The sequence below is a fragment of the Natrix helvetica genome (assembly GCF_964273705.1).
Source record: "Natrix helvetica genome assembly, chromosome: 2".
Classification (NCBI taxonomy): domain Eukaryota; kingdom Metazoa; phylum Chordata; class Lepidosauria; order Squamata; family Natricidae; genus Natrix; species Natrix helvetica.
In genome coordinates this window covers 236,074,079-236,362,436 of record NC_138552.1, presented here as the reverse complement: position 1 = coordinate 236,362,436, position 288,358 = coordinate 236,074,079, and the positions used below count along the sequence as shown (strand labels likewise).

General features: G+C 39.1%; 4 protein-coding genes and 1 long non-coding RNA gene across 12 annotated transcripts in view; 3 read left to right on the top strand and 2 right to left on the bottom strand.

Annotated features, from left to right (window-relative positions):
- ALK (ALK receptor tyrosine kinase) overlaps window positions 1-114,239 on the top strand; it is a 680,353-nt gene extending 566,114 nt beyond the window's left edge. Inside the window, exons 10-29 of the mRNA XM_081944717.1 lie at window positions 14,858-14,952; window positions 16,228-16,353; window positions 44,491-44,653; window positions 53,713-53,860; window positions 58,023-58,154; window positions 60,597-60,741; window positions 69,757-69,939; window positions 73,507-73,608; window positions 74,273-74,425; window positions 74,789-74,896; window positions 83,692-83,878; window positions 89,043-89,133; window positions 89,974-90,038; window positions 90,895-91,024; window positions 97,508-97,605; window positions 98,132-98,224; window positions 100,859-100,960; window positions 101,276-101,410; window positions 107,578-107,668; window positions 108,547-114,239. Coding sequence (XP_081800843.1) covers window positions 14,858-14,952; window positions 16,228-16,353; window positions 44,491-44,653; window positions 53,713-53,860; window positions 58,023-58,154; window positions 60,597-60,741; window positions 69,757-69,939; window positions 73,507-73,608; window positions 74,273-74,425; window positions 74,789-74,896; window positions 83,692-83,878; window positions 89,043-89,133; window positions 89,974-90,038; window positions 90,895-91,024; window positions 97,508-97,605; window positions 98,132-98,224; window positions 100,859-100,960; window positions 101,276-101,410; window positions 107,578-107,668; window positions 108,547-109,218 — 3,019 coding nt within the window. The 3' untranslated portion in view covers window positions 109,219-114,239. The remainder of the gene's footprint in view (window positions 1-14,857; window positions 14,953-16,227; window positions 16,354-44,490; window positions 44,654-53,712; window positions 53,861-58,022; window positions 58,155-60,596; window positions 60,742-69,756; window positions 69,940-73,506; window positions 73,609-74,272; window positions 74,426-74,788; window positions 74,897-83,691; window positions 83,879-89,042; window positions 89,134-89,973; window positions 90,039-90,894; window positions 91,025-97,507; window positions 97,606-98,131; window positions 98,225-100,858; window positions 100,961-101,275; window positions 101,411-107,577; window positions 107,669-108,546) is intronic.
- A 4,272-nt stretch (window positions 114,240-118,511) lies between these two features.
- On the top strand, window positions 118,512-120,649 carry LOC309387252. The gene is made up of 2 exons (XR_014174566.1): window positions 118,512-118,633; window positions 118,731-120,649. It is a non-coding gene; the product is annotated as an uncharacterized lncRNA (long non-coding RNA).
- Window positions 120,650-120,781: 132 nt separating this feature from the next.
- Window positions 120,782-162,427, bottom strand: CLIP4 (CAP-Gly domain containing linker protein family member 4). 8 transcript variants are annotated; one of them, XM_081943634.1, is made up of 16 exons: window positions 162,403-162,427; window positions 155,819-155,966; window positions 153,116-153,255; window positions 152,551-152,644; window positions 150,875-151,036; window positions 145,928-146,046; window positions 145,352-145,585; window positions 137,216-137,351; window positions 135,716-135,868; window positions 134,105-134,185; window positions 130,997-131,140; window positions 130,063-130,197; window positions 127,653-127,776; window positions 124,707-124,768; window positions 122,497-122,569; window positions 120,782-121,592 (listed from the first exon to the last, which is right to left on the bottom strand). In XM_081943634.1, exons 2-16 carry the CDS (start codon window positions 155,949-155,951, stop codon window positions 121,271-121,273), a joined length of 2,112 nt encoding a protein of 703 aa, XP_081799760.1. In that variant the 5' UTR covers window positions 155,952-155,966; window positions 162,403-162,427; the 3' UTR covers window positions 120,782-121,270. The 8 variants fall into 8 exon arrangements, with proteins under 8 accessions (XP_081799760.1, XP_081799756.1, XP_081799757.1 ...); XM_081943630.1 differs by lacking the exon at window positions 162,403-162,427 and adding an exon at window positions 162,182-162,296 and having other exon boundaries at window positions 155,819-155,972; XM_081943631.1 differs by lacking the exon at window positions 162,403-162,427 and adding an exon at window positions 162,165-162,241.
- An 11,054-nt stretch (window positions 162,428-173,481) lies between these two features.
- PCARE (photoreceptor cilium actin regulator) lies at window positions 173,482-181,935 on the top strand (the record flags this gene model as incomplete). The annotated part of the gene is made up of 2 exons (XM_081943926.1): window positions 173,482-177,074; window positions 180,966-181,935. 2 exons carry the CDS (start codon window positions 173,482-173,484, stop codon window positions 181,093-181,095), a joined length of 3,723 nt encoding a protein of 1,240 aa, XP_081800052.1. The 3' UTR covers window positions 181,096-181,935.
- An 11,262-nt stretch (window positions 181,936-193,197) lies between these two features.
- On the bottom strand, window positions 193,198-256,670 carry TOGARAM2 (TOG array regulator of axonemal microtubules 2). Its single transcript, XM_081945555.1, is given in 21 exon segments — window positions 193,198-193,845; window positions 198,644-198,730; window positions 202,959-203,175; window positions 203,952-204,150; window positions 209,616-209,719; window positions 210,612-210,729; window positions 210,815-210,973; window positions 211,609-211,844; window positions 216,668-216,773; window positions 218,935-219,076; window positions 219,302-219,466; window positions 222,131-222,287; window positions 224,690-224,868; window positions 229,511-229,560; window positions 230,554-230,729; window positions 237,254-237,291; window positions 237,294-237,479; window positions 239,113-239,379; window positions 240,680-240,814; window positions 241,075-241,205; window positions 256,533-256,670. Coding segments are annotated over 20 exon segments (3,003 nt in total). The 5' UTR covers window positions 241,100-241,205; window positions 256,533-256,670; the 3' UTR covers window positions 193,198-193,588.
- Between the last annotated feature and the right edge of the window lie 31,688 nt (window positions 256,671-288,358).

The window sequence follows — 288,358 nt, the reverse complement described above, 5'->3', positions numbered from 1 at the left end:
AAAGATTTGTTTATAAATAAGAGATGGGAAATAGGCAGAAGAGATTATTTCTTTTATTTTAAGGGAAGATGATAAATTACTAAAATTGTTTAGTATGAATGGGAGAGCCATTTCTTTATATATATTTTCTTTGCTCTGTTGTTATTTTTTCTTTCTTTTTTGTTGATCAACTGAAACTGAGGTAGTAAGTCATGTAGTAAGATAGTGATGCCATGTATGCAGGTTTGTGATAAAGACAAAGGACAAAGAAGTGCAATTTAATCTTTTTGAATGACCAAATGAAAGTCTAGATCTGAATTCCATAAAAGCATTGCAGCATGTCTTGAAACAAGTATTTCATTCTAGGAAAAAAACCTCAAATCTTATTGAGTTATAACCATAGAAATATGAGCCAAAATTCCTGTAAAGTGATGGGTGAGACTGATAATAATTGGTTGTAGCTATGAAAGTCAAATAGTACAGCCAGTTACTAAATCTAAGGGGAGCAATTTCTTTTCTATGATGGCACATCACACATTGGACTTATTTCTTTATGAAATAAATTAAAGAAGCACCAAACTGAAGTGTTCTTTATTCACTCAAGCTCCTGACATGAACATTTAGTGGCAAAAATGAACAAGGCAAAAAGAAATGTGAAAAAAACCTCACATTTTTTTCACAGAATTATGCTAAACAGGCCTGACCCTGCTGAGCTTCCAAACTAGGCCAAGTTAGCAATGTTCTCATTTTCAGATATTTTCTTAAAGATTTCTTTATGTTTTTAGTTTCATTAGGTACCTGAACAGAATAAATGATTCCCCCCTCCTCCACCAGGATCACTGACCTTTTTCAAGGTGCTTTCAAAAGTATTCTATTCTTTATTTGTATATTTAAAAACAAATAACATGGTTCTTGATCAATCCATGATCTAACAGAAATTAAACCTTTCCGTATTGTCCTGGTCTTGAGTGCTTAGACAAGTGGGAATAAATACTATTATAGAACTAGATATCTGTATTGTTCCTGATTATATTCTAACATGGGATAAACAGTTATAATAGAGAGAGAGAACCGGCATTTCATCATTATTATTATTATTATTATAGCCATGTTTTAAGTCTGTACTGTACTTCTGCTGGTTTTTGAATATGTTTTTACAATCTGAATTGCATGTTTTATACATTCACATTTGTGAAGTTCTCGCATGGCTGCTCTGAAGCCTACAGTTATTAAGAATACAACAAAGTTGCCTGATTATTCCTCAGCTGTTAGAGGGATTCAAAACACTAAAGGAACCATTTCAACCTCTACTATCCATCAAAATAGTTGTATCACCCATTTAATCATAAAATCTTTAACTTATTTAGTTTCTGAATCATATTTCACCCAGCAAGTGCTCTGAGTTTCACACAATATTTTCCAATTCAATCAGGTCTCTAAATATTTCCCCTTGTTTATACAGTTCTTTGATACCATGCTACTTATTTCAAGCTATTGAAAGATATTGAAACCAGGTGATTCAGACCATTATGAATCTCTTTTATTATTGACAATCAAACCTTGCAATCTATATGAGTTATTTTCTCTCCATTGAGTGTGCTTTTTATGTATTTTCCTCATCACAAAACATGCAGAAGGGATGAATCTGGATTATTTATTATTCTGTATTTATTTCAAACAATCAGTATGCTAATTATTATTGCACTATCTCTTACTAATTCAACATTTCCTGCTACCTGGACCTGCAATGCCCTGGATGACTACTTTGTCCTCCAATGGCATGCACTTGCACTCCAGTTGTTCTGTATTTATGATACCAAAAGGGAGGAGAAAGAAATACATATGGACAGGCGCCAAACTTGCTGATCTTAATGCTCCAAACAGTAAAGGGAAGGCACTCATAGCTTGGGAGACAAACAATAGCCAAACTAAAAGTGACATTCAATCATATGCAGGTTTTTTGAAATATTTATTTCTAAAGGCAGCCATGGACTCTGGAGTCTGAAGTAGGAAACTGACATGTGGCGGAATGTTTCTTAATCTTTTCTCCTGTAGTAGTTCCTCACTTGTTTTTCTTTCAAGGGGAAAGAAAACATGAAATGTAGGGAAGATAGCTCTGGCAATCTCTGCTCAATATAGTTTCAGTTCATGTTAACAGGCGGTGATGATACAATCAGGGAATGGATATATTAATAGCAATTCACAAACAAAAGAAGAATTTTGGACTAATGATTTCTAAGCGTATGTCACGTTTCTATTTTGCTGTATAGAACAATAATCCTATGGTGCAATTCCCCTAAGCATCATGAACTAAAAATATTTTCCCTATACCTAGCCCCAAATAATTTTCTTTACACATAATTAACTCCCACAGCAATTTATTTTTCCAAAACTGTTATTTTCTTTCAAACCTCTGGAAATGATTTCTTCTTCAATCAAGGAATATCCAATTTGTTGTGGTAGCTGTCTTTCAATGAAGTCAAATCCTATCTGCAACATACTCAGTTCAGCCAGGTTCTCTGTACTTCTTCCTCCAATTTAAATTGAAATGACTTCAAGAATAATGGCATTTAAATTAGTTAGCTGGCCCACCATATACTTTGTGACTATGTCAAGTTTATATTATCTGCTAAACTTTATTGGTGTGTTTATTCACATTTCTAGATCTTATTAATAATAAAAGTACTGCGACATAATAATCTATCTATCTATCTATCTATCTATCTATCTATCTATCTATCTATCTATCTATCTATCTATCTATCATCTATCTGATGCTATCCAACTGTTCATTAAAGATGGCAAACCTACAGAACAACTCAAAACTTTCACCACATTTAATATCCAAAAAGAGGGCTCCAAATCCAAGGGAAATAACCAGACTTTGTCGTTCTTTGAAATGTAAACAGGATGGGAGCCATCTGGACCTCTGGGCCACTTCTTTCCAGAAATAAGTACTGTGAGGGAAAGGCACAATTCCTGGTTCTGATACATTTGATTGAAGTAACATGCTTGCCAGTCTTATCAGCTTAAATTGACTGGGGATAGGCAAACATCCAGACCCTCTGCTACTCTACTCTACTCTATTCTATTCTATTCTATTCTATTCTATGGCATTCGGGGGGAAACTGTTCTTGTGTCTAGTTGTCTTGGTGTGCAGTGCTCTATAGTGTCACTTTGAGGGTAGGAGTTGAAACAATTTATGTCCAGTATGTGAAGGGTCTGTAAGTATTTTCATGGCCCTCTTTTTGACTCATGCAGTGTGCAGGTCTTCAATGGAAGGCAGGTTGGCAGTAATTGTTTTTTTCTGCAGTTCTGATTATGCTCTGAAGTCTGTGTCTGCTGGGCTTTATAGAGCATAATCAGCATCTTGACTGGACCCAGAAACAAACTACAACCTTTATAGCTTGCAGAAGGGTCACCCGGATTATATAGGCATGCCAATTACAAGTCCATGCCATTGCATTCTGGACCAGTCTAAGATTCTGAATGGTCTTCAAGGGCCCTCTGTGGTTCAATGTATGGCACATTGCAATAGTCAAGCCCTGAGATAACTAAGGCAGGAGTGACTGTCTGGAATGTGTTTCAATTGAGGAAATAATGCAACTAGTGTACTGGATAAAGCAGGGAAAAGCCCTTCCTGGCAACAGTTGTCACCTGCTCAAAAACAGAAGCTACATATCTTTAAAACTTCTGAATTGTGTTAATGTGACATTCTGAGAATGAAGATAGATTGCCTTTTTACTGCTGCCACCACTATTCTATTCCAGTTTGCCATTTTAAGACTAAAAAAAATGAGCAAACCAAATGTCTTAAAAGCGAAAAAAAAATTAAAAACTGAAGATGAGAGTTGGACAGAAAACAAATAGGAGGATAGTAGCCTTTAAGGCTGAACTAGAATGGAACTTTCACTTCAATTTAGTTTTTAAAAAATCCAGACAAGTGGCAGCCTGGCCTTCCTCTGAACACTTCAGGGTAATTGGTTCCATCATCAAACTGCTCTTATTGTTAGCACATTTCTTTCTACCATGCAATTGGAATCTGCCTTCTTGGAACTGAATATTTTATTTCATATTCTGTACCTTGAAAGTAGGAAACCTACTGTTAGCTTTCCTGGTCACATCTCACATTTCTATTTTGCCACCTAGAAGGGCAAAGCTCTATTGCTTTTACCAACCTGAAGTGAAAATATTTTCAGATTTAACACCATACCTTTCATATATCATAGGCCTTTGAAGAGATGCCTTTCAGTATTATATTTCCCCTCAGATGATGGTTCAGCACGTGGTGAGGACAGTTTACAAGGAGTGCAAAATGCCTCATTTTAATATGGTCTGACATGTTATCAGTTTCCCATTACTTTTAGTGAAGATTTATTTGTGACTATAGTCTCTGTTTGAAATGCTGAGGTCTTCCATTTCAGTGGCATCTCGTTTTGAGACAGCCCACTATCCTTTGAAAAGAGCAGATAAAGTAGTCTTCAGATAGATTGGACAAATGGTCTTCTTTTTATAAACAATTAAAGAAGGGCTCATAGTCAAAACAGCATAGCCATCAGTCTTTTAGAAATACAAGGCAACAGCACTACAAAGAAAAATTCTACTGATTGACCAAACAAGTGCTGAAAGGAAAATCTCCCCCAATTCATTTTATTTTTGGACTCTAATGAAAATGTTTCCAGCTTAGTACTGGCAGATATATTGGTTAGGTATAGTTGGGTTCACATAGAGCAAAATCAGCTGACTACCCAGTGCAATATCAGCATCCTTCTTTTTAAATCAAAGATAGAAGTAGTTATGTGTACAAAATTGAAAGGCTTGTTTTCTTCTAACGGGCTTATTGGCCATCTTTATCCCAACATTTCAGTTGGAATTAACTCCATTGCATTCAGATCAGTGGTGGGATTCAAAAAAAATTACTACCCAGTTCTGTGGCTGTGGCTTGGTGAGGTGGCAGGGGAAGGATACTATAAAATCTCCATTCCCTCCCGATCAGCTGGGATTTGAGAAACAGAGAATAGATGAGGATGGGGTCAGTCACAGGTGGTGTTTACTGGTTCTCCGACCTACTCAAAATTTCCAATACCGGTTCTCCAGAACTGGTCAGAACCTGCTGAATACCACCTCTGATTCAGATGAGGGATGAGGGAATAAATGGGGAACTCATCAAATTTGCAGATGACACCAAGCTGGCAGGAATAGCCAACACTCCACAAGATAGGCTTTAGATACAGAAGGATCTTGACAAACTTGAACATTGGGCACTATCTAATCAAATGAAATTCAATGGTGAAAAGAGTAAGGTTCTACATTTAGGCAACAAAAACGGAATGCACAGGTACAGTATAGGTGGTACCTTGCTCAACAGTAGTAACTGTGAAAGGGATCTTGGAGTCCTAGTGGACAACCATTTAAATATGAGCCAGCAGTGTGCAGCAGCTGCCAAAAAAGCCAAAACAGTTCTAGGCTGCATAAACAGAGAGATAGAATCAAGATCACGTGAAGTGTTAATACCACTTTATAATGCCTTAGTAAGGCCACACTTGGAATACTGCATTCAGTTTTGGTCGCCACAATGTAGAAAAGATGTGGAGACTCTAGAAAGAGTGCAGAGAAGAGCAACAAAGATGATTAGATGACTGGAGACTAAACATATGAAGAACGGTTGCAAGAACTGGGTATGTTTAGCTTAAGAGAAAGAAGGACTAGGGGAGACGTGATAGCAGTGTTCCAATATCTCAGGGGTTGCCACAAAGAAGAGGCAGTCAAACTATTCTCCAAGGCACCTGAGGGTAGAACAAGAAGCAATGGGTGGAAACTAATCAAGGAGAGAAGCAACTTAGAACTGAGGAGAAATTTCCTGACAGTTAGAACAATTAATCAGTGGAACAGCTTGCCTCCAGAAGTTGTGAATGCCCCAACACTGGAAGTCTTTAAGAAGATGTTGGATAGCCATTTGTCTGAAACGGTATAGGGTTTCCTGCCTAGGCAGGGGGTTGGACTAGAAGACCTCCAAGGTCCCTTCCAACTCTACTATTGTATTATTGTATTGTATTATAGATGTGGTGATCACATTCACTTGCTTTTGCTTTTTGTGAGCAACAGAAGAGCAGCTTCTGGTTTCATCTGCCCCCACATTTTACTCAGAAGTGAGGGGAAATAAAAGTCATTGTTTAACGCTTTCCATTAATAATCCATCATAGCATGAAACTAGCAAGAACCCGGGGCATATTGCTGCTCATTACTCGTAAGGCAAGTGGAATTCAAATGGGATCATTTCCAATGGAAAGAACTGAAGAAAGTCTATAAAAATGAGAAGCGGCTTTAAACCACAATACTCCCATATGGCTTGTCTCTGCAAACTCTTGTATTATTCTTATCACAAGACTTTTTAAGCTAATTGCTAATTACAGTACTGTGATATTGAGGTTTGATGTGTTTGGTTTCACAATGTCCAGATCTTTGCTGTATTACATAAGTAATGTGACTTGGTCTCTGGAGGCAGAGGAACTAAAGAAAGGAATGCTGGCTAATGACATTCTCATGTGTTCTTATTTTGGTTAGAAACCAAATCTGTACATAGTACCTTATACTGTGATTAGATTTTAAAATAGAGATCTTGCTCTCTGGATGTCCTGGATGTTGAGATTTCAACTAGGGGTGGTTCATAAATGATAAACTATCATCTCAATAATAAGAGCTGGAACATGCTTATATTTTCAAAATGAAAGGTGAATTTTTCAACAGATAAGGCAAGTCACTTTCCTTTATTAGTTATTTTCAGTTCCTCATCTGTGAAATAGGATTAACAAAATAAGCTTACTTCTTAAGGCTGTTCTGAATGAAAGCACAATAAAGATATTAAAGCATTTTATGCCACTAACAAAAATACTATACTCTTTATAGCTGGATACCTGGCAGGCAACTCCTGACTAGTATTATTAGTAGAATTGCACCATTTTTCTATAGATTACAGTTCAAGGAAGAATATTTTCTTGCCATCCCTTTCTGATCTTTTCTTAGCACTGTTTTTGAAAAATTAACTGCTACCTTTTTCACAGCTCAGTAGCTTCAACAGCACTTGTGGCTCCCCTGAGAAAATCCAAGTCACTTAAAATCACACTGGCAACCTGAGCACACACATTTGTATGCAACCAATCACCTCGGACTACACGTTGAAGTCACAAGTCAAAACAGAGTGAAGGTAGTCAGAGCTACATGAGGGGAGAGGAGGTTATTTGAAATAAAATTAGGTTTGACTGAATTATATCTGTTGGAATGAGATTATTTTAATTTGCCAGAAGAAAGGAGTTTAAATCTCATCCCATTTTGATTCCTATAGTCTGCCCTTTCTCTGAAATAGCATTTTTACTCTGTCATGAAATATACTACTTTTTCCCAGTTACCTAACTGGAAGTTGCATGTATGTCATTTAGGAAGAGGAAATCCAAACTGACTGCAGCCAGAGCTTACAAAGTGGTTTTGTTCAATCTGAGCCAGAGCCTGGTTGAAGATGTGTACAGGGCTTGTTATTTGAGGAAACACCATTTTTTAAAAAAGGAAGACATGTGCATGCTCTCTATTTATCTCTGTAGGTCTCTGCTTCACTTTTGATTGCCTTATGTTGAGTGTATATGAGACTTTTATGGCTCTCTTTAGACAGCCATCCTCAACTTTAATGGAATTTTGATTGTAATGATTATGGAGCAATTCCTGGATTCAGAAAAGCTGTGTGATCCTGACTGAAGTGCCTGCAAACCAAGATTAAATTGCTCAGATACCTAAAGCATTATGGCACAAAGAGTTATTAACCTGGCTCAGACAGGCTTGGGGGGGAGTCTGCCAGGGCACAGGCCAGAGCTAACTAATGGGCGCGGGTTGGGAGTGCTGGGAAGGGTTGGGATTCTGGGGGAGACATTAAACCATTCTATTGGGGGGTTCACCATCTCTACTGTTTGTGGGAGAGGCAGATATGGTGGGGGCCGAGAGCCAAATTATGTTCGGGGGATGCAGGTTTGCTGTTTAAAAGCGATCGCGCATTCTGACCCTCATTGCTCTTCTCGCACCCCTGGGTGCTCGGGATTATAGGACCCTGGTCTCCGGTGGTGTCACTTAACGCCAGGTCTGTGGTACATAAGGCTCCCCTCATTTACAACCTCATACAAGAGGGTAGAGCAGACCTGGCGTGCATTACAGAGACCTGGTTGGGCCATGAGGGGGGTGTTTCCCTTAGCGAACTATGCCCACCAGACTTCCAGGCATTTCACCAGCCGAGAACCCAGGGCAGGGGCGGAGGGGCGGTGGTTATTAGGGAAAGTCTCAGACCTCAGGAGGTCACTGTGCCTCAGATAGGCGGGTGTGAGTCCCTTTTTGTGAAATGGGGCCTTGGAGTTCAGGTGGGCCTTTTTGTAGGTACCTGTCTCCCTGCTACGTTTCATCGGCCCTGCCAGAGCTGCTAGATGTGTTAGCTGGATTGGCGGTTGATTTCCCCAGGCTCATGGTCCTGGGGATTTCAATCTGCCTTCCATTGGCGAGACATCCAAGTCAGCTCGGGAGTTCATGGCTTCCATGATGGCTATGGACCTAACTCAGTTAATTCAAGACCCCACCCATAATGGGGGAAACACGCTCGACCTGATTTTTGTCTCTGGGCAAAATGATGAATGATCTAGATTTAGGGGATATTTCTATTAAACCCTTGTCATGGTCTGATCATTTCCTCATCAGGTTTGACTTCCATACTGCTATCCCTCGCCGCAGGGAGGCGGAACTGACTAGATGGTCCTGCCCCAGGTGCCTGATGGACCCCGAAAGGTTCCTGATGGAGCTTGGGACTTTTCCTGAATCTCTTGCTCACAACTCGACCAAAGCCTTAGTGGAAGCCTAGGATAGGGCGGCCACTGGGGCCTTGGATCACATTGCACCTTTGCGGCTTCTGACACGGTGTCGATCCCGGGTGGTTCCCTGGTTTACCGAGGAGCTCCGGGAGATGAAATACTGGAAAAGATGCCTAGAGAGTGGCTGGAGGGCCAGCCGGTCCGAATTTGATTGAACACTAGTAAGAATTCATATTAAATCCTACTTAGTGGCAATAAAAGCAGCAAAACGGCAACATTTTCCCGCGCTTATCGCATCCGCAGATAACTGCCCAGCCGCCCTGTTTAGGGTAACCCACTCCTTACTTAACCAAGGAACTGGGGAAGACCCCCTGCAGGATAGGGCTGAAGAATTTGTTCAGTATTTGCAGGATAAAATCGCTCAGATCCGGACAGGCTTGGACTCTGGCTGGGTAGATTCGGGCGAGTTGACGGGCATGTAACTTGTGGAGACAATCTGGGATGAATTTGACCCTGTGACCCCTGAGGGCATGGACAGGATTATGGGGAGACTCAGTGCTGCCACTTGTGTGCTGGACCCGTGTCCCTCTTGGTTTGTTTCAGCTTCCCGGGAGGTGACACGAGCTGGCTCCAGGCGATTACCAACACTTCATTGAGAGAGGGGTTATTTCCCACTGCCTTGAAGGAGGCGGTGGTGAGGCCTTTCCTTAAGAAGCCTTCCCTGGACCCAGCTTCTTTAGCCAACTATCGTCCGGTCTCCAACCTTCACTTTGTAGCAAAGGTTGTCAAGAGTGCGGTAGCATGTCAGCTTCCCCAGTACCTGGATGAAGCTGTCTACCTGGATCTGTTTCAGTTGGGTTTCAGGCCTGGGTACAGCACGGAGATGGCATTGGTTGCGTTGGTCGATGATCTCTAGTGGGCCCGGGACAGGGGCTGCTCCTCTGTCCTGGTCCTATTAGACCTCTCGGCGGCTTCAAAATACAATCAACCATGGTATCCTACTGCAACAACTCGGGGGGTTGGGAGTGGGGGGCACTGTTTTACGGTGGTTCTCCTCCTACCTGTCGGATCGGTCACAGTTCGTGTTGACTGGAGGGCAGGGATCAACCCCCAGGCGCGTCACTTGTGGGGTGCCCCAGGGGTCGTTTCTCTCACCCCTCCTGTTCAACATATATATGAAACCGCTGGGCAAGATCATCCGTGGTTTTGGGGTACGGTATCATCAATATGCTGATGATACCCAACTTTTCATCTCTACCCCAAACCACCCAAATGATGCCCTCGACGTGATGTCCCGATGCCTGGAGGCTGTGCGGATCTGGATGGGGAGGAACAGGCTCAAGCTCAATCCCTCCAAGACTGAGTGGCTGTGGTTTCCGTCATCCTGATTTGTTCATCTTGTCGCATCTTTGATTATAAGGGGGAGAAATTTTAGCCCCCTCAGAGAGGGCCCGCAATCTGGGAGTCCTCCTGGATACGCGGCTTAGTTTAGAAGAACACCTGACGGCTGTGACCAGGGGGGCCTTTTACCAGGGGGGCCTTTTACCAGGTTTGCCTGGTACGTCAGTTGCGCCCCTTCCTGGATCGGGATGCTCTGTGCACAGTCACTCATCCCTCGTCCTTTCTCGCCTGGACTACTGCAACACTCTCTACATGGGGCTGCCCTTGAAGAGCACCCGGAGACTTCAGCTGGTCCAGAATATGGCTGCTCGGGTTATCATGGGGGTACCTAGGTACTCCCATGTTACACCCCTTTTAGGCGGCCTGCACTGGTTGCCGGTTGTTTTCCGGGTGCGATTCAAGGTATTAATTATGACCTTTAAAGCACTCCATGGCTTAGGCCCAGGGTACCTGCGAGAGCACCTACTGCCACCAGTAGCCTCCCACCATCCAGTACGATCCCACAGAGTTGGCCTCCTCAGGGTGCCGTCGGCCAGACAGTGTCGGCTGGTGACCCCCAGGGGGAGAGCCTTCTCTGTGGGAGCGCCTTCCCTCTGGAATGAGCTGCCCCCGGAGCTTCGCATAATCCCCGACCTCCGGTCCTTCCGACACGCCCTAAAAACTTGGCTTTTCCAGCAAGCTGGCCTGGCCTATTAATTTTATCTAATTTTTAAAATGTTATTGTTCTACTAATTGGGTTTGGTTTGTTTTTTTTATATTTATCTAATTTCCTTTTAACTTTTGTGATATGTTTTTTTAATGTTGTACGCCGCTCTGAGTCCTTTGGGAGAAGGGCGGCATATAAATCCAATAAAACAAACAAACAAAACAAACAAAGGAAAGGTAATGAAAGAGCTAAATACAATGCCACCAGCTCAATTATTGGACGGAGAGGTTCAGTGGTGAAATTCATTTTTTTTTACTACTGGTTCTGTGGACGTAGCTTGGTGGACATGGCAGGGGAAGGATACTGCAAAATCTCCATTCCCTCCCCACTCCTGGAGGGAAGGTTATTGCAAAATCTCCATTCCTACCCTACTCTGAGACCAGCAAGAGGTGGTATTTGCCGGTTCTCCGAACTACTCAAAATTTCCATTACTGTTTCTCCATCAGAACCTGCTGAATTTCACCCCTGGAGGGGTTCCTGTTAGACCAAAGCTACAAGAAGGTACAAATAGTGATTCTAAAATATCATTCATTTAAGTGCTTTCTGAAATGCACTATGCATCATCCACAACCCTCTGTGATTCTAGAGACTAATATATGCATTAGCATGTATTTATTTATTCAGTAAAATTTTACTTAAAGTTTTAACCTTTCTTTAATTGTAGGTGAGTAGGATGGGAAGTATAAATGATGCTATGAAAATTAAAATTGAATAGCACAAATGCAGTATGAAACAAATAGAAATGCAATATAAACTCATAAAGGCAGCATTAATGAAAAGCATAACAAAACAGCAAATTAAATCAACTACCAAATACTACGCCAGGAACCAAAGAACTATGAAACTGTTTTTATGGTGCCTTTCTGCATACTATACAGTACATTCATGTGTGAACACAAGTGAGAAATATAATGTAGTTGTTCAAAGGGAGAGAAGAATAAGAAATGAACCATTTCATCTAGTTCATATGAAGAAATCGGAACATGATTTGTGTTGCCTTCTACAAGTTTTTCTTACCCATAGTTAGTCTCATTATCATGGCTCAATGCTTTGAGAATGATTTCTTGCTTTTGAATAGCATTTTTAAGTAGAAATGAAATAAATATGGATGTTCTAAATCAGATGGAGAGGTTTGATTGATACAAGTGGCTTTATGTTTTGAGAGGCATCTTTTACATATGGCCCAGAAAAGAAAAAGACAGCAATAATGTAATGGATGCATAGGTTGTCTTTGCTGTCTTGCCTCAAATATAGAGGTTGCAGGTTTTAAGATGCCCTTCCAGAGAAGGCTTAATATTTTTGAGACACCAATGGCACCATTTTTGCCTCCTTGAACCAATCCTTAGAATGTTTTCTTTCCAATAATCCATCAAGAAGACCAACTTATTTCTACTGCATTTAGAAGTAGGATAACTGAAATGCCAGTTTAATTTTTCATCCCTAATGGATTGCTTGGCACTTTCAAATAAAGGAATGAAGATTTCCTATTTGATGGCTGCTACTTTGATTATGTTTTATTGAATTTTTTATTTTATAAGGAATCTATCCTTATCTAAACCATTACCCTCACCAATGGGGCTATATGAAGTATTAATATAACTAAATAGCTGTATGTTGTTTACTATTTCTGTTGTTTTAATTGTGAGATGCACAGAGCTTCACTTCTAAGATGGACAGCAAGGAGAAAGAAAGAGAAGTAAAAATAATATCAGAGAGAGAGTGGAGGGAGGGAGAGGGAGGAAGGGAGGGAGAGAGAGATCTTGTTGATGATATGGAGTTTTATATACATTTCGCTGTTACTAATATAAAATGCACTCTGCCCCTTATTAGAATGGGATTATTTATTACACTTTTCACTTTTTAGTTTTCTGTATTTAAGAAAATTTTGACAAACCATATGAGCTAGAACACAACTATCTTTGATTGGCACAAGAATCTATCCTTAAGAATCTATCCCCATTACCCTCACCAATGGGGCTATATGAAGTATTAATATAACTAAATAGCTGTATGTTGTTTACTATTTCTGTTGTTTTAATTGTGAGATGCACAGAGCTTCACTTCTAAGATGGACAGCAAGGAGAAAGAAAGAGAAGTAAAAATAATATCAGAGAGAGAGTGGAGGGAGGGAGAGGGAGGAAGGGAGGGAGAGAGAGATCTTGTTGATGATATGGAGTTTTATATACATTTTGCTGTTACTAATATAAAATGCACTCTGCCCCTTATTAGAATGGGATTATTTATCACACTTTTCACTTTTTAGTTTTCTGTATTTAAGAAAATTTTGACAAACCATATGAGCTAGAACACAACTATCTTTGATTGGCACAAGAATCTATCCTTAAGAATCTATCCCCATTACCCTCACCAATGGGGCTATATGAAGTATTAATATAACTAAATAGCTGTATGTTGTTTACTATTTCTGTTGTTTTAATTGTGAGATGCACAGAGTTTCACTTCTAAGATGGACAGCAAGGAGAAAGAAAGAGAAGTAAAAATAATATCAGAGAGAGAGTGGAGGGAGGGAGAGGGAGAGGGAGGAAGGGAGGGAGAGAGAGATCTTGTTGATGATATGGAGTTTTATATACATTTCGCTGTTACTAATATAAAATGCACTCTGCCCCTTATTAGAATGGGATTATTTATCACACTTTTCACTTTTTAGTTTTCTGTATTTAAGAAAATTTTGACAAACCATATGAGCTAGAACACAACTATCTTTGATTGGCACAAGAATCTATCCTTAAGAATCTATCCCCATTACCCTCACCAATGGGGCTATATGAAGTATTAATATAACTAAATTATAAAGTCAATAGTATGCTCTTAATTTATTTAACTTAATCAGATCAATAGAACGTTCATCTGATGGAAATCCAGGTTGTTAATTTAACTATTAAAATTCAAGTGAACTCATATGTGGAACAGAATAAAAGGTGACCTTATCAGGAAATTGCAATGCAGCTGTGAGTATGAAGGCCTGAACTCTATAGGGAGTATTTCAGAGGAAATGAGGATTAAAGCAGAATGCATTTTGTAAAGGGAGAAGTGGATATTTTCAAGTATTGTCTGTTTCTGAAATATTCATTATTAAAGATAACTCTTTAATAACTATTTTCACCAGGGAATGTATTTCATCCTGGTCTTTCTGTCTATATATGCATGGGACATGTATGTGCACATGGGTTCACACATGTTTGCATAAGAATGTGTGTCCAAATATTCCTACTAATCCAGCATCAAATATACTAGTATAAACTTCCTTGTGTCTACCAGCTTGAGGTATTTTAAGAACAAAACAATTTAAAAACATTTTCTTCCTTTTTTTCAACCTCCCAGTCTGTCCTACAACTCTGGGATTTCTGTCAATCTTCTGTTGTGATACATGTGTAAAACTCATTAGAAATAAATGTTTCTGAGTAACATTGATGAAAATCACATGCATGTGAAAATAGATACCAAGTGTAAGATTAAGACTCCTTTTTATAGATGTAGCAAAGACCTTTCCTTTACCTAACTGTGCCAAGGGTGTCTAAAGAAAAGGCGGCGGCATCACACATTGTACACCTGTTCTTGCCCTTGTGGCTCTCCACTCATTTGAACATGGCTTCGTAGTGAAGTCTTATGTGTATCAGCATATATACTTTCACATGTATCTAAACGAAATACTTGCTTTTATCTTAATAAAATGATTTGCTAGATTCCAGGAATGTGTTTTATCTGTCCCCCAGAACCCAATACATTCCAAATGTGTGGACTACAATTCCCATCATTCCCAGTCTGTACAGTTGATACAACCAGAGGGCACCAATTGGAGTAGGAGATGCTTTTAAGTTTAAGGCTAGATTGAGAGAATCAAGAGCAAAGTGGTTTTATTATGAGTTGGTTGCCTTGACTGACATTGTCTGATCTCTTCCATTATTCTTTTACAGATTTTGGCTTCAGATTATTGCATCCTGGAAAGCTGGATCAGAAACCATCATTGCCTTTGATAATGTGTCTCTCAGCCTGGACTGTTATCTGACAAGTGAGCAAGCCTATGATTAGCTTTTAGATTGGTAGAGTGCCCATATGTCTTGCCAAAGACTAAATGCTTTCCATTACACTTAGAATATAGGTGTAGCTTATATTTCCTGCTTTGGTGCTTCCCCATATCTTGAAAAGTAAAGATAAGGTGTCAGTCCTTTAAGTTGGATCAGAGTTATGAATGCTAATGCTATTTATATTCTAAGTTTTGGGTAAGAAAATCTTACAAATCTGAATGTGTTTCTTCCCTCCCTCCTTCATGAGAATTGGTGGTGTTGGGGGGTGGGGTTTCTCATGCATCAGATGCTTTGTCAAATAGCATTTCTGCTTCGGATACATATTTCCTTTATCTGAACATTGTCTTGGTTGGGATTCTTTCTCTGTTCCTCAAACATTATTCCATTATGCCCATTACATAAGTGACCGTAGTATTCCTGTGATTTTATTTCACAAAGCTTTCTGCATTTATTGTGTTGAATATGGACAAGAAATTCAGTGATTTTCTAGGCAGAAAACATTAAAAGTCCCATTATACTGTCATATTATACTTGCTAGAGTTTGTTTGTTTCATTCAATTTCTATAGCTGCCCATTACAGTGAATAACTCTTACAGTTCAGAAAATACCAAAAACATTTTAAAACAGTAAAAAGGATTTCAGGATTCTGTACAAGACTTTTAGGACAGGTCATAAATCACTTTTTCCAAAGCCATTGTAATTTTGAATTATTATTAAATAAATGGTCACTTATTCTGGACTACCTATATTTATTGCTTAGCTATTTTACAACCATGCTGTATAACATTCCAAAATAAACCTCTCCTTTCTTTTTAATGAATTTCATTTGCTTGCACATTTTGTGCACTAATGCAAATAATGTTCAATTTTAGCATCTACAATTATGGAGAAATATAAAATAAGAATATAAAGAAAGAAACTACTATTATGAAAATTATATAAATTTGCTGTACAACATCTACTGGAATTTTTCAATTAGGTATAATAACTATGTCCTTTCACCTTCTTAGCATCTTTCTTTCTTTCTTTCTTTCTTTCTTTCTTTCTTTCTTTCTTTCTTCCTGTTTTCCCTTTCTATTTATTTCAAATCATGTTAAAGCAATAATAGATGCCTGGCTACCTTTCCCTTTAAAACTATGTATATTTTGGTTGCAATCACTTGGCCTGGTTTAATTCACCAGCTGTTGCTCTACTAATGTTTTCAGGCCTACACACTTAGCCCTACACAATCCAAAACCAGACTGTTTTTTGTGTTTCAGTCAATGAAGAGAAGACATATCGACATAGCAGACCAGATGCAGGCAATCTGCTCTATGAAAGAGGTAGGGGAGAAGGACATTTTGAAGAAAAACCAACACAGTTTGCTGTTCCAGTTGGCTCTGGAGGTAGGATATTGACTTTTTGACAATGATTTCAGAATGATTGGACCACTCACAAGAGTGCAGGTTTTCAATGCAGTGTTGGCTAGAAGGCAATCAAACAACAAAGAGAAATACTGACACTAGATAACCAACACCAGTATCAGTCAAGAAGAATTAAAGTTAATATCAACCTGTGTACACACTTTAAAGATTAAAGGTATCAATCCATATAAACAATTAAAGTATTCAACTGTTCAAAAACATCAATAAAAGAAAAATATTCTGAAGTAAAAAGGGAATTCAGGAAGAACTGAGGGGTTACTTTATAGCTTACAATATGTAGGAAAAATTGAGATAACCATGAATGGAATTCTCCAGTTCATTCTCCCGGTTCTATCTAGGAGGTCCTATTGTTATTGTTATTATATAGACAAAAATGTGAAATCACAGCTGTCAGTTCTTTAGCTGTTTTGGGCTTTCATACTCCTTGAGTTCTTCGCAACAACCTACTGTATGTGTGCTAGTAACCATTGAAACTACCATGGTTGGTTTATGCCATAATCTTTCAGTTTCAATTTTCAGATCACAATACTTTGCAATCTTCTTCAATTCTTTGCCCATTCTACCATCTCCTAGTATTGCCACATCAATTATCCACACTTTTTTTTTCTTTTCAGCCACAGTTAAATATGATGTGCCAAGACTATCAGTTTCTATTTGGAAATCCCACGATATTTTAACCTGATTATTTTAACTACTTTTTCAACTCTTATGTTCCCAACAATTTTTCATTATGGGTATTTTGTAATGATGTTCCAGTGAATCATGTTGATGACTGTGTTATATTTTTTTTTATAATCAGTTTGTGTGATCGTCTTGCATGAGCTGAGGATATGATCTACTGTTTCTTCTGTCTCTCTGCACAATCCGCATTTTGATTCATTAGACAATTTTTCAATTCTGACCTTGATTGCATTAGTTCAAAGAGCTTGCTCTTGAGCAGCCAAAATCAAGCCTAGAGAGTCATTTTGTAATGTTCCAGTTATAAGCTATTGGCAGGATTTATCTTTATCCACTTTTCCCTTGATCTTTCTGGAAATTAAACATGTTTTTATTGTCAGCATTCTGTGTGTGTTTTTATTATGTTATTTTAATATTCAGGTTCCGATGCATGCGTTTCCTCTTTGACAGTTTGTTGAACTTGAGGTAAACCTCCAACTCCATTACTGCAGCACAGGTATCATTACAGAGATGTAATGCAAAATGAATAGTTATTAGCTTTTTAGTTTTTGGGTTCAGACAGTCCAGTTCAGCCTGTGTCCAGTTAATAATACCAGCTGTATATGGCCCAGGCATGGCTTTAATGGTGTTTTCCCATTCATTTTTTCTTTAGTACTTTTCTCACTCTTTTAATGTATTCTTTACTGATCACATTTTCAACTTGTCCATGCTTGTTGTTATCCAACTGTAAAATGCTGGAAAATACATTTTATATTTTATTTATACATTTTATATTTTATAATTACAAGTTGTCCTCACTTAATGACCATTTATTCAGCAATTGTTCAAAATCATAATGGAAACCTGTTTGCACTTACCTTTTACATTTCAGAATGACAAAACATTTTTAAATGTAGGGCTGCTTTATGAGATTTATAGCATACTCTAAGCAGTTGCATTGCAGCTTGGAAAATCTGGGGTCTTTAACTTGGCCTCTTCCTGCTTCTCACTCTACCCATCCCTGTGCTCTACTGGCCACAGCAACAGCCTGTGTTCCTCCACCTATCTCCTAAACTTCCCCTTCTGCATTCCTGGCCAAGCTAGCAATATCTATCTTCTGCCTATTTCTTGAATATACTGTATGAGGTAAAGCAAGTAACAAAGGAGGTGCAGGAAGGGGAAAATGGTAACAATGATCCAGGGGCTGAATGACAGTCACTGGCCATCACCAAGTGATGGCGAGGATCCTGTCTGCTTGGTCAGCTAATGCCCCTGGACTCAAATCTCTCCCATACAAGCTATTGGGAGAATCTTTTCTCCCAGCATCTGGTACGAAGGGGGACGGGATGACATATTTAGGCTGCATTCCTGGTGGCTATTAAGTGGTCACAAAGCGATACAGAAAACTCTTCACTTGTCTGTCTTTTTACAGCCCAGATCTCATAGCTCTTGTGAAAAAAAGGGTAAAATGAGAAAGCTGAAGAATATACATGTGCCTACGAGAAAAAAATGTGAGAGAGATACAGATTACAAACCAAGACTGTGATGTTTATCAAAAAAAGATGTTGCTTACTTACATGGATATATGCCTAGTACATATTTATCATGCTATTTCTTGGAGGGTAAGCAAACTATTCAGAGTTCAGAAAGGTAGCAAGAATACATAACAACAAAAAAGATAGCCAAAAAGATTAAAAGTATGAGATATTCTCTTCAGGGAGGTTGATCTAACTTCTACAAGTCTAGTTTATTTTCTCTGCCTGTGGCCATTCTACATTTATTGTAGATTTAGCTCTTCTTTCTTTCTTTTCCTTTATGACTATTTTCCTTCCAATCCTGTTTTGACAGTACCAAAAATGGTCTGTCCCACACTTATGTCATTCTTGTCTCTTTCCCCGTCAATCTATTCTTGTAGGTAATGAAATTGATAATGTTTTAGATTTATATGTATTCCTGTTCCAATTGTACAAATGAATACAAATGTTTAAGATTTTTATATGAATCATATGAGAATCCCAAAGTTTCTCTTTCAAAAGGCAACTGGATTTTCTTGTTTTTCTTTGAAGACCTTTCGCTTCTTATCCAAGAACTGAAGAAGCTTCTTGGTTGAGAAGCAAAAGGTCTTTAAGGAAAAACAAGAAAGTTCAGTTGCCCTTTGAAAGAACCCCTTTGGGACAATCATGACCTGGATAAGAATCTCCTTAGGCATGAATCATATGAGAACGTTTTTGAAGCAGGTGCTTCAAACCAAAGACTTTGCATTTCCATTCCTTCTGGGCAAAATATATCCAATGTATCCAGAGTGACAGTATTATATGCTTCAAGTGTACTAACCCAAGCCCAGTTTTATCCCAAATATTTTAATGCCCTTCTTTGCAAAGTAAGATCTTTAATCTGGAGAGTACCTTGCAAGCCAACATGAATGGGTTGCCAGCACCTCATGAATGCAGAGCTACATCAGCATGCTGAGAACACATTTAGCACACATGATTGGGTATTTTCTCTTATTTGTGATAGCTTTTTTCTTGATGGTTGCATGTCCCTCATCATAAAAGTGACAGTCTAGCATTCCTGCTGGAAACTAAAATTGATTTGGCTACAGCTCTGCAGGAGCTATCTGCTTTCAGTTTGAAAATAAAGCTAAAAGGCACAGCAGGGATGGAGGGGGAGATAAGTTCTCCAGCACAGCAAAATCATCTATTTACTTCCCTAGAACAGCCTAATTACTTGTCCACAGGATAAAATTAGATGTCAGCAACAAGAAGGAGTAAGCAGCAAAATAACATCAAGAGTTACAGATAAGGTACTTATTTATTTATAAGTTATATACTAGTTACTCTTCAGCAAAAAGCTCCTGCAACAGTTTGCAAGAATTCAAAAAGGTCAACAAATACCAAACAATAAACATGCCCTAAATTCCAGCATAAACATAAGCTAAGTGCAAATAAACAACTCTGAAAGCAAATATTATATTGTGATTTACATTGATAACTGCGCAAGTTCACAGAGGAAACACTTGGCCAGATGTTCTCTAAAGTCTCAAGGTCTATATAAGAAATCCTTCCTTAATCTGAAGTCAAGTGATTGTTTCAGACTGATAACAGAGAAATCTTCTGTAGTTTTTAGATCAGTTTCATTCAGTTTGAGAAGAGAATATTTCAGAAGAACTTCCCCAGTGCAAAGGAATTTATGGGTAAAGTGAATTTATGGGTATATTATTCTTGTGTTTGTTTTGTTATGAGATGACCAAGAAGTATGTGTAAATCTCACATTTTTGATTGCACAATACTTTATTCAGTCATCCACAGGTTCAAAAGAAGTCATTGTGAGAGAACTTCTGGACTACTTTTTCAGTAGTGGTGCTGCTACCTTATGATCATTAAACTAGAGTCTTGCCCTTAAGAAATTGTCGGAGATTTTTTGTGAAATATTTTGAAAACCCATTTATGAACAGCTCTAGTTTTTAGAGTCTCCAGTCATTGGATCTATGCTCAACAGAGATGTCTGTAAAATTTGATAATAAAAAGATTAAAATGCAGAGAATAATACCCTCAAAATGAAGCTATAGAGCACTGCACACCAAAATAACTAGACCAAGGACAGTTTCCCCCCGAATGCCATCACTCTGCTTAACAACTAATTCCCACAACACTGTAAAATAGTTTACTAAAGTTGTATTACTATTCTTCTTCTCTTCCTTACTAGTATCTATCTCTTCCAACTTGTTACTATAACCATGTTGCTTATATCTTTCAATTTATATTATTTTAATTGTTTCCTAATACAATTTGATAGCTTATTAGTAACCTTGGCTATCACTAAATGTTCTATTTTTTATTCTTGATGAATGTATTTTATTTTCCTTATGTACACTGAGAGCATATACACCAAAGACAAATTCCTTGTGTGTCCAATCACACTTGGCCAATAAATAATTCTAAAAATCCAAGATGGTGGTCCCAACAATGTGTTTCAAGTTCCTCCTGATGTACATAAGAACATTGATTGCACCATCATGACACCACTAATGCTCAGATGTAGAAAAAAAGCAACCATCAAAATAGGATGCTTTTATCTTGCTATTAACAATTGCACAATCTAACTGGTCATTCTTGAAATATACCAAATATTAAAAATAAAGAAGAAAAGAAAAAATAAATCACAATAGCCTGATATTTTAATATTTCTGCTACATTTATTTTCCTTCTCCATTTTGTTTGAGGAATCTTGTGACAAAGTCTGTATCTGCCATGTAGAAAAGTTTTATAGAAACTGACTAACAGTTATCTGTTCCATAAATAAAAAATAAATGTAAAAATTGATTCTTAAAAGATAAGGTGCTCATGGTTGTCTGAGGGAGCAAGGATGTCTTTTTCTCTCAGCTTTTTGGAAGTCTAACATAGTAAATGATAATAAAAGAAAGCACTTTAGGAAGAAAAAAAGCCTATTTTATTGCTCCTGGGAAGAATGATACTTCAAGTACAGACTATCCTGCTGTTCTATGGCAGCAGTATAATGTGACATAATACAAAATCCATTTTGCATATGCTATAAATTGCAAATGCAAGCAAATGCTTAAGGAGCCATATTGTCTTTTCTTGCTAGATCTGATGCCACTGATCCATAAAGCAGCATTTCAAATGGTCTTTTTTATTTAAAAAAAGTAGAGAAGGGAACAAGGGGATCAGCCATATTAGACTTAATTCTCACTAACAGAGAGGAAATAATAGAAGGTGTTGAAGCCACAGGAACCATGGGGGCAAGTGGCCATGCAATATTGGAATTCAACATTATGCAAACAGAAGTAGTAGAACAAAGTGAAACTAGAATCTTAGATTTTAAGAGAGCTAATTTTAATAAATTTAGACAGAGCTTGGGAAGAATTCCATGGATGATAATCCTCAAGGGGAAAACAACTCAAGAAGCTTGGGAAACTTTGAAAAATAAGATTACAAAAGCTCAGTCTAGGACAATACCAATGAAGAAGAAAAATAACAGCTCCCAAAAGAAACCAGCATGGCTGCATAAAGAACTCTCTGACAAATTGAAAGACAAAAAAGTTAAGTATAAAAAGTGGAAAAAGGGGGACATAACTAAGGCAGAATATCAGCAAATAGCCTGAGCCTGTAAAGATGAAGTGAGGAAAACTAAGGCTCACAATGAAGAAATGCTTACCACAAAAGTAAAAAATAACAACAAAAAAAGCTTCTTCCAACATGTTAAAAACAAGAAAAAGGTTAAGGAAACAATTTATCCGTTGCTGGGAGAAAGTGGCAAAAAGGTGACAAGCAACAAGGAGAAAGCAGAACTATTTAACTCATTTTTTGCATCTGTCTTTACACAATGGGATAAAACAGTCCAACCTATCAAAAACAGCACTGCAAAAATCAGATTAGGAACACAATTGAAATAGGGAAGAAAATGGTAAGTGAGTACCTGTCTACCCTAGACAAGTTCAAAACACCAGGACCGGACAGATTACACCCCAGGGTTCTGAAGGAACTGGCAGATAAAATCTCAGAACCACTGAACTATATCTTTCACAGATCCTAGAGCACTGGGGAACTGCCAGAGGACTGGAAAAGAGCTGATGTGGTCCCCATCTTCAAAAAAGGAAAAAAAAATAGATCCAGGAAACTATAGGCCTATCAGCCTGACCTCAATACCAGGGAAGATTCTGGAAAAGATAATCAAGCAACGAATTAATGAACACTTAGAAGTAAACAAAATAATAGCCAAAAGCCAACATGGGTTTGTCAAAAACAGATCATGCCAGACTAATCTTATTGCATTCTTTGACAAAGTGACAAAATTAGTGGACCAGAGGAATGTCGTCGATATAGTTTACTTGGACTTCAGTAAGGCATTTGATAAGGTAAACCATAGCCTACTACTAGATAAAGTAGAAGAATGTGGGTTGGACAGATGGATTCGTAACTGGCTGACCAACCGCACTCAACGTGTAGTCCTCAGTGGAACTGCATCTACATGGAGGGAAGTATGCAGTGGAGTACCCCAAGGCTCTGTTTTAGGTCCAGTACTCTTCAACATCTTCATCAATGACTTGGAGGAGGGAATAAATGCGGAACTCATCAAATTTGCAGATGACACCAAGCTGGCAGGAATAGCCAACACTCCAGAAGACAGACTTAAGATACAGAAAGATCTTGACAAACTTGAACATTGCGCACTATCTAATAAAATGAAATTCAATAGTGAAAAGAGTAATGTTCTACATTTAGGCAATAAAAACAAAATGCACAGGTATAGTATAGGTGGTACTTTGCTCAACAGTAGTAACTGTGAAAGGGATCTTGGAGTCCTAGTGGACAACCATTTAAATACTACTTTAAACCTACTACTAGATAAAGTAGAAGAATGTGGGTTAGACAGCATCACCACCAGATGGACTGGTAACTGGCTGACCAACCGCACTCAACGTGTAGTTCTCAATGGAACTGCATCTACATGGAGGGAAGTATGCAGTGGAGTACCCCAAGGCTCTGTTTTAGGCCCAGTACTCTTCAACATCTTCATCAATGATTTGGATGAGGGAATAAATGGGGAACTCATCAAATTTGCAGATGATACCAAGCTGGCAGGAATAGCCAACACTCCAGAAGATAGGCTTAAGATACAGAAGGATCTTGACAAACTTGAACATTGGGCACTATCTAATAAAATGAAATTCAATGGTGAAAAGAGTAAGGTTCTACATTTAGGCAACAAAAACGGAATGCACAGGTACAGTATAGGTGATACCTTACTCAGTAGTAGTAACTGTGAAAGGGATCTTGGAGTCCTAGTGGACAACCATTTAAATATGAGCCAGCAGTGTGCAGCAGCTGCCAAAAAAGCCAACATAGTTCTAGGCTGCATCAACAGAGGGATAGAATCAAGATCACGTGAAGTGTTAATACCACTTTATAATGCCTTGGTAAGGCCACACTTGGAATACTGCATTCAGTTCTGGTCGCCACAATGTAGAAAAGATGTGGAGACTCTAGAAAGAGTGCAGAGAAGAGCAACAAAGATGATTAGGGGACTGGACACTAAATCATAAGAACGGTTGCAGGACCTGGGTATGTCTAGTTTAATAGAAAGAAGGACTAGGGGAGACATGATAGCAGTGTTCCAATATCTCAGGGGTTGCCACAAAGAAGAGGGAGTCAAACTATTCTCCAAGGCATCTGAGGGTAGAACAAGAAGCAATGGGTGGAAACTAATCAAGGAGAGAAGCAACTTAGAACTCAGAAGAAATTTCCTGACAGTTAGAACAATTAATCAGTGGAACAGCTTGCCTCCAGAAGAATGCCCCAACACTGGAAGTCTTTAAGAAGATGTTGGATAGCCATTTGTCTGGAATGGTATAGGGTTTCCTGCCTAGGCAGGGGGTTGGACTAGAAGACCTCCAAGGTCCCTTCCAACTCTGCTATTGTATTGTATTGCATTTTGAAAGTCCTTGACAAACACTCTTACTCATGAAGTCAGCAGGTAGCATCTATCTTTGGAGCCTTTATCATGGCATTTACAAATTTCATCAGATATAATAAAACTAGTTGGAAAAAAAGACAGAGAGAGCAGCAGTTTTTTTTTCTTTTTAAACGTAATCAATATTCACAGCTTTAATCCACATTACAGCAAACATTTTGCAATGCCATTTGGGTTAGAATATGAAATAATGGTGCAACTGCAGCTGCACTTCAACTTCAAAGAAAACAGAACAACAAAACCGCCATTACATGACTGCACTTTTTCTTTATTTATCTGTTTATTTAATCCTGACATTTCAGTGTCACTCCAATCTAAAGGCCTCTGAGTGATATACAGTAGAAGTAGAGATTAATAACAACACAACAAACAGAAAATAATGTAACATAAACCAAACTGCAATGGTGTCACCAAGCAGGAGCCAAACCCAAATTTATCATTTCCCCCAAATACTTTTTCTGAAATTTTCAACTTTCCACAGAAACTACACATGGAAGCTGAACATGTCCTGTATTTCTGTGAGAAAATTATTCCTAAAGAATAGATTATTACTAGAAATAATAACTAAATATCCAGTTATTCCTACCTTTAGTTTTCTATCCGAACCAGTCACCCGGCTAAGATTACCTGAATGTTTAACCCACTGCTCCTACTCTTAAACAAAGGACTTTGCTGAAAATCATTAAGAGCTTTGTAGACAACTAATATAAGCATTGTGTAGGGGTGAGGTTCATTACAAGTCAAATAAATAGAACATCAACTGAGTTATTTCTGTCCACATGTCTATACGTTCTTAAATAACACCTATATTTTCCTGCCTTCTTCTCCCTCTCCAGGATGGCAGGTAGGAAGTGGGGTTTGATGGAGGAATGTCAGTCTTGTAGTAGCCATCTTGAGCCCAGGGTAATGATCAATCCTCCACAGTTCCAATGGGTAAGATGGGGAGGGGTTTGGTCTTGGCACTGGCTAGCCATTAAAATATGCTAAGAAAAGTAGGCTCGTGTGGACCTTCAAGTCCCACTCCTGGACAAATCCTTGTATTTTTCTCAACAAGAAGTGGCTTGCCATTACCTGTTTCCTGGGGCTGGAAGAGAATGACTGGCCCAAGTTGACTTTGTGCCTAAGGTGGAACTAGACTTATAGCTTCCTAATTTCTAGCCTAATACCACACCGAACTAGCCACATCACTACAGAAAACTCTACAGAAAACATAGTAAAAGGGAAACCCCATGGAAAGAGGACAGTGATAAGGAGTGAGTGGTTTTTTTAAATAATTAAATATACTCTAACTAAACTGTACAGTGAAAAGGAATATTAGATATGTATACATTAAATCTATATGGATTAGTTTTGATACATATGTCCTTTCTTAGTACCCGTCTAGCAGCCTTCTATTGTTTAGCAAAATTTTAAACAGTGCTCTTTCTCCTTCACTAATGTTCACATCATAGTGACACAGGATTTAGGTTACATGAAAGTCATACCTATCATAGGTCATAATAAACATGTATTTTGACTATTCTGTTTTGGCCTTTTGATAAACTAGTTAACTAATGTCTTTTTTTTTAGAATTACTTGCTCATAGGTCTTTGAGGAAAATATTTTTTAAAATGGGATAAAATTGAAGTGAGAGAAAGCTGGAAGAACTATTCTACATATTTGCACATGATTATCAAAGGGCAGAGTTTAAAAGATTGCTATGAACGTTAGTGCACAGGAAAAATGATAAAAGGAGTCACAGCTAATATGGAAATATTAAAAACAATCCGGCTGCAGATGTAAATGGTATAACTGGGAAAATATGGATTGATTGATTGATTGATGGATTGATTGATTTACATATAGAGTGGCTGTGGGACTTGTTTATCATGTGTGCGAAGACTGCATCTCTGTCTGACAACAGGAAGAAAGCTGTTACTGTTCCCCCTATTCAAAGGTCAAGATAATAAGATTGAATGGAAACACTATAGATATAGTAGAGACACATAGAAAGGTGTTCATTTCAGTTCTCCAAAGGTCACAGAGAGACAGTGTGATGCCACATTTGTCTGCTACCAGAACAGCAGACACATAGAAGCCGTTCCTCCTGGCTATTATTTTTCCTATGGGTAGAAGAAAGAAGCACAACCGTTTAAGCCCTGGGACACTATAAATAGGGCTTGCATTTATTAATTACAGATTAGTCATTGGAATACTACCATAATGGCTTCATTCAGTTTTCTACAGTAAATGAAGCTCTTGATATTCCTGAATACCTGCGTATGTGTTTCCACTCCAGCTTCCTTAGAGAAGTCTAACAAAAGGCCTCTGTCAGAATTCTGATCAAAAAGGTACAAACATAAAATCCAAGAAAAGCAGGGTGCTTTTATGCCTGATGGGGGTTGGGCAGACATTTTTGTCCCTTCAGCAGCTGATTGATAAATGTATGAACATGAGAAGAAATATTTACTTTATCATTGTTGATTCAGAGAAAGTGCATGCTTAAGTGAATCAGCTTGAATTATGGAATGTTTTGCTTGCTGAGTGTAGTAAGAGCAATGTGATGGAAATAAAGCATGCATGAGAATAAACAACTTTCTTAGCAAATAGTTCAACAGCAAAAGGAAATAAGTGAAGGATATGCAACATCCACATGGTTGTCTGATAATAAGAAATGCATATATCCTGTATCAGTTGGGAAGGTAAAAGTATGTAGATGATATTTTTGTATGCGGGTGATGTACTGTTGGCTGAGAACCTGAATGATTTGCAACAAATGTTAGACAGATTGTATTCTGTATTGAAGTGTAGCTGAACATTAATATATCAAAGACCAAGAAAGTTGTGTTTGACAGGGAAAACAGAGTCAACATGTTTGCCAACAAAAATGGTTAAAAAAAATCTAGAATAAGTAGATGTATCTGTGTGCCCCTGAAGAATGTTTACTAAACAATGGAATAACATGAAGAAATTTTAATTTAAGTAAATTAGAAAGATAATGGGTATTATGCGGTCTGATGCAGGAATTAAATCTTTATTGAAAGAATAAAAAAACTATGTTTATAAGAATCTGCTTCTCACTTTATTATATGGAACTAAAGTTGGGGATGTCAGATAGACATAGGAATAAGTTATCCACCCATTTATTTTTGTTGTTAATTGGATAACATACTAAGAGAAATGACAAAAATATTACAACTGAGTTGTAGAGGCCTGGAATGTCCATGAGGCCTGGAATTTGTAACCATATCTTTTCTGCCTCGTATTTTCCATTGAGAAATAATTTTTCTTGTGCTCTAATATTTGTCTTGTACTCTTTTTTTAGTATGACTTCTTATAAATAATCCCCTATCGTCTTCTCATCTCCTGATTGAGTAGCAAGGTACTCTATATCTGCATTTTTACTGTTAGGGCACATCCACGTATCTCCCGTGGATGGAGGCGGTGGTGAGGCCCTTACTCAAGAAGCCTTCCCTGGACCCAACGGAGCTAGCCAATTATCGTCCTGTCTCCAACCTTCCCTTTTTAGCGAAGGTTGTAGAGAGTGTAGTGGCCTATCAGTTTCCACGACACCTGGAGGAAAATGACTATCTAGACCCGCACAGCACGGAGACGGCCTTGGTCGCGTTGGTTGATGATCTCTGGAGGGCCAGAGATAGGGGTTGTTCCTCTATCCTGGTCCTATTAGATCTCTCAGCGGCTTTTGATACCATCGACCATGGTATCCTGTTGCACCGGCTGGAGGGGTTGGGGGTTCGGGGCACCGTTTTATGGTGGTTCGGCTCCTACCTCTCCGGCCGGATGCAACGTGTGTTGGCAGGGGAGCAGAGATCGGCCCTGAGCCCCCTCACTTGTGGGGTGCCACAGGGGTCGGTCCTCTCGCCACTCCTGTTCAACACATATATGAAGCCGCTGGGCGAGATCATTCGTGGTTTCGGGGTGGGATATCATCTGTACGCTGATGATACTCAGCTGTACATCTCCACCCCGAACCACCCCAACGAGGCCGTCAAAATGATGTCCCGGTGCTTGGAAGCCGTACGGGTCTGGATGGATGACAACCGACTCAAACTCAACCCCTCCAAGACGGAGTGGCTGTGGCTTCCGGCCCCCCGGTTCAACCAGTTGCTTCCATCTCTGGCCATCGGGGGCATGCAACTGGCCCCCATGGAGCGGGCGCGCAATTTGGGCGTCCTCCTGGATGCCCGGCTGTCCATGGACGACCATGTGACAGCCGTGGCAAGGGGGGCGTTCTACCAGGTCCGCCTGGTGCGCCAATTGCGCCCCCTATTGGACCGGGATGCCTTACGCACAGTCACTCATGCGCTGGTGACGTCTCGCCTAGACTACTGCAATGCTCTCTACATGGGGCTTCCCTTGAGATGCACTCGGAGACTGCAGTTGGTCCAGAATGCGGCGGCGCGGGTGATTATGGGGTGTACTAGATACTCCCATGTAACACCTCTCCTGCGCGAGCTGCACTGGCTTCCTGTGGTCTATCGGGTGCATTTCAAGGTTCTGATTATGATCTTTAAAGCACTCCATGGCACAGGACCTAGTTACCTGCGGGATTGCATCCTGCCCCATACATCCCTGCGACCAATCCGCTCGCACAGAGAGGGACTTCTCCAGGTGCCGTCCACTAAACAGTGTCGGGGGGTGACGCCTAGGAGCAGAGCCTTCTCTGTGATGGGCCCAGCCCTGTGGAATGACCTCCCCCTTGACATCAGGATTACCTCCGATCTCCGCTCCTTCCGTGTAAAGCTCAAGACCCACCTTTTCCAATTAGCTGGCCTGGCTCAACCATAGTTTTATCCCATTGCTCCTGACAGTCTTTTTTAAATTTGTAATTTTAACTGAGGGTATTTTAATTGTTAATTTTAATTCTATGATTACTATTGTATGCTTTTAACGATTGTTACCTCCTCCATGTACATGTACGTGTATGTGTTTATATGTATGTGTATATGTATTGTATGTATATGTATATTTGTATGGGTTTTTATTGTACGCCGCCCCGAGTCCTTTTGGAGAGGGAGCGGCTAACAAATTAAATTTATTCTATTTATTCTATTCTATTCTATTCCCCAACTTTAAAATACCCCTCTAAACCATTCTTTAAGGATTCATTCTCAAGAGTGCAGATAACTTTGGAGTTCTCTCAACTTTCCATCTGCTTCTAACAGAAGTTTCGCTTCTTTGCACAATGTGTGGCACTTTGGACACAAACAAACTAAACTGGCAGGAGTAGCTGGTGTATGCCAACTCCCCTAAGGAGGCCAATGGTTGTGGCTGACAGGCAAATTGTCCGTGCCATCTGCAGGCCATGTATTTGTCAAAAATACAATTATTGTACTTCTAGCCATTTTGGTGTCTTTGAATTTATATTTATTCTTCTCAGCCATAGCCTCCATATATAGCACTGAAATTGCTAGAAGTAATGTTATTCCAAATACATGTCATTCAAATTGCCATAAAGGGGTCTGGGAATGTAGAATGAATGTGACTTCAAAGATGCTGAAATTGCCTGAAATAATTTTATACTTAGCACTATATCTAATTAGTGTTATATCTATACTGGGTATCAAAACCTTGGCAACTGTTTACAGCCAAAAGTAAAATTTTCATAAAGTCTTTTTTAACCAAATTAATGAGTACGGAAATGGTCAAATAGATAGGTTTAACCCTAATTTAACTCTAGATAAATTGGAAAGAATTTTCTTTGATTTCTGCCTGCCTGCCACACATAGATGCAGCAAATCATAACTGTTCTCCAAATAAAACAAGGATGTAAAGATATTCTGACACTTAAAAATCCTCCAAACCCTTAAGAATCATTTTCCTTTTTTTCTTGTTGTATAGATATTGGTTCGAGGTGCCTTTTTCCCTCTTAAGCTGTCTCAGACTTTTTAAAAACAAAATTAAGTTGGCCTTTTGCTCCTCTTACACTAATAACTTTCTTCTCCCAGAGCCATTATTATGGCATTAAAAACAGAAGACACTGAAAAATGATTACCATTATTTATATTGATGAACCATATTCATTTCCACTTTATGTTGACTTTTTTTGTTTGGATCTTTTTTTTCTTTTGGGGAGTATGCCTGTATGCTTTTGACTAGGTCTTGACTCTTGGTGATATTTTCAGATCTTTTTTTGCCATTGCCTCCTCCTTAGAGCTAAGAAGAAACGACTGGCCCCAAGTCCCCCTGCTGTTCTCCTGCCTATAAGAGGATTAGAATTTACTATCTTCTAGTTTCTAGCTAACTACTTTTAATCATTCCACTATCATATTGTATCCTGCCTAAACACTAGATTTTACTAAATATTTACTAAATATTAAATATGTAGTAATTAGAACAGGACTTTTTTCTATCATTTACTTCCAATCTATTGAAAACTTGTCAAATTCTGTGTCTTTGATTATAAGTTTCATTTATCACCTGTGACAACATCAGTTCTAATGTGCGTGTGTTTGTGTTGTAATTTTATACATATATACTTAATATTACACAGACACATATATCTGTGAGTGTGTGAGTGTAGTATTATAGATAGATACGTAGATAGATGATAGATAGATAGATAGATAGATAGATAGATAGATAGATAGATAGATAGATAGATAGATAATGGATGGATGGATTACACACAGAGAAATACATATCTGTGTGTATGTGTGTGTTTGTGTATGTGTGATATTATTGTTACTTTTATTTCTTTCTCCTTGCTGGCTCCTCCCTTCCAGCTTCTGCCAGCAGAATGGCTCCCACAGAGTCTATCAGAAGGTAGATCCTTTTTCAGATGGCAAATGTCATTTCCTAGGAAAGATTGTGAGTCACATGAGTTAATCAGATAAAGGAGCTGAAAGGAACAGCAGAGCAAATATTAATTACAATAAAATTGCATTTGTTGGCTCTTTGCATGCAATTATGCTAACTGAACTGTTGGCATAATGCAATAAAGATGTCTGCAGAATTCGATTTCTATATAAAGTGGCAGTTAACTCAGTCAGTGGCCAATTCTAATCCAAAAAGCACTTGTGGTGGAAGTGTTAGATGCATTAGTCTTAGATATGACTTCAGCTATCAAAGTGTTTTTCCCCACGACCATATTACAGTGCTAGCCATCCATCTTGAATTGGCAACAAGCTATATAGGCATAACATTTGCTGTTCACATTGATGATTCTACTCCATCTTTATTGCCTTGGTTCCCAGTCTCTGCCAGTCTGCTGATTTCCCTCTAAAATACTGGAATGCAAATACTAACAGATTTTGCAACTCTTAAGGCTGCCCTTGGATGGTGACAGAAGAAGGAAAGGCTATTTTGATTCAATTCAGCTAACAGTGACTCAATGCTGTCTCGCTCATGGTCTGGGGACAAAATGAAAATGAAATCACCGAGGCACTGATGAAAAATCATTTTGCCCAATGATGATTATACAATAGCTAACTGGCCTAAAAATACTGGGTCGTTAAAGGAGAATGATTCCTTTTTGGTAAATGTTTAAGATGAAGAAGGAGTAGATACTGTATATTAGGAAATGCACAGAAAGTCTGCTCTTACTACAGAACTTCTATGATGGACAGCCTGCCTTTCTGTAGACACTACATGAAGTCAAGATTATATGTAATTCCCATTTCGTCCAGGATCAGGAATGCAGGTTTTGCTCTTATAATCATCTCCAAAACCACAGTAATATTCCTGTAATATGCATAACAAACCATTAAATTATATTGCCAAAAGAAATGTAATGAGGAATATGGTCAGGATGGATTCTGCCTGCTGACCATTAATTGTGGATAAAACCTGACCTGACCTGTATCACTGAAACCTGTTTTGGCAATGGGGGGATTGTTCCCCTCTCTGAAATGTGCCCTCTGGGGTTTCATGTGTGGCCCATTTGCAACTCCATGGCAGGGATAGGGGAGTGGCTGTTGTCTTTTGGGAGGCCACTGGGGCCTCTGTCTCAGACATTGCCAGATGTGAGACCCTTTTTGTGAGGTCGGGCCATAGGGATCAGTGGAGATGATTGCTCATTTACCTTTCTTCCTGTACTGTAAAAGCGTCACTGTCCATGATCCTGTGGACTGACAGTGAAGTTCACCATTTTATGATTCTGGGGTTGCTGCCTTTCCTCTCAGTCTGGGCTCTGAGGTAGTTTGGGAATTCATGGACACCATGGCAGCCATGGATCTGGCCAACTTGCCCATGACTCTACTCACACAGTGGGCCACACATTAGCTCTGATTTTTGCCTCCAGCAGTGGCATCATGATCTGGGTTTGGGAGAGACTGCCATCAGGCCTCTATCATTGACATATCTTGGCCCCAACTCAATCCTGGCAAGATAGAGTGCTATGGATTGTTACCCCCACCAGGCCCAAATAAGATAGTACTTCCATGGACAGAGCTAGTGTACAATTTGGAGGTTTGCCTGGATCCTTGGATCCTGCTTTGAGGAACAGGTGGGAGCTGTGCCTGGGGGGAGGGGGGGTTGCACTAGTTCTGATCTGATCTCATCTGATGCATCACTTGAGCCCTTTCTCAAATCCAGGAAGCCTTGCTTACAGACACTCATCTTTGGTCATTTCCCATTAGGATTACTGCAAAGGTGCAGTGGAGTTGCCCTTGAAGACCACTTGGAAGCTATAACTGGTCCAGAATGCAGGAGCACGCACAGTGATGAGTGCACCTAGGTTTACCCATATAACACTCTGCTGTGCAAGCTGCACTGCCTCCCAATTTCATTCCAGGTGCAATTCAAGGCACTGATTATTCCCTTTAGAGCTCTATAAGGAACAGGGTGAAATTATCTGAGGGATTGCCTCTCCCTAAGGACAGCTATCTATCCTACCAGATGAGATAGGGTGGGAATGTTCCTGTTTAATGCTTCCCTTGAATATTGCCATCTCACAGGACCTAAGAAAATCTTGTCCTAGGAAGTCCTATGATCCTTTCCTTTGAAATTTACCTATACTGTCCTAATATTCCATAAAGCACTTACGTCCTGGCTTTTCCCCTAAACACTGGAATGGGATGAAGCAGATAAGAGGACTTAATGAGGATGTTGGAAGGTTAACTTTGATGCCGTGTTTTCAGCATTAATGGTTTTAACAGACTTATGTTATACTTTTTTTAATTAATGTTGTTTTGATTGTTGACTGGAAGCTGCCAGAGTTCAACATAAGATGGGCAGCTCTATACATGCAAGAAAGAAAAGGGAGGGAGTGGGGAAGAGGTTGGATGAGAAACTATAGCCAAGTTACAGAGGAATCAGAGGAGAGAACAACAGAGTGGAAAAAGGAAGAGCAAAAACACCCTTGAAAGCAATTAGCACAGCTACTTTGATTCAACAGCACAGATCAAAATGGCAATAGTTTAAAAACAGTCAGTGCCTTCCCAGCAGATAAGCAGAATATACATCACAAAAGAAATAAAAAACACAACCAAACAGTTCACTGCCTCTGTTTGACTGGCATGCTCCTGTGCCTTCACTCCTGTGCCTCTTTCCTTTTGCTTTTTCTATTTGTCGGCTCAAATGGTCTTTCTCACTTCTAATTAACAGAGGTCAGTTCTTTATTTAATCATTGTTCATGGCCACCCAACTTGCAAATTAAGAATTCTTCAGATTACATCCCCCCCCCCCCCAAGGTCTGGGGTGTGGATGTTTCTAATATCCTGTGCAATGAGGGTTGACATACATGACTCATTTAACTTCTCTGCAATTTCCTTCACTGCCTTTGGTCTTCTTTTGCTCAACTAACAAAACCATTTAATTTCCACAGAGCAGAAAGACCCATTATATTCTTCATTACTGTGCTTCTTCCCTGTCTCTCCATTTGACTATTTATTGCTATGTAACAATATATTATATAGATATAGATATCTTTAGTCTTCCTGCAGATCCATCGCAAGCTTGAAGGCCATCTTCCACGTTTCCTTCCATCATTAACCTCTTTCCAACTTATTGCAGAAAAAAGTTAATGTGCTAAGTCCCACTCCATTGCACACAGAGATGCCATTAAGCAGGAGCAACACAAATGAAAAGTTTCCTTCTTTACTGTGTTAGACAGTTGTCTTGTAAATTATTCAGATATGTTTTGTCTAGCTATTTGTCTGGGACACAATATTCATCCTTTTTTCCAGGAATTAAATGGCACAACTTTTCTTATTATTATGACGTCTCTAGCAACAAAATTGGCATTAGGAAAATACACATAGAAAACAAATAATAAGTAATTTAATTGCATAGACCTACAATTACTTATTTATTACTTCTCAGCACTTTATTGGGATTGAGGTTAGAAATAAAGTATAAAACTTCCTCTCCTAAATATCGGTTTATGTGTGAAGGCATTGATATAACAAAATATGTTATTTTGTTATAATTTTCTTACGTGTCCTAAATTCATTTTAAAAAGCAAGGTGGAGTTTTACAACTACATCTAAAGCATCTTCATCCCCTCCCCCTCCCCTGTGTGACCTGCACATGGCTGCATTATATAGTGATAATGTCAGGGTTCCAAGTAACCTCAATGAAAGAAGACGCCAAGGCTTGAATTTCCTCAAAGTTCCATTTTATTACATATGTCATATTGGCACATCTGGCAAAACCCGGATCTGAAGGCTTCCAGGTTTTCCCCACCCAGTTGAAAGTTCAAGACCATGCCCAGAACCCACATGTCCATCACATGGCCCAATCAGGCACCATTCCAGACTGGAGGTGTTTCTCAAGCACACCCATCCAGGTGCAGGGCAAGTGCAGGGCAAGTTGTCCTTGACTTCCTGAGAAAGGAATTTTATTTTAACTACATATCACCCATAGTCCATACAATCCTCCCTCCCACTTTCCCACAGTAGAAAATGTGGCAGGCTTGAAAGCCCAATGTAAAAGATGGCTTCCAGGCTGACAGGTAGAAGCTGAAGTAGAGCATATCTGACTCAACACACACAATCTTTCTTATTCCATTTTCCTGCAATCTTGAACTTAAACCACTCTCACAAACCCCCATAGGCCTTGGGAGTTCACTGAGCACAAATTCTTGGTTTGCCATTTGTGCTGATGTTAAATTCATCTCCTCCTGCATTTCCAGGGTGTTCCCCTGTATATATGTAATCTGATGCCTTTTTTAATGGACGGTCCCATTTCATGTTGAGACCAATAAGTGTGAGATCATCCAGTTTGAATGTTAATAGGAAGAGGCTAGATCAGATTAGTATCTTCTGGCTGTGGTATAGGGAAAAAAGACATCATGTGTCTAGGAAAGTTTATGCCACCAAGAAAAGGCATACTAAGCAATAACGTTATAAAGTTATATTATGTTTTTCCTGGGATGGGAAAAGTCTGTTAGAGAATGATTTTTGCCAGGTAGTATTAGGTTCAAGCAATATGTAATTATGTGATGCGTTTTCTAATCTTAATAAAAGCTTTCCTTGAATAAATCTCCTTAATTAACTGTTGGCTCAGAAGTACTTATGTTAATGTACTTAGACCTATGAAGCACAGTTAAGATGCCTGTTGCTGTTCTCCTTATAGTAGCACGCTTACATTTTTGAGCAGCGAAATTGCTTTCTACTCCCACTGAATATATGTCTTTTCTCCCTGTAGGTCAGATTAAGTTTTCTAAAATTAATCTTAAAATACTTACAGTTGTTTAAGCAACTCTGTACATTAGCCATGCTCTATTTTGCAAGATATGGTAGATGTTGAGCAGGAGCGCCAGATAGTTATTATTAATTCTGATAGTTCCATGGAAGTCCTGATGCTGAGAGGCAATCAGTGGGGGGGGGGCTGTTGTGGGTCACCATATGGGTCAGGCACTGCTTTAAAGTTTGGCTTACTACTTTTGTTAAAGAATCTGGTAAGCCCTATGGGAGGCAGTTGTGTTTTGCCAGTCTCAGGTGTGGCTTGGTAGAAATAAAGGCAGAGTCCAGGTATTTACCTCAATAAGCTGTACACATTTTTTCAGCTGAATAAAGATGGGTCCTTCAAAGCAACACTAAACACACTGTCACATGCATATGTCTATGCTTGCTAGTTTACTTAATTATACAGAGAAGCTGGCACTCTATAGATAAGATAAAGAAGCACAGAAATAGTCAACCATTTCCCTTGATGGCATTCCAAGGACATTGGGTGGTACCTCAGGGATATTGGGTATTTCCTGTGGAAATTTCCATGTCCCTGAAGGCCTGCTGAGATAACAGTGCCAACTGCACATAGGTTCTCTCAAGACTGTCATTAGAATTATTAGATTCATGATGAATGGCTGGGCTGAGTTGGTTTGTTCCAATACATATAATTGTGCTTTTACATTACCTCTCTTAGTCTCTGCAAGTGACAGTTGAGAATTACATGAATAGATTCCAAGAGGGGACTGCTGTGCTAGTGTATTGCAATATCGTGTAACTTTGATTCTTGGCTACTTGCTTTTTCAATATGTTGAGGTGAGAGGAGAGATGTTAACCAGCTGCTCTTCATCAGCAACATGTTCCTGGGCTTTCTTTAATTTCAGGACATATTTCTTCCAGATGTTTGGTGATCTCTATAATATAAATCATATAAAGATGGTTAAGAAATATAGGGTACAGTATTAATTCTTAAAGCCTATAAGTGATGTAAATTATGAGTATTGTCTTCAAGAGACAAATCATTTTAACATCTACCTGAAACTGAAATTAATTTTAGGCCACTTCATGGTGGAAAATATTTTTCTCTTGCATGAATACATGAATACATATATTTATCCGTTACATTTATATCATGCTGATTATCTAAAACCTTGATATTTATAAAAAAACAATAGTTAAAACATCAACAATAATACAATTACAAGTTAAAATATCTATGGTATACATTGAATAATTTATCATTATAAATGTCATATTCCTAATAATCTTGATGGAAGAATTATCATCTAATCCAGCAAAAACAATAAAACAACAATTGCAATAACGATTATTGATAGTGAGTAATTAGCTTTCAATTGTGCTCCAGATGGTTTTTTACTATCTCCTGGAATGTTGTTAAACATGGGATAAATCTAATTTTGAGGGAATTGGGACCATAACAAAATAGCACTTGGTCCTTTTTACTTCATGAAAGTAGAAAACATAGAATAATAGGGTTGGAAGAGACCTTGGAGGTCTTCTAGTTCAACCCCTTGCCCATGGTTGGAGATCCTATATACTATTCCAGATAAATGGCTGCTCAATCACTTCTTGAATTTCCAGTGATGGAGCACTCACAACTTATGGAGGTAAGCCATTCCACTAATTAATTGTTCTCACTGTCTGGAAATTTCTTCTTAGTTCTAGGTTGGATCTCTCTTTAATAATCTTCCATCTGTAATTTCTGGTCCTGCCCTCAGCTGCTTTGGAGTCCCTCAAATACTGGAAGAATGTGATCATATCTTCCCTCATTTCTCTCTTTCTTAGAGTAGACTTATTAGTTCCCGCAGTCATTCATCATATAGTTTAACCTCTAGACACCTTTTTATTTTTGTTATTGTTCTCTGAACTCTTTCTAGGGCCTCAACTTTTTTGGGGGGTATTGTGGTAAATGGAATTGGACACAGCATTCTAAGTGTGGTCTCACCAGTACAGCATAAAGTGGTACAGACACTTTATGTGATCTTGAAATTATCCCTCTGTTGAAAATGAGATCCTCTTACCTAGCATGATTTTCAGTTTCATGGGAGGCAATGCTTTGTTCTAATTACTCCATCATTGATGCATTGGCAGCATTACATAAAGGGGCTCTATACAAAATTGTGGTGTCAGAAGCTTTGCTGTTATAGTGGACATACAAGGAGGTTTTCAGCAGGAAAAAGGAAGAATTCGGGTTTTGATGCGAAATAAAATACGGTATTTTTCAGAGTGTAAGACGCACCGGAGTATAAGACGCAGCAAGGTTTTGAAGAGGAAAATTTTTTAAAAAAGTTTTTGCACTCTGCAAACCTCCCCAAAACAGCCCATTTTTCGCGAAAACTGGCCTGTTTTTTTTTTAAAGGGCATGAATATCCCTTAGGAGGCTTGTAGAGTGCTCCTGGGGAAGGGGCAAAAACAAGCAAAAAACGACCCGTTTTTCGCAAAAACAGGCCCATTTTTGTCAAAAAAAGGGCATGGATAGCCTTTAGCTTATAGAATGCTGCTGGAGGGGCAAAAAAGGGGTTGTTTTTCACTCATTTCTGCCCTCTCCAGCCCCCAGGAGCTCTCTGAAAGACTTCTGAAAGCTATGCAAGGCCATTTTGGTGAAAGGGGCGGGATTTCAGGAGGCAAAAAATGCTGTATTCAGTGTATAAGATGCACCCAGATTTTCAGCCTCTTTTTTGAGGGAAAAGGGTTTGTTTTATACTCTGAAAAATACGGTAGTCTTTAGGGACACGGTGGCTCAGTGGTTAAGATGCTGAGTTTGTCAATCAGAAAGATCAGCAGTTTGGTGGTTCGAATCCCTAGTGCCACATAACGGAGTGAGCTCCCATTGCTTGTCCCAGCTTCTATCAACCTAGCAGTTCGAAAGCATATAAAAATGCAAGTAGAAAAATAGGGACCATCTTGGTGGGAAGGTAACAGCATTCCGTGCACCTTTGTCATTTAGTCATGCCGGCCACATGACCACAGAGACATCTTTGGACAGAGCTGGCTCAACGGCTTTGAAACAGACATGAACACTGCCCCCTAGAGTCAGGAACAACTAGCACATATGTGTGAGGGGAACCATTATCTTTAAAGTAGCCTTTGTACAGCAAATGAACCTAAAATGAGACTTCTTTGTGTTTAATATTAACAAGGAAGAATAAAGTGTGATATACTTTTATCAGTTGCTGTAAATATGAAAGCAAGTGAAAATGCTTGTTTCAATGGACTCTTACATCCTAAAATATCAGAACATTGTTTTAATTGTGAGATTGGATGACTTGGACGAAAGAAAAACCCATCACGTACAAGTCTCCTGACATCACAATCCACTGAGGACTTTGCAGAGGTGGAATAAATATAGCTTAGGTGGCTGCAATATTTCTTTTGCTGAAATCTACCATTTCTAAGTGATAAATTGCATCATCTTTAATCCCCTTAAAAAGTACATATTGACAGGGCTGATTATAAGGGAAAACCACTGAAATGCTGGGCTCAGTTCTATTCAGCTCCTCAACTTGCTATTCAACAGATGATGCAAATAATCCAAATAATGTGGGTTTTTTTCATGCCGCCAAGGCCTGTATTAAGATAGTTTGTTTGCGTGTATATATCATGAAATAATTTGCAAACTTTTTGCCCAGTGGACAAATAATGTCCTATGACTGCTTAGGGTAAAACCTATGAATGCAAAAATATCATCTTATATAGCAGGAATCATATATACAAATCATTGCTTGAAGTCATAAAAAGGGCAACAGATCCAAACAAAGTAAGGATAGAGAATCCTTACTTGAAATGTATTTTTGTTGGAGGCTAATTTGCACCTGGATTTTTCAGAACTACGCTTAACTGCAAGACAATCACCCCCTTTTTTGCTGTATCAGTATTTCTTCTGAACAGTTGAGCAATTGATTATATATCCAGCAACTTGGTTTAAATTTAGCTGGATTTTACAATTTGTAGCAATGCTTCAGATAACAGGATTATCCAATTGAGGTATCTCTCTGTTTAGTAATACAGAACAAAGAAAAACACATTCATTTGCCAATGCAATGCAGAACAGCATTATGTTGTCTGCAGATGAAAAATGCTTCACCAGAGTTTCTGGAGCTAGTTAAAGGGCTTCCATTTCCCCACACCTGCTTTCATTTATGGAGATCAAAAGCTGTGCTGTAAACGGAATTTCTCCCAAACATGTAGCAACCTATAGAATCTGTTCTGTGTAGTGTTTTAATGGCTTGTGTGTGACACCCTGCAAATTTCTTTTCCTCGGTTCTTGGAGGGACGAGTGGGGAAAAAATCAATAATACACAAAAGAGAAATATTGATTTTTACTGGAAATGACTTCTTCCTTCTCCAAAGTATCATAGGCTGTGTTTAAAGGAGCGTTGGATATTTGATATGCTTAAAGCTTCAGGCAAATGCTACATTTAATAAAGCTTTTAGATCAATGTGGGTTCTACGTACATTTCTTGGTAGAGGGAAAGTGAATTAAATCAATCTGTGGCATAAGCCTTTGCTTCATACTTGTATTCAGACTAAGATATAAACTTCATAGTTAAACCTCATAAGGGGATGAGACACATACCTTTCCAAAACTGGAAAAGGGAAATCGTAATCTATTTCATTTTTAATTTGGATGTATTTTTATTTTCCAATTGCTCAATAACCATATTTACCCTAGGCTAAGTCTATGCAGTATAGCATAAAAAATGAAAGTTAAAATAAAAGGCTGATGTTGTTAGCTCCTGAGATGATGTGTTTTCCTTTGCCCAATGTAGGACTGGCCCAGTTCCCACCAAGTCTCTGATTCTTTTTAATGGTTCAGAGTCCACATTGGCATATTCTTGGAGATGCTTCACAAGGCAAGGCAGAAGAATGCATACTTTATTAGGGAAAGGCTCCAGATGTTCTTCCCAGGATCTCTGGTAGTAAGGACATCTTAAGTTCTGAGAAGCTGCTGTCTGCCAAGAGATGGCAAAACTGGATTGAGGGAATTAGGGGCCTATCAGCCCCTTCATATAGGTGGATCCTATTCAGCATTTCAAAAGGAAAAGAAAATTCAGATTTGTTTGAATTATACCACAGCCCCTGCTGGATATTACTTCCTGACCCCCTGTTGAAGACACTTGAATACAAATCTACTAAAACAAGTATGAAAAGTAATTTTTAAAGATAGAAAATGAAATGATGGGAAAGACAGTGGTCCTTAGAGGTAGAAAATTGTCATCAGACCAACATCTTGTGGCCACAGGTCCTTTTCAGAATAAAGTAGACATTTGAGCCAACGTTAAACATAAGAATAAGAAAGAAAAATAGGAAATTCAATTGGAAATAATACCGAAGCAATGCTTCTCCAGAATTGTTTTTCAATAAATGATTCTTGGATTCAATAAAATTATTAACAGAATAAGAAATGTTTCTTTGGCATCATCATCAGGTGATTTTGTAACAGCCCAAAAAAAGATAGAAATTATCCAAATAATATTTTTGTCAACGGCTCAATACCGTCTAATGGTTGCTATTTTCATCAAGCAATGACCACTAGTACTAGTTTGAAATGATTAGTATGAATAATTGGATATAGTTCCAAACTTTTTTTAATACATTATATTCCTTATATATGATTAGCTGTCTTAATGATATGCCTGCCATACAAAGCGTTGCAAATTCTTTCAGGCTTGAAGGTCACATATATTTAGGCATACAGGTTTATGAATACGAAATGGTGTCACGCATCTTTTAGCATTCTTACTTTATGTTTGGGCACCAATTATCAGTGTCAGAAAAAAATGTAAAGAATTAAGCAATGTCAGACTTAGAATGTAAAGGATAAGCTCATGATATAGGAAAATCATTAAACAATTAAACTGTCCTTATTTCTTAATGAGACATGGGGATAAATCTTCACAGTTCAATTTTTCTTGTGTAATCTTCTCTTTTGCTGTATGATTTTTCTCTTTTCTTAAAAAAATATCTTTTTTCAAGGTCACTTGCTACCACTTGAGGGAACATGTTTAATTTTTCACCAGAGATAACACAACCGTTTCTTAATATTCCTGGTATAAACTTTTGCTTGCTCATTTTATTTAACATATGCTCTGTTACAGCTGGTCTAAACCTACTGGGACAGAAAAGTGTTAAGACTTCTAGATTGCTGGCAGGATATCCCCCTGTTTTTCTGATTTGCAGTTAAACAGAGGAACATGAATTTCTCTGAGAGTGCAATACTTTTCAAAAAAGATTAAGTTGGCTAGGGAAAGGTTCAAATAGGAAATGTAGCTTGCATTCTACTTCAGAATCTTTACTCCATTAATATGAAAATCTTGGATTCTTCCACATAGTTTCTCATTCTTTCCCTTGAGGCATTATGAAACTAGGGACATCAGAAGTGCATTTGACATCTCACTGAAGGTAATGCAAAGCTTCATTTATATTACAGATCAGGATTACATCCTTTATAGCTTGATGCTATAAGCAATCTTGTCATAGCATAAGGCTATCACATAGAAAGTATATGATAAATTGTCGTCCCCTTCAGCTCTAACACTTATTTGAGAAATTATTAATCACCATATTAACATCAGTTGCCCCATGGCATCAGAGTCATGAAATCCTGACTTCTGAGCATCAGAGTCATGAAATCCTGGCTTCTGGGTCTTCAAAATATGGACAGCTTAGTTTCGTTGGAAGAAAGAATGGATTCAGTGTTAAGAAAAGCACAGAGGATGCAATAATTAGAATATATAGAACATGTACTGTCATTGTAGGAGCTTCTAAGATCCACTGGGTCCACCTTGAATGTGCTAAAATTGTTTCACTGGTATATCATAATGAGTTGCTGTATAGGACAGGCCTATCTCAGTCAATAAAAATCTCAGCCTAAGAATGTAATTCTAAAGGATGCAAATTCTTTTCATTTTTCTGTCTCATGGGCTTTATTTCCCATTTCTGAAAGCAGATGTGTGGACAACAAAGTTCCAAGCCTTCACATTAAGATAATCTTTCTAAAAGTGGTTAATTTATTACCATTATAATAGTTCTCCAAGAAGGGCAAAATAATAAACATATAGTTATCACATAATTTTCATTGTGATTTAAGTTCCTGAAAAATTTAGGGCACCCATTTTGCCCATTAATCTTTCATGTATATTTTTTTAAGTGTGGCATGTAAAATTTGATATAGCCATTGGTGTAGGCTCTGTGGATTGAAAAAGAAGTAGTTATTTTGTAATCTGTGCATTTCTCATCCTTGATTTTGGAATTTTTATCATACCCTTTTATTATGTTTAACAGAATAACAAAATCAATAAAATAGTATCACACAATCAAAATAATAATAAAACCTTCAACAAAGCACACTCCAGTCCTACATTCAGGTTTTCTGAAAGTAAATTCTACTGAATTCTACTGAATTTAATTTGGAGTGAACACTTTAAGGGCCTCTTCAGGTGTTGGGAATCTGTATACTGAGGCCACCAATCATTCTTTGGGCTTTGGAGATCTGACATGGAACTGCTCTTACTTGAATGTGAATACCGCTTCCCCCACAAAAAGGACACCTGCTTTATTGGGCCCAAAACACAGGGAATTATGCATTTGCATTCAAATAAATATGATTATAATTACTTTTCAGAATTTGCAACTGAACATGTGAAGGTCTGGGAGAAAAAAGGACATTCTCAAGTCATTTTGAAGCATTCAGCTAAACTTTAAAAAATTAAAATGCAAGTCACAATGGAGGGGAAACCCAAATCACACAAATATAGCTAAAAGCAATTGCAATTAAGTTTTAATTGCTTTATGGTATCATTTTTGTCCATCGGTATAAATTAGGGGCTAATAATTTGTTATCTGTAGATTTTACATTAACTGGGGAGCATTAAGGGATGATTCTTGCGGTATGAAGGGTAGGCTTAAGCTATATTAGAATTGAGTCTGTTGTATACCTCTACTCCATTCTCTTTTCCTTCAGTTTTCTCTCTGTGCTTTTTTTCTACTCTATATCTATTGAAGATACTCAGTCCTTATTGGGTTCCTTTGGGATTATCTCTCATTTTCGTTTTGTTTCCTACAAATATTTTTTCTCTTTCAAATCTCAAAATCCCCCCAAGTTTGCTCCTACCAGCACATCTATTCTGCATGTGCTTTGCAGGAGAGGGGGCTTCTATGTTAACCAATGAGAGTACATGGCATATTGGAACAATTGAATGTGACATTTATTTTTTTAAACAGGCTCATGTAGATTCTTCATTTGTTGGCATGCAGCCGAGGATATTAACTGCCACCTATTTGATACTGAGGATATACTTGCATGTGTCTCTTTCAGATAATTGGGTGTTTAATACCTGTGGTGCCACTGGATCACAAGGGCCTACTCAGACCCAGTGCAATGATGCCTATAGGATCTCTAATTTCAGTGTACTGGTAGGAACAGAGGAACATTTTCCTGGTGTACAGATATGGAGAGTTCCTGCAGCCAATACATACAGGTGAGCTTTCTTTTACTTATTCATTGAAACATTGATATCCTATTCTTCAGCCCTAAAATGTTCCCAGACTGACTTACAGAATAATATGAGTAAGATAGTTGCTACTCTAAGACTGATACATACATACATACATACATACATACATACATACATACATACATACATACGTGGCCCAGCAGCGGCGGCTGAGCTGTTGGTGGAATCTGACAGCGATGAACACTATGGGACTGCCCCGGAGGCTGAGGAAGACTCTGGGGGGTGTTCGGAGTCAGAGCAGGGACTAGAGAGGCCTGTTGGCCACCAGATGGCGTCTGAGTCAGGGAGCAGTGAGGAGGAACAGAGCGAGGTTGTCCCTGACATACAGATGCAGAGGGCTGATAGGAGGAGGCAGCAGCTGTGGAAACAGGCTCTCAGAAGGAAATAGGACTAATTGGCCCCTCCCAGAGAGCTTATAGGTGGGGCGATGGGAGGGGAATTTTGCAGGAAACAACAGTCTAATAATCTAGGTGAAGCGAAAGCTTCAAGAAGTCCCTGAGTTCAGGCCTTGTTTTCGTAGAGATAGTTTTCTGGGCTCCTAGGCAAGGGGTGGCTTATCTCCCTCCTTAGTCATGGCAGACAGCCAAGCCGGCATCAGTATACATTCAAGGCTTGGGACAGAACACATACATATACATACATACATACATACATACATACATACATACATACATACATACATACACACATACACACACACACACACACACACACACACACACACACACTGGTATACAGTATAAAGTGATATGGAAAGACAAGAGGAAGAAAACCTGAAAGGTACTCAGTTATAATCTATTTGTTTCTTACAACAGTTACTATGTTAAAAAATGAGCTGGCAGAAAACCTGCAGAGCTTGAGCTATTTTCTTTAAACTTTGCTAAGCCTTGAAACATGAAAAAATGAAAAGACAAAGAAATTTCCCCATTGCCTTCAAAGGGCAGTACTAGATTTTATCAAATATTTCAGGAACTAGAAAGAAAGAAAAAATCCTTACTTCTGAAAAATGTAGGGTGAACTAATGACCCTAGGTTTTATCCTTGGCCAGTTCCATTTAAAAGAGCTTAATTAGCCTGTTGTGTAGATCAGCCCATGTCTAAGAGGTATGATTAGCAATTACAATTGTAGCAGATATGAAATGGCATAAGGAACTCTGACATCCGTGCTGTAGTATGAGTACAGCAGTAAATCTTCTATCATAGTTTAAGGAGAGAATTGTGCAGAGTTAAATATGAAACGTCTAGTCTTATGGGAGTGGTAACACAGTATCCAAGTATCCAAGGATACCATAACACTTCTGGCAATTATAATGGGAACTTTTTCATCCCATTATCATTAAATAAATATTAAAAGCTTCTGGTGTAATCTAGTGCAAGAATTTAGGAGATGGCCAAAATCTTGCAAGAACTCATTGAGAACTCTCCAAGGTTTACTTTTGTAACATATTTGTAGTTTTCTGTAATTTTCTCCTTTTCTGTGTCTGTATTTATGAGGAGGAGGAGTTGTCAGATTTGCTATTTCACAACACAGTTGATGACTTCTGGTTTAGAATTTATAAATATCAATGAATAGTGAAACTACTTAAGGGCTGCCAACCTGACTCAATCCTGAATGCTACCCAAAATCCAATGTGAATTATATAATCGTTATACTGTTTAGAAGCACAATTACAGTGCTACTAAGTTCAACCCTTTTATGTTAAAAAATTGCCAAGAGAATTACATTTGGCTGTTTTTTTTTTTTAAGAAATGAAAGGACTTTCTAAACTGTGCCATTTCCACATGAGTTAATATAGTTGATCCCACCTATGATATTTTAACTTTGGTTTTCGTTTCCCAAAATATGCATATTTATTGTATACATATCATACAAAACATATTTTGAAAATGCATTCTAATTTATAATGCATTTTTCATTTCCGTATGGTGTATTTTTGAGTTTTGAACTGTATCATCAAATTCTGAATGCATTTTCCATTGCCATATGGTGTATTTTTGAGTTTCAAACTGTATCATCAAATTCTAATTTTTTAAAACCAAACTGTACAGAAAATGAATTCTTGCCTAACATCAAGATCACCAAGGAGTACCAAATGTTGCAAAGGGATCTGCTCTAGTATGCAAGCAGTAAGACAATATTTTAATGGCATAATTTTACTTTTGTCATTTATTAAATATAATTTTTTAAATAATTTTATTACAATAATATGATTAATACAAACTAAACATAGAGAAAGAGAAGAAAATGGAAAAAAGAGTGAAAGTGCAGGAAAAAAGAACATGGAAGAAAAAGAAAAGAAAGAATATAATATAGAAAAGGAAAAGAATATATAAAGAAGTGACTTCCAACCTTTGCAACAGGTATGAAAAAATCTAGCGTGTTTCCCCACTAATAAGCCCTACCCCCCCAAAAAAAAAGCCTTAGTTAAGATCCCACCCACTCCATTGCACCTACTTGCCTGAAGTGGAGTGAGGCGCACAGGTAAAAATAAAGCTGGGGCAGGAATGGGGGGTGGAGCTGCCCCACATGCCCCAGACACACTTACCTTAGGATAGTTGCACCCAGGCCGCCCAGGCCCTGACACCTGCCTCACCTTGCTGGCCCGCTTCTTCTTTGGCCGCTTGCCACTCCTTGTGCATGTCGCCCCCAGCCTCCGTTTCGCTGTCAGAGGCCTTCAGGAAAGTCCCCTGCAGCCAAAAAACGAGCTCTAGATTGACACATACAGCCTCTCCCCCTCCCCCCCCCCCCCCGACTGCTTTTTGCCATTAGAAAAGGCTTCTGCTGATGAAACAGAGGCTGGGGGCACCATGGTACCCCCAGCCTCTGTTTCATCAGCATGGTACTCAAGTAGAAATTGAGTACCATGCACAAGTTGTGACAAGTGCCCGCAGAAGTGGGCTGGCAGCGGCCACATGGACTCCTGCTGGACAGGGTTGTTGGTGCCTCTGCCATGAGATGAATCAGTGGAAAAAACATCCCCAAAAATAAGAGCTAATGCCTCTTTTGCAGGCACAAAAAAGTTTAGACTGGGTCTTATTTTTGTGGAAACATAGTAATAACTCTTCATACCCTAACAGGTTACAAGCAAATATCTTTTCATCCTTTATACATCCCTTGTTTATTAGCAATTCCTTAAAACATTAACTTTTCAATTTCATATCAAAATAAAGGGTTATCACGCCTTTGCAGAAAATGCCTTTAATCTTGATCAACTAAACTAACTATATTCCTTAACAGTCTTACGTTTCAATCAAATATTGTTGTGAGAGTTTATTTCTCTTCAATTCTTTATCCCATTGCACAGAATTCTTCAAGGTTTTAACAAATCTCTTTATTAGATCCAGTAAAAAACGTTTTCTATATCATTCCCTTGGTTTATCATTTGTATTTCCCTTTCAATTTTTAAAACTTCAACTAGGTTCTTATGCATATCTAGTAAAATCATTCTTTTCCAAATCATTCTTGTGGGCTACTTCCACTTTTCAGTACTTTCTCTGACTTTCAGATATAATTTGTTCCTTATTTGTCATTTCTTCATTCACATATTTAGATGCAGTTTACACATTGAAGCAGACATCATTACTGGCAGTGTTAATATTACTGTTAATAATTTCTTGTTCCATTCTGCAAAGATATCCTTTAATATTTCCACTACTATAACCTTTTATGTTATTTTGTAAATCCTAGTATTAACTGATATCAAAAATAGGCTTGTATTTTATTTTCTGCTTAGAAGCTTTAGTCCTCTGTAGCATCCAATTTCTAATATTATCACTTATTTTTCTTCTGACCTTGGATAGGCAAAATAAAGCTGTTTCTCAGTAGAAACTGTTTATTTTTAATAGTTAATTCCAAAATCTGATAATAAAAATCAATGTTCCATATTTATCTGGACCATTAATCCATATATAACTTTCTTAGATCAAAATCCTACTTAGTTTTTTGCTATTTATTTCAAATTCTTTTCTTAAGCTTATATTTAATTCTTCTTATGTTCAGAGTTGAAAATAAACTGAAAATAAAGTTGAAAAAGACTTTTCCAATATGGTATTTCAAATGTCTCTAATAGCTTTAAATTGGTAGTAGGCAATTTTGGAAAGGATTAGAAAGTAAGGCTTGCGAACCTATTGCCATTTAAAAGACTCTGCCACATTTATGAGGAAGATTGTTTCATTTCATTCGGCACTCAAAATGTCCTGTGGTCTTCTTGTGAAGAGCAGTTGTGTAGAGTACACATGGGTGATCTTTAATCCTCTTCTTATCCAGAGAGGTTCTAAAGAACTGGTCTATTCATTGGAAATTCCTATGATTTTGCTTTTGTCATTTTGATGAAAACCTTCCATTTTCCTGATTATTCTGAAGGGCTATTTCTGCATATTCTATGATAGATAGATAGATAGATAGATAGATAGATAGATAGATAGATAGATAGATAGATAGATAGATAGACAGATCTCTCTGCAGTGCCCAAATTAGTCCATAGTAGTTTAAACAGCTGAGACACAACTTTGAATAGAAATTGAGTACGTGAAATTGAGTAGAAAAAGTACCCAAATCTGCTCACTTGTTCATTTTTAGGGAAATTGCTGCTAATGAAAAAAAAAAAACCTAGTAACGTTTCATCCAGCCATATAGAAAAGAACGACTTGCCTGTGGGAGAACAGGTGGAAAGAATTTTTCAAGGCTGGCATGTAGTATGAGTGTATATAAAATATCGTCCCAATGTAAAAGAGAAGAATACTAAATTATATGTACAGAAGTCTCATTTATTTAATGTTAATGCTGTGGTAAGAAACAACATTTAATAGTATCCCAAGGCTGATTTTATTCTTTAATACACTAGCAAGTAGATCAAAACTTACAAGTCATCAATATAGTGTCTAGCTTTTTAAATGGGATGTTGTACATTTTGCCTTTCATGTTTTAATGCTTAATTCTGCTTATTTTAGAGTTATGTTGAGTCAAAACATTTTCTATATTGCAAGATATTTTAACCTGTTGCACAATACCAGACATAGAAGTTTATTTAGGCTATCATGGAGGCACTTTGCGCTGATTGACATCTCTGGCTAAGAGAAATTACTGCAATTGGCTTAGCTGAGTTGATTAGAACATTCCTTTGGTCAATTTCCCTAGCAAACTGTTGTGGCCCAGCAGGAGCCGTTGGAGCTGCCACCAGACTCCGACAGCAAGGGTCCCTATGAGTTGGCTCTGGAGGATGTGGAGAACCCTGGGCAGGGTTCTGACTCTGAGTAGGGATCGGAGAGTCTGGTCGGCCACCAGGAGATGCCTGAGGCATGGAGCAGCGGTGAGAGCCAAAGGAAGGGGGCTCCTGATGCCATGCCTTGGAGCAGTGGGGAGGAGTCACGGGACAATGACTCAGACATCAGCAGGGAGTTCTTAGATGCTCCTTACCACCGCGCCCACAGGCGCAAGGAGCAAGGGCACAGTTACCGGCCGTAATTGCTCTCAACTGCTGATAAGTAGACTCCTCTTCAGTCTATAAAAGGACTGATTGTGCATATGCCCTTTGCAGAAGTCAACGTAGGAACTATTGGGAAAGTTCTGTCTTGTGAGCTTGGCATGCTGGATAGCTGCTATCATGTCTCAGTGCCGGAGGGTTCTGAGAGACTAGTCGTGGTGGATTGCTGCCAAGGATCTGTCTGTCTGTCTGTGCAATAAATTCTGTTGAAGTAGTTTTGGTCCGGAGTGTGTTCTGTGTTGGCGAGGGAAGAAGGGGGGGGGGTCAGAACAGCAAACTATATTGTTTCCCTTGTTAGCTCTTCAGTATTGCTGGCCCTGGTTCCTTGCATGATATCAGCTGAAGCTCTTGGTCCTTAAAATTCATCAAGACATGATGGGTGTGGGGTATGATATTGGACAAAAGGATGGTTTTCATTTTTGGCTAAAATATGACAAAATGAATGAGCATTTTTTTTAAAGGGAGGGCATCCCCTACAAAGGAGCAAAACAAAAGTGAACTATTAAATAAATACAAAATAAATTGTCCAGGTGGAGCATTTTATTGGTGGTTCTCTCTAAGATTAAAAGTCTAGTATATTTTTAAGTAGAATGAGCCCAGTTAGATATAGACATCAATGATAGGAAAATCTGATACTTGATTTATCTACTGGCAATCAGCACCATGCTTTTGAAAACCAATTAATCCATTCCTACAATAGTATTTCTCAACCTTGCCAACTTTAAGATATGTGGCCTTCAATTCCCACAAATTCCCCAGACAGCCTGCTATACTTAGTGGAGGAAAAGGATTATTTTCGTAAATACAAACATTTCGGATTTTAGTGGTTTGCTTTGGTGTGGTTTGGGCCAAGAAAAGCCCATTGCCAATGACTCCTTCCAAACCAGAGACATTTTTCCCAGTTTCCAGTTCAATCACATCTTTCATTTCATTTCTTAAGCCAGAGTGAAACTGATTTAAAGTGTTTAAAAAAGGGCAAGAAAGATTTATTTTTAAGGCTATTGTTGGAAGCAAAATGCTTGGAAGTTTTTCTACCTGACATGCAAAATAACATAATCAGCTATGGATCATGTGCATTCTGATGTATTTTGGAGTGAAGGCTGGTGCCATCCACTATCACAGCATTCATGCATTACCCTTATTATATAATCTATGTTTGTCTATCAACAATAGAGTGGCTCTCATTGCTGATAGAGGTTTTCATCTCTAGGGGGAGATGAGTAGACATCAATACCAACTGCAGGAACATTATGGTTTTCAGTATTGGGAAGGGACTTGGGTTCCATGGGGTTCCTTAATTATAATTGTCTCCTTCTTAATTTGTGGCATTTTTTTTTCTTTTTTAGTCAGGCAAATTGACAATATGCCTTCATCTAGCTGGTGACTTCTGACAAGTAAAGAGTCTGATCTTCTCTTTCATTATCCTCATCCTTACCAAGGGTCCTCTGAAACTAGTTCCATGTTGGTTCTCTTCCTCTTTAAGACACTTTGTAGGTATAATACTGTTTACAAAATTTCAATGGTGGAAGAAATACCTAATCCATTGTAGAATCACTCGCTACAGTAGTCTTTCTCTGGACTGAAACAACAACCCATCTCCCCCGCCTCTCTCATCTAAACTTTTTCTTAAAAGTAAAGTATGTATAACCATTTTGATTGACTGTCCACATGGATGCATGAAGAGCCAAAAGGAAATTAATTCTGAAGGCAGACTCATCATAAGAAGGCTCCCTAGAGTTCTTCTAGTATCTGAAGATTTATATACTACTTTTAAATATATATATATATATATATATATATATATATATATATATATATATATATATATATATATATATATATATATATATATATATATATATATATATATATATATATATATATATATATATATATATATATATATATATATATATATATATATATATATATATTCTCTTCCAGTTTTTACCGAATGTAAGGACAATTCATATCCTCACAGGCGTAAGCATTTTCTCTTGAGACTGGTGCCTATCTCAGTTTCTATCTCACCAGGCTCAAGGTTGAATCAGCCTTCCATGGTCAGTGTGGGAGATACGCTGACTCTGTAACCACCCAGAGAGGGCTGTAAAGGACTGTGAAGTGATATATAAGTCTAATTGCTATTGCTATATTTAAATCCAACTCCTTACCATCTTAGGGAAGAGCCTGATGGCTGTTCCTTAGTAGCAAACCCTGACTTTTGAAATGCATCATTGCCAAAGAAGGTACTGTGTGCCTGGAGATCCATTCTTGTTTTATTTTTTACAGATTTGTTAACTTTTAATTTTAGTACCACAGCCTGTTCTGTTACTAATTTTATGCCTGCTATTTAATGGTGACAATAGAATGGAATTAAATTTTTATATGTGTTTTTAAACAGCTTTTTTTTCTTTATGTTGCTCTGGTAAGTGCTTTATAGGAAAGATAGAATTAAATAGAACTCAAGGAAATATATGCAAGGAGGAAAAAAAAGGTTAAGATCTCAATTTGTTAGCATTCTTTATCTACATTTCTCAAAGCCCCCCACCCAAAAAAATTATATAGCAGCCAGTCCTTGTCCCATGTCAAACAAATTGCTTTGACATAGAAAGGACCATCAATTGGCTTCTTACGGCGTGATTTAGTGTCTCTCAAAACAATAATAATGAATCAAGCATGGATTTCTTTTGCAAAACAAATCCCCATTTTTGTATTCCCAGATATTGTCAAAAATGCCATTGTATACATTCTTGTTGCTTCAACTACTGTCATTCATCCCAACAAGATGATAATTGGCACTATAGGAGCCGTGCAAATTTGCCATGCATTATCAATGGCAGAACAAATGCCCTCTTTGTAGCTATAGGCTTTGACAAATGTGTACAGTTGTAACCTGAAGCTAACTGCTCTTCTTTCACAGCTGGTGAATGAGGCACTAAGAGTGTCTCTCTGGTTTCCTGACTTTATTGCTTATATGCAAAATCTACTCTTACACAGAAAAATATGGCCCCTAATTGCTGCCAATTAGCCCTGCCAGCTTGCCTTGCTGAATAGCGCACCTCATTAGCCATTACAATTTCCTGCTGAAAATCAGCTCAATGCCTCCTGCTCCTCCTAGCATCTGTTCAGGAGCTCCTACCTCGTGGCCATCATGTCCTCTCGTGTGTCAATTGCTGCCTTATTAAAGAATGATAGCTTGGGTTATGGAAAGTGACACATGAGCATCATCGGATCAGATTCCAAGAACACCCCCCCCCCCTGCTTTATGAGCCATTTGGAGCTAGGGAGCCAATATTTTCAGCAAATCCTTTGCCAGCTTTTGATCATCTTAAAGGAGTTTAGATTCTGAGCTAGTTAAACCTGTGACCAAGATATAGCAAAGAAATATCACTTCATTGTCAAGCAAATGTAAGGTTTAGAAAATGACAAACCCGGGAAACAAAATCTATACTGGGTTATTCTGTGGTCAGAATAAATAATTCTGGTTGTATTTCTCTTATGACTTTGCCTTTTTCCTGTTTTGTTATTCTTTTACCTGCAGCATCTCAGGCTATGGAGCAGCTGGTGGCAAAGGGAAAAACAGTATGATGAGATCACATGGTGTGAATGTTGTGGGGATATTTCCACTCGAGAAGAATGATACCTTATATATCTTGGTGGGACAACAAGGAGAAGACGCGTGTCCCAGTGTAAGTGATTATCCTTCCACCATTTATTATGATGATGTTTCTTCCCACTTCTGTGCAGCTGCTAAAATCTTGGCATCCTGAGCTTCCCAGACTTTGTCCTATTGATTGTAGACTGTTGTTATATGCTTCCCATCATCCAACGAAAGTATCTCGCCCAGGAAAAGTGGCCTGTTCTGATCCAATTGTGCCCCCACATACAAACATTTCCTCTGCTCTCTGCCACTGTAGATCAATCACTCCATCTGCCATCCTGACTGCACATAGGCTATTGTCACATCAGGCGATGCATTTTCAGAGATTTAAAAGGATGTCCACCTTTTGCCAAGTCTGTTCTTCTGAATGGGAATTTGATTTCTGGTATAAAATGCTGCTGCAGCATCTGGGTAATCTGTCTAGTGAAGGAGGGGACAGGATGGATGTGACTGCTGATGAGTTGGATAGCAAGCAAGAAGCTGGTTCTAACCTTTGCTCTGGCTCTGTACTTACCCGGTAAATAAAATTCACCCATCTTGGGAATTATTGTGGATGAAGCATCTTAGTGTACAAACTGGAAGCCTGCTTAGTTCTAGAGCACCAGGTCTGGCAGCTGGATTCCTGCAGAAAATTGTGTGGGGTGGGGGACAGATGTTAGGACAATGATTTAACTGAGTTACAAGTATGATAGACTTAGGCACATTTTTTTTTCATTTTTTAAATTTTTGATTTATTTTTTTCATGGGAACGCCAAGATGCAGGAAATATTCAGTGACATCTTTTGAAAATGTCCAGCTTTTTGCTTTTTGTATTCTTCAGTGATCTTGTCTTGAGCATCTTTTGGATAGCTAAGATCCCAACAGTGGTTCTTTATGCTCTCCTGAACAAATGAAATTGGAGTGGGGGGCTGTCTCCATAGCAATAGCTATCTAACAAAATGAAATTCAATGGTGAAAAAAGTAAGGTTCTACATTTAGGCAAGGAAAACCAAATACATAGTTGTAGTATAGATGATACCTTGCTCAACAGTAGTCACTGTGAGAGGGATCTTGGTGTCCTGTTGGACAATCACTTACACAAGGAAGAGGGGGTCCACCTATTCTCCAATACATCTGAAAGCAGGACAAGAAGTAATGGATGGAAACTAATCAAGGAGAGAAGCAACTTAGAACTAAGGAGAAATTTCCTGACAGTTAGAAGAACTAGTCAGTAGAACAACTTGCATCCAGAAGTTGTGAATGCTCCAACACTGGAGGTTTTTAAGAAGAAATTGGACAACTATTTGTCTAAAATGATATAGGGTTTTTCTGCCTGCACAAGGGGTTGGACTAGAAGATCCCCAACATTCTTTCTAACTCTGTTATTCTGTTATTCAGATTTCCCTGATGCTTCTTATCAATGAATAAAAGAGGTTGATTGTCCTTTCGGAACCAGACACTTTTGCTTATTTTTTATCTTGATCTGGGCATTGCTGCATACTCTAACATATGAAGTCATTAAATTACAGCCACTGTAATCTTTACAAGAATTTATTGAGTGGTAATGTAATCGAGGCAAAGATATTGCATTGACTTTGTGAATGTAGTAGCAGTAGTAGTTTTAACTTGATTGGATTGTAATCAGTTATGTTTTTGCTGTGAAGTGTTTTTCATATGCATAGAACTTAGATACATAAAATACAGTGTGTGTGTGTGTGTGTGTGTGTGTGTGTGTGTGTGTGACTGTGATGTGTCACAATTGGAGATTCAACTTTAAGTCATTGCATGAAATTGTTAGATTAACCATCCTTCCTCCAGTTGTGAATTGGATGGAGCGACTAGATGTTTTCTTATGACACCAAATGGCCCTAGAAGGACCAATTCTAGTCAAGCTCCTAATGATCAACAAATTAAACTTAAAAGATATGTTTAGTAAGTTAGTACAGTTCCCTTTTTATTCTTGTAAAGGTTAAATTATTGTAGCTGGTTAATAATGTAAATTAGGTACAGAGTAAAAATAATGCATGTTTTTCTGTCTTTGGTCTGAAATTCTTATTATGAAGCGTGAAGCATGACCAAAGGTGCTTTTCTTCTTTTTATAGATTATAGATTAAATTGATCTAAACAACATGGCATTGCCTGATGTATTCAAACAATACATCTGAAGCAGATGCCAATTCCTGCCTGTGCAGTATTTTATAACCATAAGAGAGTGGTGTTTGGATAAACAAGGAACAGTATGAAGTCATGGATATAGTTCCTTGTAATGATTTTAAGGAATTAAATTTCTCCGTCATCTGGCAGCCATCAAGTAGCTACAGCAGCATCTGCAGTAGTGGTGAAAGTCTGCATAAACACAATTGCAGTATCACAATTCAAATTCTCTTCTGTATGATGATGTGGCATGCACATACAGAAGGGATAGGGTTTGGCTCACCATGCTATGCCTATCATCTTACAGATTTTGAAAATGCCACAAAATACCACAGGGTGCAATCAATCAGTTGCAAAAGAGTCACCTCCAGATGAGAAGGGCAGCATACAAGATGGGTGGATGGGTGAATGGATGGGTGAATGGATGGATAGATGAAGCATTCAAGGAAGTATATAAATATTCTATGGCTATTTGATCACTGTTCAGAGACAGAATAATGGATTATAATGAACAAATGATCCAATTTTGTTGGTTGATTGATTTAAATGTTTATGGCTGCCTATTTCAAATTCACGACTCTGGGAAGCTGACAGTAATAAGAACAATTTGAAAAACAGCGCAAATACAATCGGCTTCTACCTGCGTGGCCAATTCAAAAATTAGGAAAGCAGTAGTTCAAAACATCTAGAGGAAATCCTTAGAGCATTGGATTATAAATTCAAACCCCTATTGAAGTGTTTATTTTTCAAGATAATCTAATCCCTCAAACATGAAAAGTCAGGTTTGCACGTCACCTTAAGATTCATGGAAAAAAAGCTGGAATATAAATAAGCATTTTAACAATGTTAAACAGGTTTGGTTTTAATCCCTGAATAGGTTCTGGGGTGAATACAATCAGTCACAGGTAATTTCTCATCTGTATGTTAGAAGTTCCCTAGAAACAAAATATATCCTTATTTGCGTTGTGTCTATTCTGGCAGTAAAAGTTTATTGACAATATTTATAAGACATCCTCATCCACATGGATTGTGAGCCAATCTGAAGTATCCAATTTTTAATTAGTACTTCTCCACACAAAGCATATGTCTCAGTTTGTAATCTTACTTTTAGAAAAGAATATACTTAACTTCTAAGTCTTGCAGTACAGATAGCATGCCAACATAAAATTAAAATTTGTGCTGTTTCCCAATATAGCCGGGATTGAGACTTGATCTTCTTGCTGGGCCAAGGAACAGAATGACACCCAACATTCATAACTCTGCCACTTATTTCCTCTCTGAGCTCAGTAGAGCAATGTGGTGCATTAGGAAATACATTTCTAATAATTAAGCTTTGATGACAAATCTCTTGAAATATTCAGGAAGACCAAATGGTTACTGGCAGGAAGATGGGGCTGTTTTTCAATCATCTCTTTGCAAATAAAAAATACACCATTGCCTGAGGGAATTGCCTAGCACTTTTATCATTACATTAAACAGCAAATTAGCACAGATAAAAGCCAGGCAAGAACCTAATTTCTATTTCATAGTGCCTGTAACCTACTATCAGTTTCATGCCAATTGGCTTGGGCCTGTTCTAGACATGCCTCAGAATGAATTGATGCATCCCATGGTGACTCCTCAGTCTTCTACTGCAGAATGTCTTACTTCATAACTTTCTAGTGTATCATGCTATATTTCCTGTAATAAAGGTGACAAACCAAAACCTATCAGGAAGAAAAGGTCTGTAGCACACTCCTTTTCATACTAAGCTAATTGCAAACTTCCTTATGCAAAGGAGGATTCAGACACAGTCTGAAGGAGCTAGATGGTAAATTTAATAACAAAGGTTGAATATTCCAGAATTTAATATTCCAGTACAACTGAGGACAACTGGATTAGGGAAGACAGCTCTTTCACTTTGGAACTCTTCTCATTCTACTCCAGGTATAAGCTAAGAATTCTACTCCAGGTGTAAGCTAGTGATAATACAGGTTCAAGTTAGCTCTGGTTTCCATGGAGGGTGGCCAAGAAGAGATTTCTCTATCTGAATTTGTTTACCTGGTTTGTATATGCAGATCCATCATGCCATACAGAAAGTCTGCCGTGGAGAGAATAATGTGGTTGAAGATGAAATTAAAGCAAATGGAAGCATCCAAGAATGGGCAGGAGGAGGAGGAGGAGGAGGAGGTGCAACTTACATATTTAAGGTATTATTATGCTAAGGAGTACCCTATGTTGTGAATATAGGCTCTTCTTGTGGAAGCAGAGGATTGAATTTTAGATTTTTTTTCCCAGACAAAATATTTCTCTAACACTAGGTTGTATTAAGAGAAAAGGTAAGCAGAAAAATTGAGGGTGTCAAAAACAGAATGTAGCTCTTTAGGAATCTGGCTTTGGGGAACTACCTCTGAAAGAATGTAAACCTTGAAGCAAAGCTTCTGGTTCCTATATTTTCGACACCTTCCCTCTTCGATTACAGCCTCAAGAAAGTCATTGCTTCTATTTTTTCTTAATAATTTCAGTTTAGTACTATGCCCAAAGCATTAACTGTTTTTAGACGTTTTGGCTTATTGCAGTTCCTTCATAATAATGCATAGGAATACACCATTGGGGGGGAGGAAGTAGGGCTGTCTTAAGTGTCATCGTCCCTATTTAACATTTATGCAAGGTAAAGAGCTGCAGACAAACCAAACATGAACAGGTTTGGGGTTTTAAGGGTTTCCTGCCTCTTTTTTTAACATACCAAGAAATACCTGTGTCATAGTTTGCATTATACGTAGCTTTTCTATGTTTTCAGCTTGAAATGGTAGAAAACTGTCACAGGTTTTCAGCAAATGTGGTCAGCCAAGTCAGTTTATAATCTTAGGAAATTAGTAAAGCTTCTTGTTTTTAACTGAAATGAAAATAGCATTTTTAAAAGGTTGATGGTATTAATTCTAAATCCTACAATTATGCAAGTATAGGGAGACTTATCCTAACAGCTATAGCTTATGTATTGTCTATTATGCTACAGATCATTGTACTCATAGTGGAGAATGACAAAAAGGTTGCTAAATGAAGGTAGTGATTCTCAGTACAATATAGTCCTCTAAAGAGTGATTGTGTTTTACCATAAACATCAGGAACAGTCTGTAGGCCACCAACGTACTACCTAGAAGACTTCTCCATCAGTGCCATAATCATGGATATATATCACTTCCTCAAGTTCACATGGGCTAATTGGAGTCACCAACTCCAAGGGAGACTGGGCTGGTTAAAGCAACCTGCTCCAAATGCCTGATGTATCTGGCAACTGGTTTTTGCCCTGTACTTGATTTACATCTACTTGAAGCTGTCATCTATTGGTACATGGTAGGGTATTATTAAAACACTAATGACATCCAAGTACATCTCTCTCCACTGAGCTGGGAGAAGTCCTGATCCAACACTCTCAGGGCTTAAACAGTGAGAGGCAGATTTAGTCCAAGCAAAACCAGGTCGCTATTTGTTCAAATTCTGAGGTGACACTAATTTCAGTATTGGAAAGTTGTGTTAAAAGGAAAGACTTGTAACTAAATAGCCACCAGAGTACATCGCTTCTACTGAAAAATCAGTAGAGACTGACCTGGAGGGTTTTTGCCCAGGTGGATCAGGACATGATGAAGGCAAATACTTACACCTTTGACACGTCACAGTTGGATTGCTGAAATGCGATCTTTTGCCCTTGAAGACCCACTGGAAACTTCAACGGGTGCAAGATGTGGATGCCCATGTGCTTCCAAGACAATGACAATGTAGTCATGTGATACTATTTTTATGGGGACTGCATTGGTTACAATTCATTTCTGAGCATAATTCAAGGCACTGGTTATCATCTACAAAGCTCTACATGACTCAGGGCCTAGGTATCTTCTTATCCTTCATAAATTCTGAACAGAGAGAGACTGCTTGTGGAAAGTACCTTCTTATCAATAGGTACAACTGAAGGGAGCATTGAACAGGGGTTTATAATGGCTGCTTCCATCTTTTGGAATAGCTTAGCCATCAGGGCAAGGACCTCATAGCCATCTGAAGAATGATTAAGCCTGGCTAGTCCAGAAGGCCACAGCTGAAATCAGATCTGTGGCCACCAGTGACACTGCAATTGTTATTATGTTGTCGTTTTATCATGTGTCATTGAATTTTTATCCGTAATACATTATGCATTGTTTGCAGAGGAATGAGGCAGTTTATAAATTGATCAACAGTTTATAAATTGACTAATATATTGTAAAATTGCATTTTCTGCCCACCATTGGATTCTTTGAAGCCTTTAAAGCCACAGTAGCAGCTTCAAAATTAAAACCATAAAACCTAAAACAACAAATACCAGCCCATCATGATTGCCAGTACAGGCACAGAAACAACTGCTGTATGGTTTATTTGGGGGGGGGGGGTAAACATCTGTAAATTGTGGATGGCATCCAAAAACAAAATTTGCCTGTAGCATCCAAAATCTATTAAGACAAGATTTGTTAAATCAAGGGTTCACTGTGCATAAAGATGCAACAGTAATTTAGATCAATTTACAGCCCTGTGGGGGTTGTGAAGTACAGCTCATACATAAGGAACATATTTATTATTTGCACACCTGGCACAGTTAAACTCTCCTTTTATTTCTACCTTTGAAGATCGAGAACGGAAAGCCAGTGCCCTTGATCATTGCAGCAGGAGGAGGTGGCAGGGCCTACAGGGCCAAAGCCTATGTATTAAACCATGAAAGGCTGGAGAATGATATATCTATTCCGGGGTTCAATGGGAAATCTGGAGCCGCAGGTAAGAAATTGTTTCAACCTCTTTGCCAGGCTTAACAAAAGATTGGTGTAAAAGGCATGGCTTGTGATCCACAAAGGAATTCCCAAGCAGTCAGAACACGCATTTGGCATCAACAGATCTGAAAAACAAGGGTTGTCTGTTGGAAAAGCAGCCATCGGTGTCCTCAGCCTGCTGCAGTGACAATTCATCAGTCTAGGGTCCCACTAGCCATACGGTTCTCTCTTGTACATTCATAAAATTATTTGGATCCCAGCCATTAACATTAGTGAAGAAGGATTGCTGGAGCACTGTTGGTGGGAATGTAGAATCTACAGCTGTCGTTTTCTTCCCATATCATTTTGTAGAATTATTCATGTTACTTTGCCCAAATTATAAATATTCATGAGATTTGTTCAAAGAGAATGCTATGCTTCTGAATATATACAATGCTTGAGAAGCAGAAAAAGAATAAATTATGTTTTGACCAATTAATCAGAGTGATATCTTCCACCAGAATTGGAGAGTAAATAAACTCAGAGTGAAGATTATTCAGTACAGATTAGCTATCTCTTAGCCTTACGGCATATAGCAGCAGTTTGTATTTGCAGTTTAAGAGATTTAAAATCATTTTAATATATATGTATCCTGTTCTATTATTGATTTAAAAATAACTTTTGCAAATCAATCCACCTCTAAATGTTTTTTAATTATCCTTGTATATATTAAAATTTAAAAAATCTTCTATAAAAATGTATACTTTAAAAGGGGCTCTTTTGCTCTGTTATTCTTTCAGAGTCCTAATGTTGCTTCCAAATACTAGAGAAAGATTTAAGGGTAACTTATCTTTAGGAATAATAAAATAATCCCTGTTGCTGATTATGGGTAAAGGCAGTATAGGCTACTTATTTTGTGGCTCTGTGCTAAGTTACAATGATCTTGCAAATGATTCAGGTGTCCACACTAGCTTGGTTTCATGATCTTTACTTCTAGTATAACAACCATTTTAATGTAATAGATATTGTATTCAGTCCAGGCTTCTTCCCTGACTCTTCCTTTCTAATTGCCCAAACTCCTTCAAAATATGAATTTAAAAGATGCTCAGACTGTGTAACATTCTGCCTCTGGTAATGCAAAAACTCTCTGGAACTGATCAGTTCAGACTTCTGATAAGAGTGGCCTACTGCTTCTCTGAGCACATGTTGTTTGGGAGACGGGCCCAAGGGTATGATCAAAAAAGTCATGATAGCAGCTCTAATAATGCAAGTTCTTTCCATCTTCCTTCCTTCCTTCTTTTCTTCCTTCATTTTTCTTCCTTCCTTCCTTCCGTTGTATGTTAAAAACCAGGTAGAGCTTTGATTGCAACTGTCACAGCTATCACCTTGACCATAGCAGCAGACACCTATTTTGGGAGAGAAAAAGCAGGGTATGAGAAAGAGTAAATAGAAGTTTTAATGACCTTGGACACATTCCTTCCCATCACCAGCATGTCACGACCAATACATTGTCACAGAGATATGCAGGTTTTGACAGTTCAAAAGTAAATAAAGACATTTCAATGATCTAGTGTACTGGATGTAAATGTAGACAATGAAATACTCACAAAGTGTGTTGCACAGAGACAAAGGAAAATAATTGTCAGTATGCTATGTCTGGCTGACTATGTGACCAACAATAGCAAAATAGAAAATTGGAAATATAAATAAAACAGCTATGTAAACTACAGAAATGATAAATTAGAAAAAGTAACAACAGTAAAACCAGTAATAGCCCGCACTGAAACAAACTGACACACAGAGACACCAAAGAATTAAAAAAGAAAATTATGGCATATGCAGATGATCAGTAGAAAAACTGGCAGCATTGAAATTTGAGCCTCAAAAAAGATCTGGAACTTATAATGCAGGAGTTGTAATCATTACAATAACACCTTTGTAAGGATTAAAATATCTATTGAATAGACCAATCAGCTTGCCTACAGTATGGCAATGGTGGTTACAGTTATAGAAGTGTTGGATTTCAGAATTAGAAAACCAAAAGCAAGCTCATATTCAATCCCAAAGCCGAAGATAAAGAAGGCTAGATAAAGAAATTAAGACAAGATGGAAGTAATAAAAGGTAAAGAGCAAAAAGTAAAAAAAAAATGTAAGGGTGAAAACCAGCCTAATCAGAAAATATTGTTTTAGCACCAGAAAAAAATGAAGCAGCTTTGGAAATCATAAAGCAAGAAATAATTGCAATATATATGAAAATGAAACACTCTGAGGCCAAATCAAGCAATTTAAACAAAATCAGCTATTACGATCAGAGCAGAGCAAATTCTACCAAAGTATAAATGATAATTAAAATTCTGAAAATGGAAAACCAAACAAAGAGGAAGCAATACCATTTTTGAAAGACCTATGGCAAAAAGACTAATAAAAATGCTGGATGGTAAAAGAATTTGAGGATGAATTTAGTAAAAAAAAATCAAATGGAAGAACAAATAATAACAGGGTAAAAGGGTAAAAATCAAATAAAAGGATTAAAAACGGACATCTCTAGGAAATGTTTAATTGGATACTTTTGTCTTAAATATCTGACTTAAATTACATCCAATTATACCTAAGCAGCTTAATGAAGTATTGCATAAAGGAAACATAGACGACTTATTAATAACTGGCAAAACCTGTCTGATTCAAAAAGACCTAGTGAAAAGGATAACACCAGGAAACTACAGGCTGATAACCTGCCTGCCTACAATATTTGCACTACTCATAGACATAATAGCAGACAATATCCAATTATTTAGAAGAAAATAACATCCTTCCAGTAGGACAGAATGAAAATAAAAGGAAAATCAATCAATCAATCAACTTCCGATCAATAAAATGGTTTCAGAGAATTGCAAAATCCAAAGCACCATTTTACACATACATGGTCTGGATTGATTATAAAAAGACATAGAACACAGAATAATAGAGTTAGAGATCTTCTAGTCCAACCCCCTGGTTGAGCATAACGCTCTATATCATTTCAACAAATGGTTGTCCAGTCTCTTTTTGAGAGCCTTCAGTGATCGAGATCCCACAGCTTCTGAAGACAAGCTATTCCATTGGTTAATTGCTCTCACCATTAGGAAATTTCTGTTTAGTTCTAGCTTGCTTTTCTCCTTGGTTAGTTTCCAACCAGTGTTTCTTGCCTTGCCTTTTGGAGCTTTGGAAAATAGTTTGACCCTCTTGTCTTTGTAGGAGCCCCTCAAATATTGGAACAGTGCTATCATGTGTCCGTCCCCCCAGGTCCTTCTTTTCATTAGACTAGAAATACCCAGTTCCTGTAACCATTCTTCATATGTTTTAGCTTCTACCCCCCCCCCCCCCAATCATTTTTGTTGCATTTCTCTGCACTCTTTCCAGAGTCTGAACATCATTTTTGTATTGTAGTGACCAGAACTGGATGCAGTATTCCAAGTGTGGTCTTACTAGAACTTCATAAAGCAGTATTAGAACTCCACATGATCTTGATTCTATCCATCTATTAATGCAGTTTAGGATTGCATTGGCCTTTTTGGTGGCGGCTGCACACAGTTAGCTCATATTTAAATGATTATCCATTAGAACTCTAAGATCCCTCTTGCAGTTACTGGCATTAAGCCAAGTTTCATCTATATACTTATGAGGCTGGTTTTTCTTACCTAAGTGTAGAACTTTACTTTTATCTATGTTGAATTTCATTTCAACAGTGTTCAAGTTTGTCAAGATCTATTTGGATCTTGAGCTTGGCTTCTGTGGGATTGACTATTCCACCCAGCTTTGTGTCATCTGCAAATTTGATGAATTGCCCTTCAACTATCCTCTCATGCAGATCATTTATGAAGATATTGAAGTGTACTGGGCCTAATGCAGAACCAGTGGGGTACCCCACTGATTACTTCCCTCTGAGTGGATATAGTTCCATTGAGTACAATTTTTCAGGCGATTGCAAACCCACTGGGTGGTGGTGCTGTCTATCCCACATTTTACTACTTTGCCAATAAGTAGGTTCTTCAAAAGAAAGAACTTTCAAGCCAATATCTTCTGTTTTTCTAATCAAAAGTAGACATTTGATTCATTACCACATAGTTGGATCATCAAATGTTTGAAAACAACTATTATCAACAAAAACATTAGAATGTTTATAGAAAAAATAATGAAAGAGTGGAAGACAAATTGGTAGTTGGAAATGAAAAATATGGGTTTGTCAATATTAGTGGAGGAATCTTCCAGGCTACTCATTATCTTTCTTATTATATGCCATTGCTATGATCCCATTTTCAGTGATTTTGAAAAAAACAAATCTTGGATACCACACAGCAAAAATGCTAATAAATCTTACACTTGCTTTATATTGATGATCAGAAACGTTATGGAAAATAAAAAAAAATGAAATACTTCATTGACAAATACTGTAAAAAATTTCAGCACAGCTATAGCCATGGACTTTGGCCTAGAAAAATGTGCTGCGGTGGCAACAAATTGGGCTAAAATCACAAATAGTAATGGAATTGAAATGCCAAATGGCTAAACCATCAGAAGCCATCAGCATAAAACCTACAAGTGCCTGAGCTTTTTATAACTGGATAACATCAAGCACGGCCAAGTGTAAAAAGTGATTAGTAAAGAATACATCCAAAGAATGGCAAAATTGAATGGAAGAAACAACATCAAGGCCATGAATACCTGGACCATAACTATGATACAATAAACTGCTAGAATTATTAACTGAACATAAGCTGAGGAGGACAGTTTGGACCAAAATGCAAGAAAACTGTTCACTATGCATTACATCCCCATAGTGATATTGATAGATTATACCTGCCCTGCAGCAATGGAGACAGAGATTTATTTCAAAGGCAACAAACTGTCAAAGAAGAAAAGTATTTATCAGCTGACTATGTGAAAGACAGCCAAGAACAAGCATTGATGCAAGCTAAAAATTGGAACTTGCTGAATATGCAAAACCAAAACATGAATATTGAAATAATGTAATAAAAATATTCACAGCTGGAAAAGGAAAAACATTGCATAGTCAATCTCTACAAAAGACAGTGGGCAAGTGGATAAAAGATAAAACCTGTTAATAGCTTACAATTGGAACATTAAGAAAAGAAACTGAAAGTTAGATTTTGGTTGGTAAAGACCAAGCTATATATACCAATGACATAATGCAGTTGCCAGAAATAATTAATTGGAACATCTGTAAAAACTATTATGTACCCAATATTGAAAAATTGTTGGGATCATAGAGTTAGAAATGTAGTTAAAAATGAGCAGGTCAAAATATCATGAAATGTCAAAATATTGTGACATTTCTGTATGCAAACTGGTAAACTCTTGGCTTATTACACAGATTTTACAGCAGTTGAAAAAAAGAAAGTGTGGATAATTGATGTGGCAATACCAGGGGATAGTAAAATAGAAGACAAAGAATTAAAGAAGTATGGCATAAACCAGCATGATGATCCCAATGGTCAATAGCACACTAGGTGCTATACCCAAAAATCTTGGATGGCACTTTGAAAATTTGCACATTGAAAAAAAAATCACCTGTCAAATACAAAAAGCCACACTGCTTGGATCAACACATATATGATACATTGTGACATACTAGTTTCTTTGGGAAGAACTTGATGCGTATGAATATAAAAGAACCTATCTGTACGAAGACCTAAAGAACTGCCAGATGTGACTTCACATGATCGTGAACAAGACAGCTTTATCCTTCACTAAACCAGGCATGGGCATGGCCAGCACATGATACATACAACTCGCGGGTCACACGTTTGACAACCCTGATCTAGAGCATCAATACAATACAATACAATAGCAGAGTTGGAAGGGACCTTGGAGGTGTTCTAGTCCAACCCCCTGCCTAGGCAGGAAACCGTTCCAGACAAATGGCTATCCAACATCTTCTTAGAGACTTCCAGTGTTGGAGCATTCACAACTTCTGGAGGCAAGCTGTTCCACTGATTAATTGTTCTAACTGTTAGGAAATTTCTCCTCAGTTCTAAGTTGCTTCTCTCCTTGATTAGTTTCTACCCATTGCTTCTTGTTCTGCCCTCAGGTGCTTTGGAGAATAGTTTGACTATCTCTTCTTTGTGGCAACCCCTGAGATATTATCACTTGAACACCATCACCACTGAAATCACCAACAGTGAATTGCAAAAGTAGCATTACTTGGAACAGATCACATCCTGCAACAATACCTTTAACACCATCAAACAACAACATCTTGAGAAGAGCTCTATAGGTGGACAAAATGCCATATCCAATGTAAACCTCTGGCTGACTTTGCAACCAAACATCATCATCATAATTGCAAAAGGCAGCTTTACTCACAATCTCATCTTACATCTTGTGATGATACCTTTAACCATCAACCATCAATATCTGCCTATTCCAGATCCTTGGGAAGGACTTGATAGGTTGATAACAATGTCAAATCCAGTGTGAATATCTGGCTGACTGTGCCATGAACCATAATAATAATAGCAACCCCAAAGAGAAAAGGTTGAAAAAATATACGCATGGTACTGCTAGAAAAACAGGCAAAAGTTTGTTATGCAACTTCTGTTCCCTGTTAAGCAGAGGTTTTTTTTAAAAAAAATGGCAATGCTATTTATGACATTTGTATTCTGCATCTTTTGTCAAAGTTACTGCTGAATGATATATAATTATTTCATGGGAATATAGTTAGAAACAGGTTTTACACCTTTAAGTCTGTTTTGTACTAATCCAGTGCCCTCCCAGATGTATTTAATTGTATTTCCAGAATAGCTGGAGCCCAAGGGTTTGCCTCTCTATAAATATCAAGACAGCTGTTCCTATGAGCCTTAGACAGATCAGATTGCGATAATGTTTCAGAGCATCAGTGTGTGATGTTTTGTTACTTATTTTAATTTCTAACGCCATATTTCACATTATTTGTTTTTTTCAATGACAGCTTGAATAAACATTTTAAAAGCAATGTATAAAATGTTATTTCTAAATCATTTGCATAAAATACATCAAAATGGAAACAAATGAAATGGGCTAAAAATAAGCAAAGGGATAACAACCAAGAATAATAAAACAGCAGGCGTGAACAGACTCGAAAGTGTAATTAAAAACCCATAATGCAGGACTAAGTAGCAAAAAACAGAAATTAAGTTACATGGCTTAGGAGCATTAAAATGTACTATATTTATCACAAAAGGAAGACAAGTCCAAATGTCAGGAAAAGTAGATAAAAAACTGTAACTCTACATAATGCGCATTTTCCCATTTTGTTTGGATTACAATTGCTTGTTGACACTGTTCCTTGCAATTTTCTCTTCTGTGAGTATGTAAGAAAAAGGAACAGATATGTATTTATAGATGTCTATTTTAGCCAACAGGAAAAAGGAATACAAAAATACCTTTCAGTGTTCTCTAGCTAAATCATATGACTGATCACTCATTTTAGGGGAATGAAAAATCCTTCCATTTCTTAATTTCTCAACTCCTCTTTAGCAGCGAGCATAGTGAAAAAGTTCACTTGAAAAAGTTGCTGTATGATCATTTGCTTTAGGATTTAAGCAGATCTCCTGGAAATTTGAAGCAGACCTCCTGGAAATTTCAGGGCCCTGGAGACATTCCCACATAACCCCTAACCACCTTCACAACAAAAGAAGTCCCCCCAAAAAATCACACCTAGCTCATGAGCATTTCTCCCAAATCCTCTTCTCCTTTGAAAGCATTTCTATAGGAAATTCTCTTTTGTTATCTTGAACAAAATAGAGGAACAAAAAAATGATATTATCACCTATTCACCTTAGGCAGGAGGAAATATAAAGAGCATGGGGAAAGCATCAAATTATTACAGAAAGATCATTTGTTCTGAGCTTCCTCTAACCTATACCATGCTTAATTCTATTGTACAATTTAGGGACAAGGAATCTACTAGATATTAGAGCATTAGGTTGTTTGTCAAAATTGTCTAGGGGACAGCAATTTGAGTTCCTACATTCCTATATGTGCTCACCCCACCCCCTTGTGTGGGGGGTTGGTTCTCTTTTGTTTTGTTTTGTTTTTTGGCAGCACTCAGTTTTGTAGCTGAAAATTGGTGGCATCATAATTCTGAAATAAAATCATTCAGAAACTTTGCTATAAACTCAAAATCCCACAGTTACTTCATTTCTTAAACTTAGTATAGTCGTAAAGCTCAAGACATAGATTCTCGCACAATTTGTGTTCTCATCATGTCCATTACAGTTCCAGATAATCTCCAAACAATGCAAATTTTCAAAAGATTTGGCCTTGTCTTGTCTACTCTGGTAGTGACTTTAAAAATTTCCCATTAGTGGTTTATCTGCTCTTTTACTTGGAAGTGGTAAGAACTGAATCTTGGTTCATCTGAATGGCAAACTTGAATTTTGGCATCCTATTTTTTCTCCTTTGAAAGTCCTATTTCCAAATGCACCAACTATACATGTGTGCTGGGAACAGGAGATGTTGCAAGTTTCCTCATATTGATTATTGCAGTACCTAGGAACGAACATACACACACACACGCCATGCAAAATGAACAGTAGACATGATACAAGAAATTCAATTCTTGAAACAGGCAAATGTGTTTTACTCAGATTTAATATTTTACATGTACTTATACACTGATTAGAGGGCATTTATCTCTCACATACCAATGAGATATAAATTATTTGAATGGATATATTTATAGACAGGGCCATACTCCATGAATCTAACTGGCTCAGTAACATCATATAGACTTCTTCCGGTATGTGTATAATACACTGTATATCCTAGGACTGCTGTGTAATCTGTACTCTAGATGGATAGAATTAAGTTTAAGAGTTTAGATTTTGTTGCCTTGAGATAATTGTTAAATGTGTATGTACAACCGTGCACACCACTACAAAGCCCAAGGAAATGTTTAGCCTTCCTTAGGAAATCTTGATTTCATCCTGATGGTCTGTGCCTTCTTTCTAGGGCACTATTACAAATACTTATGCAAGTTATTTTTCCTTCTGTTGAACTGCAGGTGGTGGAGGCGGCTGGAATGATAACACTTCCTTCCTCTGGTCAGGAAAATCCTTGCTGGAAGGCGCTACCGGAGGAAAATCCTGCCCCCAGGCCATGAAGAAGTGGGGGTGGGAGACAAGAGGGGGTTTCGGAGGGGGTGGAGGGGGGTGCTCCTCAGGTGGAGGAGGCGGAGGATATATAGGTAAAGTGGCTTCGTGTTCAAGGCGTCCCTTTCCCTCCCTTAGTGCTAATACTCAGCAAAATCTTGAAATATATATTTTTCCTATAATTGACACATCTATATTTACCCTGACATCTATCTGTATATTAAATTTTTCATAGTGCTGCATATTTATACAGGGTGTCCAAGTATCTGCATGGTTGTATTATAGCAATTTATCCATTGCTAGATTTTAAATTCTGTAGCTAACCTTGGCTAATAGGGAAGGAAGGACAGCTGTGAGGAACTTCTGTTTTTCCAAAGGCAAAAAAAGCATGTCACTTTTCACAGCTTGACACTAAGATGCGTAAGTGTGCTGGAAAGTGATCCTTAATGTTCTTTACTTTCCAATTTCAAATTGTGCAATGACCATTGTGCCAAAAATGAAAATCTACAAGAAATTATTCCTGATTGATTTCAACTATACATTTTTTTAGGATCTTTGTTGACGAACAATGACTTGGAAAAAATGTATGCAGAATTCTTGACCCCTGTGTATATATTGCCTTTTAATACTAGATGAATATTGTCAAATATATTTTAATGAAAAGAACCCAGAGAAAAATCAACTTTTATGTGTGTGTTTTGAAGGCTGGTGAATATCCCCATGGTTTGGATTGAGAGAAAGACATTTATTTGGCATTACTTTGTGGCATTAAATCTCTGCAAATTACACTAGTATCTCTGTCAAACTGCTAAAACACCCCTTGGCATTAGTGCAAGTCCAAATCTGTGGCACAGTCAAGGTGGCAGAATGTTTGATGATAAAAAGACAATTCTCATGAAGACATGCCATCAACCTTCAAGATTCTGCTGCAAATGTTTAAAAGATGGTGATGTTTGCTTTTTGTGCCTTAACATTACAAAAGAACAAATCACACAAACCATTGGGTAGTATAGATGTGGTGGTATCAAAGAACTGTTTTCATTAAGAGGGTTTTTTTTTAACCATGAATATCCCTCAGCCCAAAGTTCAAGAGATTAAGTCAATAAATCAGGCCTCTTAAATTCCTTGCAAATGAATCGCCAAGAAATTTAACAGTGCCACCAGAATAGAAGACATACAAGAATGGGTCTTAGTACTTACTGGCTGTTAGAATTGCCTAGCTTTAAATAGCCTTTTCAAGGAAAACAAAAATGTTGCAAAAAAATTTATCTTCAATCACTTTGAGCATTCTGAATCCCACTTCTCACTTAGGGTAAATTATGATACCTTATGTTACTAACGCCTTTGACTACAAGTGAAGTAGATGTGGTGACTACCACGTTTATAATATAATGAGATAAATGTTTTAAGTTGATTATTTGTATACCAGAATGTGAGGACCAGTTCAGGTCGATATCGAATACATAGCTATGCTGTACAGAAGAACTTACAGAAAATCGAATTCTTGGTACATTGTTGAGTTATGCAAATGGTACAGATGACATTTTGCACCAAACTAAAAGCATATTATAGTAACTCTATCATGGTAATCCACTCTTCAAAAATATATTTGAGAATCTCAGAGTAAACTAATAAATATTTACAGCATTTAATTTAACTGCATATGTATTACATAAATACAACTAGCACTCTCAAAAGATATTTTGGATTATAATTGCCAATAATCAGGAGAGATGTTATAACCCAAGAAATTTATCAACACTCTCTCATATGTACATACTTTCTCTTGGATAAAATAGAATGATGTCTCCTCTATGAATATTTAAATTTATCAATGATTCAGTTCTGTATTCTACTCTTGAAAGAGCAACTGGGATTGGTTGAATGATTGGCTTGAACAAAAATTAGAGTAGAGTAGAACAGAACAGAACAGAACAGAACAAAATAACAGAGTTGGAAGGGATCTTTGAAGTCTTCTAGTCCAACCCCCTGCTTAGGCAGGTAACAGGGTTAAATAAATAAACAATAAGAAATGAATGCACAGTTTCATAACCCAGTTTAACATTGGCTGCCCTTTCAGAATGACCATATTTATCCATATGTTTCCATACTGGAGAGATTGTTGTAGACTGATTAAGCTAATAAAAGAATACTTATCTAATTATTACTACTTGCTAGTGACGTGCAGTGAGGTTTATGGCTGGTGAGGCTGGTGACGTCATCAGGAAGGCGGGGAATGGGGACTGCGTGTGCAGGAGGCTGAGGCAGCTTCAGCCTCCTGCACACGTGGTCCCATTCCCCGCCTTCCTGAGTCAACATGAAGGGGACCACGGAACGCGAGCTGGCGGAGCGCACTCCGCGGTTCCCTTCATGTTGACTCAGGAAGGCAGGGAATCGGACCACGTGTGTCTTTTCCCTTATTTTTTTCTTTTCATGATGAGAGCTGTGAGGCTCTGCCTCCCCTGCCTCCCCTGACCGCACGTCCCTGCTACTTGCTGTGTATAGCTTAACTTTTGCATATCATGATATTTTCAGTCTTTCACTGAAATGGCTGTACAAAGATTATGCTATGCCTTTTTTTCTAATTTGTTGTATTTTTGGCTGGGACTTTGCCATAATTTTCATCTACTTCATTAATAACCCCAAAGTCTTGTTAAACTGAGATTCTGAATGTTAGAAGCTTTAAAAAGCCATTAAACTGCAACCATATGAACATTATTGGATATTTTGCCAGATGTATGCTTTTTTTTTTCTGATAGATGCTTTTTGTTTTGTAGTGTTGATCACTGGTATAATTTATTTACCTGCATTTGACAAATACCAAAAAGGTAGCCATGTTGCATGAAAAAATGTTTTGTGTCACCTGAAAGATATATTGTGGCATAAACTTTAGAAGGTCAGACCACTTAATCAGATCTATTCCCACTGGCAATGAATAGGCAAAGCATGTTTGAAGTATAAACAAATTCTTGAAAATGAATAAGTATTTTCTAGGGGTCCAAGTCTGTAAAGTTGAGTTTATACATGTATTCCAATTGGCCAAACGTATGTGTATTAAGTACAAGAATTTTATAAATCTATGGTAGACTAAAATAATCTTTCTTTGATTGTTCAGAGTGAACAATCGAAAGAGAAAGTTACATAGAGGCCTTGACCTCATTTCTCTGCTATTGGAGAGGGAACTCACACACCTTCATGTACTTAAGAGTTCCTGATCACAAGAGGTTTCTTAAAATGATCACTTTAATTGAAATTGGAATACCCAAAATGAATTGTCAAAACATCCCGTGGTTTTTTTCTGAGTAATATCATTTTTAATATGTGGTAACTTATGGTATCTAGTGATCTATTATCACTATGCCAATGGGCCATTATGTCTATTGGATTTAATTCTATATTCATTTGTATTCAAAAATATAATTTTATCTCTTATACTAATTGGCCTTTTAGCCTCATTATCCTGAAAGATGGTGAGTTATATTTTTTCAGCATTCATGAAGATGAATTTATATCAGATTACTCATATAAAGCTCACACACAGTGACAATGTATGCTACAATGTATTATTTAATCTTAAAGTGCCGCAAGAGATTTTGTTGCTCTTTGATGTGCACTAGCGGAATCCATGCAAAAATTATTTAAGATGTTTTCCAATTCTGTAGGTGGCAATGCAGCAGAACAAAATGACCCAGAAATGGATGGAGAGGATGGTGTATCCTTTATTAATAGCCAGTACGGTTCACTCTTTACTCCTGCATTAAAAGGTATTTTCAGTTATTTTATCACATGTACAGATAGAATATCAGCAGTATGTCTTCTGAAACATCTTTAAAACATTCCATGTTAAATTAGGCATTGTAAAAAACCTCTTGGGAAAGTATTAAGTTTTACATTCCTAGAGAATAATCTTTTCTAAGCTGATGTTCTGCAGATGTTTTGACTACTATTCCCTTAATACTGAAGAATTATGCCCAGCAAATATGCTGGTTAGGATCTATAGTTATAAGATGACTTGGGCAATACCATGTTGGGGGGGTGATCTCCAACAGAGATGGGTAGAATCTGGAGCAATTCAAACCAAGTATCTTCCAATAAAGGTGGAAAAGGGAGTGGGAGTAATTTTGCATCTCCTCTTCTGCATATGTGCATTTGTAGTAAAATCCATAGACAAAAAGAATCACATGCAAGTATATAATTTGGGCATACATCATATGTGCAAGTAGCAATATTATACTACTGAAAATGCAGGGCAGCTATTCCTGCTTATCACTCCCTCCCTGCCACTTCCAAAAACCAAAGCTATTAGTCCCTATCAGTTTTGCTGGTAGTTTCACAATTATCCTACTTACTGGTTTTTTATTTAGGGTGTTATGAATCTTTGACCTACAGGTATTATACAAATCAATAATTCTTTCATCTACTCTCTAGTGACAGAGGGGCATGGTGAAGTCAGCATTAAGCTATATTTGAACTGCAGTCATTGTGATCATGATATGTGCCACGGAGATTTGAAGACTCAGGAAATTGTTTGCATTTGTGGCTATGGATATGTGTTGGCTAATGATGGTGTCTCTTGCATAGGTAAGACATTGAATAACAAACATTAATTCTTTTGCTCTCTGATCATGTTGGATTACCCCCAATCAGACTCCATTGCTGATTTTGGATTCTGATTACAGTGGCAAAAAAAAATTAGGGCAGCTCATTGTGGAAGTTTAATTGATCATTTGTGCAATTGTACTAATTCTAGCTCTCTTGCAAATATTTAGATACTACCGCCACATGGCACTACATTTTTAAATGTGGGCATCCAAGACATTTTTTTACTAGTTCAAAAATATGTGGGTCCATGGTTTTCTACAGATACAGATATTTTTTTTGAATGTGAAAGTAATAGGAAGAGAAGTTGAAAACAACTAATATGTTATCATGTTTATATTCCAGATGAATTGATCCTGCCCACCAAGAATCCTCCTCTTTCTTTGGTCTTGTCAGTAGTGACTTCAGCTTTGGTTGCTGGTCTTATTCTAGCCTTCTCAGGGATTATGATAGGTGAGTTCTTTGTTCACACCCAATGTATAAATTATCCACACAACTGACTGACTGACTTACTGACTGACCAACTGGCTGATTAACTGATTGACTGATTGATTGATTATGTGTCATCAAGTTGGTGTTGACTCTTAGTGACAACGAACTTCTTCAAGATGATCTGTCCCCGAATAGGATCTTCAGAACTCCCAATGGTGTACCTATTGCCACTGTAATTGAGTCCATCCATCTTTCTGCTGGACATCAACTTCTCTTTCCTTCCTCTTTTCCCAGGATTATGGGCTACGTGAGGTAGTCTTGGCATAGCACATTCACAATACGGTATATAATAGAATTGAATAGAATTCTTTATTGGCCAAGTGTGATTGGACACACAAGGAATTTGTCTTTGGTGCATATGCTCTCAGTGAACATAAAAGAAAAGATACATTCATCATGAATCATAAGGTACAACACTCAATGATAGACATAGGCCATAGGGTACAATTTGAGACTGGTTATTTGTATCTCAAGTGAGGATTCTACATTGAGTTTTTCTATGGTTTGTTTGTTTGTTTCCTTTGCTATCTGTGGTATTTTCAAGTGTCTTCTCCAACATCAAAATTCAAAAGTGTCAATGCTCTTTTCATTCTACTTTCACACAGTTCAGTTTTGTGGAATATTGTAAAATAATCTGCACTCTGTTAAAGTTTCCTTTCTCTGATATTGTATATAGACTGACCTCTTCCAATCTGTTGCCTACTATGTCATTCTTTGCATTTGGTGGCATAAGTTAGAACCTTTACTAATTTTTCTTCCATTGCTTGCCATATTTTTATAGATATTCTATCAATTCCTTTAGCCTTCCACCTTGTTTATGACTGGGATACTGATCTAACATCATCTTTTAGTGCTAGAGGTAAAAAAAAACAATATCTTCTAAGATATCTTGCGTATAGATATCTTTACTGTAGAGAATTTCAGTAAACACCTTTCATCTTTGTTTGATCTAATTTAAAGCAATTACTATCTGTCCATTGGCATCCTTTAGTATACCAATTCCAAGTTGGAACCTTCTCCCCAGGTTTGGAGATCTTTTGGAAGACTTTCCTTGTTTTTCCATGTCTGTTTCCATCTTGAATGTCTTTACAGATGACATTGTAATACTATTTCTTACCTCTTCTAACAGCACTCTGAAATTCTTCTTTCTTTCTAAGATTTTTGTCTTTCTTGGCTTTGGCTTCTTTTTTCTCCTTGGCAATTCCCATTGTCTGTTCTGACATGCTGTATGCTTTCTTCTGTTTCTTGATCTTTGGCAGTCTCTCATTCATCCTTAATAACTGCTTTGATTTCATTCCATAGTTCCTATCAATGAGGTTTCCTATCAATGAGGTTCAGGACTACAAAACGATTCCTGTTGTTCTCCTTGAAAATGGTGAGTATCTAGTCAAGATCCTATCGTGGAAACTGTCTGGCTTTGTTCTACTACTTTATCTTGACTTGGAAGATCCACATGTTTCTCAATTAGTCCCTAGGCACAACATTGCTATTATAACTGAGTCTTTCTATCTCTTTGCATTAATAATATAATCAGGTTTTTGTATAGTCCATCTGGTGACGTCCATGTATGTAACCATTGTTTTGGTTGTTTCAAGAACTATTAGGAATAAAGAATCAAATAAGTCAAACTGATAAGTCATTCTTCTACTTTTTTCTGTTTCTAGCCTATATAGTCCTATTTTTCCTCCTGACTATTTCTAACTTTGGATTTCAGTCTCTCCGACCACAAGGAGATATCTTGCTTGCATATGTTATGTTTGATTCTAGCTTAAACTTGACCATGAAATTCATCAACCACCTCTTCTTCTGCATCAGTAGTTAGGGCATAAACTTGGATAATCAATATATGCCAAATCTAATTGATATCATTTGGGCATTGACTGCATTGTACCATGTACTGTCTTTGTTATATCTTTCTGGACCATGAAAGCGGTGCTGATTCTTCTTTGTTTTTCACATTCTGAGTAATAAACAATATGGACTTCTGACTGAAACTGTCCAAGTCCAATCTATTTCAATTAGTTTACACTTAAGATGACAGTCTCTGGTAGGTACATTTCATCTTCCATTGTGCAGAGGTTTCCCATGGTCAAGTTTCTTACATTCCACATTTCCATTGTGATTTCACAATTGCAACTTCAGATATTTTTCTGCATGGATCAGCAACTAAACATCCCTAAAGCTTTATTATAACTTCATAGGCACCATTATTACTCTGAAAGATCCTCAATTATTCCTTAGTAATATGGTGAATGCCAGCTGACTCAAGGGGTCCATCATTTGGCACTATATTGTCAGTTATTTTATTTTGTATATACGTATGGTTTTCCTGTTCAAATACAAGAGTGATTTATAATTGCCTTCTTCCAGGCTGTAGGCAATGGATGCCTTTGCAATTGTTACTAAATCATTCGCCTTCCTGCTTACTGTAACTAGTTACCCGGGATTATGTTCATAGCTTGGGTGACCCTATTGGAAGTCTATGCTCTTGGCATACTTTCCTGGTGTTCTCTGCTTATCCCTTCCTGGAATATACACTTGCCCCTGCCACAATAAGTCAGTGAAGCAGGACTTAAGCAGGCAGAGACATTTCCTCCTATGTATCAACTGCGTAACAGGTGTGGCAAATTAGGAATATGGCTAGGCTTGGTGATATTTCTGTGATCCCAATACATTTCAATGGCACAAAGTTGGTAAGGCTGCTTCATTGACTAAATGACATGAAAAAGTATTTATTTTAAATATTGATGCAAGTTAGATGCCATTTCATCTGCCCTTTGGAACATCTTACCCCCTGCCACCAGAGTGGGATCATATCCAGGCTTTCTCACCTTCCATAAGAGCTGAAAGATCTTGGCTAGGGCTCCAATGGAGGGGTTTCACATTTGGGGTGGCTGATAGATTAACAATAAATCCCACCCCTTTTCTCATTATATTCCCTCCCTCCCCATTTTTTTAGCTAGGTTGATTTTTTTTAATGTTGTATTTATATTATTCAATTTTAGACAGGCCTATATTTTAATATTGTAAGCTGCTCAGGGTTAGGATGCGGACACCTAAAATAGGTGTCCAATGAATTTTATAAATAAATAAGTAGAAGTAGATTGTTTTCAAGAAGATTCAACCTTGATTGCCATTTATTCTAGGATGCTGCCTCATACCGAAACAAATCAATACTATATGTATCAATGTAATTATCTACATGATGAGGGGATTCCTAATCACATGGATCAAGTATTCCAAGACTTAAGGTTAAAGTTCCTCATCTCCTACTCAAGACTTCTTGTTTACAATGCATATGTTCTACCATTGAGCCGTGGTTCTTCTGGTTTCACATATAGAAAATTCAATAGTCAGCAGGCTTTTAAATGAGATTGATAACATATTCATTGTTTCTTTGACGGGTGCCATATTATTCATGCAGTATTTTCATTAAGCTATTTGATGTGTTTATGTATAAGCTATGTTCATGATTTCATGTCAGCTAACTTTAGGAATGTATGATAGAAGCAGCAGCATCATTGCAAATAAAATTGTGAATAACAGTCTTAAACCCCTTCAAATATATTCTTCGCTGTGATCCTCATAACATTATGCAGAACAGGCCAGCTCTGTAATTCTTATTATTGTGGTTGGCAAGGTGAGAATAAGCAATAAAGATTTGATTAAGATCATCTTATAATTCATTAGAGAGGCAAGATTCAAACCTGGAAAAATGTGGTCTCGTTACTTTGGATCACAGAATATGATTCCAGGACTAGATCATGCCTGTGACCTGATAGATAGTCATTTCTTCTCCAAACAGCCAATAGATTAGATGTAAATTTCTGCAGTCAGAGCAAATGCAATAATTAACAGAAATGTTTTAACTACCTTTTTAGAAATTAAAAAAAACCACTATATATGTGTGTGTGCAGATTGCTATATTTTCTAGCTGCTCCCCCGCCCCATTTCCCCTTCCCGAAGACATTAACTTCTTATACTCTCATTACAAGATTTTGAATGAATATTTTATTTGACTTTTAAAAGCCATCATCCTGTATTGGGAGAAATTATAATTGGTTTCTCAAATCCTGTCCTACATCTTGCACACAGCCTAGTAATTTATCTGTTGAAACAGAAATAATGTCACTGCCGCAAAATCTACAACACAGCACAGGGTTAAACTTCCCAGAATCATGAATGTGCTGAGGGAAATTTTGTGCCCAGTTCCAATTACTCTTTTAAAGTAACTTTTTACATGTCCAATTAATTTTGATCTACACTCTACCTCTCCACCATTCCCACCCACCCCATACAACATGTATTGCTCCCACAGGATTTTCAAAGGTTAGAACAGAGACTAGCTGAAGTCTGAAGTCCATATAAAGTTATTTATTTCCTTTAAAAAGAACCCTTAAGAGCATTGCAAAGGTAAAATAATATTGGAAAACTAGCAATGAAGATAGGATCTAAAATATATATTTTAAAAATACTGACGTTATTTACACCTGTCCTTATTTTGTGTTTTTTATGAATCATCTCAGAGTTCAGATGAGAAAATATGAAAATTGTAGAAGGGGGTTCAAAGCCTTGCAGGTATTGTCTGCTTTCACAAAGCAGGAATAGTATTTTATTATTTATTTATTTATTTATTTATTAGACTTGTTAGCCGCTCCCTCTCCACGAAGGGACTCGGGGCGGCGTACAATAAATAAATCACATGTTACACGAATAGACAATTACATTTCAGCTTTGCTAGGAGGGAAGAATGCTTTTTAGGGAAGGACATGGTTTATTCATCCTGCAACAGATTTGCATCTTTTTAAGTCTGTTTTATTATTCAGAAGAGACCAAGTTTAGAATGTTAGTGATAGTTAATATCTCCTATTAACCTGATAAGCATATAAAGGTGTCCAGGGCCCAATACAATTTTGAGACAATCTTGGGAACAATCGTTAAATAATGGGAATGATAAGCATAAAAAAATTTAACTGCAGTGTAAGACAGACAGACAGCATCATCTTCTCCCAAGCACTCTAGGACTGTATATAGGTACTCCTCAACTTATGACAACAATTGAGCCCATAATTTATGTTGTTAAGTGAGACATTTGATAAGTTTGTTTTGCCCCATTTTACGACCTGCCACTGTTGTTATGTGAATCACTGCAGTTGATAAGTTAGTAACCTGGTTGTTAAATGAATCTGACTTTGCTTGTCAGAAGATCGCAAAAGGTGATCTCATGATCTTGGAACACAGCTAAGTATCTGAATTTTGATCACATGATCATAGGGGGTGCTACAAAGGTTGTAAACTGTGAAAAAATGGTCATGTCACATTTTTCAGTGTTGTTGTAACTTTGAACGGTCACTAAATGAACTGCTGTAAGTCAAGGACTATGTATACATAAATAATTATTAAAGAAGGTAAATGAGTCTCCTGCTTCCCAGGTTTGGGGCTGCTAACAAGAGTAGACTCCTTTGGAGAATAAAAAACAAAACTAAAGTTCAAATGATATTTCATATCATTGGAAACTGTTTTCAGGTCCTCATAGGGAAAAAAATAGAACAGAATACTAGATCATATTTAAAAAGAAATAACCAGCTGGACCTCTGAGGATCAGAGGAATAACAAGAAAAAGAATTGTGGTAGTTGGTACGTACTGTATGTAATTTGATATGGACCAACTAGACAGGCTGACTTATGAAATATGCTGCCTTGAGAGCATGAATCAGAACAATTGCAAAGATATTTCAAGATAGTTTTAAGGTATCCCTTCCTGTTCTACCTTCTGGGGACAGACAATGTGAATTTCACCCATGTGAATTTCTATCACATCCTCCCTCACTTTAGAATGTTAGAAAGAAAGCCGAATCTATCTGTTCATAGTTCCACATTATTACTCATTGGTTAGATTCAACTGGATCCTAATTGGGGACACAACACCATGTGAGGGTTCTTTGCTTTCCAAGGACTGGGCATACCACAACATAGCAAATCTGTCCATAAATGCTTTATTGCAACACACGTCCTCCCCAGAAACAGGCTATTGCTCTAGGTCAACCTTCTAGACAAGGCGATGTTGCCACAAAAATATGCATTTAATACTCAGCCCTTTGTACTTAGACTTTTAAAACTCAATTCAAACAAAAATCTCAAATCCTATAAAGTAGCATGCAATGTTTGCCTTTTTCCGAAAGTTCTTGTACTAGTTAGGATGAGGTGCTATTTCAGTGTGGTTAAAGGTAAAGGCAAAGGTTCCCCTCGCACATACGTGCTAGTCGTTCCCAACACAAGGGGGGGGGTGCTCATCTCCATTTCTAAGCCAAAGAGTCAGCGGTGTCTGATGACAATTCCATGGTCATGTGGCCAGCATGACTAAATGCCGAAGACGCATGGGACACTGTTATCTTCCCACCAAAGTGGTCTCTAGTTTACATGCTATCGAACTGCTAAGTTGGCAGAAGCTGGGACAAGTAATAGAACCTCACTCTGTTACACGGCACTAGGGATTTGAACCATCAAACTGACGACCTTTCTGATTGACAAATTCAGTGTCTTAGCCACTGAGCCACCATGTCTCCTAAGGGTGGTTACTCCTTTTCTAATTGCTACCAAGCTCTTTGCAAAGTTCCAAGCTCCAGGCCGGATTCCTACCAGAATGTCCTGCTCATCATAGCATGCAATCCAGGCAGTTGAATAAATCCTCTTGACAGCTTGTAACAGCTGCCAGTCTCCAGACATTGCCTCCATTTTTCAACTTTGGAGATAACCACTCACTTTGCTCAGCCTTTTCCCCCCTACATCCATCCCACTCTCCACACTGTGTTTTGGTATTCGCTTTTGTAAGCTAAAGACTTGGGTTCAGGGAGTCTGCTTCTGGACAGCAGCACATCCTTGAAAAAAATCAAGGAGCATTGCTCATTTATCACTGGCAGCTGCAAAACCAGTTTAGATGCTTGGGAGTAGTAAGTTGTGTTATGAGTGAAGGTATGAATGCAAGAGGGAAGCGTTTTTGCATGAATGCAGCTAGTTTTCCATAGAGCAAACAGGAGCCCCAGGTAAGTTGACTCCCTCACAGAGAAGGAGAATTTGACAAGGGGGTCTGTAAAGGGCAGCAGACGTAATAAGGAGAATTTAAAGGGAGACTGTAGTACAGGAAATATTTAGCCTTGATCAAAGAAGACTATGGACCAGTGATGGGATTCAAATTTTTTTACTACCAGTTCTGTGGGCAGGGCGGGGCTTGGTGGACGTGGCTTGGTGTGCATGGCAGGGCAAGGATACTATAAAATCTCCATTTCCACCCCACTCCAGGGCAAGGATACTGTAAAATCCCCATTCCCTCCCCAGCCTACTAACTTGCTTTGCAGGGCAACAGAAGAAGACCCAGACAATCATCTGGGACTTGGGAAGCAGCAAATAGATGGGGGGGGGAGCCAGCCAGAGATGGTATTTGCCAGTTCTCCAAACTACTCAAAATTTCTGCTACCAGTTTACCAGAACCGGTCAGAAGTAGCTGAATACCATTTCTGCTATGGATAAATATGAATGTACTCTTCAAATAGCTTAAGATATCATACAAAGATCTATTTATCATATTTATTTATTTCCAGACAGAGATCTCTATCAGATCTGTCATCTCAGAATATAGAACAAGAAACAATAGTTTTAAGTTATAGGAAGGAATGTTCCAGTTAAATGTCAAAAATACCTTTATAGTAAGAGCAGTTGGACTGTAAGAACTATTACTGAGAGACAGACTATTAATTATTCTACATAGGAGGCATTCAAAAGAAATTGGACAGCCATTTGATCAGAGATGCTTTAATTTGAATTTCTGCACCAAGCAGAGGATAAGACTCAATGGCATACATTTTCTCATATAACTCTATGTTGTTGTTGCAACATCTCAACCACAGCACAACTGCTTTGGGTATCCAGGCAGATAACTGTTGGATTCAAGTTTGAGACAAACATTCCCCTGAAACAATACTTTTGGCAAGTTGTCAGCCTTTCCCAGTAGCGTTTTTAAGAAATTGCAATACTGCTTCCTCTAACACCTCGTCATTCTGGGCTGGTGATGAAGAAGCCTTCCAACTTTCCTGTTTCTGGGAAGGCTGTCACTAAAAGCATTAGCTTCAAGGAATTCTGGTTGCTTCAGAATTTTCTGAAGCACCTTGGACCTCTTTTTTCCTATTTGATTAGGACACTGAGGGGCTGGCAATAAAGGCAACCTTTATTTCCATTATAATCATGATAAGTTGGTAGCTCACTGGTGATTGTTGATAGCAAACTATTGAAGATTGCTTGCCTTCGGAAGTTGTAGGAGCTTCACCACTGGAAGCTTTCTAGAAGAGATTGGACTGCCATCTGTCAGAAATGATGTAGGGTTTTCTGCTTGGGTGGGGGGGGTTGAACTAGATGACCTACAAGGTCACTTTTAACTCTGTTATTCTGTTAAGATCTCAAATCTTCACCCTTGCAGAAATCATGTGAAAATTCTGGATTAGTCCTTTCTGTATAAATTGGTTACAATCCTGTAGTAATGCCAAACCCATTATTTCACTGGACAGTGCTCCACATAAAACCTTTTTCTTTATCCTCGATATCTCACAAATAGTTATTGGTGAGTACATAGCCTTATTCTGTAAGTCTCACTCTTGCTCTCACTCTTGCAGTCAATCTGCACAACACAATCCCCATGTATCTTTGTGTGCTTTTAACCTTATGGCATTTGTCAATCCCATTCCTGATTCTCTTACTTTTTCTAGTGTATCGGCGGAAACACCAAGAGCTGCAAGCTGTGCAGATGGAGTTACAGAGCCCCGAGTACAAGCTGAGCAAGCTGCGCACTTCCACAATTATGACAGACTATAACCCCAATTACTGCTTTGCAGGAAAAACCACTTCCATTAGTGACCTCAAAGAGGTGCCCCGGAAAAATATTTCTTTGATAAGGTAAACCAATCTGCCTGGCTTCTTTATGCTCACATTCTAGTCTGTTAGAAATATGAGCACACCAATTCACATGTGCATCTTTTGCTTGGTCTCAAAAGTCTCAAATGTAGTGGAGAATATAATTGAAATCTGAATTTCTAGTCTGATCTAGCAGTTCTTAAGTTTGACAGTTAAATCTCTTTCCGGTGTTTGATTGAAAAGGTCATCTGTTATAGGAGTTGAAGTCCACTTATTTTAAAGACAATGAGGTTCAGAAACACGGTTTCAGTTTAATACATTATTGGTAGTTGCAAGGTCATTTTGACTTGTAAACGTACAGGATAATAATGCCTAATTGCTGGCATGCTATGTGGTCCTAATTTGCTAAGAAAGCAAAACATCTACAACCAAACTCAAAACCTTAATCAAATGTCTAGAAAGTGTAATATAATTCAAGCACCGCTCCTAATGTATTATATCTATATAGGAGGGTCATGAAAGCAAAACTTTTACCATATGTCTTATTTGATTCTGGATGGAGAAGCTTACATAGTCAAATATAAAGATACTATATAAGAAGAACTCTGCTGGCAGAGTCTAGCTATCTCTTCCCACAAAGCCTGTTAGAGATCTTGAATTTCACAAGCAAGACATACATCCAATAGGATTCTGCCAATTGTGTTCCACAACAAATAATATATAGATAACTTATAGCCACGTCACTATGTTTTATAAAGGCAAACCACATAATGTTTCCTCTCTCAAGATATCCTGCGGAGTCTGGTTTTGACTACAGTTGCTAACTGGTCCAGAAACAGGTTAATATTTTTCTCTCTGACATTTTTACAATTTAATTTTCCTCCTGAAATTCATAGTACCCTGTTTGCCCAAAAATAAGACTTCCTTGGATAATATGCCCAATCAGGCTTTTGAGCGCATGCGTTAAAATAAGCCCTCCCCCGAAAATAAGCTCTCCCTGAAAATATCCCAACGCAGTAGCAGTCATGAGGTGACCACACTCGCCGCCTCCTGCACCTCAAAAATAATAAGACCTCCCAAAAAATAAGGCCAAGCACTTATTTTGGGGGTCAAAAGAAATTAAGACCCTGTCTTATTTTCAGGGAAACACAGTATTTGTTCTAAGAACACAATCCAGATATTTATCATGTAAATATGCAGTTACCTTCTACACAGTCAGATCACTTGACTATTTAGTTCGGTCTTGAATTTTCTGGCAGCTAGAGACATGGACAGATTTTTTTTCTCAGAAAACCTATCCAAGTCACTTTCCACTGAAGCTGCTAGTGTGACATCCATCTGCATCCAGGACACTTTCTCTGCCACTAACCTGGACTTCTTTCAAAGCAAGTCCCTTAAGCAGGTGAGAAGACTGAGGGAATTTATATTGGAAAAATATAGAAAGATGAAAAGAGCTTTTACAAAAATAACCCTCTTCAATACTGTTCCACTTGGACTCCTCGGAAGATGCTATATAACATTTTTAAAAATCTGGAAGAAAATGCCTCTCACACACACACACACACACACACACACACAGAGAGAGAGAGAGAGAGAGAGAGAGAGAGAGAGAGAGAGAGAGGGAGAGAAATATGCATATACATGGATGTACGATGGGGGAGAATCACAGGTCAACTTGTTTCTTTTGCTTTTATTTTGCTCTTCATTAACTTCCTAACGAAGACAGGTGCTACCCTGATTTCTGCCAGTGATATCCTAAATTAAATATTGTTAGTAAATGTCACAGGATATTAAAAAATTGAAAAATATCTGCCTCTTTCACTTAAATTGTGCTTAGCTTCCCATCCTTCCAGACCTCTGACCTTAACAATGATCCTTCTTATTTTCCTCTACAGCCACCATGCACAAAGTATGCTGATAGTTGTCTTAGGAAAAACTACGGCACTTTTCACTTTGTGAGAAATTGCATTCTGAAAGTATGCAGTATACTAGGAACAAAAGTATCACTATTTAAACATAAAATTAAATCAAACATTGAAAAGAACTGAAGAAGGAAGCCTCTTGCTAACCTCATCATTCCACTATTGGGTATTGATTTTATAAGTTCTAGTTATATAAAGTTCTGCAAGATCAGCTTTTCAAGATAACTGACGCTCAGAAAAACCCACCTTTTCTTCTTCCCTCTTTATATTACTTTGTGAAATAAAAATTGAATTTCATTTTTTTGACGGTGTGTTTTCCCACAGATGCTTTCCTTGGAAGGGGGCTATCTGTGATGTTCTGGGTTTTTTTTTGTTTGTTTGTTTCTTGTTGTTTCCTGCTTTTTTAAAGAGTGATTTTTATTCTCTCCTAACTATATAAAACCATCCAAGTTTTACAATTCCTACACAAGTGAAGAGAACTTGCTTTCCCCTTTAATACTTTACAAACAGCCCCGCATATTTTTTAAAAAAAAATGCCTTTAAAAAGTTTGCAAATGTTTCAATCCCTCAACCATGTTATGCTTCTGAACCTATAAGTACCACTTGGGATTTGGTTGTTGCTGCACATACAATATTTTTTTTACATCTTTATTAATTGCATCCTGGAATGAACAGTGACAGAAAATCTGTATAATGAGCGCACAGGAGAAAATATATAATAGAAAGGTGCATGATTTATTTATTAGTTCATTTTTTTTTCAATTTTCCTAAATAATTAACCCTCCAATCCTCTTTATGAAACTTGTGCAGTGTCTACAGCAATAATGTTTAGGCCCAGAGTTAATCTACAGTGAATCTTACATCTAATATAAAATTATTTCTTTCCACTTTAAGAGTCTCAAAGGTTAATATTACAACCAGAAGACCGTAGTTAGCATTTGCAAGAACAGTTGATGCAGAGATCAATGTGGTAATTTGGATAGATGACATGTGTCAGGATAGACACAGAAGGAATTTTATTTGGTTCATGTCTCTGTGCCACTCAGCATCATTTTTAAGACAAGCAACTGTAGTTTCATTCTGCATATCTGGGCTGAGAATTAGTGGCACCAGATGAAATGACTGCATAATACAGTTTCCATCTGATCAAAACTTCTTTCATACCTTTCTCTTGATCCTTAACATGAATGCCACATTAAGGATCAGGGTTGAACAGAAGATGACACTTTGAGACATCTCTTTGCCCTTGTAGCTGTTATCCTATAAAGGCCCTCCTGTTTCCATGTTTTTTTTCAAGATCTTCTTGAAGCTGGTGAGGTTCAAACTTAGGTTAAATATGTCATAACATCAATAACATTTAGGCTTGCATAGCACCCCATTGCACTTTACAGTATTCTTACATGAAAAAGCATTATTTGCAGGTTGCTCTCAACCATCTGGGCCCTCATTTTGCTGACCACAAAAGGATGAAAGGTTGAGTCTACCTTGAGCTCTGTCAGGATTGAATTCTAGGCTTTGGGCAAAGTTTGCCTGCAATACTGCACTTAACCACTATGCCACCAAGGCTCCTGCATGTAGGATGCAGATGGCCTGTTTCCTTTTTTAAATTCTAAAATAAGCAAAGTAACGATCAACATAGACGTTGTCTACAATGCAAAGAAAGATTTTCATGCTTCTAATGAGCTGCTTGCTTCCTGAAAACTAACCCTGGAGGTGGGGCGGCATTTCCATTGGTGCCAACATTAATAAGATCAACTGCATTCTACTTATTTATTATATTATTGAAATGGTTACCTGGATGGCACTACTAAAGAAAGATGTTGTTATGAAGCAATCACAATGTACATATTATAATAAAAAGAATCAGGTTTTAGATGTCACAAGATTTGGGGTCAGGTGCAGTGGTGGGTTCCTACCAGTTCAGACCAGTTCAGCTGAACCAGTAGTGGTTTGGTGGCCTGGGTCACTGGAACTGGCAGTGACCAGGCCTGGATGCCCCCAAACCAGTTCCCTAGGCGGCGCCATAGGTACCACCATCTTGTTTTTCAGTTCTGTGCATGCGCAGAACAATTTTAATTGGACTGCGCATGCACACGCAGTGCCCATCAAGCGCATGTGCGCGAAGTGCACACATGAGCAAACTGGCAGTAGTGCCTGCCGGAACCCACCCCAGTCAGGTGGTTGACATTACTGAGATTGCTTGCTGGTTTGTTTTTCTTAGGTTGCAAAAAACTAGCACACCTACCTCTTTGGGGAACTATGGCATTCTATTACTCCTTTTCCCACCAAATCACTGGAGGCAGTAAAAAATAATGAACTAGAATTGGAATGTAATTATTGACTATGTGAGAGCCAATAATTTGGCACTCACAGTTTCACGATATTTTTAGGCATTTCCAAGAGTGCCTTCTAACCAGCCTTTGCTGGCATGCCAACTCGTATCTCTTGCATTTGTAATGTAGCTTTTATTACCCTGATTTGCTAATTTCTCAATTTTAGAATACTGTACTATACAGTATATATTATCCATGGAGCTTCTTTTACAAATAATGTGAAAACTGCAATTATTTCAGATAACTGGGAAATAGGCAGGTTTCCTGTACTTAAATATATGCTGTCTTGGTTCCTGCTTATTTCAGGATCCAGATACGATCCATGGGTTCTTATCTTTCCAGGTCTGTATAACTTGAAAGAATAACAAGATCTAGCATTTCAGGGGAAAATATTCTAACATAGTTGACATCCTGCTGTGCTTGGATTTTTTTAACTGGCAATGATGCTTTTTCTTCATAGAATATTTAAAAATTGAACTTCCTTATATTCATATGAATGAAATCCATTCTAGCATAGAAAACCATGACTGAATCTCATCAATTTTAAACCTGAAAAATGCAAACCTATATATTTTGTACTTGATAAGAGTTGCATGAATCTTGTTCTCTATCATCAAGAATTGTTCTTTTGTATATAACAGCTGCTGGTACCACAAATGATAGAAGAAAGACTGGCAGTGGTATGACTATGTGGGTGTAGTAAAATTGGCTTCTATTTTAAAATATCTGTTAGAGTAGCTCTTTTTTTTAATATCTCCCTTGAGTAACTCCTACATCCGATAATAAGACTGCATTAAGAAATCTCTCACTATTTACACAATAGTTAATGCAGTTAATAAAACACCAAGAGTTTTCCATTTGAACATTCCAGTATACCTTTAAGAATACAATATTGTAAGAATTGTGCCTTTGGGTTATGTTAAAACATCTTCCCTCTTCTGATCTTGTCAGGGGTCTAGGCCATGGAGCTTTTGGGGAAGTGTATGAAGGCCAGGTGATTGGTATCCCCACTGACCCCACTCCTCTTCAAGTGGCTGTAAAAGTAAGTTTCAATGAGACAAATTTGCCTCATGGGACCTATCACACCAAGGAAAGGGCTAAGGTTGACTTCATTTTCTACTTTCTCTGAGGGGAAAAGGGTGAATGTATTCCTGATTATAGACACTTGGAGGTATTAAGAACCCAGAACTGCCACTCAGATTATTATTGTTGAAGTTCATAAAAGTTATTAATTTTAATTCATAGGCATGTTTTTGAAACTCTGGTTCTTTCAAATATTACTTATCCCAAGCAGGAAATACTTTTGATTGTGTTCCCTTCTCTAGAGTCCTTCAGATGTATTGTCATTGTGACTCTCATAACTTCTATATCAGTGGCTATTGTCCATGCTAGTTGGAAATTATGAACATTTAATCTAACTTCCATAGAACTATCCATTTGGGATCTTGGCTCAGACTTTTCCTATTCAACATCCTTATCCTGTCACAGTTCACCACCCTATGTTGTTATTGATATACTAACTGAAAACTGGAGTTTTCTCAAAGTAGTTGAGTGATGGAAAAAAGTGTTTGCTGTTATTATTGTCTGAGGCATACGTATTAAATCCAGATGTGTGTACACTCACACACACACACACACACACACACACCATCTTTCTCAACTTGGAGTTTTTAAATAGTGTTGAACTACATTTCTCATCATTCCACTCATAAAGCTAAATAGTTGAGTTTCTATATGGAGTTTCTGTGGAGAATTTCTAATAGGGAGTTTCTAAAGATTTGGGTATCTCTTAAATGGCTTAGAATAGTCTTTGGACAGGTGGTACCTAAAACATTTTCCACATGAAAGAAATTTCACTTTCCCTCTCTTCTTTCTTGACTAGACATTGCCAGAGGTTTGCTCAGAGCAAGATGAGTTGGATTTCCTGATGGAAGCTCTTATAATAAGGTGTGTTAATTCAAATTGGTCACCTGCTTTTCTACCTCAAATACACATCTACTAGTATTAAAAGCGCTGGTTATTTTAACTCTCCAGCTTTTATACAGATGAATCACATATAATCCAGTAAAATTGCCCAAAGCAATTGCATTTCCCTTATTTTCTTCAAACTTTACAATCTGCCTATAAAACAGTCCTCTATCAGGAGGATCTTCATTAGAGATGGGATTATTTTAAAATCACCACAGAAGACAGATAAATTTAGGATTATCTCTAAATATAACACTATGGTTATCTTAAAATCTCAGATTTTCTTGTTTGTTAAAGAGTCTCTTAAATTTATAAGAATACTTGAAATTCGCAGAGCAGTAAAGAATAACATTTTTACAAAGTGAGTGTTGGCTTTCAGTGATAGTAATAATTTTGAAGTTACCAGTATCATAAGACTAACTTTATTCACTATTGCCCCAAAATCTGAGAAGGGAAAGAAGGAACAAAGTAGATGAAAATGTTAAACTGTTCATTTTTGGAGTGGGGAGAAAAGGGTTATTTTATGTTATTATTATTTTCCATATAAAAATTCATTGACCAAATTATTATTTTTGACTTGCAATGGTCTTCTATTGTCCAATCCAACAGCAGTTTTCTTTTGACCACCAAACTACATTGATCTGGCTTAACACAAATATTGATCTGCAATTTTATAATGTCCACTGTAGCCATATATGATGGACACTGAAGTCCAGTGCGCCAGGAGAGCAAGAGAGCTAAAAAAAAAAAGGCTTGGTTAGATAAACAAATCGCAAGGTTCAATCTCTGTCTTTTTGCATTAAAAGTTTTTTTTTACCCTCAATCTTCCTTGCAGCAAGTTCAATCATCAGAATATTGTACGCTGCATTGGAGTGAGTTTACAGGCTCTGCCTCGCTTTATTTTGCTGGAGCTTATGGCTGGAGGAGACTTGAAATCTTTCCTGAGGGAGACACGACCAAAGCCGGTAAGAGAAAAATAATAGTTCAGCATAGTCTCAGCTTCCAGCTCACCTTGAAAGTTTTGCCTAACTTAAATATAGTCTAGTTCTTTTTGCTAATGTTCCAATGTTTGCTTTTAAAAGCTGCGATGCATGACAAGGATTTTTAGTACTTTGACAGATTAAATTGAGCAGGTCTTATGTTGCTGATTAGGGAACTGAACCAGAGATTGATTAAGTGAACAATTCACCAGCAATTACTCTGAAGGAAAGTTGACTTAGCATATATTTAGGAGCAACGTTTCACACTTAAAGGGAACAACTTGGACTCAGTTACTGATTCAAAGAATAGCCTGGACTAAAAGAGACGGCACTATTACTCCTCTGTAATAGCAACGTTAAGGGACGTGATGGCTCAGTGGCTAAGATGCTGAGCTTGTTGATCAGAAAGATTGGCAGTTTGGAGGTTCGAATCCCTTGCGCCGCATAACAGAGTGAGCTCCCATTACTTGTCCCAGCTTCTGCCAACCTAGCAATTCAAAAGCATGTAAAAATGCAAGTAGAAAAATAAGAAACACCTTTGGTGGGAAGGTAACAGTGTTCCGTGCGCCATCGTATTTAGTCTTGCTGGCCACATGAACACGGAGATGTCTTTGGACAGTGCTGGCTCTTTGATTTTGAAACGGAGATGAGCACTGCCCCCTAGAGTGGGAACAACTAGCACATATGTGTGAGGGGAACCTTTACCTTAAGAGCAACATTATATAATTCCAGGGGCTATTCTTCACTTGTGCAACTCTACAAGAATGCTACAGGTTCCAGAAATCTTAGGCAACATGGGGGGCAAATTCAGCATTGACAAAAGGAATTCCCTGGAAGTAATGATAGGGAGAGCAGTAAGTTAATATATCAGTTGTCTCAATTAGGCATTGTTTCCAAGTTTGCCAAGTAATATGAAAGACTACTTGGAGTGGGCTGCTGGTGATTCCAAAGAAATAATCCTATGTACCTTGAACATTCACGGCACATAGGTTTACTTCTCACGCATAACAAACAGCATTGCTGAAATAAAATCAAGAAGATACCATTCCATTTGTGTTGCTGTTCCCTCACCTCCACTGAAAAGTGTACTATAAGATGCCAAGATATCTGAAGATTTGTTGTCTATGTTAATAACATAGTAACATGAGATTTTTAAGCTATTATACTGTAGAGCAGGGGTGTCAAACAGGGGTGTCAAACTGGCAGCCCACAGGCCAGATGCATCACGTGCAGGCCACACCCACCCCAGCTCCACGAAGAGGAAAAATGTCACGAAACATTATGTGATGGCAACATGATGCCACGAGATTGACACCCGTGCTGTAGAGTCTTTCCCAAAACTGACCAGCACCTTCTACATATAAGTAATGTTGGATTTCCATAAAAAACCAACTCTTCCAGAAGACTTTAAAGAATTCTACCATTGGTTAATTGTTTTGCTGCTACTATTGCTGCTGTTAGAGATGGTGGTGATATTTTTATTTTATTCAACATAACTTTATATATTATGTTGTGGGATATATATATATTGTACCATTGACATTTTATTGTACGCTGTGTGGTTAAATCAGTGGCATAGCCTCTTTTTGAAAACTCAGGGTAAAGGAGCAAAGACAATTTCTGTAGGTAATTAGTTCCCATGTCTAACATTCAATTGGACTCTACTTCCTGTAACTTAAATCCGCTGTTTTGTGTCCTGTGTCCTTTTGGTGATAAAGAAGCGGTCTTGACCTTCTGTGCATCATCCTTTCCGGTATTGAAGTGTGCTATTACATCCAGCTCAGTCATTTTTTTCCTCAAGGCTAAACATTCCCAGTTCTTTTAGTTCGTAGTTTCTACTTTCCAGGGCATTCTCTAGTTTTGCTAGTTCACAAGAGGGGGAAAAAACCAAGGAAAACATACTAATGTCATTGTGAATGAAACATTATTTAAATAGTTACTTTAACATCAGACTTGGTCTATCAACAAGAAAAGCAGAAAAAAATGAATTCTCATGCACACAAGTTTTAATACAAACATAAATACAGAGAGAGAGAGTTCTAGGAACATCTTTAAAGATATAGACCAGAGCAGGCAACCTTTCTGAAACTGTTGAATGCAATTTTCCACTAAGGAATGTGGCAGCAGTGTAGTGATATCACCACAAAAGACAGAGCTCCTTAGAAGAGGAGAGGTAACCAAGAGTCTGCAACCAGAAACAGAGATCAGAAAGTGTCTACAGGAGCAAGAGAGATTTTTCAAGGGAGCTGAGAGAGAGGAGAATAAAAGGACAGGACACTACAGAGTATTAATCACACCATTAAACCTAAATTAATCATCACTGCAAATCCAGAGATGTGGATGTGTGATGGTTGTGTAGATCACAGGATGTCCCTAGTGTGAAGGTTGCTGACATTAAGCGTCATCTAGATAAGCTGCTGGATAATGCACAGAAGCCAGTGATAATGGTTCACATTGTCCTCCGTGACATTAGAAGAGAGATGTCAAACTGGCAGCGCATAAGCCGGATGCGTCACTTGCAGGCCACGCCCACCCCAGCTCCGCGAATGGGAAAAACGTCGCAAGACATCATGTGATGGCAACATGATGTGGTTAGTTTGACACCCTTGCATTAGAAAATTGATGTGTCTTGGAAGATAATACTAGACAGAAAGGCTGACGTGTGTTATGCACTGGGAAACCTTTTGGCACAAACCAAATATCTAAAATAGGAATGCTTCCACCTGAACCAAAATAAAACCAAACTGCTGACACAGTAGCATCAGAAAGATGCTTAAAGCAGATTTAAAATATATCTCTGGGGAAAGATTAACAGATGATGGATAAGATCTAGTTCAAAAAGGTGGAGATGTTTCAGAAAAGACTTTAAAGGTGTGGAATCAATACTGAACATACTGTAAGTTAATGGGTAGATATGACAGGAGATGAAATGATGACCAAAAAGGATCATAGTACATTTGAAAAAGAACATGGTATACAGGTGTCCATATCAAGGCTAGAAGCCTCTGAACCAAAATCGAATTATGTATTGTTAAGAAAAGGTCCTGGTTAGAATGCTCATATGTAAAGCTAGAATTAGAATGTTGATATATGAGCATTGGCACTGTTTTACTTTTAGGAGATTGGGAGCTTTTTAAAAAATAAAATAAACTTTTTAAGCCTATTTTTCCTTCCATTTAATCATGTCCAATTTTTGAAGATTGCCTGGAGAAGGTTTTTCCATTGCGTCTTTCCTAGGACTAAGAGAAAGTGACTGGACCAAGGTCATCCAACTGATTTCGTACCAAGGCAGGATTACAACATGCAATCCTGCCAGTTTACTGCATGATGCCTTACCCACTGTATTACCTTTATTATACAGGATGTATAATTTCCATTTAAACAAAGATTTTCCTTCTAAATGCTGGAGGCACCATTTCAATAGCTCTCATGGCTATGAAAGATGCTGAATGCTGCCTACTCTTATGATAAACTGAAAACGTATTCAAACCATGCTCTATTTGGTTGTTGTTTTTTAGCTAGACTTGTTATTTTTCTTTCAGCTCCTCTAAGTCCATTTCAATTTAATTCAGAAAGATTTTAGTGGTAAGATCTTATTGCTACAAGAATATGATGCTAATAGAGGTAGAAATACAAGACTGTTCATATCCTTGGAACTGAAATGAGCAGAAGCTCAGAACATAAAACTATCTCCTAAGCAGTTAAAAGCTTTTTGTGCATTAGAAAAGCAATTGGGAGAAGTTTGGGGAAGAAAAGCATTAATTTCCCTCCGTTGTGTCATACAGCTTGGTGCTCAGAACAGTGATTATGCTGAACAATGGAATCAATTTGTTTTGCAGTCACCTTTTACAAAGTTTGACCTAACAAGGGAAGGTGTTACTTTAACTCTTCCCAACCTGTTCCTGCAAATGGCAGCTACATCCTTTCTAGCTGGCTGCCTCATTCTTTCATCTGGATGAAGAGCAGCCAAGAACTGGAAAATGAATTTCCTCAGCATTTCAAGGCTATCCCTGCACTCTGCCTCTCTCTACAAAATGGGTGCAAACGCTGCACATCTCAAATAAATTACTCTGTTAAATTGCCCTTAGTAGAGAAAGAGCTTCTACTTCAACAGACATAAAATAAAAGGCAGGACAAGAGGTTTTCTTTTTCCATTAAACCAAACTGTGACAAAAGCTTTGCATAAAATTTTACATTCTATGTATATAGTCTATTTTCCATCATCCCCAACCCCCCAAAGGTCGGCTGTGCTACCTCATCATGGCAAGGGAAGGAGGTGTTCCTGGGAGGGATGAGCAAAGAACATTGGGAGGGTATGTCAAATGTATACTTCTCAGCAAGGTCACCCAAAGCATCATCCCATCTGCCCAATTAAAGCAAGCAGGTACCTATACTGGACAATAGCATATAGAAAGATGCAGGAGGTAGATCAGTGATGGCAAACGTTTTTGGCACCGAATGCCTAAAAGGGAGCGGGATGCTTGTCTGGCGTACAGCCCGGAAGAAGAGCTGCCCAGGGGGCATGCGCGTGCCAGAAATGCGCGCTAGCCAGCTAGTCTTCCGGTTACTGGCACGCGTGTGCATGTGACAATCAGCTGGCCACCGTGCAAGCACATACCAGAAAACGGAAGACCAGCTCTTTCAGTTTCGGCACTGTCACACGCACAAAGCCCAGCTGACCATCGAGCACGCATGCGTGCCAGAAGACCAGATTTTTTATTCTTTTACATACAATTATAAGTATACATTCACATAGTTGTTCTTCTTTACATTTGTCATTCTTACACATTTGTTATTCCTTTTAAAAGGTTATAATATACAATTTGGGTTGCTTTATTTACCATCCCACCCGTCTGTTTTAATACCACCTTATTATCCCTTTCTTTTCTCCCTCCCTCCCTTCTCTACTTCCTTCCTTCCTCCTCTCCTTCCCCTTCCTTCTTCCTTTACCTCTTTCCTACTCCTACTCTTCCTCTTCCTACCCTCTCCCCTTCTCTTTCTCTACCTTCCACCCTGCTCTCCTCACCTTTACTACTTGTTGAATCAGAATTCCCTGCCTGATTGACTTTTTCCTAGCCTTGCTTTTTGGTTTTCTACACATTCTTACCTTTAATTGGGGATGAGGGTTGCTTTTGAAACCTACTCCTTTAGCTCCTCTGGGGATTCTGTTATCAGATAAGCTATTTTTTCTTTTTAGCAGAAGTAGGGAAGGGAATAGGAGTAGCTTTGCAGAGGGAGATGGGCAGCATATAAATTTAATAAGTAAATACTGTACATGAACTGGAGCATTTCACATTCAGGTGTATTGGCTATTTAGGATGAGAATCAACAATCTGCAGCATTCAGCGAACATGGATGTGGATGTGCTTGCCTGACAATTTTCTACACTCCTGAAATACTTACATAATTTGACCCTTCACTTTCGCATTCATTCTCAGTTTTATCAGACTGGCGGAGATTGTTTTATTGCAATATTTTCCTGAACATGGTTTTTCAGGTTTCCTAAAACGAACAACACCAGCCTAGTAATTATTTTACTCAATGCCGGATTTGTAAATGCTAATGTTTTGCAAAGGAACATAGAGACATCATGTTTCTATTTTGAAAATAGTGAGGATTTAGGGAATCAGTTGAAAATATATATATAAATATAAAAAATAAAATTTCTAAAGCGAATTGGAGGAGATGATTTTGGCATCACAAAATAGGGTGGGGTTGGGTCAATTGTGCTGATATTTTTCCAGCTGTCCAACAAAAAATATTCTTTGTTTATAATCTCCTCTGTCCCTGGACTATCAAAATCTAGAAACGCTGTGTCTCATGCCAGAAATAATTTTCCTGGCGGTCTCTATTGGTCTATATCTGTACAGCATCTGATTTGGAGGAAACCTGTTTTTCAAAACATGATACATGCTCATTCTGTCAAATAATTTCCTTGAAATTTGGGGAAACTATTTGAGAACTGTTCTTTTTACTATATAATTTCATGCCTCCTCTTCAGGAATTTAGGTTCTACAGTAAAAAAAAGAGGGGGGGGAGTGAAGCTAATTTGAGCACTAGAAATTAATGTTGGAGATGCAATACATTATATTTAGTAGGAAATGACTTCAAAGATTGTTCAGTCAAGCTTCTGCCGATCAGAAAATTTGTCCCTTTATTCATGCTTACTTTGCATAGAATTGTTTATTAGGAACAAAGAAAGAACAGAAAATGGGATGCTCAGAAAATAAGAAGATAATCCCTGTGAAATGCAGTGATCAAGACCTTAGGAAGAAGTATTTAGAATTGCAATAATGTAACCTAAAATGTGATTTTTTTTAAAAAAAATATACACTTAGCTTTTATACTGTTAGCAGCACTAATTCTAACAGATTCTGTGATTGCCCATTTTTTAAAAAAATCCTTGTCAGCCCTTTTTGATTGTTTAAATTCATATTCCTGAAATAATTCTTTGATTCTTCCTTTTAGACCCATCCCTCCTCACTAACCATGCTGGATTTGCTCCACGTAGCTCGTGATATTGCTTGTGGTTGTCAGTATTTGGAAGAAAATCACTTCATTCACAGGTCAGTAAGAGAAGCTATTATTGCAGGAGGACCATTCTCTCTCTCTCTCTCTCTCTCTCTCTCTCTCTCTCTCTCTCTCTCTCTCTCTCTCTCTCTCTCTGTGTGTGTGTGTGTGTGTGTGTGTGTGGTCTGTGGCTGACTTGTATCAGGTTAGTACACAAGCCACTGACAAAAATGGTTGTATACTACCACCCTCTAGAGGTATGCTGCTTTGAACATAAAAAAGGAGGAACTGAGGCATTATTTCTTTTTTAAAAATTTCTTGAACAGATTTATATTTTGCCTTTCCTTCAGGAGCTCAAAATGTCCTATATATAAATTATTCTTTTTCAATGCAAGTTTGAAGTTTTCTACTTCTAGATTTTTTATTTATTTTGGCTTTCCTATTTGAAAAATGAGTGTGTTCATTTTAACAATAGTGGCTTTATCTTTAGCTTTCCAGTAACTTAACAGCTGGTCTGTCTTGATTACCGCACAAATTTAATTTTATTAATTATTTTAAAACAGTCATTTGTTCTTTCTCTAGAGACATTGCTGCTCGAAATTGCCTCCTTACTTGTAAAGGTCCTGGAAGAATAGCTAAAATTGGAGATTTTGGAATGGCCAGGGACATATATAGGTGAGAAATATTGGTTATTATTTCTTATTCTAACGTTTATAACTTCTATAAGGGAATATATAACATTCCTTTATATAATCTCAATCTCTCCCCCCCCCCCTCTCATGAATGAGTAAATGTAGGCTTCTACAATATTTATTTCATTGTATGCATTGGTCTTTTTGAGATATTTATATTTTGTTGTACCCAGGAGGATAATGTATGCTGTCTTCACTAAAATTCTATGTTCATTCTGTGGAATTTCCTTAGATTACTTTTATTGTTATTTTATCAACCACTTTTGGTATTGCGCTGAAACAGAATCCTCTCCAACCTTGTTCTCTTTACTTTCCTCATACATTATCCTGAAGCTTTATCCCTTTTTGTGTTGACCATACACACTCTTCCGCTTCTGTCTCTGTTTATTGCATATAAAAATAGGGAAGGGTCGGAAAAAGGCAATTACTGACTCTGGAATTTCTCCAGGGCACCAGGATGAATGATTCTTCATTGTTAAATAGGAAGACTTTAATAATCTACTATAGTACAGTAGATATTTTTGGTAATGTATTGTTACTGTCCTCGCAGTGCCCTCTAATGTCATCCTGGAGAAGTACTTCACCACATATATCTGTACAGTATTGATTCTGGCAACAAACCAAAAGCTTGGGCTATTTATAAGCAGGGTTGAATATGCAGATTTTCTTGACACTTTGCAAGTTGAAAACTTCTCTTTGAGAATGCATTCTTTGTAGTAAACATGCAAGACCTAAAAGAAGTGTTTGGATTATTCATTCCAGGACAATGAGATTTGTCTCATTGTCCTGGAATGGGCAGTTTTGTGAAAAGATCACTGAAAGCCAAGTATAAGATGGCAAGAGCCATAATCAGATCTGCTGTCCTGTGAAAATGAAGAAAAAATTAAGCAAGGATAGGATAACCCAGATCAAGACTAAAGCATTCATGTTATGGGGCACAGCTTTGGCCAGCCTTGAATGGTGCCATTTGTTGGAGTGGGTGAAGCCAGGAAGAAAACTAGATTTACTATGATTCTTCTGAATTTAAACTGAATTAAAACTATATACGGTTAATATCATTACTCTCTAATTATGTATTTACATATTCACCAGATAGGAAGACAAATTTTCTCCAAAATGTACATTGATGGGATACCTTATATTCTCTGATTGAGAATACTAAAAGCTAAAAGAAGAATTTATTGGAAACCAAAGTTTGCCAGAGAAGTGGCCAAAGGCCTTCTACTAGGAAGGAGATCACTTTGAAGAAGAGCAGGAAGCTTACATCCTGCTTGGAAGGGCTGGGGAGTTTCAACTCTTTCTAACCCTAACTCGGTTTTCTCCCTTTTCCTTTTCTCTAGCATTATTCCATTCTTTAGGTCTGTCCCATATTTTTTTAAACTCTTGTTTGCCCTTTCCATTCAGTCATCACTTTATTTTCTTTCTCTCTCTTTCTCTTTTATTCCCAACTTTTGCCATTTTTACTGGAAGAAAGGAGGTCAGTCCCTGTGTTTCATGTGTAGGTTGCATTGTATGATTTTGTGTGAATAGTGCACTTGTCTCTGAGAAAGAATGGCACAACAGGAGATGATTCATTGGCTTGAAAATGGACTACATTATTTTGCAAATTGTTCATTTCATTAAATAATTAATTAATGCAATATTATTTGTGTGGAATGTGTTCCATACAAACATTTGTTTATTCATTGGGTAGCGCTCTCTGGCAATGGATTCATGTAGAGTTGACATATCTGGATGGACAAAGTAGAAAAAGCATTGGACAGCATTTTGCTTTTCGGTCTCTTATTTCTTATTTATGAAAATCTCCTGAGATCTAAGGCCACCTCCTTTTGGGTAATTGCTTTAAAATGTCCTCCTTTTCTACATTTTATAGATTTCTGGGGCAAATCCTAAGAGTTGTGTTTTATAGTTTACCTTAAAGAATAAAGATTCCAACCCTCCTTTTCCACTTACTATTTTGTCAAACCCTGGGGAAATCAGGAGATTCAGGCAGTTCAAATGAGTGTAAAGATTCTCTATAATAATCTGAGCTACTAACAATCAAGGGAAATGAGTGGGAAAGCATTCAAGGTGGGCTGGATTTAGATCTCTTTGGGGGGCATGTAGGGACTCATGACTGATGATGCATCTGACTTGTCCCTTGGTCTGAGCCTGGTCATTTCTTCCATATTCCTGATTACCTACCTCTACTCCCAAAGTCTCAATTTGCTCTGTGGGAGAATGCATTGAACCCACACATGACAGAAATGCCCCCCTGGCCTTCTGAAATCAGGTAAATCCCTAAAATTCTCACCTGGTCCCACATTGCAATTTATAGGTACAGTTTGGTTTCGCATACTCAAACTGTTGCCATCAAAGAATGGAAGTATTGCTTCAATCAGATTTAAGGATGTAATTCTACATAACAAAGAATCATAGACACCTTTTCCCTTATTTAGAAAAGTAAAAGATAGATATTCCCTCTTTTTCTTATAAAAGGGAGAATTTGCCTTATTGTTTCAGAAAGAAAAACTGCCATCACGGCTGCCATCAGCAGAGCTCTCAGAGCCACCCACTTCAATCAGCTGCTGAAGGAGCCAATACTTAACTCTTGTTAATATTCTTTCCTCGACTGCAGGGCCAGCTACTACAGAAAAGGAGGGTGTGCAATGCTGCCTGTCAAATGGATGCCACCTGAAGCCTTCATGGAAGGGATATTTACATCCAAAACAGATACCTGGTAGGCTTGCTCAGAATTTTCTTTCCATTTTGCAAGCCAACAGCTACTCGGGGGTTTAAAATATCACTGTCCACATTTTTTTTTTGTCTGATAGAGGCTGAAATGTTCTTTAAGCATGCCTTTTTCTTCTGCCAAATAATACAGCTTGTCAAACAGGTGCCACAGTTCCTTGACACACTATAGAAACAAGTAGATCCAGAGCCACTAACAGAAAATAGTTAGAAAGAATGCAACCTCTCAATATGGTGAATTTAATAGAAATTAAAAGAAGTAGAAAATACAAATTGATTTTATTTCTTGCTTTTCTGTGTCCAGGTCATTTGGAGTGTTGCTGTGGGAAATATTCTCGCTTGGATATATGCCCTATCCCAGCAAAAGTAACCAGGAGGTCTTGGAATTTGTCACAAGTGGAGGAAGGATGGATCCACCCAAAAACTGCCCTGGCCCTGTGTATGAAAACTTTCATTTATTTATTTATTTATTTATTATTCATATTTATAGACCGCCCCCTCTCCCGAAAGGGACTCGGGGCGGTGTACAGTCATTAAAATGTGTTATAAAATACATACATAAAACAGTTAAATAATTAAATACGTAGGTGAAGGAGGTTGTAAGACTGTATATAGAATAATAAATATAGTACATTAAAAGCTTATTAAAACCCCAAACCCAATTAAAATGAATAAATCCCCGGGAGGTAAAACTAAGAAAGTGCCAGGCCAGCTGATTGAAATAGGTGAGTCTTTAACTTTTGCCGGAAGGAACGGAGGTCGGTGGTAGTTCGAATGTCTGGGGGGAGGTCATTCCAGAGGGTTGGGCCCATCACAGAGAAGGATCTACTCCTAGGTGTCGCCCGCTGGCATTGCCTAGCAGACGGCACCAGGAGGAGCCCCTCTCTGTGTGAGCGGATAGGTCGCAGGGACGTGTGTGGTAGGATGCGATCCTGCAGATACCTAGGTCCTATGCCATGGAGCGCTTTAAAGATGGTAATCAGTACCTTGAAACGCACCCGAAAGGCCACAGGTAGCCAGTGCAGCTCGCGCAGGAGAGGTGTTACGTGGGAGTAACGAGTACTTCCCATAATAACCCGCGCGGCTGCGTTCTGAACTAGCTGCAGTCTCCGGATGCGTCCCAAGGGAAGCCCCATGTAGAGAGCATTGCAGTAGTGCAGGCGAGACGTCACCAGCGCATGAGTGACCGTGCGCAGGGCACTCCGGTCCAGTAGGGGGCGCAATTGGCGCACCAGGCGAACCTGGTGGAACGCCCCCCTTGCCACGGCTGCCACATGGTCCTCCATTGACAGCCGGGCATCGAGGAGGACGCCCAAATTGCGCGCCCGCTCCACAGGGGACAGCTGTTCGCCCCCTATGGCCAGCGATGGGGTCAGCTGGCTGAACCGAGGCGCCGGTACCCACAGCCACTCAGTCTTGGAGGGGTTGAGTTTGAGTCTGTTGTCCCCCATCCAGACCCCGACGGCTTCCAAACACCGGGACATCACTTCGACAGCCTCGTTGGGGTGGTTTGGGGTTGAAATATACAGCTGAGTATCATCAGCGTAAAGATGGTACTCAACCCCAAAACCACGGATGATCTCGCCCAGCGGCTTCACATATGCGTTGAACAGGAGAGGCGAGAGGACCGACCCCTGTGGCACCCCACAAGTGAGTGGCCTCAGGGACGACCTCTGCCCCCCTGTCAACACACATTGCTTCCGGTCGGAGAGGTAGGAGCCGAACCACCGCAGAACGGTGCCTCCGACTCCCATCCCCTCCAACCGGCGCAATAGGATACCATGGTCGATGGTATCAAAAGCCGCCGAGAGGTCTAATAGGACAGGGATAGAGGAACAACCCCTATCTCTGGCCCTCCAGAAATCATCAACCAACGCGACCAAGGCTGTCTCAGTGCTGTGCCCGGGTCGGAAGCCGGACTGGCGTGGGTCTAGATAGTCGGATTCGTCTAGGTGTCGTGGAAATTGTTGCGCCACCACATTCTCAACAACCTTTGCCAAAAAGGGGAGGTTGGAGACTGGACGATAATTAGCTAGCTCCATTGGGTCGAGCGAAGGTCTCTTGAGCAAGGGTCTCACCACCGCCTCTTTCAAGGCGGTAGGTAAGTGTCCCTCACCCAATGAGGCGTTCACCAGGCCCAGGAGCCAGCCTCGTGTCACCTCCCAGGCTGCCAGTACCAGCCAGGAGGGGCACGGGTCCGTTAAACATGTGGTAGGTCGCAGCCGTCCACGCAACCTGTCCAAATCCTCGGGGGCAACAGAGTCAAACTCCTCCCAGAATGGTCTCTCAAGACTCGCTGTTGGCAGCTCGTCTGGTCCACTGACGGAGGCCCACCCGTTCCGGATCTGATCGATTTTGTCCTGAAGATATTCTCCAAACTCCTCTGCTCTACCCTGTAAGGGTGTCTCCCGCGCCCCCTGCGATAAAAGGGAGCGGGTCACCCTAAACAGGGCGGCAGGGCGGTTATCCGCGGACGCAATAAGAGCAGCACAGTGTCTACGTTTGGCCGCTCTTATTGCCACAAGGTAAGTCCGCAAATAGGCTCTTACCTGTGTTCGGTCAGATTCGGAGCGTGAGGACCTCCACCTGCTCTCTAGACGTCTCCTGTGGCGCTTCATCACCCTAAGCTCCTCAGTAAACCAAGGAGCCCGGGTGGGTCGATGCCGCAGGAGAGGTCGCAAAGGCGCAACCCGGTCCAAGGCCCCAGTCGTCGCCCTATTCCAGGCAGTCACTAGGTCCTCGGAGCGGGAGCGGGACAAGGCTACAGGAATTGGCCCAAGCTCCGTCTGGAATCTATCAGATTCCATCAGGTGCCTGGGGCGGTACCAGTTTATAGAGTCTGGTTCCGCCTCCTCGCGGTGGGGGATAGCGCCAGGGAAGTCCAGCCGGAGGGATGAGTGGTCTGACCATGACAGGGGCGTGATGACTAAATCCCCTATTCCCAGATCACTCGTCCACTGTTCAGATACAAAAATGAGGTCCAGTGTGTGGCCCCCTTCGTGAGTGGGGCCCTGTACTAATTGGGTCAGGTCCATGGCCGTCATGGAAGCCATGAACTCCCGAGCCACCTCGGAAGCCGCTCCCGTTGACGGCAAGTTGAAGTCCCCCATGACCAAAAGTCTGGGAGTCTCAACTGCCGTCGCTGAGATTAGTTCGAGGAGCTCGGGCAGGGCTGCTGATGCATAGCGAGGAGCCAAGTATACAATCAGCAAGCCCCACTGCCTCCCTGGGCCCCAGTTCACACCAAGGGACTCACACCCGGGTATCTGAGGGACAGTGAACTCCCTCGGCTCTAAACATTCCCGCATAACCACCGCCACCCCTCCACCCTTACCCAGGGCCCGAGGCTGATGGAATGCACGGAAACCCGGTGGGCACATTTCCATGAGGGGTAAACCACCCTTGTGGCCCAACCAGGTCTCCGTTATCCCTGCAAGGTCTAGCTCCCCCTCTGAGATCAACTCATTAATGAGGGGGGCCTTGTTGGTGACAGACCTTGCGTTGCAAAGCATCAGCCGCAGGCCCTGGCTCTGTAGGACCTGTCCACCTAGACTGCAGGGGTTGGTACAAGCGACCGGGCGTAACCAACAGCCGCGGTCTCCCAACCGACCTTGGGATCTTATCCTGTCCTCGCATCCCCTCCTCCCCGCGACCGTTGTAATAGGACAACCCTCTGCTTTAGTGACCTTTATATTCCCCCCCTCCACCGCATCCCCGTCCTTCCTGGACTCACCTGTCTGTCCGGCTCTGGCCCTCCTCCCGGTCTGATTAACCCTCCCCCCCACCCTGGGACCCCCTAAAAAAGATAAAAAACATTTTACTAAAAATCCCCTTAGCTTCCGGTTCCTGCACCTCTCGGGGTCCACGAACCCGTCATCAAGGCGGGCCCTTGAAAGAGCCAAGGGCCATGCCTGCGAGAGAGGGGCCTCCCGCAGGCGGAGCAGGTCTGACCTCGAGTAGATTGTTAAAAACCCAGTGGGGTAAGGGTGCTGGTAATGAAAAGTTGGTAAACGGGGGTTAGAGTCTCAATAGGAAGTAGGAGGCTTCAATGTCCAGATTAGTACTTGGATGAGGGGGGGGGCGGGAAATGATCGAATATCCTCAAGTGGTGAGAGATGGCAGAGATGACAGAAAGGTGGGAGACAGTCCAAAGTGGTTCCAGATGGGGGGGGCGTTCTTGGCCCAGTTGTTCTTGGCCTAGGTAACTGTTCAGGCCTATCCATGGCCCTGAAACAGGGCCTCCAGTGGCCTCCGGTGTTCCAGGCCACCCCCAACCGTTGTTTTATACCTTCGCCCTCACTCCTGGTTTCCATCCAGAACGCCCAGGTGGGCACACTCCACCTTGGCCCCCCACTCGGCGCTCCAAAGTTCTCCACGGATTAGGATAAAGTTCTCCAAAATTCTCCAAGATCGTAAACCATTCGGCGTCCTCTGCTGGCGCCGGCAAGGCCCGGGGGGGGGGGCATGGGAGCAGCCAGGATACGGCAGAATACCACAGAGGAGTCCCTGGCAGCAGCGCCACTCTTTCCACTCGTCCCGCTGCCGCAGCCGTCTCCAACTGCCTCTCCCAGTTGCCTCCCAGCCTTATTCTCCTCCCCGGTGCCTCGTTCTTCTCCCCGGTGCCTTTTTTCGCCGCCAGCGCAATCCTCATGCCGCGCTGCGCTGCGCGCGCCGCCGCCATTGCTTCCCAGCTGTTCCCCCGGCCGTTTACAGCCTTCCGTTCCTCCTTTTCCTCCAATCTCCCCCGACCACCCTGGCGGGCCAAAACGAGTTCCATAAATGCATGCCAAAGATTAAGTAGCTTTAGTTTCTAGTTTTCCCCCCAGTTATGTTTAGATATAGTCAGTCAGACTCATATGCAGGGCATCTGTCTGATAAAACAAGTAATGTTAGAAACAAAGGGCTGTGATGTAGAGCAGGGATCTCCAACCTTGGCAACTTTAAGGCTTGTGGACTTCAACCCAGAATTCATCAGCCAGCTTTGAAGTCCACAAGTCTTAAAGTTGCCAAAGTTGGAGACCTCTGATGGAGAGAGCTCCTTTCTTTGGTACTAAGCAATCAGCATTGAGAGAGTATTGAAAATAAGCTATTTAGGGAGTTTCTTATTGTCTAGAAATTTGTGGTAATTCTGTACCACTTGAGTTCCACCAAACTTAAAATACAATTTTGTCTCAGAATCAGCATCTGGAATAAGAGATTCATTATTCATTAGGAATAGGATGGTTGTTCTTGCTTGATTCAAGAGATGCCCATTTTTGATGAATAGTCTCAGCCACCATAGTCCATCCTAATCAATACTCTGTTATTCAAAATTCTTATTCTCTAAAATTAATGAAATTCCCTTTCTTGTAAATAATGTAAATTTAATTTATTTAATTACAGATAACTGTATAGATGTATAGTATAAATAAGTTCATGTTTCTAAGAAATTGCTAATCAAAAATTCCACATTTTTTTCTTATATAGATAGATGTTAGATATCTAGTTTGTGTAGTGATTAAACCTCAGTCTAGAAAACAGGAGATCATGAGTTCTAGTCCAACCTTAGGCACAAAGCTAGGTGGGTGACCTTGGCCCATTCACTTTCTAAGAAAATGGTAATGGCAAGCTATTTCTGAAAATCTTGCCAGAAAATGTCAGGGAATGTCAGAAAACCCAGGCAATTGCCAGGAGTCAACTGTGACTCAAAGACACACACACACACACACACACACCACACACACACACACACACACATGTGTTGTGGCCCAGCAGGAGCCGTTGGAGTTGCCACCAGATTCCGACAGCAAGGGTCCCTCTGAGTCGGCTCAAGAGAAGGTGGGGGACCCTGGACAGGGTTCCGACGCTGAGCAGGGCGCAGAGAGGTTGGTTGGCCACCAGGGGGCGCCTGAGGCATGGAGCAGTGGTGAAAGCCAAAGGAAGGGGGCTCCTGATGTCATGCCTTGGTGCAGTGGGGAGGAGTCACAGGACAGTGAGTCAGACATCAGCAGTGAGCTATTAGATGCTCGTTACCGACGTGCTACCCGGCGTAAGAAGCAATTGAGCAATTACAGGAGGTAATGGCTCTCAGCTGCTAATAATTAGACACCTCTCCAGAGTATAAAGGGACTGCTTGTGGACACACCCTTTGCAGGAATCAACTGATCATTGGAGTTGGAGAAGCTCAGATCTGTGTCGTACTTTGGCAGGCTGGATTGCTGCCAAAGGGTTTACCTGGATTACTGCCCAGAGTGCTATCTTGACCTTGGCAGGCTGGATTACTGCCAAGGTGGAACCTGTATGTCAATAAACATCTGGAAGAGACTTTGTGTCGGAGTGTCTTGGTATACAAGAGGAGGGGGTCAGAACACACACGTATGTTATTTGGGCAATATCCCAATAATAGTCTAGATTAAGCATCTAGTTTTAGCCAGTTTTAATCAAGCAATGGCTGAATGCCATTCTATTGATATCATTCAAATTGCAGTTATGATGCTAGTTGACAAGGATCAAAAATTCATTTTTGAATGGTTAACATAAAAAATGTCATTGTGATATTGTTTCCTCTTATGCTGTGACAAACTGAATGTCAACCTTTAGTGCCATTTTCTCCTTCTACTGTTGTAGATATCGAATAATGACCCAATGCTGGCAACACCAGCCAGAAGACAGGCCAGACTTTGCCATTGTTCTGGAGAGAATTGAATACTGCACCCAGGTAACCATTTATCTCAAACTCCATCACTGTGTGTAACATGGTGCAGGAGAAGACGAAAGGGAAACATGCGAAGCCTACTGAATATAGTATACTGATAATGTCTTTTTCTCAAATTTCTGGCCTTGCAGCCCTCACTTAGCAAAACAAGTGGGGAATTAATGAAAGAATAGTTCAAACCATCTCACAACCACATAAATCCATCCATATCTAAAAGAGATGATTAGCTATGATAGATACTTATCTAGGGCCTTTATTGTCCTTCTTAAATAGACAATATTTGCACAGACCTGTAAGTCTTCAGTACACCTGGAGTTAATTGTATTTGGTTTCCCCAAACTAGACTAATGTTTTTTTGGCTGCTAGTGTAGGCACAACTTGAAGTCATTGTACCAGAAAAGGCTACATTCTAGAAATATACTCCAGATTCACCTATACCCATCCGACATCATATTCTCTTACATGTTTAATACACTCAAAATGGGTAAAGGTTTTAAAAAACAGAACCCGACATAATCAGAGTAGTTATATCCCCTGCATACGTTTCAAAGACAGTCTTATCTTCTTTTAGATGTACTTGGTGGTCCTCCTGATGCTGCAAATCAGAAGTACAGGGAAGAGTTTGTCTCTCTTTTTCCACCCAATCCTAATACTATATATCTGGGAAAAAAATTGTTTTGTTTTAATCAGTTCCTATCGTTTCAATATTCCATTAAATACAACATGCTGCTTAGCAGTGGGGTTGATCAACCGCAGTGAGATTGTGCACACTTCAAAAATTATTTGAATAAAGTTCTTTGGATCATCTATCTTCTTAAGAGTGTTTTAAGCATAACTAGAAGATAAATACATGTTGAACTACTGTCTCTCCTTCCCTATAGGATCCTGATGTCATCAATACGGTTCTGCCTGTGGAGTATGGTCCCTGCATTGAAGAAGAAGAAAAGGTTCCTGTGCGTCCTGAAGATCCTGAAGCAATTCCTCCTCTGTTAGTGTTGCCGCAGCGAGAGAAAAAGGCTGCTGAGCAGCTCCTGCCTTCCCCGTCCTCTCTCCCTTTTGTCATTCCAGCAGGAAAAGCTCTCATGAAAGCAGCTGCTGTTGAGCCAATTACCCAGGTTAACATCCAGACTTCCCTCGAAGGGGGGCATGTCAACATGGCGTACACTCAATCAATTCCTGCAACAGAGCTCCACAAAACCCGGGGATCCAGAAATAAGCCTACCAACCTCTGGAACCCAACATATGGCTCTTGGTTTTCAGAGAAGCCGGTTGTCCAAAAGACTTCTCCGCTGGAAAAAGAGGCAACAGAGCAGGAAGATTCAAGGCATGAAGGCAGCTGTACTTTGGGGCCCAGCATAATGGCTGGAAGGCTGCCAAGTTCTTCCCTTCTTCTAGAACCATCTTCACTTACAGCCAGTGTTAAGGAAGTGCCTCTCTTCAGGCTTCGCCATTTTCCTTGTGGCAATGTTAACTATGGCTACCAACAGCAAGGCCTTCCCTTGGAAACCTCAGCCCCACCTCTGTGCCAGCAGTTACGAGGACCTTCACCTTAGGAACGAGCTCAATCAATCTCTAATCTTCTTGACTTTCTTCCCATGTGACTCGTGAGCCTTGGCACAAACTTCAGTGTCAACCATATAGCAACCACGAGAACAGAACAAATTCCCTTCTGTTATGTGCCAATCTGCTCTGAAGTGCCATCATCCCGGAAGCTTTTTTTTAAAATCTCTTAATAAGTTTCAATATATCAGTGCTCCTTTATATACACACCTACACAATCACACCTTTAAACCCACACAACTCTCTGAGATAATAATCACTATTACAAGCAAGGCCCTGTCCTCAATTGCATAATATCACTTGCATGGTTGTTTGCTATGGCCTTTCCTGTGTGCTGCTTCCTCTTAGTTGTTTATATGCCATTTCAAAACTCACTGGCCAAGTGTTTAATGTTTAGGGATTTTCTATACTGCCAAACAATATTTTGGATGTCCTCATGATTTCAGAGAAGGTAGGGAAATGTTGACCTGTCAAAAGGCAAAGTCACATAACATGGACTCTGAAAGAGCTCATATTTAAAAAGCATCATAGCTACCACATGCATGCAAAACTATGGAGATCTAGCATCAGAATAGCTAAATGTGTCAATGTCACTCCTTTTATTCTGTAGTGGAAATTGCAGAAAGTGAAATGGATTACCTTGGCAAGGCAGTAAAAATGCTCTCCTTTTTCCATCCATTGTGATCATTGGCTGGCAACAGTTGAGGAGTTAAATCTAACCCTTATCTTTCAGCATGTATTCCTGTCATTGATGGATCTGCCAAAATGTGGCAGATGAACAAAGGATTATCAAGATAGTAAAGGCCAGATTGCATACTACTGGAACTCTCATTATGTCACTGTCATTATATCATTGCTGATGGCAAAGCTTGGCAATCAGAGGAAGAGAGTCCTTTGGTTTGAATATCAATTCTTCCAGGGTGTTAATATACTAATTATTATAATACACACAGTAGTTTAGGAACCAAGCCAAAGGCTTTTATAGAACAAGAATTTAGGAGAAAGGGGTGTTAGAAAATTCTCACTGCCCATTTTTCAAAGCAGATGTAATATATACAGTACATATACTGATAAATTAGGACTTAAAACAATAATTATATTACAATTCAGCATGTCATAGAGCCACAATCCAACGTGCGATTAGTTGCCAAAATTGTACCTACACAATAATACCTACTGGGTGAAAAAGCTAAAGAGATGGTGATGCCTGTAGTATGAAAATATTGATACAAATGAAGATGTTAACATTGTTCCAAGCAGATAAACCAGCACATAGAGCCAGAGGTGCTATTCAGGTGTGCAACTTTCGACCACTTTTCTAGCTTAAGTGAAAAAAAGTAGTATATTATGTGGTACTAGTAGTATCTTATGCTGACCCAATCTTTGCATCACTGTAAATGAAGACCAATTTGTGCCTCCTGTCTTTGTTTTAAGATCCTAATAAACAAATGGAGCTTTAGTTCTGTGCAATTTGCATTGCATAAGATCATTAATTTCATTAGGCCTTATTTGCAAATGAAGATGAATGATCTTCCTCAATGAAAGTAAATGTCATTGACTGTCAGTGGCTCTTGGCTTGCTGTAATAACAGTCCACAGAAATTGCTCTATAAATTAGGCAAATAGAACATTTATTAACCCATCCCATTGACAGAATATCATGGTCCTACCAGGAAATAACCAAGAATCTTAAAATATAAAGTGAGGCTGGCTTTCTCTCTGCTCTGAACAACCTCTTATAATCATTTTTACATAGGCAGACCCATGTTCTGTAGTTGAGTCAGCTTAAATTAGTAAGTATGTGGGTTTCCTACTTGACATTTCTACTTGCACACAGCAAAAACCCCATTCTTTGTGAGAATTGTTCCTTATACTGATAAGACCAGTGATTACCAAACCAATCAACAGTTACATTCCTTCCTGCCTTCACAAGAGGGGAAAGGGGGGGGGGGGCTTAATTGCAAGAGTATGAGAAATTGGACAAGATATTTTACCACACAGTAATTGCTTCTACATAACAGTATCATCTGAAAGAAAGAAATTTACAGGAATAAGTATGAAGTTTCTCTCCTGAAAATTTGGGCAAGAAACAGTCCAAGGAACACATTTTTCAAATCCAGGAGTACATTAAATTACAATGAAATTTAAGGTTGCAACAGAATTCTAGCAAGTACCTTACTTGCAAATAAGATACTTATATATAAGCAATTATGGTGGCAAAATTGTTACCTATTTTCTCACACACTTATTGTTTAAGAAGCAGTTTGTTCTGTGAAGATGGAACAGGATGTACCAGATGATCATTTTGTTTGATGCTAATCTTATCACTGTGATTCCTGTTTGATTCAGCTCAGGATACTTAAAAGCAGAGTTCTGGATTCTGTAAAATACAGAATACAATACTGAAGCAGGTTGTGATGTTGCAGTGACTATACCAAACCTCATGTCATAGCTTATTTGTGTACTTATGTAGCTGTGTGTGCGGTACCCTTGTTTTGCCTCTTCCATTAGCCAAGAATTTATTTGGAATATTAATTATAGTTTTAGTATATGCCAGAATTCATAGAAAGTTCCACAAACCAGTAGCCATTCTTATCTTCCCAGCAAAAGGCCCTCAATGGTGTAAGTTTGCACCCTTGAAAAATCATTATACTGAGATGTGGTTGCTTAAGATTATTGTCCTCAACACTGGAAGTCTTTAAGAAGATGTTGGATAGCCATGTATCTGGAACGGTATAGGGTTTCCTGCCTAGGCAGGGGGTTGGACTAGAAAACCTCCAAGATCCCTTCCAACTCTGCTATTGTATTGTATTGTATTGTGTATAAGATGGTAAGCCATATAATTCTCTAAAGAAATAAATTTATCTTGATGCTTGCAAAACTTACAAACCTCATCATGAATAGAATCTTGAGTCTTTCCACAGCAGTTATTTATCAAGGACATAGCTGGAAAAGTTTAGTTGACAAGCCTGTTAAGTATCTAGTACAAAGTGCATCATCAAGCATTTAAGGTACACCACAGACTAGCATCAAATGCTATGCCAGGGACAGCAAACAGACCACAACTGAAGCTGTAAGACCATTACAAATACATGGAAATCATGCTGATCTATAACATAGTGTTCCCCAAGAATAACCCCCACCTGGGCAGAAGTCACTTTCAATAACTTCTATGGTCAAAGTGGCAAGTTTAGGAAAGAGCTGAAGGAATATATCACACAATTTGCCTTTTATCTGATCAGAGATGCAAATCTCTTTCCGAAGCCTGAGCTCTGAAGCTATATGGAAAACATACATTCATGCTTCCCTAGCTTGAAGTCTTACAGGGAAAAACAATGAGCAAAAAATGAATGGGGTTGCTGCAAAGTCTTGATGTTTATACACAAGTTGTTGCACTGCAGCAGAAGAGAAGCACCACACAGAGAGAGAGTAGTTCCCCCATAATTACAGTTGGGAGAAAAGTATAGTTATAGGAAAATCGATGAAGCAGAGGCAAGGAGAAACTAGGATCCCTAATCTACTGTATTTATGGTATGAGTCATTTCTCCAATTATTCTCCCTTAACATCTGTCTTGATGGCTGCCTCCAAAACATTGTTAATTTCTTTGCCTCAAGTAATAAGCTTAATTAAATGGTACTAGAACACCATTGGAAGGTTCCTTCTTTCAGAACTGTCCTATATGAACAGGATAAAATGAATTACAGATCAACTACTGATTTATCATAATACTACCAGTCAACCTCTTAGTTTTTTATCCCATGTGAGCCCAGAGTAAAATTAAGATAGAATTGGAATTTGCTTTGCTTTGCAATATAGCAACTTTAAAAAATAATAATAGGCGTAAAGCAAACTTGTTGAGCACCGTGAGAAGTGTCTGGCTCAGTGGAACTCCAGTATCACACTAGAAAAGCCAACCTTGAACTGTACTTTCCATTCATTTGGAGGTTTGAACAACATATTAGCAGAACAACAGGTTAAATAAGGTAGAATGGGGTCATGTTCGTGGGTAAGACTAAAGAAGGCCATGGTCCTAGATCCACAGCTACAGCCACATTTGTACAGCCTTTCTTCAGGTTCTGAAATTCAGGAAGACTATTCTCTTTGTGGTAAAGGGAGTGGAATTCTAACATAGGTTCAAGGGATGCTGCAAAAAAGGATGGTACATTCAAACAGAACATCTTTTTCCCCCTCCATTTTGTCTGGAATGACTGCTGTTGGTATAAGTTTTACATTGCATCTCTCCTCTGGTATTAGATGCATGCGAAGTCAAGATAGAAAGCATATTGCAAAAATTAGCCTGTTTTTCATGGGATGTACTCTTGAAGTGGACATGCATAAAAGTGCCGCAACACACAACAGAACATACAGTGAATGCATTTATTTCCTTTCATTCTAAATCTACAAATTTAGGCCGGGGGAATGTAGTTTTGCTGGGCTCATTCTGCAGTGCACAATAGCTGCTGTTCTTTAAGAATTCCCTTTCAGATATCTGCTTCTGTAAGTGAAGCCATCAAGCTATGTCCAAACTTTGAATAAGTAATACCATTTCAAAGGCCTTTTGCAGTTACACCTGGATGTCTCAACCCTCTGTGCCTCTCTTTGTCTGTATTAGAGCTTTGTCATTAGGAATGTGATTCATGTTTGTACAGAAGCTTGTGCAACATTACTCATAAATCAAGGGCCTATGCATTTCAGGGATCCTTCTCGAAAATCAAATACTAATATATGGTCATTACATATTTTCTATTGTATTTGTATTGTAATCGAGTGTAGTGAACCTAAAGGCATGAAAATAAAATGACTGTAAAGGAAGACGTGTTCAGTGGTGTATTATCTTCACAACTAAAACATTACTGTTACTGGAATATGAAATACATTTCGTCAGTATATAAAAGTCAAGCAATTGTTAAATACCTAACAATAATTCTAACAAGGAATGGAAATTTGAATAGAAAGCTTGCTATTAACTTAAGAAATGCCAAATTGATTGAACTAGATTAGTAGTAATTCAGGTTATGAGGGCCAGAAGTTAAAATCTGTGCTAGTTAGAGGGGAGCTATTCATTTTAAATGAGGGCTAGTTTGGTATAGTGGTGAAAGAATTGGGTTAGAAACTGCAAGTTATAGTTACACCTTAGGCACAAAAGGTGACTTTGGGCCAGTTGTTTTCTAAACCCTAGGAAGGAGGCAATGGCAAACTACTTTTGAAAAAACTTGCCAGAAAGCTGCAGGGAGTTGTCCAAGCAGCCTCCAAGAATCAGAAGAAATAAAATATCTTAAATAGGATGGGACAACTGTTCTAAATATACTATGTAAAAAAAAAAAAACCTTGCAAAACCTTACATCCTGTAACATCACATCATTATGAATTGATTTTAATCTAAAGAAAAATTGTTATTTAGGCTTACTAGAATAATAGACAGACCAAACCATTACCACTCTTTTGTTACAGTATTATTTCTTGGTGATTATACTTGGCCGTCATAGTAGAACCATTTTCCCTTCTAAGCTGCACTTAAGCTTAACATGATTCCAACAGAATTGAAGTCACAAAGGCATTGTGGGTGATTATTTGATTTTTTAAAAAAAAAAACCTAACTCTTCAAAGGGAAAAAGTGGTCACTTGTGTTTAGTCAATTATCACACCAGAGGTTTTTTGTTGTTGTTGAAATGTTATATTTTTGACAGTTGCTGAAATGTTTTGATCAAGTGTACTTTTATGTATTAGTGACCTGAATTATCAATGTTTTACTGCCTTTACAAATATTCTATCTGGCATCAAAACTAATTACAATTTAGAAAGTAAAGTTACATTTTAATGTCATTCATTCATACAGTATATTTCCACACAATGCCCCAAAGGCAGCTTAGTTAGTCTTGTACATTTCAATTTTATACTTACTTTCAACAATTGGAATTATTGCTGATACAGTGTAAAACATGAACATCTAAAGCACTCCCACACTAATCATTAGAGAGTTTGCTCTAGTCTAGAAGTTAAGCTGTTGGACTAGGAGCAGGGAAACCTGAGTCTTTATAATGAGACATGGAAGTTGACTGAACAGCCTTGTACCATTCACTTTCTTTAAGCCCTAGGAAGTAATGTTAAAACACTTACAAAAATATTGCCCAGACCACTGGTTCTCAACTTGTGGTCTACAAAACCTTGGGGGGGGGGGGGACACAATGTCATCACAGGGGGTCTAAGAAGGTTTGAAGAAATGTTATGATTTAAATATTGAGTTACGTTTTGGGGCTCCATGGCCACAAACTGTATTTAAAGGGGATCCGTGATGAAGAAAAGATTGAGAACCACTGGCCTAGATTGCATGTACTTGCAACTGTAGTTGCCAGGAGTCAACAATGAGTTGAAAGCAAGCAAGCAACCAAAAAATAATATATGGCTTCAAGGAATACTCAAAATATCTAAGGGATTCCACAAAACTCCAGTTTGAGTGTGTCTGATGTAACAGGCTCCATTTTTCTGAAATTATATATCAATCAAACTGAATTATGAAATCTTAAATCCTGGATTGAATTATCAGGGGCAAACCCACTGGAAATCAATGGGCAGTTAGTCTTCTGAAATTCTTTCTGCATGGCTTAGCAATTATTTTCAGAAGTATCATGGTGGCAACATTTAACTTTGTGGTTATGATTCACTCTTTCAGTTTTTAGCATGTACTTTATTAATTTAATTTAGCTTCCTAGTACACCTACACTGATTTATTATTAGTTGGCAAATAAGAAATTATACTTAATCTAATTTAGATCAAACAAGTAATAACAAAGTTACCTCTTCAGAGTTGAGCCAAGTTATAAGCCAAGGAAAGTACTATATTATATTATAAAGCCACATTTTCTGATAATTTTATCTGATGAAACCACACTAGTTGCTGCATTCCATTGAGTATACATACCAGGGCTGTTTATATGCTTTGAAAATAATTTGGAAAAAATGCTTAAGGTCTGGCACAGGTTCAAGCCTTTTCTACTATTCAATAATGCAAGTCTACTTTTTCAGGGTTCTGTGTTAAGTCTGAAAAAAGTTGCAGTGCTCATTAAAGTCTGAAGTACTTTTTTTCAAATTATTGCCCCAAAGTGTTCATCTTTAGTACAAGGTATGTATACTTGCATAGAAATTATATCGAAATTTTTCTGTAATAAGAAGTTTGTCTAAAAATATATGGTGCAATCCTATACTAAACTGGGAATAATTTACACTAAACTCAGCAGGGTTTGTTATTATGTAGAAAATTGCACTCATTAACATTCTGAGAAAGTGAATAATGAGATTGAAGCAAACTATTATTACAATCACCAGAGTAATGATAATAGAGGGATATAAATGTAACAAATTACAGTGATAATCTGTAAATACTGCAAAAAATACACTAATAATTGATCACAGAATTGTTGCACCAAAAAGTATCAATACACGTTTACTCTTTAATTAAGCATTTCCCTGGAAGCTTTATTAGTCAAATACGAAGAGGGTGAAAGAGAAATGTAATGCAAAAGATACAGTATACAAGGAATGCATAACACTTTTATGTTTAACATCAAGGTATCTATGGACCAATTAAATCATTAACAAGGTTTTTCATTGAGGGGGGTGCTCAGTGAGAACTTTGGAACCTGGAACTTTGAGAGCATGTTTTGTGCAATATTATAAAACAGATGTGACCATGGGACCGGTCATGATGAAGACCTTACCTGAAGGCAAACAAGGCCCTGAACTATGCTGGATCTCTGTGGAGCCCAAAGGCACTGTTGGAAATACAGATAATGTAATGAGGCTGGTGTTGTGTGGCATGTTAGTTTGCCATTTATTGTGCTTGACTAAAAGAATCTTTGAATTCAAGTGGGGTGAATTGCCTAATGAGCACCAAGGAGCATATCAGTGATTGCATTGTTGCTCTTGAGTTTCTTTGAGATTTCAGGTTTTACAGACATAAATGGAATTTTTGCACATCTGCTTTATTTTGAATTACTGGTGGCGGCACCACTTTCGCAATCATAAGGCAGCTGCTTCTTTTCCTAGGCTTTATGATTGATATAGTAACCTGTTTCACACACATATACATGTACAACTCTTGAATCTCAAAAAGCATATGAGCTCCATGAGCTCTGAAAAGGATTTAGCTGATTAGAAGAGAGGAGCTTTGCACACACACCCATGTACACTAAACACCTCTTTCAAAGGGTTTTGTACAACCATGCTTAGTAACAACCATTTCTAGCAATATAAATAACAAAATAAAATTTAACTATTAAGAAAGCTAATGATGAATTAGGAAATATCAAGCATCAAGGTGCAACTTCATCCTTAAATTCCTTAACTACTTTTTACATGATCTTACAACAAAAAATAAGCTTATAACTATATTATATAACTATTCCCCTTAGTCAAAAGTATTCATTAACGAGAGTAACGGTGTTGCTATATCAAGAGAAATATAGATCAGGAAAATTTCTTCTAGCAAAGCTGAAAGTATCATAAACATTTTATACAGAGTAAATAAATCTTGTCAAAAGTCCTTAACGATGCTTTAAATTGTTATGGTTTTAAGTGCAGTTTGACAAGATGCTTCATTTAGAAGAAATAAACCATTTGCTGGTTTCTTTGGCTTTTCATTTATATATATATGGATAAGACTCCTGCCTAAGATATATACAGCCCGGGTTCTAATCCCAGTAAGGGTATGGCTAGCTGATGAGAGCTAATTAGCTCGAAATAGATCTATCCTAGTCTCCCTTTATTTATTTATCAGTACAATTACAATCAGTACAATTACAATTACAATATATATACCGTATTTTTCAGAGTATAAGACGCACCGGAGTATAAGAAGCACCAAGATTTTGAAGAGGTAAATTTTAAAAAAATGTTTTTGCCCTCCCCAGCTCCTAGCACTCTGCAGGCATCTGAAAGCATCTGCACACCCCATTTTTTTGTGAAAAATGGGGCATGCAGAGAGTTTGGGAGGCCTGCAAAGTGCTTCTGGGGGCCAGGGAGGGCAAATATGTGACGTGTGGGTGCTTGATCTTCTTAAAGAGTATCGATCTCAAATCCACTTTTTTCTACCCCTCCCACAGCAGGGCAGGACTAAACATCTCTCTCTGCGGTTTATTTTTCCCTCCCTTCCCTCGGACTAGCAGTGACGGTAAGCCGCTTGGCCCAAGGAATGGCGGTCGGCTCGCTTCTTCTCTTCAGTGAGGAGGGAAAGACTTGCGGGAGCTGCTGAATGGCTGCTGCTGCGCTGGACTGAGAACGGCCCTTTGGATGAAGAGGAGTGGGTATCCCTTCCATGGGATTAATGGTTCCTTGCGGTAGCGCCTGAGCAGCAAAAGGGAAGCATATAGAAAAAGAGGCTGCACACACACACACCCAAATCCGCCCGGATCTGTCATGCAGCAAAGAGATATGGTAGCTGGGCTCAATAGCAGCAGCAGCAATAAGCACTGCATGACAGATCCAGAGGGATTGGGGTGGGGAGGTGCAGCAAGGGAAGAGGACCAATCTCCTCTGCTCGAAGGCTTTTCTCAGGACGCTAGATCTCCACTTTCTCTCTGGAAAACGCTATTGGCATCGTCGGGATTTTGGCTAGTAAAGAAGTGCGGGATGGAAAGAAAACTTCAAAATGTGGGAGCTCCAGGTCGGGAAGCCTCCAAAGTTTCCTTTCCATCCTACGCCTCTTTCACTAGCCAAAATCCCAATGAGGCCAATAGCTTTTTACGGAGAGAAAATGGAGATCTAGCATCCTGAGAAACACCTTCGTGCCGATTGGTCCTCTTCCATCCACCCCTTCCCCCAAATCTGCCCGGATCTGTCATGCAGCAAAGAGATATGCTAGCTGTGCGCAATAGCAGCAGTAGCAAAAAGCACTGCATGACAGATACGGGGGATTGGGGGGATTGCAGCGTCCGCTTCACCAGCCCCTTCTCGGGCGGTTCCAGGTGGCAGAAAGTGCAATAACAGCATTTTCAGGTGGCAGTGCGGTGTTCTCAGCTGCCAGGAACCATCTGAGAAGGGACAGGTGAAGTGGGCGCTGTGTGAGAGGTGTAAGGCAAGGTGTCTCGCTGCTCGATCACCCCCTTCTCCAGACAACCCAGTTAGAGGATGGTCAGCTTCTGCTCCTGACCCGGGAAATGGATCTGGCCAGGAGGAATGCAAGCCCCATTTTTGCAATCAGGGAGGAAAAAGAGTGTTTCAGGCGCTGGGCGGTTCCAGGCTGCAGTGATCGCCTGGTGCCTGAAATGCTCTTTTTCCTCCCTGATTGCAAAAATGGAGCTTGTATTCCTACTGGCCAGATCCGTCTCCTGGGCCAGGAGCAGAAGCCAATTACTGGGTTGTCTGGAGAAGTGGGGGTCCGAGCAGTGAGCCACCTTGTCTTAGGCCTCGCCTCCTGCACAGTGTCTGCTTCACCTCCCTCTTCTCCAGACGACCCAGGCGGCTACATTCAGAGTATAAGATGCACCCAGATTTTCACCCTCTCTTTTGGGGGGGGGGGGGGGGGAAGGTAATACAATACAATACAATAGTAGAATTGGAAGGGACCTTGGAGGTCTTCTAGTCCAACCCCCTCCCTAGGCAGGAAACCCTATACCGTTTCAGACAAATAGCTATCCAACATCTTCTTAAAGACTTCCAGTGTTGGGGCATTCACAACTCCTGGAGACAAGCTGTTCCACTGATTAATTGTTCTCACTGTCAGGAAATTTCTCCTCAGTTCTAAGTTGCTTCTCTCCTTGATTAGTTTGCACCCATTGCTTCTTGTTCTACCCTCAGGTGCTTTGGAGAATAGTTTGACTTCCTCTTCTTTGTGGCAACCTCTGATGTCTTATACTCCAAAAAAATACGGTAATACTTTTTAAAAATGTATTTTGGAGGCAGGTAGCAAACTATAGGTTGGCACATAATTTTTTGGCACCCATGTTGGCTTCTGTTGGCCTGCAGGCTAAGTAGCCAACTTCTATTCAGTTGAACTCTCCTCTGGCTTGATGTGTTGACTGTGAAACAGTGTGGCGCCTGTGGTAGGAACACACAGTGTTTTCAAAAAACACTTGAAAATACAACAAAACAATCACAGTTTCTGCAATCTCAGTTCCCAAAAGGCAATCATGATCAAATCATCCTGGAGAGTTGAAGATGAGAATGATATCACATCCCAAGTGACTTTCTTCCCACCTGCCATAGCAGGAAGGTGCATGTTTTCTGAAACAGGAGGGCTTGTACATCCAGGCACATATTTCTAACACTTATTGATCTCCTAGCCTCTTCTGGATATAGTGCTTGGGACACACATAACTGGTGCAATGATACAGGCTACAGCCTCAACTTATCTAATGGTTTATCCAAAGGATCATAGAAAATACTTCAGGGGAAATAAAAGTGCACACTAAATATCCCAAAGGCTTTTTTTTGAAAGTGCTTCTGGTATACTTTTTTTTAAGCATCCGTGGGTGCGCGCGCACACACACAGTTTAAAAGTGCTTTTGCTGGAAACCTGAAAATATACATTTTTGTAGCTTTCATGTCATGTCAAAAAAGCAAATTCTGCTTTTCAGGGTTTTTTTCAACTGATCATTTTGTGCTTTCAGCGAACTGTCTAAAGCTAACAGCTTCCCAGAGTTCTCTGTCGCTTTTCTACCTTACTTTTTTTTTCTAGAGAAAGCAGTTTAAACAGTTATTTAACAAGCTATATGATCTCTTGATGCATTATAGCTCCAGTAAAATACAGGATAAAAGCTCATTTTGAAGAGACAAAGCCTGTCAAAATGGAGTTAGTTCGAATAATGGTTATTATTGGAGTAATAGAGCAGCTCAAATCCAAGATGTTTCTAATACAAGAAGTATCCAAGCAAGAAATGTTTTATAGTGAAAGCTACTAAGATCTCATTCTTCAGTCACTGCACACTTCCAAACTGTGAACATCTTAGAGCCACAAAGCTTTAAGATGTTAGGTAAAGATGGGGTTCCATGCAGGTAAAACTCAGCTTTTCCACATCTATTTTTGTGAGAACATCATTTTAACAATGTTCTTCAACAGATGTCATCAACAAGTTTCACTCCATTAATCCCACGATAAGTTACTCGACTTGGACGCACCAAGACTCCATATTTTGGCTTGCAAGTGAAATATCGTTTTTCGCCCACAGAGCCATCATTCTTGCCCTTGGCACTCCGAAGTTCCAAGCCAAGCCAAATGCCTGGAGCAAAAGTGGTGGGCCCAATGTAGCGAATTGTGCCCATCTCACTGGAGCTGGTCAGGAGGACCTGAGAGCCTTCATGCAATTTCACTGGGGCATCTGTGCTTGTAGTAGTTGTGTTGCTCCAACTACGACGCAAAGAAGAATTTTTTGATCTGGAGAGAGAAAAAGAGGCAACACTTATTTCCAACTGAAATTTTTTTTAAAAAGTAAAATAAAAAATACAACATTGCACAGTAAAAGGGAATTGACCTCCAGTGTATTAAATTAAGACCAAGGACCTCTTTCTACTAATTGATTCTAATTCAATTTCCAAAGCAAAATATGTATTTGATTTATTCTTTGATCACTTTACTATATTTCTATTCTGTCAGTGTTATGCAAGAAGAAAAGTTATAAATAATCTTTTTCATTCACATTAAACTGAAAGTCAAGAAGATTTTACAAGTATAACCCTTTCCTCTCAATGCCCATATTAGCTGTGAAAGAGCTAAATATGCCAAGACGCTGTATAAGAAGAAAAAAATAGATTGCTCTCCTGTTGCAATCCCAATAACTATCAGTTTGTCATGTAACAAATATGCTCAATATATTTTAAAAACAAGGATGCTAAAAACAAATAAGTATTTAATGTTATTTCCAGTGTGGTCTAAGTAAGGTTCCAATAAAAAGCAGCACAAAGTATGGAAGATGAGAGAGGCAAAAAGTTTAGGAAATGTTAACCATTTTGTCTAGCATGAGCTGACAGGAATGTGGCAATGATGTTTAATATAGACCAGATTTTTTTACCATCTTGAGTTATTCACTTCAGAGTAGATTACTGCTTGTTTCTAACAACTATCAACCATTGCTGCATGACAATTCATAGATATGCAGAACATCACTGGCATTGTTTTTCTTATAGACATTCAGAAATAAATATGGGATTTGCATGGATATGCCAAAATGATTCCTTAATCATGAAGATTCATGCCTCCCCTGGTAAAAGGGGATTTTAAATCTAATCTCAGAAAATTAGGAATATAGAAATTCTGTTATTTCTTCTATAAAATCACTTACTTAACAAAGAAATTTCTCCTGTTTATCTCTTTTTGTGAAGCTGCAGAGGTTGTACTAAAACTTCGTTGGAAACCTGAATGAAAAAAAAAGCAGAATAAGCTTTTAATTGAACATGCAATACATTTCTATGCTGGTCTTGTAACTATGAATCTTCAGGTATTTTGGATGATGAGAAAAAACTGAGGTCAGCAGAAAAAGCCAATGAGGAAGGCTACACACAAAGGCAAATGAAGATCTGTAAACAAATAAAGTATACTGAGAACAGAAAGCAGGATGGGTCACAAGAAGATAAGTGATAAATAGCTGTAGCAGTACACAGGCTGTTGAAGAAGCTAAAGCTCAGAATGAGATTGCCAAAAGATACTAAAGAAATCAAAATGGTTTATTAAGATAAACTCAAAATAATAGGGGGGAAAGTAGTATGGTAACTGCTTGATAAACACAGCAAAATCTAGCAAATAGCAAAGGAAATCTACTCTGGATCTTTTTTTTATCATTCCATGGAGAGGAAGTTTCAACATGACAGAAACATGGTCATGGAATATCTATTCTCCATTAATATGTTTCAATCTCCAGATTAGCTGCATCCTCTGGGGTAATGAAAGAACTTGCCACCAATGTGGTCAAATGTTTATCTGTAAGTAATATTGGGCAAATGGTAAAGTATCCATTAACTAGAAGAGAACTAAATCTCCATCTACCAAAAGAGGAAAAAAGAGGAACCAGGAATGACACTGAAGCCTGGAAAGAGACAGAACAAATTGTAAAGATTTGCACCTTGAAAATAATGCATGAAGAAGCAGGAGTTAGTAGGGACTTGTCAAGAACAAGCCTGATCATCTTTTGATGTAGTAAATTCTTTAGTACTTTGTAATTATATCGATGTAATTCCAGCAAAGATTTTAATAAAATCCCCTCTCCCGTGATATTTTGATTAACAAGATCAAGATTAACTGTGGGCTGGTTAGCATCACAATTATATGACAACACAGTTGGCTCAAAAGTGGACTTATCAATGAATCGTATCAAGATGGAGAAAGGTATCAACTGAGGTGCCGCACAAACTGGAAAGAGCTATTATGTCCCACGATGTTGTGTGTTAGTCAAACTTCACCTTAAGCAGTCTATCTATTTCTGGGAACTCTAAAAAGGATTGATAGAAAAATTCAGAGGAGAACAATGAAGATGATGTAGGGATAGAAATTAAGAAACTAGGTTAATGTAATCCTGAGAAGACTGAAGGAGGATATGACAGCATTCTTTAAAATAGTTGAAAATATGTCAAAACAAAACAATTATTCTCCATTCAGGTTCTAAGTATAAGACATGGATTTGTGAATTTGAGATGCAAGAAAGCAGATTCCAATTGAATGCTAAAGGAAAAATGAGAGCAATTCAAAAATAGAACTAATTTGCAGAAGTGAAGTCTCAATTGCTCAGTGTATTATAATGGAAACTGGACAGCCATCTTTTACAGATGATTCAATTTGCATTTTGGCATTAAGTTGGGTATTGGTTTTGAAAGCTTATATGGCCCCTTCCACTTCCAACATTCCCAGCCACTATGCCTCACAACGAACCTTGTTAAAGGGAATATTTATGAATATATTGATATATGCACATTAAAAAACACAGCACAAAAAACTAAATTGGTTAATTTCTACTTTGCTATCCCTAATGACTGAGTCTGTGTTGAAACTATAATTATTTTTTCTTACACGAAACTTTAAACTTAATCTTTGAACTGAAATACTTAAAATAATGGACATTTGTGGGTTGATCTGCAATAGATACCTCAGAATTAGATTACTAACTCAGAATCTAATATTATTATTGGAATACTAATAATAATAAAACCACACACTTTGAATTTTATACAAAAATATGTAAGATAAGGTATACATCCAATATTTAAGCTTTTAGCTGCATTTCACAAAGATATATGTCTGTAGATCTCTAGAATCTAGGAATATAATCAATAGATCTCTGGAATCTCACAAAAAAAAACCACTCTTCTTAAAAAAAACATATTTAAATCCAGAAATGCATTGAAAAAATAAAACAAAAGAAAAAGAACATAACACTTGTATTTCCCAATTCATTCTCACTTTACATCAACTATAACAAATATATCATGTTCAAGAAACTACAATTTCTGTAATTTGCATAGGTAATAGAAAGCAAAAAACAGATTCATGTTGTATTCTTACCAGGGAAAGAATGATTCATTTTACTTGAAGTATCTGTGAGAGATTCTAGTGATCCTGTTAACCTGCAAATGAAATCATAGATTATTTTTTTTCTCACTCAAGATAACAAAAGAAAAATAAAAGCAGTGTAATTCTTCCTTTCCACTGGTAAATATCCTTCAGCATGTAACATACTACAGATTAATTTTTTCTGAATTCAGAATACAGTCTTTCCAAAACTACAGGTAGTCCTTGTCTTATGACCATAATTGAGCCCAAAATTTTTGTTCTTAAGTGAGACATTTATCAAGCTATTTTGCCCCATTTTATGACCTTTCTTGCCACAGCTGTTAAGTGAATCACTGCTGTTGATAAATTAATAAACCAGTTATTAAGTGAATCTGGCTTCCCCATTGACTTTGTTTTGTCAGAAGGCTGCAAAAGGTAATCACATGACCTTGGGACACAGCAACGGTCATAAATATGAACCAGTTGCCCCCAAAAAATGATCACATGATCATGGAGATGCTGCAAAGTTAGTAACTGTGAAAAATGGTTGTAAGTCACATTTTTCAGTGCTGTTATAATTTTGAACGGTCACTAAAAGCTGTTGTTAAATCAAGGACTATCTATAATGCCCTGAAGATGGATTCACCCTATAGTACTCATAATCCTGAAGCAAGATTATTTTACTAGTTGAAGAAAATTGATCTAACATATTCAAGAATGAAGTGCTGGGACATCACTGCAGAAAAACTGGTAATGGAAGGTCTAACTGGAAATGGGTCTTTAGAACAGATAAATAGTTTTCCCCATGATTCACAATGTTCCCATTATTCTCATCCTCATATTCTCACGTCCCTCAGGTGCAAGAGGGACAGAATCAATATCTGTTAGAGTTCCCTAAATGAATAGAGCATTTCAGGGATCAAAAACTCTGCAGCATCATATGCAGCAACAAAGTATGTATCCTGTAAATCAGCTTTTAGGACCCCTCTACCAGTATTCTGTTTTTCACCTCTTGTAGTTATTTTTCGGAGTATAAGACGCACCCTTTTTCCTCAAAAAAAGAGGCTGAAAATCTGGGTGCGTATTATACATCGAATACAGCATTTTATGCCTCCTGAAGCCCCTCCCCTTCACCAAAATGGCCATGCATACCCTTATGGAGGCTTTCAGAGAGCTCGTGGGGGCTGGGGAGGGCAGAAATGAGCCAAAAATAAGCTGTTCCCCCCCCCCCAGCCCAGCAGCACTCTATAAGCCTCCATAAGGCTATGCATGTAATTTTTTTGACGGAAAACGGGGCATTTTTGTTTGTCTTTGACCCCCCCCAGCACTCTGCAAGCCCCCCAAGGCTATTCATGCCCTTTTTTTAAAAAAAATGGGCCCATTTTCATGAAAAACAGGCCGTTTTTGGGAGGTTTGCAGAGTTCAAAAACTTTTTTTTTTCTTTTGGAAAGCTCTTTAACTAATTGAAGAGAATTACATTGATCAAGTGCTATGCCAGCAGAAACACCTACCTATCTATTGTATTTCTCTCTCTCTCTCTATTTCTCTCTATCCCTCTCCCTACCTACCTACACACATACTCTCTCTCCCTCCCTACCTACTATATTTCTCTCTCTCTCTATCCCTTTATCTACCTACCTACCTACCTACTCTTTCTCTCTCCCTACCTAGCTACTGTATTTCTATTTCTCTCTCTCTATCCCTCTACCTACCAACCTACCTACTCTCTCTCTCTCCCCCTATCAACTGTATTTCTATCTTTTTCTATTTCTCTCTCTCTATCCCTCTATCCCTCTACCTACCAACCTACCTACACACACTCTCTCTCCCTACCTATCTACTGTATTTCTCTATCTCTCTCTATTTCTCTCTCTATATATATATATCCCTTTATCTACCTACCTACTTAACTACTCTCTCTCTCTCCCTACCTACCTACTGTATTTCTCTCTTCTCTCCCTCTCTATCCCTCTATATACTACCTACTTTTTAAAAAAATTGCCTCTTCAAACCCTTGGTGTATCTTATATTCCGGTGCATCTTATACTCCGAAAAATACGGTAGCTAGGAATCAGCAACTACAGCTAGGAGAATCTCAATTCCAAAATGTGGGAAATACCTAACTTAGACACAAAATTTCTGACACTAGTGGAAGATTACCATGGTTCCAATTCAACTCCTTGTCTAGCTAGTGGCCAACACAGACTTTTTAATCCATGTCATTCTTTTATGCTGTCTGTGTCAGTTTTAATTTCAATTTTCCACTGCACGTTCTCCAAGATACTCCTCAACTTTACCATGCTGTAGTTTCATTTGCCAATATTTCCCCTTATTTTCCCATCATGATATTTTCTCTTCTACTCTCCACCTCAAAATCCCTCTCATTCACAACACTGAATACTCTTTGCTAGGGTACATCACAATGTAGCTAATAGTAACCAAAGTGCCACCAAAGCAGTGTCAACTCTGAATGCCCACATACATAGATCTGTTTCCAAACTGTCTCCCAAATCATTTCATTCTGCTTTATGGCACTAGAGGTTAAAGGAAAATTTCAGAAATCTTTCTTTCAATTATGAGATTGCATATACTGACATAAGATGCAACTACTTTTATTTTTTTTAAAAACCTCAAAATACAACTCAGCTTTATTGACTATCTCACATTAATCTTGAAGACTTATTACTTTCTTTGGCCAAGCTTATATAAGAATAAGGGTAATAAAAATTGGATAGATGAGAATATTGCACTTATGATGTTACCTAGTTTGGTAATGAAACCTCTGCAAGAAACCACCAAGCTCAGAGACCACCAAGCTCAGAGACCACCAAACTCAGAGAGCATCAAGGATCTACAGTTTGGCAAGAGTGACACTAATCTAGGCTTCTCTCCAACTGGAAAAATTTCTAAATGAAACTACAAATATTTGGTGCTGAAACCACAGTCTATGGCACTTACTTTTGCACTCTAGATGGTGGTGCAAAAACACCATATCTGGGGGGGCATCTGAAGTACTGTATTCCTGCAACTGAGCCATCATTCTTGCCACGAGGTTTATCCAGTTCTATGCCATACCAAAGCCCTGCAACAAGAAATACTTTTTTTTTCCAAACAGGGTATTATTGTTCCTTAAAAAGTTTCATTTGAAAAGAAATGCTCTTCACATTTTGAATCTGCAGAACCAAAGGGGGGGGGGAGCTGTTTCAAATAAATAAATCAGCTTCAGTAAACTATCCAGACAATGGCGCTCTCTCAAAATTTGTTTCAGCTTGTATTTTAGCATTTAACTCCACTACATATACAAAGAAGCTGATGAAATAAGGAGAGAAAAGTAGGATATCAATTGCTAAATACTGCAATTCCATCTAGGGAAGAACAATAAAGCTTTAAAATCGGACTTTTCAATTTAGAGGAACAATCAGTTCTTCAGAGGCAACAGTGACATCTGCAAGTTTATCAGTAACTATGCATTTAAATAAGTTTTAGGAAACTGTACTTTAAATTCCCAAAGCTGGAGTGAAATATTATGGAGTACAATCTTTTGAAAAAAGAGAAGACATGCACAATTATTGTTGCTGACTAACAACTTGACTTTTTCAATCTTTTTGTTAGGACAGTCATTTTTTTCTATTAATTTTCTCAATGTGCAACTAATCAGGTGAAAACATAATGTCTTTAGGTGATTTGTTATCTACTCTGGGTAAGGTAGGTAGAGAATAATTCTTTTTTTTTTAAAACAAAATTTTATTAGTTTTCAAATATATAGGGGAGGGTAAATAGGTATACAAAATTTTTTGGCAGCTTTCATACTGCTGGTAGAGATCCCAGCACGATACTCACTTATGTAACATTGTACAACAAATTGATAGAAGAAAACAGTAAACCAAATCTTACTCTATATTGTTAGTCTTGTGTTCCTACATGTTTCTCTTTGTCGTTTTCTAATATATCACTAACTACTATTGTTCCAAATAATTTTATTTTTGAGATCTGAGCCTTTTCGATATTGCTTCTTCCTCCCTGTCGCCAGAGAGAGCCTCAGTGCCCCCCTCCTTCCCGTCTTGGATCTTACTATCTTGTGTTTTACTGTCTCTTTCACTACTCCCACTCAATTCCTCCTCTGAGAGTGGAAAATTCTTTTTAATGAAGGCCTCCGCCTCCTGGACTGTATTGATTCTGATCCTATTTCCCTCCCAGAAGATTAACATCCCCTCCGGAATCAACCATTTGAACCAGATCCCTTTTTCATATAATTGAAATACAAGGGTGAAGAGATCACCATTCTCAAACAGATCCCGAAAAAAATAAGAGATAGGAGGAGGAAATTTTCCTCCCTAGCAGAGAATAGATTCTGATAACAAACAGACTCTGTACGCTATCTACCACTTTCAATATGCTATTTCATCTATTAAAAAAATAGAAATCAATTTATTTATTCGTTCATTTCTTCCTTAATGTAATCAAATAACAGCTTATGTAGAATATAAAACAAATGGAAACAGCCAAGGCCTAATTAAAATCCCAAGAGGAACTATCCAAAACAACATAAAAAAGGGATAACAATAAACAGCTAAAAGTTAGAATTTCAGATGACAACCATTTATCAAGCATGATAATTGATAGCATTTTAACTTAACATTTCATGGGATTTTTCAAAATAAAATTAAGAAGAGAGCTAAATGTTCTGTCATCTATAAAGCCAGTAATTTACACTCAACATAACATTAAAATGATTTTTTTAACTTACTAGACAAGATGTCTGTGACTAAAATACTGCATACAAAAGTACCTTATTAGTATATATAGGTTGGCCAATAAGATTGTCATCACCTTACTTTTTTTTCCCAAGAGGATCAGGACTTTCCAATAAGACAATCTGGCCAGTTATTCATATTCCAGAAATGCACATATTAAATTACTTCAATGTACAAGAAAAACTATTTTGAAAATTTTAAAAATCATAACATGAAACCATTTTAATCAGTTAGGCCCTCTGCAATGTATCTCTACTGTGTTCCATCCTGATATATTTCTGGACACAATTTAAACGCTCAGAAAAATTCCTTCACCATTTCCAACAGGAAAACAAATTTGATTCTACACGACTGCATTTGTAGCAGAATATTTTCTTCAGACGTTACCAATTAATAATTTATTGAGTTTTAGCTAGTAGCTTACTTTATAATGCAATTAGCCAATTAATAAAATTAATTGTTACTATTGATTTTAAGTGGTTTTTACTATAAATCTAAAATATTTAATTAACTGTAAATATTGATTTGATATTCTGTAGTTTTTTTTTAATGGAAATTACATTACATATTTTAATGGCAACAAAGCAAAAAATGTGATTAAACAGTAAAGTTACCTGGTGCAAACTTGGTTGACCCATAGAATCTAACTATTCCAGTTCTTTGTCCTACCACAAGTACTCTTTCTCCAACCTGAATTTCCCCTTCATTAAATGCATTTTGCTTTGCAGATAGAAAAGCATTATTTCCTTCTGTTCAATTGGGTCCATAGAATGCAAGAGATATACAAATTACATTAAATAGGAAGATACCTATGAACTCATTATTCACATACAGACTCATCACAATCAGTTATGCTCTTAACAGAATTAAACAAAATTACAGTATAAAAGCTAGTACATCTGTATTATTTTTAAATTTAGCAAAGACAATGACCTACAAATATAGAAAATTAAGGTTGGTACTATGTGAGAGGCTTATATCATATTACTTTACAATTCACTTCAAATATGTGAAATCTAAACAATTTCAGCCGAAGAAATTCTTAGCTATTGCTACCATTTGTGATCATCTATTTTCTTCCACAGATGTCCTAATGATTTTTAGATAAGATATAGTTATTTCCCAGGGTCGCATAAAGCAGCAAGGAGCATCTGTCCTCAAAGCAACAAAGCTGCTGCATCCGGTGAAAAGCTAAGATAGCTGCTTTGAAAATTAAGCCTAGTTATCTATGCATGCAGAGATCACAATTGGAGCATTCTCTGATATTGGGAGAACATAAAAATATTTGGGAAAATTGCTTTTCCCCCCCTTTAAGTATAAACTAGATAAATGAAGTTTACACAGAGTTTGCATAGGGCTGGTGATTTGAGGTCAATTGCACTTACCAAATATTTCCTTGCCACTTCACTCACATTTTTAGGAATAACAAAACTTACCAGGAAAATCTCAGGAATGTAATAGCTGCATTAGAGCTTTAGATATGCAATCCTCCCATATCTCTATCCTTATAATAGTCTATTACAACAAATAATTGAGCAGAGATTGTACCAGCCATAGATTTGGATGAATTTGTGTGGTCTTTTATGTTTTCCTTCTTCTTATTACTTGTGGAATTACATTTCTTGGGACAATTCAGCTTGCCATCTAATGATACAGTTGAGGATGAAGAGCTACTGAATCCAAGGTAATTTGCTAAAAATAATAAAGTATAGTTATTCAACTAGAAAACACATAAACACATGAAAGAAGTGTCAATTTGTCACATTTTTCATTCCTTGTGAGCATAAAACTAACTGATCATGATGGACACCACTTAGTTTTTCAAGTCTCTGTTACTAGTATGTAATACTTATTAAACCTAGAACATAAATGTAAAAATAATGCAGCCTTAAGTAATAAAAAATCTCGGTTCTTTGCTTTTGATAGCTAGTCTATTAAATCTTTGATGAGAAACAGGGGGAATGACATTTTGTAGATGAATTATGAAGTGCATGGACTAGTGCCTACAGCATACTGTTATGCATCATATTAATATTAAAATCCTGTCTATAAAGTAAGATTGGGAAGTAAATCACTTTCATTTCAATTTGTGAAATGTTGATGTACAAGCTCCTTATCAAGATTTATGTCTATCTGTCCTTTCTTTTTATAACTTCCTCTTCTGGTACTTTTCACCTGACACTAAAGATTTTGATGATTAGGCCTGAGGTATTTCATCCATAGACCTGGAGATAATGCAAGTTTTTCTTTTAGTTACAAACAGAATGTGGGATTTAGGATGTACAAGTACCAAATATGCAAAAAAATCACAAAGAGCTTTCAAGTACCGTATTTTTCAGAATATAAGACGCAATGGAGTATAAGACACACTATGGTTTTGAAGAGGCAATTTAAAAAAAAAAGTTTTTCCACTCTGCAGACCTCCCAAAAACGGGCCCATTTTTTTTTCAAAAAGAGGAGATGAATAGCCTTTAGGAGGCTTGTAGAGTGCTCGGGGGGGGAGCAAAAACGGCCCATTTTTCATGAAAACGGGCCCATTTTTGTAAAAAAAAGGGCATGCATAGCCTTTAGGAGCCTTGCAGAGTGCTCCTGGGGAGGGCAGAAATTAGTAACAAACGGGCCGTTTTTTGCTCAATCCCCCCCCCCCCGGTCTCCAGGAGCACTCTGCAAGGCTCCTAAAGGCTATGCATGGCCATTTTGGTGAAGGGGGCGGGGTTTCAGGAGGCAAAAAATGTGTATTCAGTGTATAAGACACACCCAGATTTTCAGCCTCTTTTTTGAGGGAAAAAGGTGTGTCCTATACTCTGAAAAATACGGTAGCTGCAGCTCCTTGTACAATGTACCTTTGTAGTATGTACCCTTAATCATAATCTATATGATATTAAAACCTTGAATAGTATTTTGCTAAACATCCTGAGATCTTCAGCAAGGTTCACAATCTTTACAAGAGAATGCCCTATTTCATGAACAATGTAGAATATGATGAAAAATTATAGTGCAATGAGAGGGATGGAGCATTTCCAACAACAGAGAGCTTAAATTACCTGGCATTTTACCAGTCACACCCCATTCTATTCCATTAGACCTCAAAAACTGCTGCTGTCAAAAACCCTTGCTGTGTTAAAAGGGTATATTATAAGGATAATTTCAGAAACATTAAAATAATCAAATATGGAGGGCCTGAAAGTGTAACCCTTTTTGACTCCCAATGAGGAAGAAATCTGACAGAGGCATAAAGTTTAGCACTCCATCAGTGATGGCCAAAGTGTATATGTTAACCATGTAAAAATTATGTTTCCTCCTTTTTTAAGTATTCAGTTCATTTCTCTGTGGGCTTTAAATTTAGTCTATTGTTTGATTTAATATGGTGAATTTATTCATATTTATTTATTTATATTTCATCAATGTATTTATTTTGTTGTATTTCACTGCATTAGTTGTATGGATTGTCATGAGATCCATAGCATATACTTATTTATGAATACTGTGACTATTTATAATTATCTGTGTATTTAGGATTATTATTTATACTGTCAAATAATAATCTTACTCACAGCTCCATTGATCTCCTTTCCTCCTGCACTTTTCTGAGGCAAAACTAAAATATTCCATTTTGAAAACCATTGCTTCTCTTTTGCCCTGATTCAGGAATAAGGTCAGTAAATTTACTGCCCTCATATGTAGACAGCAATTGCTGCTATGGTTGGGTGCAGCAGCTGTAATCTGCAGCAAGCTCTCTGGTCAGAGGCCAACTCAGCCTTGGCCCAATATTTGAATCACAGAATGAGAAGAAAGGGCAAAGACTACTAGACATGACTTGCAGCCTCTCAACCAAAGTATCAGAAGGTGGAGTCAGCATTAAGCAATAGGCAACCTGCTCTGCCTTGAAGCATCACATTCATCTCTGCCCATGTGTAGACTTGCCCACACCCAGCTCCACTTCCATCATAATCTCCCATCTTTCCTCTCCCTGTGGGCAAATAGAGCAGCCATCATCTAGGAATCCTAGGAACCAATAAAACTGTGCATGCTCTTCCCAGCTTCTGGGAGTTTGGATTACTAACACCTACATAACATAGAAAGTATAGCTTGGCGAGGGATAAGGGACTACCCAGAGTGGAGGACTCTCAAAAGCCATTGGCCACTTTTCCAGCACATCTTTGCTAGGAGACTATCAATGAGAAAAGTGAAATCTGGTCTTCTACAAAGTCAATATTCCCTTCACCAAATAAGCTAAAAATAAATTAGTTTTACTTTAGCTGTTCTTTCCACAGCTAAACAGAAATAGACACGGGAGGATAAAGCCCAGCAGCTGGTTGAAACAAAATAATCCTCCAGTAGACCAACTAAGGTCCAACACATTACTGACCTCTGAACACTCTTCCTCCATATGCATTATAATTCATTTGATTCAAAAGCAGTTTATGGCTGAAATAAAGATGAATTATGTTTCTATGTTTTATCTCATTAGCCTTCCAACCAAGCACTCCTATATATAAATAAGTGCCACTGAAAAAGAATTATATATCCTGGCATAAGCAAACAAGATTTTCAAGGTATGAAGAACTTTATCTAAAATTACTAATACAGCATCATTATAGATTTCCCTTATCTAGACTAAATATAACAGCCAAAAATAACTGGAAGACACATTACCTTGTTTACCTGATGTAATTTTCTTTACTTCTTCACTGCCTACAAATGGGGACTTGGAAGTACCATCTTTTCTTGATAAGCCTGTAAGCCAAACCAAACCTATGACCCACCACAGTCTAAATAACATATCCATTACATCAACATGCTTTCTTCAATCTTCAGTTGAAGAAATCTCAGAGATACAATAGCAACTAGACAATCATGACTCTTGGGTAAACATTTCAGAGATACCGCCTTAACAGATTCCCCAATGCCTTCACAAATGGCAGAACTTCTAATATACTTTAAAAGTTCTTAAAACTTCAAAGAGAGATTCAGAAAAATATCTAACTTGATCACAGGAGATTTTTAACATACTTTTATAGTTATAAATGCTTTATGTTTTATAAAATTCACCAAATTTCAATTCTATTGAAGTCATCCTGGATTTTTGTGAGTTAACCATTTGAGGTACCTTGGTCCAAAAACTGTTGCCCTATGATTCACTATATTGCCCAGTTAAAGGTTAAAGGAACAAGTGTTTTAGTAGTACATAAATAGATGGGTCTGCTTTTAAATATTTTATAGGAAATTTTAAGCAAAGTTCTTTCACATTATATACAATACAATACAATAGTAGAGTTGGAAGGGACCTTGGAGGTCTTCTAGTCCAACCCCCTGCCTAGGCAGGAAATCCTATACCGTTTCAGACAAATGGCTATCCAACATGTTCTTAAAGACTTCCAGTGTTGGGGCATTCACAACTTCTGGAGGCAAGCTGTTCCACTGATTAATTGTTCTGTCAGGAAGTTTCTCCTCAGTTCTAAGTTGCTTCTCTCCTTGATTAGTTTCCACCCATTGCTTCTTGTTCTGTCCTCATGTGCCTTGGAAAATAGCTTGACTCCCTCTTCTTTGTGGCAACCCCTGAGATATTGGAACACTGCTATCATGTCTCCCCTAGATACAATATCATATATTGTATGTTATATATCGTAACCTGTCATTTGTATAAGCTAGCACAAAACACATTTGAAATACTGAACCCTGTTTTTTAAAGAGGAATTTAAAAGCATTGTCCAACATAAGCAATTATTTGCCAAAAGAATATCGCCTATATACAACCTTCCATGCAAACAAAATAAAGCTTAGCAATATTTCATTTAGCCTCTAAATATATATATATGACTGAATATTAATAATATGCTTTAAATTTGTAAAAGAAAATGGGAAATTCCTGAAAGAAATTCAGGAAAAAGAATCCAACACACAAAGAAAAAATCAGAGAACTTGCCCACTGCATTGAGCACATATTTTGCATTAAAAGTTTTGACTTTTAGGGCTGGGAAAGACTTATCTAAATCCTAAGACAGCTACAGATGGGTAATGTCTGTTAAATATGCCAAGGAAGCAAAATAATTAAAATAGGAGAAAACACACATTAGTCCTGAATATCAATGCATGTTGGGTTTGTTCATAATTAATCTTTGTGAACCTAATATTATAATACCTTTTATTGATTAAGTCTCTGAAAACAAAGGCTACCTACAAACCATGAATTTTGATTTTAGCCTGTAAATTGTTATACTTTCTGAAGTGTTCTTTTACTTCAAAGTAAATTGTCCCCCTGCTTACCAGAATTCACTTTAGAGATTATGTGGGTTACATCAATTTTCTTGGATTTGATTATAGACGACTGTCGTGAGGAAGAAGCTTTTGTACTTTTTTTGTGTCCAGAAATTTTGTGTCCAGAAATTTTACTTATTTTAGAGAGTGGTGCAAAGATACCTGGCAGAAAAGATACATGATAAGGTACAATCCTTTTAAAGAGGCTTTTTACAGTACATTTAAAGAAACTAGAAGCTTTCATGTGTAAAGAAAAGTTGAAAGCAATAAGGCAAGAGGCAATCAAAGAAAACATTGCAAAAGTCTTTGATTTATTACCGCAATTAAGATTGGAATTTCCATTTCTAAACAATGTGGTAATAAAGCAAGACAACACATGATTCCATCAGTTAGTGATGGCAAACCCAATACTCCTTGTTAACATTGTTAAACAAACTCCAGTGGTTCTTAACCAAGGATTCACCTCAAGCCAAGCCACTCTGGCCTTGGTTCCTTCCAGCCACATGCCTCAATAAGATAATAGACTGCCTCCAACTCTCCCACTTGCCGATGTCCTTCATCTCTGCTCTTCTGGCTGCCCTGTACCCTGCCTAGTGGGATGGCATGCATTTCCAGAAATACACAGCTCTGGGGCTGATTGCCATGTTGTAGTTCTGGGCTCCAACTGCCCCAGCCCGGCCCAACAATATGGTGCAAAGCTGAAACACACGGGAAACATACGGGAAGCCCCAACAAGCACTCATTCACCCCGTTGCCTTCTCTCCCAGTTGCATTCAGCTGTTGTGAGGCTGGAGTCACATGTAGGAAGTGTGAGCCAACCCTAAACCAAAGCCTGGTGCCTTCCCATTGGGGGAAAGCACTTCCAACCTTCCCCATTGGCTGGCATTCTAATTTGCACTGCACTGCAGGACTGGGTTTGGGGGTGGGGGTATATGTTTAGAAAACATTTGCCGGAGAAGCTGGAGTAGTTGCGGTGGCATGGTGATTGCAGGTCCAAAAAAAGATAGCAAAGGCAGCAAGGTGCTTGTACTTCAGCTGAAAGATCAGTGTGGCAAACTGCAAAAGAAGGCCGTTGGGAAAAGGAATATTTGCTGGTTCTTGCCAGGCACTGCAAATTGTTGTACCACTTGCTGGTGGTTGCTAGGAGCAGTTGCAACTTGGTGCTGCGCTATAGCTACGGGGATTCTTGCAACCCCAGAGCCATAGCGCACCAAGAAGCCCCTAAGCCACACCAGTTCTGGGGCTGCTTGCCGCTTACCAAGTCAGGGTGTAGGCAAATACAGCAATTAATTAAATATCATTTTTTGATTACCTTGCATAAATTCAGGTATATCACAGGTAACCAAAGTACATAGCAGTATTGGAAATAGGAATAAGAAATATCAATCTGAGTTACAACACTAGCATGCAGAGTAAGCAAATATCAATAACTACTTAAGTACTTAGTTGGATAATTTTCAATGACAATGACAGAGAAATATGAAGAAGTTTAAAAATTAAAAGTAATACCATGTTCTGGAGTACACTTGAAGTACTGCACTTTTCCAACGGTACCATTGTTTTTGCCATCAGGTTCATCCAATTCTATACCAGCCCACTGCCCACTGGCAAATTCTGTCATGCCACAAAATCGTAATATGCCAATCTGGAAAAAAGATATATAAATATATATTCAACTAGGTTGAAAGCTGAAGTGACAACAGCTGAAAGTGATAACAGAATATTATGTTCTGAAATTCTTCTTTGAAATTATTCCAAGAAAAAGCTGAAACATAGAACATTCTCCAGTGTTCTTCACTCCAACACAGGACTCCTTCACTGAAGGCTGTATAGGCAGAGGAACAGTCCCAATCTTATATAAAGTATTATATATGAGCTTTTCCACACATCACATTGATACAATAGATTTCCTTTTCAACAGGAGAAACTTCTTTAAAGGAAGTGTGGCTTGACAATGAAACCATCACCCAGGGGGATGGTATTTATTTTCTTTTATTATTTTCTTTTATTTTTGGCAATTTTTAAGCAGAGATTAGAAAATATTATGGGATTTTTTTTTGTCTTTTACATTTTATATATTACATTTTATACAACTATACAATGCCATTTTATTCTATTATACCTCTAAGAACAAAAAGACTCTTATATTCTCTTGTTTTACTCACGGCCAATTTGGGATTTAAGAAAGGACAAGTATGCCACCATATTTTCTTCCTTCTTGTCGCTCTATTCTTTAATTTCCTTCTCTGTTTTTTTTTTACTTTTAGTCCACAACATGCTCACCAAGATGTTCCCTCTGTCTTTGTTTCTATTCCTTCCACCCCCTGCTTACATTGTCCTCTTGATTTTAAAGCTTACCTCCATCCATTATGTTTAAAACTTGTATCAAAATGCTGCAGAGAAAAAGAGGTGTAACAAGGCAAAAGAGTTGTGCCTGTTCTGCTCTTCTCCCAATTCCAAAATTTAAACTGAAAGCACATTTTTTTTCCTTTTGCCCTGCCTGCAAGTGCTACTAATTTTCTTAAGAAAAACCTTCAAATGGGAATCTCTCCATGCTCCATTTCCTTCAACCAGCAGCTATTCCAAGAGCAACTTGCATCTTTCATTTTAAAACCTGAGTGAATAAAGTTCCGTCCTCCTGAAGGCTGTATAGTAATTACCAGGCTGTGAAGGCCTCTGAAACAGCAGGTGAAGTATCGTTTCCAGGCCCAAAGCAGGTGGTCGATTGACTTCTGCAGAACCGAGAGTGCAATGTGCGGAAAGCCTCTTTGAGTCGGAATGTGGTTAAATGCCACTTTTATTACCTCCTCTGCTGCTTAATTTTATGAATATGAGATAGTCTTCTCTTAATGCCATAGAAGGGAGGAGGGCCCCAACTAAGGGCTATTATGGGTCCAGGGAAGTGCAGCTCTTGGAAATAACAACCAAAGAAAGAAATTGAACACCTGACTTTTTTACAGGGATGCTGGTTCTCCCCATTCAGACAAAGTATGGTAACCATACTGCCCCATCCTCTTGCTTGCAGTGCAGGTGCAATTCGTAAATGGTAGATCGGTGAACAAGATCTCTCTCATTAGTTATTTAATTATGAATAAGGTTCAGTCTGGTTTGTACCATTTTAACTTGGATCAGAGAGCTGTTGTGCACATGTGTGGGATAGCCTTAGCACTTATTTCAGCCCCAAAACAGATCAGAGATGAGAAGAGGGAGCAATTAAAGGATAAAGAAATATGCTTCTTGTTTCAGACTTGCTGCCTATGCAGTGCCAATCTAGAGTATTTGACTGAATATTGTGCACTAAAGAAAGTACAGGAATTGTGTCAGAGAACCACCTGCCTTGCTATTCAGCACTCTCCCCAACTAAGCTGAAAGAGATGGTTTTGAACCTGATCTTGAGGTCTTCCAGAATAACAGTTCTGGAGGAATTCGTTATCCAGGACAGCCATGATTGCGGCTCCTCAAGATTTTGTGATAGCCATAACAAATATGGTTCTGCCCAAGTTATCATTGTTTAACCCAGATAATAGATGCTCGGATCTATTGGACAGAACAATGGTCTGAAGCAGGGGGGATTTAAATCTGTTCCTTATGACAGTGAGTACATTTCTAATTTATACTTGCAATAACTTCCTTTCTGCAGAGCTGAAGTACTAATTAGAATTATCCAAACTGAAAAATAATGGTTTATGATGGATTCAAGAAAAAGGTAGAATATTAATGGACGCTCTTATTAAAACCTTAGTTTACCCTTTGGTTAACATGACCTGGGTAGTTCACATGATCACTTCTTATCCTCAACCATTATGCAGCACCCCATTTAGGCTTATTACACATTCCAGCTGAAGACTATGAAAGAAGTAGAAGGTAACTAGAACACAGATAGCAGAAAACTAATATTAAATTTGATCCAATACCAGTGGTGGGTTCCTGCCGGTGCGCACCGGTTCGAGCGAACCTGTTGGTCAATGAACCCGGAAGTAAGTTCCTGCCCCGGCCCTGTCACTCACTCACTCGCCCCCGCCCGTCCAGAAGCCGTTCCATTGCTCCCTCCCCCCCTTCCGCTGAGTGGGGTGGGGAATCCTCCTGTTCCTCCTCTCAGTGATCTTTTGCAAAGGGAAACAGCTCTGACAGGGGGGAAAAGCCTCCCATCGAAAACAGCACTGAGTTGGGTGGGGAATCCTCCCTTTCCTCCTCTCAGCGATCTTTTGCGAAGGGAAACAGCTCTGACAGGGGGGAAAAGCCTCCCATCGAAAACAGCACTGAGTTGGGTGGGGAATCCTCCCTTTCCTCCTCTCAGTGATCTTTTGCGAAGAGAAACAGCTCTGACGGGGGAAAAGCCTCCCATCAAAAACAGCACTGAGTGGGGTGGGGAATCCTCCCGTTCCTCCTCTCAGCGATCTTTTGCGAAGGGAAGCAGCTCTGAGAAGGGGGGAAAGCCTCCCATCGAAAACAGAGCTGAGTGGGGTGGGGAATCCTCCCGTTCCTCCTCTCAGCGATCTTTTGCGAAGGGAAGCAGCTCTGAGAAGGGGGGAAAGCCTCCCATCGAAAACAGAGCTGAGTGGGGTGGGGAATCCTCCCGTTCCTCCTCTCAGCGATCTTTTGCGAAGGGAAGCAGCTCTGAGAAGGGGGGAAAGCCTCCCATCGAAAACAGAGCTGAGTGGGGTGGGGACTCCTCCCGTTCCTACTCTCAGCGATCTTTTGCGAAGGGAGGTTTCTCAAAATGGGACGGCCTCATCTCTTTTGCCCTTCAATCCCTCTCTCTCTCTCCCTCTGCCCTCCCCCAATGGCTCAGCGTGAAAAACTGGGGGAACTGTGCAGAGGAAAAGGAGAAGAAAGGAAAGGGGGGACAGAAACGGGGGGAGGAAGAGAGAGAGAGAAAGAGTGACACACAAAGGGGGGAAGTTGGGAGACGCTTCCCTTAAATACTGACGCCCTCTGCTTTGGGGGGAAAGTCAGCGATCTCAGGAGGGGAAAGGAGAGGAGGGTCCTTGGTGAACCTCTACCCACTATTCCCTCTATCCCAGTTAAGCCTGCTCGGTTTGGGACCCAGCCTTTCTAACTTCCTTTGGGATCTTCTAACATCCCACTCCCACCCAGTCACATGGCCGGCAAGCCACTCCCACAAAGCAGACCACACCCACAGAGTAGGTTCCAAAAAATTTTGAAACCCACCACTGTCCAATACCCATCATGCTTTTAATGGCAATGATGAAGAAGCTACTAAGTCTTTCCAAATGATTCAGTGTCTTCTGAAATCTGGTTCAAAACAGCTGATATCTGTTTAGGCACTTTGAGGAGAAAAAAAACGTATCTTCCACAAAATCGAACTATGAATTAGAGGCGCAAGTATCCTCATAGGAACGAAATTTCTTATTACTTGAGATTGCGCACCCATTACAAACCTACTTGGACAGAGCTTGCTACCTCAACCCACGTCCTGTTAATTCATCCATTTGATGCATTCATACATGTGACTATCCTTGAAGACAGTTCAGAAACTTCAGTTAATTACTGCAGTGAGAGTGCTGATTGGATTTAAGTATAATGAACATAGTATGCCAATTGTACCAATTGTCAGTGGAACAGATTGCCTCCAGAAGTTGTGAATGCCCCAACACTGGAAGTCTTTAAGAAGATGTTGGATAGCTATTTGTCTGAAACGGTATAGGGTTTCCTGCCTAGGCAGGGGGTTGGACTAGAAGACCTCCAAGGTCCCTTCCAACTCTACTATTGTATTGTATTGTATTGTATACAATCTTCACTGGTTCTCAATTTCATTTTTAATTCTAAAAAGCTCTTCACTTAGAAAAGCCAGAGCTTGCAATTACTGTAATTGAAATAATGTCTGTTCCAGCTTCTGTCCTATTTATATCTTAATTATCATATTTAGTTTTATAGACAGAAATTCAGGATATAGGCAGATTAAATAAACAAATACAAAAGATTAGTAAGTGGGACTCATGGACTGGCTTTTTCAGTGGTTCTTGCCCAACTGATTTTGAAGGTTAACATACATATTCTTCAGAACAAACAAAAAATTAAATTATTGCAGTTTTATGGCCGTATAACTAAATGCATACAATATCTAAAAATATATTTCTTATATACATATACATATACATACATACATACATACATACATACATATATGATCTCAAACTACATTGATAATAAACAACACAAGTTCAATTGGGAAGAACAAAAAGTATTGGCCATGCCAACACCTGCCACACACATGAATTTATTGATGCCTGGTATTCTACGAAAGGAGCAATTAACAAGCTTATTGATCTAGATCCAGCATATGAATATGTAAGAAACCATCATTCGAACATCCAATCAACAAGAGAACCAATCAGCTGCTCAAAATTGAAATATAGCTCCAAATGAACAACTAATCACACGAACAACTAACCACACTGGCACACAAGAATTTAAAAGCTAAAGAGGAATAGGACAAGAAAATCCTGCTGATGATATTACCTAGTCTGATAATGAAATGTTCATTAACTAAATTGAAACAAGCTTGGAGGGCAAACCATTGCCAAAATATTTTTTTTATGTTTGAAGCAAATGTTAAAATTCTCAAAAAACTAACTTTGGCTTAGATCAGCGGTTCTCAAATAGTGGGGCGCGCCCCCCTGGGGGGGCGCGAGGCTCCGTAAAGGGGGGCGCGAAGGCTCCCTTTCCATCTGGGTGCAACGGCGGCGGCGTGGGCGAGGCATAATATATCCCGGCTTGAAGTGGCAGCGCTGGGGACTGCTCAGAGACTCATCAGAGCCACGGGCTGGATCTGTGCAAGAAGCCTGCTCGGGCGGGGGTGGGAGGGAGGGAAGCATGGCTGTCCCAGGCTTCCCTCCCTCCCCCCCCCCCAGCCCAAGCAGACTTTTTGCACAGCTCCAGCCCGCGGCTCTGATGAGTCTCTGAGCAGTCCCCAGCGCTGCCACTTCAAGCCGGGATATATTCTGCCATGCCCTCGGCGGCGTCTTTATGCAGGTAGCTCGCCTCCCCGCCAGCAGCTCCACCGCCAACATTCCGTCTGGAAGCGGAAGCGCAACAGCCGCTGTTGGGGAAGGGACAAAGGGGCGGCGGTCGCCCGATCTTGCCACCCCCACCCCTTCGCCCCTGGTAACGGCGACTGTTGTGCTGCTGCTTCCAGCTGGGATGCTGGAGGAGCTGCTGGCAGGGAGGGAGGGAAGAAAGGGAGGAGGGAGTAAGGATAGACAAGCAAGAGGGAAAGAGGAAAGAAGGCAAGCAGGCAGGAAGGAGGCAGAAGGAAGGAGGGAAGAATGGAACTGGAAGGGAGGCAGGGAAGGAGGGAGGGAGAAAGGAAGGATAGGAGGATAGGGAAAGAGGAAAGAAGGCAGGCAGGCAGGGGGAAAGAGGAAGGAGGGAACTGGAAGGGAGGCAGGAAGGAAGGGAAGGAGGAAGGGAGGGTGGAAGGAAGGATAGACAAGCAAGAGAGAAAGAGGAAAGAAGGCAAGCAGGCAGGAAGGAGGCAGAAGGAAGGAGGGAAGAATGGAACTGGAAGGGAGGCAGGGAAGGAGGGAGGGAGAAAGGAAGGATAGGAGGATAGGGAAAGAGGAAAGAAGGCAGGCAGGCAGGGGGAAAGAGGAAAGAGGGAACTGGAAGGGAGGCAGGAAGGAAGGGAAGGAGGAAGGGAGGGTGGAAGGAAGGATAGACAAGCAAGAGAGAAAGAGGAAAGAAGGCAAGCAGGCAGGAAGGAGGCAGAAGGAAGGAGGGAAGAATGGAACTGGAAGGGAGGCAGGGAAGGAGGGAGGGAGAAAGGAAGGATAGGAGGATAGGGAAAGAGGAAAGAAGGCAGGCAGGCAGGGAGAAAGAGGAAGGAGGGAACTGGAAGGGAGGCAGGAAGGAAGGGAAGGAGGAAGGGAGGGTGGAAGGAAGGATAGACAAGTAAGAGGGAAAGAGGAAAGAAAGCATGTGACTACGGTGGGAGTCGAGGAAAGACCGGTGTGCTATGTTATGCAGAGGTGTACTTATAACAATTTTATAGACAAATTAGACTATTTACAGTCGCGCGGGGGGGGGGGCGCGAAATGTTTTCTTCTTCCTAGGGGGGGCATGACAGAAAATAATTGAGAAGCACTGGCTTAGATAAATATATCTGCTTAATACAGCATATTTATACAAAATGTTAACATACAAATTACCAATTTCAAATTATTTGTTGGTCACTAAATAAAAGTACACTATTACATAATGCCATACATACTGGCATAATTACAACTGTCCCTCCTGGCAAATGTATTTCATCTGGCTTTCTTAGGGTTTTTTTAATTTGTTGTGTCTGTTTTAGGGATTTAAAACTCATATTTATATTAGCTTTGTACAGTTCTTTTAATTGCATTTTAACCTCCTCCAAACTGTACATATTTCACTTCTTATTGTATTTTGTTATATTTTCTGTGGACTGTACACCGCCCCGAGTCCCTTTTGGGAGAGGGGGCGGTCTAGAAGCACCAAATATAAATAAATATAAATAAATATAAACATGCTAAATTATAATTATATAACGCTGTATGGTTGTGGGCTGTAGAGCGTACAACCATAGAGCGTACTCCCAGAGCAGCATCCGTCCTCCGTGTTTTGAAAGCCTAAAAAAAAAAACCAAGCGGCGGGCAGAGCCAGCAGCAGAGATGCCCTGGATCTGCAGGTACTGTAGTGTTAGCCAAGGACATCGTGAGCCTGCACAACCCCCCTCTCCAGCCATGCAGAGCCCCATTCACTCACCTAGGAGCATTCCAAAGGCGCCGAGCCGCGGGAGGCGGAGGGCGGCGAATAGGCGCTCGTGTTGCTTGGTGTGTTCCGGGTACCGCTAGGTCGGTCAGCGGCGCTGTGCCCAGCCGGAAAGGGGGGTTGCCGGGTGGCTGCTCGCAAGCGTGGTCTCCTCATGGCTGCTGGATTGCTGCTGCGACAGCGCAACACAGCCATTCGACCCCGAGACTGTGCCCGGCTCTTCAGGAGTCCGGTCGCAAGGGAGCAGCCGCCCGGCAACCCAAAAACAATAAGCCCTCCCCTTTAATAAGCCCAAGGCCATATTTCGTGGGTCAAAAAAATATAAGATCCTGTCGTAGTTTCGGGGAAACACGGTATGAGATATCTAGTCTTCTAACACATCAGAAATGTGACAGTTCTGTGAAGTTCCAGATACTGAATTTCTGTTCAAAGTTGTTTGCTTTCCAAAGTATATCTGCATCAATTCTTTTGATGAAGACATTATTTACATTTGCCATAATGAAGCACAATTTACATTCATTAAAAATTAAAATTAATAAAGTTAATAGAAGCAACATATGGATTGATAAAATTTTGCAACATTTATTTTAAAGTGCAAAGTATAGCACAGTTTTATGAAACTGGCGATCAACCTGGTACTATGTTTGCTAGTTTAGGATGCAGAACTGGTGTATATTCCTTAGCTGGGCAAGAATGATATAATTTTACATACTGTATCCAAGTGAGCCAGTTACAGATCTCCTTTTAAAAAATTAAATTTTACTAGCTGATGTGACAGAGCTACCAGGATAATCATTTAGCTCATTATGATTAACAGCCCTACATATAAACTCAGAAACATTTTCAATCCAGTTAATTTCCCCCCCACAATTTGCTTATTAAACATACCTTCTGTCCTGCAATGACAACTCGATCTCCCAGTTTCAGACCAAGAGATTCAAGCATGTCTTTTCCAGTGACATCATAATTTGGAAGCATTATATTGGAAAGGTCGCAAACCAGAGGTACTGCATCTAAAAGCATCTGTTTGATTTCTTTAGCGCTGGCTGCTGCATCAGCCATTTCCAATGGCATATCTACTGGATCAGGAACCACATCAGCGGGTGTCTGCCCTTTGTCATTCTGTGGAACAATAACCACCAAAACAAGGGAGTGAATTCAGATACAGTATTGATCCAAATCACAACAGAGCTATTAATACATTAACGAATATTACATAACTAAATACACCATCATCATAATCAAACACAACTAATCCTAAACATCCATTACCACGATCAACAAATTTCAAATAATTTACAAAACGATCTAAAGATAATCAGTAGTACAAATATAATTTACACATATTTTCCTGTGTATTTTTGATGTTCCCGATATAAAAGTAAACTGCAAAGCATTTTAACCAATCATTGTAATTCAGACTCAGTCAGATAAAACAAACAATTGGTAAAATCAACATCTCACCCTAAAAGCAGGGTTAGCACCGTGTTCCAATAGACACTTTGCAGCTCCAGTACATAAGTTGAAGGCAGCAATATGCAAGGCAGTTCCAAAATCAAAGTCACTGCAAGTGGCATCAACATCTACAATTAAGAACCAAATTGATATGTGGATATATGGGCAGATATCAATGCTGTTTTTATCCTTAATGACATACTATGGGCATATACAATTACTAAGTCAACATTAAATCTAGCCAATAGAATTCAAAATCAAGATAGAGAGGTCAGTCAGTCAGTCACCCACTAAACAAATTAAATTTATATGCAACTATGCTTTCCAAATTAACATTTTGGCAAGAAGAGAGGTAATACCAATTTGCTTGAATTCATGTGTCAGATTAATAAATAGCAACTTTAAGACTATTTAAAAACACTGGGCCCAGAGAAGCTGGGATATGAGAATTCAACACCAACAATGATAACAAGTGAGAGCAAGAAAACGGCAAAAGAAAGGTAAAGTTGAATGGGAAATATTAGCAGAACTTTTGAGAGAAGGAAGCCCTGTTAAACTCTATCTCCCCTCCCATTGCTATTTTTCTAAAAGCAGAGGAAGAATTGATCCTTAAAAATGCCTGAGACCTATTTATTTATCCTATTCCCACTTTATGTTTAATTAGGCCAGGGAATAAGTGTGAAGAGGCTAAAAAATCAACACATCAGACAAGAAATTGGATAAATCACAGAATCAAGTCAATTCCTTATTCTATATACAGGAATCCAAATTCAAGCATCCATCACAAATGGAAATCTAGACTTTACCAAAACACAACCGATGGAAGGGAGCTCACTACATCTCAGGGTAATTGCTTTTATTGCCAAACTGTACTTCCTTTAGAAAACTTTCCTTTCAATTGGAAACTGCTTTCTTGGAGTTAAAAATCTATTATCCATGCCATGTCTCCAGGTATGACAGTAAATAGGTCTTAGATTTCATCAATGTGACATCTATGCTTGTACTTGACAAATGGTACATTTCCACATCTGATTTTCAAACAAAACATTCATCAATTTAATTTTTATCTCATTCAGCATATTCTCAACTGTGTGGCAATCAGACTGTCATAGAAAACTTTGTCAAATGGTTTAAAAAAACAATATTTAATATAACTACAGCCCTAGTATGGAAGTTGCATTCTTAAAAATAGAGGTTAATTGACAATCTTATTGATTTCTAATCATCATATTTTCCAATATTTTATTTTGATTGTTTTATTTATATTTGCTCCTTTTAATAAATAATTCTTATTACATTACTTGGATTTATACAGATTTATGGGGGATGGAAATATTGTATATGGACATTTAACATTTTTTAAAACAATCCCTCTCCTAAAATATTAAAATTATATCCTACCACATTTTTTTTTGTTTTATTTTGTTTTGGTGTAGCTTGCTTTCGCATTTTTAGTGTTAATGATTTGTTCATCACTTTATACTTATGTATGTATATTTTAAAAGACTAGTCTACATGAGACTTAATGTTGCTCTCGGAATAATCAGAATTTTTATTATCTCTATTAAGTCTATACAGAGCATTAGAAAGGGATTTTTTACAAAGTGCATTGATATAAGCAAAGCATTCCTCCTCAAAGTGTCAGAGCAGTTGAATACAATTGAAAACTAAGCAGAAGTACTTTGAAATCTTTCTCCAGTTGTCTGTATGCATATTTACGGTATATTTCATGTTCACATTGGTCAATCCACACAAAGTGTTATCTGTGCATGCATAAGCTGACAGCTTAAATTCACAATTTTTTTAAGGCAGATATAAATTCTTTCCTGATTGTCTGGACAACTTAACTCTGGAAATTAAACATAAAGTATCTAAAGGAAGCTCTCGATTGCACATGTAGCCTCTCTATTTAAAGACAGAATAAACAGGAATAAAAGGGAGCAAAGCTAATATAACACTTTAACATGAGTAAAACTAAACATACATTTGAAACAACCAAAAGAAGGTAATATTTAAGGGTAAATCTGCATAATGCAGCAACTGACAAATTCTAATTATTAAATTTCTAATATGATAGGGTGAATTGGCACAATGCAGCATCTTCAGTATTATAACTATTAAACTTCTAATATGGGTGAGCAATTTAGTCTGCTTCTGCCACTATCCAACTTCAGATGTTGTTGACCCTGCAAAATATGGCAAAGGAATCAAAGGATTATTTCTCTATATTTTCAAATGTTTAATCTCACATCTGCAACCTGCCTTCCAAGCTATATCCATTATGAAAGCATTTTTAAAAAGTGCAAGATATCTGAATAAACTTTAGTCTGATGATATTTATCAGATATTCTGCACAGTTAAAACCTATGTGTAAGGAAACTAGAGGTAGTTCTTGACCTATGACCACAACTGAGCCCAAATTTCCGTTGATAAACAAGGCAGTTGTTAAGTGAGTTTTGTCCCATTTTATAATCTTTCTTGCCACAGTTGTTAAGTTAGTAATTTGGTTATTAAATGAATCTGGTTTCCCCACTGACTCTGTTTGTCATAGGGTTGGATCACATGGCGCTGGGACACTGTAACTGTCATAAATACATGCCAGTTGCCACATGTCTGAATTTTGATTGCATGACCATGGGGATGCTGCAACGGTTGCATAAAAAATGACCATAAGTAACTTTTTTCAGTGTTGTTGCAATTTCGAACAGTCACTAAATGAATGGCTGTCAGTTGAGGACTTCCTGTATAAGCACTCCAGCTTTCTGGATCAACTTGAGTTCCAGCAAATGCACTTCAATGGTTTGATTAGAAAAGAGAAATGCTACTCCACAAGCTTAATTGCATTCTATTGATAGATAAAACATTTGGTTTGATTCAAATGAATGCCAGAAGCTAAATAAAACAGATGGTTGAAATTTCTTCCAGATTTGATTTTCCTTCGTTAAATCTTTTGGAAACCAAACAAGTAAACCTCTCTTTCAATGTTACATAAATATGTCTCCTATTCTTTAGACAAAAGAAAAATATGTGGAACAAGATGCAGCAAATCTTTTAGCATCAGAGAAAACACTACATTTACTGGAAGCCCTCATGGCTGTTAACTTTATATAACAACCATGTTGTTTCGAAGTGCTGACTTCAGTTAAGAACTTGCTCAAAGTCATCCTCTCTGAACCAACACTCCCTTCTAGGTAAACATGAAGGCTTTATAAAGAACAAATTAATCTTATCAAACACCATGAACTTGGGCTCATATAGCTAATCTTATGCTGCCAACTGATATGTCTGAGGAGAGAGAAAAAAGTTCTAAAGGTTTGCTGGAGAAGTGAAGAGCTTACTCCTTATCATCCACATCACTAAAAATAAATAAATGTGCTACAAGAAACTGGTAATATGAATCATTGCACTATTGAAAAGAAGAACCTGGATTTATCATTGTCCTAGAAATTCTGAGAAATTTTGAAGGAGAAAAATACATTTGGGAACAAAAGAAACAGAAATCAAAAAGCAGAAAGGAGTAAGCCTGTTCCATCTGTTCTAATTCACACTGCATCAAGCTGAAATCCAAAGTAAAATTATGAATATATTAATTTTTCATAATGCTAAGTTATGAAAAGATCCCAAAATAGACATGAAACCTCATAAGATGATCAGAAAGCAGTCATTAATTCCTATTTTACACAAACTCAGTATGAAAATAAAAACGGGTGTGGAGAATAAGACATAACTATATCTTTGATTAAGCTACTTAAAGAAAATGTTTTAAATAAATAAATAAAATAAAAATATGTGACCTCGGCATGTTCTGCATCACCCGTCTATGACAACTCCATAGAGCGTAAGTATAAAAATTGACATCTTGAGGAAGGGGAGATGAATTGTCATGTATTATTAAGAAAACAAAAATTGATGTACTTTTCAAAACAATAATAGATTATACATAATACTTAGATCCATCACAAATTATCTCTGAAGAATCTACATCAGAGAAAGGCCACATATTATCTTCCATCTTTTCCAGCTAATGAATGTTCAGACCCATAATTTCTAAAATAAATTCCATTTTAGCCCAGTTGCTTTGTGAATGATTGACCTCATAACCTACAATGTAATATATATGTATAACACAACAAATTCAAGTATATGGCAATTCAAAGCTTCCACTATAATAGTTGCAATTGATATGGAATTTTAGGAACTGACAGAGTAAACAGAAATTCAAAACTTCAGTATGGAAAATGTGTATGCAATTTATATGTATTGAAAATATATATAATTTCTAATATTATTTTCCATACTTATTGTAGGATATAATGTATATTTTAGAGTTAAATCACTTCACTTTTAAAAGATCATTATAGATATTTAGTAACATTAGTATATTCGGGTGGACACAGTTATGGCAAATATCAGTGATATGGCTGTCTATCTAAACACTGTAGGGGCAAAACATTTCCCTTTCCCTTTCTACACCCTCCAATTGCCAGTAATAGCATAGACGGAAAAATAGATAGATAGATAGATGATAGAGATAGATAGATAGATAGATAGATGATAGATAGATAGATAGATAGATAGATAGATAGATAGATAGATAGATAGATGATAGATAGATAGATAGATAGATAGATAGATAGATAGATAGATAGATAGATAGATAGACAGACAGACAGACATGCACACACAGAGAGGGGGAGGGAGGGGGAGAGAGAGAAAGAGAGAAGGGGTGGGAGAGAAGGAGGGAATTAATTAATAAATAGTACAGCTAAAATGAGTAATTCATTGATGTGTGATTATTTGGAGCCTTTAGCCAACATTGTTATCACATTACAGTATGTATCTTTGTCCTAGTTTTTAAATTGTCCTCATATTCAGGGAAACATCAACTTTGGAATAGTCTTACTGATAAGGGAAAGGAATATTTTATTTATTGGTATTACATCTGATGAGATTTACCTTTTGGTTTTGCATTTTTCAAAATGATAGTAATGAGTTCTGGAACATCAAAATAGGAAGCATAGTGGAGAGCATTCATATTTGTCCAGCGACTCCTCAAATTGATATCTGCACCCAACTCAATAAGTTGAGAGGCAAATTTTGCTGCTGTTTTCACATTCCCTGCAAAGCAAATAGTTTGAAAACATAGCTTATATGTAGTTTAGTGGGTTCTTGATAGATTTCCACAATATACTAGATAATGGAAGTCTATGTCCAAAAAACATTGGCAAGTTTCCATATAGCCAGTCCTTTTAAGAAGTTTCCTTACCAGAGTTTGAAGGTTAGTCAGACTATAACCACATCAACAAAGAAGAAAAAACTCAGGAAAGTTTCCTAGTACTTTGTATATAGACTTTTTCTCTGAATGTCCAGGACAATAGCTTTCTTAATTTTAAATATCTATAGCCAATGACTGGAGTTGGTGAAAACTGCTACCTTAACACATCTGGAGAGAATCAAATTGGGGGAACCTATTTTACAGATACATGCAGCAAAAAGATGCTTGAGTTTTGTCTTATTCTCTGTAGGAAAATATATTATATGATATGCCATGCAACTTTCAAAGTATGGATTTGAATTAAATTGTCTTGATTGTTTCTGTTTTAGCACAGCAGAAATACTGCAGGATATTCTGCATCTTATACAAAAGGAATAGATGTTCAAGTAACAACAGTTCCTTCCTTACACAGATGCTGGAATAACAATGATGATGGTGGTGGTGGTGGTAAAGATTATGGCTTACACATCACGTGTTACTATTTTAGATAATGATGACAGAGAGCTAATGGATAACTAACCAACGGTAGAGTGAGTCCCATAATCAATATAGCAATGCTAAAAGACATCTGACCAAAATATTAGTGAAACTATACCTATGCTATGACTTCAGAAGAATAATACCATTGTTTTATTTATACACAGCAACTAGGACTAAAACTATTTAATTCAGCTGTTAAATAATTTTACCTTATTTCATCTGTACCATGTACTAACATGTAATTCTATTATTTCCTAAGATTTTCAAATGATAAAATATAAAGTTTCTGTCTGTTTCCACCCCATTAATTTAAATTGTTGCTGTATTGGGGGTTACAAGGCTACAGAAAAATGGGAAAATAGAAACGGTAATATGATTATTTCAGTTTAGCAACGATTCCATTTAGAAAGTTTGGAGAGAAAGGGCAGCATACAAATTCTGTGATTACATATCGTAAATATGGCCACTCCATGAATTTTAAAGCGCTATTTGAGGTATCAGAACAACTTATCATCTATATAAAGATTTAAAGGAATGCTGTTACCAAGGTGCATCACTTTGGCCAGTGGGAGGGTGGGTTTAGAAATTCAGTAAAGTGATTTTTGGGTTAGGGAATGTGGCTTATGAATAGAATTCACTGAAGGTGGGGAAATTGATACAGAAGTTCCAAACTGTTCAAATTGGTAGAATTTTGGGCACAGAGGGATATAGAATTTCTAATATATTAGAATATTACAGGTAGATGATTTGAAGATGAATGACACTTCATTCTTCTCTATATTGGCATAAGCAATATACCTGGAGAAAGTTTGGAAAGACAACTATTATTCCTACTGGAAAAAACTAGCCACAGAAAATGTCCAATTTCTTTTCTTACCAATTCCATGAGCTCCTGACTTGCAAGTATAGTGCAAGAGAGTCATGTCAGTCAAGCCATCTCTGTCATTCACGTTACAGCCTCTCTTAATGACCTGTTTTTTGAAAAAAATGCATCATTTATTATTCTGATGTAGCAACTCCTATTTCCTGGAAGGTAAAATATATATCATTCTCATAGTGATACCTAGTAACAAATTCTTTTTACTGCCAAAGGAATTAGCTGCTGCATTTCACACCAACGATGACATAAATATCTAGGTTCATGTGATTACCAATTTGCATTTCATCAGTTCACTTAGTACTATAGAGTTACTTAAACTAAAAAAACTTGCCAAAATCACGTAAATCCCAAAAGATATATAGCCCTTAATGCACTTTTTACGAAGGATTTTGCTCTTAGCAGATCATGAAAAGTTACTTAAATTTCTAACTAATAAGGATGCAGATGTAAAGATATATTTGCTAACATTGAATTGTAAACAAAAATTAAACATATATTTCTATATATTAAATGAGGACTAACATAAACATTAATAAGATTTATAAATCAATAAATGTCCCACCTCATTTCCTATCACGTCAATGTTTTGCTGAACTTGGGGAACCCACTGTCTTAAGATAGCAAATAATTCAGATACAGAAGTTTTGGGATTGAAAAGAATTTCCTGGCATGCTGCATCATTTGGATCGAAAAAAGAGAACTCTACAGGAATGAAAGAATGAAAGATTTAGTTCCTAAAAATATTCAGAAAAAAATTTAAAGACACTTTTAGTCAAGTTTCATATAACTTAAGAAGACTTCATCACCTAGTGCCCTGAAGATGCTAGCTGAAGATACAGTGTTCAAATGTAAAGCATCTAGACAATGCATGATTGGAAAATATTTTACTGTGTATGTCAGGGTTCCAAATAGCATCCAAATGATAGGCTATGAGAATGACATGAAAAAGGATGTTTTGCTGCATATACACAAGAAATGGGTCGATATTTTAAAAAATCAAAAAAGGGAAACAAATAATAAACTATAAGATGACTTGGATAATTCTTTTATACTGGATTTACAAAAAAAAAACTTGTTAAAGCTTTGAAGAATCTCATCAGAAGGGAAAAAGAAAAAATGAAGAGGGAGCAAATTCTATGGCATTTCAATGGATTAAAATTAAAATCCATGTCAAAATTAAAAGCAAGGAATATAAACTTGGTTTATTTGATCAAGGTTAAAATAAAATAAGTTATTATTTCAGGCAATTCTTAATGAACTTTCTGCTGACATTAAGACTAAAAAGATAATGTTTTATGGACTTCTCTATAGATAAGAGATGAGGTATTGGATCAAGAGGTCATTGGCTGTAAACTAGGAGGGACTGAAGAGTTACAAAAACAGATTATATTTATTATTATTATGAAGATTGGAAGTCATTTATTTATATATGGCTTTTCTCTTTCGTTGTTATATTTTTATTTCATTTTTAATTTCTATGTTTTTTCTTCTTTGCAATTTCTATTCTATTTTACTTTCTTTTAGTTTGCATTAAATTTTTCCATTCTTAATACAAATTACATTATGTATACACAAAAGCCATTTAGGAGTATAAGATTAAGTGCATGCACTAGAATTCACTAGAGTGTTGTATTGAGATTTTTTTTGGGGGGAAACCCAGAATCATCAGTGTTTGCAGAGACTGGAGTGGAATTCTTTAGGTGGTGATTTACACTTCAGAGTGCAACAGAGAAAAATAAGTTACTGTGCAATAGGAAAACACTTTGACCAAATTACTATTGTGAAAAGTTTCCCCCTAAAGAGAATGAATGTGAGGGAGCAGTGTTTTAAAGCAAAGAACAATAACTGTTCCTGAGATGTCATTTATCTGAAGTAGGATAAATGACTCTCTTCAACAATTTTAACTATGCAGAAAGAAAAATAGAAGAGATTTTAGAAGAGTATTTTATATTCCTTCACTCTTGATTCAATGGCAAGCACTTCTTTTTTTCATTTTTAAACATGAATCCATTAATGGCAAGCAACTGTGGAACTGGCTGTCTTGGCATTCTATATGTTAAGGCCATGCATATTGAAATAAAGACTGCAACAACAGAGTCAAAGTCACAATTCTACAGGTTGAGTGCTATATAAATTTTAAAATAAATAAAATGTCCTTGCAATGACGAGTTAGGTAAACCAGCACTGAATGGCTTTAAACATCTGAATCTCTAATACTTTTAAAGTAGACTATTAATACTGGAAGCTTCCAGAGCACTGATAAAAAATATTAGACCATATTTAGTCCTCTCTAACAACAACAAAAATCTGTGTTTTTTTGGAATTCATGGTCCAAAAAAGAACCTCATATAAGAGACAAGCTCATCAGCTAGACAAGAAGGATAACTATTTAAAAAAAAATACAACATGAAGCTATTTCAGAATTAATTATGGACTGCATTTGAACTTTAAAAAGCCAAACTGAGTTCTGGAAAATACTTTATCAGTAACAATTGTTTTCCAGAACAAAGAGGTATGTCATTTAAAATCTATCTTTAACAGAAGGACAGATAAAAGTATCCTCTGAAATTTAAGCAAGCAGCTACAATTCATTTTGTTCTTTCTTAATTTCTCATTTTTAAATTTAGTTCAATTTAACAAATATGCTATTTATTATTGATTAACATTTTATTTAGCTTTGTATTAAATTATACATTTTATTGAGCTGCCTTATTTAATTGCAGTATTGTTTAATTAATTACAATATATGCAAATCTGAGATAATTTGTTTTTGTGAGAGGTTATTTTGGAAGAGGTTATTTATTCACTTGTTTGTAGTCTTGCACGAAGAAAAGATGCCCAAAGAGGAAAGAAGTTCTAATATATTACACAATATTCGTTTTTCACATGACTAGCATATAAAATATTGTACAACAGCTTCGATGACACTTGCACAAATTTTTCTCATAGCACTCAAAATTGCTCTTGATGCCCTAGTAGGAAAACAATTTTATATATTCCATACTAAACTATATTTTTTATGTTGGAAACCAAATGATTTTACAAGATGCGTGTTGTGCACTGCTTATATAATAAAGCTATTCTGAGAAAGATAATTCACTACATCTAGCATACAGCACATTTTAAGAAAAGAATTGTAATATTTCCCAGATAATGTTGATTAGTTTTATTTTACGTTCCGAGCATCTCTTTGGAATCAATCTCCACTCGTTCAATATTCTGAAACCAGCTCTGGAAAGTTATCTTCTTCTATAAATAGTCTTACCGTATTCTGAAGGCATTGGTGCAGCAGAGACTGAATGTGTAATTGAATCTTCGGAGCCTGAGATAAAATACTGGTGCCTTCTACTCAATGAAACTTCTTCTTCAGAAGGGTCAGGAAGTTCCTCTATGGTCATCTTTTAGAAAGCCACCTTTGGCTAAAAAAGATTTTTTCAAAAATATCTCATTAATTGACAAATGACCCAAAATATTATTTGCTAGTATAATTTGTATTTATATTACTTACTAAAATATACTAATAATTAAGAGATTCCAAATATTTTGAACATCATGTGGATTCATAGGTTATTGCATCATCAATCACTCCTAAGTATTAAAATTTTATTACAAGGCTTAAGATGAAACTAAGGCAGAATGAAATCTAACTTAGCAAAGCATTATTAATTGACAATATGTTAGGGGGTTAGCAGGTCTCCTTATCTAAATTGATATATAGTAATATTGCATACCGCATTGCTGGAAAATCATGGAGTATATGGCCAAGAACATACTTTCTACAGACATGTTATGACACATGTGATTAAATATTCATTCTTTGAAAATCTTAATTTTGTTTATATATTCTATTTCTTTTAATAGTTCGGTCAAATCTTTTAAGACACGTTTGTTCTAATTAATCTGAAGTTTAGGAACTATTTCTAGAGAACTGGGGAGCAAAATGTAGAAAAGGTTTCTCAAAGGATATTATTGTTTCTGTCTCACAAAGGCTTTCTAACAATAACAGCATTGCACCTTTAATTTTTAATTAAATAATATTTACTTTTCAACAGAAATAACTTTAAGGTCACTTCTAAGTAAGGTAGGTAATAAATTACTTTTTCCAAATGTGAAGTTATAGAATTAAAAGTTTATTTGGTCATTGTTCTTAATGCAATGAAGCATTTAAAAATAACATAAAAGGTTTGTCATTGATCAGCATTTTGTGTTCTTTATAGTAGTAAATAATCTAGTATAATAATCTATAATACGGATTAAAGAAGAGTAATCTGTAATCTAGTATTATAGAGTAATATGTAAGGGATGGTTTTATATAGAATGAAGGATTACAGGATGACTAGTATCCATATATAAATATAAAGCCACTGCTGATCATCTGAATTCATTACAGGATTCTTTGTAAACATACATCAACTATTTTGTGGGAAATTAATGTATGAGCCTATGTATAGCACTCAAGATAAAAAAAGCTATATGATTAAACTCAGACTTGCATAAATTTCACCAAGTCAAAATTGAAGAGGAGTGCTTCTCATTCATGGGACAAGAAAAATAATTGTACTATTAAATGCACAAAGTCAATTTTGTGTAATGGTTAAGACATCAGGCTAGAGGCCAGGAGACTATCACTTCTAATCCTGCCTTAGGCACGAAGTCACAGGATTTATTTAGTTTAAGATGATGGTACATTAGCTAGGAGACTACATATAGTGTTAATACAGAGTAGTTGTTTGCCTGCCTAAGACTGCTAGTCTATTCGGTTCACGCTTACATGTTATCTAAAAATGCACCTCAGGGGGTGAACTAGAATGCACTCAGAATGGCTAACGGCATTCAGCAGCAGCAGCCAGGGATTCTTCCCTCCACTGATGTCACCTTGCATTAGGACATTGCACTCGGGCAGATCCAGCATCGATTGCGTTCATACTTCCACATGAATTGCCATTATTTTTCCCACTGAAGTGGTGCCTATTTATCTGCTTGCATGTAGCATGCTTTCAAACTGCTACGTTAGCAGAAACCAAGGCAAGTGCAGGAGCTCATCCCGTAAGATGGTTCTAGGATTTGAACTGCCAGAGCACAGACTTTCTCCAGCATCTTTAAGCCACTGAGCCACCATGCTTCCAGCCACTGGGTGGCCTCGGGCCACTCGCTACCTCTTACTCAGGGGAAGAAGGCAATGGCAAAACTCTTCTGAAAATCTTGCCAAGAAAACTGCAGGAGCTCATCTAGACATTGCCAGGATTCACACTAATTTGAAGACCACCCCATCCTCAAAAATGCACTAAAGGGAACATATTACTCATATACTACTTTGACATCATATTCAGCTGCTATTAGCTTCCAAATTGCCAAGTTATTTCACAGCATAGTTTATAAAGCATGAATACTTCTATGGTTTACAACTAATCCTTGATTAACATTAATGGGGATCAGAAATTCTCATAAAGCATGAGGTCACATGTACTGCATCATTTTGCAACAGCAATCTGGGTACACCTCATTACTGTCATTAAGCATGTTATTAAGCGAGTTCCAGCTGGTTTACAAGTAGGCCAGCAGGCAAGTACATAAGTGGCATCAGTTGTTGCCAGGTAGAAAAGGATGTATGAGTGACCAGCACAGGAATAAGAGTGGCTGCTGCTGGGCGAGGGGATGGTACATGAGTGGCCCATGAAGTATAGTACAAGCATATTGGAGTTGGGGTTGGCTGCTGCTGGGCATTGGATGTTGCAAGCAACTTACTATCTTTCCTGCCAGCTTCCCCATTGACCTTCCTTGTAGGAAGCTAGTAGGGAAAATTGATTGTGTGAGCAAGAATACTGTACGAATCATAAGTACAAGCTGGTTGCCAAGCACCTAGAGTACAATCATGTGACCACAAGGGTGCTGTGATGGCCAGAATTCAAAGGACTGATTTTAAGTCTCCTTTATCAGCACCATTGTATTTTTGACTGGCCACTGAACAAGAGATTGATAAGACAGGGCTACTAGCATAAAGCAAACTCTGAAGTTTATGTAAATACTCACGAAAAATGGGAGGGGGGATGTAAGACTCGGAATCCATTTATTTTTTTTCAAATGAAAAGTTTTATTAACAGCAAACTATAGAATAGTCGTGTTATTATTTGCATGGGCTGAAGTGAAACCCTTCACTTGTTTCTTAGATTTGGCAGAAATATCTCTAAATTCATATCCATTTTTTTCACAAATATTTTTGTACTGTATGAAAAGAAAATATGTAAAAATCAATTTCTTTCCATTTTTCTTTTTTGGAGGAAAAAAGCCTTTAGGTGAAGCAGAAAAACGCTCCCTTTTCTTTCCAGGTATCTTAGAATGCATAAGTTCTGTTTTAGAACTGCTATCCCATGATCTACTCATTATTCAAAAATATAGAAAAATATATTAGGACAACTTCTGAAAAGCCACTATTTTTCTACATTTCTAGAGGACAGTTCTAATTAGCTTGATTCATTGTAATCTACTAGTTTAGGTACATCTGGGTCAATAACTGTAAATTATCTAAGAATTATATTCTGCGGACCTCTAAAGACAATGAGTCAATTTTAGTGCACTGCAACAATACATAAAACGAAATTTACCAGCAAAATACAAAAAAGTTTTAATATATCTTAAACATAATTACAACCTGTCAATTCTCTTTCATTCTTTCATATACTTGGGGATGTCTGTTATTTTAAGAAATAGATGGGTGAAACGACATATAAAATAAGAAAGCAACCATCATTTCGGTCTCTGACCTATTGTTTTTATGGATTCCAATTCCACTAGTATTTTGAAGGAATTTTTTTCAGGATTCTATCCAATTGTATTTATTTATCTCATATGTTTATGAATCCAGCTATTTCACTGATAGAGCATATTATAATACATTTTTTTTACTTCAGGATATATTTGGGTGCTCTCCGAGCTTAGCTGTTTTCTAGCAGATGTTTCATTATGAAACAAAATAACATCAGCGCTACAAAGGTTTGTTCTTTTTATATACTAGTGGCTTGCCCTGTCAGTGTTCTTGGTGGTTCTTTGATTAGGCTGTTTACTATTACTTTGTTTTCTGAGTTGATAGTTTCTTATTTGGGATATTGTAAACAAACAAACAAATAAACAATTGCTGTTCTTGGTGCTTTTCTGAATTTTTGACTGTCTCTTTAGAATGTGGTGTTCGTTCATATGTGTGTCCATGTATGTTGTTTACTTCTATATGTCTGTAGGGCTGCTTTGTCTGAGTGCCAGATTTCCAGGAATTCTGTAGTGTTTTTAGACTTGGCCAAAAACCAGTGTCTGGGTATTATGAGCTATGTAATTAAATCAGGTATCACAAAAGTGTATGATGTATCATATTGCAAATAGTCTACCATAAAGTCTTAGCACTCAACTTTCAGAGCTGACTAGAATGTATATTTGGCAAATTATTGACTTTGAAAAATACTTTTCTCTGGATTATACATAACTTCAGGACAAGATCACATTGTTGTTTATTTTCAGTCTACTCCTTACGTTTCAAAATGTCATCCTGTAAATTGTGGAAGAGTATTCTCATGTGTAATTCTGAGTATATTGGAATTCATTAGAGTAATTAATTCTTTCCAGATAAATTCAGGAATGATAAAGACCCCTTTGGTGGCCATTTTTCAATCCGCTTTTATAGTACTGTACACTCTCAGGAATATTTGAACTGGTTAAATCTACTATTTCAATCTTTATTATAAGATACATTTAAGAATATAAAATAATTTATATTGTTTTAAATTGTAAATTAGATATTATTTATATTTTAATTAATAGGGCTATCTACTCATCAATGACTCTGGGTGACTTACAGAAATAGTTAAAGTTACAGATCTTGTGTTTTGTAAAATGTGAATATAGCAAGCATTATTTATTACCAAAACAATTCTCCAATAATACTTAATAAGAGCCTTGTAACAAAACAAAAGGCAAATGTATCTTTGATGGACTTGGCTATGAGTCACACCTTCCTTCAAAACAAGTTTTGGCTTTTCAGCTCACCAGCTGCATGTAGGTTATCTGAAGGAAGCCAAGCAACTTGTAACTAGCCTCAGATTCTTCACTCACTGGATATCTTTCATTGAGTTGGTTCACTCCTCAGAGGATGATACAACAGGCTCCACATCTTAAATGTGCTAGCCCCACATCTACTTGATTTCTTTAGCAAATGATTAAAGAATTCAAAGTCTAATGGAGAAAAAGTAGTCTACTTTTAGTTATGCAGAGTTTAGGCTGCAAATAGCATTAAACTCTATCAGGTCTTATCCTGCTACTAAATATAGCACAAGCTTCATTAACTACAACCAACAGTTCTTTTAAAAGGTTTCAGCAAATTGCAGGGTCTATAAAATTAATATTCCATATTTTTGATAACTGCACAGAAATCAGAATGGCTTTTTGTTGCTATTGGATATACATATAACATAAATAATAACAAAAGCTAATCACAGAAACATGTATAATTTGAAGGCATTTATCAATCTTCATAAATTAAGGGATGTTTCCTGTTCTACCAATGTTTCTGAATGTTCAAACATAAACATGATAAAATGATGTTATACTAGCTGTTCATTTAATATAGGGATATTGGCAGAAAATTATTAAACAGAAATTATGTTATAAAAAGTTTGGTATGTCAAAGTAGCCAGGATAGTTCTGCAAAATAGGGGGGGGGGGTGAGTACTAGAACTGAAAGCTGTTCTGTCTGGCTGCTTTACACATAAGACAATACTTCCATTAGCTCAAATTAAATCCGACTTCAATTAATCAGTAGCAAATGGATAAAAGAAAAACTACAGTTAACTTCAATGTCAATCTATTCTTAGCCTGCAGTTTTAACTTAAACCCCCCCCCCCCTTTAAAGATATGACACCTATTAAAAATGTTATTAGTGAAATTGTTCCTTCCTGGCATACTTTAGGCAGGCCAGGGGTTGAAAAAATCAAGTCTGACTTAAAAGTCTGGGCATTAGTAAAAGAAAAAAGAAAAAGAGGCTATTTGTACTATTGATAAAGTGATTGATAAATTGATAAAGCTACAGCTGATCGTGGGAAATGGGGAGGGGGCTCCTTCAGAGGATACCACAGCAGTCCCATCCCTCTGTTGCATAACGCTTTTATACATTCAGAAAAAAACATCCTGGGTGCTGTCTTGACTTCGGCTCCCGGTTCTGCCCGCAACTATCGCCACCGTTCATCCCACGCCCCCCACCTTGCCACAAACCCCAAGACGCGCTCCTGAAATCAGCAGTTAACAGCGCACGCAAACCGGCTTCCCACCGCGCCACCCGGTGCACGTGCAGCCGAACGGCAGGTTTCCTTTCAGGCGTTAGGGTCCCACGTGACGTCACTCCTCCCCCCCCCCGCACCCACCCCTCACACAACAAAGCTGGGCATATCCTCGGAACCCCCCCCCCCAGTGCGTCATTCTGCCTCCCCCCATCTACACCCACGCCACGCCTCCGATTTTGGGAAAGGGGACCAACCCTTCGGCGCGCTCTGCCCCGAAGTCTTTCCAGATAATCCGCATGAAGACAGCAGTAGCAGCAGCAATTTCCCCCATACACACACACACACACACACCCCGCAGCCGCCTTCACCTGCCGTCCCCTCCGCAACTGCGGCTCCCGAAGCTCAAGAGAACCGAGGGAGAAAGTTCCCGCCCACCGATCTGGGCTCCCGCCCACCGCACAGACGTCGGAGAAGGAAGATCAGCTAGTCCCGCTAAGCTTCCTACGCCCCGCCCCCCAGCCCACCCCCCATGCAGCAATGTATCTGCAAGAAGGTTCTCCCCGTCGCTAACGTTCCCTCCCACTCCCACACGCTGCTGTCCGGCCTAGCCAATCCGCATCGCTAACTCCGCCCCCGATGAGATCTTTTGCATATCCAGGATTCCTCCTCCTCTGGCGTTCGCCGTCCGATGCGCCTCTTGGGTGGTTTAGCTCTTGGGGGCGGGGGGAAGCACCTGAAACCACGCCCACATTCAATGGCCCGCGTTCGCTCTTCAGTTTCATAAAGATGAAGAAAGATGCGCATGTGCAGACTTCGATGGGAAAGCAACTCGAGTGGCTTCATCGGGTGACAGCAATTTGTGTCTGGTTTCAAATGGAGGGGGAAGACTTTCTCAGCATCATAAACACTGCAGAGCGTAGGCTCGTAAAGGCACTTATATAGGATAGGTGACCTAAAAGCACTTTGTTTGTGTAACTATATCTGTGTACTTTGATTACTGACACTTATTTTTGTACTTTTTTAGGAAGTTACATTATCATTAAATGATAATAGGACACAGTAACATGTTCTCTTTCACAAAAATAACTTCATCTTATTGCTTCGTATAATATCAAAATAGGCATTTTACAGTGCTGCCAAGTATGCATATATTAGGGCGGTAAACCCTTTAGATTGGAGTTTTGAATAAACTTGTGTAGCATTGTGTTGTAAATTGGTACTGGCTTTTCTGTGGAATTAAACTACAGTATTCTTATTTTTAGAGGGAATAAAACTATTCTTATCCTTAGCTCCTATTAGATGGAATGAAATAGTTGTGTCCACAGGTAAGTGGATTTAAAGAGGAGAAAAGCAATGTCCTTTCCCCCTTGGATAAGAAATTAAACTATGATTCCAATAGTAAATCCTCTAATAAAATAAGGAAGCAAAGGAATATAAAAGAACTCCGCCAGCCAGCTGACTGTCAGCTGAGAGCCAGTTTATGACAGACTAGTATAAGCAATGTGTTCTTTGAGTATTTATAAATCTTAGTAAATAGTAAATACAATGTAAGACCAGTTAAATTTATAAAACAACCTAACATCTATACAGTAGATATAAAGTTATAGAACAGACTCTAAAGTTATGTATAATGCAATAACATCTAAAATTTCAAAAATAGTATTTAAAATTTAAATAAGACGTGGTTATTTGTAAAATTGTAGAAAAAAATCTAAGATTATATAGACTACATTTATAAAGCAAGAAATTGATCCATCAGGATTCAGCAGATCTTCCATGCTGCTTCATGAAATTCCGTTCATCTCTCTTTTTAAAGGTATAAGGAATGACACATTTTGATATGCCCAAATGTTAATGCACTGCCAATGCATCCTGCAAAGCACCCTTAATGGCTCACTACACAGCTCTGTGAAGGTTTTAGTTTTTCAAAAAAAGTGCAGCATTCAATATTTATGTTCAAGTGTATGTGCAAAAGAGGAAGGAACCAAATGCACTTGCATTGTTTATAGCTTCTTTTCTTTTCTTGCTCTGATCTAGAACGCTACACTTAATTGGGCAAATTTTCCAAGTGTCTCTTGCTTTCCATTTTGAAAATGAAAAGGAAGCAGCTGGTGTCTGCATTTAAAACACTGTTAACTTGAACCTTTAGACAAATTATTTAATTTCTCTAGTAAGTGGAAAGTAAAAGCAGAGGAACATTTTATATTGAGAAACATGGAGATAATTATTTGGTGTGCTATATCAAGAAAAATCACTAAAGCCAACTTGAATAATATTTCATAATTGTAGGGAGTATTCCTTCAAAGAATAAAGTTTCAGCTTCAAGTGGCATGAAATAATTTTTCTATTGGAGTGATTAAATTTTATATTCTTGGAATCACACAAAAAGTAACCAGTTGAACCAGTTATAAGGTAAGAATCCACACTACCGCCAGTTCTTGGTCTTTTTGACTTCTAGGTAATCTATTAGGAATTAAAAATATTATAATTCCTCTGCATTTCTGGTTCTTAATTAATTATGGTCGAAGATCAATAATAAAAAGAAATGTAGCAGGATTATATAAGGACACAATTTTAAAGGATAAAATTATATAAAAATCCTGAAACAATAACAAGGAAGTAGTAAATTTGTAAGTATTAATGGAAATTTTGCAACCTAATGGGTTTCTGGTGATCGATCAACTTAAAAAATCTGATAACCTCATAGCCACAGTAGCACCTGAATCTGTTTTGATCACCATTGGAAATATAAGGGACTTTGTAAATGGTACAGTTTCAACTTCTGTATTTAAGCATAAGCAAATGTAAGTGACCAATTGTCCTGGTGGTCCTCGACTTAAATCACAACTGAGCCTGGAATTTTAGTCATTGAGTGACATGATTGTTAAGTAAGACACTACAACCACTGTCCTGGCTCTCCCAGTTCAAGTTGTTAAGCGACCATGTAGGTCACTAAATGGAATACTAAGTAGAGGATGCCGGCCTTCCAGGTGTGATGGGTGTGGGGAAAGAGACCAGAATCTGGACCTTTCTCCACTCCATCAATGGGAACAATCATGAAAATGATGGCCTTTGTCATTGGAAAATCTCACAGTGCACCAGAGGTTGCACTTTAAAACTGGCAAAAACGCTAGCAAATTCCATTGTTCTAGAAAACTCAGAACACTAGCATTGGCTAGCATTCCCCCACCCCCCTTGGAGGGACAGAAATGATGGTGTTTGTTGAAACACTAGCAATTGCCAACATTCTGAAAGGCTGAGAATGATGGAGTTGGCTAGCGTTTTCACCAGATTTGAGTTCCCTACCTCCAGCACATGGGAGGATTTTCCCTCCATGCATGGGGAAGAGGGGAGTTCCTTCAGAGACCTTGGGAAAACAGACCTCAAATCAACATTCCCCTCTGCTTACAATCTTACCTGGTGGTTTCTCCTTTGACTCTCTGGGAAAATGGGCGGAGAAGATTGCAAATGGCAATTATATGGTGTCAGGGCACTTGGCAATCAGTCATGAATGTGAATAAATTGCCAAATGCCCAAAATGCAATCATGTGACAGGACTGTGGGAAGCATAATGTTTTACAAGAGCCGGAAGTGCTTTGCGAACCACTCAGAGCACCCACTCAGAGACCTTTATGATTGCAAACGGATGTTAAACGAGTAGTCATAAATTGAAGACTACTTACATGTAGCACCCCATTTATGCTAGGATAAAGAATTCTGTTAGTCCAGGTCAGTGGTGGGTTTCAAAAAATTTTAGAACCTCTTCTGTAGGTGTGGCCTGCTTTGTGGGAGTGGCTTGCCAGCCATGTGACTGGGTGGGAGTGGCTTGCCGGCCATGTGACCGGATAGGAGTGGCTTGCCAGCCATGTGACTGGGTGGGCGTGGCCAACTTGTAAAATGTGGTGAAACTCACTTAACAACGCTCTTGCTTAGCAACCAAAATGTTGGCTCAGGAACTCTGGCATTGAAGTATGCAAGTCTTAAAGCTGTCAAGTTACAAGATCCTTGCACCCCTAACCCTTTAGAAAAAAACTTGAGGGGTGTTCAAACTTGACAGCTTTAAGATTTGTGGACTTCAACTCCCAGAATTCCTCCTCTCGCTCTTCATCTTGATGATGTGCAGACGGGCGGGGGGAGGGAGCTGGAACCGGTTCTAAAAGGCATTGTAGATTTGTGGAACCTCTTCTGTAGAAGAGGTTAGAACTGGCAGGAACCCACCCCTGGTCCAGGTAGCAAAAAAAATCAGGAGTCTGGTGGCAGCTTTTCTAACACATTTTACTAAAGGGCATACGCTTTGGGGAGGTTTTTAGACAGATCATTACCTTTTTAATTAACAAGTCTAATATATTGAATACCCATTGTGTTTGTTGAGACCAATGAGATTGCTTGAAACCTTTTGATGTATTTTGAGCTCAGCAACTTCTCATTCAATAGTGCATTTTTAGTCCCGTTTTTCCAAAACAGTTATTTTAAGGTCTGCCATTGAGTGTCCTTTGTTAAATTTGTCCATTTTAATATATAAGTGCCAAAATATCTGCTTTAATTCAGTCAGCATCTTATGAAGGTCATGGTAGATACTATAGTGCTAGCAAGGAAAGGCCACAGTATACCAAATCATTATTGATTTGGCTGCTTTTGATAGATCTAAACCTATCTAACAAAGTATCAGGGACCAAGGAAGTTCCACCAAATATTTACTACAGTGAGAATTTTACTTGGCAGAATCATACTCTGAGTTCTTCCGAACAAGTTGAATTCAAAGAATTGAAAAAAGGTAATTAATAATACTGTGAACTTCTCTGATAGTCTGAAGCATTATTTAATTTTACCACCTACCTTTTGAGTAGGAAGCATTAACTCCAGGTTTTTCTTGCTGGCTCTGCAGCCAGGATTTTTATCATTAAAGTGAAGAAAGGCACAATCAAGTTGGCAACTTGCAGAGCTAGTTAGTGCAGGCATTACCTTCAATGACAGCGTAGTTTGCAAGAAAAACAAGGGTTGGGTCCACATATATAGCAACCCTAACCGCTAATTCTGGAAATACATGTCTTATTGGATTCTAAAACAAGAGCAGGCCTGTCTATTGAAACTAAGCATGGAGTAATTTTTCCTCTGTTTAGTTTCATGACTTTAACAACATGTACCACCAAATTCACCATATGGACTCACCTGTGTCTTATAGTGTACCAACACATCATTTCTTATAATTTCATCAAGTAAGATAGGCAAGATAGGACTTTTTCAAATCCCTATTGCAGTCAGACATGCTCCAAGTTTGATGCTGGTCCTATCTAGCTTGTCCATATTGAATAAAAATTCTTGGGTATATGAGAAAGTTGTTACTCTTAAAAACTAACCATTGTATTCAAAGCAGAGTAACGTTTATCCCATGAAACTTTGTTAAATGCTGTCAGCTAATCTATGTAAAAACACATGGATTCTATATTTCACTTGGCACAGAGCATCTGGGGAATTATGACCACAACTGAGACCAAAATTTCGGTTGCTCAGCGAGACATTTGTTAAGTGAGTTTTGCTCCATTTTACGACCTTCCTTATCACAGTTGTTCAGTGAATCTTTGCAGTTGTTAACAACACTTAAGATTCTTAAGTGAATCTGGCTTCCCCATTGACTTTGCTTGTCAGAAGGTCGCAAAAGGTGATCATGTGACCCTGGGGCACTGCAACTGTCATAAATATGAGTCAGTTACCAAGCGCCTGAATTTTGATTACATGACCATAGGGATGTTACAATGGTTGTAAGTGTGAAAAATGGTTCTAACTCACTTTTTTCAGTGCCGATGTAACTTTGAAGGGTCACTAAATGAACAATGTTGTAAGTCCTGTAGTGATAAAATATTGTGATTAATACAAATTTTAAAAATTCTTCAAGCAAGCCATTTGACAGCTGTCTTTTTCCGATTAAATTTGCCGTAGTGATAAAGTTCTCTATGAGATATTGTATTTTTCTGCTGTAAACTTAAAGAAACAGCTACTATAGTATTTAGGTTTTTCTTCATCGCATTTCAAGTCTCTTGGGAGTTTAAGGCATTGTACAGGGTAGATTTTCTTTCACTGCAGCAATTCTTTTCATTAGGTTGGGCTGAGAATACACTGTTTACCTTAGAGGAAACTACAAATTTCACTGGAATGTAAATTTGTCTTCCCAAGTTTATACTTATTTATTTATTTATTTATTTATTTATTTATTTATTTATTTATTTATTTATTTATTTATTTATCCATTTTATATGCCGCACCCTCTCCACCAAGGGACTCGGGGCGGCGTACAATTTACTACACAACAAATAAATAACAAGGAGGAGATATACAAAAAGCATTATACAACACATAATAAATAAATAATCAATTAATTAAAAACAGCAAAAAACAATTAAAAAACAATTAAAACACCCAAAGTCAAACCTAATTTAAAATTTTATCCAGAGGGATTAGAATAGCTATAATTCAGGCCAGGCCAGCTAGTTGGAACAGGTGGGTCTTGAGTTTCGTGCGGAAGGAGCGGAGATCGGTTGTTGTCCTAATGTCGGGGGGGAGGTCATTCCAGAGGGCTGGGCCCATCACAGAGAAGGCCCTGCCCCTCGGCGCCGCACTCTGGCATTGCTTGGTGGACGGCATCCGGAGAAGTCCCTCCCTGTGAGAGCGAATTGGTCGCAGGGATGTATGGGGCAGGATACGATCCCGCAAATAGCTAGGTCCTGTGCCATGGAGCGCTTTAAAGATAGTAATCAAAACCTTGAAACGCAAAATACTTGCACTACCCAAACTTATATCTACACCATATCATTGCAATGTTTGTAAAGGAAAGATACGTTGCCATTGAAAATAGCAAAAGAAACTAGGGTTAGGGTTGGAAATGGTCTCAAAGTTAGGGTTAGGTCTCCTTGGAATCTTGGCCGAAAACTGATATCAAGGATAGGTTCTGAATCATTTTTCAAAGGAAAAAAAATGGTTGAAGCTTTTTGTTTGGAGTTGTTTATGGTTCATACTAAAACACTTGAGAAAATCCCTTTGTCATTGAAAATGAAACTCTGGTAAGAGTTAAGGTTAGTCCTTTTTGGAGTCGGGGCCAAAAATTGATATCAGGGATAGATTTTTAGATGTTTGTAAAGGAAAGTGACATTGACAGCTTCTGGTAAGCATTGTTCATAGTCCACAGTAAAATACATGGGAAATCCCATTGCGATTGAAGATGAAATGGGTTACGGTTAGAGTTACAGTTAGGGTTGGGGCTAGGGTATGGGTTAAATTTCAGGTTTCTGAAAGATGCCCTAATTAATTCATGAGTAATGGAGTCAGGGACGAAAATGGATATCAAGGATAGATCCTGAGTCATTTTCTATGTAAAGTGATAGTAACAGGTTTTCATTTGGAGTTGTTTGTAGTCTGCAGTGAAAGACATGGGAAAGAATCTCATTGCCATTGAAAAAGAGAATATGGTTAGGGGTAGGGGTAGACTTCCTTGGAGTCAGGTCAGAAAATGGATATCAGGGATACATTCTGAATCATTTTTTCTAAGGAAAATAACAATTATAGCATTTCATTCAGAGTTTTTTGGGGTCCATAGTAAAATACTTGGGAGAATCCCATTGCCATTGAAAATGAAACAAGTTAGGATTAGGTCTCCTAAGACTCAGAGCCAAAATTGAATAGCAGGGGTAGATTCTGAGACGTTTTCTCGAGAAAGCGACAGTTACAGCTTCCGGGGGGGGGGTTATTTGTGGTCGGCAGTAAAATATTGTCATTGGAAATGAAATTGGGCTTAGAGTTAGGGCTAGATCTCTGTTGTGGCCCAGCAGGATCCGGTTGAGCTGCTGATGGACTCGGATAGCGAGGAACCATATGAGTCTGCCCTGGATGATGTGGAGGACCCTGTGCAGGGTTCAGCCTCAGAGCAGGGTCCAGAGAGGCTGGTTGGCCACCAGGAGGCACCTGAGGCATGGAGCAGTGGGGAGGATCAAAGGCAGTTTGTCCCTGATGCTAGATTTTAGAAGGGCTGAGAAACAGAAGCAGCAACTCTGTAGGCAGACTCACAGAAAATGATTAAGCACAGGTGGTTGTGGATTGGCCCCTCCCAAGAGAGATTATAGATGAGGCGTTGGGAGGGGACATTTGCAGCAAACAACTGTTCGAATTAGTAGTTAATAAAATCTATCTGTGTATTCTAGCCGTGTCTGTTCGTTTGGACTATCTGTGTTGCTTCATTTGACTTATCTGGGTTGCTGCAGAGCTACTCTATTGAACGTGAGTTGTCCGGTCCCTCAGCCAAAGGATTCGTTATCTTAGTAATTAAACAGTGGCAAACAGCCAAGCCTGTGTTCTGGTTTATTCATAGACGTGGGGGAGGGGGGGTCAAAACAGATCTCCTTGAAATCAGGGTCTAAATCAGGAATAGCTTCTGAGTCGCTTTCTAACCAAGCAACCATTACAGCATTTCATTCAGAGTGGTTTGCGATCCACAGTAAAGTATATTACACTTCCTTTTGCTTTGTACATGTTGATGTTGTTAATACTAACAGAATCAAGAGTAATAAATTATATATATTACATACTAGCTGATAACCCGGCGTTGTCCAGGAATGTATTTATAGGGGGAAAATGTTGGGACCAAATGTAATTTCTAGTGTTGGATTCTCCCCCTTACCAGAGGGATCCCCTTGTGGAGTACTGTGAAGCCATTACCATGGCAACTCCACCGCACTGTACAGTAGAACCCATTTTATGGCAGTATAGTAGAAGCCATTTGAAGGTTCTCGTAAAAGAACCCACACCCTGAGCGGTGTTAGGGGTGTCTTACCCCACAGTATTTGTTTCCAGAGAGGCAGGCAGGCAGGCAGGCAAGCAGGCAGGCAAGGATAGGATAGGATAGGATAGGATAGGATAGGATAGGATAGGATAGGATAGGATAGGATAGGATAGGATAGGATAGATTGATTCAGTTTGGATGCTGGTAAATTCCCTTGGCACATATGTAGCTCTGCTTTTGGTGTCTGCTGCTAATGAAAAATCACAAAATTTAGTGGTTTTGTAACTTTAAAACACATCAAAATTAGCATTCAAGATATTGCTACATTTTCTTTCTCATCCAACTTTTTTAAATTTCAAGTTACAGATCAGACAGGAATAGAAGGTCCAGACACATAAGAAATAAAAAGGAAACTTAATTAATACTTAAAACATTAATGCCAATTTTCTTCAGGGGCACAATGTATGAGCTTGCAGTTAATAAGTTGTGTGAACTCTTTTGTGTGTGTGTTGTGTGCTAAAGTCAGCTACAGATTGAAAAACTGCTTCACAATTAAGCATTTTATATGCTTTCTTCGCTTCTGTTTATTCAAAGACTAGTATTGTAGAATCCAATCTGGGTCAGTCTGGGACCAGAGGTTTAGTCTCCTGAGCTTTTGGAGCCCATCCTCAGGGAACTTCTCTTTATGGGAATGTGTGCTTTGGACTATTCTATGTGTGGTATTTATGTGGTGCCCGATTGGGTGTGGCTTATTGCTTGATTGAGGTGTTGATGGCCAGCTATTAAGTCATTGACTTGTTTCCTTGTGCTGCCAAGTCCTCCATTCCTAAGTAGAATTAGTGTTGCAGATGATTACTGACACGCAGAAAGAGGATCCAGCTTTTTTCAGCACACTTCATTATATTATTTTTCTCAGAATTTCCCACAGAGCATTCAAGACACTTGAATTTCATCAAATTTCAGTTTGCACTGCAGGTTAGACTCAAGTACCCGTAAAGTGAGAGTGGAATAGCTCTATTTTCGGTAGCAATTTTCATTATCTTGGCAAGCAGGGAACAGACAGATCAGTAGAAAGTAAATTATATTTCAAAATCTTTACTGGTGATCCCAAGAAAGTACAATACTATTTCAGAACAGTATATTGTGGAGAACTTAGAATGTTGTTTTAGATGCAGATAGATTCATCTTATGAAACATGAAATTATTATTAATATTCAAATACATCTCAACTTCTTGAGTGTCTTTGATAATCCATATCTCTTGCAATGTTAATGTAACAATAATATGTACATTGACTGACTCAGATGCCTGTTGCAAATTTTATCTCTTAACAAGGAAATGGCGTGAAAAAATAGCTAACATAAATAGCCATTAATAGTACAGTACTCCATCAATTTGTCTATAACTTCATTTAAAGCCTTCCTAGTATATAGTTATCTCTGTCTCTTGCTAACACTACACATTACATAGATTATAAAGCATGTGAAGAAATTCATTATCAATGACACACATGTTCCAATGCTGAGTTTCATTCAATGACCTGAGTTCTAGCATTACGACATGGGAGACAAACTTCTCCTTTAATTTCATGATCGTCTTAAGCTATTGCTCTAGAAATAATATTAAGTCCACAGTGTTGAATTCTTTCTGAGGTTTAATGTAATCTACAGCAGATCTGTGAAGTAAGAACTCTAAATCAGCCAAGACCTTGGAAAAATAAAGATTATTCATAATAATCAAAGCATTTACATTTGAATAGATCTACTATGACTGCAAGGTATTTCACTAGCTTGTTCTTGATCAAGAATCTGATTGGTATTCAGAGTGACAACATCTCTTGTTTGTACTGGCTGTAAAGTGATTGGGAACCCCTCCAAGTTCATATAAAGGGCATTTTCATTAGACTAATCAACTGCACCTGGTTGCGTTAATCCAGCCTTTGGGCAAGAGAACATTACTGAGCACTCTTTTGATGCTGAGAGACATCACTCTGGTGAATAATTCATAGCCTCCCATGAACTGCTGCAGGTGCTCTTGCACTTGAAGAAATCAAAGCAGAGTTTGGGGGGGGGGGGTAGTGCATGCTGAATTGGGATCATTATTTAACTCTGAAAAATAGAATTATGCAAAACAGCTTTATCATTTTAGAAAGTTAAAAGGGAGGAGAGCTAAAACTATTCAAGGCGTTCTTGGAGAAAGTCCTCAAGGAAACGAATGCTTGCTCGTGCTGATCTTGAGATGGGATAAGACTGAACGGCTTAATAAGCCTTTTAATGCTGTTTTCCTTGGCTTTGTAGATTGTGTTTCTTCCTAATTGGCATTAGTCATCCAAGGTCACGTTCAGTCCTTTTATAGGTGACCGTGCAGTAGTATTTTGCCTTGCAAACAGTGTTCTTGGAACTGACATACAACTGCATCTGTCTTTGGAATTTCAGAGCCCAAAGAAAGTTTAGAAATGAAATACAATGAGAACCCATTGCAATGGACCAAAAGCCAATTTTGTAAAATGCAGTGTGTGATAGGAATTGTCCTGTTACAAGCACAACAAACTAGCTGTGGGCTTCTTATCCTAATTAGCTTAAATCCTTCTTTCTGGTTGACATCTGTTAAGGCAGAAGCAAGATGCATAAGCCCTCTTAATCCCCTAGCTCAGTCGAAAACGCCACAGATATTTTTCATAAGGGAAATTGTTAAAGAGGAGAATACACTGACCAAGCTGGGACTGAAGGTTCCTTAACAAATAGGCAATCTGCAAAGCAGTGGTTCTTCAAGATGAAGCTTTCTTCAAAAAATGCCAGCTCCCAACCTCAGCTAAACTTGTAAGTTTTCATTCTTTTTTCATCTTTGCTTCATCTATTGACTATCTTTCAGTAGTAAAGAAACTTGGGAAGGTAGAGCACAATGGGTTGTACTCCTTCACATAGTGATATTGTTAAGAATCCTGAAACAAAGTTGATGGATAAAAGAATTGCGTTAGTTGACCGAGGGGGTGAAGGTTTTTCATTTCCTTTGCTGATCAAAGGCTCCTCTTCTTGTGATACTGAAGGAATAAGACAGGAGGAGGCTCAAGTTAAAGATCACTTCTTCAAAAATTTATCAAATGAAGAGAAGGATGTTAATTTCTATTCCTCGTCTGAGGATCCTTTGCTATCTGAGCTGGACCAGGAAGAGAAAGAAATTGAAAAGATAGTCTCAAAGACTGAAATAGCCATTTCTGAATCGATGAAGTTAAACAAAGGCAAACATATGGCAGAAGCAATTATGATTAAAAAGCAAAAAAGTTCTGAGACAGAAAAGGTGGATGCTACCATGGGAGATAAAAGTGAAAGCAACAAAAATCCAAAACACAAAAATGGGAAGAAGCAAAGGAGCAGGCAGGGAAAACCAGGGCGTTCTTGCAAAAGTAAAGAGAAATCCAGCTCTTCTGTATGTCAGCCTGAGAAAAAGGTAGATTTCCCAGATGGTCTTGTTAAGGCCCATCAAAACGCATATGCATATCTCAATCCTAATATTGCCAAATATGAGGCTATCTTATGCATGACAGATCAGGTTACCGAAACACAATTAATTGTGCAACAGTTAGTGAACTTTTTGCTTTTTCGGTTTGACGGAATCAACCACCTTTTCGAAGAAATTATTGAAGATGGAGAAGACCTCCTCAAAGAAGTGGGAGGGAACCTGGCTTGGTCAGCTGGCAAAGAAAATCCAAAAGAGCAGCCAGATCTTTTGCAACAATTATTACAATACACTGTCAACAAAATGCAGTTGTTAAATGGAACTGTGGCCTCTTTAGCCTCTGATGTCCTGCAGGAGTCTTGCAGCTTTTTGCAGTCTGCAAGTACCAGCTTAGAAGAAAAAATAAAAGCAAAGCAACATCTTGATGAACACTTGGTCAGGATAATAAAGAATCTTGAAGAATCTGCAGTTGGATCTTCCAATCATTACGTTGATGATATGACTCTTTATTCTGAAGACAGTGGCATAGGCATTGACAGTGAATCAGTGAAAGATTTGAATATTATTGACAGGTATGGAATGGAAACAAATTGTGAGACCATTCACAGAAGTCCATGCAACTCCAGGAATGGTGTAAGCATGTCCCAAGACTGTGTGCTGGAAAAACAGTTTAAGAATATATCTTACTCATCTCCACAGATAAGGAATTCAATATCATCATCTGAGGTAGTATCAAAAGGTAGATCTGCTTTTCTGCAACATCAAAATATCTTGAAAACCTTTAACTCGGATAAAACCCATGAAGGTAATAGCTTCAAACAGAGTGAGTTCAGTAGCATTTCCTCCGCAAATGAAGACAATAGTGCCAACAGTTTATCTGAGGAAGAATGTGACTCTATAAGCCTGTCTGAAAAAGAAAAAAATGCTTTATCTAAAAGATCTATATCATTTCCTGCAGCACAAGAGAATAGACAGAAGGCTTCCACCAAACAAATAGATAGCACAGATAATGAGATAATTCTCAAAATGAAAGATGCCATTAGTGAAAAGATAAAATTTGTTCCAGCTAAATGTCGGCAAAGGGCATGGATAGAAGATGAAAATGGAAAAGAATTTCGGAGACCTAGTACAGCCTCTGGGGGGCAGAAGAGCCAGATTAAACAGAAACGGACTAGGTCTGAGGTGTCTCTCAAAAGTCATGCTGAGGATCCCACTCTTTTGGAACTTCAAAGAACTCAGAAAGATCTTGACAGAAGGTTAGAATTATTTTATCAATTAAATGGAAAAGAGGAAATCAATGATACATTGGAAATATTGAACCCAAAAGAATTGTCTCAATATTTTGAGCCTGTTGCTCACAGAACTTCCACTAATAAACTGAAAGCATCTCTTGCTAAAAACTTCAATATACTGCCTGATTCTTCATGTAGATACAATGAAAATGTAAAATGTAAAACGACCACAAGTGGCATGTCTTCAGAAGATCTGATATCTAGAAAAGAAAATTATTCTGGGACCTCCAAACCCAATACTCCACCATGTAAATCTGTGAAAAAATTAATTGAAACATTTAGCCCATCTGAAAGTCTGGTGAAACCCTCAAACTTAAGAACATTGGGCCCAATAAAATGTGTCAGAAAGTTTGGACTTCAAAGCATTTCTCCCATCCTTCCACTTCCCAAAGGATTTGTGCCCATAAATAACAAACATAAAGTTTCACTATTAGAAGATGCCAGTTGCAAAAACATCAGAACTGGACATTGTACTCTTAGTGACAATAGTTCAATGGAATTTACAAATAGCCTTGATATAAATGAGGATTCTGGTGAGATTGATATGGAAAACCTACCTCCTCCACCACCGGAAATGTTAATGGAAATGTTACTTGAATCAACTGAATGTTCAGGAGATATAAAGATGGAAGACAACTATTTGGAAGAGGTTGATAAGACTACCAGAACAAATGAACAGTGCACCACCAAGAAAATTACTCAGATTTCTCCACGGATGAAATTTTCCCTCTGTTCACTTGATCTGTTACCAAATAAGAATTTCAGCAATTCCCCAGCTGTCAACAAAGCACCAAATAGCGAGGCAGATACCACACCAAATAAATATTTCTTGGAGTTTAGTGCAACCTATAAGTCTGATTGCCACAAAAGAGATGATGAAATGGAAAAAGTTGCAAATCTATATAAACAGTCTTGTAAAATAATACCTCTTCCAAATCCTAAAGAAGCATCAGAATCGAATGGGAGCAATCAAGGAAATATAAGTAACAGTGAAGCTCCTTTACCAGAAAAGCAAAATTCTCCTGATTTATTAAAGAAAAATGAGAAAACAGCTGGTTTTATCAGCCGAGTATCACCAGGAAGAATACCACCTTCCTCACCTCCTAATCAAAAGAGGTTTCCAAGTCCACCACTGTATCACAGAGCTATTCATCAAGTTACTTCTCCAATTCTACAGCAGCAACCTAGTCCCTCAACTCACTCCAGGTCAGCAAGTCCCATGGTACAGAGGAAAGTGATTTCCCCACCATCCCAACAAAATCTCTCTAATCCTCCAGTAATACGCAAACAACAAAGTTCCCAGAATCAAAAGGTGTCCAGCCTACCACCCTATGACCAAGAACCTCCTTTTGGAACTACTCCATCTATTTCCCCATCTCTGTTTCATAGATGTTTACAAAACAATATGGACTCCAGGGACGAGCCACATTCTGCCTCCCCAAAGATTGTTAGCAATGCTCACTCAATATTTTGCCCAGCTACTTCTTCTTTATTTGAAGCCAAGCCAGTAGTGTCACCAAACATTAACCCAATGGGAGGGGCTGTGGCCCAGCCTGAAGGCTCAACATCTGCAAGAAGAAATAGCATGCAGCTCAGGCAACTTGTGGGTCAACAGAGGATGATCAACAGTGCTGCTAGTCCTCAGCCCTGCCTCAGGAGGAGCTTCTCTGACCACAGGCCTGAATTCCAGCTTCCACTGCCAGTTTTTGTTACGTCAGAGAACGACCCTGTGCTTAATCAAGCAAGGTAAGACGCCTTAATTTCAAAACTTTTTCACTGAATTTAGATGTATAGCCTAATTGTCAAGATCAGCATGTTTTATAATCCATAGTTCTTTTCTGACAAGCCATTGTTTCCAAGGGGCACATCTGCACATTGGTTTTAATGGTGCATTTTCATCCTGCCCTAATTTTTGACATAGTCAGAGAACACAGGCAGGCTAACATTAGCATAGGCCAGGCCGCTTCCTTATCGGGTTTCTTATTGTGAGAAAGGATTTTAAATGTTCTCATCTCTGAAGCGAACTAGATGACTATAGTCCTTTCTGGTAACTACATTTCACAAAGTTATGCTGAAGCTAACCTCTTGAAGAAAGCTCTTGAAGGAAAGGTAGTGTGCTGATATAATAAACATATGAGCAAAGATGGAGAAATTTTGCTTATTACTTGAGAATGTTCGTCTTTTAGTCAAGTTTTCTCTATTGACCTAGTAGAGCAGGGGTGTCCAAACTTGGGAACTTTAAGACTTGTGGACTTCAACTCCCAGAATTCCCCAGCCAGCCTGGCTGGGGAATTCTGGGAGTTGAAGTCCACAAGTCTTAAAGTTCCCAAGTTTGGACACCCCTGTAGTAGAGTATACAGTATTTCCTCTTGGTGGTGTTACTGTTTTACCATGACTGATACAATACAATACAATACAATACAATACAATACAATACAATACAATACAATACAATACAATACAATACAATACAATACAATAGTAGAGTTGGAAGGGACCTTGGAGGTCTTCTAGTCCAACCCCCTGCCTAGGTAGGAAACCCTATACCGTTTCAGACAAATAGGTATCCAACATCTTCTTAAAGACTTCCAGTGTTGGGGCATTCACAACTTCTGGAGGCAAGCTGTTCCACTGATTAATTGTTCTAACTGTCAGGAAGTTTCTCCTCAGTTCTAAGTTGCTTCTCTCCTTGATTAGTTTCCACCCATTGCTTCCTGTTCTACCCTCAGGTGCTTTGGAGAATAGTTTGACTCCCTCATACAGTGTGATGAGCTTTTTTATTGTTTCCTTACTTGTCAACAATCATTATTGCTGATTGTTTCGGAATCTCTTCCTGTGAAGAGTGAGTTCCAATGTTTAAAAATATAAGAATACTAATGGAACTCCAACTGAAATTGAGCAAATGCAGCTGCTAAAAAGACCAACACAGTCCTAGGCTACACCAGCAAAAACATTAAATGCAGATTATGAAAGGTAACTTTCTGTTTTTCTTGGTGGGGTTAGGCCACACTTAGAATATGATGACCAGAATAGTTAAGGACTTGGGCAGCTCTAGTTTACAAAGGAGAAATCTAAGAGGATATATGATAGTTGTCCCAAAATATCTGAAAGTTTGTCACCTGCAGAAGAGAGCAAAATTATTCTCTGTTGCAATTGAAAAAATAAGGGCTAGCAAATTGAAATTAAGAGAAAGATATATTTATGCTCAGCAACAGTAGGAATTTCCTAACTATCATTGCTGGACAATGGAAGAGTCTATCAAGAATTGTGGTGGCCCCCTTAATTGGAGACTTTCAAACAGGAAGTGAAGAAGAGACTTTAATGAATCCTGAACTAAAGAGGAGGTTGGGCTAGATCAGTGTTTCTCAACCTCAAGAACTTTAAGATGTGTGGACTTCATTTCTCCAAATTCCCCAGGATACTGGCTGGGAAATTCTAGTATTTCAAGTCTGTGTACCTTAAAGTTGCTGATATTGAGAAATGCTGTACTAAATGATGTTCAGGAGCCTCTTCCAACCTATACATTATATGTTTGTATGCATTTTATTTACCAATCATGTTAATGAACGTGACAAAACAGCCACAAATTATTTTTAATAATTGAGGCTCTGCTCATCCTGTGACAACCAGCTAAACCCCTAGGGGAAGTCTACTAGGCGAAAGCTTGGATTCAGCTTGACAACTTATAAGCAAATAAATAAGAAAAAAAATGTTTGACAGATTGTTACATCAACAATCTGGGTAGCAGTTTTCTATGGAACATTTATACTCCTATCAGATTCTTCAGTATTAAAAATGTGTCCATGGCCCCAAATTAGAACTGTACAGTACAGTAATGTCCATTAACAGTTTCCTGACAGTTTCCTTTCCCTGAATAGCAGGGGAATAGACTATTAGACTTTGAAGTTATGAGAGCCAGCAAACCTCTGTAATTATATGGAAAGAAGAGGTGGATTACTTTATTCTTCATTTGGCAATTAGTTAAAATCAGACACAGCATGAAGAAACACTACAAAACCATGTAGTATTTGAGCATGTATAATGAGGGGAAAACTTTTATTTTAGGCTAATGCATACCAGATTAAAATCTTCCACTTGTATAATGGTTCGGCTGAGAGCTGAAAGGGGTTTCTAATCAAATATTTCACTTCATGTTAAGGCATCATATCCAAACATAACCAGAGTAAATTACTGTCATTGTTGTTGTTTCCAAATTTTCAAGAAACCAGTCATTAAACTCAGGAAATATGCTTCAAAATCACAAATCATAAAAGGGTGCTGTAAAACTCCCTTGTGGCATTACAAAATATTATTTTCCGGTTAAATCTCTTAATAAAAATCATTCATATTATAAAACAGATTGCTCTCATCAGCTAGCCATACCCTTACTGGGATTTGAACCTGGGCTGTATTATATACTAGGCAGGAGTCTTAGCCACTAAGCCACAGGCTCGCCTCCTTATCAGTTGAGCCAGGGAAATAGGTATGTATTTGTGTTACAACCCCTGGTATGCCTAAATATGGGAGGAAGGTCACTACTCCCTCTTTCTGTCCTTCGGCTCATCACAGAAGACCATGCAGGCAGAAAACCATATTTTTATTTTTAATGTTGCCTTTTTATATTTGTGTTGTATTTGTACTGATAAATAAATAAAGGGAGACTAGTATAGATCTATTTTGAGCTAATTAGCTCTCATCAGCTAGCCATACCCTTACTGGGATTTGAACCTGGGCTGCATTATATACTAGGCAGGAGTCTTAGCCACTAAGCCACAGGTTCGCCTCCTTATCAGTTGAGCCAGGGAAATAGGTATGTATTTGTGTTACAACCCCTGGTATGCCTAAATATGGGAGGAAGGTCACTACTCCCTCTTTCTGTCCTTCGGCTCATCACAGAAGACCATGCAGGCAGAAAACCATATTTTTATTTTTAATGTTGCCTTTTTATATTTGTGTTGTATTTGTGTGTATATATATATATATATATATATATATATATATATATATATATATATATATATATATATATATATATATATAATCTGTTAGCGTACATCACATCTTACTTCCAGAAGTTCATACCTAGCACTTTCTCTTATCATTTTTCCCACAACAACCCTATGAAGCAGACTGGGACAAAAGTACGACTGATCAAAAATCAGTCAATAAGCTTTCATGATTGTGAACAAAATTGAAGCTGTATTTCCCAGACCTAATCCAACACCTGATCTACTACACTGCATATGCACAGAAGTCTCTAAGCACTTCTGGCCATAAACTAATGGGCATGTTCGGCAATTAATAATAATTCTAATACAATTGTGATTTCAGTGCCTTTCCGACCTTCCTGTTTTTACATAAAAATAATACTTTTTATTTTAAAAATCCATGCTATGAATATGTGTTTAATGGGTGCATGTTTTATGCAGGTCACTGAAATATGATATTTGGAATGCAAAATGTTTGTGCTAGGAATTCTTGCCTTTGAAGGATAATTTTATTGATTGTTTTCTTCAAAAAAATTGGAATTTAAAATGATGTGATAATTTTCTTCCTTTCCTAGATTAACACACCTTTGTTATTTTATTTGAAATATTAAATTTCAATAGTCTTTTTTTTTTTTTTTTTTTTTTGCAGCATGGAAAATGGCCTTTTAAAGGAAGGAGATTCCTGGAAAAGCAAGTATTTCTCTGAGGGAAAAGGGATAGGCAAGTCATCTTCTTATCCTGAACTCTACATTGTGGGTCAAGGTCTCCAGAAGACCTAAGTGGAATTAGTAAGATTGGAAGACGTCAGAGGATATCTATATGTTGTCCTATGGAACTTACATTCCTTACATTACTATCTATACCAGAGAAGACAAGATATTGGGAAGAATTTGACAGCTGAACACTGTGAGGCTCTAAAATACATCTGTACGTCATTTTAAACTTTAGAGCCCACCGCTTAGAAAATAAGAGTATCTATTCAAAATATGCAAAGATCAATAGTAGTGTGAGCCACAGAAAGCATGCAAAATGCCAGGCATCTCCTACACAATGCCTAATTTTAGATAATTCTAGTAAAGGAGTAAAGTCTATGTAGTTTTGGTCATTCCAAAGGAAAGCAGCCGATGGACACATCTGGTATAGGAATCTCCTTTATCATATTTTTATTAAAGTTTGTTGTTGAACTAAGAAAAAAGATTGCCATGGGCAGTGGCTATGCCTATTTAACAAAAGGACGCCATAGTCGGCACAGTCAGTTGCAAAGAACTATTTTATTAGACAACAAAGAGTGGTTGTTCCTTGCCATCCATTATTTACACATTAAGAACAACTGTAAAAGAATTAAGAGTTTCTGGAAGTCTAGGGAACACCAAGGAGCTGTCCGTGGTCACACTAATGCTCATGGTCACTTTCCATTCTGATCAACAGTAGCAGTTTCTGCTGGACTACAGAAATCTTAATAGAAAAGCAGCACTATCTGTTAAAAACCTGGAAGCACAATTCAATAGTGCACATAACTCTTTCTTGGACAAAGATAGATGATAGATGATAGATGATAGATAGATAGATAGATAGATAGATAGATAGATAGATAGATAGATAGATAGATAGATAGATAGATAGATAGATGATAGATAGATAGATAGATGATAGATAGATAGATAGATGATAGATAGATAGATAGATTGATTGATTGATTGATAGATGATAGATAGATGATAGATAGATAGATAGATAGATGATAGATAGATAGATAGATAGATAGATAGATAGATGATAGATAGATGATAGATAAATAGATAGATGATGATAGATAGATATGATATCTATTAATAAGAGCACTGAGTTCTGTCTGTAAGTGAAGTAAGCAGATGATATAATATAAATAACTTGGATGAACTATGTATTGGTATAGTTAGTAACTCCAAAGGAGATTTTGGCCATCTTTGGCCAGTCCACACATACTGCAAAACTAGGTTATCACCTAGTTTTTGACTGTATATCCATGTATTCTAATTAGCTATGCATCTTTGTTTTGTATTATTCTGCAGTGCCATCATTAATGTGTAAGGGAATAAAAATCAAGTAGCCGATAACACACGAGTATCAATGTAGCATTTGTATTTAATAATGAATTGTTTAAAAGTCTGCTTTTTCAGAGGTAACTTCAGTTATTGTACAATCACACTGCTTCCATGTTTCAGGCTTCATCTTGATTAGAAAAAAAATGTCACACAATTATAGCAGCTCTAAGAAGTGGATTTGACAGAAGAGATGAAGGCACAATAAACCAAATCTTTCTTATATTCCGTCCAATTTTATTTGATTCATAGCGTAGAAGAGTTGAGTCCCATTGCATTAGTAATGTTGATGAAGTTGTTTGATGGGATACTAAATCATGTATCGTGACTTAAAGCATCCTTTCCCAATATAGCATACACCAGATGGATTGGACATCTGGACATCTAGATTATTCAATTCCAGTAATCCCAAAACAGTATAAAATCAAACAGATTTAGAGGGCATCAGCATGGGAAGGTTCCTTTAAAACAGAAAATAGCCTATACTGTGAAACATGAAATCCGTAGATTTATTTTTTCAAGAAGAATTTCTGTTTGTAAGCACAATCATTTGTTACTTATCTGTTTTATGAGGATGATTTTTCTAAAAAAAAATCTGTAAAAGTATTTTAAAATTGTATTTGATAGTTATGCATATTTTTTATAAAAATTCACTGCAGGATTTCTCTACAAGTATATGATTATGAAAATGACTTAATAAATCAACTATAAATATAATCTGATAATTATTTTAAATATATATTTGCTTTTTGTTTTTAAATCTACTTTAAGAAACCTTATAAAAAATCTCTTTTTTACTATTAAATCTCTATGTTTTAGGCTGTGTTTGTGTGATTTTAAATTGACTGATTAATGCAAATATTAGGATGAAAGTAAAGTTTTTGTTGTATAGGCAAATGTTCAAATGTTCAGACCTTAACTAATAAGTCCCTACCATCAGGGTAGAACTTACTGTAGCTTCAGAGGCATTCACTGCTTTTCTTAGAAAGAAAAAAATTATCCAGTATGTTGCACTGCAAACTTAGTCCCTTTGGTGCATGCACACAACATCATGATGCATGAGGAAGAGGGGCTGAACTTGCATCATGATACTTTCTAATTGGCTCAGACTGTCTATACAGTAAATTGTATAAATAAATGTCACAATGGTGCCACTTCCTTCTGTGTGGATGCCACACTATGGCTCCTTAAATTCACATTTCAAAGAACAGTTAGAATAGTTAATGTTAATCAAAATAGTTAATTTTGCCTCCAGAAGTCAAAGGTGCTCCAACTCTGGAGGTTTTTAAGAAGAGATTAGGAATGATTTGTCTGAAATGGTACAGGGTTTCCTGCCTGAGCAGCAGGTTAGACTAGAAGACCTCCAAGGTCCCTTCTAACTCTATTATTCTGTTATTCTTTGCAATTCATTTTTTAAATCTGCTATCAAATATATCAGTTGTTTGCTGTGGAATCAGCAAAGAACTTTGGACAATTTCAATGGAAAAAGTACCACTGTTATTTTGCCAAGAAAATTGCATGAATGGGTTCATGAAGTCACTAGGAGTCATGTTGACTTAGCTTACAACCTGGAATGCTAGTAACCCTGTTTCTGTTCATGTTACTTATATTCATGTGGACAATAGATAGTAGAATTGCAACAAATTGGGACAGCCTATGAATTTCATAAAATAGTTTCAGCATTTATTTTTTTGCAAAAATATAAGTGTCATTTTGGAGTGTGGAAGAATTATCTATTTTTATAGTGTTTATCCAGTATAGTATTTTTTGTTAGAATAACGTATGATAAGTTCCAGTAGGACCAAAACAGTCATGCTGGTCAATGAAACAAAAAACACCACACAGAATATAAAACAGAGAATTTTCCCTTTCCTCAAGAGAATAAAATCTAGTACATGCAGTGATTTACATAATATTTGTTGTGGGTCCTATCAAACTTGACCAATAAAAGATATTCGATTCTATTCTTTAAAAAAAAGTATAGAAAAATCAACCACAAACTCATATCTCCAAATTTAATGAAGAATTGTGGCACTGAAATAAGAGAATAATAATAATAATAATAATAATAATAATAATAATAATAATAATAATAATAATAATAATAATAATAATAATAATAATAATAATAATAATAATTTTATTTGTTAGCCGCAACCCTCTCCCGAAGGACTCGGGGCGGCGTACAATCAGAGCAAATAAAATACAGATAAAGACAAACATACATACATAAGAACAAAGACATATACATGTGTATGTGCATGGAGGAGGTAGACTAATGAGTGAAAACAATTAAAAAACACAATTTAAAATCCCATTGAATAAAATTACCGAATTAAAAAACCCGTCAGGAGCGTTATGAAGTTATGGTTGAGCCAGGCCAGCTATTTGGAATAGGTGGGTCTTGAGCTTTACACGGAAGGAGCGGGGGTCAGTGGTGGTCCTAATATCCGGAGGGAGGTCATTCCACAGGGCTGGGCCCGCCACAGAGAAGGCTCTGCTCCTAGGCGCCGCCCCACGGCACTGTCTGGTGGACGGCACCTGGAGAAGTCCCTCTCTGTGTGAGTGGATGGGTCGTAGGGATGTATGGGGCAGAATACGATCCCGCAGGTAACTAGGTCCTGAGCCATGGAGCGCTTTAAAGATCGTAATCAAGACCTTGAAACGCACCCGATAGACCACAGGAAGCCAGTGCAGCTCGCGCAGGAGAGGTGTCACATGGGAGTACCTAGTACTCCCCATAATCACCCGCGCGGCCGCATTCTGGACCAACTGCAATCTCCGAGTGCATTTCAAGGGAAGCCCCATGTAGAAGTACTACTATGGATATGTTTTGCTACGCAGTTCCAGAAATAAGAGGAAAGCAACAAAGTACTGCATTGTTGGTGGGAATAGAAAAAGGAAACAGATGGATCTAAATAAGGAATGACCATCAACAAACATGTTTTGATATATAGGGTATCAGGGAAGAAAGACATGTTTGCTGGATGAAGGAATCAGTAAGAAGACAGCAGCATAAGTCCAGAATAATGAGGCAAAAGACAATTTTGGTAGCACAATGAGGCATAAAGAATGGAAGTATGGGAGAAGATCAGAAAAAAGAAAAGAAAGAAACAACCACCAGGGAAAACAGAAGCAGCTAAGGAAAATTTAGAGGAAAACTACAGAACTCAATGAAAAATTTGTGAATTAAATTTTATATTTTATTCCCCAGATTGGTTCTGCAAAAGTAATAAAATGGTGTGGGGTTTTTTTGCTAGCTTGTGGGGTTAACCCACTCTTGAATTTCACTGAGAACTCAAGAGGCAAGAAAAAATGTTGGGCTTTTCTCTCTTTTTCTTTCATGTTATAGATTAAAAATACATTTGCAATCTTTTTCTTTTTATATTACTCCCTTTACTAATATATCTTTCAAAATTATCCTTTTCAATACAGTATCCACACATCCTGCAGATAGCTAGCATTTTAAACCTGAAAAGTGTGAGCCTTTGCAGCCTTCTCATTTGGGAACCAATTAGGAATTTCTTTTATTTTTAATGGGCAATAGCCTATGGTTTGTGCTGCTAACATCTTCAGCATTTGAAAATGGAATGAAAAATGTGTGTTTTTGTCACATTTGGCGGAGTGGCCTACCAATTTTCAACATGATCTAGAATACCCTTTTACAGACAAGGAAAATTATTTATCTATATCAGCGGTGTCAAACTCAAGGCCCAGGGGCCAAATCTGGCCCGCAGGGTGCTTAGATCTGGCCGGGAAGCAGCAAAGGATCAGCCCTGGAGCTGCCCTGGGAACAGCAAAGGATCAGCCCGCAGTGCCTCTGCCAGCAAAAATGGAGCTCGGGACGGCTGCAAGCAGCCCTCCCAAACTCTATTTTCACTGGCAGAAAGTTGCAGGAAGCCACCACAGCCAAACACAAAGCTTGGGAGCCCGTTTTTGCTGGAGCTTATTTTTGCTGGCCAAAAACTGAGCTCACGATCCGGTTTTATAGGCGCCCCAACACAAGTGATGTCGAACTGGCCATGCCCAACCTGTCCCCCCAAGGTCAAACGCAACCCTGATGCAGCCCTCAATGAAGAAAAGAAAACTATACAGATATATCAAACATTCCCCTGTAAAGTGAAGGCAGTACTATGGTGCCATTTTTAATATTAAAAAAAGAAAAGAACCAGAAGGGTGAAACAGTTCAATAGATCACAAAGTCTGTCTTCCACGGAAGACTTCTGTTGCTGATATTGGCAATTTTAAACTCATTTTGGGATGAATCTATGTGTATGCTATGCAATCTTTGAAATGAAGTAGAGTTTGGCAAATGCTCATTTTCAGAATAAGGCAAAGCAATAAAATTGATATGGTTGTCACCAAATCTCAACATTTATACAAGAATCATAGGCAAAGTACTTTAACTATAACTCAGTCACTATTTCCTGGTGCTGTAGTAATTCAGATCAAACAAATCATGTATAAAACCGTGCTATCAATATATCTTTTATGGACTACAAAAACCAGCCTTGCTGATCATGATTGAATGGTTTCTAGAAAAAAGTATGGACTGGGTGAACATTGGAGATATCTGTTAATTTCAGAGCCAATTTATCACTGACTTCTTAAAGCAGCTCCTTTAAGTTTTCTCCATTTGCCAAGGAACAGTATTATGCAACATAAACTTGAGACAAGCAACATTGATTTGAATGAAGGATGTGATTTTTTTAAAAAAAATTGTGGATTTATTTTTAATTTATGAAATCTAAACTAAATGTCTTTATTTGGGATAAAACATATGTATGCACAGCTCTAAAGTTACCGCACATTAAAGCCACTTACCAAAGAATGAGTAACATTCAGTATCATTTTATGCTTGTTCTTATTCTAGAACTAAAAAAGGGATTTGGTTCATTTTATTAACTGTTGTTTCCAAAATGTTCAGGAGTGGAAGTCTTCAGCTTTATTGTTAGCCAAAAGGTATATTTTATTTTCACAATAAACAGAAACACTTTGCAAATTTAACTGCTTTAATGTAGGTATATAAATAGTATTATAGCATGGAACCTGACACACAATGAGGCTGTTCATTGGCTTCTCATCACATTTCAATGCATTGTATGAAAGTTTATGAGGTGTCACCTCCCCAGCCAAAAGCTAAAAGTTGGCAAAGGCACAAAATAAAGATTTCATAAAGCATTTTTTTTTCTGTAAAGCTTTACCTGTACAATAGCTTTCTTGGCCACAGAGGCCATATATGCCTTGTTTAAATCATGACGCTTGGACAACATTCACTGTGCTGAGATATAAATCAAATATAAGTAGCCACAATGTTTTTATTTCCTATCGCTTCAAGGTATGGGAGCCCTACCTTTTATTATTTTTTACATCTGGCCAGAAACATGGTTCAAGAAAGTGAGATCCTAAGTAGAATCCTAAGATAAATGCAATATGAAGCAACCTCCTGATTTTGAATTGATTAATTAGGTGCCATCACGTTGGTGTTGACACTTAGTGACCACATAGATGGATTTTCTTTGGGACAATCTGCCCCAACTCAGTTTTTTCAGATTTTCCAAAAGTGGACAATGCCACAGAAATTGACTCCATCCACCCTGCTGCTGATCATTCTCTTCTCCACTTCACTACTGTAGACTTTTTAAAGGAGCTAGATCTTCACATAATGTGTCTAAAATATGATAATTTGAGTCTGATTTATTTGGCTATCCATGGCATTCACAGGAATACTTACTTTAAGTATAATTTCTTTAAATGAATATATTTTTCCATCATGGTAGTGACATTTTACTTAAGATTACTTGACAAAAAAATTAATGACGCTAAGGTGACCAGGTAACCCCATATTTTGGAGAATAACTGGGTACCTCGGGACACATTGCAACAGAAGTCTTCCGTGGAAGACAGACTTTGTGATCTATTGAACTGTTTCACCCTTCTGGTTCTTTTCTTTTTTCTTTTTTAATATTAAAAATGGCACCATAGTACTGCCTTCACTTTACAGGGGAATGTTTGATATATCTGTATAGTTTTCTTTTCTTCAATAACAGGCAACAAGGAGATGGAAAGGAATTAAACATTTATCTCCTCACAATTTCTTACTGCTTTCCAGGTTATCTTGTAGTTTGCAGCCTTCACAATTGCTTTTTTAAAGGGAAGAGACTGAGGAAGAAAACTGGATGCCACTGAACGTATTCTCCAGTTTGCCCTTGGGGAGAGCCCTCTTGCTGATACCACATGTGGCTAATGGTTAAAAATGTTCTTGCCTGCAGAACTCTTCCAAGTTTGGAAAACATATTTTTCTTCTCTGCCCATACACATTCTAAACCAAGAACAGCTCTAAGTTCAGCAACAGGTGGGAAAGGATTGTTCCAATCTATTTATAGCTGCCTCCTTCTCCGGTAGCTGCTTAGTCAGCCCTACAAGGATTGCTGAATTCGTCATTCTGTTTCTGGTCGTTTCTGCCAGCCACACTTGAGGGATCACCTTTGTATCTGGCCCCTAATACTAATAAGACCCACACAGCACTAACAATATGAACAGTGTTCATCCAGATTCCACCATTTGAGTTTACATCTCGGTCATAAAAATAGCATCCAAGCAGATCTTATTGGCATTTCTGAATAGAGAGAATATTTCTTTATTCTCTCTCTCTCGCAGGAGGCTTTAAGCAAACTGCTCAGCTTAATTATCATGCCTATGAATGAAGGCAGACCCGCTGTGAACGATTGCTCATAAAGAAATTCTGCAGAACGGTGGGAAGGGTTCAGAGACAACCAAGAGAAAAATCTTTGTTGCTTCGCCCACACAAAAAAAGGCCATAAACTAAATATCTACAAACTACACGTAAACAAGTGCATGTAAATACACGTTTCAATCTTTTTCTCAAGTTATGGAGGGTTAGAAATATCAGGAAGCATAAGACCCTGCACATTAGTAGACTTGCAATTTTTGGTATCTGCGTGGGTTTGCATTATCTTAGCATTGTGAGAAAAAAGACTCCAAGGTTTTTAATATCCAAACAGGCAGACCCAACCTTTCAAAGAGGTAGAATATGTGCATTAATTTAAACTTTCCCAAACTAAGATGGAACAAAGCTGGATCACATAATGTCAAACCACTTTACTGAATAACATGAGGAGGATGTCAAATCTTGCAAAATATTCCCCTCATGTGATTTTTACATTTAAAGTAGCCCTTTCTAAACTCTTGCCCTTGAACTTCAAATTTCATCATTGTTGTTTGCATTTATTCTGATTTCTTCTGATTGTCTTTGGAAGAGTATTTATGCCTCCAACAAAGGCACTTGATTTGGAAATTCTATTCCCATATATGCACCCACACACATGTACGGACTACTACTACTAAAACTACTAAGCAGGATATACACAGAGTCCTCTAAATTGGATGCTATGGAAATAACTAAGATCTCCTTCTTAAAACTTCCCATTGTAGACTTTTCCATACAACAAATGTTCTTTCCATGAAGTTGTGTATGGAATGGAATGGCAAGATTTAAGACTGCCTGTTGCCTCAAATTTCAGTTTGGATAGCCTGAATGTCTTTGGAGAATAGAGAAGATGGCTCCTAAGTCAAGTCTACAGAATCAGACTCATTTTCCATCTAGCCCGATATGGGCCATTCTGATATCTGGATGTTTCCACAATCTCCAGAAAAGCTCTCCCAGACTGTTTGCCATCTTTCCTTTAAAAAACATTCGTTCTTCCCCAAATTAGGGCCTCGACTAACATATTTCATGCATGTACAAACTGCATGTATAGAAATTCTGAACACGGACTTGGAACCTCTGTTTCAATGCTCTGAATAATGTAACTTGTTCACAGAGAAGTGCTTCAAAAATTTAATTTCTTGGATGTAATTTAAAAATTTGCATTTGTCCTTAATATATAAAATGTTAATATTGCCTATTTGGGGCCCAAGAATTCTTATCAATATGCATCTTTGATATTTCAAGCATTATTTGATCTTTCAAGTATTAAGGGCTGTATGTAACTATTAGCAGCATGTGATGTGGTGTGGCGTGGTTTTGTTTCTCTTCCTATTCTTCAAGCCTTCCTCCTCCTGATTATTATTCATTTTATTATTCCTTTATATCTGCTTTCCACTGGAGGCTCAAGGTAATCTTGAGGGATTTTCTATTTTATCCTCGTAACAGTCCTCTGAAATAGGTTGGAGTGAGAGATATTGACTGTCTCAAAATCATCCAAGGTGCCATTTCAAAGTTAAAAGGCCATTTCAAAATTAATCTGTAGGAATGGAACAAATAATTGAGAGCCCAGTTTGAAATTTTCAGTTCTGTTTTAATGCACATTCATTGTAAGAAAAATATTACATTTATGCTCTTATATATTGCTCTTTGTCTCGGTCAGAAAAAAATGGGTTGTAGCAGCATAATAACAAGACAATTTAAAACTAGCTAACCAATTTTTTTTTAACATTTCCACACTGTGAATTATATCCTTATATGTGCTCTGTGTGAGTTGAACTGCACTCTTCAGTACTGTGTGTAACTGCATGTATGTGTGTGTGTGTTTATACCCATGTGAATGAGTATGCATCTTTGTGTGTATATGTCCAATTCTGCTTGCTGTGTCCTTGTGAAGGTTAAACAAGAAAATTGGAGTAGAAACTGGCACACTCTGTCAACAGGATAAATCTAGCAGAGGTTGATGAAACCTAAGCCCTTGCACAACTCTTGCCAAATAAACTGCCATGATACTTACTGATCCTTTTGTGGTGGGTGCTAGGTAAGTGTGATTGTGATTCACAATGCCTCTTCAAAAAGAAAGCTTCAGATTGTAACAGTTCTATATTTTCAGGCATCCTGACAATGAGGCAGCAGAACAGGGTCCTTTTACAGTAAGTAATAAAACTTTAGAAATTGCAAGGCAGCTTTCAATACAATACAATACAATAGTAGAGTTGGAAGGGACCTTGGAGGTCTTCTAGTCCAACCCCCTGCCTAGGCAGGAAACCCTATACCGTTTCAGACAAATGGCTATCCAACATCTTAAAGACTTCCAGTGTTGGAGCATTCACAACTTCTGGAGGCAAGCTGTTCCACTGATTAATTGTTCTAACTGTCAGGAAGTTTCTCCTCAGTTCTAAGTTGCTTCTCTCCTTGATTAGTTTCCACCCATTGCTTCTTGTTCTACCTTCAGGTGCCTTGGAGAATAATTTGACTCCCTCTTCTTTGTGGCAACCCCTGAGATATTGGAACACTGCTGTCATGTCTCCCCTAGTCCTTCTTTCTATTAAACTAGATATACCCAGTTCCTGCAACCGTTCTTCATATGTTTTAGCCTCCAGTCCCCTAATCATCTTTGTTGCTCTTCTCTGCACTCTTTCTAGAGTCTCCACATCTTTTTTACATCGTGGCAACCAGAACTGAATGCAATATTTCAGGGTACTTTCAGGGTAGCAAAAGCTCAAATACAAACCAATAAATAAATAAATAAATAAAACCAATGTTCAGTGCTCCCCCCCTCTCTCTCCCTCCCTCCCTCCCTCTCCCTTTCTCTCTCATATATAGTGTTGATGGATCAGTGGTTGGGGTGTCTGCACCTCATCCTATCTTCCTGTGTTTACTTATTTTATGAAAGAACTATTTTAGAAGAGACTCAAGGGCAGAAGGAAGTATTCACCAATTCTCTTTTGGAAATCCTGGCACTCCATGTAACCCCATCTGTTTCCTACCCCTAACCCTGAGCAGTCTTTTTATTCTCCGAAAACATTCCAATCCAAAGGAGAGAGGCTGTTTCCTGGTATTGTCTTCTCCTTCTGCGTTCTCAACGTGAAGCGTGCAGCTCGTGTGCAAAACACCTTCTCAGTGAACTGGTAGTAAACCAGTTAGGAACCCACCACTGATGTAGAGGCAACAGGGAATGGCCTTGAATGATAAAGGAAAGGTCCATTTCCAAGGCAGTGATCAGATAAACGTGCCTTAAATCCATTCGAAGAAATTAATCTGAGAAAATGCCTCAGATAGGCCCATCCCTAATTCACATGGAGATAAAATGAGAGAGTGAGAAGCACATTCAGACTTGCAAGATCCTGTTCTAATAAAAGTAATTTTAACCAATATGGCATTGATTTCTTGATCTACCCCTTTGGGCTGACAGTTACTGCCTTTTGAACACAGAGGGTCAAAATGGAAATGCAAATAAAGAAAATTTAAAATGCATTTTTAATAATTAAAGCATTTTACTTTTTTAAAAAAATAAAATGTTGATCTAATGATGACGGACATTCATGCCATGTTAGCAAGTGACAACTGTCCATATAGAAATGCTGCAGGGATTAATTTTGACTTCTAGTATTTCAGAATGAATGTGGAAATCATTGCCGAATGCTAGTGCTTCGGGAGTACTACCAGACAATTCCAGATATTCCAAACCACTCTACTGTATTGTATTCCTATAGGAAGCGCTGTATAGATACTTTGATAATTAAGTGAGGAGAGGCAGATTCAAAAACAATGAATGGAAAGTAGTGGCAAGTTATATCATCTCCAGTTCCTAACCCAGTAAGGAACTGAGATAAGTGAGATTTTCTTGGTTCTTTCAAACAGCAACCAAACCAATCTGATAAGAGGCACTGTATGGTGGTCCATTTTTTTCTCCTGGATGGCTTTTAAAAAAAAATAAAGAAATGAGAATATACTATGTCAGTGCTAAGTGGAAAAACTGTATCAGCACCTCTATAACAGATCAACTGAATACCACTAATTGCTATTTGCATCTTTTTGTGGTCATGTAATCCATCTTCCCTAACTGGCAATCCATAGAGATAGAGGAAGTATTATGGTTCAAAGTTTACCTCTATCACTTTATCACACAATATTGATACATTTTACATAAATTATTTTCTGTTTTTACACATATAAAAGTTACAGTTGTGCCATTTATGCATTTTTATCATTGATGAAATCTCTATGGGTCAAAAGTGGTGGAGCTTAAACCTTAAAAAAAATAGATGATTTAATTCTACAGCAAAATATATTATATACATTTTCCATTGTAGGGTTATTATTAAAAGCTTTCAACAGGAGACTCTTACACTTCAAAAATAAAAAGGTTAAGTAATGGCAAGTTCTGTATCATTATCCATTTTTTGCTTCTCTTTAAAATGTCCCACTATAATTGTTCCAGATATAGTAACAGGCTTTTTTTTATTGACGATCCATATCTAAAAGATCTTGAAAAAGTTTGATCACATGTTGTGGTTGGTTGCAAACATATTCCTCAAGTTTTAGTCCCATTTGTTTGTGCAAGCTTTGAGCCAGTTTAGAGACCACAGTTCTAACGTTTCCACTCTTCCCAGGTAATACCCCATTACCAATCATGTTATTCAGGAAATAACAGAGAACAGGAAGGATGTGACGTTCCACAACTTGAGGCTTTCGTGGATAAGCAACAGCCACAAGACCTGAAAGCAAAAAATTGCAGATCTTTAAATGACAAGATTGGTGTTTCTCAACCTTGGCTGGTGGGGGAATTCTGGGAATTAAAGTCCACACAACTTCAAGTGGTGAAGGTTGAGAAATAGTGAACTAGATAGCTGCTCACTTTTTTGGTTGCAGAGGTAGCACTGAAATTTGAAAAACTGTTAAGACAATTTCCTTGTCAATGAACAACTGCTTACTTAGTTATGTTTGTATTACAGTGGTACCTCAGTAATCATCATTAATTGGTTCTGGGAGGTGCAATGAATACTAAAAACAATGAGTACCAAACAATTTTTCCCCATAAGGAATAATGTAGTGAGTCACAAGGCAGCCGACACTGACAAGTTGTAGCTTGTGCATTGAGTACCAAACAAACAATGAATACCGGGACAAAATTTTCATATCCAAATGCACTGAGTACCAAATTCAATGAGTTTCAAAGCAGTTGAATACCAAGGTACCTCTGTACTTTCCTCAAATTATTTTAATATTGTGCAATTAAATAGATAACAATAACTGTCATTTATTTAAATTTCAGCCTGGTATCTTCATATGTTGGTGTTAGGTATACATCAGTACTTTTTATAAAAGGGAAATATTTCAGGTGAATAACCTCCTCTCTGCTTTAGTAATAGTGACAGTTTTTTCCTTATTGCTGTATTTCCTCCATTCCTTGATTGCTTACATAGGCAATCTTTGCCAATTGGACTGTATCAATGGACCATAGCAATAGAGTCCTAAAATGATTTGAAGGGAGAGAGTGAACATGGGGTCATCTTTTCTAATAAAGTTGTCAACAGTTGAAATAAGATTTATAATAGAACAAGTAATCTTGCAGAATTGCTAAAATTCTTGAAATTAGTCCCCATGGAAATATCCTTGGAAAAGTCTTTCAAGTAATGGAACATAAGGTATGACTATTTAAACAAACTTTTCAGTGCTTTAGGCTAGTACAATGCCAGTCCTATTACTATTTATTTGAGATTTTGACTACTGACAGGGTACCACAATCTGAGATGCAAATTATGTGCCACAGCAGTACATTGGATGAGGGGCAGGGACTAGCTCCAAAAATTATTTGAAAAAAATCATTCAGGTGAAACCTAGCCTAGAAAGCTCTGTGCTGAGAAGGACACACATCTCATCTGATCGGTGTCTGGTCTCACCCACTTTGCCTCAAAAGTCACATCGCATGGTTATATAGAATGAGACCATCCAAAAAGAGGAGATCTAATATCAATAACATAGGAACATAGACTTCATGTCAATAACATAGACTGAGTGGCTGTGGCTACCGGCGCCCCGGTTCAACCAGTGGATTCCATCGCTGGCCATAGGGGGCGAACAACTGCCCCCCGTGGAACGGGCGCGCAATTTGGGCGTCCTCCTTGATGCCCGGCTGTCGATGGATGACCATGTGGCAGCCGTGGCAAGGGGGGCGTTCCACCAGGTTCGCCTGGTGCGCCAATTGCACCCCCTATTGGATCGGGACGCCTTACGCAAGGTCACTCATGCGCTGGTGACGTCTCGCCTGGACTACTGCAACGCTCTCTACATGGGGCTCCCCTTGAGATGCACCCGAGGACTACAGCTAGTTCAGAATGCGGCCGCGCGGGCCATCATGGGAGGGACAAGATACTCCCATATAACACCACTCCTGCGTGAGCTGCACTGGCTGCCTGTGGTTTTTTGGGTGCGTTTCAAGGTGTTGGTTACTATCTTCAAAGCGCTCCATGGCACGGGACCTAGTTACCTGCGGGATCGCATCTCACCTCATACATCCCTGCGACCAATCCGCTCTCACAGGGAGGGACTCCTCCGGGTGCCGTCCACTAAGCAGTGTCAACGGGTGGCACCCAGGAGCAGAGCCTTCTCTGTGATGGGCCCAACCCTCTGGAATGACCTCCCCCCCGATATTAGAACTACCACCGACCTCCGCTCCTTCCGACAGAAGCTTAAGACCCACCTGTTCTAATTAGCTGGCTTAACTGATTTATAGTCCCATTTTAACCTCCTGGCAAACATCTTATTGGGTAGTTTTTAAGGGTATTTTAATGTTTATTTGTATTTTATTTTAAATATTGTACAGTCCACATCCTACCTCCTCCGTGTACCTATTTGTATATTTAATGTATAGCTATATTTTGTATTCATACTGTTTTAATATGACTGTACACCACCCCGAGTCCTGTTTAGGAAAGGGTGCGGTTTATAAATTAAAGTTTATTATTATTATTATTATTCATGTATGTACAGTCAGCTGCAGAGACCAGTGACAGAACACCTGTGACTATTAAAGAAATGTATAAACTTAAAAGCTAGGAAAGTCAAAATACAGTAGGTTGGAAACAAAAACTGTACATAAATATGATTTGAACGTAATTTTTTGTGAATTCCTTGCCAAAAACATCAGCCTTTCCCAATTCAATGCACTTGGCTTAGATACCTGGATGGTTGAAGAAGTAGACTGCAATGAACCTTTCATCTGAAGAATGTGACAATTTGCCACAACCAAGTTGCCATGGGACAACTCACTGCAGGATAATTTTAACTATTCAATCTAATTATTTAAAATAAATAAAAAAATATTTCAATTTTTGTCATTCACATTTCATTAGGTCCCTCCTTTTGCATCCATTCTTTAATGATTCCATTCCACTATTTCTTTGATATTGATGTAACTCTTGACCCTCAGCAAGTTGTCTCTTGGCGAGTTGGCTATGGCAGGTTGGCCGTGGTGAATTGGCCGTGGCAAGTTGGGTGTGATGAGTTGGCCATTGGATAGGGGAAAGACACTGGCTAAATTTTGAATGTTATTTTTGTTGTGGCTTCTCACTGCGGCTAAGGGGCCTGGTGGTGACTTTAAAGAAATTGCTGTCAGTTAGCCTGCAATAATGAGCCACTGTATATGTTTGATGTTAGAATTATGAAACAATGTACATTAAATTCATTGCTCATTGTAAAAGCTATAGTAATAATAACTTCCAAATAATAATTTCTAGGACATCCTCTGGATATTTTTTGCAAGTTACCATTATTGCTCAGGTCTGTGGCTTCGGATGCTTATAGCATAATAGTTCATATATGTTTTCAAGAAATATAATTATTCCTTATTCGTTCAAATATTTGGGAGGACAGTTTATTACATCAATTCTAAAGTGCTATGTATTCAAATTTTAAACTGAAAATATAGCTGTTGATTAATTTAAAAGGGGGATATGCACAGTCCATACAAATTTTTAAAAAGAATGTTATTTTCATTCAAAACATTTCATAAGCAGTAAAAAAAAAAAAGAGAGACAGCGAAAGTGTACCTCAATAACAACTCTGTGCTATCATTGTTGTGCCACTTCATTTATACTGTATAAAACTGTGGTTTAGAGAAGTAGGGTAAATACTGTTTTATTATAAAGTTATTTGGTAATTCTGGTAGATGGAAGTTCTGCTGATCAATAATTATCATTGCAGTTTTGTGGCTTCAATGCTTTTTCCCCCCCAGGAAAAATTATAGCTCTTGAATCTATTTTTAGTTATTGATTTAGAGCATAATAGATGGCTTGGTTGTCTATTTCAAATGTCCATATCAAATTTCTAAACTGCAACACTAAGTTAAAGCGTACTCCATGGGTCAAAACACCAGTGACGCCAGTGACCTTTTAGTGATATCTGATGAGGATATCTTGAGTCCAGTTACATCTCAGTGGCCAATGAAAAATGATCATGATAAACTTTAGGATGCATACATTGAAGGAACTATAGTTTCCCTTTTGGGGTTCTCATATAAGGAGTTTGTGATCTGCTCTCTAGATCACAGCTGTGGATTGGACCTTTGGCAAACTTTTGCTTCCATTGCCCAATAGATTAAAGAAATCATAGCAATTGGTTTGGAACAAGGACAAGATACCAGTTTTCAGAAATAATTCCCGAGTCATCCAAATGCCTGGAAAGGACATGACAACTTTGGTCCAAGAAACCAAATTAATAAACCAGTTTATTTTACTGAGAATGTTCTATCCACAACTCTCTTCTTCCTGTCATTCCTTCTTAGGAGAAAAAAATCAGAGTTTCTTAAATCGTAGTTGTATATTCTAAACCTTTATATTATGTTTTAATTTAGAATTCTTGTCAGAGCTTATATCAATTTCTATGTTCAATGGTTTCTTCACTGTTTTCCAATTATTGTAAACCAGAACTGTTATACTATATTAAAAATTCAAAGAATAAAGGAGAAAGAAAATGCTAGTAGAAACAATACCTATTTATTGGTTTGTATCTAAAATGCAACTGAAGTGTAATATTTGATTCTATCCAATATTTATAAACCTGACACAGAAATTTGCAGAAAAACAATTTTGCATCTTTATTTGGAAATAAATTCAGCTGAATACCCTCAACAAGTAGAATGGGACATTTAAATCTCTGTGAAGTAAATCATGTACCGTATATATTTTTGCAAGCTATTCTTCTCTATTTTGGAGACACGAGCCCAACTGATTCAACTTATTTTTATACCAATCTTTTCAAAGTGACTGTCCTGCCAGTGTGCTGCTAGAAACAACACCTCTAAGGCTGAGACATACCTGTGCTAATAAGTCAGAGATCTTCCAGAGAAAGACCTGGCCCATATACTCAATAAGCAGCCATTTCTCATTTCAAGTTTGAAAAGTTGCAAATAGAAATATACTGCCTTGAGCTGTGAATAAAGGAGCTCTTTGCCTCCTACTGTTATCAGAAATATTGTTCAGAAGAAATGACACATCGCACATAGTCTTTTCTAACCTGCCAGACGATCCGTGATGTCCTGCAGAGCTCGGCCAGTGAGAAAACGCACCCTGCTAGCAAATATTTGAAGCAGCAACAGGTTGTCTGAAAGGGACAAACATATTGTTTGGATATTATGGACCAATCAAGAATGATTGTGGGAGCTTACATAAATTACCACATAATAAACAACGGACAATTTCATGTTATGTTGTACTTGAATTGAGAAGAGGCAGTTTTTGCAAATTTAGATTTTGTTCCTACAGGCTACTGTCCTTCATAAGCATATGCCAATCTTCTCCAACTAGCAGTCTTCCAATGTGTTGGGACCACAATAACCAGAATCCCCAGTAACTAATTGAATTGAATTGAAGGCTTGGGGAAGTATTGAGCTTGAAGCAATATGACTAATACATGAACATCGTGTCTCTGACACTGCTCCTGTGAAATCAACTTACAAACAGAAATAACAAAACAGTTAGCATCATAGTATTGAAGTTCATATTATTTGCTTTTGCTTGCAAATAATCAAATGAGGCATAAATGGATCTGCTTGGCCAGATATTCTTTCCCAATGCAGCCAAATGTAATCAACACTCCTTGCAATAATCCATTTCGCACTATTAAAAATGCAAGTTATTTTAAATGAGGATATTTAAAAAGCCTAGTGAAGAAACATCATTTGTTTAGTATGCCTTTACTGAACAAACTATTTATTTTATTGAACAATGTTCTAATGTACTCGAGCTGGCATCTACAACTCTTCAAGATGGAGTATTGCCTTTTTGTTAAAGTTCTTTTAACAAAAGCAATTACGCAAGTGTTGGGTGCAAAAGATGTATGACCTCTGGTTCTTCCATGCCAATTTATAAAGAAATATGAAGTAGCTTTGGTGGATTGCCTTAGGACTATGGAATTCCTGCTTCAGATAACAACCAATACCATTAGAAGTAATTTTGAGTGGGATTGTGTGTTAGCTGGCTTTTGACAATCCAGGATCAGGCATTTAACAATGGTCCAGCCTTTGGTGAATAGGTAGCATGCCTACTTGATTTTAAGTGGAATCTATTCCAAGCCATCATACTGGAGGAAAATGGTACAGCAAATAAATACACATTAATTAAATGTGACAAATGTTGATTTGTTGGCTGGTTATTTTTTAAAAAGAATATTTTCCTAATTTGTTCCTTCTCATGTTATGCAGTCAAGAATAATCAAAGAGAACAAAATAGCAAGGAGCCAAAAAAAATAATAATCATGTGCTGATCAATGCCATCCATTGTGACAGACGGAAGAGGAATGATGTGTGTGCTGAGGAAGGCAACTCTTGTCCTTTTAGTGATTAATGAAAAGAATCACCATTTGCTGCAGCAGGAAGAACAATTACTTTGAAATGCTAATATCGAATGTGGAGAGTAGGTGTTAATTATTGATGCTCATTGCCCACTTATTAATATCTTTAAAGATTTTAGTTCACTTGTAAAAACAACTTTCCAAACTCATTCTAAAGAAAAGCATGGTACATTTCTCCTTTTCTGTCTTCCAGAAAGATGTGCTGTACATTTCAAAAATCTGCAACTCATGAAAGCCCCAGTAAGCTATTGGTAGGAGATTAATTTAGAGCTGCTTTCCCAGAAGGTCAAGAAATGGAGAGATGCAATGTTTGACTGCAATGTTTTTTTTAATCATCTGCAGCCAGCCTTCACAAAGTGAGGAATCAGGTACCAGATGAAAAAAAAACAAATCCTGAAATACAGTCAGAGGACACCTCCTTTTGAATAAGTTTTATTCTTGCATCCATGTAAATTGGACCGTTCTGCAAATGTAAAGCTAATTGTATATCTTTAAAAAGTATTGCTGATGATTATTATTGTATTAAACAATTTTTCTTGCTGCTCTGACAGAAATGGGAAAGTTTCTCTATCTCCATTTGATATTCTGATTCAAATTGACTTTTCATAAAATCAGTGTAAGGAAGGTTTCTGTATACTTTATATGTTACTGCAGGGAAAATAGTACCAAGAAAGAAAATGAATATATAAAGTAATGAAAATCAAAACCAGGAGCTCCCAGGAAATATCCATATCATAATATTACAATCAGTTAACCATGTTCATGAAGCCAGTTATTTTTTAAGAATTTTACTAAATTTCAAAAACTACAAAAGCTAACAGCTCATTATATTTTTCAAATCCAAAAATTTGTGTCCAGTAACATCTAAACCTGTGATTTCCAAGGTCATATGAGCTCCATACTTATAAATGGCAATCATATGTTTCCTGGAAGACGAAGAAATGTATACATGTACTGTGCTCTTGTGGTAGAAGCTCCTAAAGCATCCATAGATAAGGTAAGTGGTTCCCAGTACAGTCAATGATGGAAAATAATGTTATTCCAAACTCAAAATTTATACAAAGAATGATAATTTTCAGACTGTTAATTATCCCGATCCATAGAAGTATCGGTGGACATTTTTAAACTTAATTCCAGTACCAAGGTTGTTTTTCTCAGAAACAATCCACTGAGGTCCAGTGTGAAAGAAGCAAAGGATTTAGATAAAAGGAGAATACACTCTGTGCATGCTCAAATCTCTAGCCAAGTATAGGCAACCTGTGCACATGTTGCTGAACTGCAAGTAATAGCTTCTCCCAGCATTGACTATGTTTCCTATAGAAGCTGGGGGCTGTAGTTCTACAATGGCGCACATTAGCTATTCCTCAGAATTACAACACAGTAAAATTAATGTCTGATTCTAAATTCAGTGCTCATGTTCTTCAATATAGGCAGAAATATGACAGGTTTGGATATAAGTAAATCTACTAGGACATCTGTATGTTAGTACTCACTTCAGTCGTGATTCATGAAATCCTATAATACGTCTGGCCTATTCACCCAGTATAGTATTTTCATATTGATATAAATCTATGTGGTATGAAATTTACAGCAGTCCTTGGTTTTGTAGTTATTGGCAATTGCAATTTCTGCCTTTGGAGAACAATGTTTGAAAGAAGCCGTCATTTAGACATGGATTTATGCTTTGTTCTTCAGAAATGAGCTCAGTAAACTATAAATTTCTTTGAAGAAGAAGAGTATGTATTGGAGATATTTATGGATTAGAGATAGGAGAATGAGCTGGATGAAGCTCATAAGTTAGGGCTTCTATAAAGCCAACCCAGAAGAAGCTTATTTGGGAGATTGTCCTCAAATCAAAAGCAAAATAACTCATGGGCTATATTCACACAACGCACATAACCTTGTCCCTGAAATTTGTAGATTTGCACAATACATGGAGCCATACACTAACCACCAAAAAACCCCTGTCTTTACATCATACAGTAAGCAATGAAAAAGCAAACCAGGATTCAAACTTACCAAACTTATTTTTTAAAAAAATATATATGACAATTTATAAGGCTGCCTAGTCAAGATGTGACTATGGGTAGATAGCTATCAATCATACAACCACATTAATAATTAAAAACAAAAAGCAAGCACTATGTACAAGGATAAAAATTCAACCAAAAAAACAGTCATTGCATTAAATGGGTCTAGCTAACACCCATGTCCAATACTTATTGGAAGAGCCAAGTCTTTAACATCTTTCAGAAGGCCAACAAGGTCATTGAAATTCTAGGGGATACACTGGCCATTGGTTAGGCCATTGGCCCCCCAACATTTTGGGCACCAGGAACCGGTTCCATGGTGACAGATTTTTCCATGGACTGGAGGAAGTGTGGCTGCCAGCATCCAGGGGATGAAGCTTCGCTTGCTTGTGTGGCCCAATGAGTTCATTTTATACCCAGCAAACTGAAGTCTAATGGTTAAGATTCTTAACTAAAAAATGGAAGACTCTTGAGTTCTAGTCCTGCCTTCAGCACAAAGCCAACTGGGTGTCCTTGGGCCAGTTACTCTCTCTCAACCCCAGGCAAGAGGTTGAAAGAACATTGCCAAAAAAACTGCAGGACTTGTCCAGGCAGTCATCAGGAGCAACACTGATTTGAAAACACACACACACACACACACACACACACACACTAATCAAGCTATTATACCACTGCTAATTAGAACTGTGGGGGGAGATTTGATCTACATCACATATTCTAAACTTATATGTGAAAGTAAATGCACACATATACTGAGATCTACAGTTTGGGAGACTTTGGATGTAATTTGTAACTCAAATGAAGTATAACTCTAAAACTATATATTAAGTTAGCACATTCACAGCCTACCTTCTTTAAAATGCTGTAAGTCTTTTTCTCTGATGGGCTGAAAGATATGATGTAACAGCAAACATAAAAATGCACATAGCTTGCAAGTAAATAACCATTACCTAAGTAAATGATCATTGTGTCCAGAACCTTTACTGCCGCGCTGTAAATCCCCGAATTCTTTAAGTTTAAGTTGTCCATCACTACAGTCATCACAGAGAACAGGACTGGATTAAAGTCATTTTTAAGCACTGGAATCATGGAGACAACTGATTCTAATGCATACTGGTTCACCTTCTTGTTGGAATCTCGAAGCCTCAGTGTAAAAGTATCAAAAATCTATTAATATTAAGAAAACAAGCAAATTAATTCTACCATAAATATCGTACATATGAACATGGGAATTCTTCCAAGTTATGAGCCAGTACATAAAAAAATTTGCTTTAATATATTTTGATATTGTAAAATATCTCTTGCATTCACCCTCATTTATCAGTGTTAATAGAGGTCATTTGCAACAAATCAACCATCTTCCAATTCATTCACCAAGGCCCACATTTAGCATAAGATCACAGCTGTAAATGTAAAATTGTTAATGTTTAAGATGTAATAGAATAACTTGTTCATTAAGGATATTATATGGCAGGGTGCTGGCCACGCCCACCCTCGGTTCAGCAAAGGGGAAAAGAGTTGCAATATGTCACATGATGATGCCGTGATGACACGAGGTTGACACCCCTGTTACATGGCATGAAAGAAAGCTCCCTTTCTAACTTATATACCTTCAAGGTGGAAAACAAGAGGTAAAGGAAATATGCTAATGTTCCTATGGGAAGCAGTTTTAAATTGAGGGACTAATAATATCAGTCTCTCAATGAGATGAAAGCAGAACTGTTTCTATTCCTGATGTTTTAACAGTTAACAAGATAAAGCAGAACTGGATCTCCAACCAGGAGAATCCATGTGCCCCAACTATTATAAATATAAATTGGAGAAAAGGTTTTTTTTTAAGAGTAAAATTAATTCATCTGGCTGCGTGCTACGATGGTACTGCCCTTGCAACTTTAATAAATACTTATGTTTTAATTAAGGATAGTGGTATTCATAATGGATACCTGCACAATATTTGAAGAGACAAAGTGTGGGTTCTTCTTGCAATGGTCCATTAGTAAGACTATCCCATGTATTCGAATCTGAAATTCCTTGGCCACAAGCAGATTGTTCAGCTCCTTCAGCTGTTCCATTACTTCTATGCTGCGAAGTGAAGAGCAACGAGCTGCAGGTTGCGAAAAATTAAGAACATCTGAGGTAGACCTGGAGTTGAAAAATGAAAAGCTTTTCACCATATTTGCCCACCATATTATAATACAGTAAATAATTTTATCAAGCCCTGAAAGGACACACAATTTGCAGTATGCCAAATATATCATGTAAGTTAAACAATGTTCACTTAACCTTCATGATTCATTCCAGATGCAAGATGGACAACTCTGAATCAACTTCAGAATCGTACGGTAAATTAGACAAAGCTGGAGATGGGATTCTTTTAATTTATTTCCTTGAGTTTACAAGTACATGGCCACCCATTCCTCATTGATTCTGAACAGCATATAAGAGATCAAGCTAATTAATTATATGATAGTACAAAAACACATGCAATTAAAAACAGTGCAGTACAATTAGTACCATTAAAAAGCTTTTGAACTCTAAATAGGCCAATAATATTTTGTTAAAAGCCTCCTCTCCCAGGCAATTGTTGATATTTGACAGATCTCTAGTGGGATCTCCAAAAGTCCTGAGGGTGTGGGGCAGATTATAGAGAAGCAGGCAGCACTATAGGTTTTATGAACTCAAACAGTCTACAGCAAACTAAGAGTTTTAATTAGTCTTGGAAATAAATTGACACGAAGGGTAGGTATTTCAATATAGAGATGATTTTTGAGAAGCTTCAACCTTCCCTCCATATTCAAGGCTAAATTCAATTTCCAAAATGCCCCACAAAAATGAATTAGAATGGTGGTCTTATTTACAGATACAATCAAGGTTTGCACAGGATAGGAAGAAGGAAGGTATTGCCAAAGATTATACAATATTAGATAAACTTTTGATACAGAGAGAAAGCAGGTTGATCAAAGTGTTGTATAGATTTTTGTTGGAACATAAGCGAGAGGAGGAACATGTCAAAGAAACTGGTCACCTGGGCGAAATAATTCGATTATAATGTGGAATTGGCTAAGTGGGAAAAACTTTGGATACTTAATCAGAAACTAACAATGGCTACAGCGTATAAAGAAAATCTTTATAAGATGTTCTACAGAGTGGGCGGGGCTTGACATCGCAACTACACGACATGCAATCTTGGGGCTCCAGGATTGCTGTTGATATCTCTGTTCCTGGACGGTCCTTTTGGACCTAAACTGTTCTGAAGGAACAGTGATAGAGAAGAGCATGTCTTGCTGATCTCAGGGGCATCACAAAGCCCCTGATTGATCCAGGAGAAAGCTTTTTGCCAGTTACAAGAGAAACAGCCAAAATGGCTGCAGAAGGTTAGGACAAGCCTCTGAAACAGAAGCAGTACAGGAGTGGTGTCGAAATGTTGATAATTTTTTTTATTATTAGACAAGGGAAAACCCAACAGAATTGGAATTTAAAATAAAACTGAAAGAAGAAAATAAGCAGCAAATTAACCCTGGTCTAAAACTATCGTGTTATCTTTTTTACTTTAACTTTGTTTGTCTTCTATGGATGGACTTTTTACAAATGCCTCTTACCTTTAAGCTGGACTGGTTTCTTTTTTTCCTTCTTCCTCTATACTTTTTCCATTTTTTGTATTTGTGGATTAAAATCTTCTTCTCTCGTAAGGCTTGGATGAAGCATAATTTTTAAATGTTTTTTTTTACCTCTCTCGGAACTTGGTGTTTACAGAGAGAGGCAGAAACAGATGGAAAAGAGGTAACACTGCCATCTAGTGGCTAGAGGCTTGGCAATATCTGATAAAGCTATAAGCTTTGTTTATTGAAAGATTCAGTGGAAAATGTTTTGTTTATACAGGTGTTACATTGAAGGAAAGAGAAAACTTTGATTTGAAAAACTTCACTGAATTTGTTTGACCTAAAAAGTCTCGGATGTTTTGGCAGTGTTTATAACCTGGGAAATGGCACAATGTGAAGAAGAAAAGGCACTAACTTTGCAAAGAATTTTCTTAGAAATTCAAAAAGTTTTAATAATTACAGAGAGAATTGAAAAGAGAATTGAAATTATAGATCAAAATACAGAAAGTAAGGGGACAGTGATGAAGTTTAACTGCAGCGCACATAACTTATGCACAATATTGGGGGGGGGGAAACGCCATCAGAGCTAGATATAATCAGAAAAATGTTGGCCTGTGCGGAAGCAGATAGGCTCAGTCTTGAACTTAAAAATAAAGGGAAATCAGAATATTTTGAAGTCTGGAATAAATTTTACGATTAGTATAGGACAAGGTGACAAGATTGGAACAATATATATATATATTGTGATTGGACAGAAGGATAGATGATGTATTAAGTAGGCTAATAGTTAATGGTTGAGACTAGTTGTATATAATGTGAATGTATGGTCACTTCGACTTCACGGTACTGCATTGTTTTAAATGTAAAAATAATAAAAATATACTCCCAAAAAAATGAATTACCCAAAATCAGATTTGAGATCATTATGAAACTGATGCACATCTTTCTTCCCCAGATAGGGAGACAACTGGTTTATCAATCAAAGTTGATAAAACAGTGCCTTTGGCACAGATTTTGTGTGATTTTTAATGCGCACACTGGATTTAAGAGGATCTAATTCAGTGGTGGAATTCAAATAATTTAATAACCAGTTCTCTGCTCTAATGAGCTGCTGGGTGGGCGTGGCCATGGTGGCCATGGCAAGGGGTTGTGCCAGGCAGCACTCGGCCTCCTGTACCCCCTGGGAGCAAAAATGGGCCATGGGGTCCCCCTGTGCCCCATTTTGAGCCTAATAGACTTCCCTGCAGCCTCCTAGGAGCAAAAATGGACTGTGGGGGGGCTGTGCCACACCTCCACACCCCCATACCCCATTTTGGGTCAAATAGGCCTCCCTGCTGCCTCCTCAAAGCAAAAACAGACTGGGGGCGCTACACCAACATGTGCTTTGTTTTGGGTCCAGTAGACCTCTCTACACTTACCTGGGAGCCAAAATGGGGCACAGGGCAATACCTGGAAGGGGCAGGGCACGAAGGGGTAGGAGCAGCCAGCAATTTAACAACCTGTTCAACCAAACCGGCCCGAACCAGCTGAATCCCACCACTGATCTAATCTGATTTATGCCTTGCAGAGGGAAACACGCTGCAACAGCCCAATCTTCACCACAGAATGACCAATCAAGAGCAAGAATACATCTCCTTCAAACATATCTGGTTGTCCCCTTGATTTAATATAAGATCAGGCATGCTATTCTTTTTGTTAGAGACCAATATAGCATGAAAAAAGAAGAAGTATCAAGAGTTGTAGATGCTCAGCCCAAGTCTTCAGATAAACCTAATGGATATAAAAGCTAGAAGGTAGAATGGGTTCTACCTCCCCTCATGGGACTACACCTTCTTTGTCCATTATATGTCCTTTTCTCATACTTCTTTGATAAAGTATCCTTTTAGCCTTCCAGAATAGGCTAAAGAACTCACATGCAGTCCACAACAACAATAAGAGTATGAATTATATAAAGGAAATGGGGGTAAGAAGAGCAGGAGTCCACAGACAAAAAGAACAATTTGTAAAGTTCAACAGTAAGTCTGGAAAATAGAGACTCTACTTTTGGTTTTGCAAATGATTTCAAATGATTAAAAATATGGAATCAAAAAAAATCCTAAATTCTTCCTCAGTTATGAATTAGCAGATTCCTTCTCTCTTTCTGTAAAACATCCTGTTTTTCTTTATTCCTTGTTGTTCTGTTATTGCTGCTAGTCCTGCTAATTCCTAAAATGTGTAATTTCATGCTCCAGGCAATGCCATCCAGAGGATGTCGCTCACTCAGTGCCAAAAGAGATGACTTCAACCAGGTATGGAGCTATGCAGCAAAGGGCAAGCAGGCAGTGTGCATTTCCAAAACATTCTCCCCAAGCCATCAAGCTCCCTCTGCAACTAGAGTGGGAAGACAAATAGTAAATTCAGATGGCAATTTGCTTCTGTGCGATGGCAGACTTTGAAGAAAACTTATACATATTCTAAAGAAGAGAGAAGAGGATTCGCTCCCTATATACCGTAAGGCAAAAGGCAACAAAGAGACACAGCCAAATAACACTTCACTGTCATCTAAAGTTTACTTGAAGATGGGCTGCCTGGATGCAGAAACTCTGTTCTAGGGCAGGGATCTCCCAACTTGGAACATTTAAACTTGTGGGCTTCAACGCCCAGAATTCCTTGGCCAACCATGCTTAAGTCTTAAAGTTGCCACCTTTGAAGATCTCTGTTCTAGAGGACAGACAAAGGTTTTCACAAGTCTTCTCTCCTAAATTAAGGGTTTTCAGCAGTGGCATAAACCAATATTTCTCAACCTTGGCAACTTTATGAGGTGCGGACTTCAACTCCCAGAATCCCCCAGCCAGCATAGCTAGCTGGGGAATTCTGGGAGTTGAAGTCCGTACCTCATAAAGTTGCCACGGTTGGGAAACCTTGGCATAAACTATGTGTCAACTTTGAAATGGATTGGGCATGTCCTAGCCTTTTTCTCCATTTCTCACCTTGACACACTTTGCGGGGGGAGGAGGGAGCTTTGGAATGTGAGATCAGACATGGGAACCAAGGTCATCCTAACAGGTGCTGGCCAGAGACTGGAAGAGGTTACAAGGAGACGCAAGAACACCTAACAGGTCATCCTAACAGGTGCTGGCCAGAGACTGGAAGAGGTTACAAGGAGACGCCAGAACACCTAACAGGTCATCCTAACAGGTGCTGGCCAGAGACTGGAAGAGGTTACAAGGAGACGCCAGAACACCTAATTGGACAACATGACCTGTGACAAGGAGGGAGGGAGCTATCTAATCTTTAATTATGCTGAAAGTGCGGGAAATAGCCAGAGCTGGTTTGTTTTTCAACTGTGCCGAAATGATGGACTCAATAAAGCAGTTCTTTGAGAAAGCTAAAAGTTTCAAGAGTTGCTGAATTGGTTGGGTTCATTACTCGGAACTTTGACATTATGAGGAAAACATCAAGCATCTCAAGCAAATGAATTGTGCTTAAAACAACCACAAAGGAAAGACTCTGGAAAGGGAACAAGCTTTTCCCTTGACTCCAGCCCAGTGATGGCAAACCTTTTAGACACCAAGTGCCCAAACTGCACTTGGCCAAACTGAAAGGTGTACACATGGACATGCACAAACATGTGAACATGCATGCACGCATTGCACAGCAGAGACCCAAAGACCAGTGGGAGGCGGGGCAACCCAACACTGGCAGCGCAGTGAGAGGTAAGATCTTTTTCTTTCATGAGCTTCTGTTTCATTGTTTGCAGAGAAACAGAAGCTCCCGAAAGAAACGCCATGGAGATTTGACCTGGGGCAACAGCGTGCATGCCAGCAGAGAGGACTCTGCATGCCACCTCTGGCATGCGTGCCATAGGTTCGCCATCATGGCTCTAACCTCTCAACATGCATGTGGAAGATAATGGGAAACTGAGCTTTTATTAAAAAATAAATAAAATACAGCATGTCTCCCAGCGACATGCTCTGTGTCTTTCCAAAATCCAGCTAATCACAGAAGCAAATGATGCTCCCAGCATACCCTTCGGCCGAAGATAGGCTGTCCAGTGAGATTGTCAAACTGCCATTCTTTGATCCTCGGTTACTTTTGGCAGAAGTAGCTTGGGAGGCTGAATCTTCTGTCCCCTATACAGATAAAGTTACTCAGTTATTTTAACATTCTAGTCAATTACACACACACCCATCTTTTCTTGCCAACTAATTTATACTTCATGTTTTTAAGGTTTAAGGTTTATTTGGATTTATATGCCGCCCTTCTCCAAAGGACTCAGGGCGGCGTACAACATTAAAAACACACATCACAAAAGTTAAAAAAGATTAAACCCAATTCCAAAAAGACCAAACCAATTTTTTTAAAAAAAGAAACAGTACATTTAAAATAAATTAAAATTAACATTAACATTAACAGGCCAGGCCGGCTTGCTGATTTGGGCTAAGAATGTTATATAAATCCAGCCATTGTGGCTTGGAAACCATGGTGAATGTATTGAGTTGTGTGAAATCTGCCAATTGGGATGTATTTAATAAAGCAAGGTTAAGGAAATAATGGTTTTACTGCTATAAGTGAATGCAGTATTAGTGCTTTATGTCATTTTTGAAAAATAGTCAATTGTAAGTCAATGCCTATGTACAGTATCAGATATTCTGATTCCCTGTCAATTTATGCATTTCCAAGTGTCAACCCTGAAGTTGATCTACAACAAGGAATAGGGAGGGGGATTAGAGATAGCTGGGGTTGTGTAGTCAAAATAAAATACTGTATCTTGGAAACCAAAGACATTCTCAAACATGGCTGGAGGAAGGAGGAGTGATGTCACCAGACCAGCAGATATTGCTTTGATTGGGCCATGTGACTGATTGTTTGGGGTTGAGGGAAAAGCGTTTACTTTTAATTAGGTGAAAATCATGGGACCCCTCAGAGTTGGTTTTCACCAGATATGTGCCAATATGATATTTCCAAAAAAGTTATTCTTTCAGGAATCTACCTACTTTGGAGTTCTTGGGCTTCCATACTTACTTTTTGTTTAATTGCAGCCATGACATCCCGCAGGTCATGTGATGGTACATTTTGTTTCAAATACCCATCAAATTTTGAGTGACACATAAGCATGTTCAGCATCTTCCGGCCATAACATCTAATGGAGGAAAGGGAAATCTTTTTAAGGTCACCGCAGAACAAAATTCCATCTTCATTGAGGAAATGGGATTTCCTGCTATTACCTTGTGTCTTGATGGCAGTCCTGAGCCATCTTCACTAATGTCTGTACTAACAACTCTGTACTCTCCCGGTTCCCGGAAAGCAGTTTCTCAGCCCCAATTTGTTCCATGACTGCCAGTAAATGTCCAGCAGCACATTTTCGAATGAGAGGGTTTCGGTGGCTGCAACAAAATGATCATCGTTGTCAGACAAAGGGTACGTTTTGTCTCCATGCCAAAGTAGAAACCTGCCAAAGTGTAGGCTGATAGCAACAATTCTTCTAGCTCACCTTCATTTATCCTACAGTGTGTGCTTTTCTTAAGAGTATGAATGGGAAAACACCCTCCTGTGCAAAGAAAAGGAGTCACAATCTACCATGATGGGCAAATACAATTCCCAGCTTAATTTACAGGGTTGCTTCTGTTTTTCTCTGCGATTCTATTTCATGGACAAACAGTTTAAGGAATAAGCGTAGGTCCAAAGAGCTATAATGCTAAGCCAAATTTCTTGTTTCCACTTGTAGGTTCATACAAAAGAAGTCAACCATCCTCTGGCAGGGATAGGGAAAATTTTGCACCCTAGGTGCTGCTAAACTATAACATTCTGTGCCCTCCCTCCATTGTGTTCAATAGTGAAGAATGCTGGGAGCTGTAGTCAGCTACCTCTGAAGAGTTATACATTTTCCCAAATTACTCTAATAATTCAGTGGTATGGAATTCTCTCCTACAACAGTTTTCTTTTTTGTAAACACTAGCACTTACTGCTCATGCCTATGCAGCAAGGATTGAGATTGCAGTTGAAAAGGCAATGTACATACGTCACTCCATTGGCCATGAGGGCTGTCATCGCTCGCGAAGGGGTCACACTCTGTGCCATGATCCCCAAGGATTGGTCAGCTGCTTTCTGGATGAAATCACTAGTATCACCTGCCTTCTGAAGCAGGACTCGAGAAATCTCCTCAACCTCTTGATCCATGTGCTTCTTCATAGTTCTGAACAATTCCGCAAGTGTCCCAATAGCAAACCTAGATACTTTAGATCGTAAGTTGCTAACCTGATAAAAGGAAGTGATATGATCTAATATACTTTTGCAACTCGTAAAGAACAACAGCCAGAGAATCAATACAGGGCCATTTTCTTATCCAAATAAAGTATCCAAAATTCAGCAATATGCAAAATCCCTTAGATGTCTAAGGGATTAGATGTCTAAAACTAGTATCTCTTATTTTATTTAATTAGATTTTTATCCCTTATTACTTTACAGCAAAAAACACATAGTCATTTTTTCTCCTATTTCCCCCATAACAACAACTCTGTGAGGTGAATTGGACTGAGAGTGACTAAGCCAAGGTCACTTAGCTGGGTTTCACACATAAAACAAGACTAGAACTCACAATCTCCTAGTTTCTAGGCCAGCACCATAACCATTACACCAGACTGGCTCTTATTTTTCTCATACTACTTCTGCATATTACTTCTATAAACAGACATTTATTGTATATTTTTTTACAATATATTTTTCAAGTTCCATGAGAACTTGCACCAAGGGATGATATGTACTTGCTCAAAAAGCTATTATATGCTCCCAGGTCTACAGTATTTCTCGATGGAAGAAATATAAAACCTTTATTGCTATATTCCATGTGACAGACAAATCTTGCCTTGTCTTTATCTTGACTAACACTTTTTAAACTCCAGAATAAAGTTTTAAGTTTATTATAATTTTAGAGAAAAAATGGGAGACCAAAATTATGCCAATGGTTTCCCAATATTTGCTGAGAGAAGAAGCATAATGGCCTTTGAAAACTCTGCTGATAGCAGCCTATCAGCTGTTCAAACAATGAACAAGTGTGAAGTTGGCTTGTGACTTTGCTTAGCTCTTGCTTTTTATTAGAAGGATTTAAAGTGAGAGCAATAAAACCTCTCTGTTAAGCGGTCAAATACAGTAAACAGAAAGTCCGCTGTAAGCAGCTCCAGGAAATTAACTCCCAGGAATGCAAGAACTAGCTAGCTCCCAACATCCAATATGAGTTTTATAAGCAGGCCAAACAGTATTTAGGTCTGGGAAAATGGAAAATGCAAGTACTGGATTGGTCATTACTTCTCTTTTCCTTGGTAAAATGTTAAGAATCAGTGAAATTCCCTTGGTAGAATAGAGAGAATTAAGACATTTGTAGTTAAGGCACAGCAATCTGTCCTTCAGAAAGCCTGGAACTCTCTGACTGTATACAGAAATTTCTTTCATTCATTCATTCATTCATTCATTCATTCATTCATTCATTCATTCATTCAGCTTAGAGACTGCCCAATTCTAAATTACTCTGGATGGCAACAACAAAGAAACAACTACCATCCCATAGTAAGATCTAAGAGGAAACTCAAGTTTTTAATGACTTTCTGAATATCATCAGGGTGGGAGCCATATGGATCTCTGGGGAAATGCTATTTAAAAAGCAGCTGCTGAGATAGAAAAGGCATCTTCCTAGGTCCTGAGAGATGGCATTGTTTAATCAAATTCATTAGCGTCTTAATACTAAGCCATAATAAATGAGTTCATATATCACTCTAAGCATGAGCTTCTACCAGGTTGACAGGCAAACAATATAACTTGCATCACGACATTGCTTTGCAAACTATATTATTTAAATATTCCTGGCAATATCTGGATGTAAATATGAAAAACAGGCTTTACATCATGATGGCCCGAGACATATCATATTCATATCACTGTAGCATACTATGATTCCAAGAAAAAAAAAACCAAATACATTCCATTATCCTTCAGCACTGTGCACAAGCCATGTTATTTGAAGGAATGGTAACCATGGATAACTTTCAGTGGCAAGGCATTTGACAAGGCAACTTGAGAATTTTCCACTACTTTTGATCAAACTTTAGTTTTGATATGCAATAGGTTAGTTACCAATAGGTTAGAATTTAACTACACAACATGACATTAATATACAGTGTATGTAAGAATATGTTTATTTAATGCATAAAAATTTATGAGTCCACACATTTGGTTGTATATATACCGTATATTGCTCCTCATTCAATTTCACATAAGCAGAGGACTCCCTTTTCCTAATTATTGTTTTATATCCTTCATAATCAACATGAATGACTCAGACATCCAGATTTTTATATTTTATTCATTATTTATTTTAGTATCTTTAAGTCACTGTTGACTACTGGCAACTGTTTGGACAAATACCCTGCACTTATCTTGGCAACATTTTCAGAAGGGGTTTGCCTTTGCATCCTTCCTAAGGTTGATTGAAAGCCTCAAGTTTTAAGGCTCACGGTCCTCCAGCTGGCTTCATACTTAAACAGGACTATAACTCACAATCACCTGGTTTCTAGCCTAGTACCTTAACCACTGCACCAAACTGACTCTTAGTTATTCCTAAATACTAAATCTAAAATGTTCCATTTCAATTTCTCTTTTCTGATATAACTTGCCAGTTTTATTTTACATATAGAATGTATTTGTTATACAAAACTGTCACAGTATCTATGTTATATATCTTACACAGAAGAAGTCATAACTCAGTGGAGAACATATACTTTCTATGCAGAAAAATATCTGTCATTGCATTTCTAAACCTGTTTCCATTAGACTTGATGAAAGATGCATCCTTCCACAGTAAGACATGTTTCTTAAGCTTATACTTTGCTGTCTAAGGCCTGGGAAATTTGTCACGATTAAGCTATCCAAACAAGCATATCTCAGTCTGCAGAATAAAATGATAGTCCTTTTCTAGCTACTGTCTAATGCACAATTGAATACACAGCTGCAAGAACCGATTTTACATCTTAAAATCCTAAATGATTTGTGGCAATAGAGACATTTCTCAAGACAGGCCTCTCTTATATTATTCACAGGCACCTCCCCTGAATCAACCAGGCAGTAAAACAACACAATTGAATGTACCCTGTCCCTGGCTATCTGAAGGACTCCCTTGACCATAGGAATATGAGATGAGGAGAAGAAAGGAGCACTGGCAAGTGGGCTGTGGGAAAAATTACAGAGATAATGTTTAGATTCTATACCAGCAGTAACTTCAGTATGGAAGTAAAGAACCTATATAGCATATGCCTGATGTATCTCTATTCAGGGACGTGCGGTCAGGGGAGGCAGGAGAGGCAGAGCCTCACCTCTCATCATGAAATAATAATATATAACAATAATATCCACAAGGGAGTTTCATATATATAAAAGGAAGAGGAGGGAGGAGGAGGAGCGCACGCGGGGCGGTGCCAGCTGGGAACCGGTGGAGGCAGGAGGGTCCTCGGAAGCGCCAATAACCTCCCTGCCTCCGCTGTACTTTGTGCACTCCTCGTGACTGCAATAGACATCCAGAAGTGGCAGGGGCTTGATGACATTGCCGCAGCTGCCATGCGCGGACGGACGGAAGTAGCCAGAGTGGCGCTGAGGCAGTCCGGCGGACGAGCGACCGAGGATCAGGCTGCCTGATCCTCCATCACTCGCTCGCTCTTTTGTCCGCCCGGACCCCTTGGCGCCACTCTGGTTACCTCCGTCCGGCCGCACCCAGCAGCGATGTCATCAAGATGAAGTGGCTTGGAGGCGAAGTGCTTTTCAGTGCTTTTCTGTGCGTCTGGCGTTTAGGTAGATATCCGGATGTCCTAAACGGCAGACGCACAGAAAAGCACTGAAAAGCAGCTGCTGTTGGGGATCGCGGAGCGCGAGCCGGCAGAGCGCGCTCAGGAAGGCAGGGAATGGGATCACGTGTGCTGGAGGCTGAGGCAGCCTCAGCCTCCAGCACATGTGGTCCCATTCCCCACCTTCCTGATGACGTCACCAGCCTCATCAGCCATAAACCTCACCGCACGTCACTGCTCTATGTATCTATATCAGGGTGCATCTTATTGAATCCCTGCCTTAGCTAATAATAGTGAGTGCAGAAGAGTCCAAAATGTTCCCATAGATTGGGAAGGAAGTGGAAAAAAATCACTAGACACAATCCAGACATAAAAACCTACCCTAAAGTAGCCTTGCTTTAACTAGAGCCCTTCAAATATATTTGGATCCAACTTTCAGCATCCCGCCTCATTAGAAATATTAGGAGAGTCACAGGATGGGAAGCTGTTTGAAAAATGTGCATAGCAGATGAACAGCTCTGCACTTCCAACCACTGAATCTTGTCCAGCCAGCCAGCCATTTTAGTCCTACCAAAAACAATTGGATTTTGGGAAGTTTACAAGAATTTTTACAAAGAAAAGAAAATAATAAAACACCCACAATTTTTTTAAAAGTACATTAAAATCAAAACTGCCACCATCTTCAATCAACATATTATTCTCAGGTCCTCATAAGCCTTCCAACACCATGTGGTTTTTAGCAATTTCCTGAAAGCTAACCATGTGTGGGAAGACTTATTTGCAAAGCACAGGAATGGGCACTGAGAACTGTACTTCTGAGCTCCACCCCATCACATTGCAATGGCAGAGGCAGAGGCAGGGCCTTCTGCATGAAACCATGGACTTTCACACTTCATTCTGCTCCATTCTCTCCATCTTTTGCTCCCCTATCCTTCTCGTCATCAGAATAAATTGTACATTACCTAAAAGCATATTTTTCAAAACTGTTTTATACAAAAACAGATATGAGCACATTTGATTACTTTATATACCTTGTTTTCCTGTAATTTTATTCCCACCCCGAAGATAATAAAAAGTTTATTAACTTTTTTCTAGTATAAATAAACATAAATATCACATTGGGCAGAACACAAAGGTGCACAAAAGTATAAAAGCTGCTTGGAGACATTCTGACTAAATAGAAACAGATTGGAAAGCATCAGGTAATTCACCAGAGAAGATTGATTGGACATATGTTAAATATTCGTTTCCCACCTCCTTTGTAGCTGCCAAGGAAACATCATGAAGTCTACCCTGCAGAACTTCTGAATGGCAGGTAGCCAAGCATATGATGTTGAAGAGCCCTTTCTCCTTCAGGTGCCTGAGAGGCAGTTATCACAAAGATGGAAAAAGAGAAAAAGAGAAGAGAAATCATTAGTCTCACCTGGCATTTTGCAGAAACCTCATTTCTCATACTAGGTAAGACTGTGTGTGTGAAAATGAGATATGTCACAAAAGTAACTCGGTAGAACTATAAAAAAATAAAGACTCAGAAGTTCTCATATACAGTGGAGAACAGTTTAGAACTACTGGTGGAGAAACATTTTATCGCCCGTGTATATACCATACAGAATCCCCTGCTGAATCAGAGACGTTGATTTATCTACTAATTCTGCATAACAGGCACCATTCTTGAAAATGGCTGAGCAGCAGAATGGCTCTCCTCCAGAAAAGGAAGCTTTTATTCTTTGCACTTTTGCCACCACTTTGTTCTTATTATACTATGCTCCCCAGTACCATCTTACTCACATTAACAACTTTGCCTGTTGGTGACCCAAAAAAAGTGAAGATAAATTCCAAAGTAAATGATTGGATTCCTTTAACGTCCTTGTCATACAATGTGTTTCTATGATTTTCTGCTTCTCATGTATTTAAAGATGTTTCACTGTTGGTCTTAGACTTATTAGCAATCTGCTCCACCAAAATGCTATTTTTATACCTATCTGCATTTCTGTGTGTTCCTTTTCATGCTTTTCATTTGAACAATGTTTTGGTTTTCTGAGGAAATTTTTATTCTCCCAGATAGCTTGATGTCTATGGAGATTCTCAGTCATCCAGATCATGCTTTCCCCAAAGGTGCTCTTTCAAGAGGCAACTAGATTTTCGGGGGGGGGGGGTTCTTTGAAGATGTTTTGCTTCTCATCCAAGAAGTTTTTTCAGTTTCTTGGATGAGAAGCAAAGTGTCTTCAAGGGAAAAAAACCCCAATAAAGTCCAGTTGCCTCTTGAAAAAGCACTTTTGGGACAACCATGATCTGGATGACTGAGAATCCCCCATAGACATTCAGAGTCACCTGAGTAGTGCAAATGGCTGTGGATCCTTCTTGGAACTTTTGAAAGGACTGTGTTATACAGTGGAAATAGATGACCTCATATCCCATTTCCCTCTGTTGAGAGGGGGCTGTTCAATTTTGACATTGATGGCCTCTTTGACCCCTCTTTCAAACCAGCAGTCCTCTCTGCCCAAAATGTGGATTGTCCTGTTTTCAAAAGCATGACCTGTGTCTTTTAAATCCATATGGACTGCTGAATCTAGTCCTGATGGGTGATGGCTTGTCTGATGTTATTCATTACCTGTACTTACAGTTGGACCTGGCCTTCCAAACTTAGCTGCACGTTCATGTTAAACGACACCCTGTGGAGGAGTATGGTGGAGGAGGAGAGAAGTTCAGCTGTGCCCTTTAATCCCAGCTCCTTTCAAAATATGCATTGCACATGCAAAATTTGGCAAAAGCGGGGCAGGGCCCTGCCACTCAGTGGTGGCACCAACTTGACTTTTTAAATACCTTCTATAGATGTCTCCGCTTCAGCTTCTTCTTCCCCTAAACTGGCCAGTCCCACCAGCTGCTCTGGGAGGGAGCACTAAAAATTACAATTACATAAAACCCATCCCTCTTCCTTATTTTTTCCCTCTCCTTGCATTGGATTTTTGTGATGAGGGGGAAAAAAGCTAGCCGAGCAACCTCAGCTGGCTCTAGTGCATGGCAAAGCCAAATCTCAGAAGAGCCACAGAGTTATGGGGATCCACTGTAAAACACCACCATGGAAAGGAAATCACAAGAGGTGGGATGAGGCATGAATTCCTGCCATTGGGGACCTACTTGTTTTTCCCCTACAGAGGAAAAAAAGTAGTAAATCTGCCCATGCTGCCTTTCTTCCCAGTGTAAGATTGCAGCCCACATAGGATTCTCATCACACAGACATTATAATTATGTGGTTTTGGGGAACCCACGTATGTGAGAATATTGTCACCTTTTTCCATTGTCTTTTTTCCATTTCCCCCCATTTTTAACACATTTCTTTTTTCAAAATGATACATGATTGTATTATACTTCCTACCCAACTTTCCTTTAATGCATGCATTACAAATGTTAACATTCTGGTGGTGACTTGCGGTTCTTTCTGCACAATGTACATCCTGCACCAGGTCTTGACATCACAGTCTTTCATGCAGCGTAGAAAGTAATATTCTTTCTTTCCTTACCAATCATTGCTACTGAGCCACTTGAGAGCATCAGTTAATTCATGTTCTGGATGAGACAAGGGTCTTATCTCAAAGGCATCCCTATTTGCAAGGTCCTCTTCCCATTCTGGAGAGTGTTGGAGATTTGCTGGCAGGGAATTAGCTGTAAACATAAAATTACACTCAAATGTTATATATATCTCAACCAGTGAGAGACATTACTGATGTCATGAAGTCATCTAATATTATAATGCATAGTGCAAGCCCCTTCTTTATAACTTTTTCCTACAAAACAAATGTATGAAGTCTATGAAGTCCTTTCCCATTCATATTATAGCAAAAGCAAAAGAGGTACGTATAAAAAGCTGGCAGAATGTTTATGTCACACCTGACGCATGTCTCTGGAAGTTGCTCTCTTGGCTGATAACAGGGATGCTGGGCAATGAGGGCCTGTTCAGTCGTTTCCTTAAGGCCACCCCAACAGAAGCTCTGCAAGGGTTGCTCAGGTTGAGGGTGACAGGGGTGGCTCCATTGTGATTAAGCCAACTGGATCCTGCAGAAAGTAATTTAAGGAGGTCAGTGAAGGATGGAGGAAGAAACATTTGCCACAATACACAATGAAAGGAGAAAACAATTCATCTACTACACTGTTTGACCAGTGGATGTTCACATTAATAAATGATCAAGACTATTTTACTATCCTCATTAGTATTCCAGTCTTATGAGTTTTTATTTTAAAAATATCCCCCCAAAATTGAACTGCTTATGACTATATAATCGTCTGACACACCCAGCTGCACATAAATCTTTATTGTATGTACTTGTTAATATAAACTGATCAAGAAAGTGTATATTTTTTTAAAATATATATATCATCTTGATTCCATTTTTGGGACAAGGAATTTGCTTCAATGTCAGCATTTAAAACACATTTTCCCATATAAGTTCTTTTTAAAAGATTCTAATCACAATTCTCTGCTTGTAATTCTGAATCGTGTGCCTTTTTTTCCTTTCCTTTTCGGTGAGCTGATCAAAGATTTAGTTTGATAACATTTCTGTTCTATGCCTTAGAACAGGGGTTTCTAAACCTTTTGCCATCACATCTCTCTTTGGTGTAATCTTAATGCACACGCTTCTCCTAAAAATCCAAAAACAAAATGAACACAAATCCAAACAAGAAGGAAACATGGAAACTTGGAGAAAGATGGATTTATTGTAACAATACAACTAAAATGTTCTTCACATATTCCATGGTCTTTTCTGCACTTCCCCAAAAGAGGTACCCCTTAGATTTGGAAAATCCTGCTTTGGAGCATCTTATTTCACTTGTTTGTGGTTCTCATTGGTTATCTTTTTAATGCAAGCCAAGTCCCATTTAGGAGTGGAAGGGGAAAAAACTACGGGGAAGGAGGTCAGTAATGGAACTGAGTAGATCTAGATCAAGGTTGTCTAATCTTGGCGAGACTTGTAGACTTAAACTCCCAGAATTCCCCAGCCATGCAGGGAGGGGCAGATTTCTGGAAGTTGAACTCCACAAGTCTTAAAGTTGCCAGGGTTGAACATTCCTGATCTAGACAATCAAGAAAGGCAACTTCCAGCTATTGTTTGTTTGTTTTTCCCCCAGTCCAAGGGGTAAGACTACTTTGCCTTGCTTCGTGTCCTTGTGGCAAATGGGTCAACTCCTTCCTGCCTACCCCATTCTGAAAGAACCTCAACAATAATTCAACATTCACACACAAAATAGTTCAATAGTTTTAAATTATATGCATACATATGGCATCCTTTTTCATGTGAATCAAAAAGTGAAATATTTCAGGTTTTGAATGAAAGGAAATACAAAAGCTGCTACCTAAGTAAACAGGGATGCTATTTTAATCAAGTACAAGGTGTTTTTTTTTAATTAAAAAAAGTTGAATTAATCAGTGTATCAACTAAAGATGATAGCATTTTGAGATCAATAGGTTAATCTTCACTCCATGTGGTGTACTGGTCGGTCCCAGAGATCCATGTTAAAAAAACATCACACTGGGCAGTTGTCCCCCAAAAGATCACCTTTTCTCCCTAATTCTGAAAGTATAGCATCTCAGGAAAAAAAAGCAAAATAATAAAAAAGTGCAGGCATAAGGGTCTGATTTTGGCAGAATGCAGACTAGTTTTTTTTTTCCTGATGCAGCAGAGAACATTGCCAAAATTTCTTACAAATGCCTCCAAACTTAAAATGCATAGTTAATGGAAGCAACATTGATGCTCTCTCTGAAAGCTTTACATCTTAAGAAGGTGGATATACTTAAAAGAAATAAACACTTTCTACAAAACGTTTTTCCCTCTGTCACAATTTCTTTAAAATTAAATATTGTGGTGCACCTTATGGTCCTAAACACACCCATCATCTCAAAAGCTGTTCATGTGGCCCCAGGAGAACCTTTCAAAGTTGCCAGCAAACTGAAAATTGTAATGTGCTTGAAGGGGTGAACCACTAAATCCATGGAAAGTGATTATGTTACTGTATTTAACTGATTTAATGTGCTTTTAATTTAGGTAAAATTAAAATTAGCTTTTATCCTGGACCGTAATAATTTTTCATGTGAAAGTCCCATTATGTTACACAAAAGCCAAAGGTAGCCTTCAATCTGAAAGTGGTCTGTACTCTGGGAAAATAATAATAATATTATTTGGGAAAATAATAATGCTGGATAGACAGTTGTTACTGTTTTAAAATATGTGGTTTGGACAAAACGTGATGTCAAATCAACAGATCCTGATAGGGACTCTCTATCTTTAAAACATAAAACCCATAGAAATTCACCTGCTGTCATGAACCCAGCATAAATGGGGCCAATACTGGCACATAGATGTTTTAATTTAAAAAAAACTTTTAAACTTTTTTTTAAAGTGGTGTAAAGCAGCTAGTATTATCAGAATTTTAATTTGCCAATGTAACACCCAACTAATCTTTTGTTGGATGCTGCAGCTTCAAACCAATCAGACATTATGCTTAGTAACAGGTCTGGATCGTTTAACCTACTTTTCTGACTGCTGTCTAAGGCTCCATTTTAATCCACCATAAGTTCACCAGAGGACACCATGAGTGCAAGGATGGGGGGGGGGGAGTGGGTAGGCTCCTTAAGGTTGGCACTACACCATTTCTAATGTGGTTGGACAAAATAAATCCATCTGCAAAAATAAATTTCCCCCTTCTTTTACATTAATCACATACCGTCCAGAACATTTCTTGACTCTTGTTCCTGGATTTTTGTGGATCTTTTCTTTTCTCTCTCTTTCTCCTTTTCCTTTTCTTTGCGCAACAACTCTATCTCCTTTAGCTGCTTCTGGCGCATTTTCTCCTGAGCTGACTTGGATATTGTGACATGAATCTGGACACAATAGAAGCATATACACTTCATACAACTGTATATGGGTGTGGGTGCACAGAGAGAGAGAGAGAGAGAGTAACTTGTACACAATAGCAAAGAGATAATTAATCGGTTACGTTATTATTATTAATTTATTATAACCCAAGTAAATTTTTTATTAATGTGAATTATGGTTTCACGCTCTTCTTTTTTCAATGGGGTCGACCTGAATAGATCGCCATGGAAAGTTCCATCAATTTAGCATGTGTCATTCAGACTGAAGGGACGTGTGGCTCAGTGGCTAAGATGCTGAGCTTGTCAATCAGAAAGGTCGGCAGTTCAGCGGTTCGAATCCCTAGTGCCGCATAATGGAGTCCCAGCTTCTGCCAACCTAGCATGCAAGTAGAAAAATAGGAACCACCTTTGGTGGGAAGGTAACAGTGTTCCATGTGCCTTCGACATTTAATCATGCCGGCCACATGACCACGGAGATGCCTTCAGACAATGCTGGCTGTTCGGCTTTGAAACGGAGATGAGCACCACCCCCTAGAGTCGGGAACGACTAGCACATAAGTACGAGGGGAACCTTTACCTTTTAATTCAGATTGAGCTTTTAAAAGGGGAGGTTCAAGCCATAAAGGACATGAATCATGACATGGCAGATTCTCTCACTAGATCTCTGAGCGTCTTTACAATTTTCTATAAAGATGGAAGAAGGAGCAGTGCTGTTAGAAGAGACTTGAATGCCAGCCACTTGATTCTTGATTTAAGTCTGAAACTAATTGCAAAGCAGAGAGGGGAAATGCACCATATGTTGCACAGGTACCTGCTGAAGTTTCTTTCATGCTTAACAGCAGTTTTGAGACCAGGAGCCTAATTTACATTAGTGAAATGGTGCAGGAGAAAAAGCATTAAAGCCCACTTCCTAATGATACAGAATCAATCCAATTTGTTATACTCATACAAACACACCAGCTGCTTTTCAAAGGAAAACATAAGGAACTCTAATCCTGTATTCCCCTTACCTCATATTATTTGTCACCCAAAGTTGGAATTACTAGACAAAGCTTAATCTGAGGCAGATACAGAATCAGAAAAAAAATACATCAAGGGATGTTGTACAATGTCAGAAAAAATAAAGCAAGAAAAAAGACCTGCAGCATTTTTTTATATAAGCAATCTCTAATGAAACTACTTACACATATTGCTAATTTGGGGCTGATGTTAAGCCCATACTGGCCCTAAAGCTGTTCAGCCTCCCAGATTGAAAACCTTAAGAAGCACAATGCTGAATTGATTAGAAAGTATCCGATCTGGGACAGCTAAAATGGAAGTGGTAGATTGTAGTGTATCAGGATATACCCTTTCTAATCAGTTTAACATTGTGTTGAACAAAAATTGCTTCTATCACAGGCCAATTCACTACTTCCCATTTATTATAATCCTCAAACATTTTCAATGTGACATTTATTCTTTTGCATTCCATAAAATGCAATGCTTTACTTAAATTGTGTATTCATTTTGATAGCTGTTGCTGTGTGTGGAGTGGGAGTGTGTGGATATCATACAGACTTTGTTGATATTCCACAGTAATTAATAACAAATGACTCAACGTTATTCCTACCATTTTATTACCTACCTATGCATTGGGAGTCAAGCTATTTGTAAGCTTTTTGGTAAATCTTTGAAAAGACTTAGGTACTTAGTGTAGTACCTAAGATACTGGAATGGAATGGGAAAAACTAGCTTTTAGTCCAGCTTCTGCACTGAATACACACTGGTTGATTTTGAGCCAAGGGCTCTTTTTCTGCACGATCCATCTCAAGGAGCTATTTTTGGAGAGAAAAGATAGAGCAGAGAGAGACTGCCTTGAACTCTTGAGGAAAAGCCCTTTTTAGAAGGGAAGGAGGATGGATGAATAAATGGATGGGGGGGGGGGGACAGATGGATGGAATTGCAGCCTAGGCCAGCACTATCATTGGGCAAAATGAAGTGTGGGGAAGCCATTAAGTTTTTCATTATTTAATTCATCATCACTGCTTTTCTGTTGGAGAGGGAAGCATTCATGTTGATAGCTGAGTTCCTGCATTGTTCATTATGCCAGTATCACTTCTGGTCTTAGGCCCCATTCCCTCTCTTTCCTCTATTCTTCTCCTCCAGAAATTCCTTTCCAAAGCTTGAGGACTGTATCTCCGAGGAGATTCATCACTTATTGCTTGATAATGCCAGCTTTGCAAATGGCAGAGCAGAGCCCAACAAGCTCAGCTTTGATGCCCGCCTTCCAAAAAGCATTCCCAGCATCCCTTTGTGCCAGTTTCAGTCCTTCTTGTAATATTTTCTTTTCTTCCTCCTGCTAAATGCCAAGCTTTACATTCACCTTGGCCTTCATGCCAAAATGCAAAAAGATGGAAACAGACACATACCCTTCCATTGCTCTCTTTCCATTCATCATCTTTTAACAGGTGAGGATTTGAAAGCAAGTCTTCCTTGGCCAGACAGAGGGAGGAGGTGGCTGGTGGCAATAAGGATGGCAGTGATCCCCCAATAACCTTCCAAGGTGCAGGAAAGCCATTCTGGGAAGCAGGTTCAGATGATCCAGTTTCTGACAAGCCGATTAAAAAAATGGAATATATTACTGTGGACTGTAACTACTGTATTTGTGAAAACAGCAAGAGCAAAGAAAAGAATCAAGGGGCATTCCAACAAATTGACTCATTCACTGAAGATGGAGTTAAAGGGCTCTTGTTCATAGACAGTCTAAAGCTTGGACCAGTATAAAATGTACTGTCCCCATTGATGATCCTCATCCTGCCCCAAACACAATGTCAGTAAATTGTGCTATGCTTATTTATGGGATTCAGGAAACATTAAGGTCAGAGATTGGTGTTGCCTCTGACTTTCTTTCCATCTTCCCTTATCAAACTGCACCCCAGCATTAAAATATCCATAAATCATTTTCCTTAAACACGGAATAGGCTGCACTAAGTAAAAAGTGAGTTAAGACAGAGGGCTAGGCTGGCAGATTAATCACCTGAGAAAACTCAATCTGCCTTGTGCAAGTATTTTGTATGATTGTCTTCATAGAGAAACCAGTTGATAGACTCCTTTCAGACCCAGAAGAAAGGATACAGTTCCAGAAGAGCATTAAATCCATCTTCAAAGGAGCCTAAATAACAGTCCCCAGGTATGGAAAAGGCTCTCAATGACTATCAGCCACTGATGAGATAATTATTAAGAATCCGTCCATCTCTACTCTTTCACTTGCAAATGTCTACATGCATGGAACCATTTAGCTGATGCAGAGGTGTGTTGCCATATATGTTTACTTTAATTTTATTACTAAATTGACATTAACTTATTTCTGTTGCTTTACCTGGGATTTAGAAATGTGCAGAGGCCAACCATCAACTCCATGGGAAGTGTCAGCCTCTGCTTTGCTGCTTGCTTTCGGCTGCCATTGAAATGGCGGGAGGAGATAATATGGTATTTGGGAGGGGAAGCTTAAGCACAGGAGTGAATGAAGAAGGGAGTGATTTTCTCACCATCTACTGTGCATGCTGCAGATAGTGGAATTGCCGCCAAGGCCAACCGTCCGGCATACCAACCTGATGATGGGTTTTGAAGCTGCAGCCCACATGACACCTGTGGGGTGTGCGGATTGGACTGGGGGTTGGGGTTACTAGGGGGAGGGAGTTGGGTCACATATTGATATCTATGATTACGCACGCTTTTGCCTCAGATCTTGCTTTGCTAGCTGCTTTCTACTCATAATCAGTAAAAGTACTCTTAATTCTGAAAAATGGAGTTGAGTGGTTTCTTTCTTGGTTACTGAAGGAGGCTGCCCTGACAGGAAGGTTGAAATAAACTGCTTACTTCTTTCCTTGTCACAGAGTTACCTGTTCACACTTTCTAACTGTGTTAGTTCCAGTAGATAATCATTCCTGTCAATGTTCTCTCTCTGACTGTGTCTGCCTCCCTGCCTCCCTCCCTCCCTTCAGCTCATGAAATAAAGAATAAGTACTGTAGCCTCTTTCCTTCTTTCTTATTCTTCTGTCAAGAACTGGCAAGTTGAATTATATGAGGAAAGTTTTTTATCTTGGCAGTACAGTAATTATTTATTCCCTGGACTGATCCTCACAACCTAAGTTAGAATAGGAAGTGCCCTCTCCAGGTTAGACAGAGCTCATATGCAGAACATGTGTGTTATCAAGTTCAGGCTCAATTCCATGCAACCCATCTGAAATCTTGGAAAGAGCAGCAATCAAGGAGCACTGACCCTATTGAGTAGACAGATCGATATTCTGATCCTATAATAGGCACAAATAAGTCAAAGAGGGACAAAGAGAGAAGCAACTTAGAACTGAGGAGAAACTTCCTGACAGTTAGAACAATTAATCAGTGGAACAGCTTGCCTCCAGAAGTTGTGAATGCCCCGACACTGGAAGTCTTTAAGAAGATGTTGGATAGCCATTTGTCTGGAACGGTATAGGGTTCCTGCCTAGGCAGGGGGTTGGACTAGAAGACCTCCAAGGTCCCTTCCAACTCTGCTATTGTATTGTATTGCATTGTATTGTAAAATTGGGTAAGAGAATAAGTAAAAGTTAATTAATGGTGTTAATAGGCGTTATGTGGCAGGAGCTTGTCTGTTTTAATTCTATTATTATTATATACAGAAAAATGTGAACTCACAGCTGCCAGCTCTTTAGCTGATGTTGGTCATCATATACACTGAGTTCTTTCCAAAAACCTAGGATCTGCTTAGTAGGTGTGCAGATCTAAGCTGTGTGGCCTTTTGCAATTGACAGGTGGAAATTTTGTCAACATGCAGATTTTCGAAGTGCCCGCCAAGATTTTCCAGTATTATTATTATGTTATAATCTGAACAGGGATTGAACAATGGCCGAAATGGCCTTTATAGTTATACAATGGGACTTCCGGTCATGACCGTAATCCATTCCAGGACTTCGGTCGGCACCCGATTTGGTTGTGATCAGAAGCAAGACTGATTGCCCATGTGCACACACACACACACACACACTCAAAGAAGTGAAAGGAGAAATCGCTGCAGCTGTGTTTGAGCACCACCCGAGGATGTGTTCGTGAACAGAGTGAAACATTTAGAGGATTTTTTTGTTGGCACCCGATTTGGTCATGGTGAAAACCGTTTGTGACCCGAGGTCCCACTGTATTCTATTTATTTATAATTTTAAAAATATTTATATTCCATTCTATTTCTATTTATCCTAATATTGGGATAGAAGCAGAGAAAAGAGTCAATGAATATGAGCCACAGAAAACTATAAAGACCTTAGACAAAAATAACAAGAAGGTTGCTTTGCTATATTACTGTATCCCATATATTCTATACGCTATATCAGTGATGGCGAACCTATGGCACGCATGCCACAGGTGGCACGCGGAGCCATTTGTCAGGGCACGCGAGCGCTGCCCTGTTAGCTGGCCAGTGCACATGCGCGCGCTGGCCAGCTGAGTTTACCTTTTTAAAAACCATTTTCGCCCTCCCCAGGTTCCAGAAGCTTTATAGGAGCCTAGGGAGGGCGAAAAGAGCCTCCCCCACCCCCCTGGAGGCCCTCCGGAGGCTTCAGGGACCGCCCGGAGGCTTCCCTGATGCCTTCGGAGCGCTTAAAATGACCCTCCGAGCAAACTGGAAGTGACTTATGGTTTGCTCGGAGGGTCATTGTAAGCGTTCCGAAGGCTTCAGGGAAGCCTCCGGACGGTCCCTGAAGCCTCCGGAGGGCCTCCGGGGGGGTGGGGGAGGCTCTTTTCGCCCTCCGCAGGCTCTTATAAAGCCTCTGGAGCCTGGGGAGGGCGAAAAAAGCATGTAAAAATGGGGAGTCACGTGTTGTGCTCGCATGCGCACTGGGGGGGGCGTCACGCATTGCATTATGGGTGCGGCACACCCGCACACAACCCCCTGCTCTTCCCCCACTTATGGCACGTGAGCCAAAAAAGGTTCGCCATCGCTGCGCTATATGAATGGTTTAGCGAAAGCAGCAAAAATATTAGATATGCATTCTAACATCTTTGACTTCTAGATACTGGATCTAAACTCCAGATTTTGGATCCAGATGAAATACCTGTTCTTATTTGCAAAGAAATTAAATTGCACCATAAAAGAATGCAGCTACTTTAGCTACTTTAAAGTAGTTATCGCAATAAATTTGTTTTCAAGCTATCTCTGCTGTGGAATAATTATCAAGGCAAGCAGCTTTACCCTTTGAAATTAACACCTTTGACCAGGCAGTCACCCCAGGATAAAATGTGACATTTCATTTTAACACACAACAAGGAATGACTCTCCAGCTGAGCTTTTTGTACCAATGAGAATTAAAAAGGATCTGCTTTTTTTTAAAAAAAAATGAACTCAAACTATAAGCCAATCATAATTTATACAACAATGTTGTTTAAAAATCAATAACATATTTTTGTGTGTTTAATTCATTCCAGCCTGGAGCACTTTTACTGCTGAAGCTGCCTTAGGGAAAATTTCATGTTCGGCAGATCAGTAATATAGTTTCATGATTGTTTGTACAATAACACATTGCCCTGCACTATGACAAGAGAAATAGGTTCTCTCAGCTTCATTAATTTTTATTTATTACATTTACATTTATCTATTGCCTTTCTCCATAGTGCTTAAAGTAGTATACATGATCTATTCTCGTAAAAATCTTTTCAGATAGCTCAGACAGAGAAATAAAATTGTGTAATTTTTTGTGTGTAAGATATTACACACAAAAAAACCTAGCGTTCATCTTAATAAAATGAAGATGGGAACACTCAGCCAATCTTGGTTAATCTTGGAAAAACCAAGCAAGGTCCTGGCTAAAACCTAAGTAGAAAAGTATCCAAAAATTCCAAGAATATAATTTGTATCATTTCCAAATTGTCATTAAGAAAACTACTACACATGGATGTTTCCAAGAAGTCACCAAAAGTTATATAAATTCATTTTCATTTTTAATTTCCCTTTATTAAGGTACAGTTGAATGTTTTCATACAGTCTGTTCTGACTGACTCTACTAATCAGGGGGAGCTTGAGAGTTGTCCATCCTTCCCACATAAGAAGGAAAAATGAGAGAATTACCTACTCATTGACAAGCAGAATTCCATGAAGGAGACAGGGCATCTCCACCACAAAAGGCTTACTTTGAAGCACATTTAACTTATCCTGAAATATCCAACCATTGTTTAAGTTCAAATAAATTACTATATGTACCTACCTAGTGTTTTTTGGTTGTTGTCTTCACCATTTCCAGACTTTGATAATGATCTTAAAGACAAGTGGGTGGGGGAAGTGAAAAAATAGAGAGAAAGAGAGAGATTAAACTATCTTTCACCCCAAAAAAGGCAAATATAATAACTTAGGGGGCTCAGTTGATAGAAAGAGTAATGGTGGTGCAGTGGTTAGAATGCAGTATTGCAGGCTAATTCTACTGGCTGCCAGCAGTTCGGTAGTTCGATTCTCAACAGCTCAAAGTTGATTCAGCTTTCCACCCTTCCAAGGTTGGTAAAATGAGGACCCAGATTGTTGGGAGCAATATGTTGACTCTGTAAACCACTTAGAGGGGGTTGTAAAGCACTATGAAGCGGAATATAAGTCTAAGTGCCATAGCAATTGCCATAGAAGGAACTTTAAGTACAATAACTTGTTGGAACTCCCATTTTTCTGGGAGTGTCTGAAGTGGGTCAAAAATGTAAGGCTAATCAAGACAATAGCTTCCAAACGCAAGCAAAACAGAGATTTGAACCAAGAATTTCCCAACCCATTGTTCAGTTATTGTACAATGCCATAAGCATCAAATCCCTCTTCACAAGGCGCTACATGCAATGACAAGAGAGGACAATAGTCTTGTGGGATTTGTAGAGGCATTTTGGTTTCCACTTTAAGAACTAGAAAGCTTTTGGTCTCATACAGCCAAACTCCCTTTGTATTCAGAATCTTAGAAATTTACTTAGTTATATAGCACTGCAGTATTTCTATTTGAATGAGATTTAAAATACTCTATTGCTTAATGAAATTGAGAAAGTTTACATGGGACAATTTATAACCTTTTGGAGAAACCTTCTCCAAAGTAACATCAGATTTATGGGAAGTGTAACTCCCAGGATTCCCCAGCTAGTATATCAAAACATTGCTGGGAATTGCAATGCCAGCATATCTGGAAGGTGCCATTTAGTGAAGGCTGCCTTCAAATCAACTAATGAGGCTTTTTAGATGCAACTTTGAAAAAAAAAAGGAACAGGAACAGCAAAAAAGGCTTACCTTGTTTTGGGACCCTCATCTATAGCAAGTGGGGCACATTCTGTCTGTGGCAAGCTTCGAAAGAGTTCTGCAGCCTTCTGAGAATTTTCTTCACATGCCTTTGCTAACTTGGGGATGGGTGGGATCAAAGCAGCACCTAAAGACTTTTTTGGATTCTCATCAGGACCATGTACAATCTACAGGGATGGATAGGAGAAAAAAAAATAACTTTAAAACTCTGCAGAAAGTCACTGGAGCATGAGAACCAGGTTATTTGAGCAACCACCTCTTCCCATTTGATCTACCTGTTTTTAACTGTTTGTTTTTGTTAGGGATGTAACCCTAGGCTTGGCTTGGCAATGTATATAAGCTATGATTGTAACAAATGTATCTGTTACTTTAAATGCTTAAGAGGTGTAATTGGTTTGTTACCTCAAGCAGCCATAAGAGGGAGCCAGAATGGCTGCTAGCTCTCTATTTTGTTAGACGCTGATCGGCGTATTGTGAGGTATTGTGGCTTGCTACTGTTAGCTATATTTTGTGTGCTAGGCTGACTATTTTGATAACTGAATTACTGAACCGTGCATGACTTGGACTGTTAACCGGACTCTGAATATCTCTATATTTCTACATAGTAAACTACTATATTTTTATACTATTCGGTGTCCCTGTATGTTGGTTTGTGCGTGTTCTTCCATACCACTCTCATTACGCTTCTCTGCATACTCGCTCTCCTAATGGGGAGCTTAATTACTTAACAGTTTTATTTTTTGCTGCCTAGAGTCATATTTGTTTATCTAGATATTTATCAAATTTATTTTCCACCTATCTATTTGTAAGGTGCGCAGCTCAATTAATTAATTAAAGCAAGTCTTAAGTGTATATTGACTTATTGCAGAATGAGTAGTCTTTGCTTATCAACTACCTCATTTAGCAACTTTTTGAAGTTATGATAGTATACAAAAAAAAAGCTTCAGAACCAAACTTCACATTTGTAAACAGCACAGAGTCCCGTTCTTCATATGTTTTAGTCTCCAGTCCCCTAATCATCTTTGTTGCTCTTCTCTGCACTCTTTCTAGAGTCTCCACATCTTTTTTACATCGTGGCGACCAGAACTGAATGCAGTATTCCAAGTGTGGCCTTACCAAGGCATTATAAAGTGGTATTAAGATCACGTGAAGTGTTAATACCACTTTATAATGCCTTGGTAAGGCCACACTTGGAATACTGCATTCAGTTCTGGTCGCCACGATGTAAAAAAGATGTGGAGACTCTAGAAAGAGTGCAGAGAAGAGCAACAAAGATGATTAGGGGACTGGAGACTAAAACATATGAAGAACGGTTGCAGGAACTGGGTATGTTTAGCTTAAGAGAAAGAAGGACTAGGGGAGACATGATAGCATTATTCCAATATCTCAGAGGTTGCCACAAAGAAGAGGGAGTCAAACTATTCTCCAAAGCACCTGAGGGTAGAACAAGAAGCAATGGGTGGAAACTAATCAAGGAGAGAAGCAATTTAGAACTGAGGAGGAATTTCCTGACAGTGAGAACAATTAATCAGTGGAACAGCTTGCCTCCAGAAGTTGTGAATGCCCCAACACTGGAAGTCTTTAAGAAGATGTTGGATAGCTATTTGTCTGAAACGGTATAGGGTTTCCTGCCTAGGCAGGGGGTTGGACTAGAAGACCTCCAAGGTCCCTTCCAACTCTACTATTGTATTGTATAGTGATGTGATTGCTATTCAGCCGCTTCCTAACTGGCTTGTGACAATAGCAATAGCACTTAGACTTATATACTGCTTCACAGTGCTTTACAGCCCTCTCTAAGCAGTTTACAGAGTCAGCATATTGCCCCCAACAATCTGGGTCCCCATTTTATAAACCTCAGAAGGATGGAAGGCTGTGTCAACCTTGAGCCAGTGAGAACCGAACTGCTAAGCTGCTGGCAGCTGGCAGTCAGCAGAAGTAGCCTGCAGTACTTCACTCTAACCACTGCATCACCATGGCTCCCGACAAGCAGAGTTAATGGTGAACACAGAAGTAAAAATCCTAAGTCATGTGATGTTTTATTTAATGACTGTGTTGAATCACTTAATGACTGAACAGGAACCGAGGTCATAATTCCATCACTTGATTTTCCACTTACGACTCTTGCACTTAGTGAAGAAGGTGCCAGTTCCAGTTGTGGTTGCTAAACAAGGACTACCTAAACAGGCAACCTCAACTTTTTGACCCTAGTTGAGACCAGAATTTCTGTTACTAAGCAAAGTGGTTGTTAAGCGAGTTGCAGCCAATTTTATAACAGTTTTTATCACAAGTTGTTAAGTGAACCACTGCAGTTTTTAAGTGAATAACATAGTCTTTAAGCAAATCCAGCTTCCTCTATTTTCTTCGCTTGTCAGAAGCCAACTGATCACAAGTGGCTATCACATGTCACCAGGATACAGCCACTGTCATAAATACAGTTGCCAACTATCTGAATTTTGATCACATGACCATGGAGATGCTGTAACTGTCGTAAATGTGAGGACCGGTCATAAGTCATTTTTTCAGTGCGCTTGGAACTTCGAATAGTCACTAAACAAAAGGTTGTAAGTCACCTGTATTTACTGATTTTATTGCAGCAGGCTCAGTTTTTCTTCTCTCGTTATCTTCTCTCTTGCTGAGAAAGAATGGATGATCCAAAGTCACTTACAAAGGTTGGGAGCTTATTAGGATTTGAACCCTGATCTCTGCTGAATGGGACATTTGGTCAGAAGTTTACACCTCTGTGAGTTTCATGACTCCAAAAAATGATTGAAATATAGACCTGTGACCAGGTGTGGGATGCTGCCGGTCATACAACCAGTTCGCAACCCACACACATGCGCTGTTCAATGTAAATTGTTCTTCGTGCATACGCAGAAATATTTACAGTGAAGTGTGCACATGCAGTCACTAAAAACCAAAATGGTGGTGGCCCAGTGGCAGTGAGGGAACTGGTTCAGGGACGTGGCAGGCCTGGATCGCTGCCGGTTCTGGGACCCAGGCCTGAATTCCACTACCAGTTCAGACAAACCGGGCTGAATCGGGAGCAACTCACCTCTGCCTGTGACCTAAGAGAAACTTGAAACGGGATGGAATTACAGAGATCGTTTGAGTACAGGAGATTTAACTATTCTGTTTGGAGCAAGCCTATGTCAAATCTATGACAGATAACAGTTCAGAAAGGACCATAAAATCAGTAGCTCGTAACAAAACCATCAACTCAAGCCACCTGAGGGACCACATGTAGAAGGCTGAAATGGAATTGAACTAAACATTCAGAAGAAATTTCAGCTAAGGCAGTAATTCTAATTAGATGGAGAAGCTTCGGGAAAATTTCTGCACTTATTTCAAAAGTGAGTGATTTGCTTGAGAGCTGCCCCAAATCCTGCCAATACTGCTCCCTGCTGCCTTAAGCTTTCTTTTGTCTAAGTCAAACTTTCTCAAGGGCTTCACCTTGTCAAACAAGCTTCAACTAGCCAAGTTATTTTGATAGACAAGGGATACTTTTAATGCAAAAACCAGCAACTGATTTGACACCGAACTTGTCAATACCACATAAGCAGAAGTTCTTGCAATTTATTTTGACTTGTTAATAGGAATATGTTTTCAGGCACAGGTATCAAGAACTGAATAATTCTTCTTTAAAACACTAATCTATACTTGGCATAGCTCAGAGTCAATTAGACCATTCAGAAAAATCATGTAGAATATACAACTCCATGATGGAAATCAGAGATTACATTATGTTCTCACATACAGTACCTCTTTGCCCTTAGCAGGTGGTGCAATGGAAAAGAAAATGCCAAGATAATTGGACTATTGTTACTGAAAACAAATAAATCAAGGGAAAAATAAGATGCCCCTCACCCCCAGCTAAACCAAACTCTGCTTCAGAAAGTAACAACACTTGGCCAACATTTGTCAAGTTGAAAAGCTACGCAGAGTCAGGTCTGAGAAACTTGAAAACTTGAGTGGGAGACCATTAGAGCTGTAGTTTATACTGGAAAATCAAAAAAACATTCCAAAATAAGGCACTGGTAAGCGACTTCTGTACCATTGCCAAGAAAACTACAGGAATGTGTTCAGAAAGTCAGCAGGATTTAAGCTTAACTTCAAAGGGTCAAAAATACCTAATCTCTTGTTTATGCAGAAAAATGCATTTTTCAGTTGCACAGAAATCTTCAGGAAGCAGAAAGATGGGAGAAAAAAATTCCATATCGCTTGAAAGCTGAAGTATTTCCTTGTTTTCTGGCTTTTCGCTCTATAAATATTAGCTGTGGAATAAGAGCTCCCTCTACTTGTTTTTTCTTCTTTTCTTCTTTTCCCCCTCAGAGTTTCAGCTCTTGATTCATTTTAAATTCTTATTTTTAAAAACGTTACTGGAATAAATTTAGCTCTCACTCCCTAGGATGTATATGTATTATTTCTGCCAGGTAGCCTTGAGTTCTGGCCAATTTTGCAGCACTTTTGACCTTCCACCAAAGTCTGTTTTTCAAAAGAGAAGCCTATTACTTTTTTGCATTAATTCTCCTCCTGCTGGCCCTCCTCAACTTCTCAACCTACCTGATAAGATGCAATCACAGGACTCTTGGTCCTCTCCAAATGCCATTTAATAATTGCCATGTCTAAGTTACTGCAAGTTATTAATTTTTGAAGAGCATCATATCACATTGAGTGTGCTACATGAAATATATAGTCTTCCTCAGCAATTATTCCCACATCAGAAATGAATCTTTAATGCAGTGCAGCTTAATTTGTTGATTCTCTACATAGGCTGCTTTACCTTCCTCCAATGATACCAAAGGAAGAGAACAAGAAGTGGATCTGTTAGAAAACTGCCAACCCAAAAGTCCCCAGGAATATTACTCTGATATTCTCAATGGCTACATCAACCTCCTGAAACTGGTATCCACCTCTCAATGAGTTAGCAAGCTGGGAATGATGGAAGTTGTAGGGCAAAGTTGAACTGTGCCTTCTCTTGAAACAATAATTTGCAATGAGAATCCACAATTCTTAGATGTAAGTTTATTTTGCCTGTTCCTACATTGCATGCTCTCAATCTATAGGCCAGTCCTCAGTGGCCTGCTAAGGTCTTTCATTTGACACAAAAGCAAGCAGGGGTAGCTTATTTTTGTTTCATATTAACAAGAGGTCATTTTGGTATTATAGAGCCAAGAAAAATAGAACCATAACACTACTACCCATATTCTACAAGGATTTAATGCTAAATGAAATGGAGTTAAGCAAGGACTGCTTGGCTTGGGTTATCAGGAGGTCAAAGCATGGTCCTAATGAAGAGTTATGGGGCTGCAGTGGCTGTTAGCTCTATAAGATTAATGGATTTCCATTACATGAAACAAGACTAGTTCAGTGCTAGGTAAAATAATAAGCCTTCCTGAGGATAAGAACAGTTTATTTGTTTATGCAAGTACTGGTAGAGATGGTAAGATTCCCTTTAAAAGTTATTTCAACTCAGTGGTCTAAACTCGGGGTCACCAACCTTTCAGACCTCAGGGACCATTAAATTCATAATTTTAAATCCCGCAGACCACTAATATGATCTGCCTAATAATCGGCTGGGTGGGCGTGGCTAGGTGGTCATGTGACTGGGTGGGCATGGCCAACTTGATGTCAGTCACATCAAGGGGCGCCTCATCAGCCTCTACTTGCCCCTCCCCTCCCAGACATCCTCACCTGCTGCCCAGGGTCCTTAGGACCCCAACAGGAAGCAGTTGTTGAGCTAAGCAGCCACTATGAGAAAGAGTTGGCAAAACAGCTGGCTTAGTTTAAATTCTACCCCAGAAGGAGACTCAGCAGAAGCACCTCACTTTCCAAGCAGAGGGAAGACCTGCAGGAGTATAAGGCCAGGTACTGGTGCCTGGAGGCTCAGGAGACTGAGATCGTCATCCAGTTCCAGGCCATGATCCCACTGGAACAAGGCCCTCCAGCTCTTCACCACCAGGGGAACTTTCCTCCAGCCTTCACCCAAAGCCCCGCACCAGCAGGCTGAAGCAGACCCAAGTTGGAATTTCTCCCCCTCCTGAACCACGCAAAAAGGCCCCAAGGGGGGAGACTCTCTACAGCAACACAAACATTCATTGCATGCAGATCGTAGTTTGAGGGCCCCTGATTTGGTGCAATATAAAAAATGCAAACAATTTTTCTGCACACCACCAAAATTTTCTCATGGACCACCAGTGGTCCACGGACCACCAGTTGCTGACCGTTGGTCTCAACTGCCCTTCTATGATTAATTTTACCTAATTTTTAATCTCACTGGAACCTGCTTATTTTTTTTCCTGTTGAATATACATTTTTTGCTATTTTCGGAACAATGCACCTTGAATTTATATATCCCACACATTCAAATCCTCATTTTTAATAGCAGATGTATAATGTAAAGGAAGCTATTTTAAAAACTGAATAACAGAGTTGGAACAGACCTTGGACCGCTAGTCCAGGAGTTCCCAACCTTTTCTATACCCCGCACCCCTAGAACGCTTCTGATATATTCTCGCACCCCTTACAAAAGTAAATACCTGGTTTGAATTATGCACATGCACTATAACTTTGAAACTTCTAAACCCAAGTTTTTGCACATCCTGGAATATCGTCTCGCACCTCCAGTTGGGAACCTGTTTCTAGTCCAACCCCCTGCTCAAGCTTCCATCTCTTAAACACATCTATTTTATACCTGCTGGGTGGATGTTAATTCTGGATTAACCCCTTCACCTGTAAAGAGCCCGAAGCATTCTCTCTAGCTTGTTGCTCTGTTTCTTGAGCTCTGTTGGTCTCTGGGGTGTCCGGTATGCTCTGAATAGGAGGCATAGGCTTGGAAGAGACCAGGAGTCTTTGAGAAGCAGATCTGGAAATGGCTGGTTTCAGGTCAGGTTCCTTGGGCATAGCTTTGTCCAGCAAGCCTGCAAATACAGAAGATTTAAAAAAATGGCTGTGGGAATATTTGCAGACTAATGTCAAACTTCAAGGCAGTGTCCCTCAGCAGCCCCAAGCTGATGGCATAAGGAATTATCATTTGTTTTCCAGATCACGTTTGTCCTACAGTGGGTTATTTTCAACACCAGGAAATGCCCTGAATATGAGTATGGAGCATTCTTATCCTGCAGTTATCTTTATGCATACAGAGATCAAGGTGACAGGCAGGGGTGGGATTCAAACATTTTAACCACCGGTTCTGTGGGCGTGGCTTGGTGGTCATGATGTGGTATGGCTTGATGGATGGGTGTGGCTTCATGGGCCTGGCAGGGGAAGATTACTGCAAAATCTCCATTCCCTCCCGATCAGCTGGGACTTGGGAGGCAGAGAATAGATGGAGGCGGGGCCAGTCAGAGGTGGTATTTACCGGTTCTCCAAACTACTCAAAATTTCCACTACCGGTTCTCCAGAACTGTCACAACCTGCTGAATACCACCTCTGGTGCCAGGTTAATCCAACCCCTACAATAATCATGAGCGTCCAGAAATGAATCCAAGAAAAAGCTATATCCTATTTCTGAATCAGTAGCAACTGGGCCTTTCTCCTAATGGAAAAGTGGAATGAAAGATCATTACCTTTCGCAATTAATTCAAAGACACAAGATCTAATGGTATCATCATCTTCATTTAATGACCCCATAATCTCTTGCGGGGTGGAGTCTGGGCAAATGATTGGAGCTGAGTGTTTACTGGCCAGATGCTCTTCCTGTTGCCAATGCAGAATTATATTCAACAGATATATTCTCATCGTGCCCAGCAAGAGAAATATCTGCTTAGGATTGAAATCACAGCCTCCTGATTGTGAGGTGAAAGCTCCACCATCTGGCCACCACCGCACACAATGGTGCGCTATACCTTAAAAAATGAAAAAGGATCCAGTAAACTGGACCTTTTTTAAAAAAACTGCATCAGGCGTATACAACAAACTCAAACATGGCTGGGCATATGAGCAACATGCAAGAAAGAGCCCAAATTGGTGATTCTATGTTCTGCATGGCTTTGGCAAGCATTATTCTCATTTCAGTTGAAGGAGCCTTCAGATTGGTTTGAAAATAGTCGGTGTGCAAAATGGTTCTCAGTTGCTTTCATATTGAGGTCAGTAAATCAAATCAAATCAAATCTTTATTGCAATCACAGACCAGCATAATGAAGTCAGCATGCTTATGGCATCACCTACTAGACTATTGGAGAAGAAGCCTGCACTACACAGCACATGTTAACCCACACCGTTCTTTAAGCTTTAAATAAATACTTCATCATTTTAGTCCAGTTGCCTTGCAGATATGTGTTTCCAGAGTGATTGATCATTGTATGTAGTAATGACAGATTTTTAATTACTCTGTATTTCTTCTCTCTAATGATGTAGCTTAACTGAGCTTTAGACCACGGAGCCAATGATTCAAGAATTATGGTTTCACTGGGTACGTTATTCTGGCACAGCCTCCAGCCATAAAATTAGAATAATGACAACTTATCCAAACAAGGCTGAAAGCTATACTTGATTTATAGCAATTATATATAAAGGTTACAGATAATGTTTTCTTACCAGAATTCATCATACCTTTTTTTGATGCCAGTAGGCCTTCGGACATTCTTCTTTTTTTGAGCTTATCCTTGATTTGAGCAGTCTCCATGGCTGCACTGTTTATCTCCAATTCACTGAGACTGTACTTTGGCTGGGCATTAGGTGTCTGTGAAGAGCCATTCATGATTGTGCTGTCTGTATTCTTCTGGAGGCCATTTCTACTGTCCCAGCTCTCCAGGGAAGAAACATCTGGAGGTTCTCCTTTGCTTCCCCATAAACATGATTGTGTTTTTAAAACTGAGGCTGTGGAGCAATTTAAGCAGAGCAGCTTAGTTATTCAGACTAAATTTTACTTCTCCAGAGAACTAAAAGTCTGCAAAGATTCTCAGTCATCCAGGTCAAAGCTGCTTTTTCAGGAGACAACTGGACTTTCTTGTTTTTTCTTTGAAGATGTTTCGCTTCTCATCCAAAAACCTTCTTCAGCTCTGGCAAGGTAGTGGGGAATGGAAGGACTGCAAATGACCAGCTGTCTGCAAGGAATATAAATCCTTCCTTTACAGACTTTTAGCTAGACAATTTGGGATGAACACACTTGAATGGTGTGGGAGTAGGAATGGATTTCCAGAGAAAAATTGCAGACTGCAGAAACCAGGAGCACTTCTCAGGTGACCCTGAGGACACAAGAGAAACCTCCAAGTGCTTTAACGCCTTCTGAAAGGATGCAAATGACCAGCTGTCTGCAAGGAATATAAATCCTTCAGTTCCCCACTATCCTGTCACAGCTGAAGAAGCTTCTTGGATGAGAAGCAAAATGTCTTCAAAGAAAAAAACAAGAAAGTCCAGTTGCCTCCTGAAAAAGAACTTTTGGGACTCCAGAGAATTAGGAAGTCAGGAGGTTGATTAAGTACATCAGATGCAAGGATAGTCAGCCAATCAGATGCAAAGTAAGATGTGGCTTCTCTTCCTCCTGCAAAATTCTGCATACAGTAATAAAATGTTCTGGAAAAAAATTAGCTTATCGTGCAGGGATGGGGCAAAAAGAATTTGCAAGAGTATTGAATGGGATAAAATGAATACTACCTAGAAATCAAAACAGCAATAACATGATGCCAATATCTCTATATAAAATTCAATGTTCTTTATGTTTGTAATATGTTCCTGGTTTGAGAGCAGATCAGAATTATGCAGCATATTGTTGAACTGCTTCTGATAGGTTTTCCATGAGCTAGACTTAAATTTGCAGCACCACTATGAAAGGCTGACTATTTTTGCTTCTCCTGCCGGTCTAATATATTCTTCTTTCAAATTATCTCAATACTTGCAAGTTCCCATAAGATTTCACCCATATTATATTGATAATAGCTATCTTCTGGCCTTAGCTAATCCCAAGATTACTGCTCAAGATGTAGTATCTTGGAGATATGTGTCTACATAAAAGTCACTGAAATATGTATGAACATACAAACAAATTGGTCAATAAAAATCATACACAGTTCTACTGGACGTTAGAGAAAATCAGCTTAAGTCTCATTTCCTATTTATTGGGGTCCACCAACTGCACCCATATCTAGGCTGTCAATCATGCCCAGGGCAGTGTCCTCACCTTCATCTGTGGTCATCCATCGATTTCCATGGAGCTGCAAAGTAGAATCAATGCTTCCACCTCTAGATGACTTGCATCCAGATTTTAGTTTGGGAATGCTGCCACAATATATTGCAACTTGAGCTTGGTACTTTCCTATAAAATAAAATAAAATGAATAATAGAAGGGAGAAAATAGAACCATCATTTGCTAATCCTTCAATCATGCATATTCCTTGCTTTGCCTCAGGTTGACTCCACTCGGGACAGAATTTTCAGGGAGGGAGCAGGGAAATGCAATGTGTAAGCAGACTTTCACTCTGAGAATTTACAAAAGGAAGGAAGGAAGGAAGGAAGGAAGGAAGGAAGGAAGGAAGGAAGGAAGGAAGGAAGGAAAGTAGGTAGGTTGGTCTTTACCTGCCATAAAATCATGTGTTGTCATGCACCTCGAAGAGTCTGAGATACCTGCACAGCTAAGAGCTGCAACTTCTACTCCATTTTTCTGGACCCAGAACAGTTGTTGCTTCTTTCCCAGAATATCTCAGTTTCTGCACGAAAGGACAGTATAAACATCACAATGTATGGCATCATCTTTATATCTATTACATTCTCACCTGCCAGAGAAATTTTTGAACACATAAATTGTTGCTGTCAACTATTTTGATTTAGCCATAAACTGTTGCCACCATTAAATATTTTAATAGAAAATAGTGCATAAATTTACGACAGATAAATAAATAAAATAAAGAACTGAGAACTGCTTTATACATTTAAAAAATCCTACACAAAAAGAATCTTTCTATTTAAAAATCATGCAATTGCCATCTTGAGTGAAATGGTCATATGAACTATTAATCAAGTTGCAAATACAGAATAGGAAGTTAGTCTTTACTATGGATGACAATAGTTCTCTGGTGGTGGTAGGATATGGAATTCTGTGGTAAGTAGATGTGGATGTAAAACTGAAGGTTGGATGGGTTGCTTGCAATGAAGACATTTTATCTTGCCTTGTGGAACCTGATAAATCAGAAGCTCTTTCGGTTGCCTGCTCTTGGCTGAGAAGTCTGATGATGGTGGAGTATGTAAAACTTCAAAAAGAGCAGACTTGTAATTTGTGGTACTCCTAAATTCATAAATGTTCATAAAGGACTAAGACAAAAATAACATCTTCAATTGGTACCGTGCAGCAGATATGACAATAGGAATAGCTACAAAGGTACATGCACTGGTAACCTCACATTGGGTGTTGGGTTACTCTAGTGTACTCTAGGTGGAGTCACCTTTGCTCTTTGCCTGAGGTTGCAACTGAGCAGAACATAAGAGTCAATGTGTTGAATGGGACACCAGCAGATTAGTTTTAGATTATGGCTATTAGTAATTGAGTCAAAGTTTTTGCTTTTGACTTATACTGCCTGATGCAATCTGGAACCATAAGAAACTGTAGATGGCCTTTCTTCCCATAGAAGCAGATGGTCACTAAGATCAACCGAAGAGGCCATACTGCATTTACCTAGCCATCTGACCATTAAAGACAAATAGGCCTTTTCTGGAGTGGCTCTTCTTCCTTGTCATTCAGGAGACACCATATTTCTTAACTACTGTGTTAAAGATTAATGTATGAATCCAGTTTTTTCTTTCCCTTCCGTATTTTTTAATGGTTTTATGCTTAGTACCTATTATTTGGTGTTATATGCTTCATATTTATTTTTAACTGAATATAATATTCATAGTTGTTGACATAAGGGATATAAAATCTGCAAATAAATATTACTTTAATGCACCTTCTTACAAAGTTTTCAGTTAAAAACCATTGCATCAAGAATTTCCCAAAAATCCAAAGTCCACAACATCACTAGGTCACAATCATCGGCTTTCTATTGGCAATGCAAATTAGGTCAATTTATCTCCATTTTCAGAAAAAATCAAATTTGTGGGGTCCTCTCTGAATTTGATTGTTTCCTTGCAGATATTTCATTACCGAACTAGGTAGCATCATCAATGCTAGCAGTGGGTGTTGCTCTCTATTTATATGCAGGATGTAGTTTTCCCTATCAGTGTTGGTAGGTGTGTTCTTGGTACTGTAGTTCCTTGATTAGGTTGTTTTTTTAATTTTTTGTTTCTCTGAGTTGGTTGTTCTTTGATTGGAGCATTGTTTACTGCTTGATTGTTGTTCTGATATTAATAGAAACAGCACTTATACTTATATATCACTTCACAGTGCTTTACAACCCTCTCTAAGTGGCTTTCAGAGTCAGCACATTATCCCCAACAATCTGGGTCCTCATTTTACTGACCTCAGCAGTATGGAAGGCTGAGTCAACCTTGAACCAGTGAGAATCGAACTGCTAAACTGCTGGCTGCAAGCAGTCAACAGAAGTGGCCTGCAATACTGTGTTCTAACCACTGCGCCTGGTGTTTGTTAGAACCTGAGGCATCAATAACTGAGGAGACGAAGGTCCAACTAACTTTTTATTAACAGAGAAAGAACTGAGTGGAACGAACAACACTAACTCGTCTGACAGCTATTTATACATTTTGCTGTCAGATGGGGAACCAATGGGTGGCTTGCTTTCTCCCACTGTTCGGCAGACGTGCCTGAACCAATCAGAGGCATTTCTCCCAATGCCATCTGCTGGCCACGCCTGGTGGAACGCAACACCCCTTTCCACTGGATGGCGCATGCGTAGTCCCAGAGGTATGCCGGACATCTGCACACGTGCTGGGATCTTCTTTCCAGAGGTGGAGCCATCGCCGTAGGAGGAGGAGTGCCGGACCCATTGTTCTGACGAATTGGCAGCAAGGCCCGCGCTGATGGTCCAGCCCCAAGCAGGGCGCCAGCTTTCAAAGGTAAGGCAGCCAGCGAGAACATACGGGTATTGCAGACTCGGAGCTAGTGCCTTTGTGATTGTCTGGCCGGCAGGCGGCGTTGGTAGGGACTGTTTGTTCTGAAGCGGTTAGTCTGTTCATGGGCCTCTCCGTTGTTCGCCGACGTATTTGGTCTACATGCTGCCGCCAATGTCTCCCATCGTCGAGAAGGACCCTGTAAGAACAGGGCCCTGTTATTTCGGCAACGTGACTGGGTAACCATTTGGGGTCACCTGCAAAATTCCGTGCAAAAACCCCCTCCCCCACCAGAAAGGCCCTAGGGGGATTAGGAGTATGGAAAGAGGATGAATTGTAGAAGGGGTGAAGACGGTCTAAGGTAGTGCGGAGTCACCAGCCCATTAACAATTCAGCAGGACTCTTCCCTGTAAGAGGGCACGGTTTGGTGTGTTGCGATCTAAGGTAGGTGGTTAGTCTAGTAGACCAGGGAAGAGGAGCCATATAGCTGAGGGCCTCTTTGGCTGAATGGACAGCGCGTTCAGCCAAACTGTTCCCCCTGGATGGAAGGGAGCAACCGTGGCATGGCGAATGCCCAGCTCTGCCAAATAGTGCTGGAACTCTGCAGAGGTAAACTGGGGGCCATTGTCAGAGACGAGCAGGTCAGGGAGCCCTTGGGTTGTGAAAGGGGAGTCTAGGACTTGAATGGTGGCCCCCGATGTAGTGCTTTTCATGTTGAAAAGCTTGACCCATTTAGACCAGGCGTCGACAACAAGGAGGAAGGTGAGACCGGCCATAGGACCCATGAAGTTGACGTGGATGCGACTCCAAGGGGCCATGGGCCATTCCCAGTCCCTGGAAGGCGCGGTGGGAGGCGCCAGCTGTACGGCTTGGCATGGCATGCAGCGTTGCACCCAGTCAGCGATGTCCGCATCCATGGAGGGCCACGAGATATAGCCACGGCCTAGACTTTTCATCGTCACTATGCCTGGGTGCCCTTCGTGGAGGCGGGTAAGTACAGCATGACGGAGGGAGGCAGGGATTACGATACGATTGCCCCACAGAAGGCAGCCCTGAAGGACTGACAGTTCCATACGGCGGTGGAAGTAGGAAAGGAATTGGGGCTCTCTGGAAGTGGAAGGCCAGCCCCTGCGGACAGCGTTGATGACGTAGGAGAGAACTGGGTCAGTTAAGGAAGAATTGAGATATGTCCGATGAGGAATGGGCAGGTGCAATTCGTCAATGAGGCAGAGGGAGTTAGTGGGGGCAGGATCAGAGACGTCAATGGGCAGGGGGCAGCGGCTTAATGCATCCGCATGACCCATATGGCAGCCCGGTTTATGTATCAGGGAGTAGGTGTAAGAAGCTAGGAACTCTGCCCAGCGAGACATTCTGGGGGAGAGTATGGTGGGGTAGGGCAGTCACCTGCAAGAATACCTAGGAGGGGCTTGTGATAGGTCACCAGAGAGAAGGGGCGGCCGTACAAGTAGTGATGAAAGCATTTCACTCCTGCGCTTCCTTATCCAACTGCTGTAGTTGCGCTCAGTTTTGGATAAGGTGCAGGAGTAAAACGCAATCGGGGCCTCTGAGCCGTCAGGGTAGGAGTGACTGAGGATGGCCCCGACTCCGAAGGGGGAAGTGTCACAGGCAAGGATGAGAGGGAAACGATCATCGTATTGAGCCAGTACAGGGGAAGCAGTTAAGGAGCTGCAAACACGTGCGCCTCGTGGCTTGTCCAGGCCCATGGAGTGGAGCTGTCCAGCAGCCGGTGGAGAGGCTCAGCAAGAGAGGCCTTATGGGGGATAAAAGAGGAATAAAAGTTGAGGAGACCTAAGAAGGCTTGTAACTCAACTTTATTAGTTGGGGTGGGCGCGGATAGAATAGCGTCCACTTTAGAAGGTGAAGGGTGAATGCCATGCTGGTCGATTAGGAAACCCAGAAAGGTAATGGCAGGAACACCCAGCTGGCATTTTGATTTTTTTAAGTGCAGACCGGCTGTGCAGAAACACAGCAAGACAGCCCGCAGCGTTTTGGTGAGTCCAGACCAGTCATTGGCAGCGATCAGGACATCGTCAAAATAAGGGGTGACCCCAGGAATGCCATGGAGCAAGCGCTCCATGAGACCTTGGAAAATTCCTGGGGCCACACTAATGCCGAACTGCAACCGGCGGCATTTAAAAGCCCCACGGTGAGTAACAATAGTTTGTGCAGTCGCACTGGTGTCGTTGACAGGCAGCTGCTGGTAAGCCTGCGCGAGGTCTAATTTAGCAAAAATCCTGCCCTGGCCCAAGGAGTGCAACACATGTTGCACTATGGGCACAGGGTAAGGGTGGGATTGCAACGCCTTTTTCACAGTGGATTTAAAGTCTGCGCAGATCCTAATAGATCCATCGGACTTTAAAGGAACCACTATAGGGGTTTCCCACGGGGAGAAGTCGACGGGTTCTAATATGCCTTGGGCAATGAGCTTGTCAAGCTCAGAGTCGACCTTAGCTTTCAAAGTGAGGGGCAACCGCCTGGCTTTAAGACGGATTGGGGCCACTGTGGGGTCCAGATTTAAGGAGATGGGAGTACCAGTATAGCGGCCTAATGAAGAGTCAAAGGCATCTTCAAATTCAGAGTGGACGGTGGTAAGGTCATCCCCGGAAGGAAAGGAACAATTAGTAGAGTGAATGCCAGAAATAGAAAGACCCAGAGCCCTAAACCAATTGAGACCTAGCAAGGAAGCTAAGGGAGTTTTGACGACTAAGGAGGGACAATCAAGCTTGGAATGTGCCATAGCGGATAAGGAAATGGCCGCAGCCAAACAATGGTATGGGGTTCTCCTGATAGTCTCTGAGGTGGCAATTTGCGGGCGCTAGCTGGTGCCGGCATAGTCGGGGCAGCAGGGAGTGTAAGGTGTCCCAGGACATAATGGTTCTGGCCGATCCCGTGTCCAGTTCCATAGAGCAGGGATGGCCTTCAAGGTAGATGCGGAAATGCAGCTTACCCCGACCTTCCACAGAAGAAGAGGCGGAGTCAACGATCCATTCAGGGCAGGCATCTTCGGAGTCCCCCATGGATAGGCTGTTTTGCTGGTGAGTGGATGGAGTAGCAGGCGGGCAGGGGGGAAATGCAGGCCGCTCAGGAGCGTGCTGGCCGGTAGGGTTAGACCGGCAGACGGATGCCAAGTGGCCCTTTTTGCCCCAGTTGCCGCAGTAGACTGGTGAGGTCATGGGCTAAAAGGAAACATTCGAAGCGTTCAAGGAATGCGTCCCATGCCTCAGCCTCAGGGCGGAATGGACAGAAAATTGCAGCAGTAGCCATGGGCGGTACTTGGTGGGGGTCCGTTTCGCCCGTCCTCAATAACTGAGGAGATGAAGGTCCAACTAACTTTTTATTAACAGAGAAAGAACTGACTGGAACGAACAATACTAATTCGTCTGACAGCTATTTATACATTTTGCTGTCAGACAGGGAACCAATGGGTGGCTTGCTTTTCTCCCGTTGTTTGGCAGGCACGCCTGAACCAATCAAAGGCATTTCTCCCAACGCCATCTGCTGGCCACGCCTGGTGGAGCACAACAGTGTTTATCTCTGCTTATCTGAGTATTGGTTGCTGGTGAAGAAATGTTTTGGTTTTTTGTTTCCTTTTTTAGCTTTTTGACTGTCTCACTTGAATGGATGTATTTATCTTCATGTGCCCCTTGATGGCTTCTTTGTATGAGTGCCAGGCTTCCAGGAATTTTCTAGCATTTTGGACTTAAATGTTACTTGGTGTAGGATGCTCGGTTTGAAGTATGGTGAAGTCTGTCTCTGTACTATACAATTGAGGAGTTTTCATGATGTCTCTTGGCTACTAGTTGATGCTCATGGATGTCCTCTGCTAGTCTTCTATCTGTCCTACATAGTGGCTATTACAGGCCTGTAGATTATAGATAAGTCTTGTTTTGTTTTTTCCTTTTGGGGCTACTGGATCTTTGGTTTACTTAAGATGTTTTGGAAAGTTTTAGTTGGTTTGTGTACTATGGTGATGATTGTAATAATTTGTTAATTGTTTCTGAGATGTTTTTAATGTATGGAATTGTTATCCTTTTTCATAGCTTGTGTGAGTTATATTTTAATGGGTTGAGTGGTCAGGTACTTTTTGATAAAGTTACCTGGGTATCCATTTTGTTGGAAGATGTTGTAGAGGTGATCTATTTCCTTTTCCTGATGTTCAGGGTTGCTATTGTGGGCTTGTGCTGATCTAAAAAGTGTTCTTAGATAGCCTCTCATGTGGGGCGTTGGGCTGTTACTTTGGTAGTGGAGCACTTGATTAGTGTGGGTGGTTTGACAATAAACTTTACTAAACAGCCCTTACTTACGTTGATGAAGATATCCAGGAAGGTCAATGTTTTGCTTTCTTCTTCTCTTGTGAATTGTATTCCTTTGAAGATGACGTTATTTGTTTCAGTTGCCTTTACCTTTAGTTGTTCCTATTTTGTTAAGGTGTTGTTTCATCATATCAATCTGTACTTTTGATTGTATGTGTGAGACGGCTACAGTTTCTACATGCTGTATTATAGTTTCTGCTACGAGTCCTCAGAGCAGTGATCCCATGGGTGTTCCTCTGATTTATTAGTATATTGAAAGTAGGTAGTAAGGCAAAGGTCCATGATTCATGATCCATAAAATTTATTAGTACACAATATTGCACACATCAAGACTACTCCAAGACATTTTTCTGTCTGAAGCAAACAAGGAGATGCTTTTACCATTCATCCCACAGATAAGTAGTTAAGTTCTATTACCGACTCTTGTCTGGGGAGAACATGCTTTTGCAACTGAGGGCAGCAAAATAGCTTGGGGAATATTAGACAAAGTGCCTGAAAAATACATGGTTCTGCCCTCAAAATGAGGGTGCTACCTGGGTGCTATTGCCATCATTCTCCAGCATCTTTCACTTAAACCAATAATTCACTCTGTCTAATGACCCAGATAGAAATCATGCTTTCTTTTGGAATAGGTAAGAGCAGCAAGAAAGTGGTTGATTCATAACAAGATTACACTATTATTCCATTCTTTCTCCCCAGTCAGATTTACTATAACGAGTTTGCCTGATCTGAGTCCCAGATTTGCATTTAGGTTATGAAACTCCTAATACAGAAGAACCCACTAAAAATTGCCACCAAACTAATTGGCAATTGGTAGGAAAGAAACATCATTAAATGCCCAAGAAATCATCAAAAATCAGCATTGACTTGACTTGAATGCAACTTAAATTAATTCATGTTTATTTGTAGTTGTGTGGCTCTTCCATTTTATAAAAAAAGGCAAGAAAATAGATAGGTGGAAGAATCTTGGAGAACCCAAAACAGTCACATGGCAAAAGTAACATGTGGTGATTTCAGAATAAATGCCAAATATCCCCTGTGAAAGTGATCCATATGCAGCTTTTGCTTAAAGAGAATAAATTCTTTGTATATTAGAGTATAGATGGAAAGAGCCTGTAACGAATATTTCAATGATGGACAAGCTTGATTATTATAAGAAGTGTCTTAATTCCACAGTAAAAAGAAGAGATATTTCCACAACAAATCAACCTGATCAATCATTGCAAGGGGATTGGCTTATAAAGACAAAATCTGGAAAGACAAATTGAGTGCTTCATGCTTGCTTAAACCATGACAATAGAATAGGAGCCGGGGATGGAACAATAAGTATTGATTCATTCTTTCAATAAAAATGAAATATTGAGAGTGCTTCTATGTATGCCTCAATGTGAAGTCAGCCAATTAACTATGAATTTGGATATAATTTATTTCTCCATTTATCAACTGACAGCCATTGCTTAGGCACTTTCCCTATGCAAGATTTCTTCTCTTTAGCACTCTGCTCTGTGAATCACCACATTTGATCATATGAAGGATTAAATAAGATTAAGTGTCAAATGCCAAGACAAATTGAATGTTTCATGCTAAAAAAAAACCTGCACATTTTATAAAGGAACCTTCGGCAATGAAAAGTTTCTAAATGATCAAAGTTCCCATATCTCTCGTCTTTAGTCTCAAAGGTAATGGTCACACCTCCGAGCAAATCATTTGTCTGTAAGTGGCTCGCTTTTTTTTTCTTTAAAGAAGGTTATGAAACTTTTTAGGGCCTCATAACCCTAAAATAAAGGTAATTCTAGAACTAGCACCTGTGTTTTGCAGCATGCTTTTTGATTGATTGATTGATTGAATGATTGATTGATTGATTGATTGATTGATTGATTAAATGTTAATGTAAAGATTCAAGTAGCACAGAAAACCTTTAAGTACAAAAGGAGATGTCCATGTTGGGAACTAGATGTAGGATATGACCAGACTGAGCCCCAAGGGAAGGATCAAATGCATCATAAAGCATGAGTCCCTGCGTGCCTGCAAGAGATCTAACTCCATCCACCTTGAATGCCTCTCTTATCTCCTGCTCATTTCCCTTGGCTGTTAGTTGGTCAGATTATTATAGAGAGCTTAAGCTTGCAATAAATCTTTATACTCATTTGAACTGCATGAATCTCCTGATTTCCCCAGCGCTTGACACTGGATTCACCAAAAAATGCTGAAGATGTTTAAGAGAAGGTGAGAATTAAATCTATACAGCATATATCTTCACATATAAGCCCATCCTCAGATAAACACAATTGGTTTATCCATGGGTAATTCATGGATTATTGGGGGGGGGCAGGTTGCTTTTGTTTGGTTTGGGGGCTTGGGTTTTTTTTTTTTTTTTAGTATTTTGATTAAAAATTCCAGGGTCAGCTTATCCACAGATGGATTTATGTACAAGTATGTACATGATATAAGGATACTTTTGAAAATGGTTACCATACATACTTGCAGATAATCCCATCCATTGATAAGGCAGACCTTATTATATATTTTGGCCCTTATAAGTTTTGACTTATTCATGAGTGTATATGATACGTTCAGCCTGGAGAAAAAGAAAACAAAGAGAGAAAGAGACATTCCTGAATGACCCTCACCCAGAAAAGGGAAAAGATATATTCTTTGGAAACAAAAAGAGCCCAGAACTCATTTAAAAGAATGTACAATATAGGAGAATAGATTTTGGTAAAATGTAAATACCTCCTTCATGGTAAGAGCTTGAAGCATGCAGAGCTACCAGGAGCAGGGTGAATGGGAGACTAAAATGCAATACGCCAGAGGTGGTATTCAGCAGGTTCTGACCAGTTCTGGAGAACCAGTAGCGGAAATTTTGAGTAGTTCGGAGAACCAGAAAATACCACCTCTGACTGGCCTCACCCCCATCTATCCTCTGCCTCTTAAATACCAGCTGATCGGGGGAAATGGGGATTTTGCAATAACCTTTCCCTGGACTGGGGAGGGAATGGAGATTTTATAATATCCTTCCCCTGCCACATCCACCAAGTCACACCCACCAAGCCACACCATGCCCACCAAGCCACACCCACAGAAGTGTTAGTAAAAAAAAATTGAATCACACCACTGCAACACACCCAATATTGGAAGCAAAGTTACTCAGCACAACCCTCTTTTCAAGTTGTATATAATTGTGTATAATTGCAACTACCTTTTGAAATGCCCAGCTAGAGTTTTCATGACTTATCATTCTCTTTTTTTAAAAAAAAATCAAAGCACAGAATTATTAAAAATGCAAACTCAGCCACAAAAATCCATTATATCTAAAATTTTATATTAGCACTAAAGTACAGCAGAATCAGTAATGTTACTTATTCAAAGCTTTCCCATAAAGGAAATTGTAACCTTGTTTATATTCTTAATTCTCTCAGAGCACCCAGAGCAAACGGTTCTTTAAGAGGGTAGCTACACTAAGACATTACATAAAGCAAGTTAATCTCAGAGTAGCTATTCTGGAGACACATTATAAGCAGAAGCATGAATTTGAATAAGGGTGGGGAGAGACTGAGTGGTTTTGAATCCAAACTCTGGCTGTAATTTGACACGTCTATGGAGTGGCAACTTTAGGACGTTGCAAATTGTTTAAACACCTTGCCCAATGTTTCCAGAGTACATATTGTTACTGTCTCCATTAGCACTGTGGCCAAGACACATGGATTTCTGAAAGGTGGCTGATGGATTGTGCAACAAGCTCTCACAGTTAAACAAAGAGGCAAGGACAGAGAGTCTATTCTCATTCATTCTTCTTAGGGACCGTGCAGTCAATGATATGCTTCTTTTCACTTCAATGACTTTTAGATCAGAATCTTATCATGAAGAATCTTATCATTGATGTGAACAACTTCCATTTCCTCTCACTGCCCATTTCAAAATTAAATCAGTCTATATGAGTTGGGCCTTTTTGTCTTTGTGAGAAAGAGGATTGGTTCAAACATATACATTCTTTCTTATTATTTCAGTATTTAGTGATGATATACAGGTATGTTCACCACAAATACAGGCCCATCATATGCTGAATATCAGATCTCTCTATTCACTTTCTGTTTTCTTTAAAGCCGCTCCCATTGTATTGGCTATGTATTTAATATATTTCCTCAAAGCTGAGCCAGGCATACCAGTAAATAGGGAACTAGCTCAAGTGTAGGCTAGTATAGTTACATATTATATTTTATTTTTATTTACCATATTTAATTTCTATTGCTATCCATCTCAACCAAGTAACCCTGCGTGGCAAACAGTTCTAAAACAATTAAAACTGGTGCAAAATAATTATAGATTTTGAGTAAAGAAAAAGGGAGACATTCGACCATTAAAGCGTGAAGAAATACTTACATTTTAAGTCTGGCTGGGAAACCTTTCATACTTGAATTTACCATTGAAACACTGAAAGCAGCGAGCTCTTAGTGCTTTGCATTTTGACATCTGCGTGAGTGAAGAACTTTTTGTTCTCAGCTAAACTGTACAATCAAGGTGAGCACAAAAAGCTCCTGAGCCTGATTGCCTCACTTTGTCTATCAATGCTGGGGCATAGACCTGCTGGCATTCAGCCTGCCATTTACTTGAGGAACCACAGCATGCTTTAATACAGGGGTGTCCAAACGTGAGAACTTTAAGACTTGTGGACTTCAACTCCCAGAATTCCGCAACCAGCCATGCTGGCTGGGAAATTCTGGGAGTTGAAGTCCACAAGTTTTAAAGTTCCCAAGTTTGGACACCCCTTCTTTAATATGTCTCTGAGACGTTTTCAGTTGCCTCTCTAGAATGGACTCAGAAGGAAGGGCAAAAATCGAGTCCCCACGTAATTACCTTTTCATTGCAAAAATTGGGCCATTTGTATATTACCTTTATTATTTGACTTTCCTACCTATTCCTTTATGCATGACTCCACAAGCTGAAACCTCACTTTCTATGCCTCATAAATCCATGTTCATTACATAATTTCTGCAATGGGCTAAGTAGAGTTCACCTAAAAATATATTTCACTAACAATGAAAATTGCAGCGAGATCTCTGATTTCAACATTTAATCTCTCCTGATTATTTTATACTGAATGTTCTTGCATTGTACATGGGAGAATAAGATTTCAATTTTGGACATAGAGACTATAATCCCAGAAAATAATAGGGGGACAGCTGCTTGCTGCTTAATAGCTAAAGAGTCCATCTGTCTACTAACTTTGCTTTGCAGATATGAACAGTCTGAAATAGCTGTGAACTCACTGAAAAGATAAGGAAAAAAAAAGGGGGGGGGAAACTGAAATAAAATTTCATACCTTTCCAGCTAGTTAAGTCCTATGAGTAGGCACCATCTCATATCTTGTGTAATGCTGCTGCTAAACTAAATGTTAAATCAGCATAATACTAGCCAGAATGTTGGCCAAGCCATATTAATCAATATAGCCATTCCATTTACCAAACAGAGTGACTGCTTTAGGGTTAACTTATAACACATTGGAATGTAAAACTTTTTTTAATCTAAAGGAAGGGAATGAGTACAGGTAAAAAGGAAAGATGTGGAGATAGAACACTCAAGAAAGAAACAGAAAGAAACAGTTGATCATTTTGAAACAGTATGTGTTCTGGAAAAATAATGGTCTATGATTCTACAGAAGCAACCCACTGATCTTGGCTCTCCTAAAATGCAAATTGTCTGCTTCTAATGTTATAAGAAAGCCAAGTTCGAACAGGAAGAGGTACTGTTGGCATTCAGAGGGACAAGGACATAACAGCAGTCTTTGTAGGATCTGAAGGCAGCATGCATCATTCTCTGCTCCTCCCATTTACTAATAAAAGATAAATATATTATGCAAAATGAATATATAGATATTTTACATTAAAAGGAAGAAGAAAAAATGAAACCCACATTGAGTAATGTATATATATTAGGACTAATCCAAATGACACCCAAAGCAAGTTTTTTCCCCAATATTTCTTAACACGGAGATTTAGATTAACATGAATCAGAAGTCTTTTTATTTATTTTGCTTAATTTTTCCATAACCAGGACAGGGAAAACCTGTTCCAACGTCTTGGCATAACCTATAAATGTGCAGACAAAAGTAATAATGCAGCTTTTGGGTCAAAGGAGTACAAGAGTCAAGCTTATGGATCTCTTTTACAATTCAGAAGTAAGACTTGACACAGTCTATTCAGGTATCCTGGAAGAATTATTGAATGATTATGTTCTACTAACTCTAAAATATGTATAGCCAAACTCTAAAGCACAGCTCTGCCACTTCAGTTTAACTAGACTACAAGAAAGAAAAAAGGATTGCCTGAGAAAATTTTAGTTGGTCTTTTATCAGGGAAGTGTGAGTGTGTCACACTTATTAAGTGAGTGAGCCAAGAATGATTTCAACATCTCTCAAGTCTATAACTTCCGATTTTCACACATTTTGTGAAGCCAGATCATTACAGAATGGTCAAGTGCTTAGAAACAGCTAACCAGACTCACACTATTCATGAAAGATAGATTGATTAGTTGATTAAATTTTTTGCCAATCTTAAATTGCTCAGATATTTTGTTGCTTCCCCTGCCATCAAACAGAAGATCAGTAGTGTTGTTGTTTTTTGCCCACTTCTGCTTATTATTGGCTTTTTGTACTTGGGGACAAGAGATTCTGGGCCAGAAAAGGTTGTTATCTTCCCCTCTCCACCCTCCCAAGTAGTTTCTAGCATCAGAGCTGAGGCACTGATCTGCGTGGTAGTAGCAAGCAGCAAGGCAATAATCCAGAGGGAGTAAGAGTACCAGCAAACATGCCTAATAATGTGTAGTGGGAGTGCCTGCTTCATACCCCATGGGGAGCTGAAAATCTTGGAGCTCTCTTGTCAATGGCAGGAGAATGGCCAGAAATTTAAAAACTTTCTCAGGAATTTCCAGAAGGAAAGAACAAGTGTTGCCTCCCAGATCTTGCAGCCTGTATCTATGGGTCAAATCAGTTTTTCCAAAGAGGGCCTGGGATTTACTACAAGGGACACCGCAAGATGCACAGAATAATACTTCACTATTCCGCTTTCATTCAATTCACTTGTTATACTTATGCAGCACTGACACAACAAGGATTTCCAGAGAAACCTAGACTCTAACATTCAAGAGAGAGAAATAGCATAGGAAGCAGAGATAGATGGGAAGTAGAATAGTGTGGAGTTCCTTCATGCACTTAGAATTTCTCAAAGCATCAGGTACAATAAAGCCATGTTTATCAACTTTGGCTACTTTAAGATATCTTGAATTCAATTCAAAGAATTCTCAGCAAGTCATTTGGCAGGGAAACTTTGGACTTTGAAGCCCTCATGTCTCAAAGTTGCTAAAGTTGATAAATACTGCAGTAAAGTATGGAAAGCAAGAGACTTTGAGAAAAAGCTTGAAGGATTTAAGAATGTGTGAGATTAGACATGAATTTAGAGAAACCATTCCCAGGTTTAGACACAATAAGAGACTTGAATCTTTTGCAGAAGCAGAAAACATCGTGTGTTTACATTGCCAAAGTGCAACAAACAACATAAGATGAATGGCATCTACACCAAGTTTTTCAAACTCCCCAGTAAAAAACCAAAAACATTGATCCATATTATTGGACTATCAGAAATTGCAAAGTTATTATTTTAGTGACACAGTCATCAAACATTATTCAAATTTCTAACAAAAAAAGGAAACTTATGTGGTTTTTGGTAGAGCTTCATAGTCCAAAGCAATATACTTCAAATTATCCTTGTTTGTTTAAATTTTAGATTGCTTGAATTCGAATAGAAAGGAATTTGAGCTTATCTACTTTTTATTAGGAATTTTGGTACCATGGGCTGGAGACTCCTATATTCTCTCCCTTTCCAGAGGAAAAAATGCCATGAATCATCTGTAATGCAAGGTATCTTCAGGAACTAGCTTTCAAGAGAGTTGTTAGGTTTCTACTTTTCACACGTTTGAGGAAAGCAACTGGGCATATTTTAACAGATTTGGTTTATTGATCATACCAAAGTAACTCATGCATAATATTAATCCACTGTTGGTAAATTTGTGCATTACATTAAGACAAGAACAAACAAACACTGCCTAATATAACTTAGGAATATTAAATGAAGGTTCGCCAGCATCCTGGATGCTATACGTCTGTTTTGGGATGGTTATGGACTTCAGCTTCCATAATTCTCAGCCACATTGGACAAGCCCACATCTACGTTTCCACCCGATGGATTTTCCCTCCAGTCTTCCACTTCACCATTTACAAAAAGATAAAACTATTGGATGGCTGGTAAATTACTCTGAGATTATTTTCTACCCTCTGATCTACTATCTTGTCACTCTTTTTCACAGAGGCCATTACAAATTTCCAGCTATTTCATCGAACTTGTCCCCTCCTCCTCAGTTTCAGTCCTACATTACACTCTTAAAGTACTCCTTATAAGTATCTCATGGGGGGCCTTTTTTTTTCAGTTTTCCAGAAATAGCTACTCCTCTCTTTGGATGGTTTGATTAGCCTGGGAAGCCTTATACCAGATCTGGAACAGCATTTATCCCGTAATTAAAAAATAAATGCCAAATAGCTTAGGGGCTGCATGACAGGTTCTACAGGCTGTCTGCTTGTGGCAGAGTAAACAGCCTTAGAGGAAAGGGCTGATCCCTCAAATAGCAGTGAAGTCAGTTCTTGTCACTCACCTGCTCTAGTCTTTTATGTCAGGATCCTGAACAAATGTGCTGTGTGTGGCAGAGCCTCAGAAGGTGGGTGCAAGTGCTTTCCTTTCCCCTTAAAAATTTTGTCCTTCCTCGGCAGCTTTCAAAAGCTGTGGGTCTCTCCCACATAACACCAAGCCTCTTCAGCACTAGGTTAATAAGCTTGCACTTGCAGGTTACACATGCAGGGCAGCAAACAGTGTCACCTACCGTGAACAAACAAGGCTGCATAGCAACCATGTTTTCTAAGGAGTCTTGAGATGCCGGTGGCGTGAGGAAGAGATTTTGCTGGCCTGTCTCTCCTGGGGTTTGCGTGACAAGCACCGGAGTGATCTGGCGGCACCTTAATTCTGAAAAACTCTCAACAATAATAGGAAAGGGGATTGTGTGCGCTGGGCCTTTGCTTCCAGGAGCCAATAACATGATCAAACGTACATTGCAAAGATGCACTAAATTCTCTAGGGTGTGTGTGAGAGAGGGGGGGGGCTCCTTCTGCTTACTGAGGAGACAAAATTGCCACCTCACACCTTTCCTCATTCATGCTTTCTTTTATATAACAATTACTGACTATATTAAAGTATTGCTGAGGGAACAAATTGTTTTGCAATTCTCTTGTCACGTATCTCACAAATAATTATCTACAAAGAAGTAGATACTATAACAGATGGATGATTGTGCCTCATTGAATCAGTGCTTACCACTTTTACATAAAAATTTAGAATGAGAGAGTTGGAAGAGGTAGTAGAAGTTATCTAAGCTTCCCCCCTCTTCAGTTCAGTATTTCTCTGGAGGATGTTTATCCAGGCTCTTTTGGAAGACCTCTAGCAAAGTGACTTCCCTACCTATGCGGCGGTCTGTTTCACTGGCTCCTTCTTGCATCTAACCTGAGCATATTTACTTTTAAATTTAACCCATAGGTTCTGGTTCTGGTCCTGCTCTTTGGGATTGTAAGTTCTATGAAACAAACCTTCTGCTATTTAAAGATTACTATCATATGTCCTTTCAGTCATCTCTTCTGGAGACTAAATGTACCTAGTTATTTCATTTGCCTCTAAAATTGTACCATGACTAAAAACACACATTATATTGTATAATATTTTTTGTGAAAAACTGGTTGTTTGTGTACTGTTTGTTGATATCATCTTATTTTCCTGGTTCACTTTGTTAAACCAATGATATGTGTGTCCTTTTTTCATTTTCATCATGTAGCTATTGTTCAACATCTTGAAAACTTATTTGAAGATCTATTCCCCCATTCATCAACCCACAGAAATCAGAGTCATCATAGTACGGCAGCATGAAAGGCCTAAAAATCTGCTAAGCTAAAAACTCTCAAGTTTTTAATCATTGCAAGAAATGTGTCGCCCTGTATAGGCCCATAAGCCAAAGATTCTCCATTTTGTAGCATGAGATACAAAGCTTTTTCAGTCATGATATCATTGTTCTAGAATCTGTCCCTAAGAAAGTTCATCCCAGCCAGACTCATTTAGTTGTTTGTTTTTAAAGCTTATATCTTACAAAAATATCGTATGAGAAAAAAACGTAACTATCCTACACAAATACACATGTGGGTATTTGCGCCTCTCTGAAATTAATTCTTTAGTCAGTCATTAGTGTTTGGCTGCTAGACTGATAAATTCTACTCCAAGAAATATACCAGAACAACCAAAGAGAAAGGAATGTCATATAGTAGCTCTGGGCTCAGATAAGTCGTAATAAGAATCCTTCTGTCATCCTGCCTCTCCACCCCCAGCTCCAACTGATAGTATTCTGCTATGGGTCCTTAAAAGGGACCAGGTGGCTTGATGGTTTTACAGATTTATATAGCAACATTGCTGACTTCATTTTAAAATACACCTGGCAAGAGCTGAGCAATTTTGGCTCTATGCAGATTCTTGCAACATTCCCCCAGTGCCCAGGACTGTAACTAAAGCAAGAGAAACAGTGAGAAGTTAAAATGGATTATGCCCGATTCTCTCCTCTCTTCCAGCAGGAACTAATTGCTGCCAAGCACCTGGAATTGTTAAGCAACTGCTTGTGTGGGGAAAATATTTTTTTGTCGCTGCTGCTGTTGTTGTTATAAGGCAACCATCAATACCCTGTTCCTGACATAGTCATTTTTCATTATTCGTTGTAGTTATGTTGTATTAGGTCACCAGAAATATTGAATTAGTGAGTTTAAAACCACCTGACGATGTATGCATCTGTCAACTGAAATGTTTTGCTGTTCTGCATTTCTGCAAATAACCAAAAAAGCACCATGGGTATTGATTTTGCAGGTACAAATCCATTTTAACAAACAAGTGAATTTGCAAATACAGAATCTGCAAATAACAAGAATTGCTTGTACCTGTTTCTAGAGATACATGTCTACTGTATACATTTTGGACATGTAGTGAAAAAAAAAAGAAATCTAACAAACAAAATGGAGGCTGCACTTTTTCTCCTCACTGTGTTTTGGACGTGATCAGGATGAAACTCAACTCCTCTCTTTGTCTAATCCAGTCAGACCCAAATTGACCCTCTGCAATCCCATCTAAACCAAAGAACAGCAGCCTGCTCACTGGCTCAAAGGGCAGCCAAGGGCAGCCTAATAAAGGAGTTGCAACATAGCATTGTATACTAAAAAACACCCATTTATGTGTTACCTCAAGACCCATCCCAATAACAATGGGCTTCCTCAGCAGGTACAGGGAAAAGGCCCTGCTTAGCTCCTTCAAAAGTTTCCAGAAAATCGAATCCCAAGGATTTCCTTCCTCAATTTCTATAAAAAATTTGCTTTTCTATCCAGCCCCGGCTGTACCCCTTATTAAGGGACTAAAGGGTTGTAAAAAGGGAGTCATTGTGCAGGCTCCCTCTTTTTTTATAAATCAGGCGTCTAACATTCAATGCAGTACAATTATCAGCGCAATAAACATGGTTCTTCTCCTCAGTGTTATGCTCTGTACTTCTGAATTTCCCATGACAAGTATCATCCCTTCCTCCACTGTAGCTGCCAAAGCAACTTGAATGATTATAGCTACTGGCAAAAGCATCAGCTTGCCAAAAATGTTAGCGTATCTTTTACCACCACAGGTAGCAAAAGGCTTTAAATGTAACACAGGGATGGTGCTTTGACAGCTTTATACAAAATGTTCCCTTCCCCCCCACACACACACAACTACACACACACACACACACACACAACTACACACACACACACCCAGATAAATCTACAGAAACCCAGACTGGGCAGAGAGTAGTTTATTATATTTATTTTGCATGCGGAGTAGAGAGTAAGAGGATGTTTGTTGTTTTACAGTCTGTAGTAGTTTGGAACAAGGTAGTGATTTAATAAATGTTTACACTCTGATTGCTCAGCTAGAGGGAGAGCACAGATTAACTCCATTTTCCTCGCCTGCTCTCTGGGCTCCAACTTCAGAGTGACTTGGAAGGACCTAAGAGCAAGAATCCTGCTGTCAAAAAAATGCCTTCAGTAATCAGTGGCACTGATTACTTTTTAATTACCTTGCTGCTGGTTATAGGAATTGTTTCGTTTGCTCTGGTAGAGTGCTACTTCTCTGTTATTGGGAGGCTCTTCCAACCTCCCAGTGTTTACTGTTATTTTAGATATACATTTTATAGCCACTTAGTTTCTTTTAGTAGAACTAAGGCTGTAATCTTACGTGCGTGGGTATGCATCAAGTGTTCTTGAAATCAGTTAAGGCTGACTTGGAAACAGACACACAGAGAATTTTCCTAATTAAAAGGAATAAACAGTACCAGGAGGGAAGAATATTCATTCGATTTCTCATACCACACATCCGTTTCATACACCTGGAGCAACAAAAAACAATAACATTCCGTTGAAAGCCAAATGGAGTCCTGCAGGGGAGACTGGCAAATGGCTGTGCCATCTAATTATGTAGCAAAGCAGGAGATGAACTTTCGACAGAAAGAACCATTCTGGAATAATAGATTAGAAATATGATTTCTAATATTTACTACAGGGCTAATAAGGAAAAAGTCTTAATTGTCTTTGATCCCCCCTATATACTACCCTCACAACCAATATTTCCCTACTATAATAAAAAGTATGAACAGCTGGATGAACGTACAGAATCTGCAGACATTTGGTCAGTGATGGAATAGAACAAAAGGTAGTCCTTGACTTATAACCCCAACTGAATATAAAATTTCTGTTGTTAAGTAAAACATTTGTTAAGTGAATTTTGCTCGCATTTTATGACCTTTCCTGCTTAGTTGTTAAATGAATGATGACGAGATAGCCGCCTGGGTGGCCGGCTGCTCCCCCTGCCAGCATTCCCGACCGGCGCCACCGGCAGCCGCTCCTAGGGAATGGGAATTGCCCCGAGGGCCTTGGTCCCGCCTCCACGTAGATTTCGCGGGGCCCTTCCGAGGCCAGGTCTTCATGGTGCTGGTGGATGCATATTCGCGCTGGGTGGAGCTCATCCTCATGAGGTCCACCACAGCCGAGGCCACGATCAGGGGACTGACTAGGCTTTTCGCCACCCATGGCGTGCCGGACGTCATTGTCTCTGATAACGGGCCTCAATTTGCATCCACCGCGTTCCAGCTGTTCCTGGCCTCTCAGGGCATCCGCCATGCCCCAGTCGCCCCATACCATCCAGCTAGTAATGGCCGGGCGGAACGGGCGGTTCGCTCGGCCAAGGAGGCGTTAAGCAGGATGGATGGGGCAGACTGGCCATCAAGGGTGGCTGCTTACCTATTGGTACAGCATGCCACTCCTTGCCCCCTCACCGGGAAGTCTCCAGCTGAGCTGCTGATGGGCCGGCGCCTACGGACCACCTTGGATAGGTTGCACCCACTCTATTCAAACGAACAGCCTGGCAACCTGGGGCCCCCTTCCCGATTTTTCCTTCTGGGCGATTCTGTTTGGGCTCAGGCATTCTCAGGGGCAGTTAGGTGGGTGCCTGCCACCATCTGCGCCATAACCGGCCCCTGTTCTTACAGGGTCCAGCTACCTGATGGGACCGAATGGCGGCGGCACCTGGATCAATTGAGGCGCCGCCTGCCCTGCAACAGCGACAACACCCCCGCAAGGTCGACCATCGACGTCGCTGCGCCTGAGCCCTCCAACGTTCCGTTCCCTGGTGCCCTTCCACCAGAATTGAATCACCCGGTCCAGCTGCCCAGGGCCTTCCCGTCCTCGGACGCCGCCTCCCGGCCGTCCAGTGTTGAGGGTGGGCCGCCCATTAGGCGTCAGCCTCCCGGTTTCCAAATGGCCTTCCCCGAGTCAGGCCGGGCCTACCAAGAACTGCCCTGCTCAAGCCCGCCTTCGGCCGCGCCCCCTAGGCCCTGCCTACCTGGGCCTTGTCGTCCTCCGTCTGGGGTGGGCCTCCAAGATGGCGCCCGGAGCTCCACTCCCTTGCGGGAGGAGCTTTGACGGACGCCACCTCCCTCTCCGGCGCCTCCTGTCGAACTGAGGCGTTCTGGGCGGGTCCGACGCCGCCCAGACTATTTACGTGACTACGTTTGTGCGTCACCTGCACATGCGCAGTCACTGGGGGGGAAGGAGTATTGTGTCCAGGCAGATGACGTCAGGGAGTTCCCTCTGACTGCCGGCATCTGCGCTAGCAACAGCCAGGTCGCGTCTGATTGGCTAAGACGCGACCTGGCTGAGAGCGGGGAAACTCTGGCTTGGGGATTGGCTGGTTCGTCTGACAGCTTCGTATAAATAGCTGTCAGACGAACCCTGCATGGATTCTCTCCTGTATTCTGTATAAACTGTTGTGTTCAATAAAGTCTGTTGGATTCTCCTCACGACTCCGCTCGCCTTCCATGCATATTTAACACTAGTAACACAGTTGTTATGTGAATCTGGCTTCCTCGTTGACTTTGCTTGTCAGAAGGTCGCAGAACTTTCTGATCACACGACCCAGGGAAATGCAACCATCATAAATATAAATCAGTTGCCAAGCATCTGAATTTTGATCACATGACCACGGGCACTTAAATAGGAAAGAACCAGGAAATATTAAGGACGTAGACAAGGCTGGGAAGTTGAAAATGCATATTCAGAAGCTGTTAGTGGGATATCACCCCACTAATTTTATTGTTTCCAAATACAATTAAATGGAGGCATCCATGAATCACCAGCAGTAGAATGAAAAAGGTTTTACTATTCTCCAAATACAATCTGCAGATCCAGAGGGATCAAAAGATGAACATTGAAGGTTAATTTACACTGCAAGAAAGATAGTACAATCCATGCTTATTAAAAAGTGTGGGAAAGTAAATTCATTCCTCTTTTCCTTCAGAGTCTTATTACAATTTAATCTCAGTTTTGTTTGTTTATGCTATGCTTTAGATAGCTAAAATACACTCCTAAATTGTTCAGGGAAAATACAATTCCCATCCATGCATATGTTTGCATTATTATGTGTTCATTCCCAATTCACAGAAGCCAGAATTCTGTATGATCCAGCTTCTGATGTATTGTCACAAATATCCTTCTCCAATTAAATTTGCATAACCATAGTGTACTAAATGCTAAACAGAATTGCATCCATTTTTCATTCAACAAGATCATGTTTAAATGTATGTTTTTATTGATTGATTCAACTGTTGCACTAATTTGAAATGTACTGTAATGGCTATCTTTTTAAAACTGGAGTTGACACCCATATCTTTTACAGAAATAATCCTATATTTGGCAGAAAATAACCATGGCTGTTGCTAGACTTTCTCCTATAGCCAAGTGGTTGTGAGAACATGTACCTATTCTTCGTGTAAGAACATGTCCGCTTGAGATACAACTGAAGGACATTCTTTGTTAAGGCGCTAATATCAATTCTCTTGAGAGAGATGTGCAGGAAAATAACATATTAGCTGAAATATCAAGCAGAGTCCACAGGCAACATTGTAGAAAACACTCCTGATTTTTCCATAAAGTTTGTTCTTCCACTTCCGATCAGGGCTGAGGTAAGTCAAGAGGGTATCCATGACTACGTGATTCAAACCATCATCTTGATCCCCTGCCTCCCATGGATATCCCTGGCTTAGTGATCTTTAATTTGAGCAAGGGCAATTTTTCATCAAGGGTAATCTTTGTGGCAGCAATATAATCAGAACCAAAGCCAGTAACCATGTGTTGCCAGACGTTTGAATTAACCTTTGGAAAAGGGCTCTTTGCAACTCTGAAGATGTTCATTTAAAGCTGCAGCTTTAATAATGCCTTTTCCCGAAAGAACACACAGGAAAGAAAAACAAGAAAGCTTTATACTGAAGTGACGAGCTAACAAAGCTACCAAGTATGTGAACAAAAAGAACGGGAGGAGGAGAGAAGAAATAATGGGAACATTATAAATTCCGCTCAGGAAGCAAGCAGCAGCTGAAGGAAGAAAAGCCTTCCAAAGAGGGGCAAAAGCTGTTGATGTGATTGATTCCTTACAACCATAAGAGTGAGAGGAAATTTTACCTTTGCCCCTTCCCTTTTGCTTCCCCTGTCTTGATTTTTCCAATTCTTCCCCATCCCCATGCCCCTGTACTTGGAAAATGTTGTCAGGGACAGGAGTGGAAAGAAGAAGGACCAGTTAAGCTGTATTGGATTTACATTTTACACTGGATTCGTCTACTGGCAGAATGAGCTTGCCGTGTCTTTATTCTACACAGATCATTGACCAAACTCTAAACTGAGTAAATACAGCAAGTTCAGTGATGGGAGATAACTGGAAAGACAAGGGCTGTATAAGACATTCAAGGGTACCTTTCCCACCAGCTATGCTTTAATCGCTTGCCACTTGATTGGCTTATGGGCATAGAAATCATATGATCTGGAGAGAGCCTCATTAGGCTTCCTCTGTCATTAATCCAGTTAATTGTACGTATTGTCTTAAATGCATGGCTAGCTTAGCTTTGCAGCCAATTGCACAGCGTCCAATTTCTCTTGGAAAGAATGTGTTCACTCTGGCTAAGACAGAAGGGGCAAGAGAGAAAATAGACTTTTAATCAGTTCTAAACAGAGTTAAGCTTGGAACATTAATAAACATTAAGAAATGGTTCCCAGTTGTTGTTTTGAGATGTTGCTAGGACAGGGCCTTTTATAGCCAATATTTATTACACGGAACATGAGGCACTTTTTGTTTACAAAGCAATGCTTAAAATTAGGGAATGTGAAAAATGAGATTTCTGAATCATTAAGGATCTATTCATGTAAATGTGACCCCTATAGAATGGACTTTAAATCAAATGAAGTCCTTCTTAGTTAGGAAAAATAAGATTGGAAAATATTTGGGTTTTTTTTATTAAAATTTTTAATAGATTTTACAATTGTCACTCCCCTTACCCTCCCCTCTTTCCCCCCTCCCTCCCCCCGACCTCCCAGAGCAAAATACAGGGTATAAACATTTAACAATCGTATGCTAACATAAGCTAACTAATTTTAACATGTTACTATTCTTGTGCTTTAACTCCCCCGGAAAATATTTGTTTTTTGATCCTTCTTCAATCTGGCTCTAATACTTCATATCTTCCCTGATTGAATTGCTGATCAACAACACTCCATTCCAAATAGTTAGTAATTTTGCATTGTCAAACTTTGTAAATTTGGGAAAGAGCAGGAAATACGGACCCTGAACTACCATTTTAAATATGTAGCTGCTTCGATGGCCTTTGCCAGGCTTTCTCCACATTGCTCCCAGCTATAAATCTGACTGCACAAAAAATTAACAGCACATAAACAAAAGCACCATTTCTGTCCTGCACCACAACCTGAAAAACCAAGAAGAAAGTTAGCCTCATCTGCTCTTTTGGCTAACTTCAGAAGTGGGAATACCGTGTTTGGGAAAATCAGACAGAACAAACTTCATTAATACTAATTAATGAGTGGTGTAGTATATTTCTGGAGATTCAGCAACCAATGGAAGAATCTAATTTTGGCTGGCTTAGAAATAGAGTGTACTTAACAAGGAGGAGTTTAGTGCTGATGTCTAGATTAGAGTAGATAGTAGAGACTGGATAATAAGTTCCTAGTCTTTCTACCATTTTAAAGGATCGTGAACTGAGCCTTTATAATACATATGTACAATATATTTAGACCATCATAATAGTCCTGCATCTTAGAAATGTTTTTGGTACATAAACTCATGCCACTGCTCTAATAGGGGTCATCATGTGATTAATGATGAGGAAAAAGGAGGAGGAGCTTCCAATGGTGATGGCGGGCGTCTCCTGAGCTCCAAGAACACCATGGAGCTCCCGCCCGGTTAAGGGTTGCTGCCGGCCCCCGTATCATCCGAGGGGGCCGAGAGTTCGATAGCCCGACCACCCAGGCATGTTTCGGGCTTGTTTTGGCCCACCAGGGTGGTCGGTGAAGACCGGAGGGAGGAGAGGACTGGAGGGCTGCAAACGGCTGCAAACGGCCACCGGCAGGAAAAAGCAATGGCTGCGCCGGCGGGAAACGCTGAGAAACACCAAGAATAGAAGAGAAACACCGAAAAACCCTAAAAGAGCCGGGAAAGAGCCGGAAAAGCTGAAGGAGAGTGAGAAGAAGGGGGTGAGAGGCCCCGGAGGCATTGGAGGCACCGGAGAGATCCCTGAAACATCAAAGGACCCGAGGGAGAGAAACAGGAAACATCTGATAGGTGAGAAGGACTGGGAGGCAGCCAGAGGCTGCTGGAAGAGACAAGGGGAGATGACTGCGACAATGGTTGAATGGAGGAAGTTGCAGCCAGGGACCCCTTGGGATATTTTGTCATCTTGTCATTCCTGGCTACTTGCTTCTGGCTACTCCCATTCCCCCCCCTCCCGGGCCCCTGCTGTCTCGAGCGGACTAACATTGGGAGCCTAGCAGCTGGGCGAAGAATGCCCCCCCATCCATCGGGGGGGCCACATACACCATGAAACAGATGAATGGAACTATCACCTATCCTGTGCCTCCATTTTCCATTTACCACCTTTGCCTTTCCCCCCACCATCTGGGATATTCAATCATGGCTTGCTCTCCCCCCCCCCCTTTCTCTCCAAGTTCTAAGTACCACCTGGACATTGAAAAACCCTCCGCCCTCCATTGAGACTCTAGCCCACTGGTTTTTAACTATTAACTTTTATATCATCTGCACCCCTACCCTATCGGGATGGTCAACAACCTACCAATTTACTTGAGGACAGACCTGCTTCGCCTGCGGGAGGCCCCTCTCTCGCAGGTATGGCCCTTGGCTCTCTCAAGGGCCAGCCTTGATGACAGGTTCATGAACCCTGAGAGGTGGAAGAAGAGGAAGCTGAGGGGCTTTTTAGCAAAATGTTTTATACTGTTTTTAGGGGGTTCTGGGAAGGGGGGGGGATAACCAGGCCAGGAGGGAAGCCAGTGCCACACGAACAGGTGAGTCCAGGAGGGAAGTGAGCAGAGTGGGGGGGGAGAGGGAACAAACTATTCCAGTAGAGGGTTGTTTTATTACAACGGTCGCGGGGAGGGGGGGATGCGAGGACAAGAGACGATCACAAGGTCGGTTGGGAGACCGTGGCTGCTGGCTACGCCCGGTCGTTTGTACCAACCCCCGCAACCTAGGTGGTCGGGATCTACAGAGACAGGGCCTGCGGCTGATGCTTTGCAATGCAAGGTCCATGACCAACAAGGCCCCCCTCATTAATGAGTTGATCTCTGAGGGGGAGCTGGACCTTGCAGGAATAACAGAGACCTGGTTGGGTCACGAGGGTGGTTTGCCCCTCGTGAAAATGTGCCCACCAGGTTTCCATGCATTTCATCAGCCCCGGGCCCTGGGTAAGGGTGGAGGGGTGGCGGTGGTTATACGGGATGGTCTAGAGCCGAGGGAGTTCACTGTTTCTCAGATACCCGGGTGTGAGTCACTTGGTGTGAAATGGGGCCCAGGGAGGCAGTGGGGTCTGCTGATTGTATACTTGGCTCCTCGCTATACGTCAGCAGCCCTGCCCGAGCTCCTCGAGCTGATCTCGGAGACGGCGGTGGAGATCCAAAAAAATTTGGTTATGGGGGATTTCAACCTGCCGTCGACGGGAGCAGCATCCGAGGTGGCTCGGGAGTTCATGGCTTCCATGACAGCCATGGGCCTGACCCAACTAATTCAGGGCCCCACACATGAAGGTGGCCACACACTGGACCTTGTTTTTGTATCTGAGCAGTGGACGAGTGATCTGGGAATAGGGGACTTAGACATTACTCCCCTGTCATGGTCAGATCACTCCTGTCTCCGGCTAGACTTCCCTGGCACTACCCCCCACCGCGAGGAGGCGGAACCAGTTTGTCCAAGCTGGTACCGCCCCAAGCATCTGATGGAACCAGTTAGGTTCCAGTCGGAGCTTGGGCCGCTACCTGTAGCCCTGACCCGCGCTCGGTCGGAGGACCTAGTGGCCACCTGGAATAGGGCGACGGCTGGGGCCTTGGACCGGGTTGCACCTTTGCGACCTCTCCTACGGCAGCGACCCACCCGGGCTCCCTGGTATACCGAGGAGCTGAGGGTGATGAAGCGCCAGAGGAGACGTCTAGAGAGCAGGTGGAGGTCCTCACGCTCCGAGTCTGACCGAACACAGGTAAGAGCCTATTTACGGACTTACCTCGTGGCATTGAGAGCGGCCAAATGTAGACATTGTGCCGCTCTTATTGCGTCTGCGGATAACCGCCCTGCCACCCTGTTTAGGGTCACCCGCTCCCTCTTGGTGCAAGAGACGCGGGGGGCACCCTTACAGGGTAGAGCAGAGGAGTTTGGAGAATATCTGCAGAACAAAGTCGCTCAGATCCGGAGTGGATGGGCCCCCTCCAGTGGTCTGGACGGGCCGTCAACAGTGAGTCTTGTGAGTCCACTCTGGGAGGAGTTTGACTCTGTTGCCCCCAAGGATTTAGACAGGTTGCGTGGAAGGCTGCGACCCACCACATGTTCATTGGACCCGTGTCCCTCCTGGCTGGTACTGGCATCCTGGGAGGTGACACGAGGCTGGCTTCTGGGCCTGGTGAACACCTCATTGTGTGAGGGATCCTTACCTACCATCTTGAAAGAGGCGGTGGTGAGGCCCTTACTCAAGAGGCCTTCACTCGACCAAATGGAGCTAGCTAATTATCGTCCAGTCTCCAACCTCCCTTTTTTGGCGAAGGTTGTTGAGAATGTGGTGGCGCAGCAGTTTCCGTGTCACCTCGATGAATCCGATTATCTAGACCCACGCCAGTCCGGCTTCCGACCCGGGCACAGCACTGAGACAGCCTTGGTCGCGTTGGTTGATGATCTCTGGAGGGCCAGAGATATAGGTTGTTCCTCTATCCTGGTCCTATTAGATCTCTCAGCGGCTTTTGATACCATCGACCATGGTATCCTTCTGCGCCGGCTGGAGGGGATGGGAGTCGGAGGCACCGTGTTACGGTGGTTCGACTCTTACCTCTCCGTCCGGATGCAATATATGTTGACAGGGGGGCAGAGATCGACCCCGAGGCCACTCTCTTGTGGGGTGCCGCAGGGGTCGGTTCTCTCGCCCCTTCTGTTCAATGCATACGTGAAGCCGCTGGGCGAGATCATCCGTGGTTTTGGGGTTGAATACCATCTGTACGCTGATGATACGCAGCTGTACATTTCAACCCCAAACCACCCCAACGAGGCTGTCGCAGTGATGTCCCGGTGTCTGGAAGCCGTCAGGGTCTGGATGGGGGACAACAGACTCAAACTCAACCCCTCCAAGACTGAGTGGCTGTGGCTTCTGGCACCTCGGTTCAGCCAGCTGACTCCATCGCTGGCCATAGGGGACGAGCTACTGCCGCCTGTGGAACGGGCGCGCAATTTGGGCGTCCTCCTAGATGCCCGGCTGTCAATGGATGACCATGTGGCAGCCGTGGCAAGGGGGGTGTTCCACCAGGTTCACCTGGTGCACCAATTGCGCCCCCTACTGGACCTGGATGCCCTACGCACAGTCACTCATGCGCTGGTGACGTCTCGCCTAGATTACTGTAATGCTCTCTACATGGGGCTTCCCTTGGGACGCGCCCGGAGACTGCAGCTAGTCCAGAACGCGGCCGTGCGGGTTATAATGGGGAGGTCTAGATACTCCCACGTAACACCGCTCCTGCGCGAGCTGCACTGGCTACCTGTGGTTTTTCGGGTGCGTTTCAAGGTCCTGATTACTATCTTTAAAGCGCTCCATGGCTCAGGACCTAGTTACTTGCGGGATCGCATCCTCCCACATACATCCCTGCGGCCAATCCGCTCTCACAGAGAGGGCCTTCTCCAAGTGCCGTCCACTAGGCAATGCCAGCGGGCGGCGCCGAGGAGTAGAGCCTTCTCTGTGATGGGCCCAACCCTCTGGAATGACCTCCCCCCCGACATTAGAACCACCTCGGACTTCCGCTCCTTCCATCAAAAATTGAAGACTCACCTGTTCCGACTAGCTGGCCTGGCATGATTATAAATGTTACATCTATGAACTCCTGGTAGTATATTCTCATCTGGTTATTTTAAGGGTAATGTTTTAGTTTTAATTGTTTTTAGGGCTTTTAGCCTCATATTTATTCTTCTGTACAGGACTCTTAATTTTAACCTCCTCCACATACATGCATATATTTATAGCCCTATTTATATTTGTATTTTATCTGTGATTTATTGTGGACTGTACACCGCCCCGAGTCCCTTTTTGGGAGAGGGGGCGGTTTAGAAATGTGAATAAATAAATAAATAAATAAAATATGAATGCCTATGGATTGGAGGAGAATCTTGTTCACCTTCTATCACTTGTCAGATATAAATAGTATCCCATAACATGGATCCAGTCACTACGGTGTTGTTTCATTTAATGTATTGAGAAATGGAATGTGGAACCCTTATGAAAGTTTTGGCTGTATTTGAAATAGCTTTTCAAAATGCAGTTTTACCCAATAGCATAAGGATACAGATCCTCTTATCCCTGGCCAGCAGAGTGATTGGCTATGTTAGCTGCTGCAACAAGATGAAACTCAACACCCTGCAATACAAAACCAATTTGGGAAGTTTATTTATATTCAACTATATAGTCCATAAAAAATAACCTTTGGCTCACCAGCGGACATTCCGTTTCCAATTTCACTTTGTACTTCTAAAACCCAGGAATGTGGAATTATCTGCACCCTGTAAACTGGAAAGACTATGTTCCATCTTGTATGCAACTGTTGCCTTCAAGGTCGAATCCATACACAACAATTTGCCTTGGTCTTTCATATTAACTTGAGCCATCAACCACAGTATATACCAGTGGAGAAAAAAAAAAGCTGCTGCCAAATTCTGAACTTAAAACTTATCACGGAAGTTAAGAAAGACAAAAAGTACTGTAGATGATTAGACCAAAATATGTTTAAATATATGCAAAGACAGCACCCCAGACTTCTGAAATTAGTCATTATCTAGTCTGGTAACGAAAAGTTCGGAATCCAACCCACAAGTTTGAAGAATGAACCGTCTCCCTCATCCTATACCCAAGCTATAGATATTCGCCACTATTGCAATTATCCATTTGCTGATAGATTTGTATGGAATTTGGGGATGAACTGCTGAAAAGATAGAGAATAATAGCAGGCATTTTGCCTCTAGCAAGACAGCCACAGTGGGACAAGAAAATCTATTTGGTTTGCAAACAGCTCTTGTCTGCAGGAATACTTTATAATGAGATGAAGGTTAGGAAGGTAGAAAAGGAAGTAAGCCAAGTGAGCCACTGCTGTCCCTTCCTAGTAGCTGTTAGTTAAAACTAATCCTTTTTGCCATTTAAGTGGCAATTCTGGAAATTAATTGCATCCTTACAAATACAAATCTGACCATGGTTCTTCAGTTGCTAAATCCCTACTATTGAGACTCTCAACGGGGAAAATTACATGAATTTCATAAAGGTTGGTCGTTCTTTGTATCGATTCCACTACAGAAAATCTGACATTGAGTCTTACTCTCTTGTCCAATACTTCTGCCTGTAAGACAAAGAGATTTCCTCCAAATGCATAATAAAATACATTGATATCTATGTGTATGCATGAAGAAACTTTCTCTTTACTATTGCACTATCATGATTAGGCTTCTGAGAATCTGAAAAGTTCACTGGAGTGCCAATCAGTTTATTGTAATGCAAACAAATAAGATCCATTTTAGTTTTCCCCCAAACTGGTGTCTTCCAGATGTTTTGGGATAATAATGCCACCCCCAATCCCAGATGGTGTCCCCAAGTAATCAAGAGAGGAATCCGATCAGTTCAATTCTTATGGAGCATTAGCTTTCTGATTTGAATTGTTGCTTGATATCTTTGCTATAGACCTATGGCACGCATGCCAGAAGTGGCACGCAGAGCCATCTCTTCTAGGTTTTGGTGCACACATGCATGGCACCCAGCTGGTCTTCACATGTGTGCCAGCACCAGAAACGGGAAGCTCAGCTTCCCACTGTGCAATTGCGCTTCAGGGAACTGCTCTTCCGGTTTCTGCCAGGGAGCTGCTTTTCTTGTTTCTGGTGCTTCCCAGTGCGTGCGCTCTCCCGTTTCGGCATTCGGTGCCAAAGAAGGTTGCCAGCACTGCTACAGGCTCTTCTTTTTGGCTGTATTTAAGTGTTTTTAGGAACTGAAAGGAAAAATTGGCTGCCCATTCTTTCAATCTCTATTCTACTTTAGCAACAAAGCACAATAAAAATTCTGTTTTCATTAGAAGAAGGAGGGGGAAAGGTGGTGGGATGGAGAATATCTCTATGGGTGCCAGTTACTGGTAGGAGAAGAGCTGGAAGTGTTCTGCTATGGTTCTCCAATTCCATGAAGGGAATGCTCTGCTGGATCAAAGAACTAGCATCTTCCTCCAGGCAGAAAAGAAGTACAGGGGAAGTAACTATTTTGCTGCATATTCTCTGATCCCTTACAGTCATCACTTCTGTAGGATCTGATGATTCAGGCTGGCTGAGGAATTCTAGGAATTGATGACTATACTTCTTAAAATTGCCAAGGTGGAAAAAAGGTGGTCTATGGTATCATCAGGTGACCAATATGGAACATGTCAGGTTATTGCCTCTAACCTTTCTCTAGTAGGAGGCACCTCAAATGTCCATTCTATCTTGTTCTGGGAGAAACTGGAAAATGACTTTTTAGAAGTGGAAGTATAAACCCAAGTACAGGCTGCTGTTAAGCCCACACAACTGAGCAAGATCAAGAAAGCAAGAACTACATAGACTCCATTATGGTATTTTAATGGAGGTCTTGTGGTAAATATCAAATCTTGGAAATTGGAAAAAAAGGTTTTCTATCCCTCCCCCCTGAAAATGAGTTCATGAAGGTGAAATATCTCTGAAAGATTTGGAATAGTTGTTTCTAGGTTTCTGAGTTGCCTTTTATACAATAAAGTGCCTATGATAAATTGCCTAAGCAATTTGCTTTTATCTCATGATTGTTTAAGTTTATTCTGCCTTTTATTACAATCCCAGTCCCTTTAGTTTCTCTCTTAGTTGCCTCCATGATGGGTCTGAGGCAGGTTGAAGGTGGCATCCACTTGTGTTGTGTTAGTCCACACAACTTAAAGATGTGTGGACTTCAACTTCCAGAATTTCCCAAACAGCATGAAGTCTACAGATCTTAAAGTTGCTAAGTTTGAAAAACACTGACTTATGCCTTCTAAACCTGGATGCTAAAGCACCTCCAATCCAGTGTAAACGACTTATATAAACTTTTGTATCATTTTTACTCTGATGAGTCCGATATTATTTCCAATTCAGAGTTTTCTTTCCTTTTAAGCTGCTAAACTGCATTTTACAGTGGCCATGTTAAGATTATTCCAGTTCTGATATAGTTCCAGGACCACATAAACAGCTCACTTGCAACACTTATGAAGTGGCACGCAGAGCCATCTCTCCAGGCATGCGAGTTGTCGCCCATTGCTCTTCTGGGTTCCGGCATGCCAATCAACTGGTCTTTACGCATGTGGGAGCACCGGAAACTGGAAGACAAGGTGGCTGGTGCGCATGTATGTGCCGGAAACCAGAAGACCATTTTCCTGGTGCATGCATGCGCACAGGATGGCTGCTCTTCCGGTTTCCAACTCGCATATGCGCACCAGCCATCTGGTCTTCACATGTGCATGTGCGCCAGAAACTGGAAGATCATATTCCCAGCATGCGCATGGACCCTGGCCAGCTGCTCTTCCCATTTCTGGCATGCACTCTCTCATGTGTGCACACTCCAGTTTCGGCACTCGGCCTAAAGTCACCTAAAATGTGTGTTTATATACTGTATATAATGAAGAAATCAAATGAAGAAATAAAAAAAATTGAAGTGAAATGGCTGACTGAAGATGGCTCCATGTTTCATAGGGCTGAAAACTGCAGTTAAGAACAAGGAGACCAATCCTTTGACCATCTCTGGGGAAAGAGAAAATGACAGATTGCCTATGCTGAACTCCATACAGTTGCTCCTCCTAAGGAGATTGCAAAGGATAGAAGGATCAAGATACCAAGAAATCTGCCATCCGTGCTCCTGTTGCAGTCAGAGCCTTTAAAGGACATTAAGTTTGTACTTCCTTGTTAACCACCTTCTGAAATTGCCTATTAACTAACTTCTTTAAAGACGTTAGACACCTTCAAAACCACAAGGCTAAAAACACTGAGTGAGTGCCATTGAACCTTCATAAAAGACAATAAAACTGTATCTTTAACAGTTTTAAAGGTAAAGGTTCGCCTCGCACATATATGCTAGTCATTCCTGACTCTAGGGGTGGTGCTCATCTCTGTTTCAATGCTGAAGAGTCAGCGCTGTCCAAATATGTCTCCATGGTCATGTGGTCGGCATGACCAAATGCCAAAGGTGCACGGAACGCTGTTACCTTCCCACCAAAGGTGGTTCCTATTTTTCTACTTGCATTTTTACATGCTTTCAAACTGCTAGGTTGGCAGAAGCTGGGACAAGTAGCAGGAGCTCACTCCATTATGCAGCACTAGGGATTCAATCTGCCAAACCACTGACATTTCTGATTGACAACTACAGCGTCTTAGCCACTGAGCCACTGCGTCCCTTACTTAAAAGCTTCACGAATTCAAAATAAACAGTGAAAAGCAAGACAAGATTAAGGGCTCAGAAAAAGTTAGAATATTTGATTTTGAATATTACAGCTTTAAAGAATAAATGTATCTTCATGGGAAAGAAAAGTTATATTCAATATTTGGAGACCTAATAGAATAAGTAACTTATAACAGTATTGAGAGGTATTGTTGAAGGATTTGATTTTGAACTGAATTTGTCTGTATATTGTGTGTTTATAGTCCCAGAAGAAACTGCTAAACTAGAAGAAGCTGTTATGGAAAGAGATGTGAAACAAAACCTGTCTGAAATGATTATAGAGAACAACATGAACAAGCATTTATCACTGGATATAAAAAAAAATATCAGGCTCTAAAAATAGACAGAAATCAAAATGCCAATTCAACGGAGGAATTGGGATTTTTTTTCATGCTATACTTAGAGAACAGTCTTCATAAAGTTTTGAAGGAATTTGAGACAAGGAATCATTTTGTTCATTTTTTGCTTTCTTGAATCTTTTAGTCTTTCTTTCTATTTACTTTTTAAATTTTATTATCTTTTTTATTACTGATATTATAATTAAAACTATTAATATTTTCCCACCAGGCATAAAAAAATAGAAAAAAATAAGAATACAGTAAAGAAATGAAATATGTAAAGAAATGATTTTCCCTTCATCACTAATATAAACAACTTTAGTAATTTATCACTTTCTTATATTACAAAAATGATCTCTTCTTCCCATATCCTATCTCTTGTGTATAAACAAATCCCTAAAGCCTCATCATTTCAGTCCTTATGTCAGCAAATGTCCATTAAGGATTACCAGTGATAATAACATATCTTACTTAACCTTGATCAAATAAACCACCTTTATATTCCCAACTACTTCTAACAATCTTGATTTTTAGTCCCTTCAAATAATGTTCCAAAACTTGTTTCATTTACATTTTTTTTATTCCTTTTTGCAAATTTCTCAAAGCTTTAAAAAGCCTCTTTTGCAATATAGGAAAATTATCCAAAATTATCCAAATCACTTGGTTTATTATTGGTATATCCCTTTTAATTAATAAAACAGCCTCTCCCTCTCCCTCCCTCCCTCCCCCCCTCTCTCTTTCTCTCTCTCTCCCTGTGTCCAATATACCATCTTTTCCATGGAGACCATAATTTTTAAATCCACTTTCAGATCACTCTCACTCTTTTCAGGTAATACCTGTTCCTCTTCCATAGTATCTTCTAAACATCTGTAGAGGAAGGGACTCTTAAAATTACTGTAACTGCTGAGTCTATTGTTCAAAAATATCCTTCATTGTATCCAATGTTAAAATATCCTGCTTTATTTTGTATTTATGAATTCAGTTTGTGTGTTCTCCTTATTTCTCTTCTTTAGTTCCTTCTACTTCCCTCTAGTGTCTAATTTTTATAGCATTTTCTGGGAGCATTCTCTGCACAATACTTTTCTTATTTTGGTTTTTGCATATTATTATTATTTTTATTCTGTTCACTGGTAGCCACAAAAAGTCCCATCTTCATTAGGTGGCCATATATATTTCCCTAATAAAAAAGTTAAGTCATTAACTTAAGTTCAGGAACTGTAAGTATTTCTGCCTTCTATGCATATCAGCTATGTGTTCATGAACGTATTAATTATACTTAGAATATTCTGCTAAATGTAGCAGTAATATGGGAAATTTTCACCATCTATTTGTAGCAGAAGCATAGTCATCTTGTAGTCTGCCTGGAGCATTACATTACAACCGTTCTATGTTTCCAACTGTAAAAAGGTGAGATGCTAATGATAGTGTATATATACAACACTATTTGCATTTTAATATTTAAGACTTAAAGGAGAATTTCCATTTTGCATTTTAAAATAGTTTAGTATTGTCTATTCCTTCAGTTGGTGAGATTGGTTTGTCTCCCAAGATATGACTGAATCCAAAAACCATGTGCCTCCATTTAATATAGCTATGAAGTGGCACTATTAAAATTATTTTACTTTTGGCATTTTTTTAACTTACTCATTGCTAGAAAGGCTGCAGTGGTTGTGACAGTCCTACTTTTATCATACACCGGGTTACAAGAGAAAGCCAGCAATGGGTGTCACCTGGAAAATAAGCGTCAAACCAAGCTAAGAATGACATAGAACAATTCAGCCAAAGTCCAGTTCTTTATCTGCTGACACATAATAGACAGAATCTTGCCTGACTAAATCCTTAGTACTCTCAACCTAATGGATATACCCTGGGAAATTCTAAGGAGTGGCTATCCTTATTCTCTTAATCTATCTTCTGTCTAGCTCTGGGCTGAGTTGCCTCTTCTTCCTCCTCACAATCTTTCTGGAATGTGCTTCCTCCTTCCTGGGAAACTACCAGTTCACTGTAATCCATCACACCAGCTTCCACTCCATGGACACATCTTTCACAATAATGATGGTAGCAGAAATTACCATGCCCTTACAAAAAATGGACCCAAGGTATGAAGGTCTAATGGATTTCTGAAAAGAAGTTTGAGATTTTCGGCCACTTTCACTACAGTTGGTTAGAATGCTGGACAAGGTTTTTAGAATGAAGGCAATATATGTGTCCCAGGATAATGTTGCAAGATCCAATCAGGATTACTCATCAGGACCAGAGGTTTCAGACTTTTGCTGGAGCACATCCTTGGGGAATATGTGCTTTGGACTATTCCATGCTTCATATTTATATGGTGCAGTGATGGGATTCACTTACCTTCTCTACTGGTTCGCAAATGTGAGCATGCGCATGCGCGCTTCACTTGCATGTGCTGCCTTCCACACATGCGCTCCGCCTTTTGCACATGCGCAGTGCTCGCACATTCCGACGAGGTGGGTGGGCAGAGCTTCCTGCAGCCACCACTACTGCTTCACCAGAACTGGAGAGAACCGGCTGAATACCACCTCTGATATGGTGTCTTCCTATTGGTTAATTTGTGTGTTGATGGCCAGTGATTGGTTTTTAGAAACTTGAACTTAGCTCTCTAGCCAAACATTAAATATACTGGGAAGTAGACAGCCAATTTAGTTCACTTTGCATTTGTGAGGCAGAGTTGAATTGTGTCAACTCAAATTCTGAAATGAAGAATGGGACAAAAATGTAGTATATACATTTGCCTTATAGGTACATATTGAAGAATTCAAATATTTTGGCTGAATGGCCTCATAGAAAACTAGTTCCTGACTACTGTAGATCTCCTTATGAACAAATCTGTAACTATTCATAAGTGTCCTCTTCACATTTGTAGGGCAGGGCTAGGTTCCTGTACCGGTTGGTTGGTACCAGTTTGCTGCATGCACGAATGCCACGCATTGCTCATGCATATGCAGTTGACTAAAAATTGTTCTGCACATGTGCAGAAACATGCCAACAACAGCAGAAGAGACTGGGGAATCGGTCCAGGGCGTGGCCAGCCTGGGTCGCTGCCAGTTCTGCAACTCAGGCCAAATCACCAATAGCGGCTACCTCTGGTGTAGGGCCAACTCACAGAATTTGGCACTAACTGCTTTTATGTTAGTGATCCTTGCTACTCGCTCTTCATGCAAGCACACTCTACCTGGCTGGTGGTCTTCTAACTTCTGCAATGCTTAAAGTTTAGTTCGTGATGTCCATAGTCTGCAGAAGGTTTAGTGACAAACACAATACAAGATTTAAAGTTTTTAGCTTCAAACTATTAAAGACATTGATCCAACAGGATCTGGCTGAGAATTAAGGGCGTTAGCATCTCCAAACATCAGGAGGTTGAAGTTTACCTCAAAATACAGCCCAATTCCCTGTACAGAAAGAAATTGCTAAGGAAAGCTGATCAAATGCTTCACAATGAGAATAAATGCATCAGACCACCTCCAGCCTACCATATCATCCCAATCCTGGATTTACTCACAGAAATTTAAGCCCATCATATCTGATCCCAATGAAATTAATTCCTGGCACACTCAATTAAAAGTTTATGTTTTAGTTATTGCAGTCTCCCTCTTTGACAAATCTCTCACTAAATTCCTTCTTGCTGATCTCGCAGCTACTTCTGGCTTCATAATCAATAACATTTAATTTCACAAGGTTTCATAAAGAAAGCTGACAAAATACAGCAACTCTATAATCAGATAAACACCCCAAAGGCAGAGCTGGGTAGATACTAATCCAAACTGCAATGGCAATCAGTAATCTACCTTGCATCATGACACAATCAACCATGTGTAACCAAAAATTAGATAGAGTGGGTCCACAAATCATGACACCTTCAGAGTTATAAAAACCCAAGTGTCAGGCAAAGTCTGTTCAAGGATTAATTTGAAAGGGAGAAAGAAATGGAGTGTTACAAAGCTCTTTCAAAATGGTTATTTCCTATAATGCTAATTTCCCCTCAAAACATTCCTTGTAGGACCAAAGAATATCCAGTCAAAGGGCATTAAACTGTAATGCATGCTGAAATTTGCTGAGCATTGTTTGCTGTACAATCCATGTGTAAAAATCTGTAATTCGGTTTACAAGGAGACTTGATTGTGTTCAAGCTTAGAATGGGGTCCATATTCTATGCTAGCAAAGAAATTTGTTATCTATCTATCTATCCATCCATCCATCCATCCATCCATCCATCCATCCATCTATCATATTTAGAAATCAGCCATCTCTTTTATAGGTGGTCTATATAATATATAATAAAAACAACAGTTAAAAGCAAGGATAACATAATCAAAATGAAAAAGGCGAGGGAAGGGCTGCAGAGGGCTAACTAGCCCCATGGCTATGTGCTATATTTTGCAAGCCCCAAGTGAATTGGCAAAGCAGGTCTTCAAGCATTTGTGAAGGGACAGGAGACCAGGGAATTGCCTCAGTCTAAGACAGGGGTGTCTAAACTTTTTGCAAGGAGGGCCAGATTTGGTGAGGTGAAAATGTGTGGGGCCGATCATTCAGCCTGACATTCTTTGAACCCTTAACATTAAATGCAAATTAACTACCATATTTTTCGGAGTATAAGACGCACTAAGATTTTGAAGAGGCAAATTAAAAAAACAAGTTTTTGCACTCTCCCAAAAATGGCCCATTTTTCACGAAAATGGGCCTTTTTTTAAAGGGCATGAATAGCCTTTAAGAGGCTTCTAGAGTGCTCCTGGGGGCTGGGTGGGGGGCAAAGTTGAGCAAAAAATGGCCCGTTTTTTGCTCATTTATGCCCTCCACAGCCCCCAGGAGCACTCTGAAAACCTCCTAAAGGCTCTGCACAGCCATTTTGGTGAAGGGGGCACAGTTTTGGGAGGCATAAAATACTGTATTCAGTGTATAAGATGCATCCAGATTTTTAGCCTCTTTTTTGAGGGGAAAAAGATGCATCTTTATACTTCGAAAAATATGGTACTTTATGAAAGACTAAACAAATAACTACAGTGGGGAGAAGAGGCTGCGGGCTGCTTGAAATTTGAAAAAGGGCCACATTTGGCCCCCGGGCCGCACTTTGGACATGCCTGGTCTAAGAGAAAAAACTCTTTCTGCTTCATTCTCGGGTGCTTCAGATATTAACCTTTCCTTTACAGCCGAGAACATTACTTTAATGGCCAGAATTGTAGCTCAGAATTGTGCTTCATATACCAGGTTCAATCCCTGGATAATCTAGAGAGGGCTAGGACATCTCCTGTATCAGGCTGTAGAGCAGTGATTCTGAACTCCAGCAACTTTAAGATGTGCGAACTGGCTGAGGAAATCAGAAAGTTCACACATCCTAAAGTTGCTGAGGTTGAGAAACTTTGCTCTAGAGAACTGCTCTTAGCAACATGGAAGGGAGTGTGGCAAGCAGGATAAGCTGTTCTGCATAACAATCCAACGTATTAACCACCAGCAAAAACAAATGAATATCTGCTCTGTTTGCCCACAAATCGGTGGCATCCCAATGAGTAATGCTTCCTTTCTCTAAAACATCACCTCTGATATCATTTAAGGTGACATGGTAAGTCTGGAACTAGAATCAGACCATCATCGCTATCACTATCCAATCCTGCTGTAGAGACAGCCTGAGGTTTAGGGATTCTGATTCAGGGATTGTGCTAGATCACGGGGCCCCGAACTTGACAACTTTAAGACTTGTGGACTTCAATTCTCAGAATTGAAGTCCACAAGTCTTAAAGTTGCCAAGTTTGAAGACCTCTGTGCTAGATGATTTCCCAAATCTTTCTCAACCTAATGAACCTAATTTTCTTCAATAGTCCTCCATACTTCTGCAATGAATCTCTTCTATGTTATAAAACCACAGGAAGAATGCCGAGTAAGCCCCCCACCATTTTTTCCCAGTTTTAAAATGAATCCAAGGCATTTCCATGCCTCAGACTAACATGATGACCTTAAATTCAGGACCTCAGATAATTATTACAGGAAACAGGTGCATTCAAAAGCCCTCTTTGTCCTGAACTTGGATCTAACTGGAGAAGTAACTGTTTTCTCTCTGCAAGTGAAACCACTTCAACAACCCAATTTCCCTTACCCTTATGGTGAAGAAAGCAAGGGGATCAAGAAGCCTCATGGAATGATACAAATCTAATGCAGTCACAAAGCCTCTCTCCCCAAGAAAGCTATTTAGGGAGCGTGTGCCTGACTGTTTCAATAGAACTTACCTTGATAAAAATATAAAAGTAGCACACATGGACTTTCCAGCTGGATAGAAGAGCTCTTTATCCCAAACTCATTGATGCAGGCATGAAAGAGATCCTTGTTGATCCCAGTCTCTCACAGCAACTGTTGTCATGGTTATAAATCATTTCTTATTGCCCTCCCTGGTCAGTAACAGAATATCAAGAATGGATTTACTGGGTGAGCACACTCAGGCTGGCTCCTCTCTCTGAGTGAAAGTTGATAGTAATAGACTCAAGTCACTTTTATTGCCAGTAAAAAAAAATGATGTAATGGAAACTAAAGAAACTTATCAGCATCTACAAACATATGAATGAAGAGACTCATTTATATGTAGTTGTTGTTCCATGAAAGGAAAAAACACAACTGGTGAGGGAAATGGGAGAAAAAGAAGGCACATGTTCTATGAGACACATAAAGTAAGTTTTACTACAGGTAGTGAATGGGCAGCTGCCTAATGTGATTACATGTGAAGGAATACTTTAACCCTGGGAGATGTAGTCTTGTGTTCTTTATCTTGTTCTTTGAAGAAAGTAAATATAACTGAACAATAACAACAAAGGGCATGTACAAATTGGAGGTATTGGGGTTGATTAAATAGAAAACATGAAGCTAATCCTGTATTTTCTGATGTTAAGAAAATCTAGAATTTTAGGGAGGCCTATCAATATTTGTACTGTGCTCTACTCCTTTGGAAGAAAGGGGACCTCAAGCCGCCACCAGTGGTACTGTATATATTCTGTGTACCTTGTTAAGCAGTTTCACCTGCAAGTGTAGTTGTTGTTACTTGTGAAGTCATGTCCAACCCCATGGACAACATTCCTCCAGGCCTTCCTGTCCTCTACCATCTTCTGGAGTCCATTCAAGCCCTCGCTTACTGCTTTGGTGACTCCATCCAGCCACCTCAGTCTCTGTCATCCCCTTCTTCTTTTGCCCTCATTCTGTCCCAGCATTAAGCTATTCTAAATGCAGGACATGCGCGGAGGCTCGGGGAAGGCAAAAAACGTGCCTACCGGATGTTCGGAAAGGCTCCAGATGGCCTCTGAAGCCTGGGGAGGCCATTTTCACCCTCCCGGAGGGTCATAAAAAACCTCTAGACCCCGGGGAGGGCAAAAATGCTCCCCCACCATGGTGCAGGAGGCCAACTAGGCCATGCCCACCCAGCAACTGGGCAGAGAACATCTTGCTAAAATTTTTGAAGCCTACCCCTGTACTACCCCCATCCAACAAAAGAAAGTTATGGTCCTTGCTTTTTCATTTCTAGATGGCTTATAGTGATTTCAGGTTATGCAGTTATAAAATCAGTGGGAGAGTGTCTGCTTCTGACCAGAGGTTCCATTGCATTTGTCTCTCCCATGTGGTGCACACTCAGGAGTCCCATTTATTCAGGTAGAATGGTGCTACTCAGATAAGAAGCACCAGGGAATTAGGCATTTACAGAAAACAAATATCAATTCCAAGGTAAGGGAAAGGGGCAAAATCTGTTAGGCAGAGTACTGCATTCCCTATTGTTTGTTTCTTTTATCTGATGCCTTTAGATTATGGGGAATAGCAAAAAAAAGAGCAATATTTGTAGAGAAGAAGAGTATTAAATTGAGCAAAAGATAAACCAGTTATGGAAAATTAGAGTTCCCTGAAGGTAGAACACAAAGGACCTAGTTGGTAAGAGAGAACATGTGATGGTTTGCACAGGTGCACATAGAAGGTAAGTGTTGCTCTAAAAAGCACCGGAACATTTTCAGCAGCTGCAAAGAATGAGAAAAAGAATGCCTTTGAATTGAACACTTATGAATAAAAGGGGCTCAAGCAATTTTGAAGTACCTGCAGCCTGCAAAATTCTTTAATTCAAGGTTTGACACCTACTTCCCTTGTTCTTTGTGCATGCAATATATGTAGAGTAAGACTTGGTTGACAGGTAAAAATAACAAAAAAAAACCTCACAGCCTTGTTTTACTTGTGAAGATGTTGACATTTGTGAATAAAGCTAAGACAGTTCTGAAGAAGGACATTTGGCTTCTGACTTAGGTTCTATAACAGGGTAGTTTTCTTGTTGGGGTTCAATCTCTGTCCTGTTCTAGTAACCAAACAAGTGCAGGTATTCACAACTTTGAATAGTTATAGAAAAGTAAGTCAATATAATCCATGGGTTTCAATTATTACCAGTTACAGAAGCCAAATATTTATTTTCTATGCATTAATCTTCAGAGCAGGCAGATCCCAAATTAAGATCCAGGATTCCTGCCATCACCTAAAAAATCCATGTAGAGATTATTATTATTTTTTTTGATAAAGAAATTTGCTTCTTCTGCTCTAAGTTTTATGCATTGCCTCTGGTCCTATTTCTGTATGGGAAGTTGTAAAAGTATGTCTGAATTATTGATTTTAACACTTTAATGCCCTGTATTTCTATGTTAATGTGTTACTCAGTACAGAGCGCCAAAATTTGAAATCCAATTTAGATAAAGCAATTTTTTTAAAAGATATTTTAAAAAATAAGGGGGGGGGGAATAAAAGAGCCAAAAGTATCTGCACTACAGATCAAATACTTTTCAAAATAAGAGCTACCCAGCTGTAGCCAATTCAACAAAAAAATTCAGCTTACAACAATGTGTGAACTTGAACATTGCTTCTGACAGATCTTTACGAAGAGGTATTTAGAACACAAGGATATGCTGAAATACAACCAAAAGCCAAAATGTGAACTTACTAAATTATTAAGTAGCAAGAATGCTTTAAATATTAGATCTCATTTTCCATCGCCATTTCATCTGATCAGTTTAAAGGCAGCTTCATGGGATGAGGCTCAAGATACATGAGAAAATAATTTCCCAAACATTCTGTACTACAGAAGAAAATCTATCCAGCTAAAGTTAGGAAAAGAACATAACACTCCTACCCTCAATTGCATGTGGGTAAGTGTTCTGACCCTCCTTCCTCCTTTGCCCACACAGAACACGCTCCGGAACAGTACAAGGTAACAAGGTTTATTGCACAAACAAACAGAAGGTTCCGTGGCAGTAAACCACCAAGACAAAACTCACAAAAACAAAACACGAAAGCAGCTATCCAGCTTGCTAGAATTCCAGACTAGAACTTCTGGCATAAGTCCTCTGTTGACTGCTGCAAATGGCGTATGCACACTCAACCCTTTTTATAACCTGGAGGGGAGCCTCCTGATCAGCAGCTGAGAGCTCTTACTGCCGATAATTATGCCCACGCTCCTTGCGTCTATAGGCACGGCGATAACGAGCGTCCAGGAACTCCCTGTTCAGCTCTCACTGTCTCGTGACTCCTCCCCACTGCTCCAAGGCATGGCATTGGGGGGCCCCCTCCTCTGGCTCTCACCGCTGCTCCATGCCTCAGGTGCCTCCTGGTGGCCGACCAGACTCTCCGATCCCTGCTCAGCGTCGGAACCCTGCCCAGGGTCCTCCACCTCCTATTGAGCCGACTCATAGGGACCCTCACTCTCGGAGTCTGGTGGCAGCAGCAACGGCTCCTGCTGGGCCACAACATTAAGCTTAAAATACAATATCCAAATCCTCTTGCTTTCAGCTGCCCTCTGACCCTTGCTTTGCAGCCTTTCCCAAAACAAAAGATGATAAATACAGATGCCAGATGCCAGATGGCACAAACAAAAGCAAAAGCATTTCTTTGTAATAAATACCTGAAGAAATATTATCCCTATTATGACCAGTAGGGTATATAGCAATGTAGGGAATATGGTATTCAAGCAGTTGGCACAGTCTATCTGCAGTGAGGCAGTTACTTACAAAAGGGAGACTTCAGTTCGGTTGCCATAAATTGGGTAAATGAGGAGGGTGGTGGGAAGAGGGAGAATGGAGAAAACAGGAAAAGGCAACAGAAAATACAAGGGTTGGTGAGGTCTATGATTGCCTACACTGTTGTGAAATAGTGCTGATCAGATAGAAAGAGCTTTCAATACCCAGTGGAAAGTAAAATGGGAAAAGCTAAGACCAGGAAAGGAAATAAGGTGATCCAGTTTGGTATGGTAGTGAAGGCACCCAACTAGAAAAACAGATTTGAATTCTACTTCTGACTTGGGAACAAAGCCAGTCAGGTGATCTGGAGCCAGTCCCTCTCTCTCAGCCCTAGGAAGCAGGCAAGGGCAAACCATTTCTAAATCCTTGCCAAGAAAACTGCAGGGATTTGTCCAGGCAGTTGCCGGGAGTCAAAACTGAGTCAAAGACAATACACGCACACATATGCACCACAAAAACAAAGGCAAGAAAGGGCCAGCCAGAGAAACGTCTGACCCCATGGCTAGTGGAATTCCCAAGTACATATGGAGATGAACTGGGGAATCTGTGGATGCAAGTTAAGTACAAAAGATTCAGGCATGAAGTGTTCTAATCTTCACTACCGGTTCAGAATCTGGAGAGCTTGCGTGCGGTGCTTCTGCACATGTGCAGAGCATCCGTAATGACATCTGGGCGGGTGGGCAGAGCCGGCCACCGCCACCACTACTGGTTCGTCTGAACCGGGCCGAACCCGCAGAATGCCACCTCTGAAAAGGTTGCCGCCAACTGTTTACTATATAGAAAATAATTGCTGTGCCCCGATTCTGATCTTGTTTTTCTCGAAATATGCAAGCAGGAAGTCATGGAGAAGCTACTTCTTTTCGGTTTTGAATGTGCCAGCCTCTGAAACTAAAAATCTTGTTAAGCTGGAGTTACTCTCTGTGGAGAAAAGCAGTATTCTGGTCCTTAGAGAAAGAACTAAATTTAAAATCCTGTTATGGAACATGGATCGTAAACCAATAAAGAAAAAGCTGAATCGAAAACAATGTTTCCATTGTTTATAGATGAGCATTGTTTTGTTTTGCTCTTCCCCATGGAACACATGTCGCTCAAATATTTGGACCATAATGCTCTTAAATGTAAAATTCTTCCCCCAGTGATGGCAATATTAGCAGGTTAACATTTTAAGCAAATCGGGTATCACTTGTTATTCGACTTACAGCAGTATCAGGTCCTCTCGTGGGCTTAGCACCACCACAATGTATTTTGAAAGCAATCAAGAAACAGTAATATAAAACAGAATATATTAATGTTGCAAGAACCAATTCAATGTACCTCATGTTACTGGCACCTTGTATCATTTGCAAATTATTTATTATTATTCTGCAGCACATATATGACACCCAATGGCCACTTTTAGAATTATATTTCCAATGCATTAATAACATTTTAGAGCACCCATTAGGCATCAATGAATCCGAATGTTAAAAACTAATTTCCCAAAAGCCAACAAGTGGAAAAACACCTCCCAAAAGAAAAAAAACACACACACACCACGTGTCATAATACATTCAAAATAAAAAGATTTGTATACCATATGCATGCATTAGAAAGCAAGGTACATTATACAAATATGTGAATGCAACCAAATGTTTTCTTCCATTACCTCCTTATTAGATTTATGGATACACCCCATTTGTTACAATGCTGGATGTGAATCTGTGACAATTTCTGAATGCAAATTATTATATTTCGTCTTAGGTGGGTTTGTTTTGTTTTGTTTTTAAAGTAAATATTTTTCTTAAATTCAATCCTTACCTACCACAGAACACATCAATCTAATTTTATTGCAGCAGTTAGAAATGGCTGGACATTGTCTTCATGTTTTACTTTTCCATTCTGGTTGATCAACCAGGGGATTCATGTAGCCTCCCATCTAACTACTAACTACATTAGTATTTATTAATTAAATATTAGCTAAATTAGACCTCCTGAAATTTTCAGCATCTACCAAAGTCAGCTCAGTACTGCCACCTGCTTGAAGATTTATGCCTTATGCCTTTCCGCTCCTTCCGTTCAAAACTCAAGACCCACCTATTTCAATTATCAGGCCTGGCTCAGCCTTAGTTCCATCTTATTCCTCCTGACAGTCTTTTTTAAATCAGTAATTTTAAACTGGGGTATTTTAATTTCTAATTTCATTATTATTATTTTATGTATTGTAATGGTTACCTCCTCTGTGTAATATATATGTGCTTTTATTTATTGTACGCCGCCCCGAGTCCCTTGTGGAGAGGGAGCGGCTAACAAATTTGATAAATAAATAAATAAACAGCATTCCCTAAATTTTTATGACTCTCCTGGATTAGGCAGAGACCCAGAGTCACTCAAAATCTTTCTCATGGTGGTGGTTTGCAAGGAGACTCTGAAGTAATGCTCTGGAGCAGCCAGGTGGGTCATCCATAAGCTGGGAGGTATTTAAAAAGCATCCATTTATTTTTCAGTGACAAGAAGTTGTGCCTTTCACTTCTTAAATGCTTTACAGGTAAGTCTTCAACTTATACGTTCATTTAATGACTGTCCATTGTTACAACGGCCCTGAAAAAGATATGATTATCACTTATGATCATTGCAGTATCCCCATGGTCACATGATCAAAATTCAGGCACCTGATGCATATTTATAATGGCTGCAGTCCCAGGGTCATGTGATCGCCTTTTGCGACCTTCTGATAAGCAAAGTCAATGGGGAAGCCAGATTTACTGAACAACTGTGTTACTAATTTAACAACTGCAGGGATTCACTTAACTATGGCAAGAATTCATAAAGTGGGACAAAACTCACTTAGCAAATCTTTCTTAGCCACATAAATTTTGGGCTCAATTGTGGTCGAGGACTACCTGTATTTATTATATTTGCTAAGCTAAAAGGTTAGTTTTAGATCATACCATTACTCCTTTTGAAAATTAGAGGTATTTTGGGGACATTATTGTTGAAGGATAAAGAGGTGGTTTGAGGTGAGCTAAAATAAGTGTGTATTTTTTTTTCTTTCACCGTTTTCATAAATTTGCCACCTTTGACATTGAGAGTTATAATTTTTGCTTTTGCATTGTTTGTTGCGGGAGGCTGGCATCATCTGATTGCAAAAATTATTTTGGGAGTATTTAAACAAAATAATTCACTTGAATTATGTTCCAAAGAATTCATGAAAGAGGAGCAAGGATGTTAAAAAGATGCATTAAAACTTAATTTAAGTTATAGATGAAATGTTTTACGCTATAGTAAATGTTAATAGAATTTTCAAACTAGTTTGAAACTATAACCTTCCTAGTTTGAATGGCAGGGAATGAAGACAGGATATTGGGGGACACCATTTTGTTTGAAAATGCCATTGCAGTGGTATAAGATGGCTTGACAAGGAAGTTTCCATGATATATCTCAGGAGTTT

Coding starts and splice junctions, on each gene's coding strand:
- CLIP4 (XM_081943634.1), bottom strand. CDS start 155,951: ATGACCATAGAGGAACTTCCTGACCCTTCTGAAGAAGAAGTTTCATTG. Junction 131,141..134,104: donor AATTACATCAGGTAAACAAG/GTAATGTGTCTT, acceptor TATTATTTTTAG/CAAATTACCTTGGATTCAGT. Junction 127,777..130,062: donor GTCAACCAAGTTTGCACCAG/GTAACTTTACTG, acceptor TTCTTGTTGCAG/GGCTTTGGTATGGCATAGAA.